Below are 288,358 nucleotides of genomic sequence, written 5' to 3' on the forward strand. Positions count from 1 at the left end.
TGTTGTGGGACTCTAGTACCTAGTATGGTGTTTGCTACATAGCAGGTAATCAAAAACACTGTGTGTTTGTTCACTGTAAAAACATCTATCTTGGTAGGAAGGAAACTTATTTCCCATGTTTTCTAGATATCTATTTACCTAGACCTGACCAAACAGAGCCTCAAACATGAAGGAAGAAGACGCCAGAAGAGCTGGGCGTGGTTCTGAACTCTTTACTGAGTAATTCAATTGCCATGCACTGTTTTCTTCTTGCACATCTCAAATTTGAGGTTATTTCCCGGGTGATTAGATTGCCTTGCCTTTCCCCTTATTACATTTTTAAAAGTTCATATGTAGGCAAGAAGGCTAAAAAATGTCTTTCACAACCATGCACTTTTTTTTTTTTTTTTTTTTTTTGAGACAGAGTCTCACTTTGTTGCCCAGGCTAGAGTGAGTGCCGTGGCATCAGCCTAGCTCACAGCAACCTCAATCTCTTGGGCTCAAGCAATCCTCCTGCCTCAGCCTCCTGAGTAGCTGGGACTACAGGCGTGCGCCACCATGCCCGGCTAATTTTTTGTATATATATTTTTAGTTGGTCAATTAATTTCTTTCTATTTTTAGTAGAGACAGGGTCTCGCTCAGGCTGATTTAGAACTCCTGACCCTGAGCAATCCGCCCGCCTCGGCCTCCCAGAGTGCTAGGATTACAGGATTGAGCCACCACGCCTGGCTGACCATGCACTTTTGATTTGAATCTCAAAGGGAAAGTCTGACATTTGAAAGTATAATATAAGGGGTCAACATTCTTGCCAAGGTGATTGCAAAGGGACAAGGTGGCTGTCTTCAGCCCATGTACTGGTAAATCAACTCAAGCAGCCATGCCCATGAATGTAGAGGTTCTTTTTTTTCCAATTAAAGTGCCCCAAATTTTGTCTTCCAACTTCTTCTGATTCTTAAGTTGAAAACAAAGTATAATTTAGTCGCATCCTGAGTTTAAAAGATGTGAATCGTATAAATAGTAGCTCTAATGAGGAAGACTCAGGAATGAAAGGCAATACTGTGTCTCAAGTACCCTCAAGTAATTATTTGGAACGCAGGGGAAACTCAGCAGGTTAATATATTTCTTATAATTGCTTAATTGGCTGTTTGCCTGTGGGTCATACACTAATTCACTGTAACCACAGCTTGTAATTGAAATGCTATTTTAGTTAAAGAAGACAACATGACTGTGAATCTTTCTATGAAAGGATTTCAGTCCAAGGTATTTAGTTCTGCCTCAGATTTGCTAGAATGTAAGTGTGGACTCTGGATCTTCCGAGCACTGATTTAATAAAATAGGTATAGAATAGCTCACAGCCATTTTGATTCAAGTGTATAAATATTTATGCAAAACACTAAGCTAGGCTAAGTGCTGTAATTGATCACAAATGAAATCTTTTCTCACTATATAAATTAGCAAACTATTTTGCTTCCTTCTATTAAAACCACTTAGGTTACAGATTTTAAGGTTTCAGTAAAAAAAAAAAGAATAAAAAAATAAAAATAAAAATAAAACCACTTAGGTACGGCGCTCACTGGCCGCGAAACCTTGCCTACAGCCAGCACTCATAGTCCCCATGATAGTTTGTGCTGTGCATTGACGATGACTCTATTTTGCTCTTGCGTGATGAGGAAAGCTTTAGAGCACTGAAAGCTTGTTTTACTTTACAGGCAGATTTACTTGTCATGTAAATCAGAACAGGTAACATATACATATATGTTTTCATTACGTTATGTTCACAATTTTATTTTGATAAATGAAAAATGAGAAAAGTCATATCACGGCTGTCGGCTAAAGTCGACGCTCGGCTGTGCACGTTCATCTGTGGCTGTCGACTGTAGTTGACGCTCATACCGAAGTGGTTAACTTTGCTTTTCGAAGTCATTTATTAGTAATTTAATAAAAAGAATCAGTATCTATTGCCATAAACTACCTAACACAGTAGGCACTTAAATGTTGATTATGTCAAATAGCTAAAGGAAAGGGAATTTTGGATGCAGAAGATAGGGTCTCTTCTCTGGAGTAGTTTCCAAAGTTGGTGCCAGGACCCCAGCTGAGTGAATTGGGCAGTGCTCCTCTCCTGAAGGGCACAGCATCTAAGGCAGTACAAAAATTGTGGCCAGATTAATAAACTAGAGACCAGATATTGAGTGCACACTGTGTGCTAGGCAGTGCACGAAACAATACACATCGATTATCTTATTTAATGGGAACAACAAAACATAATGTTGAGAATACTACTATCCCCATTTTACTGACAAGAAAACTGAGGTTTTGAGAGATTAAGCAATTTGTCTTAGGATACAGAAATACAAAGTGGCAAGTGTTCTGAACCCAGACGCCCACACTGGTACCCTATCGCACTGACCCTGCATAGACAGGTAGGTATTTCCCTAATATTATCAGGCACCATCCACTGAGTGAGCCTAGGTCCCTCAGTGTAATTGGACCTTATGTGACCACCCTGTGCTGTGATTCCTCTGGTGCTCCCTACAGCCGTCCCCGCCTGCCGCAAGCACTGACTTGAGTCCACAGCTATAACTTCTCTTGGCTGCCCCTAGGTGAGAAGTCAGGACCCCAGCTTAGCTCTCAGCTCCTGCCTACTTTGTTGCTATCCTTGCCTGCCTAATCCAATGCTGATTCGGGCCATTCAGTTGACAATCATTATATATCTCTACGATGTACTGAGTCATAAGCAGGATATTTAGCACAGGTTGGGGGAGTGTAGGGACAATGTTACATAAATAAATGTATGATAAGGGCTTTGGTATGGATATGTCCAAAGTGATGTAGGAACCTGGAGGAAGAAGCCATTTACTTTGCCTGGGGTTGTGGAGAAAGTCTATGCTAAAAGATCTGGGTTTTGAAGGATGAAGAGAAGTTTTGCTGGCAGAAACTATAGAATAATAGTAAGTAAGGAAAACAGTATGTATCTTTAGCTATATCCCTGGGTCAATGCCTCTTATTCGCCTGGCCAACCTAAGCAGTTAAGGGCGTGAAGCATAAAGATCCTGGACCCTTCAGTCTCTCTCTCTTACAAGCCTCCTTGGCAATTTCTCTCTCACTCGAGGACCAGGTAATTGAAGGGCTTGATAAGAGTGAGAGGCCTTCTGCTTCTGCCCACACACAGTAGAGCTTTCAGAGTGTTAATTTATACGTTGAAGTGAGAGGGCTTGGGTGACTGGCATTTTTCAGAGAAGTCCTGCTAGTAGTAGTAGGCCCCACGAACACTTTCGTTTTTTTGGAGACATGATTTCGCTCTGTCATCCAGGCTGGAGTACAGTGGCATCATACCTCTTTGCAACCTCTAACTCCTGGACTCAAGCCATCCTCCTGCCTCAGCCTCCAGAGTAGCTAAGACTACAGGTGTATGTGACCATGCCCAGCTAATCTTTTAAAAAAGTATTTGTAGAGATGAGGTCTTCCTATGTTGCCTAGGCTGGTTGGTCTTGAACTCCTGGTCTCAAGCGATTCTCCTGCTTTGGCCTCCGGCAGTGTTGGGATTAGAGGTGAGATCCACCACGCCCAGCCAGAGCTATTAATTTATGTGTCCCATCACCTCCTTTTCCACCTCCTCTTCCTTCCCTTTTCATGTCCACTTCTCTGTGTCAAAGAGATGATGACTCTGAGGGACTTAAGGACAACTCAATTCGTTGGTGAGTCACAGCCTTGATCAAGAGAAATCTGCCTCTAGTCTCTGTATCAACTTCTGCCATTCCATGCCTGGGGAGCAGAAACTGAGATTCCCTTCTGCCAGCTCTCTCTCCCACATGCTTAGAGCGCAAGACCGTGAGCCTTTTGGCTTGCTTCTCAAGTAATGAATAAGTGAGATGCACAAATAGTTTCCAATTAGCCTTAACATTAGCCATTCTGTTAGCCAGAGGCAAATCTACTTCAAATATAAATATGGAGAACCTGCTTTCTCCTTCCTTATCTCTCACCGCTTCCTGGGGCTCTGGCTCTTGCTCTCAATGCTCCAGCCAATTGAGCTGTCATCATCAGGCCTCCAAACCCACAGTGCTATTTTTGACTCTGGGTCTTGGTGTCTGCTGTTTGCTTGGCTGGCTAGCTCTACTTGTTTGTCAGGTCTAATCTCAGATGTTTCCTTTTTTAGGACATCTTCCCTGATTCTACTTCCATCCAAAAACAAACGAACCCTGAGTTATTTGCCCCTCCTCTGTGCTTCCCTATCTGAACACATAGCTAGTGTTTTACTGGTCTGTTCACACATTGGTCTTCTCCAGTGGGGTAGTCTTATCAGCTGTGATATCTGCAATTCTAACACCTAGTACAGTGCCTGGCACAGACTAGATGTTTGATAAATACCTGTTGAAGGAGTGAATTAATTTGCTAACCTTGTTTTACTTCATAGGTCAAATTGGCTGGAGGAAGCATGTACTTTTTCTAAATTTATTCCCACTGAGCTTCAATATCCTTGTTCAGCTCCTTTTAAGTGTCAGTCTGCTGCCCTTCCACCCCCTGCCCCACCTTTTTAAGGACAATTTAGTTCTCCCGAGATTATCCAGAATTTATCTTTGTCCTTCCTCGTTGCCCTCCCCCTCTCCTACAAACATCAGAGTGACTCTGTACAGTCAGTGGAAATTTTGCTCACCCCCCTCCCTTCTCATTGGGTATGTGCAGACCAGGCAGTATAAGGTCATTCCTTACAGCTATTTTATTTTATAATATTTTATTATTTTATTTTATTTTTTTGAGACAGTCTTTCTCTGTCACCCAGGCAGTGGGCAGTGGCATCATCATAGCTCGCTGCAACCTTAAACTCTGGGCTAAAGTGATCCTCCTGCCTCAGCTTCTCCAGTAGCTAGTACCACAGGTGTGAACCACAACACCTGGCTAATTTTTCTATTTTTAGTAGAGACAAGGTCTCGCTCTTGCTCAGGCTGGTCTCGAACTCCTGGGCTCAAGTAATCCTCCCGCCTCGGCCTCCCAGAGTGCCTTACAGTTTTTCTAGACATATGTTCTACCTCCTTTCCCTCTACATTTCTACCTACCTTCTCCATTTGCCATAATCCACAAGTGTTTCCAACAATAGATAAAACAGACAAATGACAAAACAATGAATATCTGAATCCCCAGATAGGTTGAGCGTAATTCCCAAGTATTCCATTGCTATACCAACATTCAAGATCTGTTGGGAAATGGTTCATAATTGTGAGAAACGATTCAAAAGACATCCTTTTGACATAGAAAGATAGCAGAACACATTAAAATACACAGAAAAACTGGGAACCAAATTGCTAATATTAGTTATATAGCGAGGATGGGAAATATTATAACAGAAATAAAAAAGGAAAAATATTCCCCAAACCCCTCAACATGGGCTCTTCTTATTTTAAGATTTAACATCTATTTTAGGAAAACAGATAGACAGTAGCAAAAATAAGGAAGTTATGAATATTGTGAAGTGCTTTCACAAAAGGCCCCTGGGCCCATTTTTATTGTCACAGAGCTTTAGGTATTTATTTATTAAGACTTTGGCATTTTATTACAGTAAGATTGGTTATACTGATGTCCCTAAAAGGGCCAGGCCAGGTCATTTGCTGTGTCTCTCCTTCACGGTGGCAGTCAGCTGATGAGAGGCTGGAAAGGAAGGCTCAGAAAACTGCTGTGAACAAAAATCTCTCTCTTGGTCCCAACCATGAAGGCACCAAAATGATCAAGAAAGCAATACTGTGGGGCAAATGTTAGGATGGCTCCCTCTTTTCTGCAGACAGACTAGGTGCTAAGAAGAAAGTGACTTGAGTCCAGTACCTGTGAACTTGTTAGTCTTCATGGACTGAAGGGCAGGTAGGTATCTCAGACAATACATGGAACAGGACAGAGCTTTAAAAGCTAAATCCTTGAACAAAGGTATCTGTTAGGCCGGGCGCAGTGGCTCACGCCTGTAATCCTAGCTCTCTGGGAGGCCGAGGCGGGCGGATTGCTCGAGGTCAGGAGTTCGAAACCAGCCTGAGCAAGAGTGAGACCCCCGTCTCTACTATAAATAGAAAGAAATTAATTGGCCAACTAATATATATAGAAAAAATTAGCTGGGCATGGTGGCACATGCCTGTAGTCCCAGCTACTTGGGAGGCTGAGGCAGGAGGATTGCTTGAGCCCAGGAGATTGAGATTGCTGTGAGCTAGGCTGACGCCACGGCACTCACTCTAGCCTGGGCAATAAAGTGAGACTCTGTCTCAAAAAAAAAAAAAAAAAGGTATCTGTTAGAATGTGTCAAAGTTTTCTTTAAATCATTAGTGAGGGAACTGGGAATTAGACAAAAGAATTGGTTTCCCCCAGTGCTTACATACACATATATACAAATGTGTGCAATTAGCAAAAGAAAACATTACTAACTGAAATACAAACCTGGTTAACATCCTACAGGGCAAAAAACCAAACCAAAACAAAAAAAAAAACCCGTAACATCTTTGGGGTTAATGTCTCTACAGGCCATATATAAACCATACCACCTGATCAAATCCTTCAGGGTAACCTCTAACTTCACAGTGCTGTAGCACCACTGGCCCTTTTATCAGCTGTGGGTTGTTAATCAAATATACTTTGGAAACAAAGTTAACACTGCCCACTAGAATCAGATGGGGTGAACCGAGACTGCATGGTTTGACTCTGCCTCCAGGCTGGACAGTCTCCTAGTATTAACTTTGGAAGTTCTCAAAATATATCTTTGTAAGGGAGCCAGTATTCTCATACACCTCAATTGCTAGACTTGTGTATAAAGTGAAATAAATAGGCTCTAGGAGTCATGTCTAGGGATTCAACCCATGACTTTTAGTATTTGGAATGTGTGGAATCTGGTTTGGGCTGCTCAGAACCCTCTGTTGCTTTCTAGCTAATTCTCCACTGAGTTCTATGTAGGCAAAATGACCCTTCTCTTTCTAGTTGCTTTCACAACTGCTTCTTTTTTTTTTTTTTTTTTTTTGAGACAGAGTCTCACTCTGTTGCCCTGGCTAGAATGCCATGGTGTCAGCCTAGCTCACAGCAACCTCAAACTCCTGGGCTCAAGCAATCTTTCTGCCTCAGCCTCCCGAGTAGCTGGGACTACAGGCACGTGCCACCATGCCCGACTAATTTTTTTCTATGTATTTTTAGTTGACCAATTAATTTCTTTCTATTTTTAGTAGAGACAGGGGTCTCACTTTTGCTCAGGCTGGTTTCAAACTCCAGTCCTTGAGCGATCTGCCCGCCTCAGCCTCCCAGAGTGCTAGGGTTACAGGCGTGTGAGCCACCGCACCCGGCCCACACAACTGCTTGTCTTAAATGCAAGAGTCAAAGAACTTTGAAAAACCAGGACCAAGAGAAATTTTGTTGGCAGGGTGCCCCCACAACTATTTACCTTCGTATCCCTAGTCGTAACATAGAGACTGCCAAGAAGTAGGTATTCAGTAAATTTTAAAGTAAGCATATGAAAACTCAGCTAGACTATAAATACTGCCTGCAGATGAAGTTTACCTAGTGCTGAAATGTAATGAAATTGGATAAATGGAGTTTGTGAGTCATTTATTCAAATTTCAGTATCTTTTCGGAAAGTAGAGCAACTGAGTGTTGTGTTATCTTTACGCTTATATCTTTTTTTTTTTTTTTTTGAGACAGAGTCTTCGCTTTCTTGCCTAGGCTAGAGTGAGTGCCGTGGCGTCAGCCTAGCTCACAGCAACCTCAATCTCCTGGGCTCAAGTGATCCTCCTGCCTCAGCCTCCCAAAAGCTGGGACTACAGGCACAAGCCACCATGCCCGGCTGATATATATATATATATATTAGTTGGCCAATTAATTTCTTTCTATTTTTATGGTAGAGACGGGGTCTCACTCAGGCTGGTTTTGAACTCCTGACCTTGAGCAATCCGCCCACCTCGGCCTCCTAGAGTGCTAAGATTACAGGCGTGAGCCACCGCTCCTGGCCTTACGCTTATATCTTTGATTATGCAAAATCTTTTCTAAATTTCGGCATCCTCCTGTGTTTGGGAAGATAAATTCCCCCAAATTGTCTCTTATAAATACCTCAAAAGAGAAGGTACTTTAAATGTGTTCCCAAATTGGGGTGGTTTGTGACTTTTAAAGGATAATTTCTCTTCTTTGGGGGCAATATTAACTTCTCAGTTACCAGAAATGAATGGAGCCCTTTGTTGCTTTGCAGTCACTTGGCATTAACTGCTGCTTGCTTCAGACTAGTATGAAAGAAGCCATTTTCAAGACTGATATATAATAATCTTAGTTGATGGACACTTTAGTATTCTCACAAAGTGTATAAAAGCTTTCAGCGTGGGTGGGGAGTGGTGACTCTCGCCTGTAATCCTAGCAGTTTGGGAGGCTGAGGCGGGAGGATCTCTTGATGTCAGGAGTTCAATACCACCCTGAGCAAGAGTGAGACCCTGTCTCTCCCTGCCCAAAAAAAAAAAAAAATACCACATTCAAATATATTCTTTACCTGATAATCTATGATAGAATCTATATGGTTTAGGAAGAATCTTATTGTCATACAACAGCATTTAACTATTTTGTAAGTACATTTATATGTGTTTTTGTGTGTGACAGAGAGAGAGGGAGGGAGGGAGGACATGCTGGAGAGAGAACGAGATCTTAAGTGTTTGCTTGTCTTTGAGAAGATCTGATTTGTAGAGTGAAGTTCATCCTAGGTCACATGAGCTCTGTGCTAAGGCACAACCAATCACTGGCCAGGAGCACTCCCACTGCGCTCCTCTGGCTGCCTTACAAGACGGCTAGGAGGATGCCCGACCTCTCAGACTTGGATTTGGCTGTATTTCATGCTGACGGGCAGCTTTTAGATTGAAAAATCTGGCATTAGTCATCATTCCAGTTTTCCGGGCGAGGCAGGATGCAATTTTGTTCTGACAAACACTGCGACTAAGAAGAGGAAAAAAGAAAACTCTTTAAAATCATGTGATACCTGATTCCCATAGGCAAAGAGAAAAATCCTACATTGGAAGTAGTTGTATTTGCTACTTTAGAGAAAGCTCCACGGGACCATAAGCCACAGTTCCAGTGTCTTTGGAGAGCACTAATGTCTCTGTCCCCACCGAATGGGAAGTTAAAATAAAATGAATATTTTACTTCTCCCAGCAAACTGGGAACCCAGTTTGAAGCCAGAAGAACAGAGATTGTTTGAGACGGAATGCTTCGTTTTTCTTGTTTGTGGTCCATATCTTGTTCTGTCTCTAAAGAGATTTCCCCAAATCTTTGTGGTTTCTTACCCTCTCTTCTTCACTGGTTATATGTAAGTATCTATACACGCAGGATTAGAGCAAGAAAACACTTTAGAGCTAAAATACAAATTTTGTTTTATAGCGCTCCCCCAAAGCCTTCCTCTTTGCATTTGGAAATCTATATCTGTGGTGGTTTTGTTTTGTTTTGTTTTTTAATGAGCCTAGCATCTTTTCCTTAGCAGAAACACAGTAAAAAGTCTTAGAAATCAGTGAAATCCCAGACTATCAGAAAAGCAGGCCAGGTGCGGTGGCTCACGCCTGTAATCCTAGCACTTTGGGAGGCCGAGGCGGGCGGATTGCTCAAGGTCAGGAGTTCGAAACCAGCCTGAGCGAGACCCTGTCTCTACCAAAAATAGAAATAAATTAATTGACCAACTAAAAATATATATACAAAAAATTAGCCGGGCATGGTGGTGCATGCCTGTAGTCCCAGCTACTCAGGAGGCTGAGGCAGTAGGATCGCTGAGCCCCGGAGATTGAGGTTGCTGTGAGCCAGGCTGACGCCACGGCACTCACTCTAGCCTGGGCAACAAAGTGAGACTCTGTCTCAAAAAAAAAAAAAAAAGAAAAGCAGGGCATAGCAACTTAATATGCTTGGGAAAATCAGTAGGCACTCAGGATTTTAAAAAAGACATTTTCCAGATCTGTGGCTTCTCAAATGGCCCAGAGAGACACTCATGCTGTGGCACTTCCTTACACCAACTCTCATGTATACTTATATACCCCAATTTAGGTCTTTGATATTTTTCTCCACTAGAAGAAGCTTGGACTCCTTGGACTATGGTAGTTTCCAATACTTGAAGCACGAGAAAAAAAAAAAATCAGATGAGTCAGGACATTATTTTTCTATTGCCAGAACACAAGGATTCTTTAAAAAATATATTAGAGTGAGTGCCAAAAGGACAAAGAAGACATATTAAAAGAGTTCTCATTGGCTAGGTTTTGAAAAATTCAGAATCAAATGATTATTTGCATTATTTTAAGTTCATAATGATAATGAAAAGAAAACACTTAAAATGAAGTATAAAAAAGATAGATATAAGACAAAAGAATGGTGAAGACAAATAGATTTGTTCAATTTTTACTTATTAATGAAAGTAATTAGTAAATAAGACAGTGAGTATTTTTTTTCAATTAATTATGTCTTGTTAAAAGATAATTTTTAAATAAGAATATTTAGTCTATACGACTCATGTGCAGATATAAAATGAATTCATGTGAAAGACTTTATGTAAATTTTTAATTAATGAAGGGACCAGCACTGTGTTACTATTTTGGTCAAAGGAGAATTTAAAGAACCATACATATTTAGGCAATAAGGGATGCTGAAATGAATTTATAAATAAATGCAAAATGAATCTATGCACAAGTAATCATCAAGGGCATTGAACTGTTATTTTGCATTTCTATGGACAAGAATGCTTTCTGATATTATTAGTTCGCTACCACTTACAGAGTTATAAAATAGTTCAAAGACAATGAAACCTGTGCTAGACAGGACAGCCAATAATCTGTTTCTTTTTCCTTTTTTGGCTATTTCAAAATCTTTTATAATTTTTCCTGACAGTCTGCTTATAAAGTATTGAAATGTATTTATTTCTATTTCTGTATACAGGAAAGAATAGACACAGGAAACATCAGAAGAGGTAGATATTGTTCCAAGAAAGAGAAAAATCAATCAGTAGCAGTAGTCAAATAAAAGAGCCAGGAGGATGGAGGTTTGACAGTTAATCAGCAGATATAATAACCATGCAGAAAGATAATGTGTTCCAAGAAAACAAAGGAGCCAGATGTCCCAAGGAGAATTAACTACATAGAAGAAATCAACTACATAGAGGAAATCCTTACATCCTTGCTATGCAAAGCATCTGTATGGTTCAACAGGCAGTAGCATCGGTATCCCTTAATCTCAGGCCCTACTCCAGCTTTACTAAACCAAAGTATGTTTTTAATAAGATTCTCGAGTGATTTGCATGCACCTTAAAGTTTGCAAAATCCTGATCTAGATACTCTACTAGTTATACTGAGATGAGACAGAAGTCTCCAGTTATACCTTCAGGCCAGACCATTATATCACAGTGGTAAGACTATTGGTTAGGTATTGCCAACATAGAACAATGTTATAGAACATAGAACAACATATGAGAGAATGTATCATTTTGTAGAAAGAAATCATGTATCAAAAAATTCAAATCTATAGGAAAGGCAATTAATTAAGTGCAAAAGTGAGTTTTAGTTATAATAGGGGTTTAATTTAATAACTAGTAGTTTGGGGTTGAATCATTTTGGACTGTGTGATCCGATTCCAAACCCAATTGAGAAGCAACCATTTAACCATCCAAATCCTGCAGTGCTGGTAATCAACATAATATTGTGTGTGTGTGTGCTTTGTCTCTATTGTAAGTTGTTTAAAACATTTACAAGAACCTGATAATTAACTTTGTGATTTCTTTTTTTTTTTTTTTTTTTGAGACAGAGTCTTACTCTGTTGCCCTGGCTAGAGTATCGTGGCATTAGCCTAGCTCAGAGCAACCTCAAACTCCTGGTCTCAAGCAATCCTCCTGCCTCAGCCTCCCGAGTAGCTGGGACTATAGGCATGTACCACCATGCCTGGCTAATTTTCTGTATATATATTTTAGTTGGCCAATTAATTTATTTCTATTTTTTTAGTAGAGACAGGGTCTTGTTTTGCTCAGGCTGGTTTGGAACTCCTGACCTTGAGTGATCCGCCCACCCCGGCCTCCCAGAGCGCTAGGATTACAGACGTGAGCCACCGTGCCCAACCTAACTTTTTGATTTTTGAGTAATTATTTAGAGAGTATGATTGAATAAGTTTATAGTCAATGTTTGACTATCTGGGAAATTATAAATTATAAATGTTAAATCTGTGATTTGGTTTATCGGTTGTTTGTTATGTATAGTATATGAATGTTTAGAATAATTGATTGTTTAATATTTAAAGAAACAGTAATTGCTTAATGTACTAGTAAAGTTTTCACTGCAATATTGATGTATGAAAAGCAACTCCCAAATCACTTATAGCATATTCATGGACCTACAGGTGGGCTGGGGAGGCTGTCCTTTAGGCTGTGCGTTGGGTTTAGATGTGTCTATTCCGGGACCAGTGGCTACGGGAGGCTCTTCTCATGGCAGAAATGTAAGAGAGGAGAATGGAAATGTGGTGTCTCTTGATCCTTGTCTCAAAACTGATGCACTGTCTTTTCTGTCCACATTGTCTAAAGCAAGTCACATGAAAACGGTAGGGAAGAATGCTCTGTCTAGGTGAATCATGTAAAGGTGGGGAGTGGAGGAAGAATTGTTCTCAAATAATGTAATCTAAAACTCTAAATCCAGGAGATTAAAATATTGGATATTAACAAATAAATAATGATCATTCTTCAAACACAAAAGCCTCTCATGAGTGAAAGACTTTATAGCAAATTTCTAAGTAGTGAAAGAATCTATTTTATTTTCGTGTGGTCAAATGCAATATGATATGAACTTATTTATCTCAGTGTTTTCGTAGCAGGATTGCAAAATTACTCATGATACAGAAATTTAGAAGAGATTTAGTTTCTTTGCTTTGTCTATAGCTGATTTTGTCTTGTGACCTGGTAGGTAGTAGGAAAGAAAAATGAAACCAAAGTTGATTTAATCTGGTTTGAAATGTATTCTGATCCAGTCATTTAAACCACCTCTTTTGGTAATTCTCAGGTTCTCAGACTTCTCACATTTTCGCTCATCACTCCCCTCTTACCTGGAAGTACATGGGGGAGAGGTGTAGTTTATTATATTTTCAGGATATAGTGCAGGAAGAAGGGTTCCTAGGCCTTGTCCTGGTTCTGGGGTTTGCACTGGTTAGAGCCCATTAAGATTCACTCAAGTTTTGGCTACAGTCTTCAGTGGCTACTAAAGTTGTCTATTTTCACCTGGTTTGGTCTAGGCCTAGTTGCCTTTCCTTGTTGGCTTGGCCTACTTTCAGCTCTCTCTGGCTATAAATCTTTCTAGATCTCTCCTCTGCCCACTCCCCGGTAGGGCTGTCCATCCTGAATACTTCTGCTATGGGACTGTCTCTCCCAGTGCCACAGCAGGTCCCATGGCAGGCCTGTGGATCTCAACTCTGTGTCCATGTTACATGGATACTAATGTAGGCTTTTAGAGTGCAAACTATCCTAGCACTCTGGGAGGCTGAAGTGGGAGGATTGCTTGAGGCCAGGAGTTCAAGATCAGCCTGAGCAAGAGCAAGACCCTATCTCTGTAAAAAATAGAAAAATTAGCTGGGTGTAGTGCTGTGTGCCTGTAGTCCCATGTACTGAGGAGGCTGAGGCAGGAGGATCACTTGAGCTCAGGAGTATGAGGTTGAAGTGAGCTATGATGACACCACTGCACTCTAGCCTGGACAGCAGAGTGAGACTCTGTCTCAGGCAAAAAAAAAAAAAAAAAAGTGTGAATTAGGGTCTCTCTCTCTCTCTCTCTCTCTCTCTCGGACCTTAGCACTCCAGTCTCCTAATCATGCCAAGAAATCTCATGTTATGTGAAGCCATTTGGCATAGCTGTCCTAGAATCCCGAATGGGTAGAATGACTACCTTGGAGCATGAATTTCTCACCATCTACCTTTTCTCTTTCCTCTTTTCCTCCTCTCCATTCCCTGGACCACAAGAGGAAGGTTTTCTTTTATTTCTTCTCCAACACATCCTATTTCTACCACAGAGTAGGAAGCTTCTTGGCAAAATGTCATAGACAAAAGAGGAAAAACTCTACGATTTGGATTGTCAAGTCTGGCTCCTAACATGTTAGGTGGGAGCCAAAGAGATGTCAGAAATCTTCTTTTTCACCTTGAAGTTGTCTCATTGCAACATCCTAGTTTATACGTTGAAACTGACTATTACCTCTTTCATTCTTAATTACTACTCTCCCCCCAAAACACCTACGTGGATGCTTTGAGCTCTTTAAAGAGAAAGACATGACTAGGAAAAAAGAAAAACAGGTGAATTTTTCAAAATACTGCTCTTGTTATACTGAAACTTTATATTTGTCAGGGCTCAAGTTGAATAATATTTCAGAAAATCAGATTTGTTTCCATCTTTAGATCAATAATCTTTTTAGGCAACAAGATGGAGAGCAATCTAGGATGTTCGCGGCAGCCATGAACTTTATGTTTTTGTACATTTTGGGAGTTGTGGGGCAGCCAGGAGTGATGAGGATTACCCAAGAATAGGAAAGAGAAATAAATTTGTCATCTCCAAATTACCTATCACTATAGGCTAGACAATAGGAATCATTGGCATGTTTGTCACCTACCTTTAATCTCTGATCAAAAGAAGTCTCATTTTTATTGTCACGACTCCCCTGCCCTTTCTCTGTGGGGAGACCCTTGGATATGCAACTTTAGGACAATAAGCTGCTACTCTGTGGCATTCAGACCCTCAGAAGGAAATACCACCTCTTCTCTTGGTTTGACAGTCATCTGGGAAGATAGGACATTGATGTAGAGCACTATTCTAATAGAACCATAATTCACAGTATTAATGCTACTCTTACTCTTCAGAGCTTTCAAGAAATGGAAACCACTTCGTACATACCATTTAGCTTATAAAATCCTATCCAGAGTAGGGTTTTGTAGAATTTCCTATAGGAGATGTCAAACCAATCTCCAACTCCATCAGCACACGCTAAAATCTGGGAGATGAGCTGATTTCTCCAATGAGGGGGAAAGGTTATGCCTACTGCTTCTGTTCTCTTACTGTGCTGGCACGTGGGGCTCACAGAGATACCTTGATAACAAAACACTTTGATAGCATCTCGCCTTGTGGAGTGATACTCTGAGAGTGACAACCTTTTGGTAGAAGATATTATCTCCTTTATCTCTCTCCCTGGACCTTTAAAATTCTTTTATTTATTTTTTTATGTATTGTATTTTCTTTATTTTTTAGCAACTAGAGACAAAGTAGATAAAATTCTTTTAAGACTTGGAATCATATTGATGTAAACTTTAGGGCAAAATCCGGACTCTTGGATCGATTTTCCAGTTGAGAGGAGAGCTGCAGATATTTTAGAATCATTCTGGGCAAAGGGAGAAACAGTATTCCAGGGACTGCTACTATATTACTCACTTCTCTCTGCAATATTAGTTCAATTGGCATGAGAATGAGGCCAGTGAGACTAAGGCAGTATGTTCAGACCTCCAGAGTGCAGTCATCTTTATTTTATGAACTTATATGAGTATCCCAACCCCAATGAGCTGCTCTTGGTCACAAGGGAAGCAAACAAGTGACAGAAGTGACATCTCGCAGCTCAGGCTTTACTGATCTTGTAGACCCTTTCTGGTCCTATGAACCTAGGAGACCCTAACTGTATCATGGCCTAAAGGTTTCAGCATTTTCAGTTTTTGCTGCAAACCTTGTCAAATTCAATCACCACTTGCAGCTCATCAAAGTTAAATATTTTGTTATATTTAAATAGAGGTCCCTACTGGTCTTTGATCCCAGGCACCAAATCTGGATAGATTCAAAGATGCCTAGGGCCCCAAGAAAATTTAATATTGTTAATATGTAAAACAGTGGTCTTCCTCAACTAGATCAGGAGGCTGGGTATTATTCCTGGAAGAGCCATTTAAAAATCTTTGATTAATTTTAAAAGTTTACTGAATATTCCAATATATTACTACTTTGGGAACAGGATATGAAATGAACTTTGTCCTACTATCTCAGAGTTATGGAAGAAGCTACAAAGGGCAAAAATAAGGCAATAGGTATCAAGTATTCTCATATGCTAAAGAAAAGTCTAGGCTACCTGGGGGTGGCCCCATTCTGCAGGCATCAGCCCAGACCCACACCCAGGAGATCTCAGAGGATGAGAAGCATCCAAAGTTTCATGAGACTTGGAAAGAGGGGAGGTTGCTGTGCTTTTCTTCTCTATCCCTCTAAGAAGTGGGGATGCAGAAGGGTGAGACCTGGCCTATTTAAAATTCATCTGAAGCCAGTGAAATAGGTTTCCATGGAACCATCTGGAGAACTTAATGTATGCCTCTGGAGTTGGAGGGACATGAAGATTTGACATTTGACTCCCACCTAGAACATCTGACATTGAGAGGCTGTGCCTGGCTCTGACACTTCAGCAGGTCAAGAACACAGGCATATTTCCTCTGGGTTTGGGGTGGCCCTGCAGATGAAACCTGGGCATGGGTTATGCTGTTGTCTTGAAGTGGGCCATGCCTCCTGGTAAAGGTGAGGCAACCACAGCAGGAGGAAAGTGCAGATGTACCTTCAGATGCAGATGAGGGAGGAGGCAGGTAGCCTGAGGAGGTGGAGGTGGGAAAATGTGGCGCAATAAGGGGTGGGGCTTCACCCGAGATTCCAAAATGGTGTCTCATAGAGAAAGAATGCACATTTGGAAACTAGCACACCCAGCTCACAGCTGATCTGGCCAAGCAGGACTGTTCCTCCTCTTAGGCTTCTCCTTTGCTTCTCCTTATGATGGTTGCTGGCTGCAAACAGCAGGTGCAGGGAAGGGTTGCCTGAGGCAGAAGAAACTAACAGAGCAGCCCTGCGGGGCTCACTCCTAATTCCACAGGGGCAGAAAGGAGGGGAGATGTTTTCAATGAAACAGGAGTTTAGAGTTTTGGTATTTCACTCAACCGAATTATTTAAGACCTATAAAAAAGAAAACATTCCTTTATTATCTGAGAATGGCAAGGAAAGCTAAGCTGCCAAAGATTTCATCCAAGGGACAGAAAACTATCAGACAGGATTTGCAAGGGTAGTGGGGAGAAAATGTTGTTTTCTACTTGCCCCCTGTGGAGTCTGGATCATTTCAATAAATTAGTTATAATTTTATATTTGAAAAATATAAGCCCCTATTGCTTTTCTAAAACAGACTACAGAAAGGGTTGAGGTTCTTATGTTTATTAAAGGGAGGCATGACATAGAGAAGCACTAAATACTCTCCATATAGACAGAATATATAATAAAAATGTAATAATTTATTTCCAAAATTGCTTCTTACAATACAACTATTGTATGTTTAAAACAAAAAAATTATTCATCTCTTAGCTGCCAGCATTTGGGGATGATAATAATAATTTGGGGATAGGAAAGAATAATGATAATAACAACACAGATATAACTTTTTTGCTTTTTGTAATTTCCCCAAGTAGAAGGATGTTTTCCATTTAGGGAGGTGCTCAGAGGAAAGGATAGTCCTTTAATTCTGTTTGCATGGAAGAGTGTATTTGTATGGAATTTTATATTCTTTTCAGAACACTTTCCTTTTAGTTTCCAAGCTCACCTAGATTGTCGGCAGAATTCATTTCCTTGTAGAGATAAGGCTGAGGGCTCCAGCTTTTTGCTTTATATAAACTAGAGGCTATGCTCAGCAAATAGAGGCTGGTCTCAACTCCTAGAGACCATATAGTTCTTAGAGGCTGTCCACAGTTCTTTGCCATGTGGCATTCCCAATATGGCTGCTTACTTCATCAAGCCAGCGAGGAGAGTCTCTAGGGGAAGTCTGCTAGCAAGATGGGGCTTTATATAATGCAATATAATCATAGAGGTAATATATCATCACTTTTGCCACATTCTACTGATAAGAAACAAGTCATAGGTCTCGTCCACATTCAATGGGAGGGGATTATACAAGGGCATAAATGCTACAAGGTGGGTACCACAAGGGGCACCCTAGAGAGTCCATGTGCCACATTTGGGAGAGAAGGTAAGTCCTACTGAAAGTTTGGATTTGGATGTGACCAAGGTTTGGGGTTTGGGGAGTAAACTGTGTTATACTAAGGAAAGGAAAGAGAGAGGGGAAATAAAGGAGAGAAAGGAACCAGCAAGATAAAGAAAGGCCAGAATTAGACAAAGCCAGTGAAAGTCTATGGTTTTAGCATGGCCAAAGGGTATTTTAAGAATGATGATGCTTACTGTCACCTGAGTATGTACCTTCCCTGTTTGTCCTGAAATCTTTTTTTCTTTTTTTTTTTGAGACAGAGTCTCACTTTGTTGCCCAGGCTAGAGTGAGTGCCATGGCGTTAGCCTAGCTCACAGCAACCTCAAACTTCTGGGCTCAAGCAATCCTTCTGCCTCAGCCTCCTGAGTAGCTGGGACTGCAGGCATGCGCCACCATGCCCAGCTAATTTTTTCTATATATGTTAGTTGGCCAATTAATTTCTTTCTATTTATAGTAGAGACGGGGTCTCGATCTTGCTCAGGTTGGTTTCGAACTCCTGAGCTCAAATGATCCGCCCGCCTCGGCCTCCCAGAGAGCTAGGATTACAGGCGTGAGCCACGGCGCCCCGGCCTGTCCTGAAATCTTTAGTAGCATCTACTACCTGCAGGAAAGTTAGGTATGAGTGATTTGGTTTTTGAAGTTGTGGAAACTGAAGAAGGTCCCAAGTTTGACATGAGAAGTAATGAGGGGTGGGGCAAAAGTAGCCCAAGAAGGCACAAGAGACTTGTGCTGAAGGGACCCTGTGGTCATAATTCACTAGAATTTTGGAGAAGACTTCAAATTTCCGTTGGCTATGGAAGCAGCAGGTGATTGGATGGTCTGCGAACTCCTCCGGTCATAGCTGGGGTTGCATGTGAAATAAGAGGTTTAAACAAGATTATCTCTACATGGATAAGGGAGGGAGGGAGTAAAGGAGGGAGAGAGAGAAAGGACAGAAGAGAGAGGATGTGAGGGGAGAAGGGGCAGGGAAGGGAATTCATTTATTAAGCCTAGGATGACAATATTTCTTGGTTGCCTGGGTCAGTCCCAGTTTAGACAATAAATTATATGGTCACTGAATTAAGCCCCTCCTATGTGCCAGGATCTGCATAGTCAAAAGGGAGATCAAGTAAGAATATTTTTTGTGTATTTTTATTTATCCTTACCTAAGTATTGTTTTTCCCATTTGACAAATTTCAGAAGAGAGGCTCAGAGATATTATTTAATAAATAATTTGCTTAAGGTTACACTGCTGGTAAGTGGCAGAACTCAGGTTCAATTCCATACCTGTCTCAATCTAAAGCTCATATTCTGTCCCTTTTTCTTTCTAAAGTATGAGTAAAGTTTTGGATATATGACAACGTGTTAATATGAGACCAGTTAAATTATGTACTGCTTACTTCTCCATAAATATCCTTTCTATAGACAGCTTCAAGAACTCTCCTAACTTCAAACATTACTAATTTTACTTTAAAATCTAATGGATTGGCCAGGCGCAGTGGCTCACGCCTGTAATCCTAGCACTCTGGGAGGCTGAGGCGGGTGGATTGCTCGAAGTCAGGAGTTCGAAACCAGCCTGAGCAAGAGCAAGACCCCGTCTCTACTATAAATAGAAAGAGATTAATTGGCCAACTAATATATATAGAAAAAATTAGCTGGGCATGGTGGTGCATGCCTGTAGTCCCAGCTACTTGGGAGGCTGAGGCAGTAGGATTGCTTGAGCCCAGGAGTTTGAGGTTGCTGTGAGCTAGGCTGATGCCATGGCACTCACTCTAGCCTGGGCAACAAAGTGAGACTGTCTCAAAAAAAAAAAAAAAAAAAATCTAATGGATTGTGGCCTCAATTAATTAAGCAGACTTTAGTTACAAGTAACAGAATACCTAACTAAATATGGCTTTAACAATAGGAGTCTATTATCTTACATAAAAAGAAGTATAGAGGTAGGAGGTTCCAGAAGATTTAGTGTCCTTAAGCTGTTGGCTAACTAAGCTAAAATTTTCTTGGCTTCCTTCTCATGGGTACAAGATAGCTGCCACCATTCCAAACATTATACTTTCTATCTGACAGCACCAGCGAAAGAAAAGGATTTTCTTCTCATATGACTGTCTCTTTCATCAGAGGGGAAAAAAAAATCTTTTCTGTAACCTTCAGCAGATTTTGCCTTATAATTAATTGGCCCTTATCGAGTCACATTCTCATCCTGAAATCAATTGACTAGTAAAGGGAAATGAGGATACCATGACTGGCTTGGCCTTAGACCAATTATGATCCATTCCCAGGGGCAGGATCTATCTTCCTTGAGGGGATTGCTGCTTGGTGCTTGAAGAAATCTGGCGTTCTAATAGCAATGGGGAAGAGAAGAATGGCAGTTGCATCCACGATTCCTGCCACAGGAGTCTGTGCCGAAGGCACATAACAGTGGAACTGCGTAGGAGGCGGTGCTGAGTCACCGAGCTTCTGTGTTTTGGAGAATGTCCTCCTCAGTAACTAATCCCTGCCCCAAGGCTTCATGCCAAAAGTTGGGCTGGAGTTTTTGACTTCTCACTTTTGAGAAATAACTACTATTCTTTGGTACACAGTGTCGTAACATAAAGCTTACTGTTGTTCCAGATTCTTATTACTTTGCTTCAAATGTTTTTTGAAGAAAGAATAATATGGCATCTTTCACGGGACTGAAATGTGAGTGCCTTTCTTTGAAAACAGCACACAGACATGTAATCAAAATGGCAAGCACTCTCATCATCGTGTTTTATGTCCTGGTGTAACAGTAACGCAGTTCTATAATAATAATAGGAATGATACTGATCATAATGATAAGAAGAATGGTGATGGCTGCCACTTATTGACTGGTGCCAGCCACTGGGCTGAGAATATTTATACACATATCTATTTTTAGTCCTCTTAATGATTACATGAGATAGAGTCGACTATCTTCATTTTTATGGATGAGAAAACTCAGGTTAGAGGACTTGCTCCATCTTACACAGGTGGGAGCCGGACTGTGAGTTTTGCTGATACAGAGAGAGCTGGCAGAATGACTGGGGTGTTCAGCTCTCTCTAGTCTCACACCTCACCTGCTACAGATGAAGAACCTGGTGGGGAAGGCAAATGGGAAGAGAGGTGTTTTCTCATGGCTGAAGCTGATCACCATAGGGGAGGAATTCAAAATTCATTTCTCCTAAGGCAAATCTTGAGTTACAGTTTTAGAGAAGCATGATTGCATTGCTAAGGCTGCCTGGGGTCAAATCCTGGTTTGAGCACTTGCTAGCTGCATGACCTTGGGCAAATGCTTTCTGTTGCCCCTGCCTCAGTATCCTCAAGTATAAAATGGAAATAATAATAACACCCACTTCACAGAGGTACTGTGAAGACTGAGTTAATAGATATAAAACACCTGAAACAATGGCTGACACATACTAGGCCGTTGAGAAGAAAAGAACATGGGCTTCATTCAAGTCAGCTGGGCTTTGGTTTGAATCCTGACTCCATTACTTACTAGCCATGTTACCTGGGCCAACATGCTAGGCTCTCTGTGCCTAAACCTAAGTGGGTTTAAAAAATATATGGCCTGTTTTAATATTATATCTGCAACACTGTTACTTCTCCTGTCATCATTTCCTACTATTTTGGTAGGTCTGATTGATTCCAAGTGACTTATTGAACTCAGGTTGATGCTGCTTCGAGTTTAGCAACTAAGACTCCTCTACTTCAAAGATAATGAGACCTCAGTATAAGGTCTCAAATAATGTTTGGCCAAAGGATTGTCAAAAGTAAAACATTTAGACTAAAAAGGTGGGGGACCTATTAGGAAAAGTGATAGCAAGTGTCCACTAGGTATTTTATCCTCTGAATTTCTCTGCAAAGGAATGTAGATATCTAAGTAGGAGGCAAATTGTGTGACTATTTTCTCTTTCTACTGCTGCTTACGATAACTTGAAGTGAAGGCTGCTGTGTGTATTTGGGCAATCCCCTGAGTGTTCTGATTTTCTTCTTCCAAAATAATTTCTCTGCCTTATTTTCAATAGATATATTAGAGTACATGATCTCTTTAAGGCTCTATTCTTGGCCAGAAGACACAAATCAGATAAATGAATTCACCTAAACGTATTAGAGGCCTCTATGACTGTAATTTATACTGACTTACCAAAAAGAACTGCAATTTACAAAATAAGATAAAGAAATGCATTTCTGGGCTCAGGCCTGTAATCCTAGCACTCTGGGAGGCCGAGGTGGGAGGATCCCTCAAGGTCAGGAGTTTGAAACCAGCCTGAGCAAAAGTGAGATCCCTGTCTCTACTAAAAATAGAAAGAAATTAATTGGCCAACTAAAAAATATATAGAAAAAATTAGCCGGGCATGGTGGCCAATGCCTGTAGTCCCAGCTACTTGGGAGGCTGAGGCAGCAGGATTGCTTGAGCCTGGGAGTTTGAGGTTGCTGTGAGGTAGGCCGATGCCATGGCACTCTATACAGGGCAACACAGTGAGACTCTGTCTCAACAACAACAAAAAAGAAATGCATTTCTAAGAAGAATTGAGGCTGCTAGAGACTTTTGGGTAGGAGACTCACCCAAGGCCCCTCACAGTTTACAATGTCTATTTTCTTGGTCAGAAGGACCCACAAGCTCTGGTGGATTAGGCTTTAGTGCATGCACCAAGTTACACCCTGAGCAAGCTAATTGCAAGGTAGGACTCCAATGGGGGGGTGCAACAATTCACTTTCTTTGTTGTTGTTGTTTTTTTTCTCTCTCTCTTCATTTGAGGCAGGGTCTTTTCCTTAGGCACATTTAATTGCATCAGACCAAAACAATATCTTTTAACCTGAATAATATAAACAGTTGTGTCTGTAATCTTATCGTACAATTATTTATTTTTGGCTAAGGTTAGGCCTGCTCAGTAGTGCTCGGTTATGAAAGCAGAAAGTTGTTATTTTGAGAAATTTTTATTATAACAGACTCAAACTCTAAACAACTCAGGCCAAAAGATGAATTGCTGCCCTGAGAGTGCTAAATCCATTGCCCCAGTGTCTACTTTGCTTTGAGCTTTACAGAAATGGCCTAAACATATTTCAGCATCGTTAGGCACGAGGGGGTTTGGATGAGGACTTACAGGGAGCATGATTTGCTAGGCTACCATTCTGTTTTTTGGGAGGAAATGACAATCAACTTTAAAGCCTAAAGCTTTTTCCAACTTAACTGACAAACCAAAAGCAATTTTTGGTTTTTTCACAAGGATCCAGGGACCAGAACTCCTTACCACACTATTATTTCTTGGCAGTGGCCTGCTGGATGTGCCTGACAGCTCTTGGCAGAAGCCATAATAGAATCTTCCTTCTTCCCTCTACCATCCTAGCAATCCACAGTCAATTTAGAGTACTTTCTGGGAAAGGCAATTCTCAGTCCTAAGAGATATGAAAATGGAAAGCACACCAGCTGAAGTGTTCAATTTCATCAACACAAGGATTAAATAAAAAGTCTTTTTCTCCTTTGGGCTCATAATAGCAAAATAGCCTTCTGTTAGAGAGAATTGATTACATGAGCACTTATAAAATAAACTTCTGTCATAGATTATGTGTCATTTAAAATTGTAACAGAGAAAAACATTTGAATGTAAACTTTTCTAATTCATTCTTTATGGGCCAACATGCATTTTTAAAAAATGTAACAAATTGATTCTAAAAGATATCTCAACACAATAGAGGTTTATTTCTTCTTTTTCTCTTTTTTAAACTAATAGATTACTTTTTTTTTTTTTTTTTTGAGACAGAGTCTTACTCTGTTACCTGGGCTAGAGTGCCATGGCATCAGCCTAGCTCACAGCAACCTCAAACTCCTGGGCTCAAGAGATCCTCCTGCCTCAGCCTCCTGAGTAGCTGGGACTACAGGCATGCACCACCATGCCTGGCTAATTTTTTTCTATATATATTTTTAGTTGGCCAATTAATTATTTCTATTTTTAGTAGAGACGGGGTCTCGCTCTTGCTCAGGCTGGTCTCGGACTCCTGAGCTCAAACAATCCACCCGCCTCGGCCTCCCAAAGTGCTAGGATTACAGGCGTGAGCCACAGTGCCCAGCCTAGACTACTTTTTTAGAGCAGTTTGGGGTTTACAGAAAATCGAGTGGAAAGTACAGACAGTTCCCGTATACCCCTACTTCTCTACCCTGCTTTCCATCATTTCCCTATTATAAAACATCTTGCATTAGTGGGGTACATTTGTTACAACTGATCAGCCAATATTTATGCATTATTATTAACCGAAGTCCATAGTTTACATTAAGATTCATTCTTTGTGTTATATACTCTGTGAGTTTTAACAAATGCAGAATGACATGCATCCACTATTACAGTATCATACAGAATAGTTTCACTGCCCTAAACATCCCTTGTACTCCACCTATTCTTCCCTCCCTTTCCTCAAACCCCTGGCAACTGCTGATCTTTTTCTGTCTTTATAGTTTTATCTTTTCAAGAATGTCATATAGTTGGAATCATACAGTATAGCCTTTTCAGACTGGCTTCTTTCACTTAACAATATGCATTTAAGATTCATCCAAGTTTTTTAATGATTTGGTAGCTTACTTTTTAAAATTGCTGAATAATATTTCATTGTACCACACTTTGTGTATTCATTTACCTATTGAAGGACATCTTCATTTCTTGCAAGTATTGGCAATTTTGAATAAAGCTGACATAAACATTGGTATGCAGGTTTTTAGTGTGGACATAAGTTTTCAACTGATTTGAGTAAATACCAAAAAGCATGATTGCTCAATCATATGGTAAGATATGTTCAATTTTGTAAGAAATTGCCAAACTGCCTTCCAAAGTAGCTGTACCATTTTATATTCCCATCAGCAATGAATGAAAATTCCTGTTACTCCACATCCTCATCAACATTTGTTGTTAATGTTTTGAATTTCAGCCATTCTAATAGGTATGTAGTGGTTTCTTGTTGTTTTATTTGCTCACATGCATTTAAAAGTGTCTTAAAAGTTATTTCTACCTCCTAGGTAGAATAAGTTTTGGGATTCTTAACCTTGAGTTGAGAGATAGGATTCAGGACCTTCATGGAATTGTACATAAAGTTGTGTGTAATTTTCTGCATCATGGGACTTATTTTTACTATTAGAATTTAAAAGAGATTTGTCAATCACAAAGATTAAGAACCTCCATTTTAGACCATTTTATGATTTTTAAAAATTTAAATTACTCTTAACAGTATTGTTCCAATTCAGAGTCCATGTTTTTTAAAAAATTAGACTATGGACAATTACATTCATGATCATCCAATACATTTTTGGAGCATTTTTAGTGTGACAATCACAATATTAGGCACCAGAGATACAGAGCTCAGGAAGACATGATCTCTGTTCTTGAGAAATTCATGCTCATGTAACTCATGTTATTAGCCAGTAAGCAAGGAGGAAGATCAAAGGCTGCCCTGTTCATTTTGAAGATTACCTCTGAGTGTTCAGTCCTAGTTGTTCCAGTAGATGTCATTGTAGCACAGGACAGCTAACCTGATCAGTTAACCTGAAGGCATGGAATTCAGAAATCTCTCTCTCCCTCTCTCTGTCTTTTGGTGCATGGTGTACAAATATGTACAAAAAAGGAATTATGTAGACTTTTTCTTACTGACCCATACACAGAACTTCCATGAACATAAACTTATAGCTATTTTGAAAGTTTTTTTTTTGAAGATTTTTGAAGCCTCACAAAACTATTTCTGCAAAAAGAATATGCATAGCCAATAATATTGTAACCTAATATATAATGTAGCTGGCAACTTAAAATGTCTAAGCCTTTTGCATGATTTTGAAGTTAATTGAAGCTTCCATGTTAAACACAAAAAGCCCCAATAACTATGACTTAACATCTGGCATTTTTCTTGTAAAACCCAAAGACAAATTGAATACTTCTAGGAATAGTGAAAGATTTAAATTTTAGCTTTTATGACATATATTCATTTCAGAGAATATTATATTCTGAAACAAGAAGAATTTAATAAAAGGAAAAGCTGAATTAAAAATTCAAAGCCTTGCTTTAATTTTTAAACTGCTCATTCATTCATTAAATAAATTACACGAATGTCCTCAATTTTCTAAGCCTTGTACTAATATTAGGAATACAAAGATGAATACGTTATATGTCTTGTCCATAGGAGATTATATTTTAGTTAGAGAGATTATTTTTTGAAACAAAAGTTAAAGTGGCAATTACATAGACCCAGACAATTGGATTTAACATGTGTTTTTTCACTAGTCCCAAGCCACTAAGAGACCAATGAAATATATTAATACCGATATACATCATGTTGAAGCTTAGAACTTTTCCTTCATACCAAGGAGCTGATGTTCCGGATCCTATCCTTCAATCAATGAGAACGTCTAGCTCACTGCTTGGGATCTGTCTTCCAAAGAGACTTGGTCAATGCAAACTATTTTTTATACAGGAAGTCACTCTGAAAAGGTCTTTTTCTTTCATCAAATTCATCAAGTTAGTGGGTGAAAATTGAAAAGCTGTCTAATTTGTACTGGGAAGGTGGGCACGGAAAACTCATTTTATGAGGCCAGCATTACCTTAATATTGAAATCAGACAAAATCATTATAAGAAAACTACAGATTAATATCCTACATAAACATAAACCCCAAAATTCTCCACAAAATATTAGCAAATAAGATGCAGCAATATATAAAAAGGATAATACCATCATGACTAAATGGGATTAATTCTAGAAGTCAAGGCAACCCAATATTTAAATCTAAATCAATATAATTCACCATATTGATAGACTAAAGAAGAAAAATTATATGATCATCTCAATAGATGCAGAAAAAACATTTGACAAAATTTAATATTCATACTTTCAAGTTAAATATTCATGACTAAAAACTCTAAGCAAATTTCCTCAATTTAATAAAAGATAGCTATGAAAAACGTACAGCTAATATCATTCTTAATAGTTGTCTTAGTCAGTTTGGTCTGCTATAATAGAATACTATAGACTGAGTGGCTTAAATGATTTGACATTTATTTCTCACAGTTCTTGAGTCTGGGAAGTCCAAGACCAAGGTGCCAGCAGGTTTGGTGTCTGGTGGAGCACTCTTCCTGGCTTGCAGCTGGTTGTCTTCTTACTGTATCTTCCTATGGCCAGGAGAATGGTGAAGAGAACATGGACCTTGAAGAAAATGACAGGTTGTTTAGCATGGCTGGGGAACAAGGGACAAGGTGCAGGTGAATGCATAGTCAAAGAGGAGATGTGGTTAGAAAAGTGGATAAATGAAAATTATGTGGTCTTTATATGCTGTGCTAAGGAATTTGGACTTGTGTAGACAGTTGGGAGCTATTGAAATAGTTTACTCAGAGTAATGACATGATACGAATTGCATTTGAAAATGGCCATTTTGCCAACATTCTGGAATATGGTTTGAAGAAGGACAGGACTAGAGATAGAGAAATCAGTTTGATGATTGCTGCAGAAATTGAAGTGTGGGATGCTGGGGATGTGACCTAAGGCAGTGACCATGAAGTATATAGTTTAAGGGACATTCTCAAGGGATATCTGAGAGATGAAACTGAGCCACGTGGAAATCAATTGAAAGTATGTGGGAGGAGGATAACTGAGGCAGATAAAGGGATTGACTGTATCTACCAGAGTTCTGGTTTCAGTAACCAAGTGGTAATTACTATAGGAGAAAGAACAGATTTGAAACACAGCTGTCCAATAGGAATCCATTTTTCACATAAGAGATCTAAAAACAGCACACATTTAGAGAAAGATCTCAATTTTTTTTAAAAAAATCTATATCTCATTCTCCTCTTCCCCAGCCAAGGACATATTTCTTTGCTACTTCTCAAAAATTCAAATACAAAAAGGAATAGAATCCGAGACCTGGCAGACGGTGTCCAATTTATGCCTGAACTGTTTCACTAGCGATACAATGGTTACCTTAGAAATGCGATAAATAGAAAGTTGTTTCCTTTTGTGTTGCGAATAATTGTCTTGTTGCCTAGGAAGATAAGCTCTAACCTCAGGCTCTCTGGGAAAGGGTACCACCTCTTCCTCTTTGTTAGTTTCCTTCGTGCTGCTTTGAGATTTCCATTGAAATCTCAAGACATGCTGTTCCAAGTTTGTTTGAAATGCCTACTTCCTCAATATCTTTTGCAATTTTGACAATAGTTACTGAGTGTCTACTATGCACCAGGCACTGTGCTGGGTGATTTAGTGATATAATTTCTTTTCTTTTAATCTCATTATCTCTATGAGGTACAAGTTAGTCTCATCATTTGACACTAAAATGAAGAAGTAGAAGCTCTGTAAGCTTAAGAATATTGCCCCAAGTCCCCTAACTAGTTAGTGAAAAAACTAGTATTTGTACTCTGGTCTTTCTGACTCCAAACCCCTTGAAATTTCTATATGTCACACTGATTAGAGTAACACATAGAAAAACAAAACATTTTGGTAGAAAATTTCAAACATAAACAAAAGGAGAAGAAATAGTGCAATAACCCCCCAATACTCTTTACTCAGCTTCTCCAATTAGCAACTCATAGTCAATCTTTTTCATCTTTGCCCACCTACTATTTCTCCACTCCCTCCCCCTATTATGAAATTATTTTGTAGCAAATCCCAGACAACATATCATTTCATTTGTCGATATTTCTGTATGTAGCTTAAAAAGATAAATATTAAAAAATGAAACAAAATACTATTATTACAACCAAGAGAAGTATGCAATAAGTTCCTTACTGGCATCCACTACACAGTGTTCTTGTTTTCCTGGTTGTCTTATACATTATTTTTTTTTCCAGTTGGTTGTTTGAATTAGGACAATTGGGGCTAAATTTTACTTGAGGTACATTGTTTAAATTGGTTAAAACCTAGGCCAAGGCAGGAGGATCGCTTGAGGCCAGGAGTTCAAGAGCAGACTGAACAAGAGTGAGACTCTGTCTCTACAAAAAAATTAGAAAAATTAGCCAGGCATGGTGGTGAGCACCTGTAGTCCCAGCTACTCGGGATGCTGAGGCGGAAGGATTGCTCAAGCCTGAGAGTTTGAGGTTGCTGTGAGCTATGATGATGCCACTGTACTCCAACCTGGGTGACAGAGTGAGACCCTGTTACAAAAAAACAAAACAACAACAATGAAAAAACCCCCCAAAAAACAAAAACAAAACCCCCCCACAAAACCTCATCTATTTTTATACACAAGAGACAAATTGTAAATAAGCTACTGAATCAGTGAGTGACCTCTGGGCCTCTATATCTGATGTAGACCAGGGCAGACGTGGCCAGAAGTCAGTATCATTGGTGATCTGTATGGAATGAATTGTCACGTTGGTGCCAGTGTGCAAAGTTGCAAAGTTTCACAATGTTTGACCACCTATGACAAATCAGATGATCTTAACTTCCTTTGCTAACTGCTTCAAAACCAAACTGAAGACTTAAATGAGCACAGAATTTGAATGTCAATCTATCAGATTAAAATGTCACATGATTAACAACATAAGAGCTGTATATATTTAGTCTCTACACAACGCCAAGTCATGCCTGGGTATCAGAATCCATGTAATAGTATTCAAGTTTTTGAAATAGGTAACGCTTGTCTCTAATGCCTTTCCCTGTCTGTCTCTAATGCCTTTTAATGTCTTTCCCTGTCTGTCTCTAATGCCTGTCTCTAATGCCTTTTCCTTCTTTTGCAGCTCCCTGTGGCTGGGGTCCACCTTTCCCCATGTCTTCCTAGAGGTCCCTACAAAAGCACTTAGGCCTGGTCTGACTCCAATTTTACTTTTCTCCAAAATTGCTCATTTTTTACCTCATTCTCCAACCAAAACCCCTTTTCCTCAGGACGAGCAGAAAGCTTAGGGGCTCTGGAGTCAGAAAGGTATGGGGTAGAATCCTATTTCCATCACTGTGTGATCTTGGTTAAGTTGGTTAACCACTCTAAGTATTGGTTTACTGACTTGTAAAATAATAATATTAACCATAGGTTGTTGAAAGGCATAGAAGCATCAATGCACCCTGCAATTTTCAGCTAGCACCTTCATCCAAGCTCTCTTTTATATGACGAATCACAAAGATTAGTCCAGGTTCGAAACCCTGAAGAGGAGCCCAGTGGATGCAAAAACTAGTGGTAGAGACTCAGAGGAGGCCAGATAGGAGACCTGCTTTCAGTCAGCCTTTTTTACATTTGTTTTGTTTTTAATAAAAGTCAAGACTCATATGACACCTGACCACAACCACTTCCCCAAATCATGAAAGCAAAGCTATCAAAGCCGTGCCTTCTTATTCCCCACACCCCTTTCTGGCCATATATTGCCCTCTCATAACTGGGATCCCTTGGGATATTTGCTGAGCCCTGGTTTGGAGGCAGAGGGACAGCAAACAAGAGGAAGGGGAGAGCATTGTATGGTTTGCTTCATTCTTTAACCCATTAGAAAAGGCAGTCTTAGAATGATCCATACTGGGAGTTGGAGGAGAAAAATGTTCTACATGTTCACAATACTTGGTGTTCCATAGCATGGCCATGGGAAGCGGAGGTAGATCCAAACCTTCCTGGGTAGAGTTGCTTGTTGCATGAATTCACCAGATTGTTCTGGGGGCCTTCCTGTCACATCTGAAATAAGACTTCTCTTGGAGGCCACTCAGTGAGATAAGGAAGTTCTCTAGTGTCTGAGGCAGATTTTCAAATGGTGCTTTGGGAAGTGCTGGGGTTTGGATGCTGGTGGAGAAGGAGGGGTTTGAGGCCCTTCCTGCTGCACTTCAGTCCTTTCAGTTCTGCTTTGTTCAGTGTTGTTAAGACTGAAGGAAGGCTGGGCGTGGTGGCTCACGCCTATAATCCTAGCACTCTGGGAGGCCAAGGTGGGAGGATCACTCAAGGTCAGGAGTTCCAGACCAGCCTGAGCAAGAGCGAGACCCTGTCTCTACTAAAAATAGAAACAAATTAATTGGCCAACTAAAAATATATAGGAAAAATTAGCCAGGCATGGTGGCGCATGCCTGTAGTCCCAGCTACCTGGGAGGCTGAGGCAGGAGGATGGCCTGAGCCCAGGAGTTTGAGGTTGCTGTGAGCGAGACTGAGATCACAGCACTCACTCTAGCCCGGGCAACAGAGTGAGACTCTGTCTCAAAAAAAAAAAAAAAAAAAAAAAGACTGGAGTAAATTTCATTTGGAAAAAACCAAAAAGCTTTACTTCTAAACATGCACGCGTGCACACACACACACACACACACACAAGCAAACCACTGTCTTGGATATGCTGCTCAAGGGGAAGTTAAAGAGAGATCTTAGGGAGAGGGAGCAGGCAGCGAGCAAACCCTTGAACTTCTTTATACTATGATACTGCTTTACTAGTAGCAGGTGCTCCCAGCAATGTTAAAAACATGTATGTCTTCCACACAGGGTCATCTTAGGAGAAAGAAAGAAAAAAAAAAAAAAAAAAAAACAACATGTATGTCCAAGTGTGATTAGTAGACTCTTTTGGATGAGTGATTCTCAACCCTGCCCACACATTGTAATCACCTGGAGAGCATAAAAAAAATACCAGTGCCTAGGTTCCACCCCACAGAGTCTCTCAAGATCGTTGGTTATTAACTCAACTCTGGTTGCTAGTAATTAAAAACATATATCCATACAGTAACATTAGAGTAATTATATAGTATATAAATATACATATCTGCACAAAATAAAAAAATATAAAGTTTAGAAGGAAATGGCAAAATTATAGAGTTGAATTATTAAGCATGACTATAAATAACGACATTTTTGAATATTTTCTCAATTTTATTATCTCCTTTGCTCATGAAGATGCAAGATAAATGGCCATAGGCCTTCCTGGCATTGAGTTAGATAAAGATAGGCCATAAAACAAACTTATAACTTTGTGTTTTCTATATTAACCAGAGAGATAATAACAAACATTCATAGTCATGATCTATTACTGCCTCTTGGCTACAATAAAGGACTTTTCAAAGGGCTATTCTTTGGGTGAATTATCTGATGCCAAACACTTGCTTCAAAATGTGACTATAAGGGGTATTGGTCATGGCCTTGGAAAATGCATGGACATCAATGTCCAGTCCACTTGAATAATGCTGTAAGAAAGTATAAGCATGAAATAATTTCAGAAGCCATTTATTATAAATTTACTCCGTGTCTGTTATTCTTTAAGATGACAAAATTAAACAGCCCACAACCAGCTAGTATATTAAAATTTAAAGCAAACATAGTAGCTTCTTACTTTTCAAATATTTGAAATGGATGTTTCCAAATTCTATCACTTTTCACCATTAAAAATGATATGATGATAAAACCATAATATAAATTGTCCTAAACAATCCCTCAAACCCCATGGGAATGAATTATGAAATATTTACAACACACACCCTTCTGAGCTCATAGGGTAACATTCTTTCCTTTTTGATGAAGCTGTCCCAAAGGGAGCATTCTTTCCTTGGGAACCATGGCCTTTGTTGTTATAAGCCAAATAGCTTTTCTTAAACTCTGTCTGTGGGTCTGGCACCTCCTTCATTGCAGGGGGTCTGTGAAAATAAAGAGTGAACTCCTTACTCCACAGACACTGTTTTCTTTTGAGATAAAACAGGTTAAGAGGGACGCTTCTGAAATTTGAAAATGGTCTTCCAGATTCAAATACGGACCCTGCATATTACACTTGAAAAAAATCTCTGGGAAGAGATAGTTGAGAGAGAATAGATATAGGGAGATTGATGGAAGGTGCTAGCATGTTCTTATCCTGGATAAGGTCCTCTGTCTAGGTTCTTCGGTCTAGAGAAGTTTTAACCAAGAATTTGCAGGCTGAATTTTTTCCTAGTGGTACTTAATAAGGTCACTTATAAATGGAAATATTTATTTTGGGTAATAACTAAATAAGTGTTCCAAAATAGTTCCCTCTCATTCAGAAAATAACATTTCCCATAGGGCAATAGGCAGGGGAGGAAATAAATACCTATTATAGTCCAGGCACTGTGCTAAGCATTTTTTATATGTATCATCTTCTTTAATCTTTACAAATGCCATGTAAAATGTTAATCAACAGATGGAAAATTAAAGTTTCAGAGAGGCCGGGCGTGGTGGCTCATGCCTGTAATCCTAGCACTCTGGGAGGCTGAGGCAGGCGGATTGCTCAAGGTCAGGAGTTCAAAACCAGCCTGAGCAAGAGCGAGACCCTGTCTCTACTACAAATAGAAAGAAATTAATTAACTAATATATATAGAAAAAAATCAGCCGAGCATGGTGGCGCATGCCTGTAGTCCCAGCTACTCGGCTGAGACAGGAGGATCGCTTGAGCCCAGGAGTTTGAGGTTGCTGTGAGCTAGGCTGACGCCACGGCATTCACTCTAGCCTGGGCAATAAAGCGAGACTCTGTCTCTAAATAAATAAATAAATAAATAAATAAATAAATAAATAAATAAATAAATAAAGTTTCAGAGAAACTATGTAAGTTTCTCAAAGTCATAGATCAGAAGAGTAGAGAAACCAAGATTCAAAGTCCACATTCTTTTCATTACACCAAACTGCGTCTTTCCTAAAAGGTATAATGAGCTAAACCACATGAAGCCAAATAAGTAACAGACTTACTGAGTTAGTTTGATGGGGATGGGGAGAGTGGGGCAGGACAGTGTAGTGGCTAAGTAAAGGGACTGTGGATTCAGACAGACCTGAAGCCCAGACCCTTCACTCAGCAGCCCTCTGAGTTTGGGCAAGTTACGTACCTCATAGGAGCTATTCTAAGTATTAAATGATAGAGTGATACATAAAATCTTTTGCAGAGCATGGCACATAGTAAGTGCACATAGTAATGCTTGCTATCATTGTTTCATTTTTAGGAATTTAAAGACTCTGTTCCAATCCCCTTACAGAAGTAAAAGCTGGGGTGCAGAGAGTCTAAGTGGATTTCTTAAGGACATAGGGTGAATCAGTGACAGAACTAAAATTGGAACTCAGCTCTTTTAAGTCCTGGTATATCCCCACCCTCTTTCTAAGGCCTTGTACTTTACAGAAGATTTCAAGAGTTTTTAAGATAGTTATCTTATTGGTCATATTTTGCAAACCCCATGGAATAGAATATTTGAAACCAGTACTATTCTTGAAAAATCCAGGATGTGAACATTATTAGTAGCTGAAGAGGCATAACTTCCCTTTCTTCCTTTCAAACAGAACCACAATTTGGTCCATGTATCCACTCCTTCCCCATCTCCAGGGACAAATTCTGTTTAGTCTATAACAGTGGTCCTTAAACTTTAGAACACATGGAGGACTTGTTAAAACTCAGATTGCTGGATCCCACTCACAGCATTTCCAGTTCAGTAGATCTGGGGTGGGACCTGAGAATTTTCACTTCAACAGGTTCCCAGGTTCCCGGCAGCCTAAATGACTGGTTAGGAAGCATGTTTTGAGAATCACTGGTTTAGGACCATCAGTGTCATTCCCCTGTTCTGGGGATGGGCAAGTGTAGCAAGTTGGCCCAACCAGACTAAAGGGAAGGATTCATGTTCCTTGGTTGGAGGATTTATTCTCTCCTGTTGTAGATGAATAACGAACAATGTTGCTCTTGTCTTTTTTGCTGGCCATCATATCACCACGAGGAGAGAACTAGCCTTGGTAAAAAGCCAGTGCTATAGATCGCAGAGCAGAGAGGTGGATGGAGCCCAAGCCTTGGATGATATCACTGAGCCAGTGAGTCAGCCAAGCCAAAGGCCTGACCTTCCTTTCTACCTTCTGGTATGGGAGGTTGTGCAAATTTCCTTGTCGTTTAAGCTAGTTCAAATCAGAACTTCTGTTATTTTGGCCACAGTTTACCTAAAGTCAAATAAATTCCTAAGACTCAATAAAATAAAAATAAATGCGTTTGAAAAAAGTAACATTTTAACTTAATGCCAGCTTTCCTCTTCCAAATAACTGGCAATTTTATCTCTCATTAATGACATAATACACATATAAATACAAATCTATTTCTGTGCTTTAAATCACAGAAAGTGCTCAATAAAAGCACAACCCTGTTCTTAATGCTTTCTTGATGTACTGTGGGCAGGAAAAACAATTCTCTTTCAAAAGATTTGATGTGATTAGTTAGTAGTTGTCAGTGAGAAACATACTTCAGTACATTACTAAATTAGGAAATACTTGAAATTCTTAGACAAGATAAATTCCATCTAAGGAAGCTGATCCACATAATCTTAACTATAGCCAGTTTGGTGGCGCCTCTCTTTGGTTTTATTAAGTCTTGTAGGAGCAGAAGTGAAATAAATTATTTCAACTTCTTCATGGTTTTATACAGTTACTGTAAATAAGTGCAATCACAGAAAGGATAGTAAAAAGAAAAAAAACTCTCAAATAACATATTAGTCCTCCTTCTAGCATCACAGAACTGGAATATGTATTTACTCAGTCCATTTCTTTCTTGTAGAAACATGTCATGCATTGTTTACAACTGTAAGCAAACAACATTTTTGTCTGTGATTCTGATACATTACCATGTAAGGCTTCTCTGTGTGAAACTGTGTGAAGGGTCATTTTATTGTGCTGTGATCATTTGGTTCTTTTTCAGAAAATGTATGTTACCTGAAGACAGAGGCCATCTAAGTCATTTGGAAGGGGATCAATAACAAATGTTGAGCTTTTCCGTTTACCCTAAACCAAAGAACATGATGAGTAGTAGTGATAGCATTTGTTGCTACTTTACTCTCTTTCAGGCATTGTACTAAGTGCTTCACAGTGCTTTTCATGTCATTCAATCATTAGTTCATTCGACATGCATTTTTTGAACACCTAACATTTACCCGTCTTGCACTATGGAACATTTTCTGCTAGAATGGTCATCAGGGTAGAAAAGAACAGAGTCTGATTTTAGATTCCAGGCTAAGAGTCATATTGCTCAGGAAGCAGGAGACAGAAAAAATAGGAATTGTGTTTCCCCCATCTTATTCCCTGAGTTTCTACTCCCGGTATGATATACTGTGTCTCTCAAAGGGTATTTCTTGAAATTTCAACAAGATAGTGATAGATGTTATTTTTAAAGTTTTCATGGCTAAAAATTTTGAGGGGGAAACATAGGACTTCAACCATCAAACATGATTTTTTTACTACAGGAGTTCTCAATGCTCTTAATAACTTTTGGTGCTGTCCAAGAAGGAGCCACATTTTGCACTATCTCCCAAACCTGCTTGACCATAACTTCTCCCCTCAACCAAATGTCCCCACAGGAGGGTCTTACAGTGTTAGGGTACACACTACGTACATGCTTCAGGAAAGGGTGATCTGTGCTATTTTTGCTTTAAAAAATTTTTTCATTCCTCCTTTCACTTCTAAGTGTTTTAGTACTCTAAAGTCCCTGGGTTTTATTCTCTGTAATTGCAAACTCACTACCTTCCTGTCAATCTTCTGTGCCTTTAACATATCTAGTTTTTAAACCTCACAGACAGTTCTAGTCAAATTTTGGATATCTATAATAAACAGTTAGCTTCTCAAATCCCTTGGGTCCTGGATGATGGTGTGGCCTCGATCCATAATGACTAAGGAAAGAGGGAAGAAGAGGACATATGGAAGAAGGTTATAAGCAGCAATGGAAGATGTAAATTTCAATAAATAAATGAAAACTTGGCATAGCCCTTCTGAAAAATGGCCAGCTCCTGACTGAAACCAAAGTGTATTCAAATTAAAGTCATGGATCATGTCTACGTTGGGATGTAAAATGAAAATGAAAACTTGGAAACTGCCTGCTTAATCTGATCACATTTCAAAGTCAAGTCCAGTAACTGATCAGAGGAGGTTTGGAGAGGGAGGAAATGGTCTTTGGAAACTGGATTGTGCAGTTTGACTATTTATGTTAGTCAAATAACCATTTCTAAACCCGAATTTCTTTCGTGTGAGGTGTGTAGCTACCTGTTGCCAGTTGCTACACTGATGAAACACAACTGGAAAACAATAGTGTGAGTAAAAAAGAAATGGAAACCCCTGAACTCTGTGTACCTTTTTATCCTCCAAGTAAATACAAGCCACCAGACCTCTCTGTAAATGAGAAAAAGAGTAATAGCATCAAGTATGTGTGTGTGTGTGTGGAGTTATGAAATTCTGTAATTTATAACTTCCTTTTTGAAGAGAAAGATTTTTGTATCAGCCAGGGTCCTGGTAGGAAACCAAATTCTCCACTCAAAATAGTTCAGCTGAAGGGGTTTTAGTAACAGGTCTATTTGCAGAGGTGAGGGCGCAGTTAAGGGAGTCGGTAGGATGTTGGGGTACCCGGGATGAGCTGCAGTGGGAGGCTGTGACCGCTGGCAGGTAGAAGAGGCAGGGGGAACAGAAGTGTCTCCAGCTGGAGAAGTCCTGGAGCTGGACCTGTAGGCACAGGATACCAAAGCAGGAAGGAAACAGGATACTTCCTCCTCCCCCCCAACCTCAGCCCTCAGTTCTGCAGGTGTCTCCCACTAGTCAAACCCAATAGAGCCAGAGAGCAAGGGAGCCCAGGAGATGCAGAGCAACAGAGCCAGGAAGAGAGCCTCTTGGGGGCCAGAGTGAGCCAGGATCTGGGAAGCAAATGGAGAATAAGCAGGCCTCCTTTGCCACACTGGGTAAAAAATTCGAGCAAAACCCCCATGTGCCAATTAAGGGAACATTATACTTATGGATCAATGTCCAATCCCCTCATTTTACAGGTGAGAAAATTGAGAACACATTTTATGAGATCTATGTGAGGTTTCAGCTCAGCCCTGACTTCTAGTTCAAGGCTCTTACCGCTGCCACTCTGCATTTTTTACAATCCCTCTGGGTCTACTCATTATCTTACCTCTGCTTCACATTTCAGTTTTTCAGATCTGTCTCCCAGGGAAGGAAAAAGAGAGATGAAGATTTCCTCTGCAGGCAGACATCTGCCACAAACACCAGGCTGTTCACCTGGATAAGGAAGACATTCTCAGTTTCTGTAAGCACAACAAAGTGCATATTGCACAGAAATGAAAACGTCCTTATATTAATATTAAAGCCCAGCTACATCGCTTCAGCCACGCTGGATGGATCTGAAGAACTGGCTGTCTAGGAGGGGTCAACTTCATCAGTCCAAAGGCACCACAGGTATGCCGTGTGATAATCTGAGTGGGTGATAAAGGCACCAAAATGCCGGTTCCATTATGGTCAGTGGTGGCTTTGGCCACCCAAGGAATGCAGGGTGCTTTAGGTTTCAACCCTTCAGGGCCAGCCTTAGGGAAAATTGGGAAATGGTTGACCTTTGTTGTAGGTGACTTTGTGCCCTCATCTTCTTTCAAAGCTCCTTCTTTACTTTCCATCTAGTCCCAGCTTATGCTAGAGGCACTCTCCCTTCTCCATAAACATGGCTTCTTTGAATGTGGCCCAGCGTTTCAGATTATCCTTGGCCCTCTGCTCAGTTGAGGCCTGTCTGTCCTGTGGGTTTCCCTTTCGGTGAGATTTCAGCAGGGGATCTGCTAAACAAAGGTATGTCTAACTGCTCAGGGCACAACTGTTCCTCTTCCCAAGTACTGCCCCCATTTTCTCATTCCTGGCCACTCTCATTCCTGACCCTGTGATGGAATATTCATATCATCTGCTCCAGTCAATCTATAACAAAGGCAGCAAGAGGAGGTCCATCTAGCACCCCACTCAGTGGAGATGCACAGGAAAGTCGTTCAGAGCTTCTTTTTGTAAAACAGAAAGAGCCTCTCATTAGTCCCTGTTGCCACCTCTAAACAAAACTCTGGCAGGTGGGATTTGAGGCCAAGTAAATCTGTCTTCGGCCCTCGGCAAACATCATGTTACCAGAGGTTCACTCACATTTTCAGAGAACCTTTTCTGTCTATGAGTCATTCAAAAGAATGATCTTTCTGGGAGATTTTAATTTCATAATACCATTGAACACATGTTAAAGTTCACGTTTCCCTTGCTTATAAAGACTAGTCTTATCTGTATCAGTATTAATCATCATCCTATTTTATGGCTCATAGGTTAAATTATTCAGTTGTAGAAACTGTCATCAACAAATTCTTAAGCTGTAAATTTGAAAATCCAGCAGATTTTCACTCTCCCACTCAATCTCATTTCCAGCCCTTTCCCCCCAGCCCTGCTGGGACATTCTTCACCCAGAGTATGCTCTCAACAGTGGCAGGGACAATAATCCTAGAGCTTAACCAGCAGAACTGACCAGAAACCACCTAACCCAGAAAAAAATCTCTGACCACCACCTTCAGGCTGAGTACATGGAGGCATCTAACACGTGTAGACTCTGACTCACAGTAGGGACTTAATAAGTGATTGTTGATTCTAAGTCTAAATGTGGCTGAGCAATGGTTTACAATGAAACAGACATGCAGAAATCCTTTAAAATTGCAGAGCACGAGAAAGTCTGCATTAGTCATCAGGGAAATGCAAATTAAAACCGCAATGAGATAGCACTACACGCCCACCACAATAGCTAGAATTTAAAAGACTGGTAATACAAATATTGGCAAGGATGTGAAGCAACTGGAACTCTCATGTTCCACTGGTGGGCGTGTAAGTGATACAACTACTTTGGAAAATGGTTTGGCAGTGTTGTATAAAGGAGAGCATGTGCTAACCCTATTCCCAGAAATACCACTCCTGATGAGTATCTACGTCTGCACCAAGAGGCATGTATAAGAATGCTCCCAGCAGCATTCTTTGTAATAGCCCCAACTGGAAACAATCTAAATATCCACCAGCTGTGGGATTGTCAAATAAATTATGGTGCATTCATGCAGTAGAATACCTTATAGCAATGAAAATGAACAAAGTACAATTGTAATAAGAAACATGGATGGGCCCCACAAACACAATATTGACAGAAAAAAGCCAGATGTGAAAGTATGTATTCTGTATGATTCCCCCTTATATGAAATTTATCAGGCATAGATAAACTAAACAGATACTAAAGCATTGTGACTCAAAACAGAGGTTGTCTTTGGGAAGAAGAGTGGAGGTGGTGATTGGGAGTGGGTTCAAGGGGACTTCTGGATTGTGTCAATATTTTTTTTTTCTTGAACTGGTTGCAGTGTTTGCCTTGTGACAATTCCCTGGGTTAATCATATTTTTGTTATCTCTACTTTTTCATGTGTATGCTATACTTCAATTTACAAAAAAAGTTACAATTGCAGAACTGGCAGGACTGATCCAGCTCAAGGAAGCCTGCCCCTACTTGACCCTTTTAGTTTATTTTATTTCCTTCAACAGTTACCTTGATTCTTCTCAGCTGTCAGTGGTGCCTTCCTGCCTATGGTCTCCAGAGCATGAGTCTGCCAGAGATACTGTTCCAGGCTCAGATATCTACATTCCTTCCTGTTGCCCTCCCCGTATTCTTTCCCAAAGCCCTTCTCTTTCTTAGGGACCTAACCAATTAATCTTTGCTAAGTTTTTGATGCTGATGTGGCTTCTTCCCCTCCTGGTATAATTCAACTTTGAAAATAAATCCTCGAGAGTGACTTTAAGGCTTAGTACCATGGTCCAGCCCACGGGTACAGAGGTGTTTTGGATGACACCCATTCAGTGACACAGGGTAAACTGGCCCTGGAGATGTCTGTACTGAGGACTTACCTCAGGTAAGCAGAAAAGATGAGAGAATGTGTGCTTTGGCTCTGCCGGGATAACAGGGGCTTCCACATGGTGGTGGAGGAAATGGAAAACAGGCTTCTTCTTACTGAACACTGGGATGTGCTCTCTCACTGGAACTTTTCTGGCATAAATATCAGGGTGCGGTGATGATGACTAAGTAGATGAGAACAGAATTGAAAAAATGGAAGTGTTATTCACATTTTGGACTCTCTTAGCCCAAGAGTTACAAACCAGAAAAAGTGGACTGGCAAAACTCTTTGGAGGTGTGCCCCTCTCTGCTGTTCCTTTCATCCCTCTCCTTGCAGACTCACTCACCATTCATCCAGTGCTTGTGCTTGTTGAATTGCTTTGTGGGTACCACTTAGCAAGGAAACCAAGAGAGTATGTGGCCTGATTGCAGCCTCTGCTTTCTGGGCAAGGGGTTGACACATAGGAAATGATTTTGGAAATATACAAGGTGATACACAATGAAGAGTTAAACCGAATACAATCAGAATACAATGCATCTAATGAATGCAGTGAGTGGTCAGAAAGGGGAGAAGTCACATGTTCCAACAGTTGGCCTGTGGACTTGAGGATAGGTGTGCAAACCTGAAAAAGATTCCTAAACCAAGTCAAGTCAGAGGAGTAAAATGACTATCTTTTTATGTGCTCCTTTAACCTGTGTTTCTGAAGTCTATCTATGGGCCAAACACTTTACTACTGTAGGGGACTCCAAAGATGACAAAACAAGTTCAACTTCCTCACATTTACCTACATGTTTCCTCTGTGTTAATTTCTGTTATCTGGGCCCACATTTGGCAGAGAAAATATATATGCAAGTTCATGCTTCTATACTAAATACTGACTAGTGAGGTCTTTTGCTTGTCAGCAATAAGAGCTTCTCTGTGGGATTCATGAGAATGTTTTAAAGAATTTTGAATAATGCATTAGCTAAAAGTGAAAGGAAGAATGTTTAACAGAGGTTCACTTAGGCAGAATTAACAATAAGCAATGTACAGTCTGCCATCTCTTCATCTTAAAAATAATGTGCACTTCTTTTTATTTTGGTTATAAAATGAACACTTGTTTAATGTAGAACATTTGGGAAATTTAAAACATGTATGAAGAAGAAAATAAAATTCACCCATTATTTCTCCATGCTTACATATTGCTGCTATATCCTCCTGACATGAACATTTGCCAAATTGTGACCACATCATATGCTTTGCAATTTGTATCCAAGTTTTTCATCTAATATGATGAAAGAGATGTCTTTTTCTGATGTTCTCACATATTTTTCAAAAACATGATTTATAAAAGCTGCATAATAATTCTTTCCGAATACATTGGTTAGTAAAATGTCTTAGAAGATAAATGTGGATATTTTTCATTTCCAATCACTGAGGGTAGCAGTTAGTCATCATGTTTTCCACCCGTATCTATATGGCTTGCTCATAAATATGAGCCAGGTTGGCTCAGCTATCGAAAGGCAAGAGAAAGAAGATTTTTTTTCTCCTTAAAATATCTGTTAAAAACTTTTAACCTTTGAGTCTTTTTTTTTTTTTTTTTTCAAAGATGTGGAGAATGTTTTCTTTTGAGAGATATTATGCTGGAAAAACCCATAACTGACCTTGAAGGGTAAAGTTCTCTTCCCAAAATGCAATTGGTCCAGCTTCTGTCACTTAATCCACGATTCTGGAAATCTACTTACTGGTTTATACAGGGGTGAAGGATACAATGATTATCACTTAGAATACCTTAGGTGATGGAGATCAGGATCTTATGGGATCCTGGGAGCAGCTGCGGTTTTACCTCACAGATGTTGGAAGCAAACACTGGGAACTGCAGTGATTCAGTGCAGTTGTAGGAAATGGGTTATCTCATTGTCCCCTGGACAAGTGGACTCCACTGACTCCCAGCTTTGTTACAGTGACTCATTCTGCTCTGCCTCTACTTCTACTGTTTCTTTGTCACCATTTACTTTACCCTCTACTTTACATGTTTCTTCTTTATCTAATGGTTTCAGTTTACAGAAACTTGCCCCTTTTAAATCTTCTCAGGGCTTCTTTCTACTGACTGGGCTTTTAGCTTCTGCTCCCACCATGTAATTGATTCTCTTTTCCCATTTCCAGTTCAAATTCTTGAGAGAGAATGGGTGGGTATAGGTAGTCCCTGGCATTCCTGTTTGGGAAGGTGACGTTAGGTTACCTCTTAAGCTTGGCTGCCGTGGGGTTACAGTTCTACGAAGGGGGTTTTGCAGTGCAGATCATGGCTCAGGCTGCTGCCTCAGCTGGAGGCACTGGCTGGGGCAGTTCCTTTAGACAGGGAATTTGACTCAGCAAAACCTTGAATGACCTGTTAGGCACACTCTTTTATTTATTGATTGATTGATTTTGTGTTTTACTTTTAATGTTTAACATATCACAAAAGTAACATTTTGACATATTTTTCATGTTTTTTTCAAGATAAAACTTTCTTGTTTCAGTTAAGATTGTCCTGTTACCTATTTGTTTTCCAGTTGACTTTAATAGAAATATATTTAAATTAAATTTTTCTTAAAGTTCTTAAAATTTAATGGCATAGGGAAAATGTTTATGCTTTATAATGTTCAACTTTTTATAAAGTTATTTGCAAGAAGGCAAATGCATTTTAATAGTTAATGTAGAATTGTGCCTATGGATATCAGAGACTAGCAAAGATGGGTAGGAAAGATATGGAATAAGTTGGCTTTCATAAAGTAGGTTAAAAGCATTTCCTTTTTAAAACAGAATGCTCTCTTAGGCATTTTCCTGGAACTTTGCTACTAAAATATAAATGGTTATGTGTAACAGTTAACTGTAGACTGTTATTGTTGGGAATTATTTTTATATGCACAAGTTGTGATGGAAAGGAGAGTAGACTACAAATATAAACTTACACTTTGGTTTGACTCTGACTTAGAAGGAAGGCAACTTAAGTTGCCTTCTGTATTATCTAACCACTACAAAATGGGAAATGAAGTCAGGCAGTAAACAGTTTCCTGTCTTCTTTCAGGAAGGAAATTATATATAAATATATCTAGGCAAACTTCAGTTTCTCTGCACTCAATCTATCCTATGTACAGTTCTGATTTAGTATTAGTAAATGGTTATGATGTCATTCCCCTGTTTTTCAGCCCTATATATAGGTATATATTACCTATATATATTAGGGTATATATTAGAACCACTTGGGAAGCTTTTTTTTTTTTTTAAACCATGTATAGCTTTATCCTCTCCCCCCTATCCTCTCATTTTCTGATTTACTTCATGTGGGGTGTGGTTTGAGCATTGATTTTTTTTTTTTTTTTTTTTTTTTGAGACAGAGTCTCGCTGTGTTGTCCAGGCTAGAGTGAGGAGCATTGATATTTTTGAAAGGCATCCTAAGTGATTCTAATGAGCAGACAGGAAGCCACAAGGCAAAAAGAGAGAATCTGGACATTTGTGCTTGCATTCAAGGAACTCTATTATCTATCTGCAACCTAGTTTGCCAGGCTGTGGTTGGCCCAATTTGCCTCTCATGCCCTCTGAACATTGCTTGTGCTTCCCCTTTTCTGTTTTTGTTCCTAGGCATTCCAGGAGTTTCTTCCTGAAACATTTTCTCTGATTCAAATTCCTCCCCATTTTTCAAAACCCAGCTCATTTTTTTTTTACCTCCTTTGACTGGAAGGCTTGCTCCCTGCTATGAACACACACCACAGTTATTGCCTAGAAAATAATTTTGACAATGAATCAGTAACGTACTGCCTCATGTCACCTCTCTACTGTTGCATTAAATTATTACTTGAATCTTTGCTTAACTTTGCACCTGTTTGTTATCCAGCTACCTGTTCTGTAAGCTTCTAGCATTCATCTGTATCCTTGACAAGCCAAGTGCCTTGTGTTGTGCAGGAAGTCAATAATATTTACCCTCCCTACCATCTCCACTTCCACAGGTGTGGTTTAGGCTTTATCTCTCCTAAAGTCTTACCTGAGTCCTGCCTGGTCCCTGGCACCAGATACCCTGGCTCTATAAATCAGGCCAACACATTAGTGGTCCACATGGCCAATGACCAGTAAAACTAATTGTGTGTTTGTGCTCCTTTGTTCACTCTTGTTTCTTTCCCTGTCTTATGATCTAGCTGACCCTTTGACTTTCTTTCTCTCTCTGGCCCCTCACTCTTCTGATCCCCATGACTTGACTGCAGAATTCAACTTCTCAGGTTTTGACTTGCTTGTGTTCTCTAACATGTCAAGGAATAACAAATTCTCTGGATCTTCCTGTTCCTGTTCCTTTGTGTAAACACCTCCCCCCACCCCCACTCCAAACTCCAGCCAAGGGGACCTAAATTATCATGTCAATCTTCCACCAGTACCTTGGTCTATCTATCACAATTCCCCTCAAAGAGAACAGACCCTGTTTTTTGTTTTTTTTGTTGTTGTTGTTTTTTTAAGATTCTCACCTTTAAAAGAAACCTGATCTGTCCACATGATCAAAAGCTTCTGGTCTCTAGCTGCCTTTAGAATAAAATCTAAGCCTGAACTGTCCAATGTGGGAGTTATTAAATTTAAATTAAAAATAAAAATTGGGCCTGGGCAACATAGTGAGGCTCCATCTCTACAAAAATTAGCCAGGTGTGTGGCACATGCTTGTAGTCCCAGCTACTTGGGAGGCTGAGGTGAGAGGATTGCTTGAGCCCAAAAGTTTGAGGCTGCAGATAGCTAAGATTGGATGTGCTCCAGCCTGGAGTGACAGAGTGAGACCCTGTGTGCTCCAGCCTGGGTGACAGCCTGGGTGACAGAGTGAGACCCTCTGAAAAAAAGAAGTTTCTCAGTCATGCCAAATATTTCAAGTGCTTGACAGCTACATGTGGACAACACAAATATAGAACAGAGCTTTCACTGCACAAAGCTCTGTTGGACAGTGCTGGTCTAAATATCGTAGCTCATGAGGCTTTTACAATCTTATCTCAACCTTTGGCAGTAGGTTCACTTTTGGCTGCTCCTCATCTTTCAGCCCTACCCACTTTCTCAATGTTCACCAACGGCTCCATGCCCTTTCACAGCTCCATGCCTTTGAACATGGTATTCCTTCTTCCTGATATGCCCTTTGACTCTTTTCTCCAGCAAATTTCTGTTTACCTTCAAAGATCCAACTCAAATATCACCTTCCTTCTGAAGTTCCCTGATTTTCCAAAGCACAAGCATTTGTTGCCCTGTGTTCCCCTTGCTCCTTCAAATGAGATTTGTTGTCCTTATTATCATAGTTTGTTATCATTTGCTTATAAATCTAGCTATGCCCTTGGAGGAGGGATCCTGTCTGATTGTTTTAGTAATCTGCCCTAATGATTATCTGAAATAGTTTGCTTGATACTCTTGTGATATCAAGTAATATATCTGCTTATGTAATTGCTATTTATGAGTTTGGCATGTTTGAAAACATCACTTAGTGCTTTTGGAGAAATCCTTCCCATTTCAAGCTAGAATGACTTCTTACCTTCCAGGTTGGAGGTCCATTTTTCTTCTAATTAATCCCAACTGGACTTGAGAGGGATGTGGTAGGAGGAGTTTACAAGGTCAGTAACACAGGGCTATATGCATGATCTGGTTCAGATATTCTCAGGTTCCAGTCCTTATACAAAATAATGAATGTGTGTTTGGGAGAAAAGTAGGGAGGGAAGATGGAAAAAATGGAAAGAAAATTGGGGAATTTTTCTAGGCCACACCCAAGAAGCAATGATGTAGTAAAGGGGAAGAATTTCTATGACTATTTTGCGAAAACATACTTTTTTCCCCCCTCCTGGGATTTGATAAGATTTTGATAAATTCTTGTGAATTGAATTACTGAGAAGTGAATCCTCCTGATCAATAAATTCAAATATTAATTTATTTCTCTTTTCTGATTACAGTTCATATCACCCGTTAAGCCTTCTTTTCTTCTGACAAAGCCATAAGCCCTAAGGGCTCAGAGTCTGAGACCTTCACTGATCACTATCGCCTAGCGGTCACCGCAAACCCTGTACAGTCAATCATCTACCCCTGGGATCCCGGGCCACGCCCATTGCTCAGACCACGCCCACCCAAGTCGCCCTCCCTCCCCCCCTTATGGCTCCGCCCCAGGCCCAGCAACGAGAGATTCTCATTGGCGGAGAAGTTGTTCTGGTCTCGCCCCGGGGAACGACGATAGGCCGAGCTGGCGTGAGGCGGTGGTGGTTGGCTGCCTGGGGACGGGTCCCTAGTCGTGCCCGTCAGAGTGGTTGGCGGCAGTGGCGGCTCTGCGGGCTGGGTTGTCAGTCAGTGAGAGGAGGGGAAGATGGCTCGCCGGGACCCGCTCTGCTAGCGAGAAGGGGGGCAGGTGGTGCTGCTACTCAGGAGAAAGCCGAGCAGCCGCCGTCGCTGTCGCCGCGAGCCGCACAAGCCGAGGTTCTGCAGGTGGAGCTCCGGCAGCCTCTCTGGTGAGTCCGGCCGAGCGACCCGCGCCGGGCCCCCGGGGCGCCCGGCGACCGATAACTTTTTTGTCAGGGAGGAGCCGGGGCGAGGCGGCGGCAGGGAGGGGACCGGGACTTTGTCCCTGGGGCGGCGGCTTCGCTGGGGCTAACGGCTCCCGCGCGAGGCGCCACCGGTGGGCGCGAGGCGGCGCTGGGTGCTGGGGGCGTCCGGGCCGGCCGGCCGGGCGCGCTGCTCGCCGCGAAGTTGGGGACAGCCCGCCCGCCGCCTGGAGGGCGGCAGCTTTGTGCGCGCCGACTCGGGTCTCTCTCCTTCCTGGCGAGGAGCGAGCGGTCCAGCCTCCGGGCGTGACCCGGGTGCCGCCGCCTCCGCCCGACTGACTGGCCGCCCCTCTGCGGGGTGGGCCTCGGGCGGGAGCCCCATCCCCACGCCGCCGCGGCTGATGCTCCGGCCTTTCCCACCCCCGCCACCCTCCCTCTGCACCCCGGCGAGGCCACCGCTGTCCGTCCCTGTCCGGTCTGGCAGCCAAAATGGTCACTGACGACCCCCCCCCCCGCCCTCTTTGAAAGCAATGCTCGCCGGTGTCTTTGGTCCCCCGCAGGGCAGAGAGGTTCAGAAAGCAGCCACGACTCCGTCCTTGGTTATTACGCCCAAGATCTCCTCTTCAGCCCTCGTCCCCTTCTTTCTGAGTTATTCCCGTCTCGAGGTTGATTTTAACATACTCGAGAATCGTCGGGGTTTTAGCTGAAAATCGGTGCATTTAAAAGACCCCAAGTTTGTGCACTTCAGCAAAATCGGGTGTCCACCCGTCTGCGTGCACCTGTGTGCTTTGTACCCTCAGAGTTTAGACATTCCTGAAAGATTTTAATTTTGCCCGAGTGGTATCGTGCTGCAGAGAATCGGTTCTCTGGCAAATACACTATCACTCGCCTGGCAGCGGCTCCGCTCTTCAGGTAGGGGGAGTTAGTTCCACTGGCAGCTACTATTGTACTTATCTCAGAGACTACTACAGGCGGCAGTAAGGGCTAGCTGACCTTTTGCAAATTATTTATCCTTTGGGTCACACAGTAGTTTTTGGAGCAAGTGAGCTATCTCTTTGGTTCATGTAGCACTTTACAGTTTGAGATTTTCAGTTTTATCTTATCGGCATAAAGTCATAAAGATTAATGTAACCTTGAGCCAATGTGATAGTCCTGGGAGGCTTATTTTTCATAAGAACATTCTGGTGTTAACATCCGCAGCCTCTTCACCATTTCTAAGTTTGTTTTTTTTTTTTTCTTTAGGTTATTACATTTTAAGGTTTACAAGATGAATATTAAACACCATATTTTTGAAGTGAAGTAAAGGCAGGAAAGAAAAAACACCATCTTTAAGATTGGTTTGGCCAATAGTATTAATAACTTCAAACTCAGCTATTCGTATAATCAGGTCATTTAATCAAGTGGCAAAGGGAAAATCTGTCACATAATTATAAAACAGTTTCTGGATTTGGCTCGTTTTATCTTTATTTGACTTGTTGAAATTACCATTGAGGGATTAGAAACCCTCTTAATGATCAGAATTAGCAATACCTGGATATGGACACCCAGTGAAGCATTGGCTAGTCAGAGTGTTATTCCTGCTGTATTCCTTTCTTTGTTGTATTCTTGTTTTGTGAAGTCTGCTCTTGGCTGTATTATTTAGAGTGTTGTAGTTTTGACAATGAGTTTAAATATGTCTTATAGTCTACTGTTTTATTCAGCATCCCATTGCCTAATATTTGTTTTATAATGAATCTTAAGAAATATTAAACAATTCTTAGTATTTATGACCTTTTTTGGAGTAGCAATTGAGATTTTGTAAATAATTGAAACTATGTAAAACATAAGTTTATTTTGCACTGCTCCAGGCTGAGTAGGAACTAGGGATACAGAAATGAATGTTGTAGCTCTTGTCCTCAAGGAATGTACCCTCTAATGTACAAAATGTTAGTAACATTACAGAAAAGTAACAGTTACAATACTATGTAATATTAATAAGTGCGAATAGAGATATGCCTAGTGTAGTAAGGGAGTTTAGAGTAGGAGATAGTTAACTCATCTTGGATGAGGGTAGAGTTGGGAACACACAGCAGAGTTTTGAAAAGATGATATAGTTTTGCCAAGTGCAGGAAGTAAATGCATAACTTCCCAAGAGGAGGATATAAGTGAGAAGACAACAAGGCATGAGAAACCATGGCAGTTTAGAGAAGTTATTGACAACGACAAGTCCGTGTCAATTAACATTGTCAGTTGATGAACATTGACACTGGTATAGCTTGAATACAGGGATTAGTAGGGAAATGGTGGGAGATGAGGATAGTGAGGGTAGTAGAGGGCCAGGTCATTGTATCTTTAGCAAAAGTAATCGGTGAAGGTGATGGATGAGAAGTCCATTCAATACATTGGATTTGTATTTTAGATCCTCACTCTTGATAGAGTGAGGTAGAAACTCATAGGTCCACATCACCTTTGGGAAGAAAGAAGGAGGAATCAGGACTCTGAGGATTTGACTTGATTCCATTGATTGGAAATGAGGAACACATAAATGGAAGTAAGATGATAAATTCAATTTTGGATATTTTGAATTTGAGGAAGCAGTAGACCATTCAGGTGAAGATTTGGATCTGTAGATCTGGAACTTATAAAGAAAATCAGGATTAGAGAGAAGATCAGGGATTGAATTGAAGCGATATTGATTTGGTTATATTGAATTGACTCAGGGAAAGCCTTTGGCATGATAAAAATAGCAGCCAGAGAACAGACTCTGATAAATAGCAGAAATAGGTAGAAGAACAGTTGGAAAGAGGTAGAGGAGTAGTGGTTAGAAAAGTAGGAGGAACATCAGGAGATATGCTAAGGGTGGAGAGATTTTCAAATGGAGGAGGAACAAGTCAAAAAATTTGAATGATGTAAAGAGGTGTCAAGAAAGGAGAGAACCCCAGTGAGCACTAAATTTGTCAGGGGTTCATAGGTTACTTTAACAAGTACAGTTTTAACTGAGTGATGGTTCAGAAACCAGTTTTTGGAGGCTTGAGAAAGAGTGAGTGGTGATAAAGTAAACATATTTAAGTTAGGCTTTTTAAGAAAACAGAAGTAAAGAAGGGCGATAATGATAGCTATACCTATCATTAAACAGTGTCCTCAATCATAGCTATACCTTTACAATAATCTAGGGAGCTTTCCGGACTTTTGATTCCATCAAGAACCCTGATACCAATTTGAGGGTGGGTAGGGTGGAACCCAGACATCAGTATTTATTTTAGCGGTGTTATTGAAGTATAATGGCATATAATAAACTATACATATATAAAGTATAAAATTTAATGTTTGACATGTGTTTATACCTATAAAACCATCACCACAGTCAAAATATGAACATATCTATCTATCACCTTCAAAATTTTCCTTGTTTTCCTTTGTAATCTTTCCCTCTCATTCCCAGGAAACCACTGATCTACTCTCTGTCACTACAGATTACTTGCATTTTTTTTTTAAGTTCTCTAAGTAGTTCCAATGTGCAAGCATGGTTGAAAACCACTTCAGAGGGATTTACTTTGAAGGAATGTTATGTTTGTTTACATGCATAAGGAAAGTAAGAGTAGAGACAAATAGGAAGAGATTCCTAAGACATTCAGGAAAGATGAGATAATTATTGGAACTATGTCCCTGAGGAGATAGATGTGGATGGAATTCAGAGCTCTGACAAGTAAGAAAGGAAGACAATTTTGGAAGCAACATCTCTAACAAAGAATATAATGTTAAAGAGAGTATATTTCTTTGTTACCATCATCAAAGATATCATCATGTAGTATCTATATTGGTTCTCCGAAACACTCAGAAAAACTAGAACGCATCTTACTATTGTGTAAATGGATGCCCCCCAGAAAAACCTCTTAAATGGAGCCTAGGACCCCTGGTATCATCATATAACACTTTGTTGTTTTTTCAAGAGGAGCAGATGGAATTAACAGTTTGACTATTGCTTATTATTGAGAGCCAAGTTCTGCCAGAGTCTTTTTGGCCCTCTCAGAGTTAGGCTGCATATCTGCACTGAACACTGAGGAAAAAGAACATTTAACATTTGAAAATCTCCTATTTAAAGTATCTTTGCTCTGAAGAAATCCTGCTTGCTTGCCCTTTGGATATATGCCTTATGAGCACATTGGAGGAGAAGATTATTCCTCTGTCTTCCAGATGAGACAGAGAGGAGTTGTGATTAGAAGTTCTCAAAGGCCCACATTTTCTATCCTAAGAAAGGTAATACCGCACAAGGTTTTTGTTTTTTTTTTAAATTTCTGGCTCAAGAGTCAGATGTTGGTAAAATTTGAGTCTTGCTTGTATGAAGTCCAGGGCTTGCTCCTACCTGTAGGAGCTTTTACCTTTGGCAGGGGGCTGAAAACAAAATGGCTAATATGTGAATAATTATTTGGCATCACACTTAATCAAAAATAAAGGTGGAGTGTAAAGTTTTGTCTGATTGTCTTCTGGGGTTGTGAAAATTTCTTTCATTGTGATTAAAGAATCAAAGTATAGGCTGGGCACAGTGGCTCACCCTTGTAATCTTAGCACTCTGGGAGGCCGAGGCTGGCAGATTGCTCGAGGTCAGAAGTTCGAAACCAGCCTAAGCAAGAGCAAGACCCCATCTCTGCTATAAATAGAAAGAAATTAATTGACCAACTAATATATATAGAAAAAATTAGCCGGGCATGGTGGCACATGCCTGTAGTCCCGGCTACTTGGGAGGCTGAGGCAGGAGGATCGCTTGAGCCCAGGAATTTGAGGTTGCTGTGAGCTAGGCTGACGCCATGGCACTCTATCCTGGGCAACAAAGTGAGACTCTGTCTCAAAAACAAAAACAAAAACAAAAACAAAACAAAGTATGATCTGACCTAGAAAGGGAAAGCATCCTTAATTTTGGTGTAGTCTAAAAGAATAGAAATATCAATGTTATCATGATTTTGGGTACTATTGTTATTATAATCACAGCAATATTGTAAACATTCTGTGTTTTGTTAATTACATGTTAATTGTAGGGAATTTAGAAAAAGGAAAGCATAAGTGATAAGTAACATTTATTAATATAATGTTTCTACCCAGAGATACTTTTTAACTCTTAGGTGAATATTCTTATAGGTCCTTTTTAATGGGTATTTACTTTCTTTTTTTTTTTTTAACACAAACTATGCTGTTTTTTTTAAAAAATTTTATTTTGGTGTGTGCTGTTTTGTCATTAGCTTATTTTCACTTAATAGATTATGAATGCTTACCTGAGTCGATGAAATATTGTTCTTTACAACATAATGTCATTTTGAATGTGTGTCTAATATCCTGGCCCATGGATTACCATATTTACCCACCATTTCAGTTGTTGAAATTTTAAGCTCTTTCCAGTAATTTTGAGTGGATAGCAGTTAGTTTATTGATAGTTTAATTAGTGCCCATATCTTTATTTCCTTAGGATAGATTCTAAAGTCATAAAATATGCATATTTTTAATACTTTTAATAGATATTAATAGATTACCTTCTAGAAAGATTTAATTAATATTCATTCTTACTAGTTGTGTTTGAGAGTACCAGCACCCTGTCTATATTCAGCACTAGCAATTAAAACACAGACATTTTTACATGAAAAAGTTTATCTTCTATAAATGTTTTTTTCCCATTGATTATTAGTGACATTCACTATTTGTACTTCTTTTGTGAATTATCTATTAGTGTCCTTTGTTATGATATTGGAGATTTTTAAAAACGGAGTTATGAGAGCTCTTTGTATATAAAAAGCTCAAATTCCTGGGCTGAAGTGATCCTTCTGCCACAGCCTCCTGAGTAGCTGGAACTACAGGCATATACGACCCCACCCAGCTAATTTTTAAATTTTTTGTAGAGGCTGGAGTCTTGATACATTGCCAGGCTCTTCTTCAACTCCTGGCCTCAAGCAATCTTCTGCCTTGGCCTCCCAGAGTGCTGGGATTACAGGTATAATCCACCATGCCCAGCCAATTGTAACTTTTTAATGGGTCTTACTATATGGTTGTGTGCATCCCTACCATTATCTTTTTCAAAACATTTTTTAGCATTTCTCATATATGTCTTTCTTTTTTCCTTTTGTTTTGTTTCTTTTTTCAGATTACCTTAAATGTAGTTTATTAAAATCCTAAAAGAACCCCATTGCAATATCTAAATTAATTTTCTAGCAATAGTTGTGATATCTCTACGTTACCATCATTTATTCAAGTCATCTTTTATGCTGCAGTTTTGAGTTTTCTTTATATCTAAAGTGATATTTTTCATGTTTTAAAACTTGCTGATCATACTGGAAGCTTTTTTCACTATATTATAAAGAGGATTATATCTACCTGATAGAAAATATTAATAGAAAGATTGGTGATTTTCATATACTCTTTTTTGACAGGTCATCTCATGAAACTCTTCATTCTGATAGTTTTTATTGAGTTTTGTAATAGTTATAGCATTTGTAAATAATGATAATTTTGTCTTTTTGCCAACATTTAATCCTTATTTAATTTTCTTATTACATTGATCAGAACATCTAGAATAATGTTAAATTATAGTAGTGAGTAGTGAGCATCCTTGGCTTCTCATTTAGATGAAAATGCCCTCAGAGTTTCACAATTGTGCATTCAAAATTTTTATTTATGGCATGTTAAGGAAATAATTTTTATTTTTTCAGGGAACTGAGATAAATATTACTGTTAATCATATGCCCTCTTAATGTACATTCAGATGATTATATGGTTTTTCTTCTTGGATGATAAATTGTATTAGAAGACTTCATAGTAGATTTCACCAAACAATTGCTCTCTTAGGGATAAAGGCAACTTGATAATTGCATATCTCTTTAAAGTAGTGCTTACAGATGCAAAGACTAAAACAAAACAAAAAAAAAAAGTAGTGCTATATTATTTGATTTGCTATATGTGACTGATCTCTAGTATTTCTTTTGTGTTACCTTTTTCAGGTATTGGTTCTAAATGTGTTAGCCTCATAAAAAGAGAGAGAGTGCAAGAGAGTGTGCGAGAGAGCTTTCCATCTTTTTATGTGCTCTGGCAATTAATCTCTTCCTTGGAAGGTTTGAAATAGTTTAGCTGTAAAAATGTCTAGGTCTTTGGATTGAAGGCAGTTTATAGAGATCTTAATATGTACTTAAGTACTTTCTGAGTATTTTGCATAATTAATTTTATTTAATCCCTATATAACTATATGAGATTAAGGAATATTATTACTATTCTACAGATAAAGAAACTGAGACTTAGAGATTAAGATATTTGTTCCAGATCAATACCTAATTAGTGGTAGAATACAGAGTTTAAACTCAATTCCTATCTGATGTGATAGCCCATGTTTTCTAGTCAGTACCCTAGTTTTTTCCTAATTAGGGCTCTTCCTTCACCCCCTATTACTGAGAAGTAAATTTAATCATCTAATTTGAGCATCTTGTTAAGTATTTTTCCTCTTTGCACAATTAGTGTCAAATTTTGGTAACCCTATCATAGTTATTACTGATATAATCTGTGTTAATGTCATATCTTCTGTTATTTTAATAAATATGGTGATCCTGGAGTGAGGTGGGATAGAGTCGAGGAATTTAAAATTGATGTTTGTATAATGTACTTAATATAATTCACATTTTAATATGTTGGGTATTCAAGATCAATTTGCATTCCTGAATCCCGTTTGAACCTTGTAAAGAATGTTATGTTATGCGTACCACATATGAGGATCAATGAGTTTTGGAAACACGATTTTCCATTTTAGTTTAAATATTTGTTGTTGAGCCTTGCATCAGAGTAGCCTTTTACTAGTAATGCTAAGTGATATTTGTTTGATGTGTGTTTTCTTGGACAAAGAGTCTTTTGATTAGTTGATGAATATTAGTTGTCTCGCACATAAATGCATAGTCATTTGTACTTGAGTAAATGAAAGCATTGTATATGAGTTCTTAAACTGTACTATGAAAATTATTTTACATTTCAGCTACTGGAAGATTTACATTTACCTTTACATTTACTCTTGTATAGAGAGATGTATAGGGTTGGAGATTTAAGAGAATAATGTGAGCCTTAAAAGTGCTTAGATTGGGCAAGTAATTATGAACTCTATATTTTTCTTTGTGAACTTTTCTGTTTTTTCCCCTTATTAACTGTAAATTATCACCTCCCTCGAGAAAAACTAAAAAAGAGGAAAAGTAAATTAACATTTAATTAAATCAGTTAAGATTTTGGTTCTGATTAACACATGCAGACTGTACTCCCAAACTCCTTCCTTTGGGGGCATAAATTGCTGCTAATCTGACCTCTTCAAACTTGTCAGACATATATATATATATATATATATATATATATATATATATATATATATATATATATAATTTTGATCTAAATTTCAAGGTTCCTGCTGATTTGTTAATCAATAGATGTTACAGTGGTGGGCAGAGCAACAAACATAGCCCCCACAGCAGTACACATTTTAGTAGTTAAGAAGGAGAGACCAGGTGTGGTGGCTCGTGCCTGTAATCCCAGCCCTTTAGGAGGCTAAGGCTGGAGGATTGCATGAGCCCAGAAGTTTGAGGTTGCAGTGAGTTATGATGATGCCACTGTATTCCAGCCGGGGCAACAGAGTGAGAATCTTTTTCAAAAAAGAAAAAAAGAGGAAAAAAAAAAGAAGAGGGAGAGACTATTTTGAAAAATGTTGAAACTTTAAATGGGTCCTGATAAGGGATATGGAGAGGAAGGTAGAATCAATTATTTTAGAAATGGGTAATGGAAAAGTATCAACAAGTAGGGAAGGTAAAAATGTGCAAATCAAATAGATTGTTAGAGAAGTACAGAAAATTGGAAGAATGGTTACATGAGTGATAGAACCAGATTATTCAAGCCAGTGAGTTCAAGAAGTAGAGTTTCAAAAAGGAAGATGCTTCCTGCAGGTTAAAGAAAAAGAATGAGCTTTGAGAAAGAGCTGATAGATTTGTCATTTATAAGGTTATAGAGAATAGATGATGAGAATCGATGAGAACTGAATTTATACTGTAAAAGGGGTTTAGGAATAAATTGAGGAATTGGAGGCAGTGACAGTAGATTAGGCTACTAAATCAGAAAGTTAATCATTGAAGAATAAATAAATGTGGAAATAACTGGAAGATACTAGAATCTGATGCAGCCGGCCACAGTGGCTCACGCTTGTAATCCTAGCACTTTGGGAGACCAAGGTGGTGGGAGGATTGCTTGAGGCCAGGACTTCAAGACCAGCCTGGGCAACATAGTGAGACCCTGTCTCTTAAAAAAAAAATTAAAAAATTAGCTGGGTGTGGTAGTACATGCCTGTAGTTCTAGCTACTTGGGGGGCTGAGCGGAGGATTGCTTGAGCTCAGGAGTTCGAGGATACAGTGAGCTATCATAGTGCTATTTCACTCCAGCCCAGGGGACAAGGTGGGACTTCAATCTAAAAAAAAAATCTGATGAAACCTCCCTCTGGGTGCCACCCTCTTTCCAGAACTAAAGATCCTGAAATGTGTTCTCAGTTGTCCAAAGGATAAATCTTTTATTAGTGATAATTTTCAGTGTCATTTATTGAGTACCTATTATGTGCCAATGCTTTATTTGTATTATTTTTAATCCCCAGAACATCACTGAAAGATAGATGTTATCACCTGCCTTTCACAGTTTAGGAAACTGAGACTTAGAAAGTTTAAAGTAACTTGCTAAAAAGTGGCATGAGTGTTTTGGACTCTGAAGTCAGCATTCTTTTCATTATGCCATGTAGCTTCCTCTATTTATAGATCTGTGTTAAAACACCGTGGGGGTTTATAAGAGGAATATAAGCTGTGATTCCTTGTCTTGTAGAAGTAGAAGAGAAATTTTTATTACTATTATACTTGCTGTAATTTGTGTTAATTATATATATTTTTTAATTTAAAATGTTTTAATAAATGGAATCCTTTTAATAAGCTTCCCTACCATACTTTTAATATCTAATTTTTAACAATTGCTATTTTTTTAGAGATAAGATCTTTTTTAAAAAAATATGATAATAATGGGTTGAGAGGAAAGGAAGGACAGACCAAGAAAGAACAAGTCAAGAAAACTAAGACTTTTCAACATCCCAATGGGCTTAAAAAAAAAAAAAGAAAAGAAAAAGAAAAAGAAGACTAAAGCTTGTTATTTTCACTATGAGAACTTCAGATATGTTACAAAATTTAGGTAGCACCTCAGAAAGGCCAGCCTCTTCATGGAAATCATATCTAGCTTGTCACAAGTTGTAGTCAGAGCGGATACTCATGTCACCATATTATAAAGCTCCAAAGAGTTTATTGTAATACACTGTAATGAACTGAATTTGGATTCCAGCAATCAGAAATTAGTTAATTGGTGCAGGGGTCCAAGCAGATGTTTGCTTTTCTGTAATAAACCTTTTCTTCAGAAACAATGCATAATTGAAAAAGAAATGCTTAAAATACTTTAGGGATTAAACATTCTTATAGGACTTTCAAGTACTTTGGGAGGAACCAAGATAGAAATTTTTGCTGTGCTAATTTTAGTCTCATATTCAGCTACAAAGCAACTTTTAGGTTACATTTTGTTATACTAGTATAAGACTTAATATGATTGAAAACTTTATTTTTAAAATAATTTTATAATTCACCCTCTTCTAAAACAATTGTTAACCCAGTTAATGTGAATCAAGATGGCCATACTGAACTATTTACTTCTGCTTTGGTTACTATGCTTCTTTTGAACCAAGAAAAACAACTATATTAATAAGATCCCCTGAGTTTCTGATTGGGAAAAATGAAGTAGAATTTTGTACAGTCAAGATCTGTTGCTTTTATTATTTTGGCCCAATAGTACACATTACCACCGTTATCTGTGTTTACTTGCATTTGCTCATTGCACCTTCCTCTTCACACCACCATTTTCTGTTAACAATCTGAGCCTCTGTAAGCAGACTTTATTAATGGTTGAGAGTCTCATTCCAACTTGTTAAAGGGCAGTCAGTGACTCATCCTAAGACATTGACCCACAAGTTAATTGGAATTTGGTTCTCTTAACATTTCTCTCTTCCTTTGTCTCCAACATTGCAGCAAGGAAAGTACTTAGAATGCAAAACGCTTTAAGGAATTCAAGTATAGCTGTGCTTTGGAAAGTGTATTTCTGTATATTATGTTTGGAAGAGAAGAGAGAGGGGTGAGTGATAGCAATATGATTGAATGATAATGTTTACATTGAGCTTTCTTTTACATTCTGCCTCATTTTCCTCAAAGCATTTTTTATTATTTTTGTTATTTTATATTATTGCTTGTACTCTGATTTACTTGATTCATTTCAAAAAGGATTAAGGGACATTCACTTCTGCTATGTTTTAGGTTTACTTGTTTCCCCTAATAGACAATGAATTCCTTAAGTCAGCTACCATGTTATTCATCATGGTAAATCTGGCATGTAGGGCATAGTAGACATTTAATAATTTATGAATAAATGGATGATATTTAAGCACCTTTAATACAAGAAAGGAAGAGCCAGATTAATTTCTGGATTCTGTAATAGTTTATTGCAGCTTTGGTGGTATTATGGGCTGAATTGTACCTATGCCAAAATACATACTTTTGTTATTTTTAGAGACAGGGTCTCACTCTGTCTCCCAGGCTAGAGTGCAGTATAGCCTCAAATTCCTGAGCTCAAGGGATCCTCCTGCCTTTGGCATCCCAAAGCACTGGGATTACAGGAGTGAGGCACCACACCCAGCCCAAATTCATGTGTTGAAGTCCTAACCCCTAGTACCTCAGAATGTAACCTTATTTGGAAATAGGGTCTTCAGAGGGAATTAAGTTAAAATGAGGTCATTAGGGTGGGCCCTAGTCCACGATGACTGGTGTCCTTGTAAGAACAGGAAATTTGGACAAGACACAGAGGGAAGACAGTGTGAAGACATAGGGAGAACATGGCCTTCTACAAGCCATGGGGAAGGCCTAAAACAGATCATTTTGTCACAGCTCTCAGATGCAAATAACCCTCCTAACATCTTGATCTCAGACTTCTAACCTAGGGAACTGGGACAAAATAAATTTCTGTTGTTTAAGCCACCAGTTTGTGGTACTTTGTTAACAGCGGCCGTAGTGAACTAATATAGATGGCTTTTATGCTTGGATATAGCAAAATCTCAAATACCCATTATTTGCCTATTTTCAAGGAACAGTTTGCCAAGCCCAAAGTCAAAACCTTAAAAATTTATACACTTCCCCCAGGCAAGACATGGGAGAGAGAAATGTGGGTAGCTTAATGGAGAAAGTAGCAACTATTTGCGTCCTCCTTTACCTTTCCCAATACAGCCAATGGCAAGCTGCTGGCTAGTTCAATTGGATTTATTTGGTTTGGCAAGGAGAAAATGTTTATAGGGTATTTGTATTCTTAGGAGCTCAAGAGCCTCTGCCAATAGACTTGGTTGCTTTTTCAAAGTAGAAAATGGAAGAGGAAGACTAAATGTAATACTTTTTAATATGATGTTAATTTGAGCTAATTGTTTGTGCATTATCTTAGTCATGTTATTATGCCTGTCTTATAGTCTAAGGCAAAATAGTTTGTCTTTAGCTCATGCTTTGATAGTTGCTGTACCTTCTCATCATCAACTAGTCATACTGAGTTGCCACAGATATTTTCAGCATTTTTTTATTACCTGCTTTAGCCATAAACTAAACATACATGCTTTTTTAATCATTCATTTCTTCTTATTTTTAAATTGAGATATATATCAGATAGTGTTTAATCAATTCTCTTATAATGTTTTGAGATAGTTTGCTAAAAAAGAAAATTTTGAACATAAAACACTTGGTTTTTCATCATTTGGAGGCAGTTTACCAGAGTTCTGAATGTAGGATAAACTAAATTAACTAGAGAACTAAAGTGTGTTTGCTGTAAAGCAAAACAAACAACAAAAACTCTGACTTATGGGCCAGTAAGAATTTTGGTCTGATTTTGGCATTTAAATTTCAGTCACACTCATACATTTTTGGAGCATCCTTGTTACCGGTATGTAGGCAATGTGGTATATCAGAGATGTACCTTCTTGTCTCTTTTCTTTTTCTTCATTCCAATTGAGAAAAATATTGGAAACAAGAATTTCCTCAAAATCATGTGCTAACAAGTGGCAGAGCTGGGTCTAGCTGTGAATTAAAGACTTTCTCTCCAGTACCCTACCATGTTCTTTCTATGACACTATAGTTTTCAACTTGGCTGCCAAATAGAGTCACCTGTATAATTTACTTTCTCCTACCAATTTATTTCAGATGAAAATATCCCAGTTTTCAATTTAGAATGAAAAAATTAGGAAGCAGAAAGAATAAAAGAATAAATTGTTCATGAAACATAGGGTATAACCTTTGAATTGTTTATGTACCAAGGGTAGGGATTGATAACATGAATGGTGATTAGAAAGGGGACTCTGGAGTTGGGCTGCATGGATTCTAATCCTAGCTCAGCTACTACTGTAGTGTGTTACCTTGGGCAAGTTATTTTTTTAAGTGTTAGCTTTCTTTTTTGTGAAATGAAGATTATGTTAATTTACCCAATAGGAGGGCTATGAAGATTGAATTAAAATTTCCATAAAGCACTTAGCACAGTGCCAAAAACATAAGTGCTTAAAGAATGTTAGTCATCACAACATTATCCATGGACATGTATCATTGCTGTGTATGACACATTTGGTCACACTAAGCACTTTCCAGATTGTATTCTTAGTGATGCCAGTTGTGTTTGGACAGCAAAGGATCCCATGGTCAAATACACTTGGGAAAATATTTCATTCTAAACACCTTAGAGATTCATAATACAGATTTAGCATGTTAAAGGCTCTGAGAAATCCTTTTATTAAAAAAAAAACTTTTAAACTTTGTCAAATAGTTAAAAATTCTTCTCATCCTCCAAGGTCTCTTCCATGTGACTTCTCATCCAGATGTCTATCCCTCAGCTCTTTTAGCAAGGTGGCTGCTCCTAAGGAGTATTTCAGGAGGACATGCCCTAGGTGCAAGCCCTTAGTAAGCCTCTCTTTGCATTATGCTTGTTGAGGTCCGTTGGTGGAAACATTTCATTTTGCTAAGCCCAACATTGATGTGGGAGAGGACTACACAAAGGCATAAATAACAGGAGGCGTCATTTGTTGAGGGCCTTAAATATAATAGTAATAGTCTACCATACATGAAAAAAATGGTCCATGATATATTAGGTGAAACATTAAGTTTTGGTGGAGTGTGATTCCATTTTTTTGTTGTTGGTAGAAAAATCAAAACACAAATGAACTATGTATACATGTATATAAACTATGTATACATGTATATATATATATCTATTTGGTTGAGCAGATATATTTATTTTGGTTGAGATGTATCTGCTCAGCCAAAACAAAACTGTCATATCAGTTTGAATACTTAAGCAGTTATGAGGCTCTAGCTGTGTTCTATTAAGCCAAGACATTAAAAAAATTGCAAATATGTGAGACAGTGCTACTATTCTCACTAATTTTCTTGTTTAAGAAACTTATTTTTAATAAAAATATATTATTTATGTTGACATGTAATGGATTTATTATTATTTTTAAATGAGTATTTAAAATTTTTATTAATAATTTCAAATATGATAAATATTAGTAAATGTAACCACCATAGGCAAAAGTTCTTTGGTGTTGTGAATAATTTTTAAGCGTAAAGAATTTTCAGAACTGCTGATTATATAGTATATGTATAGAAAAAAGTTTGGAATAATATACAATTGTGTTTTCTTTTGAAGAGTGGGATAGCAACAGTGAGAAGGATGCACATTTCTTAATTATGTAGAAAAGATTTACGTGTAGCAATTTTTAAAAATCTCCAATAAAGAAACCTATTAGCAGAGATAGGAGATTAATGTTTTACCCAAGTGTTCATAGTTTTTTTTGTTTCTATGTTTTATTTTCTTTCTTGATGGAAATTTCATAATTTTTATAGTTGCATAGTAAACAGAACCCTTGTTTTAAACTCTTTATTGCTGATTTTGTGTATTTCTGATAATTTTGTCATGATTGCACTTGTAATTATTTCTCTAGAAAATGTAGGGTGCTACCTTGATTCATTTTTCCTCTCATCTACTCCTGTCTCTCTTCCTTTGCCATTTGGATTACAATCTCCTTAAGGACACAGACCTCATTTTAATATTCTTTTGCTAATATAATAGTGCAAAGTAATATTAATCAAAATATTTTGGATTATACTCAGTAGGCACTCAAGGGCTTGTTGAATTATTAATGTTGCAATTTGAATATATAGTAATATTGACTTTTTGCATATATAAAAATATTGAATGGGTTGCCGTTAAGATGACCTCCCATTCTATGTCTGTTTTTGCCTTGTCCTGTTCCTTTGTTCTCACTCTGGCCCTGCCCAGCCTACCATATGGATAAATTGTATGAGCTGGACAGGGGATGAATTACAAATTTGTCAACTTGATATTCTGTTCTAGTGAATATGTAAAAAGCATTCCTAATCACTATGCTACTGACCATGCATTATCAATTATGGATGCAAAAATCACATCAGTGAATACTATGGATGTCAGTTTTACACCAGAATTTTTACACTGATCTCTTAAAATCTGTCAACATAAATTTTACAATTTGTGTCTTAGTTATCAGGGCTTACTGGCCTTTTATTTACTCAGGTAACACTTGAATCATTTAGTGAATACTGTAAGTACATTTTATAAAAGATGGTACAAACATTTTGGAAAACCTTATTCAGCCCATAATCTGCTCTTGTGAATTTTTACCCAATACTAAATTTAAAATAATTTATTTGTGATCTTTTTGTATTTAACAAAAGGCATAACTTATATTGATGAACTCTTTAGAATTTTTATAAAATTCTAATAAGAGATTTTTCTGAGCCAAGTTTAGAAAATCAATCAATCTTTAAAATAACTAATCAGATGATGCTGTTGTGTGTGACTCACAGATGCAGTGCCACAGTTCTCTCCTAGCAGCTCACTGTGCAAACCCATATACTTTATCAACATGAGCCCTGAATTTTTCCTGGGTAGACTGTAAAAAGCTGAGGAGTATAAGGAAGGTATAATATGGAGGAGAAGAAGCATAGGCGAAGACATTAAAGTTGGAATGGCATGGTGTATTTTGGAGAATAGTGAAAAATAAAATTTGGATAGGTAAATTATGGTTAGATTATAGGGAGAGTTTGATGTGGAAGATCTGGTAGATCTGATGTCATGGTATGTTCAGGAGAAAAGTGGTGTTTCAGGAAGTGTGGCAGCAGTGTGCCTGGTGCACTGGAGAAGGGAAGAAACCAGGAGCAGGAAGGCTGTGTGAACAGCACAGGCAGAGGCAATAAAGACCCAGACTCAGGGTGTTGCTGTGGAGATGGAGAGCAGATGGTAAATTTGACAGACATTACGAAAGGTGAAATTTATTCCTCTATTCAAAACATATTTATTAGATGCTTACTATATGTTATTTATGCTTACACTATCTGGACTCAACTTTGCCTGTAATTGCTAGCACGATTTTAAACTTTAAAATTATGTTATACAATTTTTATTTGAAAAAAATTTTTAAAAAATGTTGAACCACTGAGGCATGTGTTACGTTAATGTCAACAAGAAATGTTCATCTCAGTGCCACGGTTCCCAGCGATCTCACCATTTTGGCTGCTCTTATTTAAAATAAATCTAATTTGTCGATAAATTGCAGGTGACCTTAGTCAAGGGTATTTGAAAGCTAGCTCAAAAAACAAAAGGGTATTTTTGAAATGCCCTCCATAGCACCAGTGAAGTCAAAGCTGCAAGTCTTGGGGTCATAGTATTGATAACCTTGTAGCAGCATGCCAGCATCCCTGAAGATGGGTGTGTGATTTCCCCAGGATGGTTTGGGCAGAAAGACATCTCAACTGAACGTAAAATATGTTTGCCAGAGCAAAGTGTTCTTCTTCTCCATACCTGCGCCCATAATCCCAAAGGAGTAGACCCTCGTCTAGAGCAGTGGAAGGAAATACCAGCAGTGGTGAAGAAAAAGAATCTCTTTGAATTCTTTGACATAGCCTACCAAGGCTTTGCTAAGCAGTAATGGTAACAAGGATGCCTGGTAACAAGGTAACAATGGTAACAAGGACCAGCCTGAGCAAGAGCAAGATCCTGTCTCTACTAAAAAAATAGAAAGAAATTGGCTGGATAACTAAAAATATATAGAAAAAATTAGCTGGGCATGGTGGTGCATGCCTATAGTCTCAGCTACTCTGGAGGCCGAGGCAGGAGGCTGAGGCAGGAGGATTGCTTGAGCCAGGAGTTTGAGGTTGCTGTGAGCTAGGCTGGCGCCATGGCACTGTAGCACGGGCAACAGAGTGAAACTCTGTCTCAAAACAAACAAAACAATAAATTAGTGTTACTCAATCTTTTTGGCCACAATCCATGTAAGAAATATGTTTTACACCAAATGACCCTGAACACACATTATGTACTTATGTGTGTATGTATATATAACTGAAACCATTTTTAAAACTCAATGCTTAAGACTTCGTGTGCTATACTCCAATATTTTCTACATGCCAATTGCATCTTACTAAATTAAATTTATGGCTTATGACACACAGTCTAGAAAACATGGCTCTAGATCAGGGGTTGGCAAACTATGTTCTAAGAGTCAATTCAGTCTACTTCTGTTCTTGTAAATAAAAGTTTTATTGGAACACAGCTGTTGCCATTAAAAAAACCAAAAAACAAAAACAAAAGGGAGAATATTTGCAAAGAATCTTTTAGAAATCTAAGGGCAGGAACTGTTGGCCTCAGAAGTTTCACAGCATTGTGAAACTATTATTTTGGTCAACGTGGTTGTTGAAAAATATTTTTCTAACTTCTCTTATTAAAGTTCAAGTCAGATATTCTTTTCCTGGACAAAATATTCTTCTGAAGTCCTGGAGGATTTGAGAAGAATAGGAAGATGGAAAAATGGGAAATGGGAACAAGGATTGTTATCTTTCTTCTAGTTGTACTAGCTTTTCCAACAGAAACACATTGGGCTGGTTGCCATAGCAGCCATGTTGGTGGCTATCCCAACATGATCTTATTTGTCCTTGAGCTAGGCAGAAGATGCTTTAGTCAACAAACATTTTCTTGAGTGAAAACCTATGCTCTACTCTTGATAACCAGACACTTGTTTAATGATTTATGGGGAGAATAGGCCTAAGTAATGGGCCTTTGGAAAGACTTCTCACACCTCTCTTATTTGCCCTATAAATTATTATGTATTCCTTCCCTGTGCCTTGAGAGGCAGCTTTATTCCCTTGAGGACACAAGTAGGCAGTGAGACAGCAGCAACACTTCTTTTCAAGCAATAGCACAGATATTCTTTCACAGGACTCTTCTGTCGACTGGTCAGTTTCTAAGCAGTAAAAGCCTAAGATTAAGTTAATTTTATTCTGTAACATAATCTAAACATTTCCTTCTGCTCTCCTTTCTTAAAATTTATGTAGGAATTCTTTTTTTTTTTTTTTTTAAGAATTTTTGATAACCTTCTGGTGGTGCTTAATTTAACTGTGGCAATGGCCTCATTGCATAGAAGTTTAAAACTTTATGATGTGTCACAATCCATTTATAGAAATTTGGTTCTATAAATTTGTAGAATCTTGATTTTCATAATGATATAAAGCAAATGGTTATACAAATTTTTGTAGTAGTTTATAGCTAATACTTAATGATGAAGGGAAAAATGTGAAATAATAGTAAGAATAAGGGAATTTTTGGTTTTACAGTGAAAGTTATAAATTTATTTGTTCTCTTATATTCTTTTTTACAAAACAAATTATAGGGGTCAGGCACAGTGGCTCGCATCTATAATCCCAGCACTCTGGGAGGCCAAGGTGGGAAGATCTCTGGATGCCAGGAGTTTGAGACCAACCTGAGCAACATAGTGAGACTCCCTACTTCCATGTCTACCAAAACTAGAAACATTAGTCAGGCATGGTGGCACACGCCTGTAGTCCTAGCTGCTTAGAAAGCTGAAGCAGGAGGATTGCTTGAGTCCAGGAGTTTGAGGCTGCAGTGAACTATAATAATGCCATTGCACTTTAGCCCAGGCAACAGAGTAAGATCCTGTCAAAAAAAAAAAAAATTATAATGTTGTATGTCTTTGTTGACAACACTTAAAAGATGACATTTGATAATCATTGTTAGGATTAGATAATAATATTAAGTGGGGATTGAAAAATAAGACACTAGATTTAGAAAGATTTTATTATATATTAGAAATATAAAAAGTTAATTTTATACAGACTAATTCTTCTCATGAAGTACTGTATAGAACCTAGCAAGCTTTCTAATATAATTTTAAATATTCTGCTTTGGAACATATTTGAGAAAAATAGGAAGTTAGTTACACAGCAGGAGACATCTATTTTAATTTTGTTCCTTTTACCTTTGAGAATAATAAAATTTTTTAAAATGTGAGAGTATATTTTGAATATTACTTGAGACATCTAATTAGGTTTATAAAACCTGCAGAGTTACATAATCAAGACTTTGCCATAAATGTTAATAGGTTACATATTGTATATGAAACATCAGGGTGGGTTAGCAACTGTAGAGAGCCTCTTGCTGCTTGATGGTAGAGAGAAACAGTTTTTAAATCATTTTCTCTATCTTGTGGTCACTTTGCCACTTTGCTTTTTGCTCTACCTAGTCTTTAGTGATTCCTTTAGTCATAATGGCTACTAATCCCAGAACCAATGGAAAGAGTTTTTTTTTTTTTTTTAATTGAAAAAACAGAGACAGATTGAATCTGTCTCTGTTGCCCTGGGTAGAGTGCAGTGGTGTCATCATAGCTCACTGCAACCTCTAACTCCCCTGCTCAGGTAATCCTCCTGCCTCAGCCTCCCAAGTAGCTGGCTGGGACTGCAGGCACAAGCCATGACGCCAGGCTAATGTTTCTATTTTTAGTAGAGACTGGGTCTTGCTCTTGCTCAAACTGGTCTCGAAGTCCTGAGTTCAAGGGATCCTCCTGCGTTGGCCTCCGAAAGTGCTAGGATTATAGGTGTGAGCCACTGTGCCCAGCAGAATTTTTTACAATGTTACTATATGTGATAAGGATAAAAAAAAAGCTGATAACAACTAGCAAATATGGTTGGATTTTCATATTCTATTTCTTGAAATGCTTATTCTGTACTTTGTAGAATTTCATTGTCCTCTTTTCCATATAATGTATTAATATTTCAAGGACCATTTTTAATGTTTATATACTTTCTCTTCTTTTTTTTTTTTTTTTTTTTTGAGACAGAGTCTCACTTTGTTGCCCAGGCTAGAGTGAGTGCCGTGGCGTCAGCCTAGCTCACAGCAACCTCAAACTCCTGGGCTCGAGTGATCCTTCTGCCTCAGCCTCCCGAGTAGCTGGGACTACAGGCATGTGCCACTATGCCCGGCTAATTTTTTATATATATATATCAGTTGGCCAATTAATTTCTTTCTGTTTATAGTAGAGACGGGGTCTCGCTCTTGCTCAGGCTGGTTTTGAACTCCTGACCTTGAGCAATCCGCCCGCCTCGGCCTCCCAAGAGCTAGGATTACAGGCGTGAGCCACAGCGCCCGGCCGTCTTCTTAAGATATACTTCCTTTTATGGAGTTAAAACAAACTTATGGATTGAAAGAATTTTGTAAGTTTTACTATATGTAGGTTTTTAAAGCTCTATTAAGTATAATTAACAAATAGAATATATGTTTACCGTGTACATGATGTTTTAACATATGAATATGTTCTGAAATGATTAAATCATGCTAATTAACAGTTCTATCAACTCACGTGCTTATCTTTTTCTGTGTGATGAGAACATTTAAGATCTATTTTCTTAAATATAATAGTTATTATTAACTGTAGTTATGGTGCTATATATTATATCACCAGAACTTATTCATCCTTTCTAACTGAAACTTTTTACACTTTGACCAACATCTCTCCATCCCCCAGCCCCTGGCAACCTCCATTCTACTCTCTGTTTCTATGAGTTTGACTTCTTTAGATTCCACATATAAATGAGATAATGTAATATTTGTCTCTCTGTGCCTGGCTTATTTTATTTTTTGTGTGCCTGGCTTATTTCACTTAGCATAATATCCTCCAGGAACTGGCTTGATTTGCTAATTTAAAACTATATGAATGCCATTTGAATTTTTCAATTCTTATAATCTTATATGCATAATAAATATAGATAATATTAACCTATATAAATAAAAAGCTCTTTTGGGGGCCTTAATTTTTAAAATAATTTATTGTCTACCAGTGAGATGTTTAAAAAATAAAAAAAATAACTTTTTGTCTCAAATAATTTTAGATATAGAAAAGATGCAAAGATAGTATAAAGAATACCTAGGTACCACAGTTTATTTCCCTTAATGTTGTCATCTTACATTATAATTGTACATTTGTCATTACTATTACATTATTATTGACTAAATTCCAGACTTTATTAGGATCTCTCTGGTTTTTTTCATTATTGTCCTTTTTCTGTTACAGGATTTAATCCCGGAGATAAATTGCATTTAGTTGTCATTTCATCTTGGTCTCCTATGGTTTGTGAGAGTTTCTCAGTCTTTCTTGATTTTCATGACCATGTCAATTTTGAGGAGTAACAGTCAGAGACTTTGTAGAACATCCTTCAAATTGAGTTTCTTCTAATGTTTTTCTCATAAATATACTGGGTTTATGAGTCTTGGAAAGAATACCACAGAGGTAAAGTACCCTTTTTATCACATCATATCAGGTGGTACATGATATTCACATGACATCATGACTGATGTTAACCTTGTTCAGGGCAGTGTTTGCCAGGTTTTTCTCCACTATGTAGTTATTATTTTCCTTTTTCCATACTTTCTTTTTTGGAAGTGAATTCTAATACTGTGTCCAGCCTACCTTCAATGAGGAGGCAAGGCCTAACCTTTACCTCCTGGAGGGGAGAATACCTACATCTATTATTGTGAATTCTCCTGTAAGGAAGATTTGTTTCTTATTATATTATTTGTTTAATCATTTATTTATATCAGTTTGGCCTCACATATATTTATTTTATACTTTGGGTTATAATTCAATATTACATTATTTGTTTTGTTGCTCAAATTGTTCTAGCTTTGGCTATTGAGTGTTTCATGAGGTTGGCTCAATATTTAACAGTGTATAGTGGCCCTGACCAAAATGTTTGAGAACAGCTGGTTTAGGTTATGGTCATAGGATTGAGTAGCTGGGGCAGGGGGAAAGACAATATTGTTGGAGCAGAGTTCTAGGAATTAAGAATTAGAGTGTGACATGTGAACTGTTCCTCTAATACGTGCAATTATACATTGTGTTGGAATGCCACGTCTCACCCCTCTGCCATTGTTACTTGCTTGCCTAGATACATTCCTGTTTCTGTTGAAGCTCCTAGCTCTATGACTTTGTTTCGGTCTTGCAGCCACGGACCATGTGGTATTGGCACAGACATTTGCTGCGCTTAAACTGAGACAGTCTGCACAGGTGTGGTTGACCATGCTAAAAGGTTACCCTAGTTTTGGGTTGCACCCGCTCCTACCCCCAGGTATTTAAGTAGACATGGCCTTTGCACTCTGAGGGGTCTCTCCCATTGCACCAAATAAGGCATGTCTCCTATCCCACAGCCAGCCTTTGCACACCTCCGAGTTGTGCTCATTGCACGAGGATAGGTGGTTGCTGGTAAAAGTGAGGCTCTGCAATCTTGATCGCACGGTCGAAGGACGGTGCTGAACGGTTGCTCAGCTCTCATTAAATTAATAAAACAGGGGGAGATGTGGGGCGCGGTGTCAACGCCATTACAAGTTGGCGCCTGTTTCCGGCTTTGCCTAGAGCAGCTAACAAGTTCAGCGCACGCATAATTGTCGGTTGCCCTGTGGCGCGAGAATGCAAACAAAGGGTCCTGATATGGGCTAATGCTTTGGTGGCTCGACAGTTGAGCGGCCTATCGCAGCTTAGGGGTTGTACTTCTGGGGTATATAGCAGCTTGCACGCTGCCGGGCTGGGTCTTCCGCATCATGCAAGTTTAAAGGGAACCCCATTAAAGCACTGTCAGAAGAACAAAAAAAAAAAAAAAAAAAAAAAAAAAAAAAGAATTAGAGTGTGAGAAAAAAATAAAGAATTTAAGCAGGAGTAGTTTGAAAAAGTGAGCCAGGAGCTCAGATAATGTAGAAATGAAGGGATGGAGCAGGGCAAGCATATGGGGTGGATTGATAGTTTCTGAGCAGTTTAGAGTAGATGGCTCTAGGGGAGGGAGGGAGAATGATCTGGAGTGGTAATAAGGAGGAAGGAACACACCTTCTTTACCTTTAGGCCCAGTGGTTTCTTCCAGGGCTATATGAGGAAAAGCAGTCAGTCTTTGAGAAGATTGCATGCAGGGAAAACAGTGTCTTCCAAAAAGAACAAAGCGACACATATTTGAAGAACTGTTAATGTAGAGGATTTTGCTGGTAATAGACTGTTAATTCCAGAGGGTACTCCCTGGAAGTATTTCCTCCTTCCAGAATTAGGATGGTGGGGGATGGACAGGCTTGAAGCTCTTACTCGAGGGGGAAGGGGGAGCATGGGCAATATATATAACCTTAACACTTGTACCCCCCATAATGCGCTAAAATAAAAAACAAAACAAAACGAAACAGAATTAGGATGGGAGGGGAGATGGGAGCAAAACAGAGGATGTAGAGAAGAGTTATAAAGATTAGTGTGTGGGAAATGAGTGTAACCTGGGAGTCTGTAGCTTCTTGTGGTGTCTGACATAAACCGGATGAAGGGAATAATGACTTTAATCCTGGTGGATCTACAGCAGACAGTGGTGGGGAGACTGTGAAAGTTTCAGGGTAGGGAGGCATTTCTCAGACTCCCTTTTGAGTTCTGCAGAAGGAGACAAAGAAGTATGGAGAGGGAGGGTTTTACTCTGAGTTTGCAGGCCTACTAAACAAGTGAGTTCATGTGAGCTCAGCTATACAATGAGGGCTCCTGTTTGATCTCTATCAAGTGGAAGGTAAGAGGCCTGGGGCTGACTGGTATTGCTGATGTATAGCATACACACAGAAAAATGCACAAATCATGAAGGTTCAGCCTGGTAATATTTTACCAAATGTACCCACCTGTGTAACCAGGACCTAAATCAAGAAGCAGAATATTACTAGAACCCACAAGGTAACCCTCAAGGGCAATCATTATCCCAACTTATAACACAATTAGTTTTTCCTGTTCTTGAAGTTTATATAAAAATATAGTAAGTACTCTTTTGATGCTTTTACCTAACATTGTGACACTGATATAGTTTGTTCATTCAAAGATATATTTTGTTGTATAGAATTCCAAGCGTGGTACATATACTGTAATTTATTCATTCTATTCTTGTTGAGCAATTTGGTTTGTTTCTAGTTTTTGGTTATTTTTAAAAAACTGCTTCTGTGAACATACCTGAATATATCTTTCAGAAAACATATGTCCACATTTATGTTGAGTATGTTTTTATGGGTGAAATTGCTGGATGCATAGAGTGTGCATGTATTCAAGTTTAGAGGATATTGCCAAAGCGTTTTCCAAGATATTATACCAATTTGCATTCACACTAGCTGTGTCTGAATATTGTTGTTTCTTTTTCAACACTTGGTATGATCTGTCTTTCATTTTAGCCATACTTGAGTGTGTGTGTACGGTGTATTTCATTTCCCTGATGACTAACAAGGTTGAACACCTTTCATATATTAAGTTTTCATTTGGATAAGTGATGGTCTGGTTTTTCCTACAGGTTTGTCTGCCTTTTTCTTAATAATTTATAAGAGTTCTTTATATATTCTGGATATGTGACTTTTGTAATACATATGAATTGCAAATATCTTCTCCCACTCTCTGGCTTTGCCTTTTCATTCTCCTAGTGGTATATTTTGGTGAATAGAAGTTTTTATTTTTGATGAAGTCCAATTTATCCTTTTTCCCCCTTATGATTTTGTGCTGCTTGTTTTAGAAGCCTTTGCCTACCCTAAGGTTATGAAAGTACTTTCTTATGTTTTCTTCTAAAAGCTTCATGTTTTACTGTTCACAATTAAATCTATGATCCAGCTGGAACTGTTTTTTGATGCTCTATAAGTTAGGGGGTCATGGTTCTTTTTTTCCCTCCCCATGTAGCTATACAGTTGACCTAGCCACATTTATTATAAAGACTATCCTTTCTTCACTAAATTGCAGTGTCACTTTTGTCATAAATTAGGTGACCATATATATGTGTAGGTCTGTTTCTGGCCACTCTAGTCTGTTCCATTGGCTTGTTTTTCTACCCTTATTATAGTACCACACTGGCTTAATCACTATAATTTTTGGTAAGTTTTATACTAAGCCTTGACATCTGAAAGTCCAAGTCCTCTAGCTCTGTTGTTCTTCAAGATTGCCCTTGACTATTCTTGGTCCTTTGCATATTGCTCTTGATTCCTTTTAATCTTTTAAAAATTAACCTTAATTTTAACAAGATAATTATTTTGAATTTTTGTAAAAATGTTACTCTCCAAGTCTATGTAACTTGATGTAGTGTGGTTCTATTTGTGGTAACTTTCTGTCTTAATTTATTAGATGAACAGTGGAATGTATACAAAAGAAAACTTATGTGCATTTATATTTACTTTGTTCCACAAATTTGCATAATAGGATAAAACTAAGTAGATACAGGTAGAAAGAAAATAAGGTAAGAATATAAAATAAAACAATAAATAAGATTAAGGTAGGCCTGCTTTTTTGTGTACAGAGTTAGGACAGAAACTTTGGCTCCCAATTTTATTAGAATCAAAGCAAAGAGAATCAGTTATGAAACTCACAGTACCCATAATATAAAAACAATCAAATGACTCTAAAGGAGAGTTTTTCCTGTTACTGAAAACTCAACATGTGAATTTTCTCCTCTATTAGTATTTAAGGGGAATAAATGTAATTCCAAAGCCAGTTTATCTGAACAGATAATTCTATAAAATCAATAACATAGTATAAATATGTGGTTTTCTGATAGTCTGATTTGATCTAAGGATAAGATGGGGCATTTCTTTTATTCTAAAAAATAAGATAGTTTCTACTACATTGTTATTTTGATGATTAAGAAGCCTAATGCAGGGTTTATGCCTGAATTAGGAGGTTAGGAAATTCAAATAGAGCTAAAGTTTTCCTCAGGAAACAGTTTCTAAACCCAATTCCATACATCTGGATGGGTAAAGAAAAATACATTATACTTTGACAAAAATTTTGTTTGAGATAAAACTGTTTTGCTTTCCCTTTAACTTATTTTTTTTTCTTATTTATACTTAAGTAAATCCCAGTCTTCTAAATAACTATTGTTAAATATGGTCATTGTCTTGAATATTGTCACTTTTACTTTTTAAAAAATGAATATTTTAAGCTCTCAAAAAACCGAATGGCTTGCCTTGATAGTTACCATTGTAAAGAACTGACATATAAGCAAATTAAATTACTTTAATGCTTTTAATAAAGTCCGTTTGGATGCATGTCTTTTTATGTTTTCACAATTTTGAAATATTTTCTGTAATTTTCTTAAGATAAACGATCTTTTTGAAATTATTGAACCAAAACCAGGGAAAAATATGCAATATGTTTTGCAGCTGGCATTGCTGAAAGCTGAATGAAAATTGTAGAGCCAGTTTCATGTTATAATATTTATACATTTGTCAGGATTCTTGCATCTTAAAGCTTGTTTTTTGTACACATTGGTTTTGAAATGAATGTAGTAATTTATGTTTGAAACTACTTTAATTTTACAAATAAGATGTAACTTAACTTTGTAGAATTATATCTACCCATAGTAATCTGACTGTAAAGAAAATGTATTCAAAATTTTAACATTTTTCTATGTTAATTTTCAGGTTGAAGGTTTAGAACAGATGTGGAAAGATGTTCACTTCAGAGAAAGGGGTTGTGGAGGAATGGTTGTCAGAGTTTAAGGTAAATTTACTGTTCTTTCTAAAGAAGTTTTGTCTGGGGATTAAATTCCAGTGACTTTTTAATTTTATATGACTGAAAAGCTAAATATCTGTGGAAGAAGTATATTTTAACAAATCTCAGTAGGAAATTATTTACACATAGTAATCTTTTGTGGGAAATTGATTCCTTTTTTTCTCCAAGTTGTTCAAAGAATTTATTCATTTGTTTGTTTGTTTATTTTTTCCCTTTCATGGCAACACTACAAAGAATGGTTAAAGTCTTTGAATGTTGATGTCACTCTCCAACCAACCATCAATGGTTCGATGTTAAAATGTTGCATCCAGTTTGGGAGACAATGGAACTGGGCATATTCAACAATGAGGAGAGAATGGGAAGATATTTGCCCAAATTTATACTAGTGGATCTTTCTCTGGCTGGCTAACCCAGTGGCTATATATAAGGAGTGTATAATATAACCTTTGATTAGTGGCTGAAGAAGGTTTTCTTGTCTCATGAACTCCTCTCTATGATAGCTAAAATTGTATTCCTTAAACCAGCTAATTAGCTTTTTATGTCCTATGTGACATAAGGCCAAGGCCATCATGATTGATTAAGTGAGCTGAGAGTCAGAAACCCTTTGTTCTCATTCTAATTCTCCCATTAGGTGGTTTTATCATGTTGGACAAATCACATAACCTCTCCAAGTCTCAGTATCTTCATCAGAAAAATTAAAGTATTGTAGGTACTTTAGCTCTATACTGTTCCATGGTCATAATCGGTGCTCCTAATCTTATAACCTCATTCAGTAGTCTCACAAATGCATACAGACAACACAATTTGCTTTGGTAAATCTTTTATTTTAAATTTTTAAAATTAAAAACAAATTTTTGCCTTTGGTGAAAACATTCAGTGTCTGCTCTAGCTATGGACTCTCATTAGTATTTTCTTTATATATAGATCCTGGTTAGACTTAGGATTTCATTATTTTAAGATTTCACAAATAGTTGAAGCTCTGTCTTTTCAGATTTATTTATAAAATATTATCTTTCAGACTATCTTATATCTTTCTTAATGCTGAATGTGGATTTATCTAGCAGATTTCTAGACTCCTAATTTTTTTGATTTTCTAATGGTCACTGAATCTTAATATGTGACTCAAAATCAAATCTTATGTGTGATGTTGTAGAACAGAGTTGTTTTATATATTGGTTCGTCATCCATCTGTCCATCTTTATTAATTCTCTTCTACCCAACCCATATCACCTCCTTACATTTTTAAAAAGCCATCTGCCAAATGATACTTTAGTATGAAGCATCTGTCTTCTTCAAATTTTGCCAAAAATAATTTCCCAGCATAATTTTCCACTATTATTTTTCATCTCCAGTTTTGTCTTCTGAATTGTGAGAAAGCTTAACTGGTATTTAAGAAGGCTAGTACCTTTGAACTAGTACAGTACAAGAAAATTTAACTGTTTGCTACAACAGTATTTAAATTCATTTGGCCCTTTTAGATTTGTGTTTTTTCAAAGCACCATTCATACATAGCAGTTACATTTTCTCCCTCTCTACAGACAAAAGTAACTTTTCCCACATTCATAAAATGAAATAACTACAGAATTATGAATAAATCTTAAAGTTACTGCACTAATATTTATAATACCCTTCCTCTCATTTAGAAGTAGTAGCGGAGGTCCAGGGTATTTTCTAGAGCTTGTCTTTTCAGAAAAGAGCTGTCCTTTTACCTTTGCCTGTTTCACAGAAAACATTTTACCTCATGAGGATCAATCGATATATACAAGCTGAAAATTGTAACTCATGTTTTTAATGACTGTTCCAGTTTTAGCCTAGATGGTATATATAATGCTAGAGTAATTTCTCTATTTATTGATAATTTTTTAAAGATATATTTCAATTTACTTATACTTAAATTTTATAGTTAGACATATGTATTATACATATATACAGTTACACATATTAAATATATAAAAATGTGTTTATATATAAAACATATTTTATATATAATTTAGGTTTGTTTATATTTAGGGGGTTAGAAATCTGCTGTTGATTTAACTGTTATTTCCTTTTATATAAATTCCCCCAGTATTAGGTTACTCTTGATCAAATGACGGAAATGAAATGTTGCCTGGACATCTTTTGTTACATGCTTTTTTAAATATTGAAGAATACCCTAATCTCTTCTTTATGTAAGCAGTTGCAGTGAAAATATTTTTTGCTCTGGAGAATGGTAAAAGGTTCAGATAGTTCACATTTACTTACCATTCTGGTAAACAAAACTCTATTTTTAACTACAAAAGGAATCTATTCCCTTATATATCCTAAGGTGAAATATGACCTACATTTAAAGAATCTACTGAAGTGTAAACAGTGGCAATTTTTATTTCTTATATTGTTCATCTATAATAAGTTCCCTCAGCAAAAGTTTGAATATAAGGCCTTGTGATGAGTGCTGTGGATGGAGTGATGATAAGACAGTTCTTGCCCTAAAGTAAAAATGAACCAAATATTCTTATTATAAAAATACATGCTGTTTAATTTTCTATGCTAATTTATACACACATTACCCCCATATACACTAACCATCACTCATAGTAAATCTTGAAATACTACGAAATGGGACATGTTGGAAATAGTGTTTATCTTGGAATGACCTAGGAATATCTTGAGACAAGGTATGCACTGTAGGATTAGCATTGATTGATTGAGTGATTGAAGGAAGTAGTGTGCGTGAGAAAGAATAATGATGTGGGAGACACATATTGGTAAGGAAGCTGGGGGCGATATGCTCCAGAAGGATAGGCTTTTATCATTTGTTATGATGAGTGTTTTTTATTTTTTATTTTTGTAATTCTATATACTTTTTTGCCCAAAACCATCTGATTTACGACTGGAGTTTTATCTTTTCCCATTCCTCTCCTGTCATGGTGTTCTTTCTGAATGCTGGCGAGCTGTGATTAGTTGTCTATATTTTAAAAGGCATTAGGAAAACTAGGTTGTTGGTAATGTGGATATCTTTTTTTCTAGTTTCAAAAAGTCTAAATACACCACTGCCCCCACCCAACTGGCCCTGCCTCGCCACATTGGTAAAGTAGAGCAGCCTTACCAAGCTTAACAGTCATAATGTGTAACTCAGGAGTTATTTTGATCAGATGATCTCCTGTGGCTTTTAGATTTGAAACATTATCTGACCTTATATAACGTATTTATTAAGAGGCAAGGTCAGTACAACTAATGAGATTTGTAATTTATATAATACTACAAAAAGCCCTCTAACTTTTCGCATGGTTTGTATTCTCATTTTTAATCCCTAACTGTGGGGCTGGGAGCAGTGGCTGACCCCTGTAATCCTAGCTCTCTGGGAGGCCGACATGGGTGGATCTTTTGAGCTCAGGAGTTCGACACCAGCCTGAGCAAGAGTGAGACCCTGTCTCTACTAAAAATAGAAAGAAATTGGCTGGACAACTAAATATATATAGAAAAAATTAGCTGGGCATGGTGGCGCATGCCTGTAGTCCCAGCTACTTGGGAGGCTGAGGCAGGAGAATGGCTTGAGCCCAGGAGTTTTTTTTTTTACAGTTTTTCTTTGGGCTTTTGTTTTATTACTTATTTATTTCTCTTTTTTATTTCATCATATTTGGGGGTACAAATATTGTTAAGGTTACATATATTGCCCCTGCCACCCCTCCCCTAGTCAGAGCTTCAAGCATGTCCATCCTCCAGGTGGTGCGCATCATACTCATTATGTAAGTATACACCTGTCTCCTCCTCCCCTCTCCTACCTGCCCGATACCCGATAAACGTTTTTTTGGTTTTTGGTTTTTTGGTTTGTTTTGCATTTTGGTTACATTTTATATCTTTGCCTCTTGCTAGGAAGGGTTAGAGGTAAGCCCTCCCCCTCCACAATGCTTGCCATATCCCTAAGATGTGGGTCTTCCCCCCCCCCCCAATCCCTGGTGAGCACTACCACCATTTGAGCCACCATAGTTTTAATCAGTCAGTACCAATTTGATGACGAGTACATGTGGTGGAGCCCATTTTCCTGATCTTGTGTCGCCTCACTTTGGATAACGGGTTTAAGCTTAATCCAGGATAGTATAAACGGGGCTAGCTTGCTGTTGTTTCTTAGAATTGAGTAATATTCCATTGTGAACAAATACCAAATTTTGATTATCCACTTATGAATTGACGGAACCCAGGAGTTTGAGGTTGCTGTGAGCTAGGCTGACACCATGGCTCGGGCAACAGAGTGAGACTCTGTCTCAAAAAAAGAAGGATCCCTAACTGTGATCAAGAATAAAGAGTATTGATGTTTATTTATGTCCCTATTGGTGATAATAAGATCATATATATTTTTTATTTTGAACTTTTTTGTGAATTACATAACATATAATTCACTATTTTAAGGTAAAAATACAGTAATTTTTGGTGTATTCACAATGTTGTATAAACACCTGCATCTAATTCGAGAATACTACCCTCACCCCTCTTCCTCCTGCAATCTCTGGCAACAGATGATTTGCTGTCTGCCTGTATGAATTTGTCCATTCTGGACATTTCATAAAAATAAAATTTATTTTTTTAAATCTATTTAGACACTACCAGAAACATCTTTACGAAATTATGCCACAAATCTGAAAGACAAGAGTTCTTTAGTATCATCTCTCTATAAAGTTATCCAGGAGCCACAAAGTGAGGTAAGTAGTCTTATGGTTTATTGGCTAGTAGTATTCAGTTGATTAATTTTTATTATGAAATATAACATATATAAAAGAGCAGGAAGTGTATATGTTTAAAAAACAATAATGAACTCCAGTGTGCTATTCCTCAATTATTACTCAATTAGTACCATATTCCAAAGCCATCTTTCTGAGTATTCTCTTTCTCTCTCTTTCTCTCCCTCTCTCTCTCACTGGAGGTAGCTTTGAAAAGTCTGGCTCACTACATTGGTTTTATTCATTCACCAAATATTAGCATGCCCATTATGAGCCATCTGCTTTGCTAGGCAATAGAGAATCAAATTGAGTAACATAAGGTCTTTATCCTGAAAAAGGAAAAGGGGAGAAAATAAGTAAACACATTGTTTTAAGTCAATGCTTAATTCAGTCTGTGGATAAGCACAAGTTTTTCAGGTGGTAAGGTAAAAAAGAACATTCCATATGGTGTGGGGATAGTATATGGAGGCCTAAGAAAGTGCAAGGCATTTCAGGAATGTCAAACTGTTTGGTCTGGCTAGTGCCTTTTCCAGTTCTACCTCTTGTCTCCCTGCCCTCCTTTTCTTTTTTCAGATAGCCAATTAAGTTTGAAGGTGATAAAATAATCTTTACTCCAAATTTTAGTGCTTGTAATTCTCATTATTCATAGTAGAAAGAGAAAAGAATTGGAAATAGTGTGGAAAACAAAAAGGTGTGACATTTGAAAAAAGGCAAATAGGCTAAGACAGTGGTTAACAAGAGAGGATAAAGGATAAGGCTGTGGTACGAACTGAAAGTGGAAATGTAGGTTTAGGATGTAACCCTGGTTGGCCTCAAATTCCATCTTAAGCAGTTTAGGCTCTTTTTGCACTGAAGAGATGACTTGTCATTATTGTTTTAGGAAGGTGACTATGTGGAGGCTAGATTGGGGGATGGAAAAATTGAACGCAAGACTAGGAGGCTGTGTATGACAATAGCCTGGGAGGGAGCTGTTGAGAGCCTGAACTTGGGCAGTGTCAGGGGGAATGGAAAGAGCTGGGGAAGAGGAAAGGGATCTGAGGTATGTATTAATAATTCCTTTGGTACTTGAGTTTGGTGAATAGTGTGATAGGCTCAAACACTACATTCAGTGGTAAAATAACATACCCTGGAGTCCAGTCCTATATGCATCTATGTACCTTTGGGATGAAACTACCAAAATGAGGGATGTTTCTTTTGTTATTTGAGTAGTTAACCTCTTTTGGAGGGAGTGTGGCATAACCCAGCTTCCACTTATTATACTATAAAGTGCATCATGAATTTTAGGTGCTGAAGGGATGAGCGATTATATTGACAAGCCAAAAATCTTTTAACTGTAATAACTGAATTGAACAGTCATATTTGACTATCTTTTACCCATCCCCAAAGCTTCTTAATTTGTGAAGAATGTATAGGTAGGCTGTTTTCTTGAAGCATTTTTATTTTTAAAGAAATTGGGTAGAAGGTGTTTTAAGGTTTACCATGTTTGGTTTAGAATTATTTCACCAAATAGGATAAGTATAGGTATGTGCTTTATTTTTTTTTAACAAGTCTTTTAAAAAAATCTTGTTTATCATTAACTATTTATGATTTTGAAAGGTTTGAAAATTATACTTCTGATGAAGCATGTTTTAACCAGGCTACTTTGGCAAGAGTTTGTAGGATAAATTTGTAATTGGCTAGCTTAGTTTATAGCATTCCTTTTATTTAGATAATTCTAATTAATACAGCTTTAATGGCTCAGAACAGTATTTCTCAAACTATTTTTGAAGAAGGAACTGTTTTTTTAAAAAATTCTAATCGGTCACAGACCAATATGTGTATATAATGTGCATGACTAACATGCAACTTGTACCACACAAATTTGATAATCCCTAACTGATCTATAAGTCTGTTGATCAATAAGTCTGTTCAGTGAGTCTGCTGATTACCTACTTGGATGTTGCAGCAATATCAAGTTGTTATAAAAATTTCTAAATGGCCAGGTGCAGTGGCTCATGCCTGTAATCTCAGCACTTTGGGAGGCCAATGCAGGAGGTTTGCTTGAGGCCAGGAATTCAAGACCAGCCTGGCGAAAGCGAGACTCTGTCTCTAAAAAACAATTAAAAATTAGCTGGGCATGATGGCACACGTCTGTAGTTCTAGCAATTTTTGAGGCTGAGGTAGAAGGATTGCCTAAGCCCAGGAGTTTGAGGTTGCAGTGAGCTGTGATCATCCCACTGCATTCCAGCTTGGGTGACAGATAGAGACCCCTCGAAAAAAAAAGTTTCTAAATGCTTCCTTTCAATTTCTGTATTTACATTGTTGGGGGCTGGTAACAGTGTGTAGATAGTTTTCGGTCTGTGTACCACACTTTCAGAAGCACTGGTTTAGGAAGTCTTGCATGTTAGTTTGTTTTATGTTTTTATTTTGAGTTGTGTGGTGAAAATAGTATATAATCTATTTTCCTTTCCTTTCCTCTTTCCTTTCCTCTTTCCTTTCCCCTTTCCTTTCCCCTTTCCTTCCCTCTTCCCTTCCCCTTCCCTTCCCCCTTCCCTTCCCCCTTCCCTTCCCCCTTCCCTTTCCCCTTCCCTTCCTTTTTCCTTTTTCCTTTCCTTTCCTTTTCTTCTCTCTATTGCTCAGGCTAGACTGAGTGGCACAATCATTGCTCACTATAACCTTGAACTCTGGGTAGCTAGGACTATAGGTGCATGCTACCATACCCAGTTAACTTTTATTTTTTTATAGAGAAGGAGTCTTGCTATATTGTCCAGGCTGGTCTCAAACTCTTGGCCTCAAGTGATCCTCTTACCTTGGCCTCCCAAAGTGTTGAAATTACAGGTGTGAGCCACTGTGTTCTGTATTCTTAAGAGATAACTCACTATTTCAAATACATTTAGAAATGTTTCTAAAATATAACAGTATAATCTACTTTAACATCATAACCTCCCTATGGCTGTTTAGAATATTGTGTGTTTTAATTTGGAAATTCTTCTAAAGATATCATTATCTTCTGGAATTTTTGAACTTTGGGACATTGTTTCTCGTGTTATTTGAAGTTCAGTAAATTTGACATTTGGATTTTACTGATAGTACTTTTTCATTATTCATTTAATAAATGTGTATTGAACATATATAATGTTCCAGGAACCACTTAGGGATATAGCAGAGAGCAAAATAGATTAAATTTTTGATCTTATGGTTTAGGACTTTTATTCTAGTAGGTCAAACAAACATTAAACAAATACCTAAATGTATAGTATACTATGTCAGTTAGTGATAAAGATATGAGGATGAATAAAGTGAAGTAGGGGAAGTATGCGTTGGGACTGAAGAAGATGATGGTTGAATCAAGAGCTGAATGAATTAGAGAGAGAAAAAAAAATCAAGGACAAGAGCTTTGCAGGAGAGGGTGCAAAGGCCCTAAGATAGGTATGCGTGGTGTGTTCAAGAAACTTATAAAGAAGTTTATATGAGTACAATACAGTTTGTTTGAATGGTACTTTTAGTTGATTATAACTGTAAGATAGGAGTAGAGAAAAACATTGCTCAAGTCTGTTATGAAAGCAGCTGTTTTTTGAAAGAGCCACATAAAATCTCCGTAGGGTTCTAGAAGTAGGGAGTCCAGAGCAAGGAGAGGTCAGGTACCAGTGGCTGCTGGTACTGAATAGAAGTGTTCTTCCAACTTTTCTGTATCTTTTTTTCCTACCCATGTTCTCTGTAATTGTTCAATACAAAAAAAGTTGCAAGGTTTTCCTTCTAAGTTGATCCAAACTTGACTCTTTTCCTGCTTAGTGATTAAAGAACATTTTCCCAACTTAGTCATTAAAGAACATTTTTGTGTCAATTCCTGTTACCACTAGAAATCTCTCTTGGGATACAGACTTCATACTTATGAATGATACTTACTTCTTACTTATGAATGAATAAAAATTCATTTGTAACTCAGTTGTTTCAGAACTCAGAATGTATTTTAGAATGAAAAGAAGATAAATGATAATTATGTTCTTATTAGACCGATAAAAAGCCCATTTAACACATAAAAATATACTTGAGGTACAGTTCTCTCTTAATAGCACTGGAAGACCTAGCCACCATGTATGGCAATGTTTCCATGAGAAAGTACATTAAAAAATGCAACCCAGACACTAGGAACACAGTGTGTTCTAATGCTCCATCGCTTGCCTCAAATATATTTGAGTTAGGTATGTCAAACACTGATATCCCACTTTGTATATAATTTTATTCTTTTCGAGGTATGTTTGTAAAGGAGTCAAAAGACCTGGCTCCAGTTCTGACCCCTGTGCTGTGTGATTTTAGTCATGGTGGATACACTTTGTCTCAATTTCCTTATGTGGAAAGTATGGATAATGATATTCCACCCTGCAGTGTTGTGGGAATTGAATGGGTTCGTGCATGTGAAAGTACTTTGCAAGCTGTAAAACACTGCACAAATATTGTTATCTGTCTGTATTTCTTCCAAATGCATAATTTCATCTAATCTTGTTGCAACATGTTTCTGCCTCCCCTTTGAATCTGTCTTCATTCAGTTTTGCTTTTATAAGGCAAAAACTCTCGTAATTTTGGATTTTAAACTGGTTTTGAAGCCTTTTGAGTATGTTTTGATTAGAATTGATTAGATGTTCATACAAACTATCTTGAATAAATTTTCAAATAAGGTTTCATAATTTTATAAATATTTGTTAAACTCTATCAATTGATTTAGTCAAAGCTTTTCCAGGGATTTTGAGATGAAGGATGTTATACCACAATATAAGATTATTGATGCTGGTCCATAAAGAAATTTTTAAAAATTCCACCCTGATAGTTAAACATGCCTGACCAGTCTTTCTTTCTTCCAGCCACCTCTAACCCCATTCTTCCAAATACCTACCCTGAAAACTTTTCTTGCTGTCTGTGAATGTGGTTACATTGCCTCCTGCCTCCCTGTTTCTTCTTATCTTCCTATGGCCATGGTGGACACCTGTTGCCCTCTAAAGACCATTTTGAGAGTGGAAAAAATATTCCTTGTGGAAGAAGTTAATTGTCAGAAGTTAGATAACTTCAATAGGAAAAACTAGTTTGACTTTGTTTATTGAAGTATAATTTTTGTTATACCTTTGACTTTAATTATAGTCAGTTTATTTTCTGTGTTTAACTTATTTAAAATCAAAACATCCACTTCAAATTAGTTTTTTTTTTTTTTTTTTTTTTTTTGAGACAGTCTCACTTTGTTGCCCAGGCTAGAGTGAGTGCCATGGCATCAGCTTAGCTCACAGCAACCTCAAACTCCTGGACTCAAGCAATCCTCCTGCCTCAGCCTCCCAAGTAGCTGGGACTACAGGCATGCGCCACCATGCCCGGCTAATTTTTTCTATATATATTAGTTGGCCAATTAATTTCTTTCTATTTATAGTAGAGACAGGGTCTCGCTCTTGCTCAGGCTGGTTTCGAACTCCTGACCTTGAGCAATCCACCCACCTCGGCCTCCCAGAGTGCTAGGATTACAGGCCTGAGCCACCGCGCCCGGCCCTCAAATTAGTTTTTATTCATTACAATTATTGATGGTAGAAAATCTGTTTAGTAAATTGACTTAAATCTATTGCCTAAGTTAGTGCAGTATAGTTCATTGAAAGATAGCCTGTGAAGAATGGTACAGTAGATCTAACAAGAGAGTAAAGTTAAAATCAATATAGAAGTAAATAAATAAAAATAAAACAAAACAAAACAAAACAAACAAAAAAGAATAATAGCCTGATCGTTTCCTTGAAAAGATAGTACTTTGTGAATCTCTTGACATATTTGATTATGACCATTGTGTATAGATAATACTTACTTATGAAAAGATCTTATCTTGCCTTTCTGATTTTTTTAAAGTTTGTTATAGAGATACAGTCAGCTGTATTAACTGGATAATATTGGGGATGGGGGAGGAGAGGCAAAGTTTAGGTGACTTGGAGTAGGTGACTACATGTTATGGAGTAAGTGACTCCATGTTATGTTTAAAGAAAATTACAGAAATGTTTAGATTATACAGGGGCAATTAACCAATTAACCATGGTTATAATTGAGATCTAGATCTAGGGGCCCTGTAATTATTCAGCCATCCAACACACCAATCCTTGCTGTCATATGGTGCCTAATTGTAAGTTCAGGAGGGAAATACTATATATAACAGTAACTACCCAGGAGTTCCATTTCAGTTTCTTCAATCCTGTAGCCAATCATTTATATATTGGCATGTGCTTTCCTAGGAAGAAGGCATATTAAAGATGAAACTGCCTACAACTTAGCTATTTTGGAGAAGTTAAACAGACATGGCTTTTACCAATCTGGGAAAACCTTTTATATTTCATATAATAGTGTCATTCAGGCCGGGCGCCTTGGCTCACGCCTGTAATCCTAGCATTCTGGGAGGCCGAGGTGGGTGGATTGCTCAAGGTCGGGAGTTCGAAACCAGCCTGAGCAAGAGCCAGACCCCGTCTCTACTATAAATAGAAAGAAATTAATTGGCCAACTAATATATATAGAAAAAATCACCCAAGCATGATGGCACATGCCTGTAGTCCCAGCTACTCGGGAGGCTGAGGCAGGAGGATTGCTTGAGCCCAGGAATTTGAGGTTGCTGTGAGCTAGGCTGACGCCATGGCACTCACTCTAGCCTGGGCAACAAAGCGAGACTCTGTCTCAAAAAAAAAAAAAAAAAATAGTGTCATTCAAATATAGTCCAGTTCTTGAATTAACATTTTGTGTTTCTTCCAGTTGCTAGAACCTGTATGTCACCAGCTCTTTGAGTTCTATCGCAGTGGAGAGGAACAGTTGCTTCGATTTACGCTGCAGTTTCTCCCAGAACTGATTTGGTGCTACCTTGCAGTCTCAGCCAGCAGAAATGTGCATCGCAGTGGATGCATTGAAGCTCTTCTTCTAGGGGTTTACAATTTGGTTCGTAAATAATGCAGTTAACAAAATGTTTTTTGGCAAAATCAAATATATAAACTTTGCAGCTGCTTTTCATTTTAGTAAAATTAATATTTATGTTTCATACATCAAATAACTCATAGCTCATTCTCTCAAACTTTATAGGAGTTGGGGGATATACAGGCAAACATATAATTATATAAATATACCTTTATAAATTGATCGAAAGCTGAAAATCAGACCATTTCTATTCTTTTATAGAAGTGTCTGAAAATATCAGTGTTGTATTTTAACTTTTTTAAACTTAAAGTCCAATGTCTATAAAGTGTCTGTTTCTAACTGTTACAAAAAGTTCAAGAGAAACAATCTACTATAATATTCACCATTCATAGTTTCATAAAATCTGGACTGTATTTAGAGTTTATACTATTGATTTAACATATAGTTTGCATTACTAATAGAGTTTGTATATTAATTAGACACTTAAGGTTTGTACTTTTTAAAATGGAAAAGAAATATGATGTCATTTTCTTGACATTATTTATTTCATATTTAAATCACTGATTTGGAATATGTAATGTGTTATATGAGGAAGATCAGTGATTATTAAGATACTACATCTGTATCTCAGCCATTCTGAAAACTGTACTACTTATGTTTTAAAAGTGGAAGGGTATATGTTTTAACTATTGGTGTTTATGAATAAGTGATAATGGATTATTATGATTTAAGATTGACTCTAAAATTTCTTTCTACTTAGGTTTTTTTTATAAAAAATCTACACTAACAATTTAAACTTAGCTTTTGGATGTATGCGTAAAAAATAAATATTTTAAGGTATTTTCTTTCTCTTTTGTAGGAAATAGTTGACAAACAGGGACATAGCAAAGTATTGAGTTTTACGATTCCCTCTTTATCCAAACCATCTGTATATCATGAAGTAAGTGACATTTTATCAAAGTAAATGTGTTGGCTGGCCCTACGCTTTGATACTGCCATAAATTATGGTGTAGTTATTGAGGCAAAAAAATTGATCAATTTATTAGTACCTTAAAAAGTATAAAACACCATACAAAGTATTTACTATTTCCAAAGTGAGATGAAAAATCAAAATCATCAAACATTGAAATCCAGTAGTAAGAGATCTATTAAAAGTATTTTTTGTGGAATATTTTTCTCTCCTTCTGATGGATAAGACTAACTTTTTTTAGGTATGTGTGGCAATTGTTTATTTCCATGGTAGAATTTTTGAAAATTAAAGTATTTTTTAATTTCTCATTTGCATTTTGTTTTTAAATTATGTATTAAATCTTTGAGCAGAAAATTTAGTAGACAGTCTAAATGTTTCTAAGCTATGTGATGTTCATGGTGGCCATTCTTAGTGGTGTATATATTCTAAATACCACATTTTCAACAGGATAGCTTTTTTTTTCTTTATTCAAATGTCTTTTCTCTAGCCTTCCAGCATTGGGTCCATGGCTCTGACCGAGAGCGCGCTATCCCAGCATGGTTTATCGAAAGTTGTGTACAGTGGACCTCATCCTCAGAGGGAGATGCTGACCGCACAGAATAGGTATACGGTGGAGACATAACTTATTTATTTTACTACACTGATTTTTTAAAACAATTACTTCAGTAGATTTATAAATAATGCTTAATGAGTTATATGTAACAATTTACTTGAATATTGAGTCATTTTATGCCAGTGAAAAACACATCTAGATTTCTCGCTATACTTTGCCTCAGATGTCATCTGGAACATTGAATTTTTAAAATAGGTTTCATATGACTGTTACTTGGAAAGTCTGTTTTTTCCTTTTAGTTTTTCATTACTGTTGTGGGTATATTATACAGGTCTGTTCTGTAACATAATATCTCTCTCCTGTGACTGCCCTCTTCCCTATTATGGTTGACTTCTTAGAATTCTAAAGATTTGTTAATATTCTTTTGGTTTGTCTTTAGGTTTGAAGTGTTGACTTTCCTTTTGTTGTGTTACAATGCTGCCTTAACCTATATGCCCAGTGTTTCTCTTCAATCACTGTGTCAAATTTGTTCAAGGTAAATTAAAATTCAAGTGTTTCTAATATTGAAATATATGAATCTGGGATTGTTAGTTTGTTGTATACCTAAGTTATTTTTGTTTTGTGTAATCATTTGTTTAAAAGATTAGATAAGTTAATATAAAGTTCAGCCTACTCTGTACATACATAGTTCCCTATAAATGACAGGGATCATAAGAAACATGATAAACAATGTAAAGTTAGGCTGGCCATGGTGGCTCAGGCCTGTAATCCTAGTACTTTGGGTGGCTGAAGCAGGAGGATTGTTTGAGACCAGGAGTTCAAGACCAATCTGAGCAACATAGTAAGACCCCCATCTCTACCAAAAATAGAAAAATTAGCCGGACATAGTGGTGCATACCTATAGTTCCAGCTACTTGGGAGGCTGAGACAGGAGGATCACTTGAGCCCAGGAGTTTGAGGTTGCAGTAAGCTATGATGATGAGCCACTGCACTCTAATCCAGGCAATAGAGTGGGACCCTATCTCAAAAACGAAACAACACAACCCCCAAAAATATAAAGCTGAATTACATTTAAATGGAATATTTAATCAGAAAAGGACTAGGAGGATTATACTATATATCTTAAAGGATAGAGCTATTATGATCTTTCAATTTCTGGTATGCAGTGGCTTCTTTTTCTTTGCTTTTTTTATTTTATTTTATTTTTTCTTTTTAACATGGCTTAGACATGTCAACAAGATCTTTGCTTTTATTTATATATTTTTACTGTGCTCTAATTTGGTACTAAAGAATAAGTAAGAGATACTGGTTTTTAAAGTTTCCTTGTTAAAAAAAAATTGAGCCTCAGGGTGGGTTAAATAGATTATGATATCTTTGGTTATATTGTGCAAACATTAAAAATTCCTGATTTAAAAGAGTATTTAAGGCTGGGCATGGTGGCTCATGCCTGTAATCCTAGCACTCTGGGAGGCTGAGGCGAGTGGATCATTTGAGCTCAGGAGTTCAAGACCAGGTTGAGCAAGAGCAAGACCCTGTCTCCATTTACAAAATAGAAAGAAATTAGTTGGGCAACTAAAAACATATAGAAAAAATTAGCCAGGCATAGTGGCACATGCCTGTAGTCCTAGCTACTTGGGAGGCCGAGGCAGAAGGATTGCTTGAGCCCAGGTGTTTGAGGTTGCTGTGAGCTAGGCTGACGCCACAGCACTCACTCTAGTCAGGGCAATAGAGTGAGACTCTGTCTCATTAAAAAAAAAGTATTTAATGATAGTATGTTTGGTATGATTCCCACATTGGTTGAATATGACCCAGAATATTAATAATGGTTATCTCTAATTGGTAGAATTAGGGTTTATTTTAATTTTTCTCCTGTGTGATTTTTTGGTAATTCTCTAAATTTTCTGTAATGTGCATGTTACCTTTTTTAAAAAAATCAAAACAAAACAAAATGGAGCAAAAATGACAGAGATTATTGCCTTTGACAATTCAAGTAAATAAGGGAAATTGTAGAATTAAGAAACTTGTAGAATAATTTGTAGTGGGGCAACTTATTTAGAAAATGTAACTTAGCCAGAGGGAGCGTCCACTGAGCAATACTTAGAAATCACATCAATCAAAACAAAACAAAGGAAAAAGCAGAACTTGACACGGAATAGGAGAGAAAGCCAGGTAGGACCAGCAGGAGAAGGGAATTAACAAGACTAGGGACTTGTTAAAGAAGATGGAGAAGTGTAGTCTTTGAGATGATTGCTGAACTAGAGTATAATTACATTTCCTAACCTTGAAAGATGGCACCAATATGCTATCTCTCCCACTTACTGAGACTTTCCCATATGGTTCTTGCTTTAAATTGTTTAAAGGCAGAGGTGTCCGGACTTGGATTTCACAGATCTATAACATTTCAGAAAAGGTGATACAGGTGGGTTATCTGCACAGTGTTGCCAACTTTTCATTTTGCCAAGTAATTATAAATATCTATCATCAACATTATTTAACAAAAGGGAGTCTATTTTAACATCAAAAAGGGGGAAGGGTGGAAGAGAAGGCCAGTAATTTTGTAAATTAAAAATGTTTAGCTTTCTTTTCTTTTCATTTCACTATGATCTAGTGAAAACTTTGTTATGGACAAAAACAGGTGTACAAACCAATACTTTAGAAGTACTGATTTAAGGAGTAACTTCATGCAGCAATTTTCACCTGTAGAACTTAAAACCCACTACAAAGTCCAGGTCCTACTCTGAAGCAATGTTTTAAATGGTAGGACCCAGGAATCATATATATGTATGTATACATGAATGCATGTATTTATATTTTTATGTATTATATGTATAAATATGTTTTTGAAGCTCCACAGATGTTCAAATACAATGCCCTAACAAGAACCACCTTTGATGTTTCCCTGAAAAGTTAGGAAAGAATATGTATCACTGGTTTTTGCTCTGCATAATCCTAATGTACTGCATTCTGATTTAATTACTTTCACATTATGGGTAGGAAATTGCTGATATACCAATTTTACCTAACCAGGAAACTGAATAATCTTCAACAAAGAACCCAAGTAAAAGCTGATTTTAAAAGCAAAAAGAAATATAGATTATTTTAAACTAGCTATAGGAATTCAACCAAGGAAGATTTTAGTAGAAATATATTAGATTAATCTATGCCACAGGAGAAATAATTCCATGTAAATGTCCACCAGCTATAAGAAAATGAGGGTAGAGAAGAGTTCTAAGTAATTCAAAAGACTTAAGCTATTTAAGTAATGCTAACTCTTAAAACACAAAACATTATATAAGAGGAACTCCATTGACTTTGTCATTCCTGTCTTTTTCAGTTGTTTAGGTTTTTTATTTTTATTTTAGATTGCCTATTACTGTATTTTTAATGGTAAAACCCAGTTATTCATTTCTTTTAACTTCTGACTTCTTTAGTTGTTTATCAAATATTCTAATTAAGAGGTTTTGTATGTGTTTTTTTTTTTTTTTTTTTTTTTTTTTTTTTTTTTGAGACAGAGTCTCACTTTGTTGCCCAGGCTAGAGTGAGTGCCGTGGCATCAGCCTAGTTCACAGCAACCTCAAACTTCTGGGCTCATGCAGTCCTGCTGCCTCAGCCTCCCGAGTAGCTGGGACTACAGGCATGCGCCACCATGCCCAGCTAATTTTTTCTATATGTATTAGTTGGCCAATTAATTTCTATTTATAATAGAGACGGGGTCTTGCTCTTGCTCAGGCTGGTTTCGACCTCGAGCAATCCGCCTGCCTCGGCCTCCCAGAGTGCTAGGATTACAGGCATGAGCCACCGCGCCCGGCCATGAGGTTTTGTATGTTTTTAAGATGAATAGAAAAGAATTAGAAAACACTTCTATGTAATCAAGCTAAGCCTAGTTCGTATCTGTGGAATCTATGGAAAGAAAATTGGTTAGTGTTGTGCTGAAAGTAAGTTATAAACAGTTATGATAGTTAAGTACAAGAGCTTCTTGATGATCTTCATACTAGTGCAGGTTTTCCTGGAGTTGAAAGTGATCACACTGTTTTATAGCTAATCCAATCCTTTTGGCCTGGTGACAGTTGTGGTCAGCTTGCTGCTCAGTTTGCTTGATGATTATACCAAAATGATGGACTGGACACCTAGGAGGAAGGATATATAAATACAACCAGAAAAATTTCATGGAATATATGAGCTAGATTTAGTGGAAAATGTGTCCCATTCTTTAATATTCAGATTGTAATGAGTTATGGAAATAATTAAAACATTATTGAACACTTCCTACCCTCCATCTGCACACATATACATCCATATCCATTCTACTGAACAAAAAGCTGTTCAGTTACTATAAGCTTTGCTTTTCTGGTTCTGGCTGATGGCCAGCTTGATAGCCAGTGCTTTCTTCCTCTGTAGCATGTGTGGCCTGCTTAAAGAAGAGATTTAAAAGTAGGCAAGAGCTAGACTGAGTATGTTATAGTTAACAAGTTTTTACTCTCTGCTAATACTAAACATCATATATGGCACTACTAAAGGAAATATATGCACCAATGCTACAAATAAGTTTTGCAAGTATATACCAGAGTACTCTAAGTTTGAGGAAGTGATTTCTTTCTTTTTTTACTGTTGGACATCTCTATTAATACAAAGTTATTTAGCAGATGGCTTATCTTGCCTTTTGATGTGGAATAGAAGTATTAAAGATGAAACTGTACTAAGCTGTTAAGTTAATTCTCTCCCATAAGGGATGCCTCTGATTTTATTCAGCTGGTGAGTCATCTAGCTGACTAACTTGAATATGGATAGCTGTGAATTCCTAATCGGTATATTTGTTTCTGTGTATCTATAATGAAACCCTGTCCCCCTCCTCAATTCCAGGTCAGTCTTCCTGATAACCTGAACAGATTTCTTTTTGTTTTCTATCCATTATGGGCACCTTTGTGCAAGTAAACCATTTTGTGGATTAATTCTCCTGACTAATGAAATTAGTTATATAAATATAAAGCACTTATCACAGTGTCATCCACTTTGTTGTCATCCACTAAATGACAGCTATCATATTATTGTGTGCCAGTAATGAACATATGCATTCACTATGGATACACAGCATTGCTTTCTTTTTTTTCTTACCTGTTTGCTATTATCAACAGTTTTAGAACATGTCTGATATTAGGCCATTCCTTATTGGAAGAATTTATGGTTGATTTTTTGATTTTTTTCATCGCTTATTATTTTATTTGGAAACTTCTTTATACCTACCTAAATTTTGTCCGTCCTTTACAACCCATTGAAATAAGCTTTTCTCTAACTACTTAAGCATTATTGTTGTGTTTGGTCTTTATTTGAGGAAAGTTACAGGAGATGCAGCTTTTATTATGCTCTTAATTTCAAAGAGCAGAAGGAGGAAGACAGAAAGGTGCTCATTACTGTTTAAGCAATTCTTCCATTTTCTCTTTTCTCCCTTACTTCTCCTTTTTCTAATTCCCTGGCCTTTTCCCTGTTCCCCTCCCCACTTTCTAAAAAGCAGAGCAAGAAAGAAAGAAGGTTGAAATTGATTAGTTTCATTTCATAATCCAGATACCTATGAAGTATAAGTAGACCAAGTTTTAAATATCTCTCAAATTAAGGATTAGAAAACAATTGTTTCCTCTTTTTAGGCAAGTTTCTGCTCGCTGGTCTGATGATTTGAGGATCTGATAATAGTAGTTAACCTTTCTCTTCTTTTATACTTTAGGTTCCAGTATATTCATGAATAAATAAACTCACTGGAATGGGCCTTCAAATTATTTTATAGTTTGTAACATAGAATACATTAACAACAACCTCAAAAGTTGACTTTCATTCTAAGAGTAAGATAAATGTCTCTCAACAGAGAATAAGAATCATAGCAAGAGTTTTCATCACTTACAAATTGATACCTAGAATTTCTCTTAGAAATGTATTGGCAAAGTGCACTTTACAAAACAATTTTATTTTAACATGGCCTAAGAATTTGGCAGATATGTATATGTGCCCACAGAGTAAATTTAATACAGAAATAGAGATTATGACACTCAGCTGCTCTTTTGTAAGGTCGGGTCCTTATGTTTTGGACTTGCAGAGAGTGAACAGAGGAGTCAGGCATTCATGTGGCATATAACTTTATTCTTTCTGTTTCGTTTGTGTTTTGCATTTTGTTAAAATTCAATGAAGATTGTATGAGAGAACAATATCCTTGGATAGAGAGATCAGAAAACTGAAGAGTAAATCAGAGAATTCTTAAGTACCAAAAGAAAGAAATGGAGAAGAGGTACCATTATCAGTTAATAATGCAGCTGGACTAATTTTGGTTTCCTCTCAAATGTTACCTCCTGAAAGAGCCCTTCCATGACCATCTTTTCTAAAGTAGGACCTAGCACTTTCCCACCAAGTTTGTTGTCTTATAGCACTTGTAACACTGTAATTACCTTGTTTGTTCATTTGGTATAGTCTGTCCACTGCGAGAGATATCATGAGGTCAGGATCTTTGACTGTGTCATTTACTGCTATCTCCTGAGAGGTTAGAGAAGTATGTGGCATATGATAGAACCTTAATAACTATTTGTTGAATGAATGAATCAATGAATGATAGATGAGCTCTTCTACTTCAGATTTATGATTTGATAAGTAGAAATAGGATTAAAGAAAATAATTAGGTTTTTACTTCTAAAAATCTTTCATTGGTAAATATAAAATCACCGATTTTAGTTTTATTAATTATAAAAACTAATCCTTTGCATTTCTGAATAAAGGTTTAATTTCAGCCCCTGATAGATGACTTCTTATTTCCTTATGAATAGCTAGTAGAGAATATGAAAGGACCTGAAATCTTGTTTTCCTTGTAAATCTTTCAAGCGTGTTGGTATTTGAGAGATTTGACTCTGTAGTTCTTACATAAAGTAAATTTAAAAGTTGAATGACAAATCTTGAGTGAGCCATGGCAAAGTTGTTTTTTTTTTTAAAAGAAAAGTTGTGTAGTAACAGCAATGACTTATCTTTCTGACCATATTCTCTTTCCTGAACTCTATACTACTTGTTCCTGATTTCTAAACCTGTATATCCAATCCAGGAACCATCAAGATGTCCCGAAATACCTTGTAAGATTTAGAACTCTTGAAACATGGAAAACATCCAGCAAAGGGTCATGCCAGCCTGAGGCTTATACATACCCCTCTGAGGCTGTGTGGGGTTAAATATTGGTTTGGTTATTTTGAGAGAGATAAATATTGATAATTTAAAGTTGACATATTTCTCTCTCAGGTAAAAGTCCAAGCTGGTTAGATGGTTTCGGGGGTAGGTTGGCTATGCTTTGAACATGTTCAAGCTCCTTCTATGTTGGGATTCTACATTCCCTAGGGTATTAACATTGTCAGTGTGCTTGTTGATTAAGACTATTACACCTGCCTTCTATCCTGCAAGCAGGGAGAAAGAGAGTGGAAGACATGCAGCTGTTTTTTAAGGGCAGAACCTAAGACGTTTCACTACTTTAACATACCATTTAGAAGAAGTTTCACCACTTTAACATACCATGTCTAGAACTTAGTCACATGGTCACACTTAGTTGTAAGGAAGGCTAGAAAATGTAGTCTCTAGCAGGATGGCCATTGTTCCTAGTTAAAATTGGTAGAGGAAAGTGGTAGTGTGCCTTATATATATTATATATATTATTAAAAATAGATATTGGGGCAGTGATAGTTTTCTTGGCAACCTTATCATCATCACATATAGGGAAAGACTATTTCCTAAAGTAAGAGGGAAGGCAGTGCTTTTCATGGAATATGGGCTGGGGGGGGAGGCATGACACAAAATTGACATTACACCATATGCCTAAACATCAACATATCTGAAACTTAGCATCTTCTAAAACAGTATGTTCTATTTGTCCTAATTCAGTTAATGACACTTCTGTTCAGCCAGCTATCCAAACTTAATGTGGGAATAATTATCCACTCCTCTTATTTCATCAGTCTCTTCCTCTTTGTATTTCCTAGCTGTGACTCCAATCCCATCCTTCCTCCTTCTCTCCACCATTACTTCTTTGGATTGATCCCCCTTCAACTCATTACTAGGGTATTTTGACCCCACCAGACACACCTCCAGTCTCAGTGAACTCTTCCAGCATAGCCAGAGTGATATTATCAAAAGACCAGTCTGATCATTTTACTCCCTTGCTTAAAACAAACCAAAACAAAAACCTTTAGTCGTTTCCCAGCATCTGTATAATAAACCTAGCAGATTGTAAGATACTCCATTGTAGGATTCTATGATCTGATGAGCTTCTCTGTTGTTTCCTAGTATCCCAGCATTCCATCCTATTAAAATTTCTCCAGTCTCCTTGATGTCATGGTGTTTCATCCTTCCTCTGCCTTTGCCCTTTCCTATGATTTCTACTTGGAAAAATACTGCTTTTTCATCAAGATCCAGTAGTTTAAAGAAATCTTATTCTAAGAAGTCCCCTCTGACCCTCTATTTCTTCCACCTGAGTTTACCATGCTCTACTTTTGCCACCTCTGAAACTTGCTCATTGCAATGTATGCTAACTGTACAATCTCCGTGATTAGATTGTGAATCCCCTTGGGAACTAGTGTCTGACACAAGATCAGTTTTTAATAAGCATTTACTGAATGAATAAATGAATTCATTGAAAATTCTTGTCTTTCATGCATTAGTTCTCTATTATTTACTACCATCCCTATTGTAAAAGTGTAAAGTGCAAGAAAGTAAAATTCTCTAAGTTTGCTTCTTTAGATAATAAGAGTAAGAGGCATCTCTATTCTAGTTTGGGCACATTTTTATAATTTCAAACAAAATTTGAGTTGGTTTTATTTTGCATGCAGCATATTTTTCTCAGTTTCTCTGTGTTATACTCTTGATTCTAAAGAGTTCTGAGATCCTTTCAATATCAAATGAGTTTATATTTATTCTTTAAATTTGCTTTGAATTAATGACATTCTCAGTGGTATATTTTTTAGATGATCTTGGGCATTTTTAAGTGAAGGCTTAGATTCACTGAGTGGAGGAAATTCTAAGTTCCAGGTAGTGAGTGCATAGGGAGAGTGGGTAAATAATTCCAGCCTATTGGCAAGTGCTTTATTAAGTGAAGGTTGTATTACATCAACCACAGCATATTATAAGAAAGCAGCTATTTTCTAATAAATTTACTTACTAAAAATAGAAACTAATTGTTTATTTTAAAAACAGTACATGTTGATCATAGAAAATTCAGAAAATATATATAAACATAAAGAAAAAATAGGTCTATAATCCCACAAATCCGAGAACGATGACTTTGTATGTGGTTTTTTTGAGGTGACACACTACATATGCCTATTTGTTTATTACAAAATGATATTCAGCTGCATGTTGTTTTGAGCAATTTTTTCCCCTGTCGTTTGAATAGACTTTGAAAACATCATGTTTAATTTCTTCATAGTATTCTCTGAATGATTTATATAACTGGTCTCCTGTGTTGGACTTTTACATGGCTTCCTTTTTACTATAATAAATAGTCCTTAACTTTAGTACTCCTTAAATATTCCATACTATAATTTTTCTTTATATTTCAATTGTGTTAATGGTAGTTTCTTTTAAAAAAATTTAGTAAAATCTATTGCTACTCTTTATAGTTTTACCTTTGGTGTAATGATTAGGCAGCATGCAGAGAGTATCTAACTATTTCCTTATGTTTTATTTCTTTTATGGTTTTTAAACATTAAGAATTTTATTCTATCTAAAGTTTATTATGGTGCACTGTATGAGATTTGAGTCTACTTTATAGCAGTTTTTTGGATCCTGCAGTTTGTGTCAAGAAGTCCATCAGGAATTGAGGATCATACCACAGATCTATGTATGATAACTAGTGCCAAGTTCCATATAATAGGTTCTGCAGTAGCCAAAAATTATTAATAATTGAATTGACCAAATTTAGCAAACCAACCAATACATGAATCTGATTCATTTACCAACTTACTTATTGACATGCTTCTAGCTTTATAAATTTTTCCCAGTGTAACTTTACTCAGGAATGTTCTGTTTGGAAAGATTGTTTGTTTCATAGACTATAGGTTTGTTATGAAAATGTACTTAGTACATTGTTGACTTATAAATGTTAAAAAAATAAACCTAAAGTTTTACTAATTTTACAAATATATTTATTTTGGTCTTTCTAGAATCTGTGTTTGTGGATATCCTCGACAACATGTAAGAAAATACAAAGGTATAAGTAGCAGGATACCAGTTTCTTCAGGATTCATGGTACAAATGTTAACAGGAATTTATTTTGCCTTGTAAGTTTATCTCATATACAAAGTAAAAACTTTGATCTCTTTGGAAGATTATAGTCTATTAATCTATTGTCATTATATTATAATCTTGACAGATAAAAAATCAGCATAGGTTTTGTGAAAGAATATGAATCAAGATCTTGATAATAGTTTTATTATTTAAAACAAGTTCTGAAGAATTTATAACTAAAACACTTCATCATCTTTTTTTAATTCAAGGACAGAATGAAAATTAGTAACACTTAAATTATACTCATAGTCCCTTTATTACTTTTTTTGGCTATAATTTCGAAATAGATTTTTTTCTCCATTAAATATCTTTCTCCATTTCTGGAAACTTTAGCTCTTAAAAAACATTTTAGAGCCTCTTTGATTAGAAATAGTTCATTATTAACTTATTATTAATTTCTCATATTAGTGCTTAGTCTTACCTAGTGACTTAGGTAATAGTATTTTTTCTTTGGACCATATCTTTTACTTTGTAATTTTCTTATTACACATGTCATACTGTACTTTGCATTATATTTACTTTATACTTTAAATTTTGCTGGTAGATGATAAGCTTCTTGCCTGAAGGCAGAAATTATAGTCTGTGGGTCAAGTCTGACCTGCTGTCTGTTTTTATAAAGTTTTATTGAAACATAGTCACACTCATTTGTTTATGTATTGTCTATGGCCACTTTTGTGCTGCAGTGGCAGAGTTGAATAGTTGTGGTAGACACTCTAAGGCCCACAAGCCCAAAATACCTGTCTTACCCTTTAAGAAAAATTTTCTGACCCCTGTGTTAGCCATTAATGTTGTCCCACAGTTCTTGGATGCTCTGATCTGTTCTATTTTACCTTTTTTTTTCTTTGTGTTTCAGTTTGAGTAATTTCTCCCATCTAAATACTAACCAGGCCCAACACTACTTAGCTTCTGAGATTAGAGGAAATATGGCGTGTTCAGGCCATAGACAATTTAAGTAATTTCTGTTGATCTATTCTGTCTTCATGTTTACTGATTTTTTTTTCCTTGACTAGGTTGAGTCTACTAATGAGGCACTGAAGGCATTCTTTACCTCTATTACCATGTTTTATTTCTGGCCTTTTCATTTGACTCTCTTGTAGTTCCCATCTCCCTGCTGAAATCTCTATCTGTTCATGCCTGTTGTCCATCTTTTCCACTAGCCTATGGCATATTAATCAGAGTTATTTTAATTTCTCTGATAACTTCAACATCTGGATCATCTCTGAATTTAGTTCTATTGATTCCTCTATCTCTTGATTGATTTTTTTTTTTTCTTTTTGTGTGCTTTGCAGTTTTTGACTGTTTATGATTTTTTTCAGGGGTAGAAGAGTAGAGACTGAGGGGTAGAACAGTAGAGACTTATTTATGACAGGAAATAGGCAGGCCTCTTTTTTTTAGGCTACTAGTGGAGCTATATCATAGGCAGAAGTGAGCTGGGGTTGGGTTTTGTTATTTCTATGGTTAACTTCAGGGCATCACCTACTTCAAATTGTTCTAGTGCTACTTGGTACATAGGGTGGGAGCTGGATTGTTGAAGGGTTTTTCTTAATATTCCTGCTTTATCCTCAACTTTCAGCCTTCTCTGTATGCCTGCACTTCAGAGAGGGTCTCTCTCCATGTTCTTGGCCCTCCACTAGCAGTAGAGTGTTGTTGCTTGTTTCTAGGTGTATACTAGCCTGGTGGCAGAGGTAGGAGGATGGAGGGAAGTAATGTTCTCTGTTATCCTATTCTGGCCTCAGTTCTAGGCAGACCCCATGTTCCTTCATCTCAGGGATGGAAGTTTCTCAGTAGTCCTGCCCCTCCTCCAGTGGTAAGAGACCTCTAGTGATCTCAGCATAGAATGAGGGCTTTTTTTTTTTTTTCTTTTTCTTTTTCTTTTTCTTTTTCTTTTTTTCACCCTCAGAGCCAAATTGATCTTCACTTGAGTCCTGGAGGTGAAAGGGTTTGCTGCTCTTGCCCCAAAGGCTTTAAAACTATTGTTCTATGTAAGAAAATGGTCTGGCTAGGTCTTTGTGCTTTCTCCATGTGAATGGGCACTCTTCTCCTTCAGGCCTGTACTGTCAACAGCAGCTTTCTGCAGTGCTCTGCCTTGTTTCCAGTTTTTCTTGTGAATATGGAGAAGACCCTGTGAGTGGGTATGAGCTCCCTATATATGTGCTCCCAGAGATTCTGTAGTCTCATGCTAGCCCATAGCTAGCTTTTAGCAATTTGATTTTTATGAATTTATTAAAAAGTTTAGCTGAATTCTTCTTACTCACTCGTATTGTGGTCCATCTCTCCTTAGAGGCACCTGTCCACTCTTAAGAGTTCAGGCTACTTGGATACCCTGTAACCTTAGCTCTTTGATGCATTCATGGGAAGTTATGATTTTGAAGATTACCTGGCTTTGTCTTATTTTTAGGGAGCAATGCTCTTTCCAGTTTTTTAGGCCTCACACTCTTGATGTAATTCATGCCTCCTTATTTTGTTAGCAGATGACCAAGCCATTGTCTCTCTATTAATTTAGCTGATTTTTAGGAAGGGCTTAGCATATCTGAAAATTTTCATACACACACACACATTTTTCCACTCGTATTTCTTTGCTAGTTGCAACATACATAATGTACACTTCTAAATGACTATCAAAATGTAAAGAAATAACTACTCAGGATATTGCAAGCTACAATAGTTGTAGATTCTCATTAAAAACTGTGGAAGTTATAGAGTAATTTGACCATAAAGTGTTCTGAACATTATTTTGAAGTATATAATTTATTATTCTCTGACTTGCTTTGAAAGGGTAAAATGCTTTGAAAATTGCCTTAGCTTTTTTGATTTCTGTTCTATAAATATCATGTTCTTTAGAGAAGAAATGTATATCTATAAAATTTTCTTTGCTATTAATAGGTTTTTAGATACAGTTGAAAGGAATTAAAAGATTTAACAGTACATTTTTAAGAGGAGTAGAATGTTAAGCACTGTGCTAATATGATCTGTTATTTTCCTCAGTAAAGATAAATAGTTTCTCATCACATTTTGTTCAATTCTAATTTTATAGTTATAATGGAGAATGGGATCTAGCTCAAAAAGCATTGGATGATGTTATATACAGAGCCCAGCTAGAATTATATCCAGAGCCATTGCTGGTAAGTACCTTATTTATATAATTTATGATTTCTCAACCTAGAACTATAAATTGAGAAGTAGCCATTCATGGTTCATTAATATGTCATTAATACTCAGTAATTCATGCTCTTGTTATACTTGGAAAATTTTATAATTTAAAAAGGTGTATATAAAAATTTGAAAATTTTGTTAGAATAACTTTGTAGATTTCTGATAGTCTTTTTAACTTATAAGAATATCCTCCTTAAAATACTTTAGCTGTACTTATTAGTTAGCATTTAGAAATATAATGTAATATTTTGAAAATTTTAACTCTGTTACTTACGTATTTGTTTAACCATGAGTTTTGTTCTGAGCTCCTTCTTCTTATTCTAAAGGATTTATGTATCATCTTATGAAATACCTTGGAAAAACCATTCTTTATATAAACCTATAGCATTTAACATCATGTTTTATCTAAGGGTAAAATAATAACATCTTTTAATGTCAATCTTAAACTAGATTTTTCCTTCTTAGGTTGCTAATGCAATAAAGGCTTCATTGCCTCATGGTGCCATGAAATCTAGTAAGGAAGGTACGAGGTGTATTCAAGTTGAAATCACACCAACTTCCTCTAGAATATCAAGAAATGCAGTAACCAGCATGTCAATAAGAGGTCATAGGTGGAAAAGACATGGTAAGGAATACACCATTTTTCACGTTAGAACATTATTGATTCTTCACGTTTTTCTCTGTACTTTTGGTGCTGTAACTTCAAACTTTAGTAAATAGTTACCATAGTAGTCTGAAAGAAAGAGCTGTAATGTCACCCTTAATTCCAAACTCATTATCCAGGAGCAATAGGCAATAAGAAAAATGGAGCCCCTTATGTTATACTTATGAATGAAAATTTATTTAAGAATTGTATTGGCTTTTAAATTTTATTCAATAGAGTGGGAGAGTAAGGAAAATGCATTTTAAAATTATTCATACATTTTGAGTTTCTATTCATATTTGCAAATATTCCTTAATTAATGTTTCTGATTAACTCTCTAGCAAGTAAACTTGCATATTGAAGCAGAACAAATAATAGGGACTTTAAACATTTTGCCTGGATTTCCTAGTAAAGAATGCCATAGTATCAATCAAAGACTAGGCATTTCTATTTTCCTGAGATTATTTTTCTTTCAAGATTTTCTTGTATGTTAATATTTCTTCTTGTCTGCTTAATTTTATTATTTTAAAATTTTACTGGAAATTAATTCATTCACCATGGCTTTGCCAATGCTTTCCCATTTTTCTTCCTTCTCTTTTAATTTATTATTCTTTATTTAATTTCTTACACATTTTATAATTTCCCTCATATTTAGAAGTTATTGCAATAGCAAGAATCAGTGTAAGAAAGTCCTAAGTGCACATATAGGAATAACATTCACTGGGTGTTGGGCAGATGGGAGGGGGAGGAGGGGATGGGTATATACATACATAAGGAGTGCGATGTGCACCATCTGGGGGATGGACACGCTTGAAGCTCTGACTTGGTGGGGGCAAGGGCAATATACGTAACCTAAACATTTGTACCCCCGTAATATGCTGAAACAAAAAACCAAAAGAATCAGTGTAAGAAAGGGATTACTGTCGCCTTCCTTAGAAGGTAACCACTGGATGGGAAGTATTAATAATAAGCCACTAATTTACCCCAAGCAAATATGTATATTAGGGATAAAACAAAATCCCTTCTCTGTTTTCTTCTTCCTATGAACTCAGATGAAAATGGTAGTTCCTTTTGGTATATTTAGTTCCAGTTTTCTCATGATGTCTACAGAGAAAATAGGAAAGGAGAAGAATGAGGTTATTTATGGTAAAAGAGAAAGTTAATGATGAGAGCAGTTGCCATTCTTTTCACTCAAGGGAATCTAGGAGATTGTATGTCAAAAAAGAATGACAATAAAATTATGGAGTTTACCCAGTGATCATTTTTGATATATTTTTTTAAAGTTAGTGTGATAATTCTTGGAAGACCTGTAGGAAGGCATAAAAGAGGTGGTGATGTTTGTCAATAGCAAGGCAAATTATGCTACTATTTAAAACATACAAAGTCTAAACATACTTCAGTTTCTTCCATGAAAATTATGCTACTAAATAGGGCTAGGTTATAGGTGGAAAGTCATTTAACTAGATATGTGGATATTGTAAGATCAGAATCAAAATCAGTTTTTCTGTTTTGGCATTAGTGTGTGAAAACGGGCACAGAGGCAATGAAACAGATCATATTGGTCACTATGGTCATAATTGCTCCCAACGACAGCTACAGGAAATGCAAGAATGAATTTTCATTTCTTTTCCACTTTCCCTTCTTCCTGTTTATTAATAGGTAGATACATTGGGCAGTAGGGGCAAAAATGTAGGTACTGCAGTTAAAAATGTAAAATGTGATGCTCCCTTGTATTTGTGCATGTGGGTGTGTGAGAGGGTATGTGTGTGTGTCCAGGCATGCATTTAACAGAAGGAGATATGTACCCTGCAACAAAATGGAAACCATGTTTTCCAGAAATATTTTATAGGAAAAATTTACCAAAACAAGAGAAAAGGCTGCTTGAATATATTGTATGTATTAGATTCTTACATATCTTCCAGGTTCTAACTTGGCTGCCATTTGAGGAGTTGGCACTGTGTCTTAGGGCTGCGGCCTCATTAAAGTAACCTTCTTATCACCTATCCCCTTTCACAACTCTAACACTTGGGCAAATCCTGTTTATGAAAATAAATAAGTCACAGATGAGGATATAGAAGAGAATGAACTATGAAAAGCAAGTCACATGAATGGAGTAGATACAGAATGCAGTGTAGCCTTGTTCATCACTCTTCTGTAGTGTGGATTCCCTTTATCCAGTGGACTCTAAAACATTCCTACTCTAAAGTCCTCCTTATTTGCTCCTACAGGTAGGTTGCCTTCTCCTTTTTTAGGGCAGTCTTGGCTTTCCTTTCTAGAGTAGTACTTTTCATTAAGTTACTATGTTCTGCTGAATCAAACATGTTTCTATTTTCCATCCTCATGGTCCTGCTTCCTACTTGAACACATTATTTGTCCTAGGTTTTCTAGCTAGCATTGGCTTCTTGTGGGGAAAATAGATATTTTCGCTATAGTTCTTAAATACATAGACAGTTCTCAAGTTATAAATAGGTTTTTGAATTTAATCTTATTTGTATATAAATAATATTTATTGTATTCATGTATAAGCTATTAATATAACAAGATTTAATTTATTTATGCATTTCTTTAGAAACAATGTTAATGGGCCTGTAGATTCCAGGGTGACCCATAATAGCCTTTTTATCTCATGTTTCTGAAGCATAGTACTGTAGAATGAAAGTTCTGTTTATGGCTGTGTGAGTTTCTATATTTGATGGAACTCTAAATGTGTTTCCAATTCCACCCATATCTCCACCATTCCCTCACCACACCAACCTTCACAGGATTTCTTCCCAAAACCTTGACTGTGTCTGTCTTACCATAGAAACAAGGAATATGCATCCCTAAGCCAGTGGTGATGAGAGTTGGCAAAGGAGAAGGGACAAGAAACATGAATATTCTTTTTCTCTTTCTGTCTCTCTCTTTGCATCTTTCTTTGTTTTTCCAGTTCTGGGAAAGAAGAAAACAATTGGCCCTTTTTTTCTGTTGGGTCTATTCCCTTCTCCTTTTCTTTTTTCTTTTATTTGTTGTGTCTCCTTTTTCTATCTTATCTGAGTAGAAGAAGGAAAAGAGTGAGTAAAGTTCTTTCATGGAAGTAGCCAAGCAGAATTTTATTTATTTGCTTTTTTTCTTTCGATCTCCCTTTATCATTAAGGAATATATATAATTAAGCCACATGAATGTATTGGTGTGTTTGCATATCCGAGTCACCAAAAATGCTTACACAGTCAACAAATACACTAAATGGAAGCAATTAATGACATTTATTCTTTTCTATTATTAGTAACAGAAAAATCTTTTATCTTTACTGCCAAAACTCCTGTTCATGTTTTTTAAATTAACTTTAAACAATTTTCATTACTTACATTTTAAAATATTTTTTGAGCTATTCTAGAATTTAGAGCTTTAGAGAAAGCTTCATGGGTCTGCTATTTTTTACTTAATATTAAGGATTATCCACAGCTTATATTTTAATGGAAAGTGTCCTAATAGAAGGTAAAAAATTACTTTATCTTTAACATTTATACCCATCTAAGAACATGTATCCCTTGCCTTGGTCTTGCTGTTGAATAACAACTCAAATATCTAGAATTGTATTTTAATCAATTCTAGTATTTGCTTGGCCCTGTTGTGTTTCTTTTACAATTAATAAACTTTATTTTTTTATAGCAGTTTTAAGTTCACAGCAAAACTGAGTAGAAAACACAGAGAGTTCTCAAATATTCCCTGACCCCACACACATAGCCTCCCCCACTATCAATATCCTGCACTAGAATGGTACATTTGTAAAGCCCTACAATCTAAATTTTGACCAAATATTACATCCTCATAGCAACTAAATAGGACGATTTTTAAAGAAAGCTTCATTTTGACTGAGGTATTATTTTGGAGAGATCTATTTGAGGAGTAGTAGCATGTTTGCTGATTTCCCCACTTTTCACTTGATTATTTTATTTTATTTTATTTTATTTTATTTTATTTTATTTTATTTTATTTTATTTTATTTTATTTTATTTTATTTTATTTTATTTTTGTGACAGGGTCTCGCTCTGTTGCCCAGAGCTGGAGTGCAGCGGTGCAATCACAGCTCATTACAACTCCTGGCCTCAAGTGGTCCTCCTGCCTTAGCCTTCCAAGTAGTTAGGACTATAGGCACACACCAACATGCCCAGCCAATTTTTAAATTATTTGTAGAGACATGGTCTTACTATGTTGTCTAGGCTGGTCACTTGATTATTTTAATATTTTACTGATATGACTTAACTTCATGCATTTTTCAAATTTTTTAAGCTTTGCGCTTAAATCTTTGAGAAAATTTTAATGGATTTATAATTCCCTGTCAATACATATGTTTGGAAAATAAAATTACAATGTAGAATTACTGCTTTTGACTTTTTAGGATCATAATTTCAGAATTAATAGCTTTATGTATTGCTAATTCTTTTATACATACTGTGTTTCATTTAGTCTATAGATGGAGACTAGTTCAAGGCAAAGGTGTATTTTTGCAAAGCTAAATTTTCAAGCTACCAACAAATTGAGGGCTATCTAGGAATCATAATTTGAAAGTAAAACACAATTTGAGGAGGATAATAATAGAATAAACTTTAAAAAATATTAAATAAGGTTAGAGGCTGGGCGCAGTGGCTCACACCTGTAATCCTAGCACTCTGGGAGGCCGAGGTGGACAGATTGCTCAAGGTCAGGAGTTCGAAACCAGCCTAAGCAAGAGCGAGACCCCGCTCTACTAAAATTATAAAGAAATTAATTGGCCAACTAAAAATATATAGAAAAAATTATCTAGACATGGTGGCACATGTCTGTAGTCCCAGCTACTCGGGAGGCTGAGGCAGAAGGACTGGTTGAGCCCAGGAGTTTGAGGTTGCAGTGAGCTAGGCTGATGCCATGGCACTCTAGCCCAGGCAACAAAATGAGACAATGTCTCAAAAAAAAAAAAAATTAATTAAATAAGATTAGAGAAGAATAAATAAATTATGATCATGATAAGAATCAAAATGAAAATTCCAATAAGAAAAATAAGATAAAATTTAGTAAAAATAATCTATTATTTAAAATAATAAAAATACAATTTTACTTTAGAAAGTATTTCTTTATAATTATGCTTCAATTCTATAGTCATTCTTAAATGTTGCTTATAAATCTGTCTTCATCATCTACCATTTCAGCTGTAAGAGACCCTTTTTTTAAGTCCCTTAATAGTTCTTCAACATCCCAAGATTCTAGTACACAAGCAATACTTACCTATTGTCTTGTACTTTTCCACTCCCTCCCCTCTTCCAGAGCAAATCTAATTGCTATTTGTTATTTATTCTGCCCAACTATCACCACCATTATTGCTCATTTTTCTTCCACGTTTTACAAAATTATCAATACTTGGAACAATGTCAGCAATTTTCCTTCATTCATTTAAAATAGTTATTGGGCTGGGCTGGGTGTCTCACGCCTGTAATCCTAGCACTCTGGGAGGCTGAGGCGGGCGGATTGCTCAAGGTCAGGAGTTCGAAACCAGCCTGAGCAAGAGTGAGACCCCGTCTCTACTATAAATTGAAAGAAATTAATTGACCAACTAATATATATAGAAAAAATTAGCCGGGCGTGGTGTCACATGCCTGTAGTCCCAGCTACTCGGGAGGTTGAGGCAGTAGGATTGCTTGAGCCCAGGAGTTTGAGGTTGCTGTGAGCTAGGCTGACGCCACGGCACTCACTCTAGCCTGGGCAACAAAGCAAGACTCTGTCTCAAAAATAAAATAAAATAAAATAAAATAGTTATTGAAATACCACTCATTTCTTCTATAAAAGGCCTCTAAATTATGATTGCAAGTAAGTGCTTATAGTTTTTGCCAACTAGTTATTTAATAAAAAGGCTTATCCAGTGAAATTCCAATCCTTTATTGCTGCCCACCATTCTTTCCACTTGTGCATTTGTGAGATAGTGAGATAAGTAAGTGAAAAGCATTTGGTATACTTTAAAGCTGTACATAAAGGCTGATTTTTAATTAAGAATTATTTAATTTGTTTTATTAGCTACCAATAATTGTATTCTTAATAGGTTTTTATTAGCTAGTCTGCTATTCAAATGGTTCTGTGATTGATTAGTCCTTTCATAAAATTGTAAGTTTTTGAAACTTGAGATTTTCTCAATTTGAGTTAAACTTGTTTAGAGTGTAGTATTAAACATAAAAGTATACATATGTTGTATAATAGTAACAATCATTTTAATGATTTTTTTTTGTAATTTTCATAGTCCTGAAGTACAGTACTTTAATTTTGATTATCTTACATTTATATCACAATTACAATCAGGATTTTAAAAATGTTGTTTTAATACCTATTATCTCAATACCAATTTAACATGAAAGTAGAAACTCTAAAGAATTGGCTATTGTAATCATTTTTACATCTGCAACTAGAAATTCATAATGCTTATGTTTTTATTTTAAAAGTCTGTACTTATTAAGGAAATTTAGAAAATCAAAAAAATTATTTGTTTTATAAAAAGTCATAAATGTTTTAATATCATGTTAAGCTCCATTATTTTCAGATTCTAATATGCTATTTGAGGAACACATTTTTCTTCCTAAAATGCATGATAAAACATTGGATCAAAAATAAGCATTTTCTTCTGATCAAGTATTGCATGAATTTTAACTGGCATTTTTGATATGGAACTTTATATTCATGGAAGGCAAAATAAAATATTAGAAAATGTTAGGTAACTCAAGGAAAAAGGACATATTAACCAAGGAGCTAATATATGTTGGTACATTTGACACATGTGAACATTAAGAGAGGAAAGATTGTGTACAGAATCCTGGCTTGGCCAATTTTTGAAGAAAGCAAAAAATCTTATTCTATTTCCAGGTAAAATAAAGTAAAAAAAAAAAAAAAGAAATCTACAAAGAGAAGCAAGATATTTCAGAAATTTCAGAATTATTGGTCTTAGGCAAAAATACTTATTTGTAAATTATTGTGTTTCTTTTTTTACTAGGGAAGCCTTATATAATTCTTGCTGTAGTTAAGGAAGTTATTATTTATTATTAAGTGCTTTTCCTCTTTCTACCTTTTTAAGGGCATTTGCTGCACACCAGGGAAGAAATAGGCTTTTATAGATTTGTAATAGGTGTTGTTGACCTGTCTGTCTGGTCGTGAGGATCTTTAATAAGTATAAAGCATTCACCTGATCTAGCAGCATCCATATGTTGCAATTCTCTAAGGTTTTTTGTTTTTTTTTTAACTTGAGACTTAGTAAAGATGACAAAAGATGTTATTGACTTAGTAAAGATGACAAAAGATGTTATCCACTGCAATAAGAATTCTATCATTTCCTATATACGCAACAAAAGCTAAAGATTTAACTGCTCTTTACTTAAGGAAACTGGTCCTAACCAGTGTGTCTAAATAAATTGTTCTGTTCCAGACTGTGCTTTTCTGTGTGCCCAGGCTGCTCTTTTCTTACCTGGAAAGTCTACTTCCCACTTCAGGACTCAGATTTCAACATCTCAGTCTGTGTTTCTGTCTTTGCTCAAAGTGCAGCTCTTTAACTGTGCGTGGTCCTTATTCTGTGCTTCTGCAGCAGCTTCGTTCCCTCTAATCTGCCTTGTGAATTACTGGCTCAGATTGAGCATTGTCACTGTGCTATTCTTTCTAACTTGGCACATACTTTATGCTCAATATTTTGTTACACGGATGTGACTTCTAGTGATAAAAAATGCTAGTAAATTATGCAAATAGTTTATCTTTGTACCCATCAATGGCTACCCATTGCAATCAGAATGAAATCCAGACTCTGTACACATGTGACCCTGGTAATATGACCTGTTGCTTACAGCTTTGACTTTGCTTTAAGACCACTCTCCACCTGGTTCACTAGATTTCTTCCTTCTAACCCTTCAACATACTAAGCCATGTCTGCCTTAAGGGCTTTGTCTAGTTATTTGGAGTATTTGAGATGAAATTTGAATGATAAAAATGTTCCTTGAACTCTTTTCTTCCAAATTGTTGTGTAGCCAGCCCTTTTTCATCATTCAAATCTCAGCTCAAATATCCCTTCCTCAAAGAAGTCTTCCTGGACCATCCGTCTAACGTAGCCTTTATTCCCTACTCCCTTGCATACTTTCTTCCATTATTCTTTTCTTTTCCCTTCTCTTCTCTTCTCTTCTCTTCTCTTCTCTTCTCTTCTCTTCTCTTCTCTTCTCTTCTCTTCTCTTCTCTTCTCTTCTCTTCTCTTCTCTTCTCTTCTCTTCTCTTCTCTTCTCTTCTCTTCTCTTTTTTTTTTTTTTTTTTTTTTGAGGCAGAGTCTCACTTTGTTGCCCAGGCTAGAGTGAGTGCCGTGGCGTCAGCCTGGCTCACAGCAACCTCAATCTCCGGGGCTCAGCGATCCTACTGCCTCAGCCTCCCGAGTAGCAGGGACTACAGGCATGCACCACCATGCCCGGCTAATTTTTTGTATATATATTTTTAGTTGGTCAATTAATTTATTTCTATTTCTGGTAGAGACGGGGTCTCGCTCAGGCTGGTTTCGAACTCCTGACCTTGAGCAATCCGCCCACCTCGGCCTCCCAAAGTGCTAGGATTACAGGCATCTTGTTTTCTTCATTACATTTTCTGCTATTTAAGTTCTCTTGTTTACTTGGTTTATATATTATAGTGTAAGCTCTTTTTATATATTATCCTGAGGTCAGTCTTTGTCTATTCTGTTGGTTATTGTATCCCCAGCCCCTAAAACAATGTTTGACACATTATAGGTACTCAATAAATTATAGCTGAATGCATGAGTGAGTGAATGAATAATAAAGAAATTTATAACATAGGGTGAGCAATTTGTTCCTTCTTTTCTTGTTTTATTGAAGAACAGTCTAACAACATGATAGTAAACTGGGTAAAAGGGTATTCACTTATATTCCAGTACTTAAAATGTTTTCATTTTGGTTTTTCCATATATGTATATATTTTTCATAGTTATACCATATTTAAATTTGTTTAATATTTTACTTTTGTCTAGTTAATATTGTCAAACATTTTTCCCAAATTCTCCTAGTAAATCCAGTTATTTTAATGGCTACATAATACCACATTGATTTGATTTTCCATCACTTAACCATTTTCCTAACATGTTAAATTATTTCTCATTTTTTGCTATTATAAATAACACTGTAAGGAATAGCTTAATAAATATAGATAACATTTTCCTTCTATTGAACAGAATAAATTATAAACATAAAATAACTGTTTAAAGGTTATGAATTTTTTCAGGTATTTTATGGCGTTAAAAATATCTATATCTTAGCAGGCCATGGTGGTTAGCATCCATAATCCTAGCACTTTGGGAGGCTGAGGTGGGAGGACCAATAGAGGCCAGGAGTTCGAGACCAACCTGGGTATAGTGAGACCTGTCTCTACAAAAACTAAAAAATTAGCTGGGTGGGGTGGCATGCACCTGAAGTCCCAGTGACTGACTCAGGTGAGGCAGGAGGATCGCTTGAGCCCAGTACTTGAGGTTGAGCTATAGTGACACCACTGCACTATAGCATGAGTGACAGAGTGAGACCCTGTAGGTATCAAAAAAAACAAAAAAACAACTATGTCTTACAAATTGTAATAGAATGTGGATGGCTTTCTTTTGGGGTTTACTCTAAAATATTTTCCATAATTAATGTCAAAAATTATACCATGCAGATATTTAAAGTATAAATTATTTTTTAAACTTCAGCTTATTTTATTATTTTCACAAATAACTTTGTAAGTGCCCTGTGTCATACCCAGACTCCTTTATACTCATAAAAGTAGTTTGAGTCCTGAGATGTGTGAATCCTATGAATAAATACATTGTTTCTTTACTCAAAGTATCACCTTTAGTAAATAGAGCAGCCATAAAACAAATAAAGACAAAAGCCTGTATAGTTTCATGAGTGACATAAGATAATGGAATAGATATTTGAGATTCTAAGATTGCATTTAAGAGAAATCACAACTTTCCGTGGTCATTTGTAAGCAATTTGCTGTACTTTATTTTTCACAAAGCTGGAAGAAATTTTTTAGCAAGATATCATTGAGTGCCTTTAGGAAACAATTTGGAAATGTCTATTAAAAGTATTAACTTTCTTCATTTCTATGTAAGAAGAGAAGTTTACCTATTTATGCAGGTAGAAGTTATACAAATAAATTATCCCCTGAAAAGTTTATCTTTGGATCTTTTTCAAACTTTTTGAATTATTTGAAGTCAAATGTAAGTATTTTTTATAAGTGTGGATTAATTATTACTCCATTTTCATAAATTGTTCAATTCTAGAGAAAACAAAATTTATTTTCTTATGCTTTTATACTCTCTTAAAGCATTTCTATATACTTTTCCTAAAGAAAGAATTAAGTTCTACTCTTTAGCTGTATATGCCGTCCTCTGGATAACATAATAAAAAGAACTATAGAGTTGAAAAAAGATTTTTTTTATATTACTAAGAATTTTGCTAAGCCTACATTTAGAGATGGCTACTGCACTTTTCCAAAACAAAGAGCCTTTGCTTTCCTTTGCTATCTAAAAATTCGTCTTAGAATTGTTATTTTTTTCTTTTATTCAGTCAAGTAACACATTCCCAGCTTACCCTTCTCATGCCATATCTTCTGCATGTTTTTTTGCTTTTTTATATATTCTAATAGTAATTTCATCTCATAATAGGAGATTCATTCAATTTATCAATCAAAGATTTATTAGGTGTCTACTACATACAAGCTGCTTTTCCAGTTATTAGGGATATAGCAGTGACTAGACAAAAATAAAAATCTCTGCCCTCATGGAACTTACATCTAGTAAATAAGATAAATAAATAATTGTAGGTTAGAGAATAAGTGCTAAGAAGAAGAAACAAAATAGGGAAGAGAGCATATGAGGGAATGAAATGAAATATGAGGGATATTGAAACTTTTGATGGGCTGGCCAGGCAAGGCTTCACAGTAAAGGACATTTCTGAGAAAAGACCTGAAGGAGTAAGGAGATGAGCCATCCATCTGGAGAAGAGCATTCCAGGCCTAGAGAACAGCCAAGGGACCAGTTAGATAGTGTGGGTAGGGAGATTGGGTCATAGTTATGTAAGGGCAGCAGTCGGAGAGATAATAGAGAACAAGATCATGTAACAAATGTTTGTTTGGGTTACTTAATTACCTTTCGTTATTCTGTAATTTTCCTGTGAATTGTGTTTCTGTTCTTTCTAGCTCTGTACAGAATTGCATGCTTTTCTTTTTATGAATTCAATAAGCAGTTTTTAAAGTCTGCCCTTGTTACCATTTTTGAGTGATAACATGTATCAATTAGTCAAAGATTTGTGCTTGTGGGAAAATGCATAATCTTATTTTTCTACTTGCCATTTAATTTCATGATTTTTGAAAAAAAATTTAATATTATTACTTCTTAGGCTGCAGATCTTTACCACTATTCCAGTAGATGTGATTAGCAATTCAGTTTTCTGGTACTGCTTTATGTAATATTATTCTTGTCATTTTCTGTTTTTTCTCACAAAATTCTAAATTTCCACCATTGAAGCGTTACTTTAAATTGATAAATTTAATTGGCATCTTTTAAAAAGTAAACTCAATTTAAAAAAAAGAACAACCTAACCTTGAGAGTTAGGACTTTATTAGGTTTTCTTCTAGTCTTTTATTTGCTCTGGCTCTCTTCAACTAAAGTAAATTATTTGCTTTTTATGAAATGACCAGGAATCTAAGCAAATAAACCTAATTGTGGAAAGTCAGTGGATATTTAACTCAAATTAATTCTAATGAATTGAAGAGCTACAATTAATAGTATGTTAGAACATGGACATTTGAAGTCAAAAGATTTCACTGGTTAGCTTCCCCTCTGACTAGTTGTATACCTTTTCTGAACTTCAGTTTCCTTGTCTGTAAATGGGAGTCAATTTGCCTGTTTCAGAGGTTCACTAATATATTGTTTTGAGAATATAATTGAATAATATATGTGAATACTCTCAAAAATACTGTTTAGTGCCATTCAATGTAAGTAGTATTGTTCTCTATTCTAGGTCACCTATGCTTCTCTTTTAAATTTTAATAATCCTTGGCTTTTTAATATCTGGATAGTTTCCAAAGGTTATGATTTTTTTTTCTTTGGACTGAAGGTCCCTTTAATAGATCTTTTGTGAAGCAATTTCTGCAGTGTAAATGGACAAGTCTTGGCTGTCATCCCACAGTGCCATGGTGATTCTACTCTCAGTTGCAGTGTCCTCTGGCATGTACCGCAATAACAGTTTATTTGCCCTCACTTTGAAGACAGTTGTTAGCAATTGGGAATAGGCTTGGTTGGAACTTTTTGGTTCCATTCAACCTTTATTAGATAGTACCCAGAAGCAGTGGTGCACTACTACCCCACCAACATTCTTTGGCCTATCTAGGAAATAAAATTTTCATGTAGAAAACCTTTATTCAAAAGTTTATGAAGCACTAAGTTAAGGGGAAATGATTATATTATTAGTGCATTGACTCACCAGCACAGGGCAAGATGAATGAAGCCTTGAAGACTTCCAGAAGTGCATATTGCTGCTGGGTATGGAGTATCCTGGCCACCCATAACAACCTTTAAGTTTTCAAAAGTTGAAAGAATCAGAATAGAGCGGTGGCTCCTAAACTTTGTTGTGCATTAGTCACCTGGGAGCTTTTAAAAATCCTGATACCCAGATCATAACTCATACCAATTATAAAGCAGAATGTTTGGGAGTGGGAGCCAGGAATAAGCAGTTTTTAAAGATGCCCAGGTGATACCAGTGCACAGCAAAGTTAGGGAACCATGGGAATATGTGGCTTAGCTTCCATTCTTATACTGCCTGTTACTGTTTCTCAGCCGTTAGCACCATTAGTGAGTTTGATAATCCTATCACTAAAAATATTTGAAAATAATAGGTAATGTTGCTCAAGTAGATTTGTGGTCTATATTTTTTAAAGAGTGTTTTACATAGTCTTATGTTGCTTTGAGTTTTGTTTCACTACTGTCACATTCTAGATATATTTGTTATGTTTTCCATTTAGTACAGATAATTTCTTGACAGATTTAAATAAAATCATGCCTTTGTGACTTAACACAGAATAATATCATGTCTCTAGGTATTAACTTGTTATGAGTTTTGTTTCTTTGTTTCATTTACATGGCCATTTTTAGGATAAAGGACTGACAGCCAATTTATTTTTCCAAATCCATTTTAATTTTTTCTCCTGTGTAGTAATGAACTGTTACAAGCTATTGTGAATTTATGAAATTAATTTGAGTCTGAAGAAATAGACTGCTTAATTATATCATAGCTATATTAATATTTAATAATATGTAAGATGATGGGTATGTGAGATAAAAACTATACCTGTGGTATTATTAACAATAATATTAACAGTATTAATAATAATAATTACTATATTATTATTCATAAGAATTTTCCCAACTATCATAGTTTATTAAATCAGTCTCAATATCGTCTAAAAAAATCTAATTTTAACTGTACAAACGAAAATTCCTATGTAGCTTGGTTTCTAATGTTGACAAGAGCCACAGTTTTTGCTGTATGTCCTTGAGTATTTGCCTAAGGCTTGACATAAGTTCTGGTGGTCACAATATTATCTTAAAAAATAGAAATTTTTTATTTATAAAAATTTGTTTCATATTCTAGTGAAATATATGGTGAAAAAATGCAAAACATGAATTGATGCTCTGTGAATTTTTTCTTTGTCATTTCAAATTAAAGAACATGACCTTATTTTCTCTAGTGCTGTCAGAATGTTGTAAATATGGAAATTTCTACATTGCAAATATTTGGCTTAATTCATAACATTCATTCATCCAGTTTTTGTTTTGAGTCTTTTGTTTTTCTTGTTTCGCATTTTTATTTTGTTTTGTTTTCAGCCATCATTTTGTCTTATCATCTTCAATTCTAGAGCAACCTGACAACAATAATGATACTACTGACTTGGGCATCCTTGTCATTCCCGAGATTAGTGTCACAAATGTGTCCGGAGAGAGAACCGGGAATGGGGAAAAAGGCAGAACACTAGGAGAGATTGATGCTCAGCATATACAGGGTGTGCAGGAAACAGCCACAGATCCTAGAACTGAGAGCAAAGGCTTGCCAGAGATCAGGAGGCAAAAATCTGTAAGAAAAATGATGGAGGATGGAATAAACTCACCTGGCAGAGTACAGTTTTAGCAGAGCACTTTATAGCTGCACTCCAAGGTATCTCAAGGCAAAGGGCCACTGATGCATGCTAAGCAACAGTTGCACAGTCACAAAAATTTTGCATGTCATCTAATAATCCAAATGCATGAATTATACACAATTTCTCAATCTTAATGCTGTTTGGAATGGTCATACCTATACCGTCTCTGAGTAAATTGTTATGAAAACTGAGGCAGAAAATTGCTTCCAAAAGAATTTTCTGCTTATGTTTTAAGATCTGAAATTATTTTTCATTTTTGTCATTGTTTATTTGAAGGATAATGTATATAAAATTTTAACAAGTTTGAATTTGTGATATTTATTGTCTAGATTTTTTTTAATTTGGTAAAATAATCTACAATGTAGAGTGCAACCTTCTGAAATAATCACTTTATAATATTCAAATACCATTTTTTAAAAAGTTCTTTGGTAAGAGATTTGATTTTATACAGCTTTGCTACCAGGGGAGGGTTTACTATGTGTTAATTTTTCTAATTATTTCTGATCTTTTGCATGTATAATAGGAGAACTCTTTCTAAAAACAGAGTGGGGTGTGGTTTATGGCATGCTTTTTGTTTAATACACTCTAAATTATTGTCATTTAATTATAATGAACTATTTTTGACACTTTTTAGAATCAATGTTTTGATTTATCTTTTGATTTTATTCTATAATCTCTTGCCTTGTGAAATTATGCTAAAGTTTAATTTATTCAAAGTATAACTGATACGGTATTAATCATTTAAAAATAATTGCTTAAAATACTTAATGTTAATTAATCTTTGTCATTTCTTTGTTTAGGAAATACAGAATTAACAGGTCAAGAAGAACTGATGGAAATATCTGAAGTTGACGAGGGATTTTATTCCAGGGCTGCGTCTAGTACCAGCCAGTCGGGTTTATCAAACAGTAGTCACAATTGTAGTAACAAGACAAGTGTAGGAAAGAACCAGAGACGGTCAGGAGGAAGCAAAACTGGAGGAAAAGAGAAAGAAACTACAGGGGAATCTTGCAAAGATCACTTTGCTCGAAAGCAAACTCAGAGAGCCCAAAGTGAGAATCTTGAGCTTCTCTCTTTGAAGAGACTTACTTTGACAACCAGCCAATCCCTACCTAAGCCTAGTAGCCACGGTTTGGCTAAGACCGCGGCCACTGTGTTTAGTAAATCCTTTGAACAAGTCAGCGGTGTCACAGTCCCACACAACCCATCATCTGCTGTTGGTTGTGGGACTGGGACAGATGCCAATAGGTTTTCCGCTTGTAGTCTTCAAGAAGAAAAGCTTATTTATGTTTCGGAAAGAACGGAACTTCCAATGAAGCATCAATCAGGTCAGCAGAGACCTCCTAGTATTAGCATTACTCTGTCCACAGATTAATTTGTGACATATTTGTCTCCCATTACCAGTGACTCTGGAAATATGACTTTGCTTCTTTATGAAAGTGCCCCGAGTCTTTCATCCACGTTCATGACAGGAGCCCTGACGTCTTAAATTCTGAAGGCTCCCTTGACTTTATGAAGGGAATAATGTCTAGGTTGCAATAAGTTGAAATATGGTTTTGTTATTTCTTGGTTGTGATTTTTTTCCCCTTGGTTTGAGTCTTTTTTTTCTTTCTTGTTTGTTACTGTTGCCCTAAGATTATCAGTGTGACAATAAATTTTGGCAGATTGTCTAGTTAAGTTGGTTATATCTAATGTGAGGTTGTGAGATTTTTTTTTTTTTTTCAATAACTCCTAATTTTGGTGGCTGTGTGTTTGGCTTCAGAGTCAAAGGGAGTCTCCATGTATGGCAACTGTTTTATAAAGGATGGGACGGAGGAACAACTCCAGGAATTCTACAGCTGGGCAGTCAGGAAGCCAGTCTGACAAACAGGCATATGAAAACACAAAAATAATGTGTAGAAAAGTGCCTGATGAAAATGTTTGTAACAAGATCATCTTTAAGATTGGAACAGTTTGGTCAAGGCACTAGAAAATGCCTGGTAACTCAGTACCTAGAGTATTATATGATTCTGGGGGATGAGTAGGGGCATTTCTGTTATCTTTAGAACATTTTTGTATCAAAAATCAGATTGCTGGTAGGTGTGTTGAAGCGTTTGATCTGGATTTAGCAGGTGAAGATTACTTTCAATTCCTAAGGTATAATAGGCCATAAAGCTGATTTACTCTGCTGCTGGACTTTGGAAATCCTAGTTAGTTTGGATTCCTGTAATTCAGAGCACACATCATGGAAGACTTCCTGGAAATCATTGTAAATCTTGCAACACAGCTCTCAAGACACCAGTATCAACTATGTAACGGTTGAATTGTTTGTCTGCAAATGAAGGAAATTTGATAAATTTTTCATCTATAAAATGACACAAAAAGATAAAGGTAGTGAATTATGGACAAAGGACATTTATATATTAACTAATTTAGGGTTGTTTATGTTTGTGCTCTTAAATTTAAAATATGAAAGAAATGAAATGTGTTTTTTGGTTGTGAACAGGCCTATTTGAAATGTTCTTATTATGATGTAGAAGGAATAATCAGTTTTGTTATTGCCCAACCAAGGAATAAAAATTAAAAATGTGATATGACAGAAGCTAAATAAACTTGTATATAGCTATAGGGGACTATGTGGCTTTTAGACAGACATAAAAATTTGGTGTTTGCTAATGAGAGTCCTTTCATCTGTGGTTGAAGTTCCCTGTAAAGCAAGTATACTTAAGTAATAATTTGGAGTGAGAGAGAGAAAACAGGCCTGAGGCTGAGAGACAGTGGACTGGCGAGGAAGGTCTGAGCAGCTGTCCAGTTGTTGGGCTCTTTCATTTATAATATACAGGGGTCCAAGGACAGCATGTTAGTGTTTTTCCTCTTGTACAGAGCAAAGATATATGAAACATTTGTATGTTTTGAAGAGTGCCAAAATCATTTATACTCTGAATTCAGTTTTGACTATAACTGTACTGGCTACTAGTTTAAAACTAATTTTTCAAAAGGCATGAACTAGTTTTCATTCAGTAGCCCTGAATACAATATGGTTTTTAACATAAATTAATTTGATTTTTTTTTAGTCCCAGTAAGAGAATGGAATAAGATCTGTTGGCATAGCTTATAGTCAAAAACTGTAAGGCAACCAGGCAATAAAAGTTGACATTGTTTTAATTTAACAGGAATCCTGTGTACAATTTAAAATATTTTTTAAATGACATTGTGAATTTCCTGTTGTCCTTTTCTAATTTTTAACAAAGAATTTCACCTATGTGTAATTATTAACAGTATTGATATTGTTAATATTAAGAACTAATTTAAGAGTCTCATGCTCTCCTGACTGAGCTAGCCTGGCAGTTAAGAACTAATTTAAAAGATTGGCATTTTGGCGGGGCGCTGTGGCTCACGCCTGTAATCCTAGCTCTTGGGAGGCCGAGGCGGGCGGATTGCTCAAGGTCAGGAGTTCAAAACCAGCCTGAGCAAGAGCGAGACCCCGTCTCTACTATAAATAGAAAGAAATTAATTGGCCAACTGATATATATATAAAAAATTAGCCGGGCATGGTGGCGCATGCCTGTAGTCCCAGCTACTCGGGAGGCTGAGGCAGGAGGATCGCTTGAGCCCAGAAGTTTGAGGTTGCTGTGAGCTAGGCTGACGCCACAGCACTCACTCTAGCCTGGACAACAAAGTGAGACTCTGTCTCAAAAAAAAAAAAAAAAAAAAAAAAAAAAAAAAAAAAAAAGATTGGCATTTTAAGCAAGTTGAGGTACATAGGAAACATAGAATAAGTTTGAGGAAACATTGGCTGACACAAGTAAGAGATCAGATTTTAATGTTCCGCCACTGTGATGGAACCTTATTTAGATATTCTTCTAGACTTTTGCTACTCATGTGGTCTGAGAGACCATTAAGTAGGATTGGCATCACCTGGCATCTTGTTAAAAACGCAGAATTTCAGGGCCACTCAAGATCTACTGCATCAGAATCTGCATTTTAACAAGATCCCCAAGTGATTTTTATGCACATTGCATTTTTCAGAAGAGGGTGTCAGAATGCAAACATGTTACTTGTCTAAAAATGTAGAATTCCTAGTGGTCTCACAACCCGAGATCAGCTATGTCAGATACTAGATCATTATTATCTTCATTGTTCTTGACAGCTAATGAATTTTTGATAATATTGGCACATGGCTTCTTAAGGCCTCTAATTCTAAATTTCTAATGATCCTCATTTATTTTTGCAATAAAAGTGTAACATTTTGTACTTTTCTTGTTAACCATAAATGAAATCAAAGCTGTAAATGCCTTCAATTTTAGGATTGAAAAGGAGTACCACCCTTTAATACAATGCACAACAAATTTGCATTTGTATGTTCTTTATAAAAATTTCTGAAGTCTTACACAGTGGGGTGGCTCTGAATCTGTGCTCCAAGTAATTCATACCAATTGATTTTCTGGAGTGTGGAGTTATGTTAATAATGACATTTTTTATAGTACTTTTGATACTATTTCAAATAAGGGTTATACATTGAAAGATTTTTAGAAATTATGAAAATTGGATATTATTAACTGTGGCAACAATTGTTACTATTCCTACTACTCTCTTCCCTCTCTTCAAATTTTAAAGTTGGGTGGCTTTTGTAGGTCACTTACCTATAAAGATGTTGATGATCACAGACCTCCTATGTGTCCAGAATAAAATTTTTATCATGAGAAGGATCCACACAAAAATTGCAGCTCCATTCCGCATTTTAAACCTCTAAGGATTCTTGGGATCACCCAACCTATCACTCTTGAAAACCCAACCTCCCAGGGTGTTCTAGTGAAACTGGAGCCAGCACTAGCCTTTTGGAATCCAAATGGAGAGAGAAACAAAGTAGACTTTTCAAGGGAATGTCCCAGAGTACCCAGGGCAAATATCTTCCCTCTGCTCTCTGAAGCCACAGGAAAGCACCCTGGAGTCCCTTGTCTACCACCACAGAAATTTTTAAGGCAAATTGTGTAGATTTGAAAAGTAGAAATTCTGAGTCCTTAGATGATGACTGAAGTTTGTTTTGAAAAAGCAATATTTCATTGCCCTTTTCAATTGTGAAGCAATTACTCAGCAAACATTACTCATTTTTTAGAAAGTTAAATAAAAGGGAAATATATTTTTAAAACCAAAATAGATCAAAATGATCCCAGTTTTAAGGGATTTTGCCTGTTTTGGAAGAATAAAACTAAAGTGTTAAAACCTAAATTATGGAAAAAAGAGGTACTCTGAGACATGATTTTAAACAAATATTTAAAATAAGGCAGGTTAACATTTTGAGTCTATAGGCACAATAAATCTTTATTAAAGGGAAGTGCACATCAAGACAATATGTATGCTGAATAATGTAACTGAAAAAATATTTTTTAAAAACCACTTAGAAAAATAATTTGAGGGTACTTTAAGCATTGTAGATAGAGTTTAATGTATAATAGTGTCTTCCCAATCTTTGGATGAAAAATTAAAGCTCTTTAATCCTTTAATGAGCATGAATTTATACTTTTAGATGTGTTGCCTGGTAAAATTATACTGAATACTTTGAGTTATTCAGATTTATGTTTAATATTGTTAAATTCTTCATCAGAGAGCATAAACATGTTGTCTTCTGTACTTTGTAACTTGTGCATATCTAAAGAGACTAGCAGTGAACATTTTGGAAGATGTTTTTGTGTTTTTTATAGTAGAGTTAAAGAGTACATGTGTCTGAATAGGAAGTTTTTACTGGTAAAATCAAGATCCTATTTCGCATATTGTTGCTTTCTCTTATATGGAGCTTATTGTGTGATTACTTCTAATCATGTGGTGATACTAATTTTTTCATAGTAATATACTTGTTTCTAATTGTATTTCTAGAATTTACATTCCTAAAGAATAAACTATGACTTTGGATATTTTTATGTTTCCTGCCTTTTTAAGGCTATGGAAATAAACTGGAGTTTAGTTTTCAAACTTTTATGTATTTGTGTAAATGTTCTCCTTATGCAGTACTTTATACCATGAGTGTTGCCTCTTGTTTTATTGAAATAAAAACTGAAAAAGCATTTTTTGCAGATCACTTTACTCATTTAAAGGTCATTATAAAAATGTGCAAAAGTCATGATGTGAAGGAAGAAAGTAAAGGAGAAACACTTAGTTGAGCTGAGCCATTGAGAGCTTTTGAGGGTAAGTGATGGGACAATGACATCTCATTGCTGGCTTTGTACTTTGCATGGCCTAGGGATGAGAAGTCTGGCAGGTCCGTCAGTGTCCCTTCAAAGAAGATGAGCTCCACGGGTCGTGCGTCAATGGTTGGTTATTTTTCATGGCAGAAGCACAGGCATATTTATATTTAGGTAACATTACTTTGCCGATTTACCTTTAATAGGAGTCTTTATCCCTTGAACACAGAGATTATATGCCCGAGTACAGAACTTTGTCATGGTAGATATTTAGACATTTAATGAATAAATGAGTTAGGTTGATGCTGGCTTTGGAAATGAATCAAGGATAAGGTTTTTAATGTATTATTTTACAGTAAAATTTTAGAATTTCATTTATTTGCTCTAGGAAATCTCAAAGGCATTACACGAATTGCATTATTGTGCATTAGAAACAAGGCTCTTTTAGACACTTGAAAAGAATTCCTGGTGTTTAGTTGATTATATATTTGGATAAGTTCTTTTCATCTAACAAACTAAGTAATTTAGGAAATATATTCTAAACTACTCTTAGAAGAGTACTTGTAGAGAACCAGAACAGTGATTCTGTAAGCAGTGTGTTAGCCCCATGAAATATGCATTGTTCTGGTGACTTCAGTGTTTCCAACAAACAGTGGACTCACCTAATAGAACCTGACTTTGTTTGTTATGTTATGTTAATTATGTTAATAAGTATTAACATAATAATGTTAACATTATTTTATAATTATAAAGACTTACAAATAATTCCTAGTCATTTGGTTATTTCCCTTGTATTATATTTAATATTATTATTATGATAGTAATAGCTAATATTTATAACTAAGATTATCTTATTTAATCCTCAGAATAATCCTATAACATAAGTAGAATCCCTATAACATAAGTAGAATCCCTATTTTACAAAAGAGGAAACTGAAGTTCTCAATAGGGTAAATGACTTGCCTAAGGTCACCTATCTGGCAAAGCCAGACCTTGAACACTGGTCTTATGACTCACTTTTCTATCACTTGGTAAAAGAGGATATTAATTAAATACTACCTAATGGACATATGTTTAAAATTCAATCATCCCATCTGTCTTACAGATAATAGGGTTAAGTTTTAAAGTAAAATGGAATCAAAGTTTTTTTAACCTAAATTATGATAATTTTGTAGAATTTGATATAATTGTGTTTCAATAGTAAACTGAATGCTGGTTATACTGATATTAAAAGCATGATAAAATATAAATTAAAATAAGGTGTTTTTACCTGTCAGATTGATAAAGATGAAAAAGATTGATTCTAATTAATATTGGCATAGGTGTGGGGAAATCATTAGTCTCTGGAATAATTAGTGGGACTGAAAATTGGTACAGATGAATTGGTAGGTAGTTCTGCAGGATCTATCAAACTTTAAAGTGTACCACATACCCTCTGACTTAGCAGTTCTGTTCTATGTTTATTTTACTCTACAGAAAATTTAGTACAAATGCATAAACATAACATGCAAGGTATTCATTGCAGCATTGCTTGTAATAGCAGAAAAAAAGAAAGAAAGAAAACAAAAACCCAGCAATCTGAATGTCATTAATAAAGGAATAGATAAATTATGGTGTGTACATGTAGTGGAATATGATGTAGCCATTAAAAAGAATGCAGATCTGTACGTGATGATTTAAACAGATTATAACACTATAATGTTTCCTGAAAAAAAAAAGCATGCCATAGAACTATATATAGAGTATAATCCCACTTTCATTATAAGAGTGTGTGCAGTAGTTAATATGGGTGTGTTTTATGTACAATACACATTTATGTTTGCTGGTATGGGGGGAGGAAAGCATTGTTTCTCAAAATGTGGTCTAAAGATAGCCTGCATTAGGAAAATACCGATGCTTTTTAAGATAGAGGTTCCTGGGCATTGTACTATGTCCCCTAAGTCAGAATCACTGTGAGTGAAGCATGGAAACTTATATTTCTAACAGGTTCCTCAGTTGATGCTTATACAAAATTTGGTCTAGTAGCTGACAGCAATGAATTGGTTATCTAGTAGTGGATTGTTAGTAAGAAAGGACACACGTCCTGCCGAGATCTTGTATTTTAAATGAGGCCTACCTAAGAAAAAGCCAGTTAACATTGATTAACATCATCAACATAGACACAGAAAAATGATTCTACTGTGCAGGAGTACACACCAATCAAATGAGCAATCCTTTAAAAAAAACTTTGTTATTGTTTAACTTACTAAAACATCATCAGATGACCTGTTAATAAAGCAAAACAATAGAACTTACTACAATAAGAGAGAGTGCCACTCTGATTTGATTAGCTGTGTCTTACAACCATAAAGTAAGGTATTTGTAGAGCTTTGGGACCTTGTTCAAATGGTTTGAGGCATGTCTGTCAAGGCAGGAAACTGATGGGGATTGGCAGAGTTAATAATCTAGGATTGGTGGACACAGTAAGCAGGGGTCTTAAAGAGTCTTGATAAGTCAACTGTTGTTTGAGAAGCAAGCTGTTTGCCCAGGTAAGCAGATTATTGTCTCCAACCTATAAGAATTTCCTGTGCAAATGAAAAATAGAGATTGTTTTTGTTTTTATTTGCTTTGTTTTATTTACAATCTTATCTTTCCTAGGCAAAGATTTCCTGGAATAAACAACTAAGTCATGTTGACATAGGTGGGCTACAGTCTTCTCTAAGCCATGTTGACACTGATGGATTAAGTTCTCTTTCTTTATCTCTCTCTAGTGAAAGATCGTAAGTCAATATTATGTATATAGCATGTTGGTATGTTGTTAGTGACTTCTTAGCATTCCACTGAATGTCTCAAAGATTTCTTCTGAAGCTTCTTGACCCCTGTAGTACTTGGTTCACAATTGTTAAGTGCTCTAATATAATTTTAATTGCATTGTACTGTGATTATCTTTCATGTCTCCCTTACTAGCCCATAGCCCTGTGGGGATTTAGTATAATACATTATACATAATAGTGAATAAAGATTTGTTTTACTAGATAGCATGTGAATCTAATCCAGGAAATTGGTGGCAGCATAGGAGAGACCAGACCGTGTTGCTTCTCTTCTGTTTAAGAGAAGTCTGTGGAACTCCTTTGGTTCTCTAATGAAAATCTGCATGGAGATGAAGATGAAGGTTACAAAACTTGACTACTTTGATTCTTTTGAGTGTACCCACATAAAAGTTTTTTTGAGGAGTAAAATTATGATACATCATGTTTCTTTTCAGTTAGAGGAATGAATGGCATGGAGATTTTCCCAGGCTAATAATGTTTGACATTTATTTATTTATTTTTAATTTTCTACTGTATTTTTCTCTCCTATATATCCGTGGTGAATGTGAGCGATATTTAGACTCATCAGAAAACAAAATAGGAAAAGCCTGACTTTGACACTACAAATTCTCACATCTTTCCTCACTTGCTTCCTTTCGTAGAAACTACAAGTATATTTAACTTTTGTTAAATATAGGTCCACTACTACCTAATGAAGGCCTGTAGTGCATTCATCTTAAAACTCTTACTCTCTTCATTTAGCCAACACGTTTCTACTTCTGTTTTGCCCACTATGCTATATAATTTCTTACTAACATTCTCTTCTCCAAATCTTTTAAAATAAAACCCTCTGGAACAACATGTTACCACTTTTTATTCCACTGTAGTTTAGAATCTTGTTTCAATATTTATCCTTTCCTTAAGCCTTTTAATTCATTTACATCCACAAAGTTGCATTTGATGAGACAGGATATGTGTGAAAGAAGGAGAAAACAAGCAAGCAAGCAAACCTATGAATTACATCTGCAATAGGAAATAATACATTTCCCAGTTCACTGAAGAGGAAAAAATTGAGAGTGGTTATACAGCAGTACTGCACAGAATGATGGTACTAGTTAGAAGTAGACTGTTGCATTCCAGTCTCACTCAAAGATGGGTCTAGAAGACAGTGAGGAAAGGAACTCTTTCAAGTGGGCAAATCTGAGTGGTATTTCTTGTTTGCTTTGCAAGGAAGGTGAGATATCCCAAGGTACGGATCTATACCTGCTGGTTGGGGACACGCAAGTGATAAGATTAGCACATAAGTGATAAAACTTGGAAGCTACCTGTATGGTTGGACTTCTTAAAATGGGTTCATATTGTAAGAATAATTGTTTCCTACATGAATGCTAACCAAAAGCCCTGTTGTGAAGGAAGTGCTAAATAATCAGATGGTCCGCTGGGTGCGGTGGCTCACGCCTGTAATCCTAGCAATCTGGGAGGCCGAGGTGGGGAGATTGCTCGAGGTCAGGAGTTCGAAACCAAGAGCGAGACCCCATCTCTACTATAAATAGAAAGAAATTAATTGGCCAACTAATATATATAGAAAAAAATCATCTGGGCATGGTGGCGCATGCCTGTAGCCCCAGCTACTTGGGAGGCTGAGGCAGGAGGATTGCTTGAGCCCAGGAGTTTGAGGCTGCTGTGAGCTAGGCTGATGCCACGGCACTCACTCTAGCCTGGGCAACAAAGCGAGACTCTGTCTCAAAAAGAAAAATAATAATAATAATCAGATGGTCAAGGTGACTTTGAGAATCAGAAAAAGTGGATTTCTTTGATATTCCAGTCCTTGTTCAATCAGCTTATGAATAAAGTGGCTACACTGGAAGGATCAGGGCTGTACATGAACTTCAACAATATGGGCCTCCTTTCCTTAGGAATATTCTGATTACTGCCACTGCTAGGAGCCCAATCTGCCAGCAGCAGTGACCAACCTTACAATATCTTGTCCTAGGGTGACATAGTTGCTTAGTGGCAGGTTGATTATATTAAATCTCTTCTCATGGAGAGGCAGCTATTGTCCTCATGGAATAGATCCATACTCAGAGTCTGGATTAAGATTTACCTTCCCTGTGTGCCATGCTTCTGTGTCCCTATTCACCATCATGATTTTCCTCAAAATATTACTTCTAAGAAACTTACATTATAATGTAATAGGTAAGGTAGAGGTAGAATTCCACTTCCAGTAATGACAAGCTGGTAATTAACATAAAAATTTCTGTTGGAAACTAGATAATCTCAATACAAACTCTTTAAAACATGAAAATCTAGAAAGGCAAGCCCAGCATTGGCACAACTTCTTTCCTGGAGGTATTGGCTGATTCTAGAAGAATCATTTAAGGGGAAGTTAGGAGAACAAAAATTCATACCATTGCTGGCCTAGTGATGGGAGAGGGCTTAAAAAATTCCTGTGTTTTGGGTTGGGACCCAGAAACCTCCACCATAGGAGTGAGAGTGAATGTGAATTGAAAGAGCACCAACTCTCCCCCCCCCCCTTACACACACACAGACACACACACACACACACACAGAATTAGCATAGCCTCAAGTCATCCCAATTCCTGAAATTAGAGTAAAGTAATCCCCTAAATGTTTGGTAAAAAAAGGAAACAAATGCTCCATGGAGGGGGGGAAAACCCATCATCTTAAGCCTCAAGTTCTACAATTTTTCAAATACAATGTTCACAGAGAAGAAAAAATAACCAGACACTTCTATAGCAGAGCAACACTCATTGAGAGCAACTAGCAACATTGGATAAAATCCCTTAAAACCTCTGTTTGAAGCCATCGAAGAACTTCCAGCCAAATAGGACTCTAGGAGCCAAAATCTCAGCGAGAAGGCATGCAGAAAAGAGTTAACATAGCAGGCCGAGATGCTATCCTTAGCCCTGCCTACAAAGTTGGGCTTTGGCTGGTGTCTGGGAACTTGGATTACAGGAATGTTCCCACCATTCCCTAACTGATAAGGTGGTTTACTCTGTGTAAACTGTTTATAGAAACAACATGGTTTATGCTGAATGCCTACTTTCCTTCTGGGAGTCTGGAATTATGATATGTGCTAGACAAAGGGTGCCTCTCTTACCAGCTCCCAACACAAACGTTGGGCAGTAAGTCTATATTGAGCATCGCTGGCAGACAGCATTTCACACATGTTGTCACAATTCGGTGCTGAAGGAATTAAGCACATCCTGCGTGATTCCACAGAGAAAGGATTCTTAGAAGCTTATGCTGGGTTTCTTCCAGATTTTACTCCATGTGCTTTTTCCTCTTTGCTGGTTTGGCTTTATATTGTTTTGTTCTACTAAATCATAGCCATGAGTATGACTGTATGCTGAGTCTTGTGAGCCCTTCTACTGAATCACTGAACCTGAGGTGGTAGTGTGGTCTTGGGGAACTCCCAATATAGAAGGATTATAACCAGAGAAGTAAGCAGATATTCTGCAGCTACTTCATCTTTTATGGAATTTGCCAAATCTGGGCAAAGGCCTAGGAAGAGAGTTACTGCTAGGATATAGAGAAGCAAACACATCATGGCAATCACACAGGACTGGAGAAACACAGTTTAGGGTCATTAAACCAACCAGACTTGGGAGAGCAAAGATCCCAATGAAGCAGGAGATTCAGAGAAGTGAGCCTGACACGCTCTTGGTTTTCTTCTTGAGTATTTGTGGAATTCTTGGATTGCTCAGAGCAGAAGGATTTAAAAAAAAAAGGCATAAACCTGCTGAAAGCCAGATCAAAAGTTTTTGTCTTGTTATTGCATCATGGTATTGAAGAGGCAAAAATTCTACTTAAGGACCCATGAAGAGGGAGAAGCCCTAGTACACATCCCAGAATCTCAGCTAAGAACTCAGGATACCCTAGAAGAATTAGAGTAAATTAAATCTTATAAACATCACAACTTATCTTCAAGTCAATGAATTATTGATTGGATTAATGTAATCTGTCTGCCACTGCTCTATCTTCTCACCAGGAAATAGGGTAATCCCTCTCCTTAGGAGGATATCATCTAGAGACTATACGATGTATCATATATAATATCTAGCATTAAATCAAACATTAGAACCATGATGAAAATCAGAGCCATGACATAAAAAGCAATAGAAACAGATCTACACATGACCCAGTTATTAATGTTATCAGAGATGGACTTAACTATAGCTTTGATTAATAAGCAAAGGTAGAGAATTTCATGAGAATCAGAATCTTTTTTTAATATCAAAGTAAAAATGGTGGCTCACGCCTGTAATCCTAGCACTCTGGGAGGCTGAGGCGGGCAGATTGTTCAAGGTCAGGAGTTCGAAACCAGCCTGAGCAAGAGTGAGACCCCATCTCTACTATAAATAGAAAGAAATTAATTGGCCAACTAATACATATAGAAAAAAATCATCTGGGCATGGTGGCGCATGCCTGTAGTCCCAGCTACTTGGGAGGCTGAGGCAGCAGGATTGCTTGAGCCCAGGAGTTTGAAATTGCTGTGAGCTAGGCTGACGCCACTGCACTCTCTCTAGCCTGGACAACAAAGCGAGACTCTGTCTCAAAAAAAATAAAAGTAAAAATGTTTATTTTATCCTTTAGAAGGATAGAGAGAATGAGAGAGAGAAAGAAGGATGGGGGGAGAGCAGGGAGATGGCATAGCAGCCCAAAGAAAAAGAAGAGAGATGCCAGCATTGAGGCCAAGTGGCTCACTGATTTCAAGGGGGAAAAAGAGAAAGAGAAAACCAGAATTTAAAAAAAAATCAGTTAGAAATTCTAGAATTGAAAAATGCAAAATCTAAAATTAAAAACTCAATATATTAATATATGTTTAAGCATATTGGAAAATGGATTAAGCAATCCAAAGAGAGATTGTCAGATTGGATTTTTCAAAAAAGACCAAACTAAATGGTGACTACAGGAGACATGCTTTAGATTCAAAGACACAAGACACAAATAGGTTGAAAATAAAAGGATTAAAGAAGATATACTATGCAAAACAGCAAAAATAAGAGAACCAGTGTGGCTATACTAATATTACTCCATCAGACTTTAAAACAAACAAAAAATGTTACTAGAGATAAAGAGAGGCATTTTATAATGATAAAATGTCAGTTCATCATGAAGATATAACAATTATAAACATATATGCACCTAATAGTAGAACCCCAAAATATTTGAATCAAAAAATTGACGGAATTGAAGGAAGAAATAGAAAATTCAATAATACTAACTGGAGACTTCAATACTTTGCCTTCAATAATGGATATAATAACTAGGTAGATGATAAAGATCTATCCCAGGAATTTGAGGTTGATGAATTCGTTTTCTAGAGTTGTAACAAATTATCTCAAGGGGCATAGCTTAAAACAATAGAATTTATTCTCTCACAGTTCTGCACGCTCTCTGGTGACCATGCCTCTTTGATGGCTCTAAAGAATCCAGGTCTTGGCTTGTAGCTGCATCACATTCCAATCTCTGCTTCTGTTGTTACATGGCCTTCTACCCTGTGTATTTTCATATTACCTTATAAGAAAACCAACCATTGGATTTAGGGTCCACTCTAATGTAGTATGACTTCAACTTGGCTAATTACATCTGCAAGGACTCTATTTCCAAATAAGGTGACATTCTGAGGTTCCAGATAAACATGAATTTGCAGGGTTCACCATTCCACACCATACAGTCCTCACTGTGCCCCCCAAATTCACATTCATCCCACATGCAAAATACGTTTACCCAATCTCAGCATCCTCCAGATTCTTAACCCATTCTAGCATCAACTGTTAAGTTCAAAATCTCATTTAAATATCATCAACTCAAAAAGTACTCAATCTCATCATCTAAATCAGGTATAGGTGATAATCTGGGTATGTTCCATCCTGGGGCAAAATTCCTCTTCATTTGTGGACCTGTGAAACTAGAAAACAACCTATCTGCTTCTAAAATACAATGGTGGGACAAACATAAGATAGGCATTCCTATCAAAAAGCGAGAAATTGGAAGTAATAAAGGGGCCACTGATACCAAGCAGTTTTCCTAATTTCACTAAGTTTTAAAGTCTAAAAATAATTCTCTGTGGCTTGATGCTGCATCCTCTGGGCTACAGCAATGGTTGGTGATCTGCATCCCTGGCTCAGTCCTTGGAGTCAATTTTTTTTAAAAAAATTTTATCCCATCTCTGTCTTGGCTGGTAGTATTTCTGCTAGCACAAAATTCTCAAAAACCTTGTCAGTTTCCTGTGCAACTCATGGATGTTCAAGCCATCGGACAAGAGGGTCCTTCATGGATTTTTCCTGGATAATGTCTTCTCTATTTGTGGCTTCTGATAAGATGGTTGATTGTACCCATGAGTCACATACCTCATCTTGTTGATGAACTTTTGTCCAGCCACACCCTTGGTGTTCTCTCCAAATCTAGTTTTCTTATCTTTTATAATCTAGATAAGCTGGGAATTTTCCAAATCAAGTGCTGGTTCCTTTTTGCTTAACAGTTCCTTTCTCAGTTTATCTCTCTCCTCTTGAATTTTGCCATAAGAAGCACAGAGAAATAATGTCAAACCTTCCAGTATTTTGTTTGCAAATCTTCTTAGCTAAATCACTTAAAACTTTCTGTCCGAAACTAGAACACAATTAAGCCAAGTTGATTGCCTCTTTATAGCAGTGATCACCTTTCCTCCAGTTTCCAATCATATTTCTCAGTTCCTTCTGATCTCACTGGTAGCACCTTTAACATTCCTGTTTCTACCAACAATCTAATCATGATGACGTGTGTATTCTCTAAGATGATGGAAGCTTTCTTCACTATCTTCTTTTCCTTCTGATCCCTCACCAGAATCACCTTTAATGTCCATATTTCTATCTCTTCAAGGAAATCTAGTCTTTCTATCATGTATCTTAAAATTCTTCCAGCCCCTACCCATTTACTTAATTCCAAAGCTACTTCCACAGTTTTATTTTTTTTTATTTCAGCATATTATGGGGGTACAAATGTTAAGGTTACATATATTGTCCATGCCCCCCTCTCCCTCCCACCTGCTGGACAACCAATAAATGTTATTCCTATATGTCCACTTAAGTGTTGATCCATTAATACCAATTTGCTGGTGAGTACATGTGGTGCTTGTTTTTCCATTCTTGAGATACATCACTCAGTAGAATGGCTTCCAGCTCTATCCGGGAATATACAAGAGGTGCTGTATCACCACACTTCCACAGTTTTAGATATTTCTTATAGCAGCACCCCATGTCCTGGTACGAAAATCTGTACTAATTTCCTAGGGCTGCTGTAAAAAAAAAAAAAAAATGACCACTAACTGGGTGGATTAAGACAACAGAAATTAATTCTCTCACAGTTCTAAAGGCTAGAAGTTCGAATTCAAGGTGTAGTCAAGGCCATGCTGCCTTTGAAAGCTATAGGGGAGAATCCTTTTTCTCTTCTTTGTAACTTCTGGTGGCTCCAGATTGTCCTTGGCATTTCTTGTCATCTAGCTGCATCATTCCAGTCTCTGCCTCTGTCATCACATGTTCTTCTTCCCTGTTGTGTATTCCCAAGGCCTTAGAAGGACACCAGTCATTGGATTTAGGGCTCATCTTAATCCAGTATGATTTTATTAAATCTTAACTAACTTTATCTGCAAAGACTCCATTTCCACATAAGGTTATATTCTGAGGTTCAGTCTTTCACATTATGATGCTATCTGTGGTTTTTTCTTGCATGCTGTTTATCAGATTGAGGAAGTTCCTTGATATTCATAGTTTCTTGAGTTTTTTAAATTATTATCACGAAAGGGTGTTGGATTTTGTCAAATGCTTTCTCTACATCTATTGAGATGAACATGTAGTTTTTGTCATTTATTCTATTAATATGGAATATTTATTCTATTAGTATATTAATTTATTTTTGAATGTAAAACAACCTTAAATTCCTAGGGTGAAGTCCACTTGGTTATGGTATAAAATCCTTTTTATGTTTCTGGACCTGATTTTCTAGTATTTTGTGGAGGATTTTTTCATCTTTACTCCTAAGAAATGTTACTCTGTATGTTTCTTTTCTTGTGGTGTCTCTTTCTGGTCTTGTACCAGGGTAATATTGATCTTAAAGGGTGAGTTCCCTCCTCTTCTATTTTTTGGAGGAGTTTGTGAAGTGTTGGTACTAATTGTTCTTTAAATGTTTGGCAGATTTCACCAGGGAAACCACTGGGCCTGAGATTTTCTATGCAAAGTTTTTTGATTACTAATCTCTTTACTTGTGATAGATCCATTCTGATTTTCTATTTCTTCTTTAGCCATTTTTGGTAGTTTGTATTTTTGTAGTAATTTTTCCATTTCATCTAAGTTATCTAATGTGTTAGCATATGGTTGTTCTTAGTAGTCCCATATACTTCTTTTTAAATTTATTCCTTAATTATCCTTATTCTGTAAGGCTAGTTGTAATATCCCGTTTTACTGTTGATTTGAGTAACTGAAGTCTTGTTTTAATCTTATGCAATCTAGCTAAAGATTTATCAATTTTGTTGACTTTTTGAGGAATCAACTTGGTTTTGTTGATTTTCTCCATTATTTTTCTATTCTCTATTTCATAATTCCTACTCTAATTCTTACTATTTGCTTCTCTTGCTTTGAGTTTAGTTCTCTTTTTCCAATATCTTAATATGGAATATTAGTTTATCAATTGGAGGGAGATATTTTTTCTTTTTTAATATAGAAACTTACAGTTATAAATAACCCTCTAAGCTCACTTTATCTTCATCCAGAACATTTTGGTATGTTGCATTTTCATTTTCACTCATCTCAAAGTATTTTCTAATCTCCTTTGTGCTTTCTTCTTTCACTCATTGATTATTTAGAAGTATGTTGTTTCATTTCCACATATTTATGCATTTCCTACATTTCTTTGTGTTATTAATTTCTATTTTCATTTCTTGTGGTTGGAGAGCATACTTTGTATTATTTATATCTCTTTGTTTACTGAGACTTGTTGTATGGCCTAACATATGCTCTATTCTTGCAATTGTTCCATGTGCATTTGTGAAATATATGTCCTCTATTATTGTTGGGTGAAGTGTTCTACCAATGTATGTTAAGTCAAATTGGTGTGTAGTATCCTCTAAGTCTTCTATTTTCTTGTTGATATGCTGCCTAACTGTTCTACCAATTATTGAAAATAGAGCATGAAAGTGTTTATTACTGTTAAATTGTGTACTTCTTCTTTCAATTCCGTCAGTTTTTACTTCACATATTTTGGGGCTTTGTTGATAGGTATACACATGTTTATTATTGGTATAGCTTCCTGATGGGTTAATCCTTTTATCATTAAAAATGTCCCTATTTATCTCTAGTACTTTTTTTGTTTTAATGTCTATTTTGTCTGATATTAACATAGCCACTGGAGCTTTCTTATGTTTGTTGGTTGCAAAACATATCTTTTCCCATACTTTTATTTTCAACATATTTATGTTTTTGAATCTAAAGTGTGCATCCTATAGACAACATATACAGATGGTCCTTGACTTACGATGGTTTGACTTATGATTTTTTTTTACTTTATGATTTTTTTTTTACTTTACAATGATGCAAAAGTGATACACATTCAGTAGAAAACATAATTCAAATTTTGCATTTTAAGCTTTTCCTAGACTAGCAATATGTGGTACCATACTCTCTCATGATGCTGGGCAATGGCAGCAAGGTACAGCTCGAGTCAGCCATGCTAAGTAAGTGTTCTGTAACACATTGTAAGTGTTCTGAGCACATTAAGGTAGATTAGGCTAAATTATGATGTTTTGTATAATGGTTGTATTAAATGCGCTTCCAACTTATGATATTTTCAACTTACGATGGGTTTATCAGAATATAAGCCTATTGTAAGTTGTAGTTGGATCTTGTTTTTTTTTTTGAGACAGAGTCTCACTCTGTTTCCCATGCTAGAATGCTGCGGTGTCAATCTAGCTCACAGCAAATTCAAACTCCTGGGCTCAAGCAATCCTTCTGCCTCAGCCTCTCAAGCGGCTGGGACTACAGGCATATGCCACCATGCCCAGCTAATTTTTTCTATATATTTTTAGTTGGCCAATTAATTTCTATTTTTAGTAGAGACAAGGTCTTGCTCTTGCTCAGGCTGGTTTTGAACTCCTGACCTTCAGCTATTTACCCGCCTTGGCCTCCAGAGAGCTAGGATTACGGGCGTGAGCCACCGTGAGCCTGGCCTGGATCTTGTTTTTTAAGACAATCTCTGCCTTTTGATGGAATCTTTTAATCATTCACATTTAATGGTGTCATTGATATAGTTGGATTTATGTTTGCCATTTTACTTTTTGTTTTCCATATGTCTCATATCTTTTTTGTTTCTCTATTTCTCCCTTACTACTACTTTCTTTCTTTCTTTTTTTTTTTTTTTGAGACAGAGTCTCACTTTGTTGCCCAGGCTAGAGTGAGTGCCGTGGCGTCAGCCTAGCTCACAGCAACCTCAATCTCCTGGGCTCAAGCGATCCTGCTGCCTCAGCCTCCCGAGTAGCTGGGACTATAGGTATGTGCCACCATGCCCAGATAATTTTTTCTATATATATTAGTTAGCCAATTAATTTCTTTCTATTTATAGTAGAGACGGGGTCTCGCTCTTGCTCAGGCTAGTTTCGAACTCCTGACCTCGAGCTATCCACCCACCTCGGCCTCCCAGAGAGCTAGGATTACAGGCGTGAGCCACCGCGCCCGGCCCGTTCTAAAGCTTTATATTCTACAAACCCAAGAATACATTGTTGTAATTGTTAATTTAATTTAATGTCTATTAAAGATGAAGAAAGAAATGAGGCCAGGCATGGTGGCTCACGCCTGTAATCCTAGCACTCTGGGAGGCTGAGGCGGGCGGATCGCTCAAGGTCAGGAGTTTGAAACCAGCCTGAGAGAGACCCCATCTCTACCAAAAATAGAAAGAAATTAATTGACCAACTAAAAGTATATATACAAAAAAGTAGCCGGACATGGTGGCGCATGCCTGTAGTCCCAGCTACTCGGGAGGCTGAGGCAGTAGGATTGCTTAAGCCCAGGAGTTTGAGGTTGCTGTGAGCTAGGCTGACGCCACGGCACTCACTCTAGCCTGGGCAACAAAGTGAGATTGTGTCTCAAAAAAAAAAAAAAAAATATGAGAGAAAATATATAAGGTGTTTGTTATATATAACTTCTTTACCATTTGATACATTTTGTTTCTGTGTGTTTGAGTTACCATATGGTGCCATTTTCTTATTCCAATACTTTGCCCCAAGCCACCTCTTTGGTCCTGTTATTGCCAAGTATATTACATTCTATATGTTATAGCTCCAACAATATATGCATATATGTACATACATGCATACATGCATATATGTAGTTTTATATACTTGATTTGTAAATTAACTAAGAGAAAAAAGAAGAAGAAATGTGCATTTATATTGCAATCTAGTTTTAACGTTACCCATACTTTTTATTTTTTTATGAGGAGTCAGACTTCCATTTGGGTTTATTTGCTCTCAGCCTAAAGAACTTCTTTTACTATTTCTTATAAAGTATGTCTGCAAGCAATGAATTCTTTCAAGTTTTGTTTATCTGGGAAGGTCTTTATTTCACCTTCATTTTTGAAAGATATTTTGCCAGATATAAGATTCTTGGTTGATGGTTTTTTTTCTTTCAGCATTTTGATTATGTCATCCTTTTGCCTTTGGCCTTCATTGTTCCTGCTGAGAAGTCAATCATTAATCTTATTGGGGATCTCTTGTATGTAATGAGAAGTTTTTCTCTCGCTACTTTCAAGATTTTCTTTTTAACGTTATTTTTCAGCATTTTTACTATCATACGTCTGAATTTGTATCTCTTTCCATATATCCCACTTGGAGTTCATTGAGTTTCTTGGATGTGTAGATTAATGTTTTCTCAACATATTTACAACATTCTAATGCTATTATTTCTTCAATTTTTATTTCTGTTCCCTTCTTTTTCCCCCTCTTATTTTAGCATTCTCATTGTATCTGTCTTGGTACAGTTAAAAGTGTCTTATATTTCCCAGAAATTCTTTTTATTTTTCTTCATTCTGTTTTTCTCTCTTCTTCTGATTGCATAATCAATCTATCTTCAAGTTTGCTATTCTTTCTTCTGCCACTTCAAATCTACTTTGGTTGAGCTCCTCTAATGAATTTTCATTTCAGTTATTCTATTAATATTTTTCAACTCCAGAATTTCCATTTGGTTATTATTTTTTAAAAATAATTTCTATCTCTTAATTCATACTCTGTATTTGATGGTACATTGATGTTGTAACTTCCTTTACTTCTTTGTGTATCATTTCCTTGATTTCTTTGTACATATACAATAGCTACTTTGAAGTATTTATCTATTAAACTGACATCTGGTCCCTCTCACATGCAGTTTCTTTTGTTTCCACGTACGGTTCACACTTTCTATTTCTTTGCATTGCCTCTTAATTTTTGGCTGAAAATTGCACATTAAGGTGATATATTATTGTGCTATGGATACTGATTTCTCTCTCCCTCTCTGGAGCTTGTTTTTGGTGTTATTTGCTTTGGGGTTGTTTTGTGACTTGGCTAGACTATTTTAATGAAATCTATTTTCTCCCATTCTCTGTTTTAAATGAAGTCAGTTACTTTGGGGGAAGTTTGGAGCTCTCTTTTCTTCAGAACTGCCTCTCCCCCTAGGAAAATTCTCTGAAGCACTATTCTGGGTGGGGCAGTAGCCTCTCATCTTCTTGGCTTCCGTCTCTTTGCTCCTTGAGCAAGCTGAAGCAATGGTAATTGGGGCCCCAGTATTTCTTGGCCTACTGTAACTGGGATAGAGCCTACATTCTATGGACGAGTATTTGGTTGAGGAAGGGAGCTCCCAACCTCTTGGCTGCACTCACCAGGAATTTTTCCTCTTGAACCTGGAGTTGGAGGGGATGAGAAATGTAGGTGTCCCACCTTCCTGTTGAGATATCGGTAACCTTTGATTGGGAGCTGAGGAGAGAGAGAGAGAGCTCCATCTGGTCATGGAGTGGAGCTTCAGTCAAGCTGAGCTAGGGGGTGTGAAGGAGGGAGAGGGTCATGACTCAGATGCCACATGTTCTTTTACTCTTCCCTCTGAGTTTTAGTAGATTTTCTTGAATAAATATTTCTTCATTTGCTGTATGCTTAGGATAACTTCCAGAGACTTTAAATGGTGGTTTTTAAATAGTTTTCACCAGCTATGTTTGTGTGCTGGGAAGTGGGTCCTCAGAGCTCCTCCTGCTGCCATCCCAGAAGTGGAAACTTAAATTTAGAAGACAAACAACCATCGACATTGGCCTTGAAATGTTTTGTGTTCTCCTCCTATGAAGCCAATGAATATACTGTTAGGATAAAATGACTAGCCGACCCTCAAACAGATTTATCTCTTTATCATCTCACTGATCTTTTTGAAAAAGGGAGGGAGATGTTGCTTTGCTAACCTGGGGCTACATGATCAGAAACATTTAGTTAGAATATACTTCAAAGATACAGTACTGTGATTAGAAACATTTCAGAGAAGTTGGACTTGAATGTAGGTACAAGAACAAGAATTATTATTGGTCTCTAGGGACTATTTTAGGGGAGTAAATTATCTTCCTGCCAAAGACATTGCTAAGGTTTTCTTCTAAAACATCAAGACTGATTATCAAAGAGTGGTTGGTATAAAACAAAATATCTAGTACCAGGGCAATTGCTTGTGATTAATAATAACAAGCCAAAACAGAAGTGAAACAAAACCAACCTATACAATACTGCTCTCATTTACAAGGTCCCTGTTTCCTTGATTCCTTACACCTGCTGTCCCCAACCCCCTGGGCTGCAGCCCTGTAGTGGTCTGTGGCCTGTTAGGAAACAGGCCGAGCATCACCACCTGAGCTCTGCCCCACTTCCTCCTCCCCCCCTCATCCCCACCCTATCCCCAGCCATGGAAAAATTGTCTTCCATGAAATTTAGGAACCAGCCCATAGACTGCACAGCAGGAGGTGAGTGGCAAGGGAGTGAAGCTTCATTTGTATTTACAGACACTCCCCATCTCTCCCATCACTACCTAAGCTCTCCACCACCTTGTCTTCCATGAAACCAGTTCCTGGTGACTAAAAGGTTGGGGACCATGCCTTATAGGGTTAAAGGCCTCTGAGCAGCCGCCAAATTGATTGCAATCTCAAAAATCCAATTTTGGTAATTGTCCTCGAATGCTATCATACAAAAGTAAAAGATCATGAAAGTCTTATTCTCTGTTCCTGAAACCAAAACAAATGTAAATGAGCACTTTACATAGTTATTACTTTTGCTTTGCCATGAAATATTATCAGCTATAGGCTTCATTTGGACCAAAACCCAAAATGTAGAAGTCCAAAAAGATAAGCCCTAATTGAGTAGCTACTTTAACATAATAAAACATAAACATTAAGATGAAATAATGGAAGTGATAGAGTTCCTGTGGATTTCTGCACCTTTTTTATTTTTTTGAGTGAACATAGCTCAGAAAAACTACATATGTTCTTGAAATACACTTTTTTATAGTAACTCAGTGGAAGTTAACTAAAATCATTTGCCCTTCATCAAAAAGACCCTTGGGAAAATGTAGATATATTTTATTGCCAAAAATAATTGGATTGCTAAACTAGATCTGCTTATGAACTAAAATATGAAAATTTACCCATTTTAGCAACATATTACACATCATATTTTAACATTTCTAACCATGCAATTCTATATATGCTTCTTTGTTAAATAATTTGTTCTGACTTTCAAGTATTGAAAGAAGGAGGTAAATAATTGTTATTGTAGCTATCTTACCCTCATTTTTTATAGTAAAAGAAAGCTGGCCTTTTTAGGTTCAAAAGATAAATACTATTGAATATTAAATAGAAGTTAGTTGACATTCCTTGCTGATGCTTATTAAGAGCCGTACATATTTGTCACTGAGTTGCACTTCATTTGTGCATATTGTCTGGTCTGTTTTTCTCCCCTTTATTTCAAATACTCATATCCATATGTAATTCATTCAATCCATACACATGCACTAAAGATCTACTCTGCATAAAGCACACTGCTGGATACTGAGACTGCAAATATGAGAAAGCCATGATTATTTGTGCTAGGTGTCCTGCTAGAACTATGAAAGCTTAGTGAGAGTGGGATGGGGAATGACTAATTTCATCTGAAAGAGGGATGTGTTGAGCACAAGAGAGGTACTGTTAAATCGCCCTAATTGTAAGAACAAAAGTTTGCCAGCTGAGTAGGGGAGAGAAGGGTCCTAAGGAAAAGAATATGAGGCATAGGGAACAACAGGAAGAAAGGCCTAGAAGAATAAAAGACCATGATGTGTTCAGAGCATTCCAGGCATGCAAAGTCAGGGAGTCCCCAAGACCCCCTTCAGGTTTAATAATTTGCTAAAAGGATTCCTAGAACTTACTAGAAGCAGTTACACTCATGGTTCTCGTTTATTATGCAAAAGGATACAGACTAAAATCAGCCTGTGGAAGAGATACGTTGGAGAAGTCCATGTGTGAAGTTTCCAGTTGTCCTCTCCCAGTGGAGTCATGGACAGTGTTAACTTCTCCCAGCAATGATGTAAGACAATATGCATGGAGTATTGTCAACAAAGACAGCTCATCTGAGCCTCGGTGTTCAAAGTTTTTATTGGGGTTCAGTCACAAAGGTATGGTGGACTGCCCACATGGCTGACTTTCAGTCTCTAGCCCTTCTGGAGGTCAACCTGATACTGTACGGCCCCAAACCTCCACCATAAATCATGTTGTTAGGCCATCTAGTGTGGCCCAAGGCCCCCAGGTAAACAAAGATACTCTTATTAGGCAAGACACTCTAAGGGCTTGAAGATCACCTTCCAGGAGCTGAAGACAAAGGCCTGATCTCTCCTTGGGTATGTTTAATTCTTTAATGCACAAAGTCTAAGTAGTCTAGTCTAGCTGACATACCAAGTATATTAGAGGCTGGAAAGGTGGTCAGAGCCAGATGGAGAATCATGGATGGGATGACCAATGGAGGAGGGGTAAATGCCATTAACAGAAGACATAGATCAAAGACATGCATAGAATTGACAGGTATATTTGGGGAATGCAGTTTTCAACATTACTTCCCTCCACATAGTGCTAGGAAGACCAGAATAAAGATATAATAAAACCAAAATCATAAGCAAAAGAAGAGCCAAGTTGTGTCTGTGTGCTGGAACAATGGGGTGTTGTTTCACAACAGTGACATGCAAGAAAATCTAACCAAGGAAAGCTACTTTAATTGAGCATACAATGGAAGTCAGCAAAAAGGAACTATGGGTATCAGGACTCTTGTTGTGTAATAAAATGGAAGAGCACAAAAAGCTTTCCAAGGCAGTTCATTTCTCCATCAGCCAGGAAGGATGTGTTGAGATTGGCATATCCATCAAGGACAGTAACTACAATGGCTTCCAGCTCTTTGATGAAACCTCAGGAGCTCACTGCAACCTCAACTTCTAGGCTCAAGCAATCCTCTTGCCTCAGCTTCTTGAGTAGTTGAGACTACAGGCACGCACCATGATGCCTGGCTAATTTTTCTATTTTTATTAGAGACAGGTCTCATTCTTGCTAAAGCTGGTCTCAAACTTCTGGCCTCAAGCAATCCTCCCACCTCGGTCTCCCAGAGTGCAAGGATTACAGGCATGAGCCACCATGCCTGGCCATTTTCAATTTTTAATAGATGTGTAATTGTGCACTAGATTGTCTGTTTATTAAAGAGCCCCAGCAAGCTTGTGTAGTTTTCATTTTGGTAATTTGATGTCTGTAAGTTTGCACGTATAAGTGGTTTGTCCATTTTGACTATTAATCAAGTAGAATCAGGTACTAACCTTAAATGTATGAAATTGTTCTTTATCAGTAGTTTATTACATATTTCTCTCTTGGGGATTACTTTTCTTTCAATATTTTATACTAGTACAAAAGTATTAAACTTTATGTATCTCTTAAAATCGCCTCAATTTTGTCATATCTCATTGGCTAAATATATCAGTTCATTTTTTCTAGTTTTAGAATATTTTTTAATGGTTAATGCTACCTACTTGGAATAACTTTCACATTTCATACATCAGATTTTGGTGTATTAGAATATCTCCCATCTCTTTTCTTGAATTCTTCCTGCCCCACACTACTTCTTTGTTTACATCAGTATATGAATTTTTCTCTTCTTGACGAAGGAGTCAATGGAGATAGAAACATTAATTGATCTGAGTCAGTGAGTATCAATGCCATGTGGGGAAAAAAAAGATGCCAGCATTAAGGTGATGATGCTATTCCTATCACTTCTCCTTCTTCTCCTCCTCCTCCTCATCATCAATGTATGATAGTCTTGCTCACTAATCTTTTATAAATTGCACTGTGAATTTGTCAAGAGAGTGTGCTGGAGATTATAACTGGTAATTAATGTAATCTAACTTGGTGAACATGCTAATATTTTCCATAGTCTTCTCATGCAAGAACAAGGCATATGTTTTCATAAATTGATTTTTCCTATTCTATTAGAGTTTTGCATTCTCCTGTAAATAAATACCTTCTATGAAAATATGAAATTATGAATTGTGTTAATGAAATCCTCCATAATTAATATACTTCATTTTTATTAAACAACCTATGTAGACATGGAACATTTGATATCCTATGTGAAAAACCATAATGCATGATGCCATGTAAAAATATAACAGCATTTGAGGAAAGATTGGAAAGAATTATTAAAAATAAAGACTTATGAGATTATAGTAATACTTTTTTCCTCATTGGCAAATTATTTTTAATGATATTATTAAATTCTTATGAATTAAGAAATTAAGTAAAGATGGTGACTTTTATATTTTCTTTTAAAAATGTGACATATCCTTTTCCTCTTAAAAATGTGGTGAATTATGCTCTATTTCACTTTCCTTTCTAGGAATAAGCATTATGGGGTCACAAATACAATTTTTTTAAGGTTTCAATTACTAAGCTTTCTTTAGGATTTGATAATTTGTACATTTTATATATTATTTATCTTACTGTATTCGCTTTTATCTCTAGTATTATTCTTTGTCTTGTTGTCCATTTAATCTGATATCAATATATCTTCTTCAGCCTTCCTCTGCTTACTAATTTCTCCAAATACCATCTCATTGGGTGCTAGAGCATCAACATATGAATTTGGGGGGACATAAACGTTCAATCCATAGCAATGCCCTTGTGATTCATATTTGAAATGAGTTTCTTATAGACAACTTATAGTTAGGCCTTTTTTTTTTAATCCACTTTGCCAATCTTTATCTTCTAAGTAGTGTGTTTATAACATTTACATTTAATGTAATTATTGACATGTCAGGGCTTAAATCTTTTATTCTATTTTTTTGTTTTCTGTTAGTTTCTCCTATTTTTTTGTTCTACTTCTCCTGAGTTGCTTAAACATTTTTTAAGAAATCATGGTATATCTTTTTTATGCCATATACTTTCCAACCTATTGGTGTCTTCTTACTTGAAGTGGGTCTTTTGTAGAGAGCATATAATTGAGTCTTATTTTTTTTATCCACTCTGATAATCTTTGCTTTTAAATGATGTGTTTAGATCATCAACATCTAACGTAATTATTGATATGGTTGTACTTAGGTATATCATTTCATCATCTTATCATCTGTACCTCCATTTTTTGTTCTTCTATCCCCACCCTATTGCTTTTTAAACAATTTTCTTAGTACTCCGTTTTAATTTATCTATTGGGGGCTTTTTAGCTATACTTGTTTGTATTGTTTATTTAGCAGTTGCTTTAAGAATTACAGTCCACATCCCTGACAAGAGCTTGCCTTTTTAATATAGTGCATCAACAGCTTTCTGGAAGCCCATCCAGCAGATGTCTATTTATGTCTCGTTGGCTAAAACTGGGTTTCATCACTACATTTAGACCAATCATTGTTCACAGTTAGTGACTGGGCTAGGTCAATTAAGATTCACATTCTAACCACATGTACTCACCAGCAAATTGGTATTAACGGATCAACACTTAAGTGGACATATAGGAATAACATTTATCGGGTGTTGGGCGGGTGGGAGGGGGGAGGAGGGGCAGGGGCAACATAAGTAACCTTAACAATTGTACCCCCATAATATGCTGAAATTAAAAAAAAGAAAAAAGAAAAAAAAAGGTTCATATTCTATACTTAGAAGAGAGAGGAATCCATCTATATTGAAAAGACAGATCTCTGCCTGCTACCTAAACAAATTGGTATTTGTTAGCAGGAAAGAAAGATGGTGAATATAGAGTAAACGACAGTCAGTGTTTGCCACGGCAAATAGTCTTATGTACTTAGTGTGCCAAATTTTTAACCTCAGCACATTTTTAACACAATTCTTTATTTTTTGTTATTTTTCTTTAATAATTTATTTTATTAATGAAGGAAAATTATCCCATTAAAAAATTACAGAAAATCTATCTTTTCATGTTTGTTGCTCCTATGCCTCCTATTCCCATTTTGTTGTTTATTTGGGCTAGGAATGTCCTTTAGAATAAATTTTGAAAGTTTATGCAAAACTGGCATATGGTAGATAATACTATCTTATCTGTTAGTGAGTGATTGCCAAACTAATGCATAGAATTAACTACTTTCTGACTACAAAATATGAAATTTCATAAAGAAATCAGTTCAATTTTATTCTAGCAGGTCAGAATTTCTCTCAATGAGATTACGTTGCCATAATGGAGACAATCTTAGGTGTTTTTTTTTTAAAATGCAAAACAGAAAAAAGATAATTTGTGCCATTGATTTTTTTTCTTTCCTAATTTTAAAAGAAGGTAGGTATCTTACACAATATTCCTTGTAATTTTGTTTTTAAAAGACTAAGTAGTGTTTTGACTATCTCTGACTTACTACGCTTTAGTACAATATAGATATACTTGGGAAAATATCCTTAACTAGAGGAAAAAAGAATTGGCATTTGCAAAGTTTAATTAAATATAAGAGGTTTGTTTATGAAAACCAGGCCTATAATTTTGAAAGCATGTTTCCTACTTTCTCCTCTAATAGGAGCTTGCCGCTCTTCATTACTGATGATTGAATTATAAATTCTCTAAGGCAGAGACTGTATTTTCTATCTCATTAGCAACTTGTATGTGCAGAGGGACAGGTTGTTCAGCCTTATGACGATTTACAACTTAATAAATGCATACAGGCCTTGTCTTTTTTTCCTAAGGAGATACTTGAAGGACATATAGGCATTATCTTATTGAACTTCCTTAACTTTCCAAAGAGGTAGGAGGGAAGATGCTCCCATTTTACAGATAAGGCAAAACTGGCCTATGGTGGATAATAGTTAAGCTGAGGCTTTGCAATGATAAATGAAATAGCTAAAGTCACAGGATTTGTACTTGTTAGGGTTGAGAACGAGACCTCAGACCAACACCGTTTGCTCCATGCCACATCCCCAGGTCCCCCATGCTATGTAACTTCTTTGGAGTTGGGCCACGTACAACCTGCCTGGACACTTTCCTGCCACCTACGTGTTTCCCAGAGAGGGACAGCATGGGAAGTTTGGGTGGAAACTCATTCATTGTGCAGGGCTGTCCCATTTAGCATCTCCCCAGACCTCACCCGCTCAGTGCCAGCACTGCTCCCCGGGAACGTGGCATCCGGAAGTGCCCCCGCCGTTACCACCACCCGGGAAGCAGTACTGTGTCTGGACTCTCCCCACCATGCTGCCTCTCTAATGTCATCAGTGGCAGCATTTACAGCCACAGTGAGTAAAAATAGTCTTGACCAAGCATTTCGAACATTTCTGACCAAATGCCTAAATCTTCCTGTATGCAAAACCGCTCTAGGACATGTGAGGAAATGTGTGGACACGTTTATGACATATTTGGAATTCCTTAAGCAATGGGTGTGTCAGAGCTCAGAAAAGGAGCTACAGTTGGGGGTAGGAGAATCACCTCAAAATAGGAACCATGATGATGACAATAAGAATGCTAACGTTGAATTAGTACTATCTCCTAGACGCTATGTTAAGCCACTTATGTGTATTATCTCATTTAATTCTCACAACAGCCCCCTGTGGTTGTTGCTGCCATTATCCTCATAAATTAGTGAACTCCCATCATCCCTTGTGATGGCCATTATCATAACCCCCTTTCTTGTGTTTCTGCTTCTACGTTTACCCCCATGTAGTCCATTCTCCACAAAAATCAACCTGAGCACATTTTATAAAACAAAATCAGATCACATCACTACGCCGCTAAAACCCTCCAATTGCTTCCTGTCACTGAATCAAATCAGAAGTCCCACAGTGGTCCATGGGGCACCTATGCCCTGGCCCCATGTACCTCCCCGATCTCATCTCATCTTCGCTGCCCGACACGGACCTCACTCCAGCCATGCTGGCTCTTTGCCATTCTAGGCACAAGCCAAGCTCGCTCCTACTTTGAAGTCTGCAATCGCTGTCCCTCCCTGAGATCTGACTCACTCTCTTACCTCATTTAGTTTCTGATAAAATCTCATCACCTGGAGGGCCCATTCCTGATGGCTCTATCCGAAATAACCTCCCTTCTTCACACTTTCCCTTTACCCTGCTTACCTTTTCTCATGGTCCTTAGTGCCCTCTGACACTCTAAGGGCCTCTTTGCCCTCCTGTTCACTGAGTCTCCTATCGTGAGGATGTGAGCTTATTTAGTGGGGGCTCGGCCCTTATTCCTGCCTGAATCCCCATCCCTTAGAAAACTGCTGGCACATAGTAGCTCAAACAATATTGGTTGAGTACATGTGACTTAGAGAAGTCAAGTCATTTGCCCGATGTTCAGAGCTAATAAGGGGTAGATTTACACTCTGAATTCCCAGCTGTCAGAGAAGACTCTCCTTTAGGAAGAGAAAAAAATAAAAATACAGATGGCAGAAGTCTTGGTATGGAAGGTAGTCTTTCTTTTCTCTGCCAGGGAATGCTCAGTATAACATTTTTTTTTTAAATCCATGCAATGACCAAAGAAAATTGTATAAGAAGCAAAACTAAGGTATAGACACTGTCAGAGACCTCAATGAGTCAAGAGTCCTTAGGTAAATTGGAACCAAAGTCCACTTTTCTTCCTGGGCTATGCTGTTGCTAGACAGCTCTATGCTTTAGCCTTGCTGTTTAACTGTCATATGAAAGGAATTCATGCAACCTCAGAACGGTGTGTCCTGTTCCCTTAAAACAGCTTTGTACTGGTCATTTCAATAAGTTAATTCAGGATTAATTCAGAAATAACTGAAGCTTCCATGGTGATCAGAATTGCAGTCTACTTATTAAAATTTCCTTTGTTCCATTGCTTTAGAGTCATATTCAATTTATCAGTTTTCCCTTCCCAGTTCTTGGCATTGTCTCCTTTTGTCCCTCTCTCCTTCTGTAGCGTAATTTCCAGGGAGCCTAGTTAGCTATATGTTGAATACTTACATTTCTTTTTAAGTAATTATACAATTTTTAAAAATGGCTTATCTTTTTGGCTAGGGGGAAGCAAGGGAAGTCGACAGAATAAATCCTCAAATGCTGGGGACTCAGTTTCTTGCTGGAATTTGCAAAGCCGATTTAAGTACGATCTTAATTGTCAGAAGACTGTTTTTAAAATATAGAAATCCAAGAAGACAGCCCTTGAGAATGCAAATTTGGAAGAACGTGGAATCTTTTTCATTTCAAATATAATATTACCCACAGAGCTCATCTAGCGGATATCACAGTCTGTACAACATAAGGACATCATCATAATAAAAACAGCTTCCCACCCTTGCTGGTGTTCCGCGCTATCTTTGCCCTACACCATCTTTGCATGTTATCGGTTAGAAAAGCAGCAGGGTATGCAAGAGATCTAAAGGGCAAATAATTAAATTATGACGAGTCGCTAAGCAGCAATGAATGAATTTCAGCAGACGAAGTATGATGACTTACAATATGGAAATGAGGTTTCCAAAACTTTTCAAGGTCTTTTGCCTCACTGTTGGGGGCAAAATAAGGTTAATGTGAGGGGAAAATATATATATATAGGAATGCCTGAAAGTCACATAGCCGATTAAGACAAAAATTCAAAGCAGTTCAGAGGCAGGGATAAAGTTGTCAGGAAGGCAGGCTCTGAACTGCAGTGATCACTGAGTGGAGGGTGGGGTACTGGGGGGGGACACGGGAAGGGGAGGGGTCGCTTAGCCCTGCATGGATTTACGTTTAGCATTCCAAGAAAGAACACTGGAGTTCGTTCTAATGCTGGCTTTAACTCTGTTTGATGTAGGCAGGCAGGGAGTCCAAGGGCCGGAGGCTAAAGAGTGACTTCCTTCGTCAACTGGGGAAACCAGGTGGGCTTGGGAGGGTCTATGCTTTGCATCTCTGACTCCAGGGACAAGGCTGATCCTGGGAGTGGAGTAAGAAGTAGATTCAGGGAGCCCTTCAATCTTGGAGCGTTGGGACCATACATAGGGAGCAGGAATGCGGATGGGATTGTGAACAAGTCCAACAGAATGTGATGTGGGGGGTAGAGGGCTAGAAGTCAGCTTCTGTGAGGGCTCAGCGCCAGGCTGTGTGGGGGCAGGTCACGCTACAAACTCCCCAAGTGCTCACAGCCCACTGCAGTTCAGAGGAAAGGGAAGAAGGTGAACAGTTTGCTGGGTCCCCCTGTTCCCATGATCCAACATGGCGACCCTCAGGTATAACCTGCCCACACTCCCCAACCGCCCTGCCCTCAGTTACATCACTGTTAATAGGTACCAGCTTTCTGTTTCCTGGTGAAAGAACATTTTTTTTTTCTTTTTTGGTGTCAGTAATGATGATATTTTTTTTTATGTTCCAGAAACAAAGATAAGAGTAATAAAAAGGTTTTTGTCAACCATCCTCCTTCTCCACTGATTAAACTTTAATAGTGGGGTTGAAGGAAACCTCATAAAAAAGACATGCTGGCCGGGCGCGGTGGCTCACGCCTGTAATCCTAGCACTCTGGGAGGCCGAGGTAGGCAGATTGATTGAGGTCAGGAGTTCAAAACCAGCCTGAGCAAGAGCGAGACCCCGTCTCTACTATAAATAGAAAGAAATTAATTGGCCAACTAATACATATAGAAAAAATTAGCCGGGCATGGTGGTGCATGCCTGTAGTCCCAGCTACTCGGGAGGCTGAGGCAGCAGGATTGCTTGAGCTCAGGAGTTTGAGGTTGCTGTGAGCTAGGCTGATGCCATGGCACTCACTCTAGCCTGGGTAACAAAGTGAGACTCTGTCTCAAAAAAAAAAAAAAAAAAAAAAAGACATGCTGACAAGCAGCTCTCCAAGGCTTCATCCGGACTCCCCAACAGGAAAGTGCCTTGGTGATGGATTGGGGAGCAAGAGAACACCCCATAACGCAGACACCCCATGGGCAGACAACAGGCAATGGCTGAGACTGGGGAAGCACAATGGCTTCCCAGCGGTCTTGGTTCTTTATTTTAATATCCCCACCACAGGACATAGCAGGCGCTCGATAAGTGTTGAAGAAATGACTGAACACAACTTTTTAGGGCACTCGAATCCCTGTCTTTTAGTGTTTATTTACCCAAGCCTGTCCTCTAACACCCTAATTCCATCCCTAATAAACAGTCGAGCTGCAATTACTTTCAATCAAGTTCTACCAGAGGAATTTGTGCTATCTGTGACTACTCAAAAACACCCCGACTCTTGAGATGTCAAATAAAGCCCACGTACTATGGACTATTATGCATGCATTAGAAGAATGAGGTAAGCCAGGCTTTGGCTCAGGGCTAGACCTGACTTTGTGGGAAACACATGCCTGTTACTAGGCAGCCGCTACTCAGAGATCATCAGCTTTTACCCACTCTCATGACTTTTTTCATTCTGATATTTTAAAGAAATAGCTTTTCTCTGTCTCAATACCCAAAACACTGATTATCATAGCCGCTTGGAAACTTAGAAATCGTATAATCCATTTCTCACTTAATAGATAAGGGAATGGAATTGTAGAGTAGCTTAAGGATTAGCTCAAGGTCTCACTTGTGGTTATTAAATAGAATAGCTACTGCCCAAGAGCCAATGTCCAGCTCTCAGGCCACTGACATTTCTCCCACAAAGCAATGGCTTCTGGAACAGATGGAAGGGGGCAAAGGAGGGACGCTCATCAGACCTGTTGAAGCAAATCATTATGATTATTAGGTATAGACACAAATTTAAAAAGGAATACTAACATGAATACATTTCCAGATGTTATTGAATAAAAAAAACGGCTGCAAAATAGTACGTAGGGTATGAGACAGTTATAAATGGTTATGTGAACCAAAATGAACAGTGTACATTTTCTATGGACAAGGTGTGGATGAATGGATTCCATCCTGATAACAGTGTTCACCTCTGGGCAGGGCTCTGGGATCGGGGATGGTGGCCAAAGGAAAGTTTGTTCTTATCTGCATTGTATGAATTTTTATAAGGAGAATCTATCTATGCATTAATTGTTTAAGAATTAATTTAAAAGAATAAATCTACATTTCTTGTTGCGCTCTATGTCACTCTGATGGCTTTGTTGCTAACACTATGGATCATGCTCTGGAGACTCGGCCTGTCACCTTAATCCTAGTGGGAATGTCTAGATTAGTCCCAAAGCTCTCAGAGTCACAGTCTGACATACAGGGAAAGGAAAGAGAGTGTTTGTGTGTTTCTCTTCCCAAAAGGTGCTCCCTGCCCACTTCTTCACATTGATTGTCATTTCACACCTTGAATAGAATAATGATAATGATGATAATAATAATTGGATGTGTAAATACTACTAATAAATGGCAACAGCTATGCTCCTTTGAGGACTAACTACCCCAGACAACTCTCCTAAGCACCTTCATCCATCATCACTTTCATTTAATCTTCATAATCACACTGTGAGGTGAGTACTGTCATTAGCACCATTATAGAGATGAAAAACCGAGGTGTAAAGAAACCAGTGAGCCTGATCTCAGCCGCAGGGCTGGTAGGCAGAAGAGCCTGGACCTGAACCCAGGTGTCAACTCGAGTCTGTGCGGGCACAGGAGTCTGCAGTCCAGAGCTCGGGGACTATAGGAGGCCCGTGTCTATAGGAGGAGCACATCAGGCTGGGAAATACATTTTCATCTAAACCAGAAAGTGCTCCCTTTGGAGAGAGACCTTCTATCTAATCTGCTTCCTCCTGGCACCCCTTTGACCCTTTTTGCTTAAGGTTTCAAATGCCCCTGGGCTACTGAGTCAAGTGCATGATTCTATCAGGTGATGTGTAGCGAGAGGAAAACATTCTCCTTTGGAGAGTAAAAAACCATGTACTATCATGTACAAGCCTAGCAATAATTTCTCAAGTACCAGTTCATTTTATTTAAAACAACAACAGTAAATATAAACAGCAAGGAACCGATTTTGATAGAGGTAAGTGCTGGCCTGCCGGGGGCCAATCACCAGTCCCTTTATTCTAGTGTCAGTATTTACTTTGGATGTGTCAGTTTTGTTCCTGAAAGGTACAAAGAAAGCATAAAGTAGCAAACTTTGAAATGATCTTTATAGTTTGTGTAGAGAAGGGTACTTTCCAGGAAGCTGGTCATCTTAGACTAAATGACACTTTTCTCCCTGCCTCCTCCCCACCTCTGTTCAAACTTCAGGAATTATTTCATTATTTCTCTATTCATAACTAAGGCATCTCTGATTCATCACTGAAAATTTGAGTTACACTGCAGAAAATCTTTGGTTAAATATGTATGCATACACTTACATATATGTGTATGTACATACTATACATGCATATCGATGTATATAAACATATCCATAGCATGTTTATCATATGTATATACTTTAATTGGGAAAATCTGCAGTACTTGGGAGCCATTTGATGGACTTCAAAATTCTTCCGTGCTCCAGTAATGTCAAGCTTTTGGCCAAAGATAAATTGGCTTTTTTGACTCCTGCTGAATACTGCCTAGAGAAACCCCTCGTAGCTTTCAGGGTTGCATTAATATTTTCGTATTCTTTGTGAATACTTTCCTTTTGCAAAGAATAACTCCACCTGCTCCCTTTCCCCACATGTTTGCATCAAAGGTGAAGCTGGGACGTGTCCTCTCTCTCCTGAGCCCCTGGCTCAGGACCTGGTGCTGTCGCCCCATTTCCGAACTAGTAAACATAGCACATGGGAAATGGGTTTCTCAAGTGCCTGCTCTGTGCCCACCCTGTCCCTGGCCTTGAGAGAGGGTTGGTGGTATGGCGACGTGAGCCCTATTGTCGTGGGGCTCAGGTCACACCCTGTCAGCCTGCGGGACTCAGGGTCCCCCCAGCTCCCCAGTTACCAGGACTACAGCACTTCCAAACGGGTGAGGAGCTTTGACAAATGTGTGGAACGCATTTCTGCAAACAAAGCCATGTATTTTAGGCTGAAGCGTTTACAGCAAAATTTAAATAATTTTATCTAGAACGTGTCACATGGAATGCTTTCATTTTATCTTTTTGGATTTCTTGGGTAGAACATTTATAAAGCAAAAGCCTCATTATCTTGGATTTCTCAACAGACTCTCTGCCATAAACTGCAGACAAGATGCATGGACTGAACACAGAGGCAGTCTGAGGAATCCGAGCCTGTCTGAGAGAAATATTTTAGGTCATTCCTGAAGTGAATCAGGGCCTTGAGGGTCCTTTACTTAATTCTGTCTCGGGATAGAATTTTTTCTGTTTTTTTTTTTTTTTTTTTTTTTGGTTGGGCCACCCTGCCACTCAATGGTGTCCATTATATTATGAGCCAAAGACCTGGAAATGTTCCCAATCGCACCCTCTACCACCCAAGAGAAAATACTGGCTCCTGGAATTCCCATAAAAATGGAATACTTTTGGTCAGGTTGGCATGGCTCTTACAAGGCCAGTCCACCTAGGAGGACCAGCCCAAGACTCGTGCTTGGCATTAGCTTTTAGCAGGACTCATCTGTTTAGGGGCTGGCCGGTGGAGTTGGCCCCGGGGGATTGAGACACTGCACGTGGGAGTGAAAGCTTCGAAGGAGCAGTGGGGAAAGACAGAGACACTAGCAGCCTTGCCCTGGGAAGGCCCGGAGAGCCCCGGTACTAAGGGGCCAGTCTCTGAGCACGGAGTTCTGGAGACACGTCACCCACTTGACTCTGCGGAGGGCCAGCTCTTACTTGCCTCTAAGTGATTTCAGACATGTTTCAAAGCACAAAATAAAACTTTCTTTTTTTTTAAGACTCTTAGTGAATGTTCCTGTATGTGTCCTAGGTTTTTACAGGACAAGGACAGTTGGGACACGTCTTGTCCTTGTCTGCACCCCCAGGACTGGCTGCACCCCGCGTCCCCCTCTCCCAGTGCAGCGACCTATGGGCCTAGAAGGGCCCCCGCCAGACCACATTCTGCTGGGCAGTCACGGGTGGCAGAAACTGCTGGCCTCTCTTTGGACAGCCCGCAGGAAACATTTGCACCTCCAGCACTTTCTGCACAAAGCGCTCCATGGGAGCAACACCCGGGGGTGGCTTAGAAGCTACGCTGCTTTGAACTTCATCTTTCTCTACGGCCTCTGGGGGTGCAGTGAAAGACCCAAAGCTTCCTGCTGTCTACGTTCGGTAAGCAAACTGCTGCAGTCTTAGAAAGTCCCTATTCGAACTCTATTTAGAAGTAGAATAGTCATTGGCAGAAGCAAGTACTTGCTTCTGTGTATCAGTGAAAATGCGATGAAGTTTTTATTTATAACTTGCGTTAGTTATAAGTTACCAGACTTAATACATTTACCCTGCTGAAAAATTTAAGTTGAAAAAATAACATGTTGAAGAAGGACCATTGTTCCTGGGTTGAATGACAACACAGATAGCTTAGTCAAAACATATCTTTAACCTTTTTTGTGTGTGTGCTTAATCCGTGGGTCTCTGATTACAGCTGGCTGAATGTCCTCTGCACCCCCCAAGTAATTAGTTTTGAGTGTTAAAAATCGGCCTCTATTTGTCGAGTTGACAATCGCCATGACTTTATTCTTATGCAATAAAGCCCTTACAATAGATCACACAATCAACTTTCTGTGGTTGAAATAAGTGAAATGTAAATGGTTTGGGAGGAATCCAATTGGAATTAAGTTAAAGCACATTGACTTTTTCCTGTTTAGGACCTTATGATATAGTAGTTTGAATGTGTTTTTCATTATTTGAAACCTTTTTCTCCTAGCATGTAGTTATGGTGGGAGAATTAAATGATACTGAAAATTCTGGAAATGAGAAGAAACAGACAAAAACTTCAGGCATCAGGAAAATGACAAGAGAGAAGAGTCTTTTAGGTAAGCCCCTGGTTAGACGCAACTTTAATAAGCTCCACTTGAGGAAGGGGTACATGGCCTCCATGGGTAACATGGCTGCATTCACGTCACTCTTAAGTTGCACAGTCCCTCTGAGCATAGTGGTCTTAATTAAGTAAAATAGGAGGTTAAAAAACTAAGCAAAGATAATCAAACAACATTTGCCCTTTTACATAGCAATGTTCTAGAAAAATCTTACTTGATTTCACTAATTTAAATGTCACAAAGCAATTAGCTTTGTTTTTCCCATCTCTCTCTCCTAGAGTGTGGGTGCACTCTAATTTTTAAAAATTATATTTATAAAAAGGTGTTGGCTATTTCAGATTCACAATTAGTATTATATTTGCCACAGCTGTGGGTAAAAATGTCATCTCCTGTTTATTTTCTCACATTGTTACTTGTAAATTGTGAGTGTGATGTGTGGGGCTGTTTGGGGAAGGGGGTAAAGTTAAGACCCCAAACCAAGAAGCCTTAGAGAGACGGCACTGTACTTCACATTAAATGTCCCCTGTCCTCTGCCTTCCTGTCTAAATAAGAGCATCATCTGGGCCGGGCGCGGTGGCTCACGCCTGTAATCCTAGCACTCTGGGAGGCCGAGGTGGGAGGATCGCTCAAGATCAGGAGTTCGAAACCAGCCTGAGCAAGAGCGAGACCCCATCTCTACTAAAAATAGAAAGAAATTAATTTGCTAACTAAAAATATATAGAAAAAATTAGCCGGGCATGGTGGCACATGCCTGTAGTCCCAGCCTACTTGGAAGGCTGAGGCAGAAGGATTGCTTGAGCCCAGGGGTTTGAGGTTGCTGTACATGGGAGCTCAATCCCAGCCAAGTTTCCAAGTGGGAATTCTTACAATACTTTTGGAAGATATGTGGATGAGGCTGTTGAGTGACTTGCTACAGTCTTTAACTTGAGAGCTTTATTCAAATCTTCCCAGGGGCTCTGCTGGGCTCACATGGGCTGGCGAGTGAAACTTGGTAGCTGCAGAGGGAAAGAGTAGTGAATCTTCCTTTTTGATTAAAGGAAGAAGTAAAACAAGATCGCAAGTACCATTTGTCCCATTTAAATGGAAACTTCTCCAACCACAAAAACACATGTTGGGGATAATAAAGGAAACTGAATAAGAACTAGCTCTTAGATGATATCAGAGAATTAGTAATATCTCTAGGAGGTACAATGGCGTTGTGGTTATAAAGGAAAATGTTCTTATTTTTAGGAGACATGTGCTGAAAGTATTATGACATCTACAGCTTATTTTCTACATATATGGAAGATACACATATATACAGAGATAAAGCAAATATGGTAAATATTAGAAGTAGTTAAATTTAGACACTGTGTGTACAGGAAGTTATTGAACCAGTCATTAAAGACCTATGTATCAGTTGGAAATGCTTCTGGCTGAAAATAAAAAACAGTAAAACCTCAATTAATAGGAGTTTAAATGTTAAGAACATTCATTCTTTACTAAACAAGAAGTGCAGTAGGCATTCATTAAGGCTTGCTGCAGCCACTCAGCAATGCCGTCAAGACCCCATCTTGTTTGGTTCCTCTGCCTTGTCATTCTCACAGATTGACTTCTGCACTATCGATTCATGATTATAAGACAGCTGCTGCAGCGCTAGGCATCACAGTTACAGGAAAGGCAGAATGTGGGTGCACAAAGCAAAAACAAAAAAAAAAGGCACAAGTAAAAGCAAACTTTCCTCTTGCACTTGATTCATTTATCAGAAAGCAAAATCTTTCCCAGAAGCCCCCAGCATCTTCATGGCTAGAACAGTCTTATGGCCAATCTTACCCACAGGGGAGTCTGGCAAATGAAATCAATGCAAGGGATTTAGATTCATTGTGACTCACCCCCCTTGGGCTGTGGATGCATTGCCTCCCTGAATAAACTCCACGTTCTGTTAGCAAGAAAAAGGAGAAAAACAGCAGCTACTTGTCACTTGCTAAACAGGCGCCCTTTTCCTCTAGAAGGGAAATTGGTCTGTTTTACTAGATAACCTCAATTGTTTCACTGGATAACAGAAATGATTTTTAAAGGAAATTAAAACTAAAACTCACTCTGTACTATATTATGTTGATGTTTAACAGAAAGAGAAATGGTGCCCAGAAGGAGACTTTAGGTTTCCTATCTTTTTTAGTCCAGTGAAACAGAAACTTTTTAACCATCCATGAAAATTATTTTTTGCTTCACTTTCAATTTTGGTAATACATTTCAATATGCAGTTTACTTTTAAAGATTGTTCTCATTGTGATAGCCATTATGCAGCAGAATCGGATATATATTACTACTTCTCATATTCTTAGTTGCAATTTGTAGAGTGTCCATTATTTACAAGGCATTATAACACATCCTCTCATCTATGCAAGAGGGATGTGCCTGGCTGTTTACAAAAAGCCCCAAATTAAGCCTGAGTCATTAGACTTAATAAAGAAAGAGAAAACTGAAAGCTTTGAACAACTGTTCTAATTTCTACTTCCTCCCCAGGCTGTGTGAGGCCACTATAATAGGAGACTCTTGACATCTGGGCTCTTAAAATAGAAACCTATTTATTGGTTATAACAAGTAATAGTCATCACTATAGTTCTCTTCTGTCCCTTTTACTATCCCTTGGTCCAATAGTAGGCTTTCTTCCAAAAAGGATGCTGCGCCGGGCATGGTGGCTCACGCCTGTAATCCTAGCACTCTGGGAGGCTGAGGCGGGCGGATTGCTCCAGGTCAGGAGTTCGAAAACACCCTGAGCGAGACCCCGTCTCTACTAAAAAATAGAAAGAAATTAATTGACCAACTAAAAAAATATATACAAAAAATTAGCCGGGCATGGTGGCACATACCTGTAGTCCCAGCTATTTGGGAGGCTGAGGCAGGAGGATCACTTGAGCCCAGGAGATTGAGGTTGCTGTGAGCTAGGCTGACACCATGGCACTCACTCTAGCCTGGGCAACAAAGTGAGACTCTGTCTCAAAAAAAAACAACAACAAAAAACACAAAGAGGACGCTGCACGCTCCTTGTAGATGTATTGGAATGAATTCTCAGACCAGTCATAGCCAGCTAACCATCACTGGGGGGCGCAGTCATGCATCCTGGGAAGGCATAGAAGGACATGTCAAAGTGAGACTCTGTCTCAAAAAAAAAAAAAGAGGTTATTGAGTATGCAGAAGCCCTTCATCACCGGTTCAGTTGTCTGATGCTTGGGCATGTGGTGTTGGCGGCTGAGGTCTACCTTATAACTCTGCTTGACTGCCAAGAGATGCTCTGATGGGTTGCACCGTTCTCTAGAGTAGAAGCAGAGGAGGTTGACGGCACTCCAGATCTGCCGTGCCTCTTGGCTATTTGTTGTTTCAGGTAAGCCTAGTAGAAGAGAAGCTCAACAGAGACAAGGCTGGTTTAGAGCCTCAAATCAAGAGGCTACAGAGTGGTGGGCTAAAGTGATGGTAGCGGGTCGGCCACTGGGAAACTAGATAAGGGTGTCTGCATGGGTGGACATGTCAGGAGAAGGGCCAGAAGAATGTATGAGCGTCCAGGTCAGGAGGTGAGATTTAGATCAAGGCCTAGCAAATGAACAGAGAGCAGACCAGTGCCGGAGTGGGGCTTGTAGGGCCTTTAACTGGATCTCTATTCGTTCATGTAACAAATCTGTTTTGACTGTGTGCTATGTACCAGGAACTGTTCTTGGTACTGGGAATATGGTAGTGAACAAACCAGATGAAGGTCTTTCCCCTTGTGCACTATATTCTCCATGCAGTTCGCAATTTGTTTCCCCACTTACATTCTAGTGGGGATTCTAGATTACATTCTAGAACAAATTATAAACAAGATACACAAATAAATTGTAAGTAAATTATACAGTATGTTAGTGACAAATAGTAAGGAAAAAAAGCGCCAAAAGGAGATAAAGGAATATATACATGCTGTGCTTATGACATGGTTGTCACTAGTCTTGTGTGGCTATTGATAATTAAACTACTTAAAATTAAAAATTCAGTTTCTCAGTCATACCATCCACATTTCCAGTGTTTGAGAGACACATAGCAGCTATCCTACTGGACAGTGAAGATGTAGTTTCATCATTGTAGAAAGTTCTATTCGTCAGTGCTGGTTTAGAGGGTGTAGTTTTTAGATAGAGTGGGTAAGGAAGGCCCCACTGAAAAAATAACTTTTTAAAATTTTTTAAATTTAATTTTATTTTTTAGAGACAGTCTTGCTCTGTCACATAGGCTGGAGTGCAATGGTGTGATCACAGCTCTCTGTAACCTCAAATTCCTGGGTCCAAGTGATCCTCCTGCCTCAGCCTCCTAAGTACTGGGACTACAGGTGTGCACTACCACACCTGGCTGATTTTTAAATTTTTTTGTAAAGACAGAGTCTCATTATGTTGCCAATGCTGGTCTCAAACTTCTGGCCCCAAGCAATTTTCCCACCTCAGCCTCCCAATGTGGTGGGATTATAGGTGTGAGCTACCATGCCCAGCCCCAAAAATAACTTTTTTGTTGTTGTTGTTTTTTGTTTTTTTTTTTGTTTTTTGAGACAGAGTCTCGCTTTGTTGCCCAGGCTAGAGTGAGTGCCGTGGCGTCAGCCTAGCTCACAGCAACCTCAAACTCCTGGGCTCAAGCAATCCTGCTGCCTCAGCCTCCCGAGTAGCTGGGACTACAGGCATGCGTCACCATGCCCGGCTAATTCTTTATATATATATCAGTTGGCCAATTAATTTCTTTCCATTTATAGTAGAGACGGGGTCTCGCTCTTGCTCAGGCTGGTTTCGAACTCCCGACCTTGAGCAATCCGCCCGCCTCAGCCTCCCAAGAGCTAGGATTACAGGCGTGAGCCACAGCGCCCGGCCTTCAAAAAATAACTTTTAAGTACAGACCCAATGCAGTTGATGGGGCTGACGAGGTGGGTCACGTGCACCCCTGGGGGAAGAGCATTCCAAACAGAGGGAACAGCCAGTGGACAGGTCCAGCCATGGGAATGAAGCCCGTGGCTGGAGTGTGATGGATGGGGTTGAGTCGTAAAAGATGAGGTCAGAGAAGTAAATGGAGGGAAGCAGTTCCATAGGGCCTTTTAAGGACTTTGGGCTTTGCTCTGGGTGAGATGGGAAGCGTTAGAGGTTACATGATCTGACTTGGTGTTTTAATAAGACCATTGGGGCTGCTGTGATGAAGGTAGGTTGAAAGTGGGCAGAGGAGGGAGGTACATGAGGGGATGTCACAGTAATCCAGGTGAGAAGTGAGGGTGTCTAGGCTGGTAGCAGTAGTGGTGGGGAAAAGGAATCAGGTTCAGGTTATTTTTTTTGAAGGTTCAGGCAACATGGTGGCTGATTGGGGTACGGGGTATAAAAGAGAGAAGAGTCTAAGGTTTTGGGGTCTGAGCAACAGGAAGGATGGTGTGTTCATTTAGTATGATGGGGAAGAGAAGACGGGGTGGAACAGGTTTGGATGGGAGAAGGTCAGGAGTTCTGTTTCAGACGTGTTCCATTTAGTGTACCTACCCAGCACCCCACCAAGGCTGAGCAAGCGGTTATGTACAGGAATCTTAGAGTTCAGATGAGAGGTGCTCGCTGGACTTACACATTTGGGACTTGTCAGCCTTATAAATGGTATTTTAAATGATGAGGCTGACTGTCATTAGAGGAGTGAGTTTAGATGGAAACTAGAGGAGGTCTCGGGCTGGAGACCCGGGGGCTCTAAAGATTGGAGGTGGGGGAAGGAGGGATTAAAAGGAACAGCCACCCGAGCGGTCGGCATCCCCCAACTTCTTAAAGGGACAAGTGGTGTTCAGCCACCCAAGATTGAACAATAACAGGTCTGTGATGCCCTTTAAAACATTTTTAAAAAATGATTAAAAAAAAAAAAAGGAACAGCTAGTGAGGTAGGAGAAAGATCAGAAGACGTGAGTGTTGGGGGCCTTGTGGAGAAGGTGTTTCACTATGGAGGAAGGGAGCGATTTGCCAAGTGCTTAGAACACACAGAATTGACGACTGGATTGACCTGTGTAGGGGTAACGGATGACCTTGAGAAGATGTTGGAGGCGGGGTGAAAGTTGTCCAGAGTGGACTGACATTTGTTTTTTTTTTTTTAAACAAATGCCCTAAGAATCCCATAACTTGTTGAGTAAACCATACACTTTTCTATTGCCTGCATTTTTATTCAGCACTGGGCTACTCTCTAAAAGCAAATTCATGCTAAATAGTATTTTACTTTCTCTGAGTTACTGGCAAAATTTGCTTTAAATATATATATATATATATTACTATTTAATAATGCTTACGGTTTGAATATTTGTGTTTTAGGAGCAACTTTGATCTACCTCATGAGTCCAAGATTTTTGATTTATGTAAGCTGTGCCTTATCGATGTGGGTAAGACGAATCAAAATGAAATTAATGTTTTTGGATGGTTAAGAGAACTGTAATATTAATGATATTAGAATGTCTCAAACTATGTGTGTGTATTTTTATTTAAAGATGTTTGAATGATCAAATGTAGAACAAATAGAAAAAAAGTGCACGCATAATATATGTGTAGGAACAATAATAATAAATAATTATGAAGTGAATACCATGAAACCACCATCGGGTGAAGACCTAGGAAGTAGCCAGCACCCAAGATGCCCCTCACGGAGCCATTCTTAGTCACACCCCTTCCTCACCAATGAGAAGGAGCCATGAGCCTCACTTTAATGGGATTCACTTCCTTGTTTTCTTCATAGTTTTATCACTGTGTAGGCATCCCAAAATTATGTACTGTTTGAACTATATAGAAATTAAATCCTACCATATATATTCTATTATGTGTTGCTTCTTTTGCTTGACCTTATGTTTGTAATACCCAGTTATTGCATGCAGCCCTGGCTTGGTACTTTTCATTGTTGTATAATATTTCATTGTATAATATGTCAAAACTGATTTTATCAGTCCTTCCGAAGAGCCAGGTTTTGACTTTATCAAGTCTTGCTATTGTGTCTTTATTTTTCTAGTTCATTAATTTCTGCTCTTACCCTTATTACTGCCTTTCTACTACTTTCTTTGGGTTCAATTTGCTGTTCCTTTTCTAACTTCTTAATGAATTCAGCCTTTCCTTTCTGATATTTGCATTTAAGACTACACATTTCGCTTTAAACAGCACTTAAACTACATCTGACACGTTTTGATATGCTTTGTTAAACAATTTTATAATGTCCTTTGTGATTGCTAGTTTGACTTATGGATTATTTAGAAATGTGTTCTTTAATCTATGAACATGAAGATTTTCTTCTTACTAATTTTTAGCTTAACTGCCTCGAGTTCAGAGAAAATCTTCTATGTGATTTCAATGCTTTGAAATTAAGATTTGCTCTATGATATATTACATAATCAAATTTTCATGTGCTTGAAAAGTATGTGTATTCTGAAGTTGTTGGGTACAGTGTTTTTTATGTGACCTTTAGGTAGAACAAACACACACACACACTTAAAAATTTATATTATTTGCTTGTTCTATCAATTACCAAGAGGGAGGTGGTGAGTTAAAATCTCCCACAATGATTGCCTATTTCTCCTTCCAATTCTACACATTTTTTAGGTCATATAATTTGAGCCCTTGTTATTAGGTACATACAAAATTAGAATTTTTTTATCTTTCCAATGAGTTGCAGTCTTATCATTATGAAATGTTTCTCTTTATTTCAAGTATGGCTTTTTGCCTTAAAGTCTATTTTGTCTGGCATTAATTTAGTGACAAAGATTTCTTTTGGTTAGTGTTTGCATGGTATATCATTATCCATTGTTTCTTATTTATTTTTGTTTTAATGTTTCTTTTTAAACAGCACATAATTGTATTTTTAAATTCAATTTGTCAATCTTTATCCTTTAAGTTGAACATATAGTCCATTTATACTTAGTAATAACTAATGATATATGTAAGCTAAATCTACCATCTTATTTTGTGATTTGTGTTTTCTATTTGGCCTATTATGTGTTTCTTTTTTTCCTTTCTCATCTCCTCTTCTTACCATCCTTCCCCTCATTTTGTCTTTCTGTGTTTCATTAGGCTGTTTCCTCAGCTAAATCTATAGTTAACTGATTAAAGATTGGGTTATGTCTAATCTGCTAGGTTAAAGATTGGGTTATGTCTAATTTGCTATGAAACCTATCAATTGAGTTTTTAATTTTAGTTTCTGTTGTTATGTTTTTCAGTCCTAAAGTTCCTATTTAGTTCCCTTTCAAACTGCCCGTGTCACTTATAGTTTCCAATTCCCTGTTCAGATTATTAGACTTGGCATTTATTTCTTTAAATATAGTATTATTAATACTATTTTCCAACCAGTGTCTTGATAATATAAATATCTGAAGTCTTGATAGGTCTGTTTTAGTTATCTCTTATTTATCATAATCTTGCTCATGGTGCTTCATTTCCTTGTCTGACAGGTTATCTTTGGCTATGTGCTGGACATTGAATTTAAAAATTTTTGTAGGTGTTCTTTGAAGCCTAAGATAATGGCATCTTCCTTTAGAAAGAATTTTAACTGGCTTCTACCAGATACATAGTGGACACTAGCCATTTGGGAACACTTTAACCCAAGTTCAAGGCTTGAGGTTTCCCGGACCATCCAGATGAGGTACAACTGGACTACAAGTCCATACAACAGTTGTTTTGCTTCAGGTTTACCCTTTCTTACATGGAAAGTTTAGTTACCTGAAGTAACTAAAGTGGAAACTAGTTTATCTTAGTCTCCATCTTTGGTAGCATGGATTTCTATCATCTGACTTTCGGAGGCCACCAAAACTGCTGTTGTATTTCACTGCTGTTTTTTCCTGAATCAACAGATGTCCTCGGGGCATCCAGGGCTTATTTTGGGGGGTTCTCAGGTTCTCCCAAGTATTTATCTGATATTTTCTCATTAGCTTCTTGACTCTTTGATGCTCTTAAGATTTTAAAATATATCCTCTCCAGCTTTTTAAATGCATAGCTCTATTGCATAAAAATAAAGTTATGGATGTACTGCATAAAAGTACAATTTTTCTTTTTTTTTTTGAGACAGAGTCTCACTTTGTTGCCCAGGCTAGAGTGAGTGCTGTGGCGTCAGCCTAGCTCACAGCAACCTCAAACTCCTGGGCTCAAGCAATCCTCCTGCCTCAGCCTCCCGAGTAGCTGGGGCTACAGGCATGTGCCACCATGCCCGGCTAATTTTTTCTATATATGTATTAGTTTGCCAATTAATTTCTTTCTATTTATAGTAGAGATGGGGTCTCGGTCTTGCTCAGGCTGGTTTCGAACTCCTGACCTCGAGCAATCCGCCCTCCTTGGCCTCCCAGAGTGCTAGGATTACAGGCGTGAGCCACCGCGCCTGGCCAAAAGTACAATTTTGACATTCTGTTTTTAAACCCTGCATATTACATGTCCTTTGGGAGAAATGCATCCTTCTGGATTTTAACTTTGTTCCTTCTTTTTAGGTCAATGATTAACACATGCTTTGCTTCTACTGACTTGCAGGGAGACCGAATGTGGCACTTTGCCATGTCTGTGTTCCTGATAGAATTATATGGACATAATCTTCTTCTATCGGCAGTGTTTGGCTTAGTGGTGGCTGGATCTGTATTAATATTTGGGGTCTTAATTGGTGATTGGATCGACAGGAAACCAAGAAATAAAGGTAATACTCTTAACTATGGCATACATAATCAAATGCTACCTTATGACCTCACTAGCTTTTGTAGGGGGCTATGTAGTGAAATAAAATGATAGATATGAACTTAACAGCAACACAGCATAACTTATAAACTCTAGAAAAAGAGTTATACAGCTTTATGTCATCATGCTCTGGTGCTATGTTTAACATATTTTAATGTAGTTTTTGGATTTTTACTAAGTATAGGTTTTTAATATTAAATTCCTGAAAAAACATCCTTTCTTTTTAATATTCTGATATTACCTATATATAACATACCTGTGTTATTTTTATTAAGGACAGTATCTATGTGTAAAAGATATCTTTTGTACCAGGTAATCTGTCAGAACTAGTAATTAATATCTGGAGACTCATTTGTTCAAATGTAGATCTACTTTTAGCTTTTGGCTGTATCTCCTTAAGCTTCCTTTGTCCAATAAGAATGTAGGCTATCCTAGGTTTTTCGTATTCTTTTCATTACTAGTCAACACGATTGTGTTCATTCCACCTAGGAGATTTGGAAAGGCATTCTCTGAAGCCACATCACTGAAAAGGCTACCTTATTTAAAATCTACAGTGTTGGTCCTTAGGCCAAACTGGTAACTTCAGTTACAAATCCAATCCGGAACAGTGTGATGTAGCAGTGGAAAATGTTAAGTCCCTTGACTTACCTAGAATCCAGCCTTCCATATCATCTTTCTCTGATGCTTTCATTCCCTTGTAAAGTCCAGATTTTTTTTTTTTTCTTGTGGTTGCAAAGGCTTTGCCTTTAGTGAGTGCAAGAGCCTACTTTTTCCTCTTACTGAAGCCTGTGATTGCTCATGAAAGCGCTAACTCTGGTTGCCACAGGATTTGACCAAATGCAGCTTTAGTCTGTATTCAGTGATGATGTAGTTGTGACCCGCCTCTTAAAACCAAGAGTAAATATTGGGCTGGGGTGTTTCCATTCACAGTTGCTCACGCCTCCCTCTTCACTCAGAACGCCTCTGTCACCGCCTGCTGCATCGTCCTGATGCTCGTGTTCTCCTACAGGAGGGAGATGGAACAAATCTGGCACGGCTGGTTGACGGTGAGTGTCTCCCTCCCGCGCCACCGGCGCGCGTGTGTGTGTGTCGTGGACACAGACCTGCGTGTCCCTCGGGGGAGCGTTCTCTGGGCAGCCCTGCCCACCTTCTCTTAGAGTTCTCCTCTCCCCTAATCTGTGGAGCCGAGCTGAGGATCCCACAGACATGCATGCGGTGGAACAGCAGAGCCTGCGTCTGCAAGGTACAAATTAGCATTGGCGCTGGCTCGGAGGCACTGACCGGGTGGGAGAAGAAAACACTTAGCATTCACGCAGTCGCAGTTGGCTCCAAACCTACAACGCACCTTTTTCTCACAAAGGTCTCTGCGTTCACGTAGCTGTTCCTTGAGCTGTCACATAAGTACCTGTGTGTAGCCCAGCGGGCCGGGGAAGCAGTGATAAGCTTCCATTCCTATTCTGGGGTTCCAAAATCCCTTTCCCCTCCCTGGGCAGGTGGCCTGCTACGCGGTGGTGACCACGCTGGCAGCCTTGGCGAACCTAGCCAGCACCGCACTGACCATCACCATTCAGAGGGACTGGATCGTGAGCCTCACGGGTGGCAACAGAGCCCAGCTGGCTGGTGAGCAGTACCACCAGGGCCAAGAGTGTCCCCGACCAGCTGAGAAGCACAGAGCTGCCCGGCCAGGCAGGGCGATGAGAGAGGCAGGAGAAATAGCCTTTAAGAGAATGTTATTTCAGGCCGGAGTGGTGGCTCACGCCTATAATCCTAGCACTCTGGGAGGCCGAGGCAGGCGGATCGCCCAAGGTCAGGAGTTGGAGACCAGCCTGAGCTAGAGTGAGACCCCCATCTCTACTATAAATAGAAAGAAATTAATTGGTCAAATAAAAATATATAGAAAAAATTAGCCGGGCATGGTGGTGCATGCCTGTAGTCCCAGCTACTCAGGAGGCTGAGGCAGGAGGATCGTTTGAGCCCAGGAGTTTGAGGTTGCTGTGAGCTAGGCTGATGCCACGACGGCGCTCTAGCCCGGGCAACAGAGTGAGACTCTGTCTCAAAAAAAAAAAAAAAAAAAAAAAACCAGAACATTATTTGGAATAAACCAGACCAGAGTTACCCTGGGGCAAGTTCCCTAATTTCTTCAAACTATACGTTTCTCATCTGTAGTTTTGGGAAGGATTCTATGAGACACAGGATTTGTAAAGCATTTAACACTATGTCTGCATGTAGGAAATGCTTAAGAAGTGGTTGATATTGTTATTATCAAAAGAATACATAGACTGCACTTTCCGGAGAGAAGCCTTTTAAACACACCACAGAAGTTTCTGGGCAATTTTAGACCTGGAAAACAAGTGAATTAAAAGATTTCTTAATTCTGGGCAGTGATAGGCTTCCATTAAAAAAAAAAAAATCCTGGCTGGGCGCGGGTGGCTCATGCCTGTAAGGCCGAGGCAGGGGAGGATCGCTCAAGGTCAGGAGTTCGAAACCAGCCTGAGCAAGAGCGAGACTTTATCTCTACTAAAAATAGAAAGAAATTAATTGGCCAACTAATATATGTAGAAAAAAATTAGCCAGGCATGGTGGCCCATGCCTGTAGTCCCAGCTACTCAGGAGGCTGAGGTAGAAGGATCGCTTGAGCCCAGGAGTTTGAGGTTGCTGTGAGCTAGGCTGACACCACGGCACTCACTCTAGCCTGGGCAACAAAGCAAGACTCTGTCTCAAAAAAAAAAATCCTGGCTGGGCACGGTGGCTCAGGCCTGTAATCCTAGCACTCTGGGAGGCCGAGGTGGGTGGATCGCTCAAGGTCAGGCATTCAAAACCAGCCTGAGCAAGAGCGAGACCCCATCTCTGCTAAATATAAAAAGAAATTAATTGGCCAACTAAAAATATATACAAAAAATTAGCTGGGCATGGTGGCACATGCCTATAGTCCCAGCTACTTGGGAGGCTGAGGAAGCAGGATTGCTTGAGCCCAGGAGTCTGAGGTTGCTGTGAGCTAGGCTGACACCACGGCACTCTAGCCAGGGCAACAGAGTGAAACTCTGTCTCAAAAAAAAAAAAAAAATGAAATCCTTAAATGTGACCATTGATTAGTCTGAAAGTAGGAATAGAATTTTTTAAAAAAATAATGGAGCTAAATGAAAGACTCTGGCATCTTCTTTGTTTTTCCTTCCATTTATAAAACTTGGATCATTCACATTGCGGTATATTCAAATTGCCAACTTAAAGCCAGCTTGTCCTACTCTATATTTGTGCAATCGGTACTCTCTGCTAGCAAATGTTCATGAGAGTTGATAGCTAAGATAAAGGAAGCTACTAAGGAGGAATCTATTAAAATTATGCCTTACAAAGAGTAGAAACCCCTTATAATCATCTTTTCTTTTAAACTGTACTTATTTGGATGCATTGCGGCTTAAATAACACCACCCAAAATAAAACAGCTATGTTAGTAAAAGCCTGGTGGCATGATGTCTTAAGTGCTCTCTGTCTCTGGGTGAAGAATATCTTCCTATTCTCTATTAATTAATTATAAATAAATCTAAAATAAAAGCAGATCTAAAATAAATCTAAAGATTCTGGTTGAAGTTCAGTACCATTTAAAAAATGATTTGGTAAATATATTCTTCCATGAACGTGGAAGAGTTAGGACAATACATTTCTGAGTCAGCCTGCCTGGGTTTGAATCTCATCTCCACCTTTCTGACCTTGAGCAAACAAATTCACCTCTTTGTGTCTCAGTTTCCTAATTTGTAAAAGGGGAACATTACTGACTTCTGAGAGTTGTTGTGAAGATTGAGATGAATATATGTAGAAAGTGTAGAACTCTGTGCCTGGCACAAAGTAAGTATTTGACTAATTCTGTCCTCTACCCTCCCTTCGTCACCTCCCTCCCCGTCAACATGTTAGTTATAACAATGGCTATTAATATTATTGTTGTTGTTTTTAAGATGGCAGGTTGTGATGGGAGAGAGTGCTGAGATAGATGGGAGTTAGAATAATTAGCTCCAAGTAACCTCATTTCTCTATGCCTCAGTTCACTTATGGGTTAATTGTCCAAGTTCCAACAGAACTGATCTGGAAGGTCTTTTCTTGGTTGCAAATCCTATAGTTAAACCCAAAGGGATCTTTCCTGTTTTCACTATCATTTACTCAGTGCATGGCTAGCAAATCTAGCAAATGCATGATGTTAAATTCACCAGAAGGAAGGACTCACTCACTAAGTTGCAATGTTTCCCTCCTCTCACTTACAGTGATGAATGCTACAGTCCGGCGGCTGGACCAGATCATCAATATATTTGCTCCCCTTTCTGTGGGCCAGGTGATGACATGGGCATCTCATGTGATCGGTTGTGGTTTCATTCTCGGATGGAACTTGGTTTCACTTCTTGTAGAGTTTCTATTTCTGTCCAGGGTTTATCAACTAGTTCCCCAATTGGCTGTTAAACCCCAGCAACACACAGGGGGGAACTTCCTAGAAAGGCAACAGGAGGCTGTGAACATTCAAGGTAATGTAAACTCAGAGAGTGCTCTTGTTCTTTTTTCTCCTTTATGTCAGTGTTCATTTCTGCTTTCCAGAACTTGTGTCTGAGCATAATCTCAACACTTTGTCTGCAAATGTGCCTAGAAACAGTGATAAATGAGAAACTCCAGCTATGCCATTGGTCATGCAGGTCATATGGCTGATCTTAATGGTGGGGGCAGGCGGGGTTGCCTTGTACAGTTACACAGGTTGTGTACTGCATAACTCCAGGGGCTCCATTCAGAAAGACTCCAATGTAAGTAGCACTGCCATGGGATTGTGCAGTATACAACCTGCACAACCTATCCCACAGTCCTGGGGGCAAATTACTCCTTCCTGTCTCACTTATAAACAGCCTCCCTAAAGAGTCTACATTAGAGAGACAACTGTATCAAGAAGTATGAGCTGCTCTTTGGTCAAGACAATGCAATGAATTGGTCATCCGTATTATAAACAGTGTTTTTCTTTTTTAAAAAAATCAGAAATTCCCTAATAGTACAGTGAGGATAAAAGGAAAGAGGACCTGCCAATAGACATGACTTTATTCTCCTAAACAAAGAGTCATCCCTGCCTATTGACAACACTGCCCATCTGCTTGATACAACACAGTCCAGGAATTGCTTCAGATCAGTTTCTCTTTCTGGAATTCTTATAATCAATTCTCTTTTCTATCAAGTTGTTTTGTAGTTAAAGTCCACCATATCTCATGGAGTAAATAAAATGCATATATTTGTAGAGAGGGGTAAATAGATACATATACATATTTAGACGATGAATGGATAGACGGAGTGAGCTATATCCTTCCCATCTGCCACTTATTACCTCTGTGTCCTTGTTAGGTTAATTTAGTCATATGCTCTCTGTCACTATCTGTTAAGACAAAAACAGAACTGATTTCATAGGGCTGTAAGGGAGAACTGATTTCATGAGGCTGTCCATAAACAATAAGATAGTTTATTTTACTATCTAGCATATAGCAAAACTTACTTCAATGTTAGGTATTTTTTCCATCGTTGTTGTTATTGCTATCTTTTTTTAAACTATTCTGTCAAAAAATTCATTTCTGTAATTAAGAGCATCGTACTTCCCATAGTATGACACTCTGAATTAATAGTTGGTCTAGAATGGACTGGCCCACCTGCCCTCTCTCCTTCCTCCAGAGCCTTATTTGACTTCTCTAGTTCTGAGTAGAACTAGTCTTAATTCGTGCTAAACACCTCTCACAAGTGGCTATATACATTTTCAATCTGTTTCTAGTCATTGTCTGTTCTATCCTGGAAGACTGAAAGGTATTTGCCATATTTTTTCATAAATATCTGTTTCTTCAAAAAAATAACCAGAGGAAATATCTATCACTCTTTCCCAGGAGCTCATGGCCAAGTTTCAAGCACGTGACATTTTGTCTTGTACCCTCCTCTGTGACCTCCTCTTTTCAATGCCACCTTCCTGGCTTAACTATGTGTCTTAGTTTGGGTTCTTTCAAGAGCAATCCTTGCGACAAGGGTTTGGGGTAAAAACTAATGTATTGGGAAGGTGATCCCAGGAAGCATGGTGAGGGACTGGGAAGTGAGGCAGGAAGAGAGAAAAGCCCATAAAGGGTGTGTTAATATAAGTGTCACCACTGGGGGCAGTTGGGCTCAGTCCTGCTGAGGACCATCTGAGAGACTGTAGGACAAGCCTAGAACTGTTCCACCAAGGTCCAAGGGAACTGGGGTGTCCGTCCACCAACTCTCGGCACTCATGGGGTGGGAGTTGTTTGCAGGGCACCAACAGCCTGTGCCTCGTGTTCCCGTGGCTGGAGAGAGCTCTTTAGGCCAAGGGACACAGGCGCGTGGAGTAGGAAGCCACCAGTGAACACAGGAATTGTCCAACAAAGAAGCAGATGAGGTTGGGGATGGGATGAGGGGAGATGGGCAGGGCACTAACTTTAAGCTTATCTGGATTTTATTTCAGGGCAAATGGACTCTTGGGAAACCACAGATGGATTCACCTACAAGCCCAGAACTTTGGAAAAGCCAAAGGACCACAAGTCTAGACTTAAAGGACAACAGGCCACAACCACAGGGTTTCCTCTTGGCCTTCGAAAGCTGCGGAGGCTGCTCCGCACGTGCCGTGAGGGGTGGGAAGCCTACCGCAGGCAGACCGTCTTCCTGGCTGGCTTGGGCCTGGCCTTTCTCTACATGACAGTCCTGGGCTTCGACTGCATCACCACTGGCTTCGCCTACACGCAAGGCATCGGAGGCTCCCTGCTTAGCATCCTCACGGCCCTTTCGGCTCTCTCTGGCCTGATGGGCACAATTCTCTTCACCTGGCTCCGGGGCCGCTACGGCTTGGTCACGACCGGCGTCATATCCAGCTGGCTCCACTTAGGCTGTCTAATGCTCTGCGTGTTTTCTGTCTTCGCTCCTGGAAGTCCTTTTGATCTGGCTTTTGTCTCACTTCACTTAAGCAAAAATTCATCTTCAAACCATGAGTTGCTGAAGGAGGACCAGGTGCATGTTTATCCCTTCGAAAGGAACCTGAACCAACCCATCCTCCCAGACCGTTCCTCCATCCACTGGACCAACAGCACGGTTCTGTTTGACGGTCAGCAGCGCCCCGAGCCCCCCGAATCTTACATCTCCATCATCTTGCTCTTCTCGGGAGTGATCCTGGCACGAATTGGTGAGCAGTGGGTCAGTCCTGGCGTGGGATTCTGCAGCTTGCGATGTTGCTAGGTAACCTTGGACGCATTTGTTGGTCTCGTCACTGTGCCATTGTAAATCTTCCTCATTCACACATCAAGAACCTATTATGTGACAAGAACTGTCCTAGACAGTGGGGATGTGAGAGTCATTTGATCTGACAAGGTCCTAGCTTCGTGGAGCTTACAGTCTGAGCAGGAGACCAATAAGTAAGTCGTTGACAATATAGCGATAAGAGCTGTGTTAGGGCAGGATGAAGGATTGGGGACACACGGGAGGGACACCAAATCTGGTCTTGGGGGTTGGGGAAGCCTTCCTAGAGGAAGGCACAATTAAGAGATCCCTGGAGGGCAAGCAGGTGACATGGAGAGGAAAGAGTGCTCCAGGCAAGGCAGCCAGTGGAGCCAAGGCAAAGCAGAAAGGTGAAAACATGGAGATTTGAGGAGGTGAAGACAGTTATTTAGGAGGTAAAGACAGCTATTTTGGCCTGGATCTGGGATGTAGATCTGGGATGAGGACAGAAGAAAGATGGCAGCTGTGGGGTCGGGGGTGGGGCTTTCCTTAGCTGCCTGGGGAAGGGCAATGCAATCCTTCCCTGACTTCAGGGTGCCTAACCTTGAGGGTCTATATGCTTGTCTTCCCCAAATACCTGGTCTCTGAACTCTATCATCAACTATATGTCATTCATTATTATTATTATTATTATTATTTTTTTTTTTTTTTTTTGAGACAGAGTCTTGCTCTGTTACTGGGCTAGAGTGCCATGGCGTCAGCCTAGCTCACAGCAACCTCAAACTCCTGGGCTCAAGTGTTCCTCCTGCCTCACCCTCCCGAGTAGCTGGGGCTACAGGCACGTGTCACCATGCCCGGCTAATTTTTCTATTTTCACTAGAGATGGGATCTCGGTCTTGCTCAGGCTGGTCTCGACTTCCTGACCTTAAGCAGTCCTTCTACCTCAGCCTCTGGAGTGCTAGGATTATAGGCATGAGCCACCGTGACCACCCAGCTATGTCATTCATACCTGGCAGTGATGACATGTCTGATTTGGTTAGGGTGTTTATTAAAACAATTTAAAAAAAATTGGTCATTTGATGCCTGATGACTCCAACAGTGACATGTTGGGGATCAATGATGATGCTGAAAGCATCCATCTAACAGCACTCTGGCCTCAGTGATTAGCCTGCAGAGTCTCAGCCCGGATAGAGATCAGGCCGTGCTCTTTGATGTGGAATCCCCAGGATCAGGTCTCCACTCAGAAAACATCATTTCTTTGTCTAGCCCTCCTCCCTCCCCTCCAAATCCAAAGTCACCACCTCCAAAGCCCCTCCCAGAGGGCACAGCTCAGAGCAAAGGGATTCCCCACCCCCAGGTCAGAAACAGGAAGGGGAGTGGACATTGTGGTGGTTTGGAAGGTGTAGATCAAAAACCAAGCGTGTCCTCCCAATTCACTCAACAACCCTTCCCACGCGCCTCCCCTGTGTCCCTCAACCTCCTGGGACTCAGGCTTCAGCTTCTCCTCTCTGAGCCCACAGTGAGGTGGGGCCACACGGCTGGGGATACGTGTTCCTGATTCGTGCCCTGGAGACCCAGAGCCCTTTGGTCTACAGAAGCTTTGGCATATTCGGAGAGAGGAAATGAGAGGGTTGTCGCCTGGATTAAAGAGGTTACAAATGTGCTAGCCTGGGAACCACATTCCTCTGATGTAATGAGTATGCATGAGAAAGAAACTGTCTTCCTAATTCCAAATTACTGGTTTAGAACCCTGTTCTTTCATCGAGAGATTACCACCTCTAAAATATTTTAAATGAGGGAGCTGGTGGGTGGTTTGACTTGCCGTCCTAGCCATTTTTTTTTTTTTATTTTGTTTTTGAGACAGAGTCTCACTCTGTTGCCCAGGCTAGAGTGCCATGGCATCAGCCTAGCTCACAGCAACCTCAAACTCTTGGGCTCAAGTGATGGGATGCTCCCGCCTCAGCCTCCCAGGTATCTGGGACTACAGGCATGTGCCACCATGCCCGGCTAATTTTTTATATATATTTTTATTTGACCAATGAATTTTCTTTCTGTTTTTAGTAGAGACGGGGTCTCGCTCTTGCCCAGGCTGGTCTTGAACTCCTGAGCTAAAGCAATCCTCCTGCCTCGGCCTCTCAAAGTGCTAGGATTACAAGCATGAGCCACCGCGCCCGGCCCCCTCTCCTAGCCTTTAATTGCACAAACAACTGAGAGAAGACTGACCATTTAAGATTTATACAATTCACATTGTATTAAAATAAAGTATTTAGTGCAAAAGGGAATTTAAAAAGTCCACCAGCAACTCCTATCTACCAGGATAACTTGGTTCTTCCCGACACAGAGGAAAGATCCCGTTCGGAAAACACAGAAACCCATCAGCAATGCCTGCAATCTGAAAAAGCGTTCACAGCCTTTCCTCCATTGTGTTATAATAACAGTCGTTTTTGCTGTGTCTTGAATGAGGATTCCAGGGACACAGAGCACCCTTGACACTGGTGAGGGAGACAGCTCAGGGCCCGGAGCCAGGCTACCTGCTGATGTTGGCAAGTTACCTAAGGTCCCCGTGTCACAGTGTCCTTATCTGTGCGACGGGATAATAGTAACAGTAGCTGCCTATCCAGGGCGTCCTGAGCGTGCACTGAAATAATCCCCGTAGGCAGCATGTTTAGCACAACGCTTTCCTCTCGCCTTCAGTCCTCATTGTGATTATTATATTTTAGCTGCAACTCTCACAAGCGCTGCTGTGCGAGGGGTGGGTGTGGGGTGGGCAGAGAGACAGAGAGAACCGCAGTGCTGAATGGTGAAGCGGACGCTTCTAGACGCCTCACGCCCAGTGCCAGCACGTAGCATTTACATTTATTCCTGGCAGGGTGACAAATGACCTTGGGCTCGGTGGTGAGGGGTTGCAACTGCAGGCATTAAAAACACCAGTGCCCAAAAGGATGTATTTATTATGTCTTTGTCAGCACGGTCCGGCCAGGTGGCTGTGATGACTGGTCATCTCCTTGGGTGGTGTGGCCTGTGGCCTGTGGCCTGCCTTGGTATCCAACATGTAGCACCAACCACAGGGCTCATCCTAGGTATTTGCCCAGTAAATACCTGTTTCCACCCTGGTGGGAACTGAGTTACAGAACTCTGGCTACAACAAGATGTGGCACATTGCTTACAATTCATTTTGCTTCTTAAAATCTCAGAACTGTACCTCTGTGCCCTCAATTCAGAGATAATTTTCAGTGCATAACTAGCTCAGAATTCTTTGAGCATTTCACATGGTACAACTGCACTGCAGTATTTTACAAATACTTCCTAACTTTGTAAGCACCACTTGCTAAGGGCCAGGTGTGGGGATTTTACAGGTGAGCTCTGAGTCAGAGCCCGGTGTGGAACAAGGTCCTTGGCAGGCCAAGCTCTGAGAGACTTAAAGGCCATCAGGGTGGTCAGGACAGCTCGGGAGGGTGGTGGACCTGGTCAGGACCCCCATGTGGGGGCCACGGCTGGGTGGCTAGCCCAGGAGGACAGAGGGCCTGGCTGGTGCTCTGCATGGGCAGACACTGCGGGTCACAACACATTATCTCCAAGTCATTCTTGAGTCCACAGCTGAATCCAGGGATCAGGACAGAGGCAACCTGGAGGCCTTCGCAGGGCCGGAGCTGGACCCCAGGGAGCATCTAGAAGCCCAGCTGGCTGGGAAATCAGCCAGGCCGGCAGAAGCTGAGCAGGCCGGGCACAGTGGCTCACCCCTGTAATCCTAGCACTCTGGGGAGCCGAGGCGGGTGGATTGCTCCAGGTCAGGAGTTCAAAACCAGCCTGAGCAAGAGTGAGACCCCATCTCTACTAAAAATAGAAAGAAATTAATTGGCCAACTAAAAATATATACAAAAAATTAGCCGGGCATGGTGGTGCATGCCTGTAGTCCCAGCTACTCGGGAGGCTGAGGCAGGAGGATCGCTTGATCCCAGGAGTTGGAGGTTGCTGTGAGCTAGGCTGATGCCATGGCACTCTAGCCTGGGCAACACAGTGAGACTCTGTCTCACAAAATAAAATAAAGAAGAAGCTGGGAGCAGGTCCCCATGGGGGCAGGCACGAACACCCCTGTGGAGATGCTGTCATGGGAGAGCAACACTGTCATCTCCACAGCTGGCTTCTGCTCTAATGCTGTTTGCACAGCAGGGCCTGCAGCTGCTTCTGAAGTGTAACCAGACGCAGCCTCTGTGTGTGGTTCAACGTAGGGGGGGCCTGGGAAATGAGGCCAATTCTTCCTTTGCTGAACCAGGAGGGAGAAAGGAAAATCTAGAATTGGAACTAGGTTTGAAGCACAAGTCTCTGCTTTTCTGTCCTGAACATTTTCGCAGGGAAGTGAAGGTATAAATAAATACGTCCAAAATGAAGTTACAGTGCATATAGGGAAGTTATAGTGATGATAATGGTGATTGAAAAGGATAAATATGATACCACGAATGACGACAGAAACTACCACGCACAGGCGGCCAGGCACAGCGCCACACGGCTCACAATATCATCTCACAGAATTCCCCAGTGAGACAGTGCCTGAAATATTCCCATTTCGCAGATGAGGAAACTGAGTAATGGAAAGTTTTGTTCGCCCACGGCGACAGTGCTAGTCAATGGCAGAGCAGATTTCCCACCAATGTCCTCTGACATCTGTTCGCTTTCTTTGCCCCCTACATGGCTGCCCCGCAGGCCTCTGGTCCTTTGACCTCACCGTGACCCAGCTTCTCCAGGAGAACATTCCAGAAGTGGAGCGAGGGGCTGTGAACGGCGTGCAGTGCTCCCTGAACTACCTCATGGACCTCATCCACTTCGTTCTCGTCATGCTGGCCCCGTGGCCGCAGCAGTTTGGCGTGCTGGTCTTCATCTCCATACCTTTTGTGACCACAGGGCACATGCTGTATTTTTTTTATGCAAGAAAGTGTAAGATTAAAAACGCCCAAGCCTAGAAGACAATGAAGAAAGGCACCTGGACGCCTTTAACCTGAGAGGTGAGCAGCGCCTCCGGCTTCCCAGAGCTCTAGGAACACCGGCCCCATCTCACACTGACTGTTTCCAGGTGCCCACCTTGTGCTCATTGCCACCTGGGAGAGCAATTATGTCACCAACTTTTGCTAGCAGCATCCACTGCGTTAAGTGGCAGTGGGGCTAGCCAGAGTTTGAAGGGGTCTGACTCATGGCGCACCCATTAATTAAAGTCCGAGATTCCACCCCAGACAAGATGAAGGGGCTTGTTTTAATTTTGCCAATATAATAACTCAGTGTTTCAGGGTTTTTATTGTTCTTTGGGTTCTAAAATTAGAATATTCTGGTCAGTGTTAAAATTAGATCAGGCTGGTGGGGCATGCTATTTGGATTCAATCCTTTGAGTGTGGGGTTTTTGTTCCTCTGCTAGTTTTTGAATGTTCTTTTGATGAGCTAAGTGTCTCTAACGAGCACTGAAGCTATTTGCTGGAGAAACAGATCATGATCCAACCTTTGTGTGGTGTGTGGACTCTGGGCCAGGCCAGAAATCTGGCAGTCTCACCGCTGCCTTGGCCCAGCTTCGCCTCAGTGATCAAGCTGAGACCAGGTCTGGTTAAGAGGACCACAGGTCTGTGATGAGTACATTGTGAGTTTCTGGTCATGCCTGTAATCTTAGCACTTTGAGAGGCTGAGCTGGGAGGATCACTTGAGGCTTCGAGTTCAAGACCAGCCTGAGCAACATAGTGAGACCCTGTCTCTACAAAAAGTTAAAAAAGTTAACCGGGTATAGTGGCGCATGCCTCTAGTCCCAACTACTTGGGAGGCTGAGGGAGGATCACTTGAGTCCAGGACTTTGAGGTTGCTGTGAGCTATGATGATGCCACTGCATTCTGTAGCCTGGGCAACAGAGCAAGACCCTGTTTGAAAAAAGAAAAATGAGAGAGAGAGAAAAAAAAATCAATGCTAGCTTTTTGAGGAGGCTAGAAGAAAATCTATATACCTCTTGCTTAAAAGAATGAATTATGGCCGGGTGCGGTGGCTCATGCCTGTAATCCTAGCACTCTGGGTGGCCGAGGCAGGGGGATTGCTGGAGGTCAGGAGTTCGAAACCAGCCTGAGCAAGAGCGAGACCTCATCTCTACTATAAAATTAGAAAGATTACATCTCTCCCCAAGCACTAAAAAAAAAAAAAAAAGAAAAAAAAGAAATTAATTGGCCAACTAATATATATAGAAAAAATGAGCCAGGCATGGCGGTACATGCCTGTAGTCCCAGCTACTTGGGAGGCTGAGGGAGCAGGATTGTTTGAGCCCAGGAGTTTGAGGTTGCTGTGAGCCAGGCTAACGCCACGGCACTCACTCTAGCCTGGGCAACAAAGTGAGACTCTGTCTCAAAAAAAAAAAAAAAAAGAATGAATTACTATGCTGTAGAATCATGGTGTAAAAAGACAAAAAAAAAAAAAAAGAATATGGAATTAATGCTTTATAAATGTCACGATCTATAAGTTTCACTTAGAATTGAAAATGATGATGATAGCTTCCTTGGGCGTCAGAGAACTTTTTTGTATGTAGGAAAGTCACATTTTGGGAATAACCTGTAGCAAACTCAGTTGCACCTTACAGGGTGAAAGTTGGGGGATGGGAATGACATCTTCTAAGATAGCATCTCTCCACCTCTATACTATGGACATTTGGAATTGTCATCCTTTGCTATATCGGCTGTCCTGTGCACTGCAGATATTGCGCCACATGTCTGGCCTTTACCTACTAGATGCTGGTAGCACCACACATAAACTACCCAGTTTTGACAATCAAAAGTGTCTCTGGATGACCAAAATATCTCTGAGGTGGCCAAATTTGCCCCCCTGCATCCCAACACCAAGAACTACTTAAGAGAAATGGGAAAACTAAGGGAAGAATTCACTTATTGTTAAAAACAAAAAGACAAAAAGCCATTGTTAGTAGCAAGAAAAATCCAAAATAGGATTTTACACAGACCTCCTTTTTAGAGCAAAACAGTTAAGTAAAAACAAGGGAAGAGGGAGAGGATTTAATGGAACATTTTGCTTAACGTAATTTTTAGAGTACTTTATACAAATTCTGGTGATATTTATGGTACCACCTCCCACAACGTCGCCCCTCCCATAAAAAAAACACCTGAAAGACACTGCTATACACACACCCCCAAACCAACTAGATAAGGAAACCAGAACTATTCTCCATAGGGATTCTTCAGAAGGAATTTTGGTTTTTTTTTGAGACAGAGTCTCACTCTGTTGCCCAGGCTAGAGTGAGTGCCGTGGCATCAGCCTAGCTCACAGCAACCTCAAACTCCTGGGCTCAAGCAATCCTCCTGCCTCAGCCTCCCGAGTAGCTGGGACTACAGGCATGTGCCACCATGCCTGGCTAATGTTTTCTATATTTTTTTTAATTGGCTAATTATTTTCTTTCTATTTTTTTTAGTAGAGATAGGGTCTCACTCTTGCTCAGGCTGGTTTCCAACGCCTGACCTTGAGTGATCCATCCACCTTGGCCTCCCAGAGTGCTAGGATTACAGGCCTGAGCCACCGCGCCCGGCCTGGTAGTCGTATTTTGATGAGACATAGCATACAAAGTCCTTTCACCCTTGATTATTTTAATGAACATGCAAATGCTTGCACAGAGTAGGTACAGACAGAAAAGTGTTTAATGAATACATTCTAAGGTCTTTATTTAAAATGTTCAGGCCGGGCGCGATGGCGCACACTTGTAATCCTAGCATTCTTGGAGGCCAAGGCGGGTGGATTGCTCAAGGTCAGGAGTTGGAAACCAGCCTGAGTAAGAGGGAGATGCCGTGTCTACTAAAAAATAGAAAATTAGCTGAACAACTAAAAACAGAGAAAAAATTAGCTAGGCATGGTGGCACATGCCTGTAGTCCCAGCCACTTGGGAGGCTGAGGCAGGAGGATTGCTTGAGCCCAGGAGTTTGAGGTTGCTGTGAGCTAGGCTGACACCATGGCACTCTAGCCCTAGTCTCACAGAGTGAGACTCTGTCTCAAAAAAAAAAAAAGTTCAGATGTATTAGCAGCTTGAGTATAGAATCTTCTAAGTAATAATAGCTATCTACCCCACACCTTCTGCCCTTGAAAAAAACATAGCTACTTTCCTATAATTTGTGCATCTTAAGTGCTAATTTTACTCTTCTTTTTCCTCAAGGTCCTATATAGTAGAAGAGCGACGTTTCTCTCGCTCTCGGGTTGTGGAGCCACTATTTGCATATTTCCATGATTATTTTGATCATCATATTTTAACCAGTGCCGTCCAGTGGAAATATAATGCAAATCACACACCGTTTTAGAAATTTATTTCATTTAACCCAGTATGTTCAAAATATCATTTTACTTCTAATCAATATAAAATTGAGGTATTTTATATTTTCTCAAATTAATTCCTCACACCTGATGTTTTTCACCCCTACAGCATGTCAGTTTGGACTAGTACTGATAGCCTAGTGGTTAGTGGCTACCACATTGGAGTGAAGTTTTAAACTCTGATTCCCAAATTTCCACATATTTCCCGACAGTGAGAAACCTATAAATGATACAACAGGCTTCAGCCCTAAAGAGCGGGGTTGACACGCTAGGGCAGTTGTCCGGCTGGAAAAATCAATGGTATTAGACAACATTCTGCCGTTCCCAGAAACAAAAGCAAGGTGACATACATTACACTGATTTGACTGGATTTTATCTCTGTGTCTCTGAAACAGACCGGTGTGGAGTTGTCCTTGTGGAAATGCAGATGGAAGTGGAGGAGGGCTCCTCAAGACCATTGGCCCCTGAGATACAGATGAACTCCACTAGGGGGTCTTGGTGGCATAATCCCAGATTGCGAGTCATCACGATTTTATATTAAAGACAAAACATTGGAATCAGAAATTTTCAATTGATGAATACAAGGTAAATTTTGAAAAGGCATTGTTATGAGTTATAAAATAATAAGCCTTTCAAACACATCTCTGGCTGATTATCTGTTCACACAACCTGAGCATGGTTTTCCTGGGTTAACCCTGGCTTTGGCCAGGCAACCAGCTGGGAGGGCCTGGCCTCACAGGTCACCAGGTCAACTGACCCCCCTGCTCCAGAGCCAAATGCATCAATCCCCACTTTCTCTAGGCTCCCATTTAGTTATCCAGATACCTTCCATTCTACTCTTCCTTCAAACTACATACCTGAGATCATGAAGGGAACAAAGAGCGACCTCACTTGAGTTTGGGGAGCCTAGTATGCAAATTACTACTCGCCTCCTCCGTTTTGAAGCTCTGTGCAACTGCCAAGTTGCTAATTGGCATGGCCAGTTGGCTCTTTGCACTTAGGAAGAGCCAAATCGGCCAGACCCTACAGCATGAGACCTGATGGCTCAGTTTTTATTCTTGCTCTCATCTCGCTGAACTTTTATTCCTTCTTCTAATTATTGCAGGTTGATATTTGTTTATAGACCACCTCAAATTATTTTGGGAATGTGGTGATGTTACCATGTATAAAGAGACATGATAGTCTCTTCACAGCTTGTTCTAACAATTGAATTTTTCAGATATTGACCCAAACACTAAGAGAAATTATTCCTTACAACAGAAGTGCACAGTCTAACCAGCTCCTTCTTACATATTGAAATGAATAAATCACACTGTGCAGGCTCGATAAAGTTAGGAATTATCTCTATCACAGGACTTAACATATGGCAGGTCAGCAAATAGTTGCCAAATTATATCATTAAATATTTAAGGCTTTAGGACTCTCAAAATTACAAATACTTTATTTAGTCTGACATACTCACTTAAACAAGATTTGCTTACTTGTAAGAAAAAAATCTACTTGTACTCAAGCACTTACGAACACTGTAGAGTTCTTTAGACAAAATGGGCTTGAAATCAAATTATGTATGACTCAATCTACCTAAACTGATACAACAGTGGCACCATTGTTATACTGGGCAAGTTCCATCACTATCTGGGGAGGTTAGTATCATTAGCATAAAAACTGTATTCAAATCACAATTTCTTTTATAGTCATAATTAAAGATTCTCTTCATACCCAAGTTCCTGCCTTGGAATTAGTAAGTTCCACTTTGAAAACATTTCATTCAACTCCAGGTTTGTTTCACTCCCCTTCAGGGCACATGAGCACAAAGGAGTGGTCTGGTAGTGTAAGTCATGTTGGCATCTTTCCGTTCCTGCTTTAGCTGTGCTGAACATGCAGGCATGCACTGAAGCAAGGAGGGAGTTGATTCTGCAGAACTCACCCCATTTTCTTTGATGATGCTAGACTTCTTAACCAAGGCACTGTTTTGGATAAATTCTGTTATCACTACGGCATAGGGAAAGGGATTTGGTGATGGGGGGAGCAGTAAGGAGTCATTAAAACCTGGAACCTTAAGGGGACATATCTGAAGGGCTTTGTTTGCCCATACAGGCAAGATGGCACAACTCAGCCCATTGTCAGAAGTACTTTGGTCACCAAGGTAGGGCTCAACAGGCCCTATGTTTAGACCAATCATCTACAGGAAATAACAATGCCTCCTCAATACTTGAACCTATCCCTCCATTCAGAAGCATCCTTGAATCTTCCAAGGAAAAACCTTCATAGGCTGGCTTTCAGTCAATCATGTGGTTTACACAGCATCATGTTTTGAGCTCAACCCACAACTACTCAGCATCTAACCTCATTTTTCTAATTTCCTGGCTAGCTAGTATCTGCCAAGGACATCAAGTTTCTTGGGATGGAAAATAGCCAATATGGAAAGCAAGGCTGCAACAAATCCACAGGAGCATTAACAGAGCAATGGTTAATAGAATTTTCACACCCCATTCCCTCGTGGCCACTAGAATGGACTATGAAAAAACTGAGGGGAAAGTGCCATACTACAGATGAGATTTAAAGTGCAGCTATTAAGTATGAGACTTGACAAATGCATAGTCCTTCCACAATCAAGACGTAGAACAGGCGCAGAAAAATCTGTAGTATATGAAATACACAAACTACCCAGAAGCTACCAAAAAATACACGCACACAAACTAAGTTTTTAAAAGTGAGATACTTTAATCTTAGGTAGAATTAAGCCCACCATTGCCATATATATTCAACAGTAATTATTTATGAATATCCTATAAAACATATTTTCAGAATAATCAAAAGAATGGGACTCAAAAAATGACTTTTATAAGTTAAAGCACAGTTCATAAAGTAGTCTTAGTTGTGAAATAGATCATCTAGTTAGAATTACTATGTTCTAAAACTCCCACTTTCAGAACTAGACTTAGTCATATCTTTGTAGAGCACATGAACCAGGATTAAGGACTTGCTCTTTGGCGTTAGCACTGTATCAAGTTTCAGACCAGGGCTAGTAGATAGAAAAACTAGTTTAAATAATGGAATTGAATTCTACAGAAATTCACTATGGGGCCAACTCAGCTACAGGGCAGAGGCACAGAATTCTCAGATAAATTCTCCTATAGATAATTGGGACTATCTCAAAATTCACCCCTGCTACCATCCTGAAAAGGGACAAAAAAGCAAAAACCTCTAGTCTGAATATATCAATGGTCACATACTCAAACTCTCCTTATCCACTTGAAAAACAGATTCTTTGAGGCACCAGACCTGTAAAAGAAATATCACAATATGTATTATTAAGTAACAAAAACCAGCAGTGTCTAAATTGTTTACAAAAACTGGGCAAATAAGTAAATAGAATCCCCCACTGCACTGCCAAATTTTTTGCTCAAAATACTGTCTTTTTCTTGGCTGAATGAAGAAGTATCATCCATTTACTAGCTTTTTTCTCTTTTTAGCTGGAGCATAATTTTTTAAATGGGGTGATGTGATTCCATTTAGTAAATTCCTGCATATCAACTTGGCCTCAGGTAAATCCTTTAACCCATCAGAGCAGAATTCAATCAGATTAGAGTTCTCATCCTTGGCCAAGAAGTCTATTCAACTATTAAGAACTGTAGCCAGAGTCTTTCCATTTTGGTGCATACCTTAAGTTCATCAACAACTTGAACTCCACTGAACCTGGTTAAAAAAAAAAAAAAAAAAAAAAAAAAGCGACATGAACAATGGTGAGAGTGTCATGCCCTAACTTTTTGTTTTAAAAAACAGCATGGCCTTTATATTGTGGCCATCTACTAGCTACCTTTCATGAATAAAATGCTACCTTTGAATAGAATTTCTGTACAAAGTTGTTTTCTCCAAATTTCCTGACACTAGCATATCCTATTTTCCACCTAGAAGTAAAATGGAGTGAACTAAGCTCACAGACCATGGGAATCTATTTTATGTCCCCAGTCACCATCTTTCTGGCATTGCCTGTTACATCAGGGTGGAATAGTATCCATTTTAAAGAAACATCATCAGCAACAGTATTTACCTAGGAAAACTGGAAACAAATCTTTCATAGATTTAAAAACCAAAGGAAGCCCCAAACTTGTTTACTCTGGGGCAGAGTCCAGCTGGCCGCAGACATTAGTTTCTGGGCCTGGGCTCTTGTTCAGCTTCCACAATCCTTAAATAGACACTAGCAGAGGTGTCTCTCACAGATCAAACGGAATAGTTAAAACAATTTGGATCAACAGGAATCCCCAACACCTAAAACAATGGTCCCACAAAGCCACTGCGTTTCCCTGTGGTGTAGGGGTACTCACCAGAGATCGAGGTCTTCAGGGCAGGGGAAATTGTCCCTGTGTTTTGGGGCCATATATTTAATTGAAAAAAAGGTGCTTAGAATGCAGGATGCATCAGCACATTTTTTTTCCTCTTTAAAAGCACGGTAATGTCTACGTCCCATTTGGTTTGCAAACCATTAAAAAGGCAGTAACGATGTTTCACAACGGAGGAAGACCTGCCGACCACAAGCCTCACATTTCGACACAAAACTATTAAATGGCATCTGTGATGGCCACAAAGATTCCTTCCTTCCTTCCCACCTAAATTTAGATTTTTACTAACTTTACTAAGTTCGGAGAACATCGTTTTGCACAGCAATTTGTGCCAGTAACAAGCAGCGAGAATGCTCAGTAATGCTCTCGGGAGCCGGGCGCGCCTACGCACACCCCAGAACCACTTCGCGGACAGAAGTTGGGCACTCAATCAATGCCTGGTCCAAGTCAGAACCCAGGGTTCAGACTTTCTCCCAGGACGGGCCTCACACCCTGAAAATGCTGGGGGCGGGCCCGCCGCTGCAAAGGTAGATCTGGGGGAGACAAGTGCAGGACCTCAGGAAGGCTCGCGGCACTTTGCTCGCCTCCCAGTAGTCGTCGTTTCCCGCAAGACCCTAACCCTCAGATTTAAAAAAAAAAAAAAATATCCAGTGGTGCAAAGTGACAACTGAATGACATTTGTAGCCGAGTAGTGGCTGCGTGGCGAAATTACGCCCGCTTGTTGCTAACACTGTCACCACACTGCTCGGCTCCCTGATCTCATTCGCTTCCTAAATAGGAGTTTCTGGGCTGGCGGGAGCCCCGAGTGCGCCAAGGACCCGGAGACTGTCCCGGGCTCTGCGCCTCCGCCCCGGGGTGGAGTCTCATTCTCGAAACGGGATCCTTTGACTTAAAAGGGGGCTAGAAGCTACCGGTGGACAGGATCCCTTGACGGCAGGGCCACAGGCACAGGAGGGGACGGGCGCCTGGTGGCTTCTGGCTGAGCGGGGGTTGGGGGAGGTGGGGATCCCTGGGACAGGGGAGAGTTGCCCCCGAAGGCGCCACAAGGGCACTGGCTGGGGGGGGGGGAGGGCCCAGGCACCACGAGGACGTCTCCACCCCACAGGGCCGGAGCAGAAGCTCTCCGAGGGCGCCGAGCTGAGTCCGAACTCCTGTCCCCGCCGCCTGGTCTGGCGCGCCCAGGGGCGCCGAGGGGCGCGCCCAGGCAGGGCCCCGGGAGCGACCCGAAGCCATGTGGCCGGCTCCCGAGTCCAGCCGGTGCGGAGCCACTTACCAAGTCGCGCGCCGCGGCGGAAAGGGGAAGGCGCCTGAGAGATCAAGTTTAAAAGAGTCTGGGCCGTCAGCACGCGGGCGGCAGCCAACCAAAAAGTCGCCCAAGCGCCCCTCCCGCCCCGGCTCCCGCCCCGCCAGCGCGCCCAGAGGCCCTCGCGCGCCCCCTGCCAGCTGCAAGGACGGGGCCTGCCCCGTCCTGTCCTCCTCGGCCCTGGTATCCCCTGCCCCGCCTTACCCTGTCCTGCCGGGTGCCTGGAAATCCCACCACCCCTGGGCTGCATGCTTAGAACGATGGACAAGGGCTGCAAATGTCTTGTCCCCAAAGCACCTCTGTGTCACCTCTGTGTCACTGGTGGGGGACAGGGGAGCATCTTGACTGCAGTAAAACATACAGTTCCATTGGCTGGCTGGGTATGCAGCGCTGTACACAGAACATAGGTTTTATGGATTGAGTTGTACACCCTACATGGGTTAAAGTCCAAACCTCCAGCACCTGTGAAGGTGACCTAATTTGGAAACAGTGGTGCAAAGTGGCAACTGTAGTAGATGAAGTCAAGATGAGGTCATTGGGGTGGACCCTCCTAATTCAACATAACTCGTGTCCTTATCACATGGTGTCAAACGCCATGTGAAGACAGAGGCACACAGGGAGGGTATGTAAGGACAGGGGCAGAGATTGGAGTGATGCAGCTGTAAGCTCAGGAATGCCAAGGATTGTCGTCCCCACCAGAAACTAGGAAGAGACAAGGAAGGATTCTCCCCTACGGGTTTCAGAGAGAGCTTGGTTCCGCTGATACCTTGATTTTTGGACTTGAGCTACAAGAACCGTGAGACAATACATTTCTGTTGTTTGAAGTCACAAACTATTTTGTTAAGGCATCCCGAGGAAGCTAATATAATGACTGTGGGACCTGCGCAGAGGGAGGAGCCAACCCAGCCTTCTAGAAGTTAAGATGGGCATTTCCTATAAGCCCTGTGAGGGGGAGCTTGTTTCCTGTGTTTACTGCTGTTTTCTGCCTAGTGTACCTGCTGGCACTTAACAGGCTCTCAGTAGATATTTGCTGAATTAATGGCTGTCTTCATGCCGTGCAGTGTAGCAGGCAGTGAGTATGGTTGAGCATCATAGTCATGCATACCCCATATTTAGGGACTCTTTCATTAGGCATGTATAAACTTCAAAGGTGTGAATTTGCATGTTCAAGGCCTCATGCTAACATTACTCAAAGGGTTATCTTCTATTCTAGTGCATGCATTCTCTGGAAGCAAAGCTGAGTGGGGGTTAGGTATGGGAGGTATGAGGCCAACAGCAGCAGTCTTAGAACCCAAATGTTCCATACCCTCCCCAAGGTGGTCTGCGAGCCCCAGAAGCACTGCTGGCAGGACCTGCGGTCATAGCCCTACTCTTACATTTGCTTCTAATCATCATCTGCCCCTGAAATTTTGAGATTTGGGGCTTTCCAGGAACTGGAGCACTTGAGATCATTTTAGTTAGAGGGACTGCTCGGTGCAACAAATATTTGAGTGCCTATTTTGTGTGGTGCACTGTAATTGGTGCTGGGCAGGGGGCGGGAGGAGTGAAGTCCAATGAGAAACTGCCCCTGCCCTAAGTGAGGAATATAAAGCGAGATCCACTTGGTGATAGAAGTCTACGCAGGGTGCCAAGGGCCACAGAGCCTGGCCTGCTAAGCATGCAGGGAAGGCTTCCTGAAGGAGGGGCTACCTATGTTGAGTCTAGCATTACCTGCAGGAAACTGACAGTACGTGAAATTTAGGAGAGCAAAGAAGTAAAGAGGCCAAGAGAGTTAATGAAAAATCATAGGATAGTAGAATAGAAGAGACTTTAAAGATCATCCAGGATTTTCTCTGTTGGAGTGCAGCTGGCCTTAGGGCATTCTCCAAAAGCATTTATCATGATGGTAGAATGTAAGTAAGCTCCATGGGAACTCTGTTTCCTTCTTGACTGAATCCCCAGAATCCAGCATAATGCCTGGGAAGTGGCTCCAGGGAAAGAGATTCAATATTTATCCTCCAAAGTAGTTGAGTATTTATGCCATAGACTTTTCAAGACTTGTAATGGGTTAGTGGTGGGGTCTTATCCCTGGCTGTAGCTTCCTTGGGTCACCTCAAGTGTGAATTTATCCCTATTTTCCCAGTACCCGGGCTAGGGCTTTGTACATTGTAAATGCTCAACAAAAGCTGCTAAATTGCCTTTCTTGGTGTCTATTTGACTCACCTTTCACATTTGCAATGAACTACAGGCAGTCCCCTGCTTAAAATGGCTCAACTTCGATTTTTCAGCTTTATGATGGTGCAGAAGCAATATGTGTTCAGTAGAAAGTGTGCTTCAAGTAACCTAATCCTTCTCTTTTTCACTTTTAGTATAGTATTAAATAAATGACATGAGATATCCAACACTTTATTATAAATAAGCTTTGTATGAGGTGATTTTGTCAAACTGTAGGCTCACTTAAGTGCTCTGAGCACATTTAAGGAAGGCTAGGCTAAGCTATGATGTTTGGTAGGCTAGGTGTATGAAATGCATTTTTGACTTACCATATTTTTAACTTACGATGGGTTTACCCCCCATAACCCCAGAGTAAGTTGAGGGGCATCTGTACTTGTAGAGTAGGAATCCCAGGGCATTGGAATATGTTGGCACCTCTCTGGCTAGCTTTGCTGCTCTTTGAGGGGAGCCTTTTCCCCCAACCCTGTGTTTTTCAGTGGAAAAATTTCTTCCAGGTAATGCCCTGGGCCTCTTACCCATTCTTTCCTCATTCCTTTCCAGAGAAGGAAGGAATTTCAATAAAATCCTGTGCTATGTCAATGTTGAGAGCATGCAAACTGAAGTAGTCCTGTGGGCTTCCATCCCCTGCTCATCCCCTGTTCTCAATGGGATGTTTAACTTCTCTGATGGGGCACAGGGAACCAATGGGCTAAGTGCCCACTTAGAAGCCATTGAGGGTGTTTTCAATTCAGTGTACAGTCAATTGGGTACGTTAGTAGTGTCACTACCTTAACTTTTGCACTTTTTATGGTCCAAACTGAATGAAAAATAGTGTATCTCATAAACCCTGTAATAACTTGACCCTGCATTTTACTCAGTTTAGATTTTTGGCTCTCACTTATGTCCGGTGACATCCACTGGCTCATCCTTCTCAAAGAAGACCAGATCTATTCGAAGGCTGTAAGCTATGAGGATTCCCGCCCTCTTTCTTCCCTCACTACCCAGGGCCAGTGTGAGGCAATGGTGGGCCAAGGTCTAGACTGGGATGGGGAGTAGATGGTCTCAGCTCTTAAGACATAATATGAACAGTAATAAAGTTAACACTTGAACTTCCTTTCTGTGTCTTATGTATGAGTTGGTTCTGAAATATGAAAGGAGGAGTGGGGGCGGGGGATGGGTGGGTGGGGAGAAGCACATTATTTTTCTCCTTCCCCAAATCCTACAGTTGCCTGATTCTTATCCCAGGGAGGATCTGAGACTCCCATGTTCTCAATGGACTAACATCAGACACGGATCTAGGACATTTGCTCTTATGAATTAATTGGCCCATTGATTTATTATTGTGTCTGTATTTAGTGCACATTTTAGTGGGTTGATGCAGTGTAGTGTCAGAATATAAAACAACTGCAGACATTATTTATAATTTAAATGATCACTCTAGTCGGGCAACATTTTAATTGGGGTCACTGGGCTGTTTGCCATGTGCAGGTCTCTGCCCAACAGCTTGCCTTTTCCAAGCAGCTGTAGGCTTGTTTTCAAGCCAAGAGAGAATGTCTGCCCTCGCTGGAGCATATTGGTTTCATCTGCCTGAATAAATCCATGTGGCTGATTTCAGCAATTAGAGGGTGTACATGTGAGTATCCTGCAACCCCTAGGATATGGATGCTCTTGTTTGTGATCTCTGAATGGATATAAAATAGCCTATCTTTTAAAAATCCCCTCACAGCTTTGTTATTTACAAACCTGAGCATTTGTTGTTCACAATACTAGAAAGTATATGGATAGAGTGTAAAACAGAATTGTTGCATATTCAATATATCAAATATATCACCTTTATTGGTAAGAATGATTAAGTTTGTTGTAAAACAAATAGAGTAAAAACATTTCTAACTCCACATCCTTCTGCAAGTAATCCCTAATTTCTTGTTTCTCTTTAGAGCAAAAATCCTCAAGAGTTGTCTGCTTAAGCGTGTGTGTTGTCTACTAAAAAAAAAAAAAAAAAAAAAAAAAAAGAGTTGTCTGTATTTGTCTCCAATTCTTGCCCTCCACTGTCTTCTGAACCCAATCAGGTGGGGCATCTCCTGGTATTCAGGCCCTTGTATAATCCCTTCCACTGCAGTGTGGGCTACAGAGCAAAAGTGATGGAATGGCATGTGAGAAGATGCTAAGCATCATATGCCATTAAAAAATTATAAACCACAACAACACTGAGATACCACTGCACACCTATCAGAATGGCTAAAATCCAAAACACTGGTGATTCCAAATGTTTGTGACCACGTGGAGCAACAGGAACTCCCATTCACTGGTGGGAATGCAAAATGGTACAGCCTCTTTGGTAAAGAGCAGTTGAGCAGTTTCTCACAAAACCAAACATACTCTTACCTAAGATCCAGCAATCACGCCTCTTGGTGTTTACCAAAGGAGTTGAAAACTTGTGTCCACACAGAAACCTGGACATGAGTGTTTATATCAGCTTGCTCATAATTGCCGAAACTTGGAAATAACCAAGATGTCCTTCGGTAGGTGAATGGATATCCAAACAATGGGACATTATTCAGGGAACTGAGCCATCAAGCCACGAAAAGACATGGAGGAAACTTAAATGCCTGTTGTTAAGTGAAAGAAGCCAGACTGAAAAGGCTACAACGATGAATATATGACAACCTGGAAAAGGTAAATCTATGGGGACAGTGAAAAGATCAGTGGTTGCCAGCAGTTTGGGGGAGGGAGGGAAGAATAAATGGAGCAGGGGATTTTTAGAGCTGTGAAACTATGCTGTATGACACTGTAAGAGTGGATGCATGTCATTATACAGTTGTCAAAACCCACAGAATGTACAACACAGAGTGAACCCTAATGTAAACTATGAACTTTGGTTGGTAATGATGTGTCAGTTTTGCTTCACCAATTATAACAGATGTACCATGTTGGTGTGGGACACTGACCATGGGTGAGACTGTGTGTGTGTGTGTGTGTGTAGATGTGGGAACTCCCTATTTCCTGTTCCGTTTTACTGTGAATCTAATAGTGCTTTAAAAAATAAAGTCTTGGCCGGGCGCGATGGCTCACGCCTGTAATCCTAGCACTCTGGGAGGCCGAGGCAGGCAGATTGCTCAAGGTCAGGAGTTCGAAACCAGCCTGAGCAAGAGCGAGACCCCATCTCTACTATAAATAGAAAGAAATTAATTGGCCAACTAATATATATAGAAAAAATTAGCTGGGCATGGTGGCACATGCCTGTAGTCCCAGCTACTTGGGACGCTGAGGCAGCAGGATTGCTTGAGCCCAGGAGTTTGAGGTTGCTGTGAGCCAGGCTGACGCCACGGCACTCACTCTAGCCTGGGTAACAAAGTGAGACTCTGCCTGAAAACAAACAAACAACAACAAAAAATAAAGTCTTTTTTAAAAAGTGATGTGACATCGCATCCAAGATTAGGTTACAAAAGACTGTAATTTCCTTCTTGGGCTACTTTCTCTTTCTCTTCCAGATTCTGTCTTACATCCTAGAAGAAGCAAGCTGCCCTGGAGTCATCCGCTCTGTGGAGAGACCCACTTGGCAAAGGATAAATGTCTCAGGCCAACAGGGGTCTGAGCGCTGGCAGCAGCCACATGAGCAAGCCTGGAAGCAGATCCTTCCCGTCAAGCCTCGAGACACCTCTAGCCCCAGGCAACACCAGGACTGCAGCCTTGTAGGAGACCATGAGCCAGACACACTGAGCTCAGCTGCACCCAGATTCCTGACCCACAGAAGCAGGAAGATAATAAATGTAATGTAAGTAATAAACATTACTTAAAGCTGCTAGTTTGGCCAGGTGCGGTGGCTCACGCCTGTAATCCTAGCACTCTGGGAGGCCGCGGCAGGAGGATTGCTTGAGCTCAGGAGTTCGAAACCAGCCTGAGCAAGAGTGAGACCCCCATCTCTACTATAAATAGAAAGAAATTAATTAGCCAACTAATATATATATAGAAAAAATTAGCCGGGCATGGTGGCGCATGCCTGTAGTCCCAGCTACTCGGGAAGCTGAGGATCGCTTGAGCCCAGGAGTTTGAGGTTGCTGTGAGCTAGGCTGATGCCATGGCACTCACTCTAGCCTGGGCAACAAAGCGAGACTCTGTCTCGAAAATAAATAAATAAATAAATAAATAAATAAATAAATAAATAAATAAATAAAGCAAGCTGCTATTTTGGGGTAGTTTGTTATGCAGCAGTAGATAACTCATTCACCAATCCATCACTCCATAAAAACAGCTGTTTTCAAGGTCAACAGTGATTTCAGTCTTCACCTTAGTGACTTTCATCTCATTTGTGTGAACATTCTATCCTTCTCCAAACACTTTCCATTTGGCCTCCAAGTCACCACACTTTCCCAGTTTTTCTCCCACCTCCTGGGTGCTTCTTCTCAGCCTCTACTACTGGGTCCTTCTCACTGTGGCCACCTTCACACTGCAGAGTTCTCCAGGGCTCAGTCCTTGGGTCCCAACTTTCCTTGATCTGCTCCCTCCTATCTAGGTGATGCCTTTGGTCATACAGTTTTAAATACCATTTTTATTTGATGACTCTTAAATTTATTCATAGGCCTAGACTCTTCCTTGACTTGCAGACTCACCTCTCCAGCTGCCCACTCAATGTTTGCCCTTGGGTTTCTAAAAGGCATCTCAAAAATAACTTATGCAAAACGGCCTCCCAGAGTGCTAGGATTACAGGCGTGAGCCACCGCGCCCAGCCCTTCTCTGCGCCTCTTACACCCTACATCCATCCACCACCAGCAAATCCCACCAACTCCACCTCCAAATCCCAAACCTGACCACTTCTCAACCACCCTCATCTGAGTCTCCATGATCTCTCTCCTGATTATTTTAACAGTTTCGACTGTTAACTGGTGGTTCACTTGCATCTCTGTATCTGCAGTCCATTCTCTGTACAACAGCCGGAGTGAGCTCTTTCAAATATAAGTAAGGTTACTTCTCGGCTTAGAACTCTTGAGTGCTGGGAGTGGTGGCTCCTGCCTGTAATCTCAGCAACTCAGGAGGCTAAGGTGGGAGGATCGCTTGAAGCCAGAAGTTCGAGACCAGCTTGGACAACATAATGAGACTACCCCCCTTTAAAAAATTAAGAAACATTAGCCAGCCATGGTGGCATGCACCTGTAGTCCCAGCAACTTGAGAGGATGAGGCAGGTGGATCAGTGGAGCCCAGGATTTTGAGGCTGCAGTGAGCTATGATCATGCCACTGCACTCCAGCCTGGTGGTGTCAGAGTGAGACCCCATCTTGAGCAACTTCTCCTTTCCTCCAGTGTAAAGTCAAAGTCCTTTCAATGGTTTACATGACTGTATGTGATCTGGGCCCCATTCTCTCTCTGTCCCACCTTCTGGTGCTCTCTCCCTTGCTCATTTGCTCTGGGTACACTGGCCTCCTTCCTGTCCCTCAAACATGCCAAACGTACTCCTACCTCCAGGTCTTAGCACTTGCATTTCCTCTCTCTGGAATGCTCTTCCCCCAGGTCTCATTTTGGCTTGCACTGTCCCTTCCCTCAGGTCTCCATTCACAAGCCACCTATGATGGCAGAACTGTGCCCCTCAGAATTCATATGTTGAAGCCCTAATCCCCCATGTGACTGTGCAGTGTTTGCAGAGAGAGCCTGCAGGAAGGTTAAATGAGATTACAAGAGGGGCACCCTAATCCAACAGGACTGGTGTCCATATAGGGAGATGAGGAGGCACCAGAGTTCATTCTCTCTCCTCATGCCCATGTGGACAAAGGAAAGGCCAAGTGGGGACACAGTGAGAAGGTGCTTGTCGACAAGTCAGGAAGAGAGGCCTCATCAGAAACCACCCTGCTGGCGGTTTGAGCCTCCACCACTGCAAGAAAATAAATGAATTTCAGTTGTTGAAGCCCCCACTCTGTGGTGTTCTATTACGGCAGCCTGAGCAGACTGAGACACCACGTTAGAAATGAGGCCCCCTCTGACCGCTGTGTATAAAAATGCCAGTTTCACTCTTGCCCGGCATGCCTATCTTCCTGAATCTGCTTTCTTGCTTCACAGCACTTCCTTTTCATACTTTTTTGTTCCTCTTCCCTGAATAGAGCACCAGTGCCATGAGGTCAAAGCCTTGTACCCACGGCGCCCCCGCACTGTCTCTGGCACATATTGGGCCCTCACTTAATGGTTGAGTGCTCATGACTGAACTGGGGCCAAACTCCTCTGTGCTGACGTTGCTTCAAATTCTGCGGACAGCCGTAGGTGCTGAAAAGGAAGAAAACACTGTCAAAAAGTGAGCGCCCATCACAGTGGCCTCCTGGTTTATAGAGTCTTATCTCTATCATTCTTAGAATCCACTAGGAATTGCATTTGGCTACATATAATGGAAATCTGACTAGAGAGGCTTAGCCAAATAGTGATTTTATTTTCCTCATATATTAATAACAATTCGTAACTGGTGCAAGGGGACCCAGGGTCTATCTTTCTGTTCAGCTGTCCTCCAGGTGTGGTGGCTCACACCTGTACTCCTAGCACTCTGGGAGGCCAAGGCGGGAGGATTGCTCGAGGTCAGGAGTTAGAAACCAGCCTGAGCAAGAGCGAGACTGCGTCTCTACTATAAATAGAAAGAAATTAATTGGCCAACTAAAAATATATACAAAAAATTACCTGGGCATGGTGGCGCATGCCTGTAGTCCCAGCTACTTGGGAGGCTGAGGCAGGAGGATTGCTTGATCCCAGGAGTTTGAAGTTGCTGTGAGCTAGGCTGATGCATGGCACTCTAGCCCAGGCAACAGAGTGAGGCTCTATCTCTAAATAAATAAATAAATAAAACAAAATATAGCTTCTAATTGACTCCTCGTGGTCACACATCCAGCATCTCATCCGCATTCCTGGCAAGAAAACCAAGAAGGGTGCAGGGCAAAGTGCAAAGGTCAATGTCAACTGAGGTAGTCCTTTTAAAAATCACTTTTCTCAGAAGTGCCATTTGGGGGCTGGGCGCGGTGGCTCACGCCTGTACTCCTAGCACTCTGGGAGGCCAAGGCGGAAGGATTGCTCGAGGTCAGGAGTTCGAAACCAGCCTGAGCAAGAGCGAGACCCCGCCTCTACTATAAATAGAAAGAAATTAATTGGCCAACTAATATATATAGAAAAAATTAGCCAGGCATGGTGGCCCATGCCTGTAGTCCCAGCTACTCAGGAGGCTGAGGCAGCAGGATTGCGTGAGCCCAGGAGATTGAGGTTGCTGTGAGCTAGGCTGATGCCATGGCACTCACTCTAGCCTGGGCAACAAAGTGAGACTCTGTCTCAAAAAAAAAAAAAGAAAAAGAAGTGCCATTTGGTGATTCCACTTACATCTCATTGGCCAGAAATGTGTCAGATGCCCGCCTTTAGTTGCAAGTGATACTGAGAAAACGCTTGGCACATACCAGCCTGAATAAAAATGGGGTGATTTCTTAGAAAAGAAGTGATGGAGTAATAGTAATGAAAATTGGCTAGGTGTCCCACAGTGTAGGGACTCTTCCTCTTGTCTGAGAAAAGAAATTTCCCCACTTTTCAGTTCCTAGAACAATGTAGCACAATGCCACGTTCCAAGTTTCTACTATGATCTGGATGGAGTTCCAGGTAGTGAGAGCAGCGTGTGTGCGGAATTGCCGAGTGGACGTGAGAAAGAGCCTCCCAGTGGCTGGGTCTCAGAGTGGGCGTGTGGGATGGAGCATGATTGCAGGGGAAGCTTTGTTCGGTTGTTTATTTGCGCAATTGTGCAGATCAACATTGCCAAGTTTAAATTTCAAGAGCATGGGGATTGCGACTGCTTAATTTCTGCATATAAAACCCGGGCTGCCCGAACCTCATGCAGACAGTTGCTAATAAATGCCCTCCGCAGAAATGATGACAAGTGATGTGAAGCCACTTGATTGCATTGTCCTTTCTGATGAATACATATTTATGACCCACATTTGGAAGCCTGGAAATAGCTGCCAGGCCCTTCCAGATTTGTGCTGGGTAATTGAATGCAGCGATGCCACAAATGGCTTCTCCTAACTCATGCTTTCAGCTTTAGAAAAATTATAATGAAAAAATGAATAATCCTTTTCTTCTTTCTAGAGAAGTACATAACATGTGTTTTTTTTAGTTTCTAATCCTTGACATTCTTAAGCATCTGTGTGAACACAACTTTCCACCTTCAAAAAAAACCAACAGGACTCAACTTGGCTACCTCTTGCTACCGCCCAGTGTCCTTTCTTCTCTCCCCTCCGGATGCAGCCCTATAGTCGAGGCAGCGGCACGATGACACTGTACCGAGAGCAGAGTTACTCTCCATTTTTTCTACTGCTGATCTGCTCTGCCTTGTAAGTCCACCACGTTCTGCTGGATAGGGCAGGCGCCTAGAGGGCCACACATTTTAGTCTAGTTGAGTGATTTATTCAGATTCAATAATTTAAACAGGCTTTTGAGGTAAATGTTCTGTCTATTTTTGTAAAGGCTCAGTCTTTCGGGTTTCTGCTCCCCTTTCTCTCTCCCCCCCAGATGGCATCTGGTGCTCGCTTGTTGGGGCCGGGCGGGTCCTCATGGCAGGGGAGTGAGAACACGGTTGGCACGTTTCCTCCGCAACCTCCCTGGCCTTTGCTGAGGTCTAAGCTGCCCTCAGGACAGGGACCACTGAATGCCACCATTACCAGTCCTAGGTCTTCTCTGGGGTTTGCTGCTGGAACCTGGGACCCGGTCACTTGTGATCACACTTGCTCTCGGCTGAGGCAAGGCCTTGGGAACCTGCCCTGGACAATGACAATGTCGCCTGCCCTGGCCACCCTGCCTTTAAAAAACTCCCTCCCTCCATTACTTGCTCTTTCTTTACCCAGCTTTCTTTATTGCACTTCTCTATCTATCCATCTGTCTGTCTCTCAACTGGCTTTCTCTGGAAAAACTAAGGCCCTTTCAAGATGATTACTTCTGTTTAGGGGTCTCCTATCCTCTCTAGACAAGTGGCTAGATATATCCTTCTCTTATTCTCTCTCTCTTCCCCTCCATCTTCTATGTCAACCTTTATCTCCAAACTCATACCCATACCTACACCTACACTTATCTACATCAATTAAATACATGGACTCTAAAATTAAACTTCCTGGATTCAAATCCCTGTTCTGTTACTTGTTAGCTATGTGCACATGAGAAAGTTAGTCAGACTGCATATGCCTCGTTTCCTTATTTGTAAGATGGGGGTGATACCAGTACATACTGTACAAGTTATGATAGAGTTGAAATGAGTTAACATATACAAAGGGTTTAGAAGAGGGCCTGACATGAAGAAAGCACATGTAAATATTTGCTGCTCTTATAATGACTGACTGCCTTCCCTATCAGAATATAAAGTACACAAACCACCACATATACTCACCATCAAATTGGTATTAACTGATCAACACTTAAGTGCACATATAGTAATAACATTCATTGGGTGTCGGGCAGATTGAAGGGGGGAGGGGATGGGCATATACACATGTAATGGGTGCGGTGCGCACCGTCTGGGGAATGGACACGCTTGAAGCTCAGACTCAGGTGGGGCAAGGGCAATATACATAACCTAAACATTTGTACCCCTGTAATATGCTGAAATAAAATAAACAAATAAAAAACAAAACAAAACAAAAAAAGAATATGAAATACACAAGAGGCAGAAACTTTATATTTTTCTTTTACTCCTGCTTGGGGCTCTCCTATCCTCTAGGAAGGTGAGTACTAGGTGTTAGTCTTTAATTGATTTTTCTATCCCAAGCTACCCTAGCCCAGGAACTCCAAGCCTGTTGGGTGACCTGGTCCTGGGGAAACGTCCCCTCCTCCCTCTCTAAGTTCCTTGTCCTTCCCCACAGAGATTTTGGCTACTTCCCTGCAGTGAGGATGACTCTACTGTCTCCTACTCTTGAGAACCCAGCATGTGGGTGGTGGGCGGTACATCTTTTATTGAGGGGGGGATTTAGAGTAGTCCTGCTTTGCGTGTGTGTGTGTGGGGGGGGGGAGGGGGATGGCAGATGATAATGAGCAGCTCTCACTGCTTATAATCAGCCATTTTCCCACAGTGCCGTCCTCCCTCCTAGGATGGTCTCTTCCAGGTTTCAGGCCTTACCTGTGTGGATTGAGAGAGAATTGTGCTGATGGCACTAGCTCTCCCCGCAGCCATGGCACTCCCCACCTCCCCTCCTGTCGCCCAGCTGCTGCATTGCTAGCTGGAGGCTTTCATTCCAACTCATCTCCCCAAATATGTCCAAACTCGTCCCACTAGTGGCAGGAGTCGTTGCTCATGGCAATGGGCTTTGTTCCTTAATAACAGGCTCAGAATCCAAAGCAATCACTTTGAATTTGAGTAAGATTTGAAGTGTGATGAATTTTGTCATCTCCTCTCTCTCTTTCTTCTGCTGACTTTCCCGTCTGCCTCAGCACAGTGCACACCCCTTGCAGGATTGGATTTAAGATGACTTGGGTGTTTAATTTTTTTTTTTTTTTTTTTTTTTTTGAGGCAGAGTCTCACTCTTTCCCAGGCTAGAATGCCATGGTGTCAGCCTTGCTCACAGCAACCTCAAACTCCTGGGCTCAAGCAATCCTCCTGCCTCAGCCTCCCGAGTAGCTGGGACTACAGGCATGCGCCACCATGCCCTGCTCACTTTTTCTATATATTTTTAGTTGACCAATTAATTTCTTTCTATTTTTAGTAGAGACAGGGTCTCGCTCTTGCTCAGGCTGGTTTTGCACTCCTGACCTCGAGCCATCCTCCCACCTCGGCCTCCCAGAGTGCTAGGATTACAGGTGTGAGCCACCACGCCTGGCCTGGATGTTTAATCTTAATCTAGGGGTTTGTAATGAGCCCACAGGGCAAAGAAGTGAGCCCCACAGGGAGCAGAGAAGGATGTGACTATTGTCTAGTCCCACCCAAGTAAAGTATTAGGGTTTTATTTCTTCGGCATTAAGGGTCCTGACTCTGTTCAGGGGATGCTGGGGTTACCAAAGATGGGGTCATAGATGGCAGCTTGGAAGGGCTCAGCAAAGTCTTGGGATATGAGTGGGTTTCCTTCTGTTGGAAGAACCACAGGCACGGCCGGGCGTGGTGGCTCATGCCTGTACTCCTAGCACTCTGGGAGGCCGAGGCGGGCAGATTGCTCAAGGTCAGGAGTTCGAAACCAGCCTGAGTAAGAGCGAGACCCTGTCTCTACTATAAATAGAAAGAAATTAGTTGGCCAACTAATATATATAGAAAAAATTAGCCGGGCATGGTGGCGCATGCCTGTAGTCCCAGCTACTCGGGAGGTTGAGGCAGGAGGATCGCTTGAGCCCAGGAGTTTGAGGTTGCTGTGAGCTAGGCTGATGCCACGGCACTCACTCTAGCCTGGGCAACAAAGCGAGACTCTGTCTCAAAAAAAAAAAAAAAACCACAGGCATCACACAAGCACCTGTTGACAGAAGACCCTTATCTCATAGCAAAGAGATGATGAAATCAACTCCTCCTCCCATGTGCTCCTGATGCATAGGCTGGTCTGCAGGTGTGGGCTTGGTGTTTTGGTCTATCTGGCCAGAGATGAGGAGAATCCTTTCTTTCCTTTCCAGACCTTTATATTATTAATTAATTGGTTGTAGTTCTTTTTATAAGGCAGTAAGAGAGGAACTCACTGTGGGAGAAAGATACATCAAAATTTCTGCAATTTAAAAAAAATATTTTTCTCTTCTGAGGGCTTATGCCTGCTTGCTACTCAGCAATAGTTCTATTAGAAGATAAAGTGGTAGTTATTCAATACGATGTTTAACCACACCGGCTTCTTAGCCCTCTCCTAAGAAGGTTACTTTTGTTTCAGAAGTCTGAATGGTGAGGAGGAACCCCTGCTCTCAGTCTGAGCTAGTCTTAGGAGGGGCTGTTGGGAGAGACAATCTGCCACAAGCACTGAGTGTCCCTACATGTCCTTCCTCAGCATGCCAGAAGTGCAAGACCCTGATTTGTACTTCACCCAGGCCATAATTCTGGGTTACGCTTGCAGAAGGCAACCTTCCGGGGGAAGGTAATGTCTCCCCCTAGGCAAACAGCAGACTTGCTTCTGCTCACTATAAAAGCAGTCATTCTGTCATTTCAGTTTTCTCCTCCCATAACACAATTCTATGCATGTGCAGTCATCCTGGACAGGTCCTTTCCATCATTATTGTGGAACTTTGTGGGCATGAGGGACAAACACAAACCAACACAAAGCTCTGCCTACTTATTTTGCCACATATAATGAAGTGCTTGGTCTCTGACCCAGGAGTTTCATGTCTTTCGAGCAATTTGTATTAAAAAGATAAACTGAGGCACAAGAAAATTTTTAACAGCAATTCATGAATTGGGCAGCTCCAAACCAGAAGTGATTTGGAAGCTCCACTGAGGGAATGCAGGGGAGAGGCTTTATAGAATGAACAGAAGTAAAGCAAAAAAAATATGTAATTGTTACAGTTATGCAGTTGCCTTATTTGGCCTATCCAGCTGGAAAGTCCCCCTTCTCCGTTCTGATTGACTGTAACACCTGTAACATTTGTAAGTAAGGTAAAATTTCAGAACCTGCTCGGTTCTTAACTAGTGTTACTTCTAAGACCCTAACTAAAATACTCCCGTTTGATATTGTGAGATAACTGTGTTGCTTCTTATGCCTTGAGTGGCTTTTGAGCACTATTCCATGATACTCCTGTTCCCTTTCCCCTCCCCAATAATCACCATAGCTGTTGGCCTGCCTCAGTCCTTCTGTAGGCTTAAGCTTAGTATTCTCCTGTCCTGGAATCCTGCCCCTTAAAAGGAACCTCTAACTTTCTCTTGGAAACCAAGCGTGAGCTGTTGCTCAGATTTCAACTGGTCTGTCTACTTGCCCAACCTCTCCAGGACCTGGTATTGTTTACTGTGTCAAACTGGACTCTTACTTGCTTATCCCAAATGCCCCTAAGTCACCTCTAATGCCTTGACCTGGAGCCAGTAGTCATGATATGTGGTCTTGCACCTCACTTGGCCAATAATAAGGGGCTGACGTTTATAGAGCACCTATCACGAACCACCCAAGACTACAATAACTTACCAGAGACTATGCAGCTCATGAGATGCAAAGCCAGGGTTTGTACCTGGACTGTTTGGCTGCACTATGCTCCAGCACCTCCTGCTGGAAGGAACTTTCATGTATATGTCTCACCCTCATCACCAACTCTTCATCCGTCTTTCTAAGAAGGGAAACCATTTCAAAATGCTATTTAGTCAGTTACTTGAACAACTTGTCAACTTCCATAATCACCTATAAGATCAATATCCTTTAATAACAATACTTCTCAGAGAAGAATTTGACCTTGAAATGAGAACTCAGTTTATCAATAGTTCAATGAAAAAATTTTGCAAATCATACCTTGGCCTTAACAAGTTTTTTTCTTTTTCCTTTTAAATGGAATAATGGACAGTACGGTATATATAAAATATACTGGACTTGAATTTTAAGGGACAAAATCTGCTAAGTCTTCACTTGGGTACGTCACTTCACCTCTGAGGATCTCGGGTTTTCCATTTGTAGAGCGAAAACCAGAAGATCTCTATGTTTGTGTTCCGACTTGACTCCATGTCTAACAAAACAGTGTTAACTCTCCCACTATAGCAGAGCTCTCTCCAAGAATATTACTTTCCTCCTTTCCCTCTTTGCTTTCCTTTCTTTCCCCTCCCTCCCCTTCTTTCCTTTTCTATTTGTGTTAATAGCATCAAAATACAATCCCCCAAATGTAAAAATCTCATAGCCATATTTGAACACCTGCTTCCCCATTGATGCTTCCTTTAATAGGTCATTCACATCCTTCCTTTTGCTTCCATTCCCACGGCTATGTTCAAGTTCAGGTATTTACCACCTGATATTTCCACTTCCACTTGTTTTGTTTCTCTGTTTTCTCTTTTCTTTCAGCCTTTGCCCATATGTAGACGTATTTTTACACAGTTTTAATCCTAGAGCTCATGAAATTTTGCACTGCACCTGTATAGGTTAACAGATCTTTAACCCTGTTTCTATGTGGTCTGTGTAATGTGTGTTTTAAAAGGCTGCAGACCTGTATATGCCAGCACTAATAACGAGCTGCTGCTGCCGAACACTGAGGTTCCTTCCAAGTTGCAAATCATGCTGCAGCGAATATCTTGGTAAGCTCTTTTCTAGATATATTCTTTAGATGTATGAAACCAGCTCATTACCTTCAGGCAATTGGGGGATTTTCAGTGATGATAGAGGGGGTATCACAGACAGGGAGGAAGGGCAATGGGCCTTGGTAAAGGACTGGACTCACTAGTTAGATAAACCCCTTCTGAGTGCTTCTCTCAGCACTGGTGGAAGCCAATATTTCCCTCTGGGTGTGCTTCATTTTTTTCTTGCATGGTCAACCAGCTTTCTCTGTCGCTTGGGAGCCACAGTGGGAGAAGATGACTCCTTTACTTCTTTCAACATTGTGTCTCCTTTCAAGAGCCCATTTTTGGCTGAAGTACGATTTTTGTCCCAATTCCAAATTCTGGGAGAAAGACTCTGAGTGGCTATATTTGAGTTGAGAATCTATGCTTTGCCCAATCAACTATAGCCACCAATGGTGGGTCGCACTGGATGGACAAAGGTGCTGGGGCCCATCCCTGTGGGTAAGGAGGGTATTTAAGATGATGATAGTGAACTGACACCCCCTCAACATGTCCATAATTTCCTTAGGGTAAATTCTGAAAAGTCGACCTCCTGGATTCAAGGGCATAATAACCCCTTATCTGTTTAATATCACCAGTGGTGGGCAAGATGAACATCGTGAAGATTTTAAATAACAAGCTGATATCGCCACTGGGAGAGCAGGTGTCCACGCTGAGCAAGCTGTGTGCCGCAAGGAACTCTGCAGGAAGAGACAGGCATTTCTTTAGAAAAAAGGCTTTGAATCTTTCCAAGTCCTTTGTCGTAGAATACTGAAGAGAAAATCTTTAGCTTGAAAAAAGTAAAAGGCAGGTGTTGGGCATCATAGTTATCTTGTTCTTGGAGAAAGTCAACAGGAAGTTCCCTTTTGAAAAAATGAAACCTCCACTCTGCCTTCCAGCCCACATGAACCAGTGTGGGTGTGCTGTTACCAGTGGTGACATTCTGACTGGTGGAAGCCAATATTTTGAATATTGGCTTTTGAATATTGTTTGTTTTGAATATTTTTTGTTTTTGAATATTTGTTTTGTTTTGAATATTGTTTTGAATATTGTTCTTAACTAAAATTGCTTCTTGATGTGTCCGACAGGATGAATTGCCTACAAAATGGACGGAGTTATCAAACTGTCCATTTAAGTGGTACAGAACAGCTACTAAATAAATATTTTATTTATCATTGTCACTGTGTGGCACACCTTCTGACAGTCATTAGTGACTGGATTAGAAAACAGAAGGGCCCAGGAAGTCATTTTATTTTAAATGAAAAAGAATATGGGCCGGGCGTGGTGGCTCACGCTTGTAATCCTAGCACTCTGGAAGGCTGAGGCGGGAGGATTGCTCGAGGTCAGGAGTTCAAAACCAGCCTGAGCAAGAGTGAGACCCGTCTCTACTATAAATAGAAAGAAATTAATTGGCCAACTAATATATATAGAAAAAATTAGCCGGGCATGGTGGCGCATGCCTGTAGTCCCAACTACTCGGGAGGCTGAGGCAGTAGGATCACTTGAGCCCAGGAGTTTGAGGTTGCTGTGAGCTAGGCTGATGCCACGGCACTCACTCTAGCCTGGGCAACAAAGTGAGACTCTGTCTCAAAAAAAAAAAAATAAATAATAAAAATAATAATATGGATTAGGGTGCAGCACTCTTTGACTCTTCTTAAACTGAGATTGAATCTGTCTGGAGATAACCCCTTCTACTTTTGATTATAGATGGAGGATTACAATACAATCTCTAGGTGAGGATCATACTTGCCTAAGTTTTTATTTGAAAAATGGATTCAACTTGAATAAATAACTATTGCAACTATCATCTTATTGAACCCTCAGAATAATGGGGAGGTAACAGGTAGGTAATCCCAATGAGAAAACCAAGACTCGAGGGCTAAGTGACATGCTCAATGTCAAACAATTAGTGAGCAGCAGGAGTAGGATGGAAAGTGGGAGCTCCTCACTTCCTTTATTGTGATTACAACTCTCCTAACTATGTTGTCCAAGATGGGATCTACACTGATGGACACTGTTATCAATCTTCAGTGCTAAGACATCTGAAATATTAACAGTTTGCCTTCATAGGGGACAAATTAAATAAATTTTTAATTAAATATATTACAGAACTGTGCATCTGTAAAAACAAGAAAGCTGTGTACTGATACGGAATAATCACTAAGACATATTTGTAATACTTTTTTTATACAATGCTTTAAATTTTGACATACTTCAAGGCTCACAAGAAATTCCAAAAATAGTACAGAGAGTTCCTGTGTGTCCTTCCCTCAGCTTCCCCCAGTGGGACCATTATATATAACCACAATATGTTGTCAAAACCAGGAAATTGATATCGGTGCAATACTATTAATTCAAATTAAGACTTTATTTGGACTTCTAAAAATGTTTTTAAATGAAAAAGAAAGATGAGATAGTGAGTACATAGTAGACATTCTATTTATTTTAAGAGAGAGGGGAAGGATGTGTGTGTGTGTTTATTTCCATATGCCTAGGATATCTCTGGAAAGATATATAAGAAACTGGACACATTGGGTTGCCTCCAGGGAAAACTAGGCAGCAGGCACAGAAGAGGGAAACAGAATTTCACCTGCATATTCCTTTGAACCAATCCATCTATTACAAAAAAAGTGAATGAAGACTCTTTATGTATTCATACAAAATAATCTGTAATTTATATTTCTGAGTGAAAAATGCAAAATAAATAAGTATGCATGCTTCTCATTTACAAAAAAAAGGTGGCAGCTGCAGGGGTGGATTTATGTATGTCTTTGTTTCCATGGGCATAGATATCTCTGAAAGAATATGGGAGAAACTGGTAACATTGGTTTGCCTCCAGGGAGAAAAGTAGGCAGGAAGGGACAGAGGTGGGAGGTTGGCCTTTCTCTATTATTTATTGTACCTTTTAAATATAGACCATGTGCATTTATTTCCTTTTCGACAAAATCAAGAAAATTGAAAAAATTAAATCCTAAAAATGCTTTCACTTTGTAAATTTTTTTCTTCTAAAATATTCAGCAGCTTTCCAGCTACTCTCTGGCTAAAATCCAAATTTCTTAACTTGACATTTTGGTGCTTTTTATAACTTGATCTCATTATTTCCTGCCTGGAGCTTTCTGCTCCACCTAAAGTGTTTCACACTCTCTCTCTTTCCTCATAATACATTTCCTGGCATTTCTTTCTCCTTCTCTTCCTCTTCCCCAGCCATCAAAAATCAGCTCAGGCTCACTTCTGTGAAGTTTCCCCCAGATTCTTTGTGACTTCTGTTTCTTCCAAATCTCTATTAACAATGTATTATCTGCCCTACACAATGGGCCCTTATCCCATGCTTTGTCTTATCCTGGTATGTTCATTCTGTCCCAAAATAAGACCACCAAAACCTCCTGGGCAGTGGTTGGGTGTGAGTTTTCTGAAACTCCCTTTTCCTGGCAGAGCCTTACACTTGGTTGATGTCTTAGTGATGCTTTTTGACTAATCCTTTCTTTGTGGAAATTTTATTTCTTGCATATGTTTGCCTGATATGCTTAAGAATTCCAACCTGTACCATAGCAATAAAAAATTGTTTATCTGCTCAAAAACAGCCTAGCAGAAAAAAAGAGGACAAGGTAAGAGTTAAAACCCAAGAAAGCACATGGTGTTTGAATATTGATATATTTTAAAATATGTAACATTTCTGAAAAACAAGATGTGTGATACAATTTTCTCTCTTTTTCATTTGGCTCATCTATTTGGCTGCATTTTGGAAACCAGGGCCTGTTTTCCTGGTAACCATGGAGAATTAATTAGCTTTTCTGATTTGTTATCAACTGGTTCTCAAATCCCCATTTTAAGTAAATGACAGAATCGGATTCAAATTTTGGCAGGTCTGATTTTAGATCCATGTGACCGCTAAGCCTGCATTCTTTTCTCCATAGCAACAAATATTTGTTGGGTTTTCTCCATTGTATAGCACTGTATTAACACCTGATGGAGACAAGGTATAAAATATAATCTTTGAGGACTATAGTCTGTTATTCATATGTTGCATATTCCATCTTCTTTCCCTTTCCCACATTATGGCTGTTTAAGTAGTAGATGCGGCCAGTTCCCAGGAGGCTCCACTTAGGTAGCCCTAGCATTAGGAAAAAAAGCACTTCTGAAAAGGTTTTGATCTTTGAAACTGAAACTAGTAAAAATGAAGAAGCAAACAACAAACAGTAATAGTAATAGCTTTACTTCCATTTAATTAAATCTTAACTTAGCTAGACACTATGTTTCGGGCACATTATCTTTTTGTCTACAATAACTGATGGAGGTGTGCACTATTGTTATCCTATTTTGCAGATGAGAAAAGAGACTCAGAGAGGTTAAACAACTTGCAAGTCTCTTCCCCCTGAGTCCCTATCCTTAATTTTGACTTTATGTCATTATTTTTCCAAAGATTAGTCATTTGGACAAGTAACTTATTAATACACTTGTCTTCATCTCTAGATGGTAAAATATTTAAGTGGGGACTGTGCCTCATTTTCTTAAGTTTCTCTACACATAATGTTCCATAGCACAGGGAGCTGAACAGCCTCAGTACTCAATTTTCCACAATGAATAAATACATCCAAACAATTATGGCTTATGAATATGGTGTTAATAAGATGATGATGCTCCAATGCAAAATTCAACAAACCAACTCTGGGCCAGGGAGTGTGAGGTGGTGCAAAGAACATGAGTTTTGGAGGACTAGAGATGATGTAGGTGAAGTGCCTGGCACAGGGAGGTGCCCAATACATGGTACTTTTACTAATACATTTATATTATCTGATTTAATTCTTCTCACACACAACTCTGTTAGATAGTGTATTAGTCAGGTTGGGCTGCCACAGCAGAATACCAAAGACTGGGTGGCTTTACAACAAAAATGAATTTTCTCACAGTTCTGGAGGCTCCAAGTCCAAGTTCAAGGTGCTGGCAGAGTTGGTTTCTGGTGAGGCTTCTCTTCCTGGCTTGTAGATGGCCACCTTCTGGTTGTGTCCTCACATGGCCTTTCCTCTGTGCATGTGTGAGGAGAGAGAGTTCTCTGCTGTCACTCCCTCTTCTTATAAGGATACGATCCTCATTGGATTGGGGCCCTACTCTCATGACTCATTTTCCCTTAATTACCTGCCTAAGGGATTTATCTCCAAATAGTCACATTTAGGGTTAGGGCTTTGATATATGAATTTTGAGGGGGATACACTTCAATCTATAACAGATAGTCACTCTCTTCCCATTCTATAGATGTGGAAATAGATATCCAATAGATGTTCCTGTTCTGTGAAGCCTGTTCTGGCTGTGCAGTCAGAAATATCCACCACTCATATGTCCATGGGTTTCTTTTTTCTTACAATCTAAACAGCTCAACCATTTAATTCTCTCTAGAAGTATCTTTTCTAATAAAATAGAGCCAGTAGCATCTTTTCCTTGAATAGTGCTAGTGAAACTCTGACGGTTGATTTATTTTCACCCTGGATTTCTCACCTTTATGCCTTCACATCTCTTTTTCTATTTTATAATGATCTGAGACCATGGGCTATACTGTCATTAATTAGTTCTTCTCTTCTCTACATCAAAGAACAAGAACCATGTCACAGCCACATGTCAACTTAGGAACATTTCTGCGGACTGGAAGGTTGCTCAGCATCCAGAAATCTCTAGGGTGGGATTATCTCGTTGCCCTCCCACCAGAAAGCATGTTATTCTCCACCCTCATGCTTTGATATCATCTTAATTCAATATTCTCTACCTCATGACTTCTGCCTACTTGTGGCTTCTATTGCTTCATGGCTTCTCTTCTAACTAGCTTCAGTTAAACTGTTATTTGTTTCTGTCTTGCATACAAATCTCACTTAGAGAGAATCTGATTTGTTCAGCAAGTCAGCATCCCTGCAGGTCACCTGCCAGCTTTTGGTCTAATCGTATGTGTCACTCCAGTAGTAAAAACAGTTCTCTTATCTATCACACAACAGAGGTATCTATCTCAATAAAGATATTCTTTGAGAACATACAAAGGTTTTCCTTCTAGTTCTATGCTTACTTCTTAGCTATAGGGCAACATAGTGTTGTGGTTAACATTGACGTTCTGCAGAAACACTGCCTGGGTTTAGACTCTGCCTTTACCTCATTACCTTGGGCAAAAAAATTGAATTCATTTTCTTGTGCCTCAGTTTCCTCATCTATACAATGATGATGGTACAGGGTGGTGACGATTCAATGAGTTAATGCATGTGAGCACTTAGCACAGTGCATGTATAGACTAGTAAGGACCCTGCATTAATTATCATTTGTAACTGGTCACCTGAGTGTTCTTGCTCACCAGGGAGGAGAATGGCAGTTCTTATGCTAAGGATATCTCTAACTGTAAATATACAAATAAGCATTTTAGATATCCATTTTTGGAAGATTAAATAGCATGATCAACCAAGGCTTAATTTCTGATGAAATTCATTTACTAATTCCATAGGTGTTATATATATATATAGTCATTGGGGATATAAAATTAGTGAGACTACGTCTCTGCCTATAGTCCTCTTGGGGAGATAGTCAAGTAGATAAATAATGATAAGCCAGCTTGAGATGATAGCAGAATAAGATAGAATGGGGCTACCAAGGAGGAAGGGCTCAAATTGAGATTATATCTTGGAAGAGATACTTGACTGGATCTTAAAAAAGAAAGAGGTGTGGGAAGGCATTTCTGGCAGAGTTAACAACAGAAATGAGAGACAGCATGGAGCCTTCAGTCACCATGTTGGTTGTGCCATGGATCTTTTATCATAAAGGCAATAGGGAGCACTTGAAGGGTTTTATTTTGTTTTAAAAATCTACCTGTTTATTCTGATGACAAAATAAAAATGCTCATATGTTAATTATGAAAAACATTTAGCATATTACAGATATGCATATGTGGAAAGTGATGATTTCTAATAATGCCCTCCCTTATTCCCTGAGATAATTATACAACTAAGAGTTTAGAGTATATTCCTCAAGCATTCTTTCTATGCACATACTAAAAAAAAAATGGTGATTATTACTATTTATAAAATAGGAGAGGAATCTCTTATGTATGTTTTTAAAAAGTATCTTTTAATGATTTAGTACTGAAGTTTTAAAACCAGGATATTAAGTTTGGAGGAAACCTGGAGGTGTCAAGGCTGAAGGAAAGGACATAATCTGTGTCTTAACAAAGTTGAATTTCTGCACCTGTACACACTCATCAAGACCAGCCAAGTCCCATGCTCTCTCTATGAACTTTTTCCTAATTGTTCCAGCTCATAAGGCTAGCTCTTTCCTCCTAACTAATTTAATTTTCTTTGTTGGTTCCACTCATTTAGCATTTTCTGGGTACTATCTATTATCATTTTTTAAAATTTTTATTTCAGCATATTATGGGGGTATAAACATTAAGGTTACGTACATTGCCCTTGCCTCCCCTCCCCCCTTGAGTCAGAGCTTCAAGTGTTTCCATCCCTCAGATGGTGTGCATGGCACTCACTATGTATGTAAATACCCATCCCCCTTCCCCTCCCACCTGCCAGACACCCACCTGATAATTGATATCTATTATCATTGACTATGATATTACTTAATACATATCTAGCACTCTAAGATTTGCAAAGACCTTTCATAAATATCAACTGTTATTTTTCACAACAATATTCTTGGAATTATACTTATTTTCAGAAAACTGAGATTTCGAGAGGCAGCCCTATGTAACTCACTGGAGATTTCTTTTTTTTTTTTTTTGAGACAGAGTCTCGTTTTGTTGTCCAGGCTAGAGTGAGTGCCGTGGAGTCAGCCTACGTCACAGCAACCTAAAACTCCTGGGCTCAAGTGATCCTTCTGCCTCAGCCTCCCGAGTAGCTGGGACTACAGGCATGTGCCACCATGCCCGGCTAATTTTTTCTATACATATCAGTTAGCCAATTAATTTCTTTCTATTTTTATAGTAGAAACAGGGTCTTGCTCTTGCTCAGGCTGGTTTCGAACTCTTGACCTTAAGCAATCCGCCCGCCCCCCTTGGCCTCCCAGAGAGCTAGGATTATAGGCGTGAGCCACCGCGCCCAGCCCTCACTGGAGATTTCTGAAAAGGGGAGTGACATGAGCAGAACTGGTGATTTAGAAGACTAATGTTGACTACAGTGTGTAGAGTAGATAGTAGGGGTGGAGACCAGAGGTAGGTAAACCAGTTATCTTCAGGCTATTACCATAATCTACAAGGACCTGAACTGGGACGGTACATTGAGAGTAGAAGAGAGGTTTTCAATCTTTTTTTCCTTCAACAAGAAATGTATCCAAGGACCATAACATACCTCCAGCCATTACAATGTTGCCCTCATTCCAAATCCTATGTGTAGGAGTCACTGTAAAGCTGAATTTACATAACCTAGACTTTGTGGAGGTCAAGGAGTGACACTGCTAACACAGTGAGTCGCACAGGCTCAAAACTGGGCAGTCATCCTTGACCACCTCTTTCAATTTTGCCATCCACATTCATTTGACCAATTAAGTCCCGCTGATTTTATCTTCTTGACTCTCAAATGCATTCCCTGTCTCCACTTTGACTGTTATTGGCTCCTTCAAAAGTTCCTTGGCTCTTCCAGAATGTTAGGTGTCTTTTGCCTGCCTTTCTATCACACTTTGTGCATAAGTTTATTGTGGGACTTAGTACATACACTTACATTGCTTCAGAATCATCTGCTTACTCATGTATTTTCCACTCAACCATGACATTCTTAAGGGCAGTGTCAAAAAATCCCCACAAAAACTGGAGGATGAAGAGAGATTGATTAATGGGTACGTATATACAGCTTGACAGAAAAAAAAAGACCTAGTGTTTGGTAGATCAGTTTGATTTTGAGAAGCTAAATAACTCGTTGAGATTACATAGCAAGTGAGAATAAGAGTCGGTACTAAAACCTAGCTAGTCCTTTTAAATTTAATCTTCCTTCTATGTCAAGGAAGGCACACCTGGAGATGGACTTCAAAAAATGGGTAAGACTGTAGGAAGAGAAAGGGCGTTTCGGACGCCAGAAAACCCAAGAGCAGTGCTTCAGCCAGGTGATTCCTAAAACACGAGGACAAGGTGAACGCCAGTGGGCAAGGCAAACCAAACACGCATGCGCTTTCCACTGGCGACGCCGCGGAAGAGTCGGGCAGGTTAAGGGCGATGAATTACGACCTCTGGTGGCGACGCTCACGACTCCTGCCGTAAAGACCGTTGTGTAGCGCATGCGCATTTCCTTTTCCTTGTGGATTTCGAACGCGGTTGCTGCTCGAGGTGGTCCTCGCTGTGCCGCCTGGCCGTCGCCATGGTGAAGCTGAGCAAAGAGGCGAAGCAGAGGTTGCAGCAGCTCTTCAAGGGCGGCCAGTTTGCCATCCGCTGGGGCTTTATTCCTCTCGTGATTTACCTGGGTCAGTGAGAGAAGAACCTGGGAAGAGACGGAGGGGCAGGGGTGGCGGAGGCAGAGACTCCATTTTTTGCCTTCGGGGGCGGGAGAGAGAGCCCGCCGCGCACGTCCTCTGAGGCTGGCTGGTCAAGTGGGGCCGATCTAACCTGGGTTCGAGTTCATTCTTTCTTTTTCTAGTTGGGTGGTCTTTAACAAGTCACATTGTCCCTTCTATTTTATTTTACATCTGTAAAATAGAGGTAAGGCCTGCTTTCCGCGATTGTGAGGGTTAGATGACCTGGTGTATGTGAAAGTGACTATTTGGCACGAGGGGAGTTTTCAGGGTGTTTCTCCTCAGGTCTAAGTGGAAAGAGGCCTGTACTGGGAATTTAGACAACTCTTGGATATGCCACTGCCACGAAACATTATAGTAATAGTCATTGGATGTCTGTGTTTTCTTGCCTGTACAATGAAAGGTTTGATTGATTACTGTTAATTGGACCCATTTTACAGGTGAGGAAACTGAGCCAACGAGGTGTTATGTTCCTTGCCCAAGGTCATAGCTGTGTCAAGTGAGGGCACTATGGGCTCAGGCAGTGGAGCATGAGGGACCACAGTCTTAACCACTAAGCTCTACTGCCAGGGTTTGTAAGTGCTCAGGCAAATATTTTCACCTAAGGCTACACACTGGGAACTTACTCTGTTTCTATCCCTGGGTAGTTGTTTCTTTTTAGTCTTACTGCCCTACTCAGGCAGTATGTTGAAAAGGAAAGAGCATAGGTTTTTAGCCACAGTGCTGTCAGTCTGAGCATATAGTTTGACATTTCTAAAACTCAGTTTCACACTTTAATATCCTATGATTTTAACAAGGTGCTGCTTCCTATTTGTTTTAGGTGTCATGTGTCGTATAAAATAAAGTACACTCACTTTAGTCTTGACAGAGCCTTTCATTATGCTTCATGTTCTCCAGGCAGCTGGGGCTCCTGTTTCCCCATGGGTTGTAAGCCAGCTGTGATAACCTGGAGATACTACAGTACATAGGACTTAAAAAGATCTTTTTCCTCCCTTATTCTGAATGTAATTTTTTTTAAAAAGCATTACTTTTCCAGATTTTAGTGACTTTGTATAGGTATCAAGGATTAGAGCAAATAATTATGATAGCCACTTTTACAGTCTGTATTGTCCCTCCCCTATTCCTTGCAGCACCCCCTTCTCCACCCCCACAAGCTTTCACTTGAATGATAGAAGGGCCCAGTGTGGCTAGACAAACACTGGAACTGGCTCTCCTTTTCCCCTTCTTTGTGCACCTTCTTTTTTCATTGTGTGTGTAGGGTCCTCTTTTAGCCTGCTCTTGCTTTTTTTGTCACTGTGATTTCTTTGCTGCTCCATAAGTCTTTTCATCTATCGTTCCCTCTTCCCCTTTTTGAGATTCCTCCTTTACTGCTAGAGAGCCAGCTGATTGCTACAATCTGTGTGCCAACCAACAGTCTGGAGGGTGGATAATGCTTTCCTTTTCCACACTACAGTTTTAGTTTCCTTTTTTTCTGCACACTGGCCATATTCCCTTCCTAGGACTACCATTATCATGATTTTTCACCATAGCATCCAATTTAGGTTATTTGAGATTGATATTATAGCTGTCTTTCCAGTACTTTGTTTATCATTGTGTTTTTTCTTATGCTGTATATTTAATCTTAAGTCTGAACCAGTTCCTACATTATTCTTTTACTTCCTTCACCTGAGCTCTCACTAAAACTTACAACTACAGATTGGACTTCTTGTGTAATTTAAGGTTCAAACACCTTTTAGGGCTTCAGGGGGTGTATTGCTACAAAATATGACAGTGACATGATGATAACGAATCTGGATATTCACCAGCTAAAAGGTTTTAATGAGTCACCTATTGGAAGGTAATTCTCCATGGTCTCACGTTCTGTAAATCTTGTGAGCAGAGGCTCTGAGGACTCTTTGTTCCATAGTATCTTTGAGGATATTTGAGAACAAACAGCCTTGGAATATAGTACCTCCCTCCTGAGCAAAGGGGAGACATGCTTAGAGCTCATTTTAAAGATTCTGGTTCCCTAAACTCAGGGTTCATCTTTTGTAAAGCAGTCTATTACAGGGCTCATCTGGCCTTTTTTGCGTGGAAATTGGGGCTTGAGGAACTGAAGCAAAATTGATGGTACTCTGACTACAGCTATTGCTGGTAGTAATAAACTGCTTTGTCCTGAGTTTGACTCAGACTATTATCTTCTACCAACATATGTGAAATGGACAGGCTAGTTTGTTGTCTTGAAAATAGGGTAAAATTTCAGACCCCTCATAGTTCTTGATACTGTAACTTTAATCAGTTATTTCAGCAAATTAGCATATATGTCATCAAGTTAATTTATAAATATATTTTAAATGGTAAAAAGTTTATTTAACCATACTTGTAATAGAGTTTATTTAATTAGATTGTTAAATAATAGCTATTGAATGATTTCCCCCCACCCCATCACTGGTCTTTGTTTTTTAAAAAGTTTAGTTTACTTTTTTTTTTTTCCTGTTTTTTTTTTAGAGAGTCTTGCTCTGTTGCCTGGGCTAGAGTGCCGTAGTGTCAGCCTAGCTCACAGCAACCTCAAACTCCTGGGCTCAAGCCATCCTCCTGCCACAGCCCCCTGAGTACTGGGACTTCAGGGGCGCACCACTACGCCCGGCTAATTTTTTCTATGTTTTTTTTTTCTTTCTACTTTTAGTAGAGACAGGGACTTGCTCTGGTCCCGAAATCCTGAGGTCAAGCGATCCTCCTGCTCGGCCTCCCAGAGTGCTAGGATTACAGGCATGAGCCACTGCTCCCAGCCTAGTTTACTTTTTAAAATTGTTTTGCTCTTCATAGTCTTTCATCCAGTATAATTTGGGAGTTGTGATAGCTTATTTCTGGGTGATGACTAATAATGAAAGCTAGAGTGTGCTAAGGGATACTGTGCTAATTGTGTATATAATAGGAATAAGATAGCTTGTCCTTCCTACTGATTGGTCCTGGAAGTAATCTCATACTCTAGTGAAGTTTTGAGACTGTTCTGTAGTGCAGGTAAATCTAGTGCTGGCAGATCGGGATATCATTCTAGCTATCCTGGGTTGAATTAAAAAGAAGAAGAAGTCTTGATTGTAAATTTTTTGTCTGCTGGGATTTTAATTAATATTTTTTCACTTTTTCCTCTTCTCCCCTTCAGGATTTAAGAGGGGTGCAGATCCTGGAATGCCCGAACCAACTGTTTTGAGGTACTGCTCTTACAAATAGACATTTCAGGGCACATGTTCATATGGTAGTACTGGGTCATTGGGACATAAAAGAGTAGCAGTAGGCATTGAAATGGAGCCTTACCAGTCAGTATAGTTTTGGGCGGTTGCTAAACTGCAACAGTTTGCAGACCAGTCTTTGTGTTGTTAGGTAACTACTTTCTCTCCCCCTCTTAATTTTTATTTATATGTTATAAGTAATGAAGTATTGAAGTAAGAGAAAATGAATTAATTTATCATCCTTCCACTTTAAAAGGTAAACTGTTTTTAATTTCCTATATTCTCATCTTATTCAGATGAATACAGTCTTTTGTACCATTCTAACAAGAGTGCGTAGGATTTTGTTTTCCTCACCTAAAATTTGAATTGCTGTCCCATATACATTCCAGTTATGGATTACTTAGGTTTTTCAGTTTTTCAGTATTTTACATAACAGTATAATTAACATGTATATGCACATAGCTTTATAGATTTTATTTCCTTATGATAAATTCTCATGGAATTAATAAGTCAAAGTGTATGAACATTTATGGCTCCAATTATCAAATTCCTGTTTTGGAAACAACTTGCTAGCATTGAGTAAGCGCTTGTGAAAGCTTCATACACATACAGTATACATATTAAAATACACATGTATACATGCATATGTGTATACTTGTGAAAACTATACATACATATATATGTGTATATATATAAAAAGACATAATCCCAAGCAAACATGTTTGCTTTGGAGGAAGGACTGATACTCTGGCACTGTGATGACCATGACCACTGCACGCTAGTGTGTGGGATTTCAGTTTGACCCTTTGTCTTCCAGACATCTCTTGTGGGTTGCCCTAACAAATTTTTACTGGCTATTCTAGGGCTTCAATTTCTTCAAACTCCTACTCTAAGCTACTGTTTTCTAGAGTGGGCAAAAAATAACGATAATAATATTATTCGCTGTATTCAGTGTCACCTACAATGTGTCAGCCACAGGTGCTTTTTATGCAGTGTCTCTAATTGTCACTTCAGTCCTTCAGGACAGGTGGCATAGTCAGGGCAGGTGGTGGTTTATATCTATCTCCAAAGCCCACATTCTTTCCACTGGGTCACACGGCCTTCCCCAGGTAATCTTACCTCTCACTTTACTTAGCACAGTTCCATATGATATGAATTTCCTCCACCCGCTCTGCCTTGCTGGTCTCTCTCAGAGGAAGAGCTTTTTTTTCTTAGAGGGTACCAACGTAGATGCCCTCAATATGTATTCTTCTACAGCTATTGTTTTTCTTGACAAAGTTGTTAAACAAATGGTCTTCACTCATTGCGTTCTGCACTTTTCTCTCTTCCTTTATGGCATGACTTAAAACTGCTTTCAGAGATTCTCCCTAAGCTCCTTTTTTCTTATCCTTTAACTCTGAATGGTCAGTTTCCTTTTTTGTTTGGTAGGGATTGAGGTAATGTATCTGCTACTTATTAGTTGAGTGACCTTAGACCAGCTATTTCCTTAGCGAAACATTACCTTAGGAAATATTTTCACAGATAGGACTGTTGGGTCAAACTGTGTGAACATTTTCTAAGCAGTGGAAATTTTCATCAAATACCTTTGCCCAAGAAGCCATTAACCTTCCTAAGCTATCATTTCCTTTCTGAGTTGGGCATGATAATACCTACTTCGTAAGGTTGCCATGAGGATTACGTAAGAATATTCAATAATAGTAATTCAGTAATGTTTAATACGTATGTAAAGTATTATCAAAGCATGTCAGGTATTATGTGATCAACAAACTATTAATAGTAATTTTTAATCTTCTCTGTCATATCCTTTATCCCCATTTCCTTGTGTGAGAACAGTAGTATCAGGTGCTCTAGCCACCTGATACTACATGGCTAAATCCTGGAATAAACTGTGTTTTTATGCCTTTGTCCATATGCTTATGTTCCTTCAGCCTGGAATGTTCTTTCCCTTCAGTTTCTGCTGTTGAAAACCTGTTTCTAGAAAAGCCCAATCAAGAGGGGAGGGGCAAAAACCTACCTAATAGGTACAATGAACACTATTTGGGTGATGGGCACACAGCTGGGACTCAAGTATTACAAAAGTGATCCATGTAACCTAAAATATTTGTACCTGTTTAATATTTTGAAATTTAAAAAAAATTTGCCTTAAAAACAGAAACAAAAGGACTAAACTGCTAAAAACTAAAAGAAAAGCCCAATCTCAAATGTCACCTTTTTCCTAAATCTCTCCCTCCTAGTTGAAACCACTCCCTTTTTTGTGTTCCCATAGTACTTGTTTATGTCTGTCATGTGTTATGCTTGTTGCTTATTTACGTTATATTTTGTCCTGTCAGCACCTAAAGTAGTTGCTCAACAAGTGCTGAATTAATTATATGGCCCCTACCCCTGGACCTGCATGCTGGAAAGTAACATTTTTTTGTGCCTTGGGTTATCTAGGATACAGAGGTGGAGAAAGAATGTGTCCTTCTGTTGTGCTTTTTTTTTTTAAAGCTTCGTTTATCTCACTGAGATTTGACCCTTCAGAGTTGCAGACTAGATGAAACACCGCCCGCTGCCCCACCACTTTATTTCTTCACCTTGTCTTCTCAGAGCTTCTCTCCTTTCTGGTGCAGACTCTCACAGTCTTTTCTGTCAAGATCAATATCTGGTTTCCTTCCAGAGATATTTGTGTTTTATGAAAGAATTGATTAAGTGCCTGTAAAGGGTTATCCAGTTATGGGATTTCATATACTTTGCTGCCTGCACTGGGCAGACTGACTGGAGAGGTCTTCCTGGGTTGCCTAGTCTGTACTCTGAACAGAATTGTACCTGCTATGATTTTTACTAAGTAGAAAATTTTTGTTAATGCAAAATTTATTGCTTATTAATATAAAATCTATTATTTCTGTGTAAATTTGTTATTTGTACAATACTTATGTAGATAATACAGGTAATGATATACTGGTTTGTTTTCCCTTGCCAAATTGTTGGATTCTTTGGAATTAGGACCACATCATCTTAGTATCTTCTTTTACCCAGGATGGTTCATTGTATATGGTGAACAAACGTTGGTTGACATGAATGCTGTATTCAAAATGTAGTACTTTAATGAATAAGGGGCAGTAGCTTAGTAAAACACTTAGGCAGAATATGTGAATACTAAAGCTAACTAAGAGAATCATTATTCCCATTAATAAGGCCAAGGAAGAGTTTCATTTCTCTTTCTTTTAGATGTTCATTATTACTGAGGAAGAGACCCCTTAATGGATGAAGAATTTATGTTCATGTCCTAATTGTATGCAGAAATACTTGGGGTTTAATGGGAGATTTTAATACACATTTGAAAATTAGAAATAGATGCATGTTGGCCTTTTTTCTAGGCACAGAGAAAATACTTCTTAAAAATAAACTTTTCAGAATTGACAAATTGTCATTTTATTTTATTTTTGTGACAGAGTCTCACTCTGTTGACCCAGCTAGAGTGCTGTGGCGTCAGCCTAGCTCACAGCAACCTCAAACTCCTGGCTCAGGTGATCCTCCTGCCTCAGCCTCCCGAGTAGCTGGGACTACAGGCATGTGCCACCATGCCTGGCTAATTTTTTCTATATATTTTTAGTTGACCAATTAATTTCTTTCTATTTTTAGTAGAGACGGGGTCTCACTCTTGCTCAGGCTAGTTTTGAACTCCTGACCTTGAGCAATCTGCCCTTCTCTTCCTCCCAGAGTGCTAGGATTACAGGTGTGAGCCACCACGCCCAGCCAGACCTATTGTCATTTTATAATACAGTTTTATTCAACTGATCTAGAAATCACATTTTTAATCAGTAGGATTTAGAACTGAAATTCCTGTATTCTGTTGCTTAGAGCCAGCAAATGATTTGGGAGTTTGGGCTCCTTAGTGGCTGGAATGTTTGGGGTAAGAATTAGTTGAGGTGGAAATGGGGGCTAATTGCTCCTAAGAATGTAATGGTTAGGGGCACTTAGGTCACACCCCACTCTGGCCACTTCCTTATACAATGTAATAACTATCTCAAAGCCTCAGTTTCTACATCTTTAAAATAGGCAACATATCTGAATGTTTTGAACTTCCTGCACAGTGTTTAACCCACAGAAAGCATTCAATACATGTTATTGTAGTATTATTAATGCTACATCTACTAATGAGATAGCTTTATTTTCTGAGTTCATAGTCCTTCTAGTTGATGAAAGTTATTAATCATTTATCTTTTGATTGACCTAATTTTATATATCAGTTTACATTTTCCTTTTTGTTTATAATAGGTAACTTGAGTCAAGAGTAAACTGTATTTCTTTAAATACAGTTCTGAAGGTTTGATATTTTTTGCTTGGTAAGATTGATCCTTCTATTTGGTAGATGAGCAAACACAAACATAAATGTATAAAGTCTTCTAGTTCTTAAACTATGTTTAGAGAGTTTTTATTTAGAGGTTTAATTTATTTCTTCTCTTCACAAACATTTTAGCCTACTTTGGGGATAAAAAGCTATTTGGTCATCTGGATTTGGAAGCAATCAATGGACACAGGAATAGCATGGAAGAGTATGTGCTTTGGCTGGGATAAGAGATGAGACATTGTTCAGACGGTCACCATTTGGATGGCACATGACTCTTCACAGATGCATCTGTGGCAGTGTGGAACCTCTACTGACTTATTTATAATAGAATGTATTAAAATAAATATTTTTTAACAATGTTATGTCTTGAGTCTTTTTTGAATTGAACATGTAAGGATTATCAGGTAAAAAGTAATGGTAATTTGCTAATTTTTCAAAACAGGGAAAACCTATGTTATTTACCTAGATGCTATTTAAAAAAATAAAAAAAATTCCAAGTTAATTCTTGCCCATTCACCGAAATGGATTCACCTTTGCAGTGAATTAGTAACTCCCTCTGGGATGTTCTGGCAGTAAAAGTACAGACAACTCAGTTTGTGACAAACTGAGCCTTTGCTTCCTTCACTGCATTGGAGTAAAGTTGAAAAGGGTCCGGGTGGTTGTTGCTAGGGGATGGGAATGGCCTTGGGGAATTGTATGTCTGATTTATTTGTAGGTTAAATGTGAGTTAAATGTAAACCTACAAATGTAAATTTGTAGGTTAAATGAAAGGAAATGTAAATTTCCCTTTAGTGGTGTTAAGAAACTAGAGCTGGCCAGACAAGAGCCCATGGAGAGCTACATGGAATACTTATTATTTTCTGGTAGAAGAAAAGGCAGTTAATTAATGGAAACTAGTTTTCAGTTCTACGTGCTGATTTCCAGGGACCTTCACTTGTATTTGAATCCTACCTTTATTTAGTTTTTTTCATTCTAACAAAATAGCTCTATTTACCTTAGTTTTGGGAGATATAATTAATGTTGGAAAGTAGAATCTGAAACAAGATACACCAGTTTGGGAAAAGCCCATTTGGGTTGAATCTTTTAAGTATCCAGTGTTTAAGTAGACAATAATCATGAATGTAATCCCTCTCAGGCGTTAGAAGCTGTCATTGCCAGAAAGTTCTTCCTTATTTCTAATGTAAAAGCCTCTTGGCTATTTAAGCCTATTTCCTCAAGTTTTGTTACCTTTGCCATGGAGACGTAGATTGTTGTGGAGGCTTATTGCATAAGGGGATTTTAAAGTGGAGAGCTGACTGCAGGAAAACCATTTTCAAAAGCACTTAATGTAATTGCTTCAGCATCCCATGAATCTAGGCATGTGTAATTTTGATGAAAACTGAGCAGAGCTTTAAAATTTCAGAGACCTGCTTAAGTTTGTGGTCTTCCCCTCTTCCTGCCAATCCTTTTTGCTAAGTCAGTTGTCAGTGCATTTTTGTTTAGTTATTTTGTATATTTTTCTTCCCTTTCTCACTCAGTCTCCAAAAATTGTGAAAGTAAAGCTGTGGCAGTTGTCCTTTTTAATATAATGGTAATGTGGATAGTAAAGATAGCTGGTTTTGTGTTCTTTTGGGGGTTATCTTGTAGCTGTCCATAAAAACCCAGAAGATTTTCCAGGTATGGTGGTGTACACCTGTAGTCCCAGCTACTTGGAAGCCTGAGGTGGGAGGATTGCTTGAATCCTCAGGAGTTCAAGGCCAGGCTGGGCAGAATAGTGAGATCCTGTTTCAAAAAGAAATATATTTTTTTAAAGGAAAGAATTACAGGATTGAGTAGGGAGGGACCAGCTGTGCTCTCACATTTGAGGAAGCTAAGTAAGGAACAGTTTAAGCACGTGTTCAAGGCACTGCATAAGGGCTGAGACTAGTACACACTCTAGTATTAATGTACTGCTGAAACGAGTAGCTAGTGCACACTTTAATGTGTATATACATGCTAAAGTTGGTGAAATGTTTAAAAGTAAGTTCCCATGTTTTATTGAATTTTAGTTTTTAGGGCAATACAATCCAGTTGGACCAGCATTTATTGGTCTGTGCTGTGCTACACACTAGAGTCCTCATGATTGAGATTATTCCTGACCTTGATTAGCTTAGGAGAAAAGAGCTGTTACGTCCTGATTTGAGTCCTGGCCCTGCCACTTTGTTCCTAGATCTCTTGGAGGAGAAGTCAATCTTTAGGCTTCTTCCACAAGATAGGAACAATAATTCTTGCCCCAAGGTGGTATTTCCTAAACCAGTGATTCTCATAGCTGGTCCCAGACTAGCATCACCTGGAAACTTGTTAGAAATGCACATTTTCAGGTCTCACTCTAGACCTCCTGAATCAGAAACTGGTGGTGAGGCCCAGCAATGCGTGTGTGTGTACTTGTGTGTGTTTGTTTTCATTTTCTTCAACTATTACTTTAAACATGTTTTGAGAAAACTGTAGAGTTGTATGCAGTGTAGGAAATGATACAGAAAGATCCGTGTACCTTTTACAGTTTTCTCCAGTGGTAATATGCAAAACTGGTACAATATCAGGATTAATATTATATAATATTGACATTGATGCAGTCAAGGACATCCATCACAAGGATCCTTCATGTTGCCCTTTTATTGCCAACCTGCCCTTCACCCCTACCCTTATCCCTAACTCCTGGCAGCCAGTAGTCTGTTGTCCATTTTCATAATTTGAAGATAGTTATATAAGTGGAATCATATAAGAAGCTTTCTCTTCCTCCCTGGCCCCCATTCCAGGAGTAATAGGACAAAAGGTTGGGTCTCTCTCCCTGGGTCTAGAGCAGAGAGGAAAGAATATAGTTGTAAACCTGAAGAAGAAAGCTTTGCCATTATGGCCAGATGGATGGTGCATGATGGAGCCAATTAGCCCATTTTGCTTTTGAGATTGGCTGTATTCACTCAGCATAATTCTCTGTAGATTCAGTCAGATTTGGTGTGTCAATCGTTTATTCCTATTTATTGGTGAGTAGTATTCCATGGTATGGATGTACATGGAGGATGTCTGAGTTCCTGATTTTTACCTGTTACAAATAAAACTGCTATGAACATTCATGTACAGGTTTTTGTATGATCAATCTGATTTAACAGACCAAATCCAGGTGATTCTGATGCAGCTAGAACTGCTTCCCTAGACTTGCAGTAGCCTTCCTGCTCCTCACTCTGCATGACAGTGTGTTCTCCACATACCATCCAGAGTGATCCTTTTAAAAATAAGATCATGTCACACCCTGATCAAAGTCTTTCATTCCAGTAGGAATGAAATCCCAAGTCCTTTCCATGGCCTACAAGACCCTATGTCATCTGGCCTCATGCATCTTTGGTCCCTTTATTGCCTGTGATTCATTCTTCATTGCTCGCTTGCACTCTTCCTGTTTTGGTCTCTTTCTGTCCCACAAAAAGGCCAGACAGATTCTCACCTTGTTGTCTGCACTACCTATTCTCTCTGCTGGAAGTCTTCTCCCAGATATCTATATGCTTGGCTTCTTTTCTTAATTCTAGTCTCTACCCAAATATTTTGTTAGAGAAAGAGTCCCTGATCCTTTTGTAAAATAGCAAACCCTTTCTTACACCTTTCTTGCCTCCCCATCATTCTCTCCCTTAACCTCACCTTTTCTTTAAAGAAAGTTTACCCATCTGGTATATATATTAAAAATTACATATATATATATTTTCTTGTCTCTTGTCTCTAGAATGTTCCATAAATACAGGACTATGTTTACTGCTGTATTTTTAGAGCCTAGCACAGGTCCTGGCACATAAGTGTTCAATAAAGATGAATGAATGAATTATAGAATTAAATTATATGTATTCAGTGTAAAATGCTTTGTAAACTAAAAACTTGCATAATATGAGTCATTATAAAAGGCCAGTATTTTTGTCTGTGTTTGTCATAATGGGTAATTGCAATTCTGGCCAAGGACTTAACATCACAGGATGTTGGGAGGAGATGACAGGGGAGAGGGGATGTTACTGTGACTTGGCAGTGTGTTCCCTTAGTCCCCAGAACAGCCCTGTGAGGCATTATCTCCCTTTTGCAGATGAAATAGAGCCTTGGGTGATTTTCCCTAAAGCAGAGGAAAAACTTGGATTTGAACCCAGATCTGCTGACTTTAAACACTTCTAATCTTATTACTGATATGTGCTAGCTTTAAAAATAATTCATACAACCGATGAAATGATATAGCAATTACAAAAACTAAAAATATTAACATTTCAATTTCTATAGAGAGGGCTCATTTACTCAATATCAAAGGCCTTAGACTGTACATAACATAGTAGTCAAATTCACGTGTTAAATTTAACTTCTTTGAATTACTGTTAACTATAATAAACACTAAACATTATTTTATCTTTCCTTGAATGTATTTTTATTGTATATTTTGCATGCAATAAAATGAACAGATCTTAAGTGCAATATAGTTTGTTGGATGTTGCCAATTGTATGCCCTGTAACCATCACACCTGGGTGGAGACTAGGATCTTCTTGAACCTGATATCTTTAATGTGTATCACACATATGGTAGATGCTCATCAAAGGTTTTTGAATTAAATATTTAAAAAAACCTTTGAGGTTGACATAGATTAACTATACGAAATTTTGGCTGATGGCACGCCTTCTTTTGCTAAAGAAGCAAAGATATTAAAATGTAAATAACCATCTTAAGAGCTTACTCAAAACTGGGATGATGTGGGTGGGGTGTTGTCCCTGTGTCCTACATCAAGGACAACAAAGAAGAGGAAGTAAGGAAAAGAGCATGGAAACAGGGAGGGGCAAGAAACTTTTTTCTGAAGAAAACTTAGACTTGTATCAATAATAGGAAGTGAGTTGTGAAAGGTCAGCAGCTCCCTGGTGTTCCCGAATGCATATTTAAGATGATCCCAGAGGAGATAATGGACAAGGAAGAACCTCAGAGAGCAAAATTAGAAGCCCCAGAAGGAGGTTCTCAGAGAACAGAACCGCAGGCCCAGACAAAGCCAGGGAAGGAGGTCACTATTCCTACCCCATGAGATTTAATATTGCTATAAAGAGCAGTGACCACTGTAAGTTTTCCTTTCTCCCCTTTTCTGAATGGCGGTTTTAATATTTTAATCAACTTTGCTCCTATTCCACCTTTGTATATTGGGTAAGTTGGGGGCAGTGAAGTCATTTTTAAGTTCTTAGGTTGCTGGACCATAAGGCGCCATCTGGACCAGGTGGGAGATGCACATTTCCTAACGTTTCTGAACTTTGAACTTTGACTTGGAGTATCTGGATGAGACTTGAGGATTGTATCCCTGGGAGAGGATTCATTATGTTCTATGCAGGAGAATAAGTGCATATGAATATTTGGTAGGCAAAAAAAGTAGACATGGCAGAGAAAGTTAGTTGCCTAAAAAAAAATCCATTTTCTGTTGCTCTCTCAAAGTGTCACCTTTAGCTGGGCATGTGACAGCCAAACTAAAAGGCTCCCAGACTTCCTTGCAGTTAGGTGTGGCTCCATGACTAATATTTGATAATTGAAATATGAACAGTAGTGTTGTATGGTACTTCTGGGAAGTCTCCCTAAAAGAGAAGTATGGTTTTTTGAAATGGACGTGAAACTACTGCTTCATAGCTGTCCTGGACCAAGAGGACAAAGACCAGGCTCTAGGAATGGCAGAGTGGTGTGCTGTTAGCATTCTAGGTCTCTGAAGTCTCTAGTGAGAGCACCTGTTGTCTGTACCGTCAAAGACTTGTGTGTTAGTCTTTCCAAACAGATGAAATATGGTGTCTTATAGTTTTAATTACCAGTTTTCTTATGAGTGAGGTAGAGCATCGTTTCATATATTTAAAGGACCACTGTTGCCCATTTTCTGTTGGAGTGTTGGTCTTTTTCATGATGATTTACAGGTACTTTATTATTTTTGAGAAGTTGGTATCTGCGATATGAGTTGTAGATATTTTTTTTCCAGTTTGTCATTTGACTTTGATTAGAACAAATATTTTTCCGAGCTTTCTTTTAGTGTATTTTAGTTTAAATTTTTATATTTTTTGTTCCCAACGGTTATTGGCGAAAAAAAAATTTATATTTTGTTCCATTTGGAAATTGTAGTTAAGACAGTTTCTCATTTTACTTCATCACACCTTCTCTTAATGATCTGCTCTACTACTCTGACTGTAAATTCCAGGGAGAAGGTAAGATCAACTAGAGAAAGTGTGGGTGAAGTGAAAGAAGAGGTGGTTTTTAGTAATAAATTCCAAAAGGATGGAATTCCTTTCTCTTGGGAATCATGCTCTGTTTTGCCCTTGGGCTTCAACAAATGCCCACTAGTTCTTCCTCACTATCCCTCCTCCCTCCTCAACCTCCTTGTTTACCCAGCTTTCTCATCATAAGGTCAAAGACCTAGTTGCTTTGTTCACTGCTGTATCCCTACTATCCTGGCACATAGTGGGGGCTCAATACAGGGTAAGCAAAGAAGTTGCCTACCAAAGATCCATTTCCGTGTGGCTTCTGAAATTTCTGCCCAGCTCTCCAGTCTCCAGCAACCGTACTCTGCTAGGCCTCCTGGAGTCTTGCCCTGTGCTCATATAGCTTAGCCCAAGGATCTGAGGATGGTGTCTACAAATATTCATTATTGGATGGTGCATTTTTTTTTTAATGTTTTTTTATTTTGGCATATTATGGGGGTACAGATTTTAAGGTTTCAATAAATGCCCATTTCCCCCCCTCCCCCCAAAAGTCTGAGTCTCCATCATGACCATCCCCCAGATGGTGCACATCTCACTCATTATGTATGTATATACCTGCCCCCCTCCCCCCTCCCACCTGCCCAATACCCTATTACTGTAGTACCTATGTGTCCACTTAGGTGCTACTCAGTTAATACCAGTTTGCTGGAGAATATATCTGGTGCTTGTTTTCCATTCTTGGGATACTTCACTTAGTAGTATGGGTTCCAGCTCTAACCAGGAAAATATAAGATGTGCTATATCACCGTGGTTTCTTAGAGCTGAATAGTACTCCATGGTATACATATACCACATTTTATTAATCCATTCTTTGATTGATGGGCACTTGGGCTGTTTCCACAGCCTTGCAATTATGAATTGTGCTGCTATAAACATTCGAGTGCAGGTGTCTTTTTTGTAGAGTGTCACTGGATCATTTGGGTAGATGCCCAGCAATGGGATTGCTGGATCAAATGGTAGATTCACTTGTATCGCTTTAAGGTATCTCCATATTGCTTTCCACAGAGGTTGAACTAGTTTGCAGTCCCACCAGCAGTGTAGGAGTGTTCCTCTCTCTCCGCAACCACGCCAGCATTTATTGTTTGGAGATTTTTTGATAAAGGCCATTCTCACTGGGGTTAAGTGATATCTCATTGTGGTTTTGATTTGCATTTCCCTGATGATTAGAGATGTTGAGCATTTCTTCATATGTTTGTTGGCCATTCTTCTGTCTTCTTTAGAAAAATTTCTGTTCAAGTCCTTTGCCCACTTTTTAATGGGGTTATTTGATTTTTTCTTCCTAATTTTCGTGAGTTCTAAGTATATTCTAGTTATCAGTCCCTTATCGGATGCATAGGATGCAAAAATTTTCTCCCATTCTGTAGGTTGTCTGTTTACTTTCATGACTATTTCTTTGGCTGTGCAGAAGCTTTGTAGTTTGATCATGTCCCATTTATTTATTTTTGTTGCTGCTGTGATTGCCTTTGGGGACTTCTTCATAAACTCTTTGCCCAGGCCGATGTCTAGGAGAGTGTTTCCAACTTTTTCCTCTAGAGTTCTAATAGTTTCATATCTTAGGTTTAAGTCTGTTATCCAGCGTGAGTTGGTTTTTGTGAGAGGTGAAAGGTGTGGGTCCTGTTTTAGCCTTCTACAGGTGGCTATCCAGTTTTCCCAGCACCATTTATTGAAGAGAGATTCTTTTCCCCAGCGTATGTTTTTGTCTGCTTTGTCGAAGATGAGATGGCTATATGAGGATGGTTTTATATCAAGATTCTCACATCTGTTCCACTGGTCAATATTCCTGTTTTTGTGCCAATACCATATTGTTTTAATTACTACAGCTTTGTAGTATAGTTTGATATCTGGCATATTAATGTCTCCCATTTTGTTTCTGTTGCCTAGAATTGCTCTTGATATTCGGGGTCTTCTTTGGTTCTATACGAAGCGTAAAATTATTTTTTCTATATCTGTGAAGAATGCTGATGGGATTTTAATAGGTATTGCATTGAATCTGTAGATCAGTTTGGGTAGTATAGACATTTTGATGATATTGAGTCTGCCGATCCACGAGCATGGTATGGATTTCCATCTGTTTACATCCTCTGCTATTTCCTTCCTCAGTGTTTCATAGTTCTCCCATGGATGGTGCATTTTAAAATGAGATGTATATGCGAGAAACAGGCACTTCTCTGATGTGGGGAGAAGGGTGTGGGGGGCTGTAGTTAAGTATGGGTATGTTAGGTGGAAGTAGATAATAGGAGTCTAGAATGACAGAAGAGTTTGTATGTCTTCTGATAGACAATGGAGAGATATTATTAGTATTATTTAGTTGAAAAACTAAACTTAGGAGAACTACAAGTATGTTATATTAGAATTAGAATAAAAATTGTTTATAAAATGTTCTGTTCAATTTTTTGATTAAAAATCCTGTGATAGGCCAGGCACGGTGGCTCACGCCTGTAATGCTAGCACTCTGTGAGGCCGAGGCGGAAGGATGGCTCAAGGTCAGGAGTTCGAAACCAGCCTGAGCAAGAGGGAGACCCCGTTTCTACTCAAAATAGAAATTAATTGGCCAACTAAAAACATATAGAAAAAAAAATTAGTTGGGCATTGTGGTGCATGCCTGTAGTCCCAGCTACTCTGGAGGCTGAGGCAGTAGGATTGCTTCAGCCCAAGAGTTTGAGGTTGCTGTGAGCTAGGCTGATGCCACGGCACTCTAACCTGGGCAACAGAGTAAGACTCTGTCTCAAAAGAAAAAAAAATCCTGTGACAGTATGTATTTACCCTCTTTGAAGAATCTTCTCCCTTGTGATAGTGTATTAATATTGAATTATTTTTTTTTTTGAGACAGAGTTTTGCTCTGTTGCCCCAGGTAGAGTACAGTGGTGGGATTGTAGCTCACTGCAACCTCAAACTCCTGGGCTCAAGTGATCTTCCTGCCTCAGCCTCCTGAGTATCTGGGATTGTAGGTGCATATCATACCTGGCTACTTTTTTCTATTTTTGGTAGAGATGGGGTCTTGCTCTTGTTCAGGCTGGTCTCAAACTCCTGAACTCAAGCAATCTTCCGGCATTGGCCTCCCAGAGTGCTAGGATTACAGGCATGAGCCACCACACCCAGCCTTAATGTTTTTCTTTTACTATTTGGGTCTTCTGAGTAATAGATTGAAAGCAGGGAAATAACACACTCAAAAGTTGTTGTAGTACCATGCAGATCAAGAGTTTATGCAGGACCAGTGGAGAGATTAGTAGAGATATTATTATTATCATTTTCATTATCATCCTCATCCTCATTTTCATTAATAGTATTTAAAATAAGGTTTCCCTGTTCTAGAGTATGCCATCCTTCACTGGTATGTTTTAGAGTACCAAATACCCAACCATAGTGGTTTATTCCCCTGCATTTTGTATTGTATTTCCAGGATTATTGCGTTAAATGAAAATCTATAAGGGCTAACAAGTGAATTACACTGTGTTAATTAGTATATCCATTTGCTCAATACTTAAAGCTTGACAGAATGGAACACAGGTCTGGAAATTCATCAATATCCCTCTGGCTGGATTAGAACTCCACCACCTTCCCAGCACTGTATGGCCTTTGAAATCTCTGTTCAGCATTTCAAGCTCCTGGCAGCTATTCTCTGCTAGACCCCTAGGAGTCTTACCTTATGCAGGTGTCCTCAAACTACTGCCCGCGGGCCACATGCCGCCTGCCTAGGACATTTAACCGGCCCGCCGGGTGTTTTTGCCGCCAAAAACTGTCCTGTTTAGCAGCCTACTCATCCCGGGCCCACAGTGTGCACTCTCCAACGGTCTGAGGGACAGTGAACTGGCCCCCTGTTTAAAAAGTTTGAGGACCCCTGCCTTATGGTCATACGGGCTAAGGTCAAAGACCTGAGAAAAAATTCTGCAAACTTTCAGAAGTTCATTCTCTGAAGTCTTTTCCAGTGCCATTCCCTGCTTTCTAGCACCTGACCTCCAAACCTAGCCACCGTGGCAGCCTCAAACTCCAGTCTCTGTTCTGCTCTATAAAAATGCAACTTTCTGCTTAGACTCAACTTCCTAAGCAGGGTGAATGTGAAGCTCACTTCACTTGCTTTCTTTCAAAGATCATAACTCTGTTTTGATTGCTGTCCAGTTCCTGAAAATTGTTTTATATATTTTGTACAGTTTGTGGCAGGAAGGCTAAGTCTAGTCCCAACTACTCTGTCATGGCTGAGAGGGGAAGTTTAAGACAACTCTGTCAGGAACTCAGCATATGCCAATCCTTTTTCAGTTTTTTTTTTTTTTTTAAGCTCAGTTGGAAGAAAGTATATTACTGTGGTTTTGCTTTCTGATTAGATCAAAGAATGGCTAAGGTAGGCATAGATCTAAAAATGATGGCAAATGAAATAGGTCTAATCTCAAAACGTTTTGAAATATAACAAATTAGGATATGTGGGGGTGAATCTAAAATCTCTTTAATGTTCTACACTCTAAGACTACTTAAGTTTTGAATTCTTAAGTATGTTAATTCCAGCAATTGACATCTTTGCAGGTTCATTTGAGATTGCTTAATGGCTGCTGGGCTACAATTGCATATTGGAGAGTGCCAGTGTGTCCTTTTCCACAAGAACAGAAAAGCCTCATAAGAGATTATTGCATAAATGGGCCTTGACAACACCTTCTGTGGCAGCTGCTGAAATAGCCTCTGCTGACCCCCACCTCCTGGTATCCGTGCCTATATTAGTTTGCTAGGGCTGCTACAATAAATACCACAGACTGGGGGGCTTAAACCAGAAATGCATTTTCTCACCGTTCTGGAGGCTGGAAGACCAAGATCAAAGTGTTGACAGGCTTGGATTCTCCTGAAGCACCTTTCCTTGGCTTGCAGGTGGCCTTCTCACTCTGTCCTCAGATGGCCTTTTCACCGTCATGTACATCCCTGGTGTCTCTTCCTCTTCTATTAAGGACATCAGTCATACTGAAGTCAGGTACAGTCATATGACCTCATAAGCCTTATTCTTTTTTCTGAGACAGTCTCTGTTGCCTGGGCTAGAGTGCCATGGCGTCAACCTAGCTCACAGCAACCTCTAGCTCCTGGGGTCAAGCAATCCTCCTGCCTCAGCCTCTCGAGTAGCTGGGACTATAGGCATGCACCACTGTGCCTGGCTAAATATATATATATATATATATATATATATATATATATATATATATATATATATATATATTTTAGTTGTCCAGCTAATTTCTTTCTATTTTTTTAGTAGAGACGGGGTCTCGCTCTTGCTCAGGCTGGTCTTGAACTCCTGAGCCTGCCTTGGCCTCCCTGAGTGCTAGGATTACAGGCCTGTTAAACCTTATTCTTACCTACAAATATAGTCACATTTTAAGGTAACCTAATACCCCAGGTTAGGACTGCAATATATGAATTTTAGGATGATTGAGTTCAGTTCATAACAATGACCTTGTGTAACCCCCCTCCCCCTTGAGTGTGGGATGGCTCTAGTGACTTGCTTCTAATGAGCTAACTATGGTGAAAGTGATGATACGCCACTTTTGATATTAGGTTACAAAAGACTGTGACTTCTGTCGGCCTCGGTCTCTCTCTCTGGCTCTTGCCTGCTTCTTCAGATGCAAGCAAGCTGCCATGTTGTGAATTGTCCTGCGGAGAGGCCCACATGGCAAGGAACTGAGGGTGTCCTTCAGGCAATAGCCAGCAAGGAACTGAGTCCCTCATTCCAATAACCCAGTGGGAACTGCATCCTACCAACAGCCACATGTATGAGCTTTGCATCAGATTCCTCCTCAGTTGAGCTGTGAGATGACTGCAGCCTTGTCTGATACCCAGATTGCAGTCTGGGAAGAGACTTTGAGCCAACGGATCCAGCTAAGCTGCACCTGCATTTCTGACCCACAGAGATTGTGAGATAATAAATGTTGTAGGTTTAAGCCACTGAGTTTTGGGGGTAATTTGTTACACAGCAATAGATGAATAATACATATTCATTTTATTATTTTTGAGAATAATAGTTACCACTTATGACTACAGTTGGCTCTCTGTAGCCACGGGTTCTGCATCCATGGATTCAACCAACCGTGGATTGAAAATATTTTTTTAAAAATATCAACAATAAAAAATAATAACACAACAATAAAAATACAGCATAACAACTATTACATAGCATTTACTTGTGTTTGGTATTACAAGTAATCTAGAGATGATTTCAAGTATACAGAAATATGTCATAGGTTATGTGCAAATACCACCCTATTTTATATAAGGGGCTTAAGCATCTGTGGATTTTGGTATCTGAGGGGTCCTGGAACCAATCTTCCATGGATACTGAGGGACGTATAGTATAATGCTATTAATGTCTTTTTCTATGTATTATCCCCTTTAATCCTGAAAACAATCTGTTTCCTGAAAACAATTCTGTTTACAGACAAGGAAACAGGTTTAAAAAAAGTTAGATGATTTACCCTAAGTCATAAACCTAAAAGGTGATGGAGCAGGGATTTGAATCCATATGCAGACTTCAGACCTGGCATCAGCATAGGCTATACATAATTTATGGGGCCCTGTGAAAATGTGGGGCTCCTTGTTTGAATGTTAAGAATTTCAAGATGGTGACAGCAGAGCATTAAGCCAAGCTGAGGGCTCTTTTGAGTCAGGGCTCTGTGTGAGTGCACAGGCTGCCTGCCCGTTGAGCCTGCCCTGGCTGGCACTCTTACTTGCTATATAATATTGCCTCCCACCTATAAATAAGAAAATATTTTGGGTTCCTAAAGCCAGTTAGATGAAATGACAGTTAGGATTGGGTGTCCTCATTCTAAGCCTACAATTCTTCCTCTACATCACACTGCCACTCTAGGGCAGTAAACTCACATTCTACCTGACACTTAACCTGGGCTTGAAGCTCCTGCAAGGTCCTCTTCTCACTGTTGACTCTTCAGCCAGGTTGACAGGAACACTGATGCCCTTCCTGCTTGAATGGTCATATTCTAGTATGTTCTACTGGGGGCACCAACGAGTGCTGCACCCAATTCCAGTACCATCTGGTGAGCTTCTTATCTACCTGTTTCCTTGATGGCTTCCTGTCAATAAAGGCAGAATGGCAGATGGCAGTAAAGGATTAATGCAGTAGGGCTGAGTTGTCCAAACCCCACACATTCCAAAGGTCTTTAGGACTGGTCCTTGACCATCTGCTTGGAAATAACCACTTAAACCCTTGGACTATCCCACCAATAAGAGTGTTATTTATCTACCTGGGGCCATGGGCCATGGGCCATGCGAGATAGTTTATCCAGGGGCCCTCAAACTGCGGCCCGTGGGCCACATGCAGCTGGCAAGGACATTTATCCGGCCCACCAGGTGTTTTTGCCGCGGCTGCCTGTCCTGCTTAGCAGCCGACTCGTCCGGAGCCCACAGTGCGCATGTGTGGAATGTGCGCGGCACTCTCCAACGGCCCTCCAACGGACTGAGGGACAGTGAACTGGCCCGCTGTTTAAAAAGTTTGAGGACCCCTGGTATACTAATAGTGTGATTTCAGATGAACACCTGTTGTTTTTCACCTGTGGGTCTGGGCTACTGCTATACAAATTTGAACTCTGGGGGCAACAGGAGACTGAGTTGCTAAGGTCAGTCGTATGGGAGCTCCATAAAAGCCCTGGATACCAAGCCTTGGATAAGCTTCCCTAGTAGGCAGCACTTCCTATCTACCACCACACATCATTGCTGGGAGAATTAAGTGGTTTCTGTACAGCTCCCTGGGGAGGACACCTGGAAGCTTGCATCTGGTCTCTTCTGGAATCTGCCCTATGTTAATATTGCTGAGATTTTTTTCAGAATTAATGACAGACATCATACTTCAGATTCAGGAAACTCCTTTGCTGATTTTAAACAGTGTCCTTGCCATGTGGGCCTCTTTGCAGGACAATTCACAGCATGGCAGCTTGCTTGCATCAGAACAAGCAAGCAAGAAGAGCCAGAGAGCCGGGAAGGGGGGGTGGGGGGGAATTGAGATTGAGCAAGACAAAAGTCACAGTTTTTCATAAACTAATACCAAAAGTAGTATATCACTTTTGCCATATTTGATTTATTAGAAGCAAATCATTAGCTCCATCTCAAAGGGAGGGAATTACACAAGGTCATTTTCTTGTGAAGATGAGAGTGATGACTTTAAAATTCTTTAAATGTTGGCCTGAAAACTGAAAGTCCACATTGCACTACTAAAGTAATACATATTAGCTTCTTAGTTTGCCTTCTTAGAGCAATTTGGATTCTGAGTGGACTCTTCTAATTTTTACAATGGTGGGAATATTTATTATAATCATGATCAAAAACAACACACAAGAATGAAATATATCTATATATGTAATCTGATTTCAACGTACATCTTTAAAAAACAAAGAGACAAGGCCAGGTGTGGTGGCTCACACCTGTAATCCCAGCACTTTGGGAGGCCAAGGCTGGAGGATCACTTGAGGCTAATCATGAATTTGATACTACCCTGAGCAACATAGTGAGACCCTGTCTCTACAAAAAATAAAAAATAGGCTGGGCGCAGTGGCTCACCCCTGTAATCCTAGCACTCTGGGAGGCCGAGGCGGGCGGATTGCTCGAGGTCAGGAGTTCACAACCAGCCTGAGCAAGAGTGAGACCCCATCTCTACTATAAATAGAAAGAAATTAATTGGCTAACTAATATATATAGAAAAAATTAGCTGGGCATGGTGGCGCATGCCTGTAGACTCTGCTACTTGGAAGGCTGAGGCAGCAGGATTGCTTGAGCCCAGGAGTTTGAGGTTACTGTGAGCTAGGCTGACCCCATAGCACTCACTTTAGCCTGGGCAACAAAGCAAGACTCTGTCTCAAAAAAAAAAAAAAAAATTGCTGGATAAGGTAGCATGCACCTATAGTCCCAGCTATTTTGGAGGCTGAGGAAGAGGATCACTGGAGCCCAGGAGTTTGAGGTTGCTGTGAGCTATGATGATGTTACTGCACTCTAGCCTCAGTGACAGAGTGAGACCCTATCTAAACAAAACAAATCAAAACAAAACAGGCCGGGCGCTGTGGCTCACGCCTGTAATCCTAGCTCTTGGGAGGCCGAGGCGGGCGGATTGCTCAAGGTCAGGAGTTCAAAACCAGCCTGAGCAAGAGCGAGACCCCGTCTCTACTATAAATAGAAAGAAATTAATTGGCCAACTGATATATATATAAAAAATTAGCCAGGCATGGTGGCACATGCCTGTAGTCCCAGCTACTCGGGAGGCTGAGGCAGAAGGATCACTCGAGCCCAGGAGTTTGAGGTTGCTGTGAGCTAGGCTGACGCCACGGCACTCACTCTAGCCTGGGCAACAAAGCGAGACTCTGTCTCAAAAAAACAAACAAACAAACAAAAAAATACAGAAACAAGACTAGAAGGAAGTGTACCCAAATTAACAATGAGTCCATATTGATTATGGCATATTGTAGGATATTTGCTCTTGTTTCTGGTTTTGAAATTTTCTACAATGAGCATATATGACTTTTAAAAACCTGCACAAAATTAAAAAATATGTTTCCCTGTGAAATTGTCATGGGATAAGGAACCAGGCATCTTAATTTGGGGGCATATGCTTAATGAGATGGGTTATTTTAATATGTGCTAATTATTGCTAACATGTTAGGCAGTATGCTGGAGAAATATCAGCCTCATCCTTGTTGTTACAAATCGAACATTCCATATTGTGTTTGTCTTTGTTTTCTCAAATTAATCATTGGAGTGAATAACATTTGATGAAGTCAAAATGTTTAATTTGCCCTGGCTATTTTCCAGTCTACCTGGAAATACCAGCAAGATAAATTCCCCATTGTGCAGGTTGATTTTGAGTGAGCTACAAGCAAAACCTGGTATGGTGCTGCTCTCAGGTGAAACCGTTATAAGTATAACATAATTTATAAGACATTGAATTTTTAGTCAAAAGCAAACATCACAGTATATGTTGACTGAATGCATATTGCTGAGATTTTTTTTCCTGAAGCTTACCTACTCATATGCTAAGTAATTCTACTACACCTCCTACTTGTGCCCTATTACTTCTAGAAGTCTATATAGAGAAGCACTTTGTGTAACTTAATCTCACTGCTTCTATATTTTTGTAGATTATTAAAGAACAGGATTAATTGATTCATGCCATCTTTCTGATGTTTTTTCTTTGGTACACGTAGAATATGAGTGATAATATGGGACTCTTTGTACCAGTACTATGGTTATAATATTTCCCATTCATATCTGTCCTTTCTTTTAAATCTTTTCTTTCCCCTTGTGCTTGCTGAATTACTTATAGCCCTCATCTCTTTTTGGCAGTAATGATTCCTTCTGGTATCAGCCTTCATTCTTGCCCATCTCATGCCATCCTTAACGCTGTCTTTGGTAAACTTCCTCAGACACACCGCTTACAAACCTGAGATGTCTCCTCATTGCCTGGCTGTGAAGTTCAATCCCACAGAACACCACAGTGTCCCAACCTGTCCTTCTATCCCCATTCTCCACTGTGGCATCTTGCCCCAGGCTACAGTCAAACTGGAGTTCTTAGTAGCCCCAGAACCTTCCATTCAGTCCTCTGTGTCTCTGCCCTCACTCTCTCTCTCCTGGGTCTGGGAGGCCCTTTCCTCACTTCTGGTGACTGAGATTTTACTTGTCTCTGTGACCTGGTCCAGTGTGACATGAGTTGAAGCCATCTGTGATTCTCGCCCCGTACAAAAATGCCTCGAAAATCAATTTTTCTTTCTTCTATGCTCCCATTGTTTTCTGTGTATTAATATGCCACTTGGTCTCTGAATCAAAGCATGTCTCATGCATGTTTATTTCATCCACAAATTTATAAATCTCCACAAGGATCAAAAGTGCCATTGTCATTTTTGTCTCTTCAAAGTGCCAGGCAGGTGGTATTGTCATTGATGAATTTAATTAGCATAGTACTACAGTTTACACACATCTGTTCTCTCATGTGGCTCAGAGCCAATCCTCACAAGTGGGACCAGCAGGTATTATTACAATCCCACAGACTAAGTCACTGGGGTGCCTAGAGTTTAGGTGCCAATCAGTGGGGACAAGAGAGACAAAAACAGTTGGATGCCTGCCACAGGCCAGGCACCATTGCGAGTACTGTCTTACTTAATCCTCACAACCACCTTGTGGGGTGGGTATTATCATCTGCATTTTACAGTTGGGGAAACTGAGGCCCAGGGGCACTTAGAATAACTTTCCTAATATCAAATAACTAGACAGTGACGGAATGGGGCCTCAGCGGCACCTGCCTTTTCCCACTGAGGAGTACTTCCTTTCTCCAATACAGCATTGAAGTTAATGAAATGAAATGGGCAAGTATGGGCTCTCTCTAATGTTTAGTCTACACGTTCTGAGACGTACGTGGGTGTCCAATCAGCCTTGGCCTTGGATTTTGGAGCATCTCAGCGGGACTTCGGTGTCCAGCAGGGGGAGTAGGAGAGCAGTGTCTCTCTGGTTAAGACGGCCTGAGCTCCTGTCGCCTTTGCTGTCTTGCTATTAACATTACTTGGCGTCTGGCTTAGAGTTCAAGATCTGTGCTTTGCCTTTGCTTTCCTTTGGGTAAAAGTGTGGCCTCCACCACTATTGTTGACTTGTCTCAGGTTGGGCAGGAATGGAAGTCACAGAGAAGCCCCGTCTTTGGACCCCACTGTGCTTCAAAGAGCAGAGTGAGAAGCCACGTGGGTTAAGAATCCCATCTGAGAAAACATGGCAGGACCAGAATGTGTGTCATCTTAAGTCTTTTCTGGAACCAGATCAATTAAAAAAAATCAGAATAAGCTAGTGGGGAAGTGGGCCCCCGAGAGGCAGAGTAAGGAAAGCAGATGGCGGAGGTGTCTGGAGAGAGGCAGGCAAGCATCAGGAGGCCACCTGGTGACCTGGTGGTGGTCACCTGGTGACCACGAGGGTCCAGGAGATCGTGGCAGGCCGAGCGACTGGGCAACTGGTACTGCCTGTGTGGGAGGGGGTGCATCGGCTGTGGCCTGCATAGAGGACATGGGAACGGAGATGACATGTAAAGCTAAGACTACCTGAGTACAGATGAGAAAATGCACAAGGCTCAGAACTGTGGCTGGAGTTGGTCTTCGAGGCAGGGAGCAGGAAGTCTGGAGAGATGAACTGGGGCCTGGTGTCGAGCTTGCTGGGGTAGAGATGAGGGATATCTATGGAAAGGAGGAGGGGAAGTGCTCAGGCCCCTGAGTGCGCCCCTTAGGATGGTGGCCCTAGGGCTGATCAGGGCTTGGCAGGACTGGCTGAGGAGTCCTGCACCTCTCTTTCCAAGCTGCCCCTCCACAGTGCCTTTTGATTCCGGGCTCCCCACAGTATTCCTCCTCTGGTGGGCCCTCCGCTAGTCCTATTCGGGAATTAACTGCTTAGTGGAGTGTTGGCAGAAGACACATTTATACCACGATGGTAGGGGTGGACAGAGTAGATTTTGGAATTAAAAATTCTTCCAGAGTCAAGGGAATATAGCTCTTCCGGTCAGTGCCTGGACGGAGGAAGCAGACACATGTGCTCAACAGGGTCATATACATTATCTCACAGGGGAGGTATGTTGAGATAGGAGTCGTGCTTTACACCCCCTCAAATAAATGTGCATTGCTAAATATCCTCTTACTCAGAAGACTGTCATCTGAAGCATGGAGGTCCAGGACTCCTGGTGGCCACCTTGACTTGTCTCCCAGCAAGATCTGCTTTCTTTTTCACTTCCCAGTCTCCAGCGTAAATGCATTCCTCTCTCAATTTGCAACAGGATGAGGAGAAATGATTACATTCGTGTTCTTTCTGTTCTTGACCAGGATTCAGATGGGCATAGGTTCGAGCTTCTCTAATGACCCAGGGAAGAGTTCCAGTTATTTAGTGGAAATGAAGCAACTGTTTCAATATATGAGTTCCACAGGGCTTAGTGCCAAGAATTCATTTCCAAATAGTGAAATCATTAAGCACTTTTGGTTACTGGTGTTAAATTAGGAAGTTCATATAAGCCAAGACTTCTCATCATTGGCTTGTCAAAATCATAATTTTGAAAAGTTAAAGTATTGAAAAAATTTTATTTATTAATACCAAACAGAAGAAATATGTCTAAGTGAATTTTTGTGGTGCAGAATTCATGGTGTGTTTTTAAAAATAACTTTTTTTCTCCTTTTCTTTTTTTTGAGTCAGAGTCTCGCTCTGTTCCCTGGGCTAGAGTGCCGCAGTGTCAGCTTAGCTCACAGCACCCTCAAACTCCTGGGCTCAAGCAACTCTACTGTCTTAGCCTCCCGAGTAGCTGGGACTGCAGACATATGCCACCATGCCTGGCTAATTTTATATATATATATATATATATATATATTTATTTATTTTTTAGTTGTCCAGCTAATTTTTTTCTATTTTTTTTTTTTTAGTAGAGATGGGGTCTTGCTCTTGCTCACACTGATCTCAAACTCCTGAGCTCAAATGATCCACCCTCCTCGGCCTCCCAGAGTGCTAGGAGTACAGGTGAGCCACCATGCCCAGCCTAAAATAACTCTTTTTTCTAATTTCAAAAGTCGTAGATGTTCATGGGAGAAAAAATTGGGAAATATAAAGGTAAGAGAATAATTAAGAATATATCACCTGTAATTTTCTACTTAGTGATAACTGCTCTTAACATTTTAGTGGATTCTTTATGGGCTTTAATTTTCGGCATATGTACTGGCTTTTGTTTTTCTTCCCCCATAATGCTATATGGTGAGCATTTTCCACTGTCATTCAGATTAACTATAAACCTCTTTAATGGTTACATAATCACTGTATGAATGTACCATTATTTGAATTTTTACTTTTTAAACTTTTCCTCTTGAAATGATTTGTCTTACCAAAAGTTGCAAAAATAGCACAAAGATTTTCAGTATACCTTTCACCCAGCTTTTGTAAATGTTAACACCTTGCATAATCATGTACAATGATCAAAGCCAGAAAAATGACTATCATATAATACTTTAATTAATCTCCAGATCTTATGCAAATTTCACCAATTATTCCACTAGTGTCCAGGATCATGCATCGAATTTAGTTGTAGTATCTCTTTTGTCTTCTCCACTTTGGGATAGTTCTTCCATTTTTTTCTTTACCTTTCATCACCTTGACTTATTTTGTGGAATGTCCCTCACTTTGGGTTTGTCTGACATTTTTTCCTGATAAAACTCAGGTTATGCATATTTGGTAAGAATACCACAGAAAGGATATACCCTTCTCAGTGTCTCAGTCAGAAGGTGATGTACCAGAATTTACTAAGCCATTCATCTATAGTCAAACACTTAAGTTTCTGATTTTTATTCATAATTCTGTGACTCTATTGATTATTTTCTCTTTTTTTCTATTTGATTATTTTCTAAGGAGTAAGTTTTATTTTTTTATTTTTTATTTTTATTTTTTGAGACAGAGTCTTACTTTGTTGCCCAGCCTAGAGTGAGTGCCGTGGCATCAACCTAGCTCACAGAAACCTCAAACTCCTGGGTTCAAGCGATCCTACTGCCTCAGCCTCCTGAAAAGTTGGGACTACAGGCATGCACCACCATGCCCGGCTCATTTTTTTTTTGTATATATATCTTTTTAGTTGGTCAATTAATTTCTTTCTATTTTTAGTAGAGACGGGGTCTCGTTCAGGCTGGTTTTGAACCCCTGACCTCGAGCCATCCACCCGTCTCGGCTTCCCTGAGTGCTAAGATTACAGGCGTGAGCCACCATGCCCGGCCAGGAGTAAGTTTTAAAAATGGAATGAATCAAGGGTGTAAACATTTTTAAAGTTTTTGACACCATATTACAAATTGTTTTTCAGAAAGGTTTTAGCCAGTTACTCTTGTGCTAGTAGTAATAGAATGTCTCCCTGCCTGCCCTCTCCAGTACTGAATGTTATCGACAACAAAATAAAACAAAAACTCTGCTGATTTGATTACTGCCGAGGCTAGTTTTACCTGTGTTTTCAGTTTTACATGTATTTCCTAACCATTTTTCATTCTGATATTATGACATATTTATCTAATTACTCTCAAGCCCTTTTGGACAGCCCTAAGTGCTTTGCATAGCCCATCTATTCCATCACATTGAATCCTTGTAACCAATCCCTGAGGCTGAGTTTTATCACTCATCAAGGATAGCTTTATTACTTATATTTTACAGATTAGAAAATCTGGGGCTCAGAATATTTAAGTAATGTGTTTAAATTCAGGCAGCTATTCACTGGTGGAGAAAGAATGAGAACTCAGACCAGTCTTCCGTGGCAGGCTGAGTGTTCCATCCTTCAGTGGGGAACGGCGAACAGGCACAGAGGCACCTGCACGCCTTCAGCCCAGTCTGCAACCCCGGGCTGAGTAGCAGGAAACTCAGGAGCTGGAGCAGTGCAGTCACCCTGAAACTCCTCCTTGGGCGCAGCCTTTGCAGCGGCAGCCTGCTCTTCCTTTTCAGTCTCTTCAGGATCTCTGTAGAAGCAGACATCAGGCATAACCTTCCTCGGGTGTTCGTGTGAGATGGTGCCACTCACGTGCAGAACTTCCCGAGCCAACATCCACCACATCAAGCCCACTGAGGGAGCTCCCTTGTCGTTGCGTGAGATGGCGATGTCCCCATAGCGCAGAGGAGAATCTGTGTTACGCAGAGCAGCAGTGGGCTGGTTAACATAAGATGCCTCTGTGAGAGGCTGGCGGTCAGCCCTGGGGTCAGTAACCACCAGAACCACAGACGCGGCTCCTGGGATGCTGCCTGGATCTGGCTAGTGAAGGTTCTAGAGTGAAGTGACCAGCAGTAGGAGAGGCTCCAGAGGCAGCAGCAAACTTCAGCGCAGCCTGCTGGTCAGTATTCCTGGAGGCTGTGATGGCAACAAGGGCCTGAGCTGCCAGCAGAAGCTTCTCCCAGGTCCCCTTCAGGTTTATGTCGTAGATGCCGTCACTTTTCCTTTTGCAGATGTCCTGTTCCATTTGGAAGTCAAGGTTGGTGCCACCTAAGTGGGCTCCTGTTGCAAGGAATTTGAAGGCATCCTCCTCCCTCATACGACGTCGTACATCAAGGACTCCAGACATTGTACCAGTTTCTCTTAAAGTTACCTTGGGAACCAGAACAACGCTATATGGCTCCCTCTCTGGGTAGCACGGAAAGGACAAAGTATTTTCTTTAACAATGACAGTTTTTATGTTTAATACTTTCGATATCTTCAAAATGGTAACAGAAGAGTCTGTGCTGAGTGGCTTAATTCTTAAAATAGAAAAAGCCTTAGCTCACACCTGTAATCCTAGCACTCTGGAAGGCCGAGGTGGGCGGATTGCTCAAGGTCAGGAGTTCGAAACCAGCCTGAGCAAGAGCGAGACCCCGTCTCTACTATAAATAGAAAGAAATTAATTGGCCAACTAATATATATAGAAAAAATTAGCCAGGCATGGTGGCGCATGCCTGTGGTCCCAGCTACTCAGGAGGCTGTGGTGGAAGGATTGCTTGAGCCCAGGAGTTTGAAGTTGCTGTGAGCTAGGCTGACACCACGGCACTCACTCTAGTCTGGGCAACAAAGTGAGACTCTGTCTCAAAAAAAAAAAGAAAGAAAAAAAAATAGAAAAAGCTTTTAGAAAATGAGAACTCAGAAGGGCTTATTTTTTTCATTTAAAACCTATGAGTTGGCAGGGTGTGGTGGCTCTCGCCTATGATCCTAGCACTCTGGGAGGCCAAGGGGGGCGGATTACTCAAGGTCGAAACCAGCCTGAGCGAGACCCAGTCTCTACTAAAAATAGAAAGAAATTAATTGACCAACTAAAAAAATATATATATACAAAAAATTAGCCGGGAATGGTGGTGCATGCCTGTAGTCCCAGCTTCTCGGGAGGCTGAGGCAGAAGGATCGCTTGAGCCCAGGATTTTGAGGTTGCTGTGAGCTAGGCTGATGCCACGACACTCACTCTAGCCTGGGCAACAAGTGAGACTCTGTCTCAAAATAAATAAATAAATAAATAAATAAATAGAAATAAAACCTATGATTTGCTGGACTCTTAAAATTGATATGGATCCTTTAAAATAATTGCTTATTGCAATTTTATTAAACAATTTTATTAATTGCTCTTTTAAAACTTTGGTCTTTTTTTGGTAAAATTCTCTATTTTAAAAGTGCACAACTCTTATAATCTTGCCTCCTTCTGTTTTAGGAATGATATTCTTTTGGAAATGAAGAAAATAAATGGCTTAATTTTTAAAATTCAAAAGCATATTTCAACACAGAAGATACCTGAAAGATGGAAGGAAAAAAAATTTTAGAAAAGAAAAATTTTAATTTATAAAGGAAAAGATAAAAAGCATAAGAGATGTTAGTTTCTTACTGTAGTAGTAACTACAGATGTTAGTTTCCTTCTTCCATTTTCAAAATGCTCACAGTTGAATTACCTACCCTGGGAATGAGGTAAAGCAGAGATTTCTACCTTGATAAGGAAACAGAAGCTGAGAAAGTTTCGATGCTATCTCCAGTCATACAGCTAGTTTATAGCAGCTCTGGTACTAAAATATAGGATATATGTATTCTAGCTCTTTCTACTGTATAAAAACAATTCGGGAGTGAGCTGTGAAACACTGAAATTCTGAACACTTTTCAAATTTGTATGTTTTTTTCTGAATAAGAAAAGCATATCCATTCTGGATAGCTTTATTTTGCTGTCTCACAAATGTATCTTAAAAAACAGGTCAAAATGAAACTTATTTTTCTCCCTAAATCTACTTCTCCAAAATGTCAGTAAGTGCCTCCAGTCTTTTCGTTTGCTTAAGCCAGAAACTTTGGAATCATTCTTAGCTCTGTTTCTTTCATCTGATCCTCATGTTCTGTGGTTTTATCTCCTGAGAAATTGCAAATCTATTCCCTTCCTTAGACTGGACTATTACAGTATACAATTGACCCTTCAACAATGTGAGGGTTAAGGGTGCCAACCCCCATGCAGTCAAAAATCTACATATAACTTTTGACTCCCCCAAAACTTAACTATATTTTTTTTTTACATTTTCAAAGTATAGATCTCAATTTCTCCCCACTTGTTTTTTCTTTCTTTCTTTCTTTCTTTCTTTCTTTCTTTCTTTCTTTCTTTCTTTCTTTCTTTCTTTCTTTCTTTCTTTTTTTAGCATATTATGGGGGTACAAGTGTTAAGGTTACTTTATATTGCTCATGGCCCCCTAAAACGTAACTATTAATAGCCTACTTTGACTGGAAGCCTTAGTGGGAATTTAAACAGTAGGTTAACACTTCTTTGTATATGTATTATATACTGTATTCTTATAATAAAGTAAGCTAGAGAAAAGAGAATGTTATTAAGAAAATCATAAGGAAGAGAAAATATATTTACTATTCATTAGGAGGAAATGGGTCATCATAAAAGTCTTCAAATTGAGTAGGCTGAGAAGGAAGATGAGGGGTTGGTCTATTGTCAAAACCTCAAAGGGATTTTGGTCTAGGTCCAGTTGCTTGAGGAATTTTTAATAGGTCTAAGTCTACTTGCTTGAGGAATTTTTAATACGACAGATGTCTTGTCCGGAGAATGGGAGAAGCTGCCTCAAATCCATGTCTCCAACTAACGGAGATCATGGGCTTCTAAAGGAGGGACCTGCCTTGGGGCAGGTCGTGATGGCTTGGGGGCAGGTCGTGGTGTAACTATTATTAATAATAACAAGGGGCTACTCGAATTGGGGGCAGGTTGTGGGGGATGGTGAATCTCCTCAGCAAGTCTGCCCAGGGGCCTTCAGAATCTCAGCACCTTTGTCTCACAGAAAATCGGCCATTTCTGGGAAACAACTCAAAAGGTCAAGTAGTTAAGTGAGAGGATTACATGAAGGTCATTGAAAATTGTTCAGTGAGGGTCAGTTACAGGAGTGCCGTCTTAGGAGTGGCAGAGGTGGAAGAGGAGGCAGGAGAGACAGGCACACTCAGTGCAACTTTGTAGAAATACATCACAATTTCTGTCTGACTTTTTGCTTTTTCATTTCGCTACAAATGTTTCTATATGGTACCAACACTTCTTCCAGTGTTTGCTTTAGTTTCCGTGTCCATATCAGAAAAGGGTCCATGTCATAAAAGAAGTCAAAAGCAGGTCCTGAATACTTGGAACACCTTGGTCAGATTGTATAACGTCAATTTGTTTTCTGGCACTGCTTCTTCTACGTCTTCTTCATCATCTGGCACTGGCTCAGAAGCACTCATCTCAATCACGCTGTCTTCTCTTAATTGCTCTGGTGTGGTGTCTGTTAGCTCTTGAATTTCTTCAAGAGCCATATTTTGAAACCCGTCACGCCCCCCCAGAGTTTTTGCCATGTCCACAACCTCTTTCATGATTTCCTTGCTTGGCTCTGTCGTAAATCCTGTGCAGTCATTCACAACATCTGAACACAGTTTACTCCAACAGGAATTTATAGCTTCAGGCTTGATGGCTTTTATGACGTTTTCTATAACAACAATGGCATTTTCAATGGTGTAATCCATCTAGACTTCCATGATGTTCTCTCTGGTGGGGTTCTCTTTCACAGCATTGACAATTCTCTTTCCACAGAGAACTGTGTGTAATGAGCCTAAGGGTCCTTATGACCCCCGGATTTAGAGGCTGAATTGGAGATGCTGTGTTTGGGAGCAAGTAGGCCACTTCAGTGCCTTCAGTGTTGAACTCATGGGATTCTGGGTGGCCAGGGGCATTGTCCAATATCAAAATAACCTTAAAAGGCAGTTCCTTGCTGGCAAAGTACTTCCTGATTTTAGGGAGAAAACATTCATGGAACTAATCCAGAAAAAGGGTTCTTGCTATCCAGGCCTTTTTGTACAACAGAAAGACTGGCTTGTGATGTTTATATTTTCCCTTCAAGGCTCAGAAGGTTAGCAGCTTTATAGATAAGGGCAGTCCTGATGATGAACCCTATTGCATTTCCACAAAACAGTAGAGGTAGCCTATCCCTTCCTGCCTAAAATCCTGGTGCTTGCTTCTCTTCTTTACCAATAAATGTCCTCTGCATCATTTTTTTCCAGAATAGGGTGCTTTCATCTGCATTAAAAACCTGTTCAGGCAGATATCTTTTATCCTCAATGATTTGCTTAGGGGCATCTGAGAACTCATTTCTTGGTTGATAGAAGCTGCTTCTCTAATTATCTTGACATTTTTAAAGCCAAATCTCTAAAATTATTAAACCATTCTTTGCTGGCATTAAACTTTCTAGTATTATATCCTTCATCTTCCTCTTGCTTTAAGTTGTCATATAATGAGTTGGCTTTTTCTCAAATTATATTAGAGTCCATAGGTATTCCTTTCTTATAGCAATCCTGCACCCACATAAAAGCTGCATTTTCAATACAAGAGAAAAGGGTATTTTACAAAAAAATGCAAGGATTTTTGCATCTGTTGGCATAGCTGCAGGATGGCTTCACAAATTTCCTTTTTTTTTTTTTTATAGTAGTCCTTATGCTGGATTCATTTATCTTGAAATAGTGCGCAATCACAACTACAGTTCTCAATCTATGGTACATATCAAGCAATTCAACATTTTCTTGCACTGTTGTTGGGTCAGCAGTCTGTTCTTGGTTCTTGGTGTGCTCTTGGCCAAAGAATGACCAGACACACCAAAAGCAAAGTAAACAAAAAACAAAGTCTATAGAGCAAGAGCAAGATACATTCACCACATATATGTATACCATGGAATACTACCCAGCTTTAAGAAACAATGGTGATACAGCACCTCTTGTATATTCCTGGATACAGCTGGAACCCATTCTACCAAGTGAAGTGTCTCAAGAATGGAAAAACCAGCACCACATGTACTCACCAGCAAATTGGTATTAACGGATCAACACATAAGTGGACATAGAGGAGTAACATTTATCGGGTGTCTGGAGGGTGAGGGGGGGAAGGAGGGGATGGGTATATACAACCACAACGAGTAAGCTGTGCAACATTTGGGGGATGGACACGCTTGAAGCTCTTACTCGAAGGGGAAGGGAGGCATGGGCAATATATGTAATCTTAACACTTGTACTCCCATAATACACTAAAATAAAAAAAAAATACATTCACCACAGATGAGGAACCAGGCCCCCTGTCCTAATAAGACGCTCTGGTTAAGGTTGGGGTCCTGTTTTTTATTGTCTAGATTGGGCCCCCTCTTGGTTCAGACAACACCATTGAACCACTGTCATGGACAGTTAATGACGTGATAATTAGCCTTAGGTTACCCTAGGTTATTTCCAGACCCTTTCAGTGGCTGGGATGTCTGGCCTGCTGGCTGGGGAATTCCCTGCATTCTTTTGCAGATTGGCAGGGCAGTGCTCCTTCCCCCAGGTGTGGCAGTTGCTCAAGGCAGCACCAAGGTAGGATGCCTGTCCGAACTTCCTCACTACCTACCTAACATTGTCATGACTTTTTGACCTTTTCTATACCTCTAGCATTACTAGTGGCACTTTGTATGTGTCCCATGGTGTTTCCCAAGGTTTATGGTATTGCACTCAAACACGATGAAAAATATGCCAGAACTTCAAGAGATCATTTTTTACTGAGATACACAATTTTATTGGAGAGACAAACTGTTCACCCAGAGATGATTATCGTCACATGCATTTTAAAGAGATACTTGCAATACTTGAGCTCACTGCAATAGCAACGGGAGGTGGCTACAGAATTATTATAGTATTAATAGTACAGTATTACTACAGGTACATGAATTTATAATTATGCATTTATAATTTAATACTACATCCTTATGTTTGGGTACATTTCTCTTGCAAATGGCACCATGTACAGTTGGGTAAGTGCATTCATAAGTTTTGATAAATTTTAACTTTTTAATAATAGATTTGTGTATATTTTATGGTAGTAAATGATAAAATAGGCTAGAATCTACATATATTTTATACATTCATGACATACCAAACTTCATCTTAATTTTTTCAATATTTCTAGGCTATGTGGTTCATCTGTGACTTTTTTTCAAAATTTTTTTTTTTTTTTTGAGACAGAGTCTCACTTTGTTGCCCAGGCTTGAGTGAGTGCCATGGCATCAGCCTAGCTCACAGCAACCTCAATCTCCTGGGCTAAGCGATCCTATTGCCTCAGCCTCCTGAGTAGCTGGGACTACAGGCATGTGCCACCATGCCTGGCTAATTATTATTATTTTTTGTATATATATTTTTAGTTGGTCAATTTCTATTTTTAGTAGAGACAAGGTCTCACTCAGGCTGGTTTCAAACTCCTGACCTTGAGCAATCTGGCCGCCTCGGCCTCCCAGAGTGCTAGGATTACAGGCGTGAGCCACCATGCCGGCCTTCAAATTATTTTAAATCTCCCAAAATTGTTCCAATATATTTGTTGAAAACAATCTGTGTATATGTGGACATATGCTGTTCAAACCTGTGTTGTTCAAGAGTCAACTGTAGCTTCTTTCCTGAGTTTTAGAACAGTTATACAATTGCAATCTACCTCTCTAATCTTGTCCTCCTGTCTAATTCCATTCTTCCCTGTACAGCATCCAGAATGATCTGGCTTTAGGCCAACAGCACCTGCCCACCCAGAAGGGACTTGAGAAAGGAGTTGCTTTCAATTGGCCATCCAAGGGGGACATTGTTTGAATGTGTATAGGGGCTTGGGTGTGACTGATCCCCTCACAGAAATATTCTTTTTAATTATAACAAACTATACCATCATGTCTTCTCATATAAGGACCTACTAAAGGGGTTACAAATGAGAGGATGGATGTACATGAGAGCTAGAGTATGACTACCTCAACCAGGTTTAACCAAGTCCTGGCAAGGCAAAATCATTCAGAGCCTCGTTAGTTTAACAGATTCCAAGATGAATCTGAGTAGAAGGTGTTAGGGTGAAAAACCTAGTAGGTGCTCATATAACTGGTGGAGAAAGACTTGTCACGCAGAGATTAAGATATATAAGTAAAATTTATGTTATCCTTTAGAAAGACAAAGAGAATGAGGGGGGGGGGTTGGGGAAGAGAGCAGAAAGATGGTCTGGCGTCCTAAAGAAAGAGAAAGGAGATGCCAGCAGCTAGGCCAAGTGGCTTGCTGTTTACATGGGGACAAAGATAAAAATAGTTAACTGTTGTGAAATGCCTTATCTGCTCCTTCTCTTCTTAACTGCAAGCAGATAATGGAATCTGCTGTGTGAAACTGCTGCATCCTTTCCCTTTGCTCTAGGGATAAAGGGACCTTGCCCTCAAGATAAGTCTGGAGATTGTCCCCCTTGCTCATCCAGGAACTTCCCAGGAACTACGACTCCAGGCTATAGAAACAGCTGCTAAAAGGCACTTTTAGTCCATAGGTCTAGCACTGTAAAAAAAATTTACATTTCCTTTTGTCTGCTGGGTTCCTTTGAGATGTTCAGAGCTCTGCAGGACACCTGTTAGCTAGGTGGAGAGGGAGCAGAGCTGATTTATTTTGCTCACAAGGCCCACCATCCCTTCAGAAGGGAAACTGCTGATTGTGATTGATTTTATACCCAATGTTTCTTGTGAGAGAGTACTTGTGCATGCGCACTCGTGTGTGTGTATGTGTGTGTGTTGTCTTAAATAATCCTCAGTGTGTCTAATGATAATGTCTGAGTCCTATCAATTTTGTGCTCTGCTGCCATGTTGAAACTCCTTAATCCATTAGGGAATAGAGTTGTCTAAATGGATGCAGTCTTTGGAAAACTGAGGATTTACTTCTTTTTTTTTGAGACAGAGTCTTGCTTTGTTGCCCAGACTAGAGTGAGTGCCATGGCATCAGACTAGCTCACAGCAACATCAATCTCCTGGGCTCAAGCAATCCTGCTGCCTCAGCCTCCCAAGTAGCTGGGACTACAGGCATGTGCCACCATGCCCGGCTAATTTTTTCTATATATATTAGTTGGCCAATTAATTTCTTTCTATTTATAGTAGAGACAGGGTCTCGCTCTTGCTCAGGCTGGTTTCGCACTCCTGACCTCGAGCAATCTGCCCGCCTTGGCCTCCCAGAGTGCTAGGATTACAGGCGTGAGCCACCACGCCCGGCCCGAAGATTTACTTCTTTAAGTCCAAAAACCTATATTAGACATTTTTTTTTAAATTTAATTTTCCATCCTAGTTTGTCCTAAATATTAGACATTTAGAATCCAATGTGTTACATACTGCCTCCCAGTCAATGTCACCTGTGTAAATGGATGTTTCCCTGATTACCCAGCATTTTAAATGTAAATGGGTACAGTGGTGCTTCCAGGGCCTATTGAGGGGTATCAAGCCATTTGCCTCCCTCATTAAATAGCCCCAGATAACTAATCTCCACTTTTCATAGTTTTCCTGTCTCTTCCCTAGTTGGTATTTCATGCTGCTGCCAGTGGGTTTGCTTGTAGCAGCTGTCATCCCCACTTCCGGTTTCCTTGAGAACCAAAACAAGTTGGAGAGAGTTGTATGTAAAACAAAAGTAAATAGGTGCAGAAGAAGAGTATAGGGGCTTGGCCAGGCATGGTGGCTCACGCCTGTAATCCTAGCACTCTGGGAGGCCAAGGCGGGCAGATTGCTCGAGGTCAGGAGTTCGAAACCAGCCTGAGCAAGAGCGAGACCCCGTCTCTACTATAAATAGAAAGAAATTAATTGGCCAACTAATATATATAGAAAAAGTTAGCCAGGCATGGTGGCACATGCCTGTAGTCCCAGCTACTCAGGAGGCTGAGGCAGAAGGATCGCTTGAGCCCAGGAGATTGATGTTGCTGTGAGCTAGGCTGATGCCATGGCACTCACTCTAGCCTGGGCAACAAAGTGAGACTCTGTCTTAAAAAAAAAAAAAGAGTATAGGGGCTTATTTGGATCAAAGTGTATAAATGTCAAAATATAGGCTTTTTTACATTCACTACTTGAAATTGTTGTTTGAAGTTCAAAAATGGTTGATTCTTGGCAATCTCATCTGGTTAAACCTAATATATACTTACCATGCTTGTGTGAGCTAGGTCAGTGTTTCTCTAACTATTGGGGTGAAGGATCTTTTTTTTTTTTGTAATTTCCAATCCATCACAGACTAATACTTTTGTAAAAGACAATAAAAATGAATTGCTAGAAAAATTATATCAGAAAAAGACATACAAAATACAAACCCATTTATCTTATCATATTCATAAATATAAAGTTACATTTTAATAAAAATAATTAGAACAATTTCATATAGGAAAAAAGAGATATAAAAACTGCCACACATTTAGCTTGTATACATATAGGTGATGAATATAGAAGTTGCTGTATACTCAAATTTTGTCCTCTGCAATCATAACTAAACATAGTTATGAGGGAAATAATGATTCCCTGCATTAAATGCCTATATGAACACTTTGAATATATACATGTTTACCAGCATTAAATTTTTTAATTGAAAAACCCAGATTGTATTGGTAACAATGCTACTTATAGGAAATAATGTATACCTAAGATGTATCTAGGTTTTGTTTTAATAACATTCATAGTAGACAGAAATGGAAGAAGAGTTTGTTTTTTTTTTTGAGACAGAGTCTCACTCTCTTGCCTGGGCTAGAGTGCCGTGGCGTCAGCCTAGCTCACAGCAACCTCAAACTCCTGGGCTCAAACAATCCTAAAACTCAAGCCTCAGCCTCCCGAGTAGCTGGGACTACCTACAGGCATGTGCTGCCATGCCCAGTTGATTTTTTCTGTATATTTGTAGTTGGCCAATTAATTTCTTTCTATTTTTAGTAGAGATCGAGTCTCACTTTTGCTCAGGCTGGTTTCCAACTCCTGACCTTGAGTGATCCTCCTGCCTCGGCCTCCCAGAGTGCTAGGATTATAGGCGTGAGCCACTACGCCCAGCCTGGAAGAAGAGATTTTAAAACAATGTTAGCATATCCAAGATATTCATTTGTAATACCATGAAGCAAATGATGCAGTATTTTTGATGCAATGTATTTTAAATTTTGGTAATGAGTTCTAATAATTTATACTGTAAAATTATTGTTAAAAATTTAAATTATATTTTGAGAAAACAAATGGTTTTTGGATCCATGAATTATAAAAACTCTTTTGGATGCAACATAAAAATGTAAAATTTTGTATCAAATTTCATAAGGCATTTGATAATAACTTTTCGCAGATGTAAAATATCAAGATTATACTCTCTTCATTAATCATTATTGTTAACTAGTAAAAAGTTGTTTTTTTTTTTAAAGCTTTTAACTTTCTTTTTTGCCCTTCAGTGTCACGTACTATCCAAAATAGTCACATTCCTTCTTTGCCTGAGTGTACGAAGATCATTAAGAATATTGACAATGCCAGACAAAAAGCAAGTCTGGCTATCTAATTCACATCTGCAAAATGCTGAGGCTAAATTGATTTTTTTATCCTGCTGAAGCACTAAGAATTTGTTCATAGCTCAAACATTCTCCATGTTTTCCCTTAATAACTATGGTATGTCTGCAGGTAATAACAGTTCTTTGTGACCAGCTTTCATAGTATCATGTTATAAAGAGATATCAGTTTATATATTTTATATGATTCAAAATTTTTACTAGGTCACTAACCACATCCTTTGATTCTACTGACTTTTTTTTTCCATAGGGGAATGTTTATATAATTATTTTTAGTTATATAAAAATTTATAAAATTTTTTTAATTAAAAAAAATATTTATTTAGTTAGATTTTAGAGATGGAGTCTTGCTATGTTGCCCATTCTGGCCTTAAACTCCAGGGCTCAAGCAAAATCAGCCTCCTCAGTAGCTGGGACTACAGATGTGTGCCACCACCCCTGGCCATAGGGAAATATTTTTGCAAAGTAAGCAGGGCATTGATGTTCTGTGCAATATCCTTAATCTGGGTAACAACCCCTGAATACCTTTTTGTCATTATAGCTGTGCTGTTGGAATATACTTCTCCCTGAAAAGTAAACTCCAAGCCACATTTGTGGACAACGTAATCTTCCATATTTTTATGTGTTAGAAATGAAGCTGAGAAAAATATTCTTCCTTCATATCACCATCATGTTCATATTGAATATGCTTTACAAGACTTTACCTGTTAACTATATCGATTTGCAATGAAAAATATTTTGCTAGCTTTATTTGTTAAACAAGTTAGTCTTTCATCTCATTAGCCAATTTCTGAATACAGCAATCTATGGCACAACTAGAAACTTGTACCTGAGCTACATTTTTTACTGTACATTCATCAAACAATTTGAAACAAATGTCTTTGATTTGGTCTTTCCCTAATGTCCTTGGATAATGTCAATTATATGTGATTTATTAGTCTTAAGCGATCTAACGTGCTATTTTATAAGAAGCTCTCAAAGCACTAATGTTTGTATATGGAATATTAAACATTTTTCTGTTGGCTTTTTAATTCACTATGTTTTCTTCCAAAGATTTTTTTTGTGTGTGTGATTTTGAACTTACATTTTTATAGTGCAAATAGCACTTAGGTTTAGGAGTTTAGGTGGCTCCATTACTTTCTTTTTCTTTTTTTTTAAGACAGAGTCTTGCTCTGTTGCCCTGGCTAGAGTGCCATGGAGTCAGCCTAGCTCACAGCAACCTCAAACTCCTGGGCTCAAGCAATCCTCCTGCTTCAGCCTCCTAAGTAGCTGGGACTACAGGCATGCGACACCATGCCCAGCTAATTTTTCTATATATTTTTAGTTGGCCAATTAATTTTCTTTCTATTTTTAGTAGAGACGGGGTCTCACTCTTGCTCAGGCTGGTCTCGAACTCCTGAGCTCAAGTGATCCTCCCGCCTCGGTCTCCCAGAGTGCTAGGATTACAGCGGTGAGCCACCGCACCCGGACTCCATTGCTTTCTTAGTTCCTAAATAACACACTGTGGTTTAGCACTTAACCTTCACTTACAGCAGCAGTCCCCAACCTTTTTGGCACCATAGACCCGTTTCATAGAAGACAATTTTTCCATGGACTTGGGGGAGGTGGGGTGGAGGAGCAAGGCTGAGCTCAGGCTGTGATGCCAGTGATGGGGAGCAGCTGTAAATACAGATGAAGCTTCACTTGCTCAACCACCACTCACCTCCTGCTGTGCACCCAACCCCCCTATGTTCCCAAGTTTCATGGAAGACAATTTTTGCATGGATGGAAAGGAGGATGGGGAAGATGGGGGCGGAGTTCTATGGCCCAGTCCCTAACAGGCTGTGGGAGTTGGGGACCACAGACTTACACCTACAAAAAAAACAACAACAACAAAAAAAAACAAGCAAAGCCAGTATATGAGGGATCCTCTTCTCAGCAAAACAGGTACAAACCTGTTTAATCTTTCTTTCTTTGGAATCACTCCCATCATTATCATTTAGTCAATTACTATTGCCACATTCAGAAAAATTATGTCTTTTTTGGGCAACACTGTCCAATGAAGCTCATTTTGCCATCTGATTTTTAAAAAGGGCTTGACTAACATTTAAATTAATTATAAAAGATAAGTTAATAATGCCTACATTTTTCAGTTTTTATATGCTTTCAGGTTTCAAGTGACAGACTAACATTAAAATAAAAAACGGTCCTACTGCTCAGGACTAGTCTGTAGCTCATGTCACATGCAACTCATGAGTTCACTAACACTGGACTGGTCTATACCTTGCTCAGCGAAAGGAACCACTGATCAAGTGCTTGAAAGTTGTGGCAATTTGAAATTGCTGTTTCCAAACACCAGTCAGCTTTGGTATTTACCTTATTGCAGACCTGTTACAAAGAGTTCAGAAACCAGCATCATTTCATAGACCCAATGGAAACTATAAATATAGAAAGCATTGTAGAGGTATCATAGATCCCATTTGGATGCTGCATTACAGATTACAGAGCTTTGTCACATGCATTATCTCCCTATTAGCATAACTCAAAATGGAGAATATTTTTCTCATTCTGCCATCAAGCCTCCCACAGCTAAGAAGTGGCAGTTAGGATTCAAAACCCCCAGGTATTCAGACCCCAAGTTCAATGCATCATGTCATCTCTAATTCCTAAATACTTTCACAATACCTAACAACCTAAATAATATGTATTTGTTATTACTTCTTCCTGGTTATTTCCTCTGACAACTCAGTTCTGGATTGATGAGTATAGACTCTTTTGACAACTCATTTGCTGAATAGATTTGAGCTGATTTTATCTGTGATCATATAAAAAGTCCCAGAATGAATTTTGTTCTCTAAATTTATTGTTATCTCAAGATACAATTAGGAAAGTACATTCACTGTCAGTTTTATAAAATGTCATTTTGTAAAAAATGAAATCTTTACTAACCTTTCTCAATGTATCTTAAATACACTCCATCCCCTCGTTTGTATGAATGAAAATGGGAAGGTGAAAACAGGTATCCTAGGATTACTATATTTCAGCAGCTTTCTAGATTAACTTCTTCATTTCTCTTTTTAACTGCCTTTCATAAAAAGGGCTAGAGACTAAAATACCCTAGGGCTGAGCAGGTGATGTAAGGAAGGAGTGGGTTGGATGGAACTCTGGAGAACTGACCAGGGCATGCTGTTTAAAATGGGCAGCTGCTGCTGTTGGCTCTTAGCACCTTGGCTCATCGTATCCATGCATGACTGGAAGCCCAGAGCCACCGGAGCCTCTGATATTTGAGAAAAGTTGGAGATCCTTACTTTTAAAGAATTTTTTTAATTTTTAAGAGTTAGCAGCAAATTAAAATATTTGGAAACACTGTACAACTCAATGAAACCCAGCTGCGGGCAGACTGAGCTGCCAGCTAATCATTTCTTGCTGGCTTGTACAGAGATCATTGTTGTGCACTGCAGCTGAAGGCTCTCTAGCCATGAAGGGTTGTTAGGAGGAGAGTGAGGTTATAGGCTTAATAAAGATTTTTAAATTTTTTTTTTTTTTTAGACAGAGTCTCGCTTTGTTGCCCAGGCTAGATAGAGTGAGTGCCGTGGTGTCAGCCTAGCTCACAGCAACCTCAAACTCCTGGGCTCAAGCAATCCTTCTACCTCAGCCTCCTGAGTAGCTGGGACTACAGGCATGCGCCACCATGCCCGGCTAATTTTTTTCTACATATATTAGTTGGCCAATTAATTTCTTTCTATATATAGTAGAGACAGGGTCTCGCTCTTGCTCAGGCTGGTTTCGAACTCCTAACATCGAGCAATCTGCCCGCCTCAGCCTCCCAGAGTGCTAGGATTACAGGAGTGAGCCGCCGCGCCCGGCCAAGAAAGATTTTTAAAAGGTGAAATAAAAAGTTTTCTGCTCAATCCTAACTTTGTCCAGAAATTTACTTAACTGTCCAGAAATTTACTTAACTTACAAACTGATGTTTGGAGTGTATGTATTTTATTAAAATTTTTTTGTTGTGATCAAATATATATAACAAAATTGCCGATTAAACTATTTTTAAGTATCAGCATCATTAAGTACATTCACAGTGTTTTGCAACCATCAACACTATCCATTTTCCAGAACTTTTTCATCATCCCTACAGAAATTTGTACCCACTAAATACTAATTATCCATTCTCCTCTCTCCCTAGCCCTGGTAACCTCTATTTCACTTTCTGTCTCTATGAATTTGCCTGTTCTAGGTACCTCAGGTAAGTAGATTCATACACTATTTGTCCTTTGAGTCTGGCTTATTTCATTTAGTCTCACAGTCATGCATGTGTTCAAGGTACATCCATGTTGTAGCATGCGTTAGAATTTCATTACATTTTAAGGTTCAGTAACATTCCATTGAATGTATAAATCATATATACCATTCATTCATTGATGGACATTGAGGTTGTTTTCACCTTTTGGCTATTGTGAATAACACTGCTGTGAACATTGTTGTGTAAGTATTTGTTTACATCCCTGCTGTCAATTCTTCTGTGAATGTACCTAGAAGTGGAGCTGCTGGGTTATATGGTACTATAAATTTAATTATCTGAGGAACCGTCAAACTGTTTTCCACAGAGGCTGTACCATTTTAACTTCCCTACCAGTAATGCACAGGGTTTCAATTTCTCCACATCCTCACCAACACTTGTTGTTTTCTGGGTGTTTTAGTATTGTTGTTGTTGCTGCTCTTGTTTTTATTTTATTTTATTTATTTTTATTTTTATTTTTATTTTTTTTTTGAGACAGAGTCTCACTTTTTTTTTGTTGCCCTGGCTAGAGTGAGTGCCGTGGCATCAGCCTAGCTCACAGCAACCTCAAACTCCTGGGCTCAATCAATCCTTCTGCCTCAGCCTCCCAAGTAGCTGGGACTACAGGCATGCGCCCCCATGCCCGGCTAATTTTTTGTATATATATTTTTAGTTGGTCAATTAATTTCTTTCTATTTTTAGTAGAGACGGGGTCTTGCTCAGGCTGGTTTCGAACTCCTGACCTCGAGCAATCCGCCCGCCTCGGCCTCCCAGAGTGCTAGGATTACAGGCATGTGCTCTTGTTTTTAATAATAGCAATCTTAATGTTTGTGAAATAGTATCTCATTGGGGTTTTGATTTGCATTTCCCTAATGGCCAGTGATGTTGAACATCTTTTCATGTGCTTATTGGTTATCTCTATATTTTCTTTGGAGAAATGTCTTATTACACTTCTTTGCCCATTTTTGTGTTTTTTTTTTTTTTTCCTTGTTCAGTTGCAGTTCTTTGTATTGAAGTATAGAGCTATTTAAAAAATTACTTTATTTTTAAAAAAATTAATGGGGTTGGGCATGGTGGCTCATGCCTGTAATCCCAGAACTTTGGGAGGCTGAAGTAGGAGGATTGTTTGAGGCCAGGAGTTTGAGACTAGCCTGGGCAACATAGTGAGACCCTGTCTCTACAAAAAAGAGAAAAAAATTACTTGGGCATGGTGGCAGTACCTGTAGTCCCAGCTACTCAGGAGGCTGGGGTGGGAGGATTGCTTGATCCCAAGTGTTTGAAGCTGCAGTGAGCTATGGGTGACAGAGTGAGACCCTATCTCAAAACAAAACTAAACAAAACAAAAATTAACGGGAATTTCAGGGTCACCATGGCAGTTTTAACACATCTATCTAATTTCTCTCCCTCCTAATATCTCACTAGTAAAGGGATTTAAAAGTAGTCATAGACCCACAAGGGCAGGAAGAACAGGGAGAGGGAAAACAAATCATATTTTAAAAGCTGGAAAGCAGGTGAAAGAGGTAACTGACTGAGCTACTCAAGGCATGGGGGCTCTGAGCTGGTTGTGGGGGAAGTTGATAAGATCCCTGAGGGACATAGGAGGAAACCAGCAGCACCAAGATGCCCTCTGGATCTTGGCGTGAGTTGGCAGAGGAGGAATGGGGAAGGACTGTTTGAAAAGCTGATCCCCTCTCCCACTCTGCTGCTGGGCAACTCTTCTGCCCTACCCCAGCAGGAGTTTGGACACGAATGTCTGTGGGGTTAGAGGGTGGGTCTGCAGAAGGAACATTCATATTGGTGACTTGGCAATGATGCTGGTGTGTGGCTGGGACTAACCAATGAGACGATAGAAAGGTATGCTGCAGGAAGGATTGAAGCTCCGGGCTTCTTGTTTAGCACCTTAGGAATAGCTTTCACAGACTGCCATGTAGAGAAAAAGACAAATCTGCCCCACATAAGGGGAATGCTCTTGTCAGTCCCCACATGCTCCTGAATGTGAGAAATATCTCGGAGAGTGTGTCTAAGAAGTGGCAATAGCGGATGGCTCTGGGTGGCATGAATCCATGCCTTGGGCCCCGATGTGAGGGAGCCTCTTCAGTCTTTACTCTTCTGTACCTTGAATTTTGTACCATGTGTATCTGTTTTTTTTTTTTGTTGTTGTTGTTTTTTGAGACAGAGTCTCACTCTGTTGCCCAGGCTAGAGTGAGTGCCATGGCGTTAGCCTAGCTCACAACAACCTCAAACTCCTGGGCGCAAGCAATCCTTCTGCCTCAACCTCCCAAGTAGCTGGGACTACAGGCATGCACCACCATGCCCGGCTAATTTTTTCTGTATATATTAGTTGGCCAATTAATTTCTTTCTATTTTTATAGTAGAGATGGGGTCTCGCTCTTGCTCAAGCTGGCTTCGAACTCCTGACCTTGAGCGATCTGCCCGCCTCGGCCTCCCAGAGTGCTAGGATTACAGGCGTGAGCAACCACGCCTGGCCTGTATCTGTTACTTTTCATAAAATGCATAAAATAAAATTCTTTCAGCACTAAAGTAATTAGTACAAAAAAATCCGATAACTTAGAATTATCATTCATTGTGTGGTCCAAGCTAAGCTTCCAAGAAATATTTGTTGAATAAGTGAATAAAATAGATAAAATAATCCCCCACCCCCATCCTCAGAGGTAACCACAGTAATTTCTTGGGATATAGCCTTTAAAATTGTTTTTCTATATATATATGAACACACACATTTTTAAACAAAAATGGCATCAAGCAATGCATACTATTCTGCAATTTGCCTTTTTTACTGACTCTTAGTTTGCACATCTGGCTATGTGAGAGTATATTGAGCTATCATATTCTTTTATTTATTTATTTCCAGCATATTATAGAGGTACAAATGTTAAGGTTACGTATGTTGCCCTTTTCCCCCTTCCCCCCTTGAGTCAGAGCTTCAAGCGTGTCCACCTCCCAGTTGGTGCGTGTCGCACTCATTATGTATGTATATACCCATCCCCTCTCCCCCACCTGCCCAACACCCGATAAATGTTATTCCTATATGTCCACTTAGGTGTTGATCAGTTAATACCAATTTGCTGGTGAGTACATGTGGTGCTTGTTTTTCCATTCTTGGGATACTTAATAGAATGGGTTCCAGCTCTATCCAGGAAAATACAAGAGGTACTATATCACTGTTGTTTCTTAGACCTGAATAGTACTCCATGGTATACATATACCACATTTTATTAATCCACTCATGTACTGATGGGCACTTCGGTTGTTTCCACATCTTTGCAATTGTGAATTGTGCTGCTATAAACATTAGAGTGCAGGTGTCTTTTTTATAGAATGACTTTTGTTCTTTTGGGTAGATGCCCAGTAATGGGATTGCTGGATCAAATGGTAGATCCACTTGTATCGCTTTAAGGTATCTCCATATTGCTTTCCACAGAGGTTGAACTAGTTTGCAGTCCCAAGAGCTATCCTATTCTTTAATGGCACAGAATTTCATTGAGTAGATGCACTGCAATTTATTTTATCATTCCACTAATTGGCAAACATTTTTTGCTATTGTAGGGAATGTTGCTGTGAATGTATTCTATGTATGTATATCTTTACACATGCATGTAAATATTACTAGACAATAATTTATTGGCAATAGATTCATTGATCAAATGATATGCCAGTTTTCAATGCTGATAGCTACTGCCAAATTGATCTAGCCTCCATATTTTTCTGGGTTTTTTAGTAACAAGTAACTTAGGAACTATGTGTTCTTTCAGTTTTAATAAAAGCTTTGCTTTAAGACCATCTAGGCTTAGTGTTTTTAGAGACATACCTTTTTTTTTTTTTTTTTTTTTTTTTTTGAGACAGAGTCTCACTTTGTTGTCCAGGCTAGAGTGAGTGCCGTGGCGTCAGCCTAGCTCACAGCAACCTCAAACTCCTGGGCTCGAGTGATCCTTCTGCCTCAGCCTCCCGAGTAGCTGGGACTACAGGCATGCGCCACTATGCCCGGCTAATTTTTTTTATATATATATCAGTTGGCCAATTAATTTCTTTCTGTTTATAGTAGAGACGGGGTCTCGCTCTTGCTCAGGCTGGTTTTGAACTCCTGACCTTGAGCAATCCGCCCGCCTCGGCCTCCCAAGAGCTAGGATTACAGGCGTGAGCCACAGCGCCCGGCCAGAGACATACCTTTAACATTCTTCTAAAACTACTTAATGGTTATTGAGCCATTCCTTTATTTTTTCATTTTTCTTCAGTTAATTTTGATAATATGTAATTTCCTAAAATAGAATCCATTTTATCAATACAAATATTATAGGCCTAAAGTTTTAGATGACATTTTCTCACAGTTGTTAAACCTTTGAAATTAGAGTGACATTCACTTTCTAAACACTAATTTTGTGTGTTTTCTGTTTCTTATTTCAGTCATTTCTTAATCAATCATGCCAGACGTTTATGTCTACAGGTGCTTTTATAGAACTCCTTCTTGGAATTATCAATTATAGGGTTTTTTCCTTTTTGATTAATTATTGTTATAGAAAAAATATTTTTTCCTATTTTTAAAAATTTACTTTTCTAGTTTATTAAGTTGGATGTTTGTTGTCAGTCTTTCTTTAGAATAAAGGTTTAAGGTAATGAGCATTTCTCTGAGAGTGTACACAAACCTCTGCATTGCCTCACACGGTGGTCATTTCTCAGAATGTTTCCTGCTAGATCTTCGGCAGCACATTGCACAGTTGATCACTTCTTGAAATGTTTTCTTCTCTGGCTTCCCTTCACTGCTGTGTTTGCGTCCTATCACACTTGCTGCTTCACCTCAGTCTCTTTTGCTGGTTCCTTCTTTTGTCCTGTATGTCTTGGTGTTGGAAAGCCCCGGGCTTTGGTCTTCTTTGCTTCTCTATCTCTGTTGGTGACCTCTTCCAGCCTCATGGCTTTACTTACCACTTATGGGGCTTAAAATGCTACATTTATTTCTGTGGTCTGCTCTTCTACACTGAACTCCAGACTTACCTATGAGTTAGCTTCTCAGTATGACCACATAAGATATTTAACAGGCATCTCAAATTTGTCATGCTCTAAATTGAATTCCTGCTATTTCTCTGAAACCTATTTCTTCTGTAGGTTTCCTTCATCCTTTTTTTTTTTTTTTTTTTTTTTTTTGAGACAGAGTCTCACTCTGTTGCCTGGTCTAGAGTGCCATGGCGTCAGCCTAGCTCACAGCAACCTCACACTACTGGGCTCAGGTGATCTTCCTGCCTTAGCCTCCCGAGTAGCTGGGACTACAGGCATGCGCCACCGTGCCCGGCTAATTTTTTCTAGTTTTAGTTGTTTGGCTAATTTCTTTCTATTTATAGTCGAGACGGGGTCTTCGCTCTTGCTCAGGCTGGTCTCGAACTCCTGAGCTCAAGCTGTCCTTCCACCTAGGCCTCCCAAAGTGGTAGGATTATGGGCGTGAGCCACTGCACCTGGCCATGCCATGCTTCCTTCATCCTTTATTCAATAACTTCATCCTTCTAGTTGCTCGTGCCCCATACTTAGAGTCATCCTTGACATGTCTATTTATCCTATATCCATTTGTCAGCAAACACTGATGGCTCTCCTTTAAAAATGTATCAAGAATCCAACCACTTCTCACCTCCTCCACTGCTACTGCTGTGGTCCAAGCCACCATCATCTTCCACGTGTTTTATGAGATTAACCTCCACACCATTCTCCCTGCATCCATCCTTGTCACCCTGCCAACCCCCACAATTCATCCTCCACACAGAAGCGAAAGTAATCCTCTTAAAAGACAAGTCGGATGTCTTTCCTTTGCTCAAAAACCTTCATACTCTTTGACCTGCTACCTCCAAGGGTCAACACTAGCCACGAATGTCTCCTGTGAATTCCTTGCAAGTTGGACAAAAGGCTCCCCTTTCTCCAGGAGGACACAGTCTTGCACCAGGATGAGCGACTTGGCAAGCAGACATGGGCTGGATTTTAGCACCTACTTATACTGTGTGTGAACACCCCATGTAACCATATGTGGTGATCATGCTCCTTCATCTGTTCTCCTCCCCACAACACCTCACCTCCTTCTCTCTCCTGCATCCTCTGCCCAGTCAGTCTGGAATGCCCTTCCCTTAGCTACGCGACTGCTTGCTTCTCTACCCCCTTCAAGTCATTTTGTTGTGACGCCTTTCTTGGCCACTCTATTTAAAACTGCAATTCCTCCCTCCACTCTCTCTCTGCCTTGCTTCACTTTCCTCCATGTCACTTAGCAGCCTCTAAAATTACATATAGTTTACTTATTTGATCTATGTTTGACACTCTTCCCTTGAAGGTAAGCTCAATGAAATTAGGGATTTTTGTTGGGTTTTTCCACTGTTTTATCCTTAGTGCCTAGAACATAGTGCCTGGCACATAGTAGCCACTCACTGTATATGTCTGTTAAATGAATGTATGATTGGCTCTGGCTGCATCCCATAGGTTTTTGTATGTGTTATTAATTTTTAAATAGTTCCTAAAAGGCTTTTCAAATTATAAGGGGTTAAAGATTAGTGAAATAAAACTGAAATAAATAAGTAAAGTGAGAGAACATTGCTTGATAGGTGGCTAGATTGACACAGGCAGAGCTTTAGCTTGATCCAAGGTGTTAAGTGGGTGAAGAAGGCAGCCTTGTTGGATAAACTTGGGTACCTGGGCAGGGATACCCAGTACTGACATTTGCAGATCTAAACAAGGGGGGATCCTGAAGCTCTTGCGTGTACTTGTTTTCACTTATGTGTGTTTAATTTCTGTGTAAGTTTCTGAGCCAGACAAATGAAACTTGGGAGCATCAATGGGGCTCACTGAGAGTGTAGGTGTCTCAGGAATGCGGACTGATGCTCCAGCTCCCAGATGGCATAGCAGGAATGACCCAAGGCTCCCAGATGCAGGTGACATGGAACATCATGGACCAAGTGCCCTTGCTTATGTGGTCTCAAAGTATGATTCCTTGGCCAGCAGCATCAGTCATCTGGGAATATTAGACATTTCTAGCTCATTGTCCAGAACTACTGAATCTGAATCCCAGGTTGGGGCCCAACAATCTGTGTTTTATTGAGCCCTCCAGGGATTTTGATGCATGCTAAAGATTGAGAAATATTGGGTGAAAGCACACATTCTACATATCCTCAGTTGATCTAGGTTATAGGGCACGAAGAGGAAAGCATGAGCTTGCTTAAGTAGCCTATGGTCGAGACAGGCTGAATGTAGGTAGTAGTATAAGCTGGGCTCACTTAGGCATTCTGTCCATTCATCCATCATTGGACACTTGGGTTGCTTTCATGTTTTAGCTATTGTGCATAATGCTGCTGTGAATATGGGTGTACAAATATCTGTTCAAGACTCTGCTTTCATCCTTAAAAAACTAAAAATAGAACTACCATATGACCTAGCAATATCACTTCTGGGATATATTCAAAGGCATTGAAATAAATATTTTGAAGGGATATCTGTACTCATATGTTCATTGCAGGACTGTTCACAATAGCCAAGGTATGGACTCAAATTAAGTGTCCATCAGTGGATGAATGGATAAAAAAAATGTCGCATATATATACAATGGAATACTATTCAGCCTTTAAAAAGAAAAAATTCTGTTATTGGGACATGAATGAATCTAGAGAACATTAAGCTAAGTGAAATTAGCCAAGCATAGAAAGACAAATACTGTATAATCTCACTTATATGTGAAACCTAAGAAAAACTAAATTCATGGAAGTAGAGAGTAGAAGGTTGGTGACCAGAGGCTGGAGAGAGGGGGATGAGGGAATGGGAGTCGCTGATCTAAAAGCACAAACTTTCAGCTAGACAGGAGGAATAAGTTTTGAGATCTATTGCACAGCAGGGTGACTGTATTAAATAATAATGCACTGTATATTTCAAAATAACTAAAAGAGTAAATTTCAAGCATATCGCCACACAAAAAAAAAGGTTAAGTGAGGTGATGGATATGTTAATTAGCTTGATGTAGTAATTCCACATTGTATACATATATGAATTTTGTCCAGAAATTATCCAGCCATTGTTACTATAACGAGAATGGTTTGCATGACATCGTTGTAACCTGGCAACCAAGGCTGGTGGATCGGAATGCGCGTGCGTGAACATTGATGACGTCACTATACTAGTCAGTGGGTTCTCTAGACGGTATTGTGTGAGTGTATGTACTGTATGGCCCTTGCATTCAAAATGACTGACCAAGTAGAGAAACAAAACTGCATCAAATTTTGCAAGAAGCTTGAGCATTGCTCCGTGGAAACTATTAGGATGATTCAGAAGGCTTTCAAGGATGATGCAATGATGCAGCACAAATAAAAACATGGCACAAACGCTTCAAAGACGGTCAAGAATCTTTTGAAAGCGATCCATGTCCTAGAGGGCCTGCAAAAAGCAGAATACCTGAGAATGCTGAAGGTGTACGGGTTAGGCTAAGAGACACTGGAGGAACTCTTGTGTGAGGTCCCAACATGCCTGCTTTGAAGGGGACTGAGACATTATTGTCCTATGTACAATGTTTCTTGTGCCTTGTATCTTCTTCAGTAAATGTCTCTATTTTTCATATTACATGGCTGGATACTTTGCGGACAGGCCTCATATCAAACCTCACATTGTACTCCATAAAGGTAATACAATTATGATTTGCCAAATAAAAGTAATGGTAATTCAAATTAGAAATAAAATTTAGAAATAAAATTGCAACCACCTTCCCACTCCTCCAAGGAAAGATTCCACTTTCAATCATTATTATTATTATTATTATTATTATCAGTAATAAAGCTTTCTTTCTTTCGAATAAATTTTATTGTGTATATTTGAGATTTACAGCATGATGTTGTGGTATACATATAGATAGTAAAGTGGTTACTATAGTGAAGCCAATGAATATATCTATCATCTGACATAGTTACTTTTTTGACAAGAGCAGCTAAAATCTACTTATTTAACAAAAATCCCTAGTGCAATTTTATTAATTATAGTCCTCATGTCATACATTAGATCTCCAGACTTATTTATCCTACATATTTTTGACTGTATCCTCATTTCCTCCCACTACCCCAACCCTGGTAACCACTGTTTCTTTCTCTTTCTCTGTATATTTGACCTCTTTTATTTTTATTTTTTTAGAATCCACATATAAGCGAAATCAAGCAATATTTTTCTTTCTATGTCTGGCTTATTTCACTGAGCATGATGTCCTCCAGATCCATCTACGTTGTGGCAAATGGCAGGATCTCATTCTTTTTTTAAGGCTGGATAATATTCCATTGGTAAAAAACTCACATCCATAATTTTCTTTATCCATTCATCCATTGATGTACACTTAGGCTGATTCCTTCTCTTGGCTATTATGAATAATGTCGCAGTAAACATGGGAGCGTGGATATCTTTATGAGGTGATGACTTCACATCTCCTTTGGCTACATACTCAGAAGAGACATTGCTGGGTCATATGGCAGTTCTGTTTTTAATTTTCTTAGGAATCTTCTTACTGTTTTCCATAATGGCTGCACCACTCTACATTTCCACCAATGTACTAGAGTTCCCTTTTCTCCACACCTTTGCCAACATTTGTTGTCTCTCGTCATTTTGATAATCCTTTGATACAGTCAATTCTTTTGACTGTATCCTGAGAAGTGAAATTGCTGGATCATATGGTAATACTATTTTTAATTTCTTGAGGAACTACTATACTGTAATTCCACTGCGTCTGTACCATTTTACATTCCCGCCAACACTGCACAAGGGTTTCAATCTCTCTATGTTTGCCAACACTTGTTATTTTCTGAGTATTTTTTTTTTTTGACAGTGGCCATCCTAATGGGTGTGAAATGATATCTCCTTGTAGTTTTTGTTTGAATTTCCCTGATGATTAGTGATGTTGAACATCTTTTCAACATCACTGTGCCTACTGGCCTTTTGTATACTTTCTATAGAAAGTTTATTCAAATCCTTTGTCCATTTTTCAATCAGATTTTTTTTGTATTGAGTTTTAAGAGTTCTCTATGTATTCTGCATATTAATCTCTTATCAGATGTATGATTTGAAAACATTTTCTCCCATTCTATGGGTTGCCATTTTACATTTTATTGATAGTGTCTGTTTATGCACAAAATTTTAAATTTTCATGAAGTCCACTTTGTCTATTATTTTGCTGCCTATGCCTTTGGTGTCATATTCAAGAAATCACTGTCTGCTCCATTGCTTCTTGTTCTTTCAGTATTCTTGCTTGTGGTGTAGTTGAAAAGTCTAAAGCCCCGATTCCTAGTTTTTTTGTGTGTGTGACCTGTTTGTTTTTTCCTTTCTGAAGCATACAGAATCTGTTCCCAGAGTTCTGAAATTTCACAAGAATATGCCTTGATGTGGGCAGCCTTTTTATTAGTTGTGTTGTACATTCAGTGGCTCTTTCAATCTGGAAACTGTGTATTTCTATTCTGGAAAACTTTCTTTTCTTGAATTATTTTGTTGATATCTATTCCTCATTTTCTCTTTTCTCTCTTTCTGTAACTCTTGTTAGTTTTGGGTGTTGCATCTCGTAGACTGGTTACCTTTTACATTTTTCGATGTTTAACTTCCTTTTTATTCTTGAAATGTTCTCTTCTTTTTTCTTGCTTTATGTATGCAATGTCTTCTCTTATCTCTCTGAGGATACTAATATATTTTTGGGGTTGTTTGATATTAATATTTTTGAATATAGTTGACCTTGGGTTTGGTGATGATTTTTTAGATAGAACATCAAATGTGCAATCCATGAAAGAAAGCACTGATAAGCTGGATTTCATTAAAATTAAAAATTTCTGCTGTGTGAAAGATAATGTCAAGAGAATGAAAAGACAAGCCACAGATTGGGAGAAAATATTTGCAAAAAGACATATCTGATAAACGAGTGTTATCCAAAATATACAAAGAACTCTTAAAACTCAACAATAAGAAAATAAACAATTAAACAATGATTCAAAAACCTTAACGGATATTTCACCAAAGAAGATATACAGAGGGCAAATAAGCATATGAAAAGGTGTTCCACATTATATGTCATCAAAGAAATGCAAATTAAAACAATAATAAGTTACTACTACACACCTGTTGGAATAGCCAAAATCCAGAACACTGACAGTACCATATGTTGGCAAGGATGTGGAAAAACAGGAACTCTCATTAATTGCCGGCAGGAATACAGAATGGTGCATAGTGCCACTTTGGAGGACAGTTTGGTGATTTCTTGCAAAACTAAACATACCCTTACCATATGACCCAGCAATCATGCTCCTTGGTATTTACCCAAAGGAGTTGAAAACTTATGTCTATACAAAAACCTACCCATGAATGTTTGTATCAGTTTCATTCATAATCACCAAAACTTGAAAGCAACCAAGATGTCCTTCAGTAGTGAATGTATAAATAAAGTGTGATATATCCAGACAAGGCAATATTATTCAGTCTTAAAAAGAAATGAGCTATCAAGCCATGAAAAGATATAAAAGGAACTTAAATGCATATTATTAAGTAAAAGAAGCCAATCTGAAACCATATTGTACAATTTCAATTATATGATATCCTGGGAAGGGCAAAACTATGGAGACAGTAAAAAGATCTGTGGTTGACAAGGGGTGGGGAGAGGAAAGGATAGGCAAATCATGGAACATTTCTAGGGCAGTGAAACTACTCTGTGTATGATATTATAAGAGTGGATATATGTCATTATACATTTGTCCAAACCCTTAGAATTTATAATTCCAAGTGTGAACCCTAATGAAAATTATGGACTTTGGGTAATAATGATGTATCAATGTAGGTTCATTGATTGTAACAAATGTACTGTCTAGTGTGGGATGTATTAATAGATAATAGAGGAGTTTACATGTATATGGGGCAGAGGATATATGGGATATCTCTGTATCTTCTGCTCAATTTTTCTATGAGCCTAAATTTCTCTAAAAAATAAAAGTCTATTTAAAACAAACAAACAAAACCCAATAGCACAGTTAAGTCTCCACACATATTTGTATCAAACATCATTCAGTAGATGATCCTTAGCAGGCTTAAGCTGAGATGTATGTAGGTCCTTGAAAGCATTTGCTTTTAACAGTTTCATATCAAAATGAAAAATCTGATCTTATCCAGGCGTGTCTCTTCATTGATTTATTTATTTTTCTTAATAGAGGGAAATGTTTATCTGTACTCTCAGTTTCCTGAAATGGTTAATGTAGTAGAAAACATACAGGTTCTTGGAGTCGCTAAACCAGGCAATACTTCTGGCAAAGGATTTTTAGCCTTTTCTTAAATTTAAGATTTTACGTATTTTTTTTTTTTTTTTTGAGACAGAGTCTCACTTTGTTGTCCAGGCTAGAGTGAGTGCCGTGGCGTCAGCCTAGCTCACAGCAACCTCAAACTCCTGGGCTTGAGTGATCCTTCTGCCTCAGCCTCCCGAGTAGCTGGGACTACAGGCATGTGCCACCATGCCGGGCTAATTTTTTATATATATATCAGTTGGCCAATTAATTTCTTTCTATTTATAGTAGAGACGGGGTCTCGCTCTTGCTCAGGCTGGTTTTGAACTCCTGGCCTTGAGCAATCCGCCCGCCTCGGCCTCCCAAGAGCTAGGATTACAGGCGTGAGCCACAGCGCACGGCCCGATTTTACGTATTTTTAAGACTTTCTCTTTAATTGTGAGAAACCTTGCCCCTGGTAGCTTCAAAATGACTAGTCAAACATGAAAGGTCAAATATAAACTCACATAATTTCCACGTATGAACCTACACGATTTCCTCATTATACTGATATCATCGAATTGCCAATTGTGTTTGAATTGGCTTTCATTAAAGAAGCATGTGTCATGTCTGAACAGAGACTACACTTCATTCTGTGGGCCATCCCCGCCCTCAGGACTTGTTGCTCTGCAGGTCCCCTGGAGGGCCCTGCAGATGCTGACAATTGTGGCACTGTGCAGTGGCTTGTCCCCCAACCCCCCAATCTCCCTGCAGACCCCCAGAGTGGGGGCGGTGAGCTTCTGGACTGCACTGCAGCTGCGACCGTTTCCCTGTTTCACTGATGCTGCTGTTGCCTTCCCCACCCCCAAATTTCATCCTTATTATTTTCAGGAAATTCTGAGAGAGGGCAGTGACGTAAACTATCCTGCCTCCACCATCTTTAGCCAGAAGCCCCCCTCCCCCCAAGAAGAGTTGTCTTTGAGGAAGCTGAACTCAAAGGTAGCTGGGATTGTACAGGTTTCTCTGGCCCCAGAGAGGCGTCGGTTCTTGGAGACTTGTGAGGAAAAGAAGCTGCGAGGAGCTACAGCCGGAGAGAGGTGGAGGGAGCATTTCCAGAAACAGCAGAGGCTGCGGCTGTTGACCTAATTTAATTGAGTACTCCCTTGATCTCTACCTTCTGAATCATCGAAATCCCCTGGGGACCCGTGAAGAAGCAGATTCCTGGGCACTGTTCTTCGGAACCCACTCTGGGAAACGCTGGCTGGGAAAGAAGGGAAGGAAAGCTAGTATTTGACCGTGATGTGGCATTTCACATACAGAGTGAAGGTGCAAACTCATAGCACCGTTTCTGGACCTGTTGTACTGCGCAGAGATGTAAAAATTCCTGCAGCCACCCTATCTGCAGTGGCCCAACCAGTATGTCATTAAGCTGAACTCACACCTTTAAGCACATAAATGAATCATGTGTTTGGCCCTTGACAGTTATTACTGCTTTTTTTTTTTCTAAATAGAATAATTGACTCTTTCCATGAAACTCTCAATTTTAATTTTTCCTTTGTGGCTCTTGTTCAAAGGGTAGAGACTTCTAAAACCTGAATCGTCCGTTCCATACAGAACTCCCAATTATAGCTCTTATTCTTTATGACATTTCATAGTTGATTATTACTGCCTGGAAGAGAGCCTCATTAACATTTTAAATGTTTGCGGATGTGCTAAAGAAAAGTTTAATTAATTCATTTCTCAATATTAATATATACTTACTCTACCAACTCTATTGGAAAACCAAGGTCTCTTATTTGAATATTTCTGGTCACTTTCCAACCTTTCTTTGTTAGTTATTATTTCTGTAGTAGGCACAAATCTTAGGCTTTCAACGTAGGTATGTAAGATATGTATATATTTTTAAAATAGAATATAATTTTTATATCAAGCCTCTATTTCATAGAAGTTTAACCTCAGCCAAATCAGAGTTTCCTCTGTCAATTCAGGCTCTTGCTGTCCCTGTGGCCCTCACACCTTTAGGACTGAAAGCTGGTCCTGAGACTGCTAAGACTTCCCGGGGGTGGGGAGGCGGGTAGGGATGGGGGTGGGAACAAGCCACCTGTCCTCAGTGGTTGTCATCTAAATTGGGCTTCCATTCATCAGACACGGCACAGCTATCTGTCGTGTCTGCCTTGTCCCATCCTAAGGCCTCTCCAGGCTGTTACTTGGATCCTTCAAAGGCACACAAAACATTTCGATGCTATTCTCAGAGATATTTATCAACAAGTAACTCTTGTTCTTCCCTCTATGACTCCCTATCTTCCATAGCCAAGAAAATCTGTATTTCCTTTAGGATAGGAAAAATTGAATTTTATATAATTATGCACTCTGTCCAATCTGCTCGATGACATATACTTTTTGCCATATACTCAAAAGATCATGTTGTTACAACTGAAAAAAAAAATCTGCTTTTCTGCAGAAGCACCCCTCCCTGGAGGGAGCAGGTACCTTAAAGTTTAGTTTGAATGGGGAGAGGATCATGGGCAAAAAGGAAGGACTAGAAGTGAAAAAAAGAACATATAAGAATATTACCTACAAAAAAGGACACTGGAACTTGGAATGTATGATTAGCATCTATTGTGTACTCTGGGTTCTTAATTTTAGTCTGGTGTTCTGTTTTTACTTTCTGAATATTATTTGCATATGTCCTACAGGGAAAAGGAAAGCTGGTGGCAGTGAGAGATGGCTCACTGGCACGGACTCTGTGTGATGAAGATGTGGCCTTGTAAATCTGATTTGGGGTTAAGAATTGGTAGTACCTGATTTAGGACACATTGTCTTAAAAGGAAGCACGTATTCTTCTTCCAGGTAGATGGAATACTCATACTTTTCCCTATTCCTCCCACTAGGTACAACTATAACTCTGGACATAATAGATCAAACAAACCTAAGAAGACTCTGGAAAGCGAAGAGCAGAGGCAGACCAGCTAGAGACCTCAGGACCCGAGGAATGACTTGGTGGTGAGTTCCCTGGCTTTGATTTTTGCCTCATGTATTCAGACTCGATACTGGAGGAGAAAGTATCCAGATCGTTTCTGGAGAATCGAGAAACACCAATGGCCACAAACAGAAAAAGTCCCAAGAAAAGCCTGATCTCTTTAGGACTAGGGTAGGGACAGCCTGGCAAAACAGAAAGCTTTCAGATAATAACCACCAGACTCTAGCCAAATATCACAGAAAAAACTATGGTCCCGCTACTTCCCGTTCCAGCTGAGGCCGGTGAGGAGCCTCGACTTACACCCTTGTGAGGCGTAAGGAGGCACCCCAACACCCCACTGGGGTGATGTCACAGAAGGCTGAGTGGGGAGCTGGGACTTCTATCCCAGCCGGGTGGTAATGAATCCCCTCCTTGTGTGTCCCCTTGCTGCTATAGCGACCATGTGGAAAGCCTGGACATCCACTCCCCACTGTCCTTAAGGAGGTGGCCCTTCCCCTCCCTAGTAGGATGTCAGTGGAGTCCACATGGGGAGCAGGCACCCCTCTCCAGCGAGGGTAGTGTCCATGGAGTCCCAGTAGGGAGCCCGAAGTCCCATCCCTGCCTGGTAGTGACTAGAGGCCCCTCCCACCTGGGTGCTGACCCAGGACAAATGGAGAATCTAGATTTGCTTCCCCACCTGAAGACTAAAGACAAAATTTTTTGACTACCCAGGGAGCAGGGAGCACTTCTCTCCAGCCAGGTGGTGTCTATCCATGGAGGCCCAGTAGGAAGCCTGAACTCCCATCCCTCCTGGAAGTAACTGGAGGTCCCTCCCACCTGGGTGTTGAACAAGGACAGATGCAGGATCTAGATTTTCTTCCCCACATGAAGACTAAAGACAAAGAAAGGCTGTAATCCTAGTTCTCTGGGAGACCAGGGTAGGTGGATCGTTTGAGCTCAGGAGTTCGAAACCAACCTGAGCAAGAGCGAGACCCCGCCTCTACTATAAATAGAAAGAAATTAATTGGCCAACTGATATATATAGAAAAAATTAGCAGGGAATGGTGGCACATGCCTGTAGTCCTAGCTACTCGGGAGGCTGAGGCAGAAGGATCACTTGAGTCCAGGAGTTTGAGGTTGCTGTTAGCTAGGCTGATGCCACGGCACTCTAGCCTGGGCAACAGAGTGAGACTCTGTCTCAAAAAAAAAAAAAAAGAAAAACAAAAACAAAAAAACAAAAACAAAAAACCCCAGGAGTTTATTCTCTTACAGTTCTGGAGGCTGGAGGTCTGAAGTCAAGGTGTCAGCAAAGCCATGTTCCCTCTGAAACCTGTAGGGGAGGGTCCTTCCTTGCCTCTTCTTACCTCTGGTGGTTGTCAGCAGTCTTTGGTATTCCTTGGCTGATAGATGCATCTCTCCAATATCTGTCTTCCTTTGAACTTGTTCCTGTGTGTCCACCCTGATGACCTCATCTTATCTTGATTACATCTGCAAAGATTCAATTTCCACATAAGGTCACAGTCACTGAGGATTAGGATGAGGTTACTCCACCATCCTCTTCCAGCTCCTTTCCCATTTGTTCTCCACACTGCAGCTTGAGTGATCTTATTCAAATGTATATCTCCCATGCCATTCTGCTACTTACAATCTGTCAGTGTCTTCTCACCACATGGGGGATAAATTCGAAAATTTTGAATATGGCTTCTGATACTGTTGATGATCTGATCCCAGCCTTCCTCTCTACCCCATTTCAACTACCCTCCTTCTCTCTCTTTATAAATTGGAAATAATGTAGTTTTCAATGTCTTTTTTTTTTTTTTTTGAGACAGAGTCTCACTCTGTTGCCCAGGCTAGAGTGCCGTGGCATCAGCCTAGCTCACAGCAACCTCAAACTCCTGGGTTCAGGTGCTCCTCCTGCCTCAGCCTCCAGAGTAGCTGGGACTACAGGCATGCGCCACCATGCCGGGCTAATTTTTGGTATATATTTTTAGTTGGCCAATTAATTTTTTTCTATTTATAGTAGAGACGGCGTCACACTCTTGCTCAGACTGGTTTTGAACTCTTGACCTTGAGCTATCCTCCCACCTCGGCCTATCAGAGTGCTAGGATTACAGGTGTGAGCCACCGTGCCTGGCCAGTTTTCAATGTCTTAACCATACTTTTTGTTGATTCAGACCTTTGCACATTCCGTTCCCTCTGTCTGGAATGCTCTTCCTGCTCATCTTGGCCTGGCTAACTCTTACACATCTTTCTTATCTCAGCCAAAACCTCTTTCTTCCTCAAGGAAGCCTCCATGGCTGCCCTCCCCAGGCTTACTTAGGTACCCCTGCTATTAGTGACCCCAGTATGGCTTCTCAGTCCTCCCCATATTTGTTTTCTGCAAACCTCATCATACTCACATTCTTTGTTCAATGTCTGTTTTCCCTGCCACAGTGTACACTGCATGAGGGCTGGGCTCATGTCTGTCTGTTCACTTCTTCATCACAAGCATTCCCTGACTTATAAACGGTGCCCAACACATTTTTGTTTGAGGAATGGAAGACTTGGTCAACTGCTATTTCTGTTTATCCTTTGATTTGACCCTAATTTTGGGAAGCTCACTTGTGATGCATGGTTTCTAGAAATCAGAGTGTGTGGCTCTTTTCTTGCTTAGCTCCTCTCAGTTCTGGGCCTCTGTGGATTTTCCCTTGCCCAGCAGAACTCCTCCCTTGGAGGAAGAAGTCTCTGGTGGTTAGGGTGGGAGAAAAGCTTTGTTAGAAGACAGAACTTTCATATTGCCGGGGTTGGAAAGGGGAAATCTGTGCCAAATTCCCAGTGCTGTGTTGAGATGACCTAGAGGGGCCATGTTAAGTTGTCCAGATTGCTTCTCACCTCCATTCTCGATGGGCTAGTTGAGAGGGCAGATGAAGATCATTGCCAGAGGGAAAGGAAGTAGAGGCATTAATGTCCTGACTATTTATTGCCTTCTCTAGAAGTTTTTAGAATCTAGTTTCTTTCTAATTCTTGCTATTTTTCCTTAAGATGAAGCTACCTAAGTGCACAGAATTAGCAATTTCCCCTAACACTATATACCCCTAAGAATTGCGGTGTCTTCTTTTTTTTAATTTTAATTAATTAATTTATTTTTTATTTTTATATTGAATAGGGTAGTCAGGGAAGGTGAACCGTGAACAAAGACTTGGAGGAGGTGAGGAGGGAGCCAGGAAGCTACCTGGGAGAACAGGGTTCCAGGCAGAGAGAATGGCAAAAGCAATGGCTTTGAGGCAAGGGCATGGCTGGCATGCTTGAGGAACAGCTAGGAGGTCAGCCCGGCGCCAGAAAGGCGAGTAATTGGAGCTGGAGTTAGGGAGGTAAGAGGGAAGGGACCAGATCATTTGGGGCCTTGCAAGCCACTATGGGGTTTTCGATTTTTACCCCAAGTGAACTGGGGGCCACTGGAGCGTTCTGAGCAGAGGAGGTTCCCGCTCTGACTCTTGTTCACAGGGTTGCTCTGGCTGCGGAGAGGACAGTGGGGAGAGGGGAGACCTGCTGGGAGGCTGTCGGGTTGGGGGGAAGGTGCCAGCGGGCGAGGTGGGACCCCAGCGAAGCAGTCCACTCCACCTTCTTTCCGCTCCTCAGAAAGGAGGCTCAGCCGAGGGTGGTGGCAGTGGAGATGGTGGGCATCAGATTTGGAAGGGAGAACCCACAGCAGTTGCCAAAGCTTGGATGTAGGGTTTGAGAGAAAGAGAAAGGTCCAGAATGACTCCAAAGTTTTGGGCCTGAGCAGCTGGGAGGCCGGCTGGTCTTTACCTGAGCTGGGGAGGACTGCCAGGGGGTGAGGAGAGTGGAAGCCGGCGAGGTGGGGAAGACCTCGAGCTCCTTGGGACAAATTAAAGTTAAGATGCATATTAGGCATCCAAAATGTCCGGGAATGGTGGCCCAGGAGAACCCAGCTGGACCCTCCCCAGTCGCTGGCCCCACCTTGGTGTCTTCTTATATTTGATCATCTATGTATACTTTATTCATTCAACGAATGTTTATTGGGGGCTCCTTTGTTCGGGTTCTGGGCCATGAGTCTAAGATGCAAAGACGAACACACTAGTGTCTGCTTTCTTAAGGAACCCACACATTGGCTGGAAAGAAAAATCCATCAATTTTATTTAAGGCGTGATATAATGTGGTAGGTGCTGTGACAGGTAGATATGTACAATGTTTGAGGAACTCAAAGGAGGGAGCCAGACCTTCTGGTTACTATTTGGAAGCTTGAAAATCGCTGGTGTCTTATAATCAAAGTGGTTGTATGATCCCAAAGTCTTTGATTGCATCTTTAAACATATTCCCTATTTTAACATGTTTTGGGGTTGTCAGCATCTCTCTCAGTTCCCTGGGAGGCAGTGGGACCTGAAGGTTAAGAGTAGGGGGTCTGGAGGCAGGTAGATCTTACTGCCCCACATCTAGAAAGGAGCTTGTGAGTGCTGTGATTAAAGGACATGATGGATGTCACACACTTAGCGTGGTGCCCGGCGTGTGGTGGGCGCTCCATCATGGCTTTCTCCAGGTGACTGAGTATAGCTTTTTGGGGGTGGTGGTGGTGGCGATGACAAGAAACTTGTTTACAGTAAGCTTCACACAATTCACAAAGTCTTAATTGCTGATTCAAAAACTATGATTTAATGGTATCAAAATCATTCAAACATCATTATATAAATACAATATAAATATCTCTTTTAAAAATATGTATAAGTTAGCAATTTATCTGAGGTAAGCCTATGCATTCTAAGAGATGATCTGGCTCTGAAACAGAGGATATTCAAACTGCATAGCCACTTTATATTATCTCAGAACGAATACATAAAACACTTCAAGTGGCACTTCATAAAAATATAAATATCACTTAGATAAATTAACTTGACTTCACATATTTAAATATCAATAAATTAAAAATAATTAAAATAGTGTCCTAACACTTAGACTTTAGGTTCTTCACAGAGAACAACCTAAGTGATGTGCACAGTGGAAGTGGTTTGGGGCCAGGGGAAGGAATGCCCGTGAACTACAACAATCTTAGTTTAGTTGTCCGCCCTGTGGCTGCGAATAGCCCTCAAGCTGAACTGCAGGTATTCCTTAAGGCTGCGCAGGATGATGTTAATCGCAGTGTGCTGCACCCACTCATCCTGGGACTCCAGATCCTCTATCAGTTTGGCGTTTGCCGTTGGGCTAGGGGTGGTGACCGCCTCCGCATTCTTTATCTGAAGGGAAAAGAAAACAAAAAGGATCCTTTAAACACTGAACAAATCCTCTGCGGTGGAAGGATGCTCTGGACTGTGGGAAGGTGTTCGTTCAAAATTCCGGGTGCATGAGACCAATTGAGGCTGCCTGCCCTGGCTTGCCCAGGTCGGGGGAGGTGCTTTCTGCTCCAAATCCCACCCTGAGTAGGACCCCTTCATAGCAACCGAATTCTAATCATTCCTTTGCTGCTCTGCCTCCCATTAGACCGCAAGCATCCTGAGGGCAACACCACTATCTTATCCATCTTCTATTCTGTTATCTGAAACAGTGCCTGGCACACAGTTGGAATTTAATAGATGAAGGAGGCACCCATGCTTAAAGGCATTTGAATGGGTTCTTCAGTGGCCTCTAAATGTAATGCTTTCCTCCGGTTTCTCTCTCACCATCCATGCGACATCTGTTGACAGTCCACTGCTCTGGCGGTGTGAACAGAACTGGGGAGCACCTTTCCACAGACCCACCCAAATAGGGATAAGCAACCGTGCAAGGCCTTGCACCTCCGTCTGCATCCCAGAGTGCCGCGGCATGGCCAGGGATATAGGCTTATTAGAAATGCAGATCTCTGGGCGATGGACATGCTTGAAGTTCTTACTCGAGGGGGGAGAGGGGGACATGGGCAATATAAGTAACCTTAACACTTGTACCCCCATAATATGCTAAAATTAAAAAAAAATGCAGATCTAAGGCCCACCTCAGACCTGCCCAATCAGATTCTGCATCACAAGATCCCCAGGGCATTCCTGTGCCCATTAAAGTATGAGAAACCCGATGTGGCAGGATCAGCACCAGGGTTTCATTCCAGGGCCCTTCTCTTGCTACTCTGCTTGGCTTTCCCACTCACGGAGCCCCCACAGGGTCAGCCATTTGAATAGCTAGCTGCTGGTGGCCCAGCCTTTAGCCTTTGGCCACTTCTCTGAATTAACTATCTGGTAAAATGTAGGGAAAAAGAGTTGAAACAACCATAATGAAAAGAATGCCACTTGACACTAATTAAAATGTTAAAATTATTTTTGTGCTCTCTGCTCTTTGTTATTGTGGATCACTGGGTGGGCTTGGATGTGCTTCCTTCTGCCTCTACAAATCTTTTCTTCTTATCTCTTAAACTGTTAGAAATTGACGTTAAAATCCACCTCCTTGAATACAATTTTAGATACAGTTATCAGTGTCCTTTTGCAGAAGAGAGCCAAAAACAAAAACAAAAGTTTAAACTGTAGGGGACTATTCTTCAGAGCCTTCCATTACACATAGCCTTGCAGGCTGCTTCCTTTGTGCCTGTCTTCCCCATGCCAAGTGGGGGAATGAGGGGAAATACTCACCTTTTCCTTCAGGATATCGATCAGATATTTGACGCCCATATCCAAAGCTCTGGCACTGTTCAAATCACCCTCAAACTTGTCCTCAATGTACTCTATGTATACATGATACGCTGCAAGTCCAGAGGTGATAGTTTCCAGGCAACTGTCCTAAGGGAAAAGATGGTGGGAAAAATTAGTTATCACGAGGAAATAGAAGCAATTTTAATCCTAAGTGAAGGACGGGGGGGGGGGTGTCAATTTTAAACGTTAAAATTGCTATCATTCAGCATCTTCTCCCTTTGCCAGAGAACTTCAAGTACCTCCTAGGCATCACGTTTTGGGACATCAGGAAGCATATTTACAATGGTAAATATCTGGACAATTAAAGGCACCACTTAATTAATCTGACCCAAAGCCCAACAGGTGCTCGAATGTGGCAGTTAGGGATCTTGCCTGGATCCTCCCTCTGCGGCTCCTCCTGCACGCCTGCCCTTGTCAGTGTTGGGCTGAAACCTCCTTTTAAGGAATGATCAGGTCAGGGCAGGTTATCTCACTGAGTGGAAGGAGAAGGGTGTGGAGAATTAACTGAGCAAGGAAGGGGGGCCTGGATCCTGCCGGGAGAAGCCAGAGAAGAGAAAGGCGCCCCCAGACTACCTTACTCAGGACGAACTAGCTAAACCTGCTGGAGTCTCTAACATTTAGCCGCTGTGAAAATCCCAGCACAGAGGGACCATCCCAGGCCAAGCCTGCCCCAAGATAAACTGCCTTCGCAAAAGCTTTAGTTGGCATTATCCTCATGAAATTACATAATGTTCTTTAACATCTATCCCCTTCTTTGTTGACTGCCTGGATCTATGTGTATAAAGGTCCTGTAACGCAAGGGGGAGAATTTTACCTACATGACAGCTAAAAGTGAAAGCACCGAGTCCATACCTCACTGAATCCAGACTGGAAGCATCCATCTTGTTCTGTTATCTGTGGAAGCTTCAGGTTGTTTTCTGTCAGTGCCTCCTTGGCATCTCCACACTTGGAACTGTCGCCACACAGCTGGGAAAGAATACCAAAATTGTTATCATGTAAGTGCTCCTAAAACAAACACCACTAGAGGGCCAATTCCTGTTCTGCCACGGCCAGGAAAGTCTCTAAGAAAACTGAAGTCAAAACCCAGTGGCATCCTGGCAAGCAAAGTCCAGCGAATTGGGGCACACTTCGGTCCAAGTCCAGGCTGGTTGTGACTTCAGGTGTGTTACTCATCTCTCAGTTTCCTTATCTCCACATTGGGGATCACTAGAGTTTGCAAGTTTGTTACGAGGATTAGACATACTATTCAAAGTGGCTTGCACATCGTGGGTTCTTAATAAAGGACAGCAATTTTGATGATGATTGGGTGAATATAATTCAAGCCACTGAATGCTCCAGCTGGAAGGACCTGAGATCATCTAGTTCCAACCGCACAATTTTACAGATGGATCCAGAGGTGGTAGGTAGGGAATTTGCCCAAGATGACAACACTTGGTTTGGTAGAACCAGAACTAGAATCCCGGCTCCCAATCCCCTCTCCTGGGTTCTTTTCTTTCTACCAAACAGAGCCAAAGTATCTTGCATTTAAAGTTGGGAGATGCTTTAACCTACGTATGATTTTGCCACTTTGGTGGCCTCTAAAATATACGCCTTAGATGGAATGACTTTGGGAGTCCTAACCACTGAGCATATGTCACCAGAAAGTATTGCAACTTCTCTGAGAAGCTGCACGTTCCTTTCAGGTGGCACTTTTCTAATCCTCCTAAAGTCCAAGGAATAAAAGGAAGGTTCACAGACCTTATTTTTGGGGTAGGGAAAAGGGAGCTCATGCCAAATGTGGAGCTGACAATGGGCCAGGGAGCATGGATTCCAGCCCCATTCTCTATTTTCCAGAAAGGAAAGGAAACTCCTGAGACCAGAAAGTAGAGGAGTTGTACAGAAGACATCTAGTCTGTCCCTTTGGCCTCAAGTCTAAAGTGCCCCGGCACCCAGCAAAGCCCTCCCAGTGCAGCCGGCCCTGTCCACACGCAGGGCCAAGGAGAACACATGCCCACACCGGGCCCCTTCTTGTCCCTGTCGCAGAGGCTACCCACCTGCTCTGTCAGTTGGTCGATCTTTGACATGAGGTGCTTCATGAGTCCTTCTGTTTGCTCTGGAGTGGTGAGTGATGGCTTGTCTGGGGTAGCATCATCTTTGGCTGCTTCTTCCAGAGGTTCTGGGGTGGGGAATGCAGTAGCCACGACCAGGAGCAGCCCCAGAGAGAAGGCGCCTGTGCGGGAGGGAGGGGAGAGCCCAGTGAGCGGACCGCACAGCTGGGAGCTCGGTCTGCTGGCCGGGCGCCAGCCCTGGCCGGGCCACTCACCCCTCCCTCCCTCGCTCGCACAGGCGCCGCCGCCGCCTCCAGCGCCTGCAGGGTTAGGGATTTCCTTCAACTTACGTGCGGAGAGGGATTTCATAGCTGGGTTCTTGGAGGGCAGATGGAGCTCTCTTTCGTTCCTGGATGGCTCAAGGGTGGAATGAGCCTCAGACATCTCCAGTCATATTTATTGGGGCTTGAGACTCTAATTTTGAGACTCATGGGAAAATCCCACATTTGATAAAACTTTGTTGGAGGGTAGGGGGGTGGGGCCAGAGCGGGTGGGGCTGATTGGAAACCTTATTAAGATTGTGCAATGTGACGTCCTTTAGCATCACAAGGAATCGTAACTGGGGAAAAAAGCGCGGCTTAGGTCATCACGGGGCCTATCTCTAAGTAGTAGTATCACTCTTCCTTTACTTTCTTTTTTTTTTCTCTCTCTCTCTTTTAAGTGACTCAGCACTTTGGCATGCCTTGACAAAGAAAGTAAAGCTGAAGTCTTGCATGAAGTTTGACGAGGTGGGGGAAAAAAGGAAGCTAAAGTTGTGTTTTAAAAAAAAAAAAAACAAAAAAAAACTTCAATTACCAGATTAACAGACTAGGATTTAGCATGCCATTTAATCTGTATTTGTAAAAAACCTAAAATGTTCTGACCTGTTTCTTCAGACCACCGCCCCCCAGCCTGGGCTTACAAAGAAGGTGATACTACCAGTCCTGGGAGTGCTTTTATTTCCTGGCTTTCGCTGTGACCAGCTGTTGCAGAGCTGCGTGGCCACCCCAAATCTCGTGCAGTTATTTCTAGGAGTCTCCAGGTGGATCGTGTGGCTCCTTTTTGCCACAGTGCGGGCATCTGTTGGTTTCGTCCTCAGGGGCTCCTGCCCACATAGGGGAGGTCACTCTTTGGGGGTCCTCCAAGTGAGGACTTTGGTCTTTGTGCCAGAGGGCTCATGCTGGTCCCACTGCCACCTGAGTCCCTTCACCACTGCCATCAACAGGTGGGTTCTGCTCCCCGGGGCACCTGGATGGATGGGCCCTGGGTCTGCTGGAGCCATCAAGTTACTGAAGCCCCGCTTAGTTCAGGGCAGAAATGGGGAGAAACACTACTCACCTCTTTGATGGGGATGTTAAAGGAGAGCCTTGAGGCATCTTCTAGAGCTTGTGTTCATAGCTCCCTTTGGTCCTGTGACATGATTTGAGTTCAAAGGTGGCTGGAAAGAAACGGCTAACACAGGCCAGGCTGTAGCTCTGAATCGGCTTCCCCTCCAATCCTTTTGTATATTGGGTCAAGCTTGCACGGAAGCCCTCTTCCCTGAGGATGATGTCTCTTGCAGGAGGGGGCTTAGTGTCACTCAAATGGCCTCTAGATCTGGCAGCCCTACCAGTCTCCTACCAGAAACCCAGAGGGCTCTGAGAATTGGCTCAGGATGGAAACTGGGACCCTGGCACTACACCAAAACAGTTGTTTACAAAACAGAGTGTTAACATCACTATCAGCTTCTTTGCTTTGGAAAGAGGATCTCTTCAAGATTGCTAAGACAATGACCTCTGCTAAGGCACTTAAAATATGGATGATTTACTCAAGTTTTGTCTTGTGCAAAACATTTTTAGGACCTGCCTCTTGTGGAAGGTGAAGTCATCCATTCCTTCACTGATCGCCTAAGCCTAGAGAAGCGGCAGTCCTCTGGGAGTACTGGGGATTTTCGGTTTGAAAATGCAAATGAGGCTGCTTCTAGATGTTGTAAGGATTTTCGTTTTCTGCAGCAAAACTGATGAAAGAAAAAAATCTAATTTTAATCCTGTAAAGTCAAAAAAGGCTTTAGCACCGTCCAAAACAAAACACACACTCACACACACACACACACACACACACACACACACACACCCTTCTCAGGTACCTGGCAATATTTTAAAAACCCCTCTAGAAATAATTATTCTTTTGAAAGGAAAAAAAAAAAAGAAGAGAAAAGAAAATGAAAATGAGGGAGGATGGTTGAATGGTTTCACTTTTAGTGCTCTTGGGTCTTAAGCAACTTAGGCACTCAGGAACTGAGTTCTTTCCTGCTCCGAACGAAGCCCCGTCTCCCGGCTACTGTGTGGTGTGACAGGCCTTCATGGTGTGGGATTTTTGCTTTTTCTCAAATATCTGTTTTTTAGGAAATATCACTTGGCAAATTTCAAATACCTGAACTTCGTGACACAACACAACATACAGATCTATCTTTTCAAGAAAAAGTGTTTTTTAAATAGGCAGTATCTTAGGGCATACAGGGGAAAGTAAGTCTCCTTCCTTTCCTGGCTCCTTTTCCCAGAGGTAATGCCCAATCCCCAGTATTTTGTTTTTTTCTTTCCTTTTTTTTTTTTTTTTTTGAGACAGAGTCTCGCTTTGTTGCCCAGGCTAGAGTGAGTGCCGTGGCGTCAGCCTAGCTCACAGCAACCTCAAACTCCTGGGCTCAAGCAATCCTCCTGCCTCAGCCTCCCAAGTAGCTGGGACTACAGTACAGGCACGTGCCACCATGCCTGGCTAATTTTTTTCCTATATATTTTTAGTTGGCCAATGAATTTCTTTCTATTTATAGTAGAGACAGGGTCTGGTTCTTGCTTAGGCTGGTTTTGAACTCCTGACCTTGAGCAATCTGCCCCCATCGGCCTCCCAGAGGGCTAGGATTACAGGCGTGAGCCATTGCACCCGGCCAATCTCCAGTATTTTCAACTAAATCCTCTGGTCTTCTAGTCTGGGAGAGGTTTTCTCAGCTACTCAAGTACTCACCTTGAAACTGCCATTTACAAATTAATAAAGGGGTGCAAGTCTAGAACTATGGCAAGGGCTGGTAGGGGTGGAGAACCTGTGGCCTTGGGGCCACATGTGGCCTTCTTGATCCTTGAGTGTGGCCTTTTTACTGAATCCAAATTTTACATAATAAATCTTTTTTTTTTTTTTTTGAGACAGAGTCTCACTTTGTTGCCCAGGCTAGAGTGAGTGCCGTGGCGTCAGCCTAGCTCACAGCAACCTCAATCTCCGGGGCTCAGCGATCCTACTGCCTCAGCCTCCCAAGGAGCTGGGACTACAGGCATGCGCCACCATGCCCGGCTAATTTTTTTTTTTTGTATATATATTTTTAGTTGGTCAATTAATTTATTTCTATTTTTGGTATAGACGGGGTCTCGCTCAGGCTGGTTTCGAACTCCTGACCTTGAGCAATCTGCCCGCCTCAGCCTCCCAAAGTGCTAGGATTACAGGCGTGAGCCACCACGCCCGGCCAATAAATCTTTTTAATAAAGGGATTTGTTCTGAGAAGTTTAGATTTGGTCGAGGGGCTGCCCTTGGGGATCTGGAGGGCCACATGTGGCCCCAAGGCCACATTTCCCCGGATACTTGGCTAAAAACGATGGTAATAACCAGCCACTATCTCCTAGTTAGCTTTCCTATAATTGCTACTCAGGAGTCACATAGCTGATGACCATAAAGATTCTTAACTTTTCCCATGGATAACATCACTCCGTGAAACCTAACTAGCTTTTGAGATGTCTTCCAGCCCTGAATTCCAGCGGAGCAGATGACCCACCCTGATCGGTGGCCCATACCAAGGAACTGACTCAATTGTCTTGTGACTCCCATCCAAGAACAAACGCTGCAAAGAAGACAATTTCTACACTCCTTGGTTCTGCTCCAAATGTAGTCAATTAGCAAACCCAATCGCCTAGCCTTTTGCTTACCAAACTATCTTTAAAAACCCCTTTTCCCAAATTTTTGGGGAGATGGAGTTGAAAAATTCTTCCCATCTCCTCACATGGTGCCTGTGATATTAAACTCTTTCCCTACTATAAACCCTGCTGTCTCTGTGTATTGCTTCCTCTTGAGCAGTGGGCAATGCAACTGGTTGGGCCGTAACAATCTCTGTATTTACATGGTTGGCTTATGTATGTGTACACAACACACACACACACACAAATATACACACACTATAATGTTCAATGGTTTGGTGCCATCAACACAGTTCTCTATGACAGGCATGTGACAGAGCACAAACCCTTGGGTCTTGTAGCTTGGGTTCAAAACCCAGCTCTGCCACTTGTTAGCTGTTTGACCCTGGCTGAGTTACATCAAGGATCTGTTCGTTACACCAAGGATCTGGTCTGTGCCCTTGTTTATTCACCTTTAAAACTGGGGTGATGATATTTCTTCCTTGAGATAGAGTGTGCAAAATCTCTAGTGCACATTAATCCCACAACAAATGCTAGGTCATCCCAACGCTCCTTGGCTTAGAGCCTCTGCCTTTGAGAACTCTTCCAGCTCTGCTCTGTCAGTTCACCTGTTGTCTTGCCTATGAAGGGACTGTGAATGAGCCAGACCACTGTGCCAGTGATGTGGTCTCCCAATCATTTTCCCCCTGAAGATATCAGAGTCTGGGTTTTTTTTTTTTTTTCTTTTTTTTTTATTTTTTTTTCGTGGACGAGGTTCTGGGGCCCCAAGAGCGGGGCCCCGGAAGTCGCCCCAGAGTCTGGGTTTTGTTGAAAACGCCTTATGGCACAAAGTGGCGAGGCAGGGAGATTTCTTCTTTTTTAAGAACACTAAAATCCCAAAACCAGGCCCCTTGATTTGGATAATCAGCCCAGCTTGCGTCTTGTTCCTCGACCTTTTCCAAGGCCTTCTGCTAAGTACTTTTATGTCACAAGTCCACAGCCTTCCCATGCATGGTCATTGTCATTAATCAAACTCCTGAAAATGGCCCTTGAGGGAGGAGGGTCCTGACTTAACCACAGATCTTATGCTTCTGGCAGTCAAAAAAGGACAAATTGTGTGGGGGTAGGAATGCATATGTAAAGAGGGGTTGGTGACACTGTCTGCCACCTGTATGTTGTGGGAGAAATGGGCTCTTTCTTGCTCCAAAGCGTTCCTGCGACATGCACCATTCCACCATGATAGCATCATTCCTGTGCAGCTCAATGGGTTTTCCACTTGGAGGGATCATCCCTTGTATTTTTTTTTTTTTTTTTGAGACAAAGTCTCGCTTTGTTGCCCAGGTTAGAGTGAGTGCCATGGCGTCAGCCTAGCTCACAGCAACCTCAAACTCCTGGGCTGGAGCGATCCTTCTGCCTCAGCCTCCCGAGTAGCTGGGACTACAGGCATGTGCCACCATGCCCGGCTAATTTTTTTTTTATATATATATATCAGTTGGCCAATTAATTTCTTTCTATTTATAGTAGAGACAGGGTCTCGCTCTTGCTCAGGCTGGTTTTGAACTCCTGACCTTGAGCAATCCGCCCGCCTCGGCCTCCCAAGAGCTAGGATTACAGGCGTGAGCCACCGCGCCCAGCCCCCTTGTATTTTTTTAAAGACTCTTTTTAAGGAAAGTTTTAGGTTCACAGCAAAATCAAGAGGAAGGTACAGAGATTTCCCATATGCTCCCTGCCCCTAAATCTTGCCTGTGTTTTAATATGTATGAATCACCAGGAAGGGCTGTGCAGTCAGCATTTATTAATTAATCTGTTAGTGCTGGATTGCACCATTGTTGATTTGAAGTGACTGCCAGCTGAGACCAAGAGAGGCAGGACACATGGGAGTGTGTGGGGAAGGAGAAGGGAAACGGAGTCAGCTCTGCTTCCTTGCCCACCTTATGTAGGGAGGGCTGGTCCTGTCTGTGTCTCCCAGAATTACTGCCCATGACTGCTTTCCTACATGTTGTTAGAGTCCAGTTCAGAGTCTACTAATACATTCAAGATGAAGGGAAAAAGTAACTTTGGTTTGGTACTTAAGCTTGCAGGAGGAGAAGTGTTCTGCACATCTCACAAGTTAAGATGTGGTGTCATGCTTTCTGGCTATATTCTGGGGGTTTGAGATGGATGGATCTATGATTTAACAGGAGGGAGAGTCTCAAGAAAAAAAGGGAAGTCACTGGGTACTAAGGAACTTGCAGTTGCTGTCAGAATGTAGTTTCACTTGTTACCAAGTGGTAAAAAGTTTGCAAAATGAAACAGTGGGTGATTTAACACCTTCTTTCTGGGACTGAGTCCCACTGAGAGATACCAGGCCTGATGGCTCTGGGAAGTATCCTGCTTTGGGAAGAGTGGTGGTTTTACTTGAACAGACAATATTAGGGACATGTGGAAAGAGCCAGTGGAAATTGGAGGGCAGCCAGGTCTGGTGACCAAAGCTCTTGACAATTCCCAGCCTGGCTCAGTGTCAGTCCTGGCGTTACAGCCTCAGCTCTAGATGTCCTATTAGACACCTTGGTCTGGCCTCAGCTTTTCTGAGGGTGAGGGTATGCTCTGGCTGGACCTCGCTCCCCCTAGGCCAGGGAAGGGACCCATCTGCCCTGCTGTGTTTAAAAACTGTGTAGGGAGATAATCCGTGCCCTCATTGTTTTGCTATGTGCTGAGTTACCTTCCCCCTGCTGAAGTGGAAAATCCCAGGAGTATTAGGAGGGAAGTGGCCTCTTTTGGGGCAACAATATAGACTCCTCCTGCTGAGGGACACCCCTGCATCCCCTTCACCCGGGTCTCTAGGACTGGAAGAGAGTGTCCTGATCTCAAGATATTGCTAAGCAAGTCGCTCTGGAGCTGGTTTGGTGATGTGGCTTTGCTTTGCTGATCCTGAGGAGTCAATTGCCCCGGCCCTCCAGAGCTGGGAGGTCCCTCAGGCTGAGTTTCAGTGCTCTGCCTCTTCTCTATCTGTGGGGAAGGCCTTCTATGTTGGTGGCTGCTGGTTCTGCTTTATAACTAGGAACCTTCAATTTGTCAGCTAGGAGCAATAAGTTCATTCATCTGCACGAGTCATTTAAAGCATCTTCGGTTTCTCTAAAGATCTCAGTTCTCTGAGTTCGGTGTCATAGGCAGAAACTAAACATGCAAAGCATTGGTTGGTTTCCTCTCCTCTTTCCTCTCAAAATTAAGGTAGTAAGAAATCATTTGAAATCGTCACATGAAATAGTAAGACCAGGGGATTCTGCTGGCCTGGCTATGACGTCTCTCACCTCCCCTCCCTGCCCTTTTGGCTAGTTATTTGCTAAAAAGAGAGTGTCTTAATCCCTTTCAACAAAGCCTCATGTGTGTTCTCCTCAGCAAGCTGAATTCATGAAGGTAGGGAAGGCCTGTCTAGTCGTTATGGTGGAATAATGTCTATGAAATGCTTTGGACATGTTAAGTACTCTGTAATTCTGAGACATGGCTTCTATTATCTCTGAAGAAGGACCCACCTGGACTGATTTAAAATATTACAGAAGAATTCAGATCCAGGTGAGCAGGTCAAAGAATCACAGGTAATTTCTTCAAGCTATTGAATTCTATGTTACATGTAGTTATGCATGTGTGCAGGTGTGTGTGGCACAGGGACCTACCATAGACATGGCTCCAATGGGTGCTGCCCCCTCCATGTGAGGGTGGCCCTAGGGGCCTGTGTACGCAGGAAGCCTGGACTGGTCATCTGCTGTCACTTTTCTGCCAGGCCTGTAGCTCCCCCTGTGCTGCTGTGTCTCCACAGTGGTCTAGGTCTGAGCTGCAGTATTGTGTCCCCCAAAGGCTCTGTGGGATGACTTACCTATGTCCCTTACCCTGGAGGCCATGTTTCCTATGAGATGGGGATGGGAGGAGGTGGGGAAGACGTGGGGACGAGAGGGAAGGCATGACCTGCTTTGCTAGTCGGCTTGGTAAGTGATCAGGATGTGTGGAAATGGCTTCCTATTCCCAAAGGTTTGTTTGGGGGCTTGGTGCCTACGTGACTGCCATTCAGTGCCTCAGATCCTCCCATCCTTCTAGGACAACCGACAGAAAGGCTGTCGTATATACTCCTTCTCTGTGTCATGTTTGTTCACTGTGGACCCAGTAAAGCTACTGAAGATAGCAAGTGTGTAGTCTGGGGCAGGGCAGGCGCCAGAAGGAGATTTGGTCCTGGGCTGTTGCTGTCCGAGATTGTATGGACACTCTCTTGGCCAGGCCTGTAAAGGCCCCGTTGGCCTTCTGGACTTGACTTGGATTACAGGATTCAGAAGGAAGCTGGGGTTTTATACTGCCAGCAAAAATTTTGGCTGAGTGTAGGGTTTCCCTGAATTAGGCTCGTCTTTTTACTGTAATGCTAAAATCTTGGTTTCTTCTGTTTTGCAAGTGTGGCTCTTGGCAGATTTGAGTGTTGAGATGACAACTAACTGGAGGATTCTGGGCAAGGTGCTCTCCCATCTCCATGCTCTATTAGAGAGATGCTATCAAAAGTCCCTCGTAGCTCGAGCATTCTGTGCTTCTGTGGATCTTCACTGGCCATACTTAGTAATTTAGAGTCTATTGTTATTTATTTATTTATTTATTTATTTTATTTTAGCGTATTATGGGGGTACAAGTGTTAAGGTTACATATATTGCCCATGCCCCCCTCCCCCCTCGAGTAAGAGCTTCAAGCATGTCCATCCCCCGAACATTACACATCTTACTCGTTGTGGTTTGGAACTTTAGGAATAGGAGTCTCTAAATTGAGAAATGTTTTTTGAAAGCCCAAAAGTCTCATGCTGTCTTCTAGTTCTCACTCATGGACCACTTAGTAGACCTGTTTTGGCTGTCATGGTGCCACCCATTTTGACATGCCCAGGATCTCGGTGGCTTGTCGCAGGACTAAACAGATTCAGGAGATGCCAGAGTCCAGCATATCAATGCAAGGAAGTAGCAGATTTCTTAGTTATTATACAAGCAGGAACAGATCAATATTCAAAATTAAGTGTTTTTAACTTAAAAAGAATTATACAAGTAATACATATTCAACGTAGAAAACAGACAGTAGAGACAGGCAAAAAGGACAAAACAACTTGGAAAATATATAATCTTATCACCCAGCAGTAATCATTCTTATCATTATGGTATAATCATTCTAGTGATTTTTCCATGTAGATACACATATATCTATTATCTATATACATATACATCTATATGAAACAAGAAAATACCATAACCCTGCTTTTCTTTTTTTTACTTCTTTGTATGCATAACATTCTAGGTAACTCTCTGGATAGAGGTGGGGTAAATAATGGCTATAGATATAACAGAGTTCAGAAGGAAAGTATCAAGTGAGGTTTATAGGTGACTCTTGCACTCTTGCATATGCACACTATGTACTTCATACAGCGCGGGGAAAGGATTTATATTTTAATGGGGATAAGACACATTTAAAAGAATCACTCGGTTTCCTAGGAGGTTAACTTCTCAGTTGTTCATGGAGTAGTATAATCCCTAAATCAGTAAGTTTTCTGTTTGTTTGAATCATGGAAATGAGTTTTCAATTCAGCTGAAGCTTGCCTTTATATGATTCTAGACATAGCTAAGCTCTGGCTGGACTTCACAGTGGGCATCAATAGCTCATTGCTCTTCATTGGTGGCAGTACGTATGGAGAATTGTCATGGATGATGGTGTCATCATCTCTTCTCATCTCGTGTGGTTCATTATCTCTTGTATCTTGAAATTTCATATTGGGGCCTGTTTTACAAAGCCAGAAAAAAAATGTATATCTCTCTAGTTCTGGCTATAGCGCTAGGGTGACCTCTCACCTATTGTGATTGTGTTGCTTGTACAAGAGAAACTGTATTAC

General features: G+C 39.6%; 4 protein-coding genes, 2 long non-coding RNA genes and 1 other non-coding gene across 12 annotated transcripts; 3 read left to right on the forward strand and 4 right to left on the reverse strand.

The window, feature by feature from the left end:
- The first annotated feature begins 46,425 nt into the window (after positions 1-46,425).
- Positions 46,426-147,130, forward strand: HYCC1 (hyccin PI4KA lipid kinase complex subunit 1). 6 transcript variants are annotated; one of them, XM_012773305.3, is made up of 12 exons: positions 46,428-46,983; positions 73,915-73,993; positions 78,583-78,684; positions 85,441-85,620; positions 86,456-86,536; positions 87,054-87,169; positions 87,559-87,654; positions 97,289-97,405; positions 100,447-100,534; positions 101,031-101,190; positions 115,132-115,427; positions 116,211-116,346. In XM_012773305.3, the coding sequence occupies exons 2-11, from the start codon at positions 73,943-73,945 to the stop codon at positions 115,398-115,400; spliced, it is 1,260 nt and encodes a 419-aa protein (XP_012628759.1). In that variant the 5' UTR covers positions 46,428-46,983; positions 73,915-73,942; the 3' UTR covers positions 115,401-115,427; positions 116,211-116,346. The 6 variants fall into 6 exon arrangements, 5 of the variants coding, with proteins under 5 accessions (XP_012628755.1, XP_012628759.1, XP_012628760.1 ...); XR_001156171.3 differs by lacking the exons at positions 115,132-115,427; positions 116,211-116,346 and adding exons at positions 124,206-124,327; positions 146,855-146,943 and having other exon boundaries at positions 46,431-46,983; XM_012773307.3 differs by lacking the exons at positions 115,132-115,427; positions 116,211-116,346 and adding exons at positions 124,206-124,248; positions 146,855-146,884 and having other exon boundaries at positions 46,431-46,983.
- A 16,901-nt stretch (positions 147,131-164,031) lies between these two features.
- Positions 164,032-179,498, forward strand: LOC105875886 (ferroportin-like). The gene is made up of 6 exons (XM_012773298.3): positions 164,032-164,366; positions 164,814-164,940; positions 167,571-167,825; positions 169,793-170,503; positions 175,237-175,535; positions 179,253-179,498. The coding sequence occupies exons 1-5, from the start codon at positions 164,310-164,312 to the stop codon at positions 175,491-175,493; spliced, it is 1,407 nt and encodes a 468-aa protein (XP_012628752.2). The 5' UTR covers positions 164,032-164,309; the 3' UTR covers positions 175,494-175,535; positions 179,253-179,498.
- Positions 177,931-184,549, reverse strand: LOC105875885 (uncharacterized). Its single transcript, XR_001156170.2, has 4 exons — positions 184,474-184,549; positions 182,523-182,556; positions 179,208-182,142; positions 177,931-178,347 (listed from the first exon to the last, which is right to left on the reverse strand). It is a non-coding gene; the product is annotated as an uncharacterized LOC105875885 (long non-coding RNA).
- LOC142873212 (small nucleolar RNA SNORD93) lies at positions 182,397-182,465 on the reverse strand. Its single transcript, XR_012921253.1, has one exon. It is a non-coding gene; the product is annotated as a small nucleolar RNA SNORD93 (small nucleolar RNA).
- A 25,536-nt stretch (positions 184,550-210,085) lies between the features above and the next one.
- On the forward strand, positions 210,086-218,234 carry TOMM7 (translocase of outer mitochondrial membrane 7). Its single transcript, XM_020289875.2, has 3 exons — positions 210,086-210,285; positions 213,476-213,524; positions 218,002-218,234. Exons 1-3 carry the CDS (start codon positions 210,183-210,185, stop codon positions 218,015-218,017), a joined length of 168 nt encoding a protein of 55 aa, XP_020145464.1. The 5' UTR covers positions 210,086-210,182; the 3' UTR covers positions 218,018-218,234.
- Positions 218,235-219,566: 1,332 nt separating this feature from the next.
- Positions 219,567-271,264, reverse strand: LOC142872909 (uncharacterized). The gene is made up of 4 exons (XR_012920999.1): positions 271,127-271,264; positions 230,987-231,176; positions 228,892-229,038; positions 219,567-219,633 (listed from the first exon to the last, which is right to left on the reverse strand). It is a non-coding gene; the product is annotated as an uncharacterized LOC142872909 (long non-coding RNA).
- Positions 271,265-274,483: 3,219 nt separating this feature from the next.
- Positions 274,484-279,002, reverse strand: IL6 (interleukin 6). The gene is made up of 5 exons (XM_012773296.3): positions 278,878-279,002; positions 278,534-278,709; positions 277,353-277,466; positions 276,441-276,587; positions 274,484-275,084 (listed from the first exon to the last, which is right to left on the reverse strand). Exons 1-5 carry the CDS (start codon positions 278,969-278,971, stop codon positions 274,905-274,907), a joined length of 711 nt encoding a protein of 236 aa, XP_012628750.1. The 5' UTR covers positions 278,972-279,002; the 3' UTR covers positions 274,484-274,904.
- Between the last annotated feature and the right edge of the window lie 9,356 nt (positions 279,003-288,358).

This window comes from Microcebus murinus, chromosome 9 (genome assembly GCF_040939455.1).
Source record: "Microcebus murinus isolate Inina chromosome 9, M.murinus_Inina_mat1.0, whole genome shotgun sequence".
NCBI lineage: Eukaryota > Metazoa > Chordata > Mammalia > Primates > Cheirogaleidae > Microcebus > Microcebus murinus.

What these genes read in the sequence shown, in the direction of transcription:
- HYCC1 (XM_012773301.3), top strand. Translation starts at nt 73,943, where the DNA reads ATGTTCACTTCAGAGAAAGGGGTTGTGGAGGAATGGTTGTCAGAGTTT. An exon ending in AATGGTTGTCAGAGTTTAAG is followed by an intron (nt 73,994 to 78,582) that starts GTAAATTTACTG and finishes AAATCTATTTAG; the next exon opens with ACACTACCAGAAACATCTTT. An exon ending in ATGCTGACCGCACAGAATAG is followed by an intron (nt 87,170 to 87,558) that starts GTATACGGTGGA and finishes GTTTGTCTTTAG; the next exon opens with GTTTGAAGTGTTGACTTTCC.
- LOC105875886 (XM_012773298.3), top strand. Translation starts at nt 164,310, where the DNA reads ATGCTCGTGTTCTCCTACAGGAGGGAGATGGAACAAATCTGGCACGGC. An exon ending in TCTGGCACGGCTGGTTGACG is followed by an intron (nt 164,367 to 164,813) that starts GTGAGTGTCTCC and finishes CTCCCTGGGCAG; the next exon opens with GTGGCCTGCTACGCGGTGGT. An exon ending in GGAGGCTGTGAACATTCAAG is followed by an intron (nt 167,826 to 169,792) that starts GTAATGTAAACT and finishes ATTTTATTTCAG; the next exon opens with GGCAAATGGACTCTTGGGAA.
- TOMM7 (XM_020289875.2), top strand. Translation starts at nt 210,183, where the DNA reads ATGGTGAAGCTGAGCAAAGAGGCGAAGCAGAGGTTGCAGCAGCTCTTC. An exon ending in TCCTCTCGTGATTTACCTGG is followed by an intron (nt 210,286 to 213,475) that starts GTCAGTGAGAGA and finishes TCTCCCCTTCAG; the next exon opens with GATTTAAGAGGGGTGCAGAT.
- IL6 (XM_012773296.3), bottom strand. Translation starts at nt 278,971, where the DNA reads ATGTCTGAGGCTCATTCCACCCTTGAGCCATCCAGGAACGAAAGAGAG. An exon ending in TCCAGTCTGGATTCAGTGAG is followed by an intron (nt 276,588 to 277,352) that starts GTATGGACTCGG and finishes CTTTTCCCTTAG; the next exon opens with GACAGTTGCCTGGAAACTAT. An exon ending in TCGATATCCTGAAGGAAAAG is followed by an intron (nt 275,085 to 276,440) that starts GTGAGTATTTCC and finishes TTTTCCCTTCAG; the next exon opens with ATAAAGAATGCGGAGGCGGT.